Source organism: Lepidochelys kempii, chromosome 23, assembly GCF_965140285.1.
Source record: "Lepidochelys kempii isolate rLepKem1 chromosome 23, rLepKem1.hap1, whole genome shotgun sequence".
Taxonomy (NCBI): domain Eukaryota; kingdom Metazoa; phylum Chordata; order Testudines; family Cheloniidae; genus Lepidochelys; species Lepidochelys kempii.
In genome coordinates, this window is record NC_136402.1 from 16,319,460 (window position 1) to 16,577,390 (window position 257,931).

Consider the following 257,931-nt stretch of genomic DNA (forward strand, 5'->3'; position numbering starts at 1 on the left):
AGAACTGGACCCCTCAGCCGGGTCCATTTTGGGGGGCAGGGAGCCAGACAACCACGTCTGCCCTTCACTCCTCATCCCCAGCCAGCCCCAAACTGAAAACTCCCTCCAGCGCCCCCCCTGGGCTTTGTCCCTTTCCTGGGCCAGGAGAGCACCTGACCCCTTTGTTCTCCAGCCCTTCAGCTCTCACCTGGCAGGGGGGAAGGGCCCAGGCCATCAGCTGCCAGGAAACAGGGTGTCGGCCATTCTCTGTGTCCAGCCCCCTGCACACACCTGCCCTCTAGGGCTCTGCAAGGATCATACACCCTTATCCCATCCCCTAGATACTTAAGAACTGCCTAGGGGAAACTGAGGCACCCCCACACTCTTCAGAGGAAACATTAAGAACAGTCTCACTTCGTCACATTGAGTCACTCCCAAGCCCAGAGCTGGGGGGCCTGGCTCCCTCTGGGGGGGTCTGTTTGCCTCCGGGGCCCATCCCGGGGCACTCACTGCAGGGGGCTCCTGGCCTGACCCAGGGCCGGCGGGGGGGGGGGGAATGCAGGTTTTGAGAGTGAGTCTCAGGGGGCAGGAATCCAAGGAGCTCACCCCAGTGAGAGCGACCCCGAGGGGGCTGCGGTGCTGCCGACCCACAGATCCCTGCTGTATCACTCCTACGCTTCTGCCCGGCCAGGGAGGAAACCCAGGAGTCCTGGCTCCCAGCCCCCTGCTCTTACCACTAGACCCCACTCTCCTCCCAGAGCCGGGGAGAGAACCCAGGCGTCCTGGCTCCCAGCCCAAGCACCACACAGGAATATCGAGCAGTGAAATATTTATTGGCTGGTTGCTTAGGGTGGCCCCTCTTTCCCCTGAGCTCGTCCCCCGCCCCCCATCCCCGAGGCTGGGAGTTGAGGCTGGGGCGGGTCTGTTGCCCCAGGATCCCCGCAGGACTCGGGGGTCCCTGGCCTCGTCTGTGTCCTCCGCCGCTGGCAGTCCACAGCCGCCGTTCTCGGGGAGTGTCGGGTTAACATCCAGCTCCGGGACGTGTCGCGGGCTGGCGCTGGCTGCAGCTGTGTCAAGTGCAGAGGGGGAGTCTCCTGGGGGTCCGTGGGCACATGGGGGGTGAGTCCACAGCCTGTCACTGTCCCCCATGCAGCATGATGACTAGGGAATTCCGGGGTGCCACGGGAGGGGAAACTGAGGCAATGAGTGACAGAGAAGGGACGAACCCCCAAAGGCACATAGGGAAATAGTTGCAGAGCCAGGAAGAGAACCCAGGAGTCCAGGCTCTCAGCCTCACTCCTGCTCTAACCACTAGCCCCCACTCCCCTGCCAGTATCACACTCAGGGCAGGACGTGGAATGAGTACCAGGGGCGACTCACGCTTGCTTGGCCGGGGGGAGTCACACTAGGGGGCTGGTGGCGGAAGAATGGGAGCGGGGGGGGGGGTCTGCGCAGGAGGCCACGAGATGTGGGGGGATCCCCAGGTGGGAGAGGGCTGAGCATGTCCACACCAGGGCAGGGGGCCTGGGTGGGGGCCATGGGTGCTGCCCTCAGGTGTGCGCCCGTCACCATGCGTGTGTGGGGGCTCCTGGCACACGAAGCTTGGCGGGGGGCCGGGGGGCTAGGGCTGGCCGGCAGCATCGGGGTGGGGCAGACAATCCAGGGCCCCCAGCTCTGCAGGTGGGAATGAGACAGAAACTGAGAAAGGAGAGAAAGACCCCTTGGTTAGCCCCCCTCCCCTTCACCAGGGACCGGTGTGAGAACCCAGGAGTCCTGGCTCCCAGCCCCCACCTCTAACCACTAGACCCCACTCCCCTCCCAGAGCTGGAGAGAGAACCCAGGAGTCCTGGCTCCCACCTGCCCCCCAACTCTAACCATTAGACCCCACTCCCTCCCAGAGCCAGGGAACAAACCCAGGAGTCCTGGTTCCCAGGCCCCTGACTCTAACCAGTAGACCCCACTCCCTTCCCAGAGCCAGGGAGCGAACACAGGAGTCCTGGCCCCCCGCCCCCCAAGGTCTGGCCCTGGCACTTACCTGGAAGACACAGGGAGGAGAGGAAATCCAGCAAGGTCTGGAAGCCGTGCTCGGCAGCGGGGCGCAGGGGGGCACCTGGAGGACAGAGGGGCCGGTGATTGGGGTGCAGAGAGGGGCCCTGAGAGGGGCAGGGGGACGTGGGTGGGGGACTTACCCTTGAACCCCACTTCCAGCTGCACCGGCTCCTCAGCGGCCTCCCGCTTCCCAGGTAAGGCCCCCTTATCCATCAGCGGGCGGTGGGCATCTGCCGAGAGAGAGAGTGAGAGGGAGGGGCTGCAGGTTAGAGCAGGGGGAGCTGGGAGCCAGGACTCCTGGGTTCTCTCTCCAGCTCTGGGAGGGGAGGGGAGTCTAGTGGTTAGAGTAGGGGGGATTTCAGAGCCAGGATACCACAGTTCTATCCCAGCTCTGGGAGGAGAGTGGGGTCTAGTGGTTAGATCCGAGGGCTGGGAGCCAGGACGCCTAGGTTCTCTCGGGGGGGGGGGGGGGGGTGGCGGCACAGCGGGGTGGTGGGAGCCAGGATGCCTGGGTTTTCTCCGGGGGCGGGGGGTGGGCATGGCCACCTGGGTTCTCTCCAGGGGGCAGCATGGCGGGGGGTAGCCAGGATGCCTGGGTTCTCTCCGGGGGGGTGGTGGGAGCCAGGACGCCTGGGTACTCTCCGGGGGGGGGCCGGGGGGGGGGGTGGGAGCCAGGCCACCTGGGGTCTCTCGGGGGGGGGCACGCGGTGGGGTACTCACGGGGGCCCAGCAGGTAGCCTGCACTGTTCAGGGTCCAGCCACGTTTGTCTTTGGGCTGCAGAAAAAATCCCCATTAACTGAGTAGTTTGCCCCCCCCCAGTCTGACCTCCCCCCCAGGTCTGAGCTCCCCGCACCTGTCTGAGCTCCCCCCGCCCGTGGACTGGGACAGCCCAGGACCCCACCAGAGGCCTGGTGGTGATTGTACCATTCAGGGGGCCCCGGGGGCCCAGGCTTCTGCCGCCTCGGGGCAACAGGTGGGGATGGAGGAGGCAGGCCAGGAGGGGGGTCTGGGGGGGGCTCTCACCATCAGAGGGATCCTGGCGCATTCGCCCAGCAGCCCCCACAGGGCCAGGGAGATGCAGAGCACAGCAGGGATCCCCATCTGTGCAAGAGAGAGAGAAAACCCAGGAGTCCAGGCTCCCTGCTCCCCCACCCTTGTTCTATCCACTAGACCCCCCTCCCCGAGCCGGGATAGAACCCAGGAGTCCGGGCTGCCTCTATCTCTGCCCCCCAAACTCGCTGTTCATCACACACACACCTGGCTTTACCCGCAGCCCAATGCACCAAAGGGTATTTCTGTTCACCCCGACGAAAAAATCCCTCCCACCCCACTGGCCCAGCCTTGGGCTCCCCCACCCAGCTCTGCCCCCACCCCTCACTCCCGACCCACAGCCCCTGCTAGCCCGGCCCTGGGCTCCCCAAGCCCTGCCGGTGCCCCTCACTCCCGATCCGCAGCCCCCTGCTAGCCCAGCCCTGGGGTTACCCCCAGAGCCCCTCATTCCCGCCCCACAGCCCCCTGCTAGCCCAGCCCTGGGGTTACCCCCAGAGCTCCTCATTCCCGACCCGCAGCACCCTGCTAGCCCAGCCCTGGGCTCCCCCCCAAGCCCCTCACTCCCGACCCACAGCCCTGTCAGCAGCAGGGTCTGATTCTGGGGGGCTGCAGGAATCTCACCTCAAATTCTGCCCTGCTCTGGTCGCAGCTGGGGGATCAGGCACCAGATTTATATAGGGCAGGGGCTGGGGGGGCGGGGCAGATGGGTGCGTCATGCCTGGGGGGTGTAGCTAATTGCCCCCCACGGATTCGAGGGGGGCTGTTTCATTTATTTTGCCTCTAATTTCTCTTTTCCACTTAGTCAGAAAATACGTCTGAAAATTGGTCTTATTAGCTCTAATTGACTCCTGCACGCGGGCTGGGGGAGGGGGGCTGGGGGATTCTAGGGGCAGCTCAAGGGGAAATCAGCGGGGCAGCCGGACGCCTGGGTTCTATTCCAGGCACTACCTGCATTCATTGATTTTATCTGGGGGGCTGGGCACGTCTCGCCATGCCTCAGTTTCCCCATTACTGAAATGAGCTTCATAAGCCTGGTCCTGACCGGGGTCCCGGGTCCCAACCCCATCCCACTTTAACCACTAGACTCCACTGCTCTCCCAGAGCGAGGGAGAGAACCCAGCCCCCTCCCCCCACGCTCTAACCACTAGACCCCAGTCCCCTCCCCTCGCTGGAGATAGAACCCAGGAGTCCTGGCTCCCCAGCCCCCCCAGGGCGTTGGCGGATGGTCCTTTATTCTCATTAGGGAGGTTGGATAAGAGCCTCAGGCCTTGCCCCCGTCAGCACAATTAGAGCATCTGTGTGAATCCTGGCCAAGGGCCGGGGGCACCTCCTGAGTGCGTCACCGGGCTCACGAGTGACTTCAGGGACATAGAGACACATCGGAAGGGCTAGCAGGGGGCTGCGGGTCGGGAGTGCGGGGCACCGGCAGGGCTGGGGGGGGACAGGGCTGGGCTGGCAGGGGGCTGCGGGTCGGGAGTGGGGGCACCGGCAGGGCTGGGGGGGGACAGGGCCGGGCTAGCAGGGGGCTGCGGGTCGGGAGTGGGGGCACCGGCAGGGCTGGGGGGGGACAGGGCCGGGCTAGCAGGGGGCTGCGGGTCGGGAGTGGGGGGCACTGGCAGGGCTGAGGGGGGCCGGGCTGGCAGGGGGCTGCGGGTCGGGAGTGAGGGGCACCGGCAGGGCCGGGCTGGCAGGGGGCTGCGGGTCGGGAGTGCGGGGCACCGGCAGGGCTGGGTGGGGGTTCGGGCCCCTCTAGGGGGCGCTAGCTGCCCCCCCGCAGCCTCTCTACCCCCACCCCACTTCCCTCTCTATGGTGCCCCCCCGTCCAGCGCTGATTGGCTGCTGCGTGGCGCGGGGGCGGGGCGGCGCTGCCATTGGCTGCGGGGGGAGGTGTCCGGCGCGAGGCCTGTCCCGTGCTGGGCCCGGGAGCGGCTGCAGGGCGGGGCCGTGGGGGGGCAGTGAACCCCTGAGCCGGCTGCAGGTGCGGGGGGGTCTGGCACAGGCGTGGGGGAGAGGGGCTGTAGAAAGGCGGGGTGCTGCCTGGGGGCGTAGGGGGAGGAGGGGATGCATAAGGGTGGGGCGGTGCATTGAGGGACGGGGTTGGGGGGGATGCACTGGAGGCTGGGGGGTGCATAAGGGTGGGGCGGTGCATTGAGGGACGGGGTTGGGGGGGATGCACTGGAGGCTGGGGGGTGCATAAGGGTGGGGCGGTGTATTGAGGGACGGGGTTGGGGGGATGCACTGGAGGCTGGGGGGTGCATAAGGGTGGGGCGGTGCATTGAGGGACGGGGTTGGGGGGGATGCACTGGAGGCTGGGGGGTGCATAAGGGTGGGGCGGTGCATTGAGGGACGGGGTTGGGGGGATGCACTGGAGGCTGGGGGGTGCATAAGGGTGGGGCGGTGCATTGAGGGACGGGGTTGGGGGGGATGCACTGGAGGCTGGGGGGTGCATAAGGGTGGGGCGGTGCATTGAGGGACGGGGTTGGGGGGATGCACTGGAGGCTGGGGGGTGCATAAGGGTGGGGCGGTGTATTGAGGGACGGGGTTGGGGGGATGCACTGGAGGCTGGGGGGTACATAAGGGTGGGGCGGTGCATTGAGGGACGGGGTTGGGGGGGATGCACTGGAGGCTGGGGGGTGCATAAGGGTGGGGCGGTGCATTGAGGGACGGGGTGGGGGAGATGCACTGGAGGCTGGGGGGGTGCATAAGGGTGGGGCGGAGTTGCATTGCTGTGGGGTGCATACAGTGGGGAAGCTTTCAGTGTGGGGGGTGGGGTGTAGGAGGTGGGAGGGTTGGTATGGGAGGGGCAGCATGGGGGAAGGGGCGGTGTGGGGGGTATAGGGGAGGGGCGGCATGGGGGGTGTTGAATGCAGCAGCAGGGAGGGAGGATCTGCTTCAGGGTGTGTTAAAGGGGGCTGGGCAGAGGGGAGTTGGCTGCACTGAAGTGGGGGGTGCGGTGGGGATGCGGGAGGGAGGGCTGATGGGGGGCAATGCTGGGTGGGGAGCAGCTGCTATGGTGAGGGGTTGCGTTTGGGGGGGGAGGCCATCGGCAGCTGGGGGGTGGGGTTGCGTTTGGGGGGGAGGCCATTGGTGGCTGGGGGCAGGGGTTGCGTTTGGGGAGGTAGCCATCGGCGGCTGGGGGGGCTAGGCTGGGGGGAGGTATTGGGGGCAGCGGGGGGATTGCAGGGCTGGTACTGAGTGCGGGAGGCCGTTCTCAGGGCCGGTCTGGGGTTCCCCACACGGGCGGTGGCCGAGAGAACCCAGGCGTCCTGGCCCCCTGCTCTAATGTTGTGGCTGGTTCCAGGGCCAGCCTCGAGCGATGATCCGGGCCGGGACCCCCGGGGGGGCCGTTTGATCCCCACGCCACGCCCCGGCCGCCATGACCGAGTACAAGCTGGTGGTGGTGGGGGCTGGTGGTGTCGGCAAGAGTGCGCTCACCATCCAGCTCATCCAGAACCACTTCGTGGATGAGTACGACCCCACCATAGAGGTGAGACCCCTTCCCCCCGGCCCCAGACGGGGCCCTGCCTGCCCAGCCCCCCTGCCCAGGGGCTCCCCTCCCGCCCCAGAGGGCCCCGTGTGTCAGGCACTGTCTCATCCCCTCCCAGGACTCGTACCGGAAGCAGGTGGTGATCGACGGCGAGACGTGCCTGCTGGACATCCTGGACACGGCCGGGCAGGAGGAGTACAGCGCCATGCGCGACCAGTACATGCGCACGGGCGAGGGCTTCCTCTGTGTCTTCGCCATCAACAACGCAAAGTCCTTCGAGGACGTGCACCACTACAGGTCAGCGGGGTCCCTTCCCCAGCCCGGGGCGGTGCGTGGGTAGGTTTGGGATAACGGGGGGCTGTGGGTTGCAGTTGAGAGGCACTGGTGAGGCAGGGCTGTGGGGGAGCCCAGGGCTGGGATAATGGGGGGGACTGCGGGTCGGGGTTGAGGGGCAGCAACAGGGCTTGGGGGGGGGGACCACGCAGGGCTGGGATAAAGGGGGGCTCTGGGTTGGGATTGAGGAGCATCGGCAGAGCTGGGGGGAGCCCAGGGCTGGGATAATGGGGGGCTGTGGGTTGGGGAGCATCGGCAGAGCTGGGGGGAGCCCAGGGCTGGGATGTGGGGGGTTGGGGAACATCGGCAGACCTTCGCACACCTTGCCTGGTCGTAGGCCATGCTGTCCCCCGTTTTGTGGCGGAGCGTTGGGTTGCCGATGCCGAACCCGCTGGCACCAGGGAGCGTTGGCTCCGGCTCTGTATTAAAGCCAGAGCAGCAGCGGCAGCCTCTAGTCGATGGCCCCTCAGGAGCCCAGATGCCATCCGGCCTGGCGTCCTCTCCGCTGGGCAGCGATGCTGCGGGATTGGGGGCGGTTGGCGGTGGGGTTGCTCTTCTCTCCAGCCCCAGCTGTGTACTTTGGCTCTGATGGCCCCTTTCCTTCTGCCCCAGGGAGCAGATCAGCAGGGTGAAGGATTCGGATGACGTCCCCATGGTCTTAGTCGGTAACAAGTGCGACCTGCCCTCTCGGACGGTGGACACCAAACAGGCTCAGGAGCTGGCAAAGAACTACGGCATCCCTTTCATTGAGACCTCGGCCAAAACCAGGCAGGTACGTGGGGGACACTGCTGGCGGTGGGGATGCAGAGTGACACCGGCCTGTTCCCTTGGCCCCAGAGCTGGCCAGAGAATGATTTTTTTTTTTTTTTTAAAAAGGTGGCAAATACAAAATCTTTTGATTGGGGCAGGCTGCTACCCATGTTCTCCTTGCGAGGCTGGGTCCCCCAGGTGGTCTCCATATCCCGAAACGCCTAGCTCAATTCCAAGAGTGACTGGAGACTTTTGGCTAGTCTTGTTGGAATGCGTTTTGGGAGGGATATTAAACATCCCGTGCATCAGAGCTAGGAGGAGACCGAGCATTTGGGGGTAGATGCCGGCATCTGTGTTCTGCAGCGTTTCGGCACCTTTGTCGGCCACGCTAGGGCTCCTTAACTCTGCGCCAGCCACGCTTTCAGGCGGGGGATTTGTCTAAACTGCCCTTTAGCTGCGCGTGTTTCTCTTCTCGCCCTTTGTGCTCTCGTCACGCCAGGGAGTGGAGGACGCTTTCTACACGCTGGTGCGGGAGATCCGGAAGCACAAAGAGAAGATCAGCAATGGACGCAAGAAGAAATGCTCCAAGAAGAAGTGCGTGATCCTCTGAGGGACAGACTGGCGCGGGAGCGGTGAGGATCCTTCCGCCCCCCCCCCGCCCTTCCCCTCCTGAGCCCTTTTGGTTGGTAAACTCCAGCAGTGCAGCATCCAGCAACATCCTGATGCTCGGTTGGCTTTGGAGCAGCTGGGAGGAGAAGGCAGCAGAGACTAGGATGTGACTCTCTTTTGGTTTCGTGGTTCCATTCGTCCCTGAAGCTCCAACTAAAAACAAGTTTCAAAACTGCAACAATCTACCCTACCCCCTGATGTCAGCCCAGAGACGCCCTTCGTTTTGCTGGCTGTTTTTGATAGGAAAAGGAAACATCCCCTGGAATGACAGAAGACGGAAGCGTGGGCAGCAAAATCCCATGAGCTGAGGGGTTGTAATTCCTCCCTGTCCGATCAAACACCAGGCTGTGGTGACACAGACAGTGTATTCCTAACGTGGTTGAATCTCTGGTCCCGTTAGCAGCTCTCCGCATCCCTCTGGTTTGCTTTCCAGTTGGAGAGCAGGTCTTCACCAGGACAAGAACAGCTGTGCCCCCCTTAGCGCACAACCTGTTCCCGCCATGGAGGGAGAGGGTAATTTGCTCCCCAGCAAAATAAAAGCGTGTAACAGCTGGAGGTTTCGTAAGCCCTGCAGTCAAGAAGGGTGCCAAGTTCTGGGGATGGCCCCACTCCACTGGCATACCTGGTGGGTGGGAAGCCAGGGACCGTGGCGGGGTTTGGGTCCCTCAGAGCAGAGACGTAAGAAGGGCACTAGCTGTGTGTTGAGGGGAGTGATAGATTGGGGTTACCCTCTGTTCCTCTCCTGCTGTTTTGGCTGTTCCTGGGAAATCCGTGTAAGTTTTTGTGATGGGGGGAAGATCCAGCGGCTCGTGGCAATGGCTCAGCTGTGTACGCATGCTCTGTTTCTGGGCCCGCCCCCTAGAAAGGCATTTCTCCCCCGATGTGCTGTGCAGAGAAGTGGGAGCTGCAAATAAACCAGTGAAGAAGTTAACCCAGCCACATACGTGCCCCGTCGGCCTGCGTTTCCCAAACCCTGCGTCTTGGGCTGAAAAATCGTAGTTGACGTTGACGGGGAGCTGCCGCAGCCTGGTTTGATTTTGGGAGGAGGAAGGTGGGAGGGCAGAACCGGCAGTTCAGTTCCTGGTCTGGGGATCCTAGGTAGACAGACCCCGACTCCACCATCGTTTAGCTTTTGTCCACAGTTCTGTTGCTTCTGCACAAATGCTCAAGGTCCCAGGGTGGCCGAGTCTTAAACTCGTCAGTCTCCACTTGCTCGCAGGGTGTGTGCTATGGCTGCATCCAAGCCTGGGGGACCAGGTGGGATGCACCAGGGTGTGTGCTGGGGCAGAAGCTGAGCACGAGACCTGGGCTGAGGGGGTAATCGCGAGTGCTGACAGCTGGGATCTTTCCTGCTGCTCAGGCCAGGGCACACCCAAGGGCTCTGCAGCTGTGGGGCTCTAGGAGAGGTGGTGCTGGGAGTGGGACCGTCTGGCTGCAGAAGCGGGACCTGGCTCTCGATTGGGCTGCTTGGGGCAGGGATGGGCATGGAGTTTAAAGCCACCTTTGTGATTCCTGGATCTGGGGTCTGCCTGGGCCCCGCTGTCGATGGGGCAGATCTGGGGCTGCCCTAACTTACTTTGATTCCCACTGGCCCCGAGGAGTAAAGAATAACCACAGCACCTTGCCCTGCCCCCAATTGGCCCTGGGGGTAGGGAATAGTCACCGTGCAGGGAGCCCTGGCTACACCCCTGCCCTGTCCCCTGTGCCAAGGGCTGGCAGCGAAGCCCTTAGGCTAGCTCTGCCCTGGTGGTGGGTTGGTGGGAGGGGGGCCCTATCACAGCCACTCAAAGCTGCCAGAGTGCCGCAGAAGGGGCCTCAGGCGACCGAGAACAAGGGCTGCCTGCGGGAGGGGACCCAGCAGGGACGCGAGCTCCCTTGGCCAGCTGTGGGCACAGGCTGACCCTGCACCGAAAGCTACGCTCCCGTTTTATTGGACCAAACTGCTGTTTTATTTGCCTTCAAGTGGGAGCTGCTCCTAGCGAGGGCGGCTAGCAGCTTAAAATGGTCCTTCCCTGGCCCCCAACGAGCTGCTTTCCCCTGTCTAGGTGGGAAGGGGTCAGACAGGAGGGGGCCTCAGGTACCACAGCTGGAGGTGCGGCCACACCAGCCTTGTGGGCATGGTCCAGCTGGGCTGCTGCCTGCCTGGTAACACCAGGCAGCACAGTGCTGGCACCAGGAGGAGTGTGACGAGCAGGGCCCCCAGCAGGCGCCTGGGCAGGACGTGGGGCTGTGGTCGCTGCAGAAGGGAAATCAGGCCCCAGGGAAACCTGCACAAAGAAACGTGTTGCTTTTACAAAGGAGAGATGCTGTGACTTTGCCCCCTCCCATCCAGAATGCACCAGAGAGCCACCTCCCAAATCAATCCATCAGGAAGAAAGCTCACACCAAGATAAATGTGGGGTTGAAGGCTCTTGCTCCCAGATGTGCGTCTGTTCCCCCCCACCCAGTCTGATCTATGCAGGGGGGGGGGGGCGGTAGCAGAAAGGAATTAACACCAGTGTTGGTTAACGCCCCTCTGCACACACCGTTCAGAGCTTTCTGCTAACCTGGGGCACATTATGACCTCACTTTAGACCAGGTTTATTTCACTTTAGCTTAAATCTTTCAGGAAGTGGTTTAAGCTGCCGTGAAAGGAGAGCGTCCACCCTGCGGTTTGTACCTATCTAAACAGATTGAAAGTTGCTCTGTTAGGCAAGCTGGTGCCACTTTCTCCTGGGTGAGCCTTGAGCCTTCTCAGTTTTCCTTTGCATCTGGATTTCTACATTGCGAGGTAAGCAGGTTCTGCCCCGGTCCTGCTGCCCCAAGGACCACACTTCCTTAACTGCTGTCTGAAATAGACCAGGCCTGTGAGAGAAACAGCCAGGCTTGATTTACATATGGCTGGTGATGGAGAACTGACCCCAGCCCTGGGATGTTGGCCCCATGGTTAATTCCCCTCATTGTTAAATATTGTGCCTTGTTTCTCTAGCCTCAGGTTCCAGCCACTGGATCGTGTTAGATCTTTGTCTGCTAGCCTGAAGAGCCCATGATGTCAGTACTGACCCCTTAACCATCTCTGTGAGCTAATTAGATGTGGCTCCTGGAGCCATGTTTTCCAATCCTCAAACCATTCAGGGGGCTCTTCTCTCAACCCTCTCCAGTTTATCAACATCCTTCTTGAGTTGCGGACACCAGAACTGGGCACAAGATTCCAGCCAGGCCAAATACCGAAGGAATGTAACCTCCTTGCTCCTCCTGGGGTTCTTGCTGTTTATACATCCCAGTGCTGAGTGTGATACAGCAGAAAAAACATTCTTGACTCACCCGCGCATCCTCTGGGATATCCCTGGCACTGACCGGACAGAGCTCTTTGGTGGGTGTGTGGGAGAGTGGAACCGCCTAGGCACGGGGGTGTAGTGGAGGACTGGGATTAGACTGAACGCTGCAGGGGGCTACTCACCATAGTGCAAAGGTTTCAAACCAGCAGTCGTGCAGCTGCTTCTGTTTGATCGGGGACAGCTGATTCTGTACTGGGACGAGTGCACCTTGCTGCAGGCCTCCTGCAGGGCTCCTGGAATAGAGAGGCCAAGCTTTGAATCTCGGTGCATCGCTGGGATGAGGGATATTGAACAAGGCCATTGGCTGGGGACTGTGGGAAGGGACAGCTTGAGGCTACGTGCTCCAGACACACGGTACATCTACATGGGGATAAAAATCCTGTGGCTCTGGGTCTGCTGACTCATGCTTGCAGGGTTCAGGCTGTGGGGCTATAAAAGGTTTGGGGCCAGGCTGGAGCCTGGACTCTGAGACATTCCCCCTTGTGGGGTCTCAGAGGCTGAATGCACTCTGGTTTTATAGCCCCCCAAATCTTGAGCCCAAGTCAGCTGACCCAGGCCAGCCACAGTCCTGCCACAGGTCTTTAATTGGAGCAGGGAGATACCCAGGCAGGGCCACTCACCTGCTCAGATGCTGAGCCAGTCACAGAGCTGTCAGGAATAGTGAGAAGAGCTCGGTGAGATCCAGCCCGGCTGGACAACTAAGATCATTCTAGACAACAGCTTCACGCTGTGCTCTGGCCCATGGGGGAATGGCAAACGCCCCACCATTGCTAAGGGTGCGACTGGGCTTTTGCTGGAGTTGGTGAGAGCAGGAGAGCACCAGAAATGATCAGAGGCTTAGAAAACACAACCTCTGGGGAAGGGCTGAAAGAACTGGGCATTTTAGTTTAGAGAAGGCTGAGGGGGGGATAAGTCTTCCAGTATTGATGAGATCATTCTAAGGAGGACGGCGATCAGCTCTCCATGTCCACCGAGGGTAAGACAAGAGGGAACTGGCTTTGTCTGCAGCAAGTGCCATTTGGGTTGGATATTAGGAAAGCTTCCTAGCTTTAAGGCTAGCTCAGCAAGGGAATGGGTGACCAAGGCAGGCTGTGGAAACCTGGGCATGGGAGGTTTGCTGGGTCTGTCCTTAGTGTTGGGGGGTGGAGTAGATGACCTCTGGACGTCCCTTCTGTGGCTCTGAGCCACATCCTCGGCTGGTGGAAATGATCTTAGCTACCGGGAAGTCAGCAGAGTTCCGTGTGCCAGCTGCGGGGCTGTTCCACCCTCTCAGGGCTGTAACCGGACCCCCGTAACGGCTCTTCACCATGGTTAAAATGCCAGCCTTACCCCTTTAGCAGCTTTTGGTCACTCACAGGCTTACCTCTCTGCTGCGATGGACAACAGAGTGTCTGCGGGCCCAGCCTCCAGACAGATAGGCTTTGCTGCCTGAGAGAAACAATCAGATACAATGAGGAGTAAACGGGCTATTGTTCCAGAGCTGTCCCCACCCTGCTCAGCAGAGCTTAGCTGCTGTACCGCAGGCTGTACTGTGATACAGAATTGCCATGGCAGCAGGATGGGTTTTACAGTAGGGTGCTTGTCAGATTTTCTTAGCAGGGAGCTGGGGTCTCTCTTCTCTGCTGGCTCCAGAAAGCTGCCAGCTGGCTCCAGAGGGTTGCCAGGAGGCATGCTGAAGGAAGGAAATCAGTATTCTTTCACCTAACGCATAATTTTCCTGGGGAGCTCTCATTACTCCGGGATCTAGTGGAAGCCGGTCACATTTTCCAAAGGGGTTGAACACTTAGATCAGAATATCTTGGATAATAAGATAATTTAAAAAAACTAATAAAGAGTTTTATCTGAGCACCTTGCTAACAGATTTAGCCTCACAACCCTCTAGGAGGGAGGGAAAGACTGTTATTCCCCATTTATAGCTGAGGCACATGCAAAGACGGGCAGAGCAGGGATTCAAACCCATGTTGCCAAATGCCAAAGCGAGGGCCCAAACCACAGGACCATCTGTCTTGTCTGGTTTAGTAGGGATGTAAACCCTTATGGTTCAGAGACTGCACTTTTAAACAACATGGGGTAGGATATCCCGTAACTGTAGGGTTGCTGGCTTGGTCAGTCACTGGTCTGATCCAGCCTGGCAATTGTCCTATGTTCCTAAAACAGGGGCATGAAAGCTGGCCTGTGGTAGGCAAAGTTGGCATTTCAATTGTCTGAGGGCTCTAGTAAGCCAGGCAAAAAGCAGAGGGATCTATACTGCACTGCTTGCCCATCTAAAAGGCTTGTTCCATTGCCAATCTCCGAGCACAAGTCCTATCTCTCTGGGAGGTCTGGCAGCAGTGTGCCCATTTTATGGACAGTGACTCAAGCACAAAAATGGCTTGTACGGAAAGCAGACTGTACAGCCTGGTCTCCACTTACACTGGCACAGCTGTGTCGGTCAGGGGTGTGACAAAACCACTCTCTGCCCTACTTAGCTATGCTGACAAAACCCCCAGTGTAGACACAGGGATGCCCACGTATGAGTGCTGCTGTTGGACAGATGCTGTTCCTACTCCAGCAGAACGCCTCCTTCTGTCAGTGCAGGTTGCATCTATGGTGGGCATGGGCTGTGCGGTATAGATATGGCCTAAGATCAATAGCAAACCAAGGAGTCCTGAGCAGCTGCTCTGGTCAGACTGCTTAGGGGTGTCCAGCTGGAGAAGCAATGAACCCTTAATGAAATGCATTGTAAAAGTGAGACCCAGTGCACGGTCGGTAACCCTGGAGTTAGCTCTTACAAGGAAGTAGGATTTTTTGCTGCAATCCATTCCCCATTGCTAGGACAAGACCGCAGCAGTGGCCTGCCTCATGGTGGGGGCTGTTCAGATAAACAGGTCCCTTACGGGAAATACTCCTGTCCAGCTAGTAATCATGAGGCAGACACATCAATATTGTTAAGGGCCATGTGGGTTTTTTATTTCCTTTTCCCTAGCAGAAAACAATTTTCTTTAAAAGGAACCTCTTCCCATTCAGGGCCCCCGTGGCTGATAAGAACCTCTTAGCAGGAAAGGGGTAATTAGCGAGCACAATGGAGGAAGAAAAGGAGGACTCGTGGCACCTTAGAGACTAACACATTTATTTGAGCATAAGCTTTCGTGAGCTACAGCTCACTTCATTGGATGCTGTAGCTCACGAAAGCTTCTGCTCAAATAAATTGGTTAGTCTCTAAGGTGCCACAAGTCCTCCTGTTCTTTTTGCGAATACAGACGAACACGGCTGCTACTCTGAAACCTGTCACAATGGAGGAGTTAGCCCATTACCAGAGAGATGTTCATTTGTTTAAGTCGGGGAGGAGAGGGGCACAGGTTATAACGGAAATAAAGTGTAAAGTTCACAATGGCCTGATCTAACTACAGCCCCTGCCCCCGTCTCTGCTTGTGGCACAATTCACCGGCAGCCATGTGAAGCATTGTGTACTATTGTAAATGACTGCACAAGGGGCAAGGCAATGGCGAGCTCGGCTCTTTCTAGTCTTCTCTGCTGGTGCTAGAACAGCTGCAGCTCCTCCGGGCCAGGGAAGCCCTATTGTAGACGCAACTCCTGCTGCTGCTGGCATCCTTACGGTTATGGCCTAGATGCTCAACGGTATTTAGGTGCCTGACCCCCATAGTTAGGTGGCTAAATAACCTTCGAGGATCTGGGCCCATGTCTTCAGCTTGTTTTAAAAGATGGCAGTCAGATGAGCCTTGTACCAGTGCAGACACACTTGTGCTCTGTCTGTGCCTCTGAGTAACACCCTTTATGGAGTCTCAGAATCATTAGTCACTTATGAAAATCTTGTAGATGCTAAAGCCAGAAGGGAGCCCGGTGGTCATCCAGGCTTGACCTCCTGTGAAAGCAGCCATAGGACTGCCCTGAACTAACTCCGGGGGGAACTTGAGCTGGTCTTTGAGAAAAACAGCCCCTCTAATTGCCAGGGATGCAGAATCCCATACAGGCCTGGGTCAATTGTTCTCATGGTTAACTCCCTTCACTGTTAAAGTTTGCACCTTGTTTCCAGCCTGAATTTGTCTAGTTTCACCTTCCAGCCTTTGGATCATGTTAGACCAGGGGTCGGCAACCTTTCAGAAGTGGTGTGCTGAGTCTTCATTTATTCACTCTAATTTAAGGTTCTGCATGCCAGTAATACATTTTAACGTTTTTAGAAGGTCTCTTTCTATAAGTCTTTAATATATAACTAAACTATTGTTGTATGTAAAGTAAATAAGGTTTTTTAAATGTTTAAGAAGCTTCATTTAAAATTAAATTAAAATGCAGAGCCCCCCGGACCCATGGCCGGGACCCGGACAGTGTGAGTGCCACTGAAAATCAGCTCGCATGCCGCCTTTGGCACGTGTGCCATAGGTTGCCTACCACGTGTTAGACCTTTGTCTGCTGGATTGAAGAGCCCTCTATTAGCAAATTTATGTTCCCCATGCAGGTACCTATAGACTGTGATTGAGTCACTCTCCACTTTATCAACATCCTTCTTGAATTGGATCTTAGACTCTCTGGGACTCAGTTTCCCTATCTGTAAAATGGGGATAATCCCTTCCTTTCTCTGCCTGGGCTATTTCAATTCTAAGCTCTTCAGGGCAAGGGCTGTCTCTTGCTGTGTGCACGTACAGCACCCAGTGCGATGAGGCCCTGATTGCAGCTGGGTGCTACCATAATCCTACAAGTGTTACACACACCCCTTGCCCAGACATGTGTTTATTATTTCTTTCCAAGAAGGAGGGAGAGCAACCAGCTCCAAGAATGCAAATTATCTCCAGAAACCTATTATTCAAATGGCTGGTGCTCTCCATGGGGCGGTTAGCTAATGCCTCCTGGCTGGGTGTTTATTGTCAGCGCGAGCGTTCATCGCCATCAATTTCCCTACTGCCGGCGCCACTTTGTAACCAAGCAGGGATTGGAGTTGAATGATTGGAGGGGGATGAAAGCTTATAGGCCTTTGCCAGCGCAGGGGAGGAGAGTAAATCTGAGCTTCTGCGCTGTTCCATGTGCTGGCTGGGATGCTGCCGGTACAAATAAGGCTGGTTCTGCCGCTGGCGTAGCTGACAGCATCGCAGGATCTGGCCGGAGCCTGAAGACACTCGCGCCTGAGTCTGACAGTGCCATTATTATTTATAGCACAGGAGCAGCTAGAGGGCCTGACTGAGAGCGGACGCCTGCCAAGGCTGTAACTCATCCGGCTGCAATCAGGCTAAAGGCATTCCCCTGGGTGTGTGCTAGGAAAGGCAGTTGGATTTAGCTAGCCCACGTTAACTAAGGTCTGTACCTTCCCTTCCGGCCAAGGAAGCACATGGGTCTCCAAGCAGGATAAGCAGCTGTGCTCTTCACTGGTCCCCATGGCTAGTTTAAGCTGCTCCTCTGTGCCATGTGCACACAACTCTTCCTTGGCTGGGCAGTTCCCACCTCTCCTCTCCTCTGTGCTAGATGGGAAGAGAGGAGTTGTTTATCGTCACAGCAATGCCTGAACAGAGACTGGCGCTAGGCACTGTACAAATACATACATAAGGCGAGAGGGTCACTCTCCCAAAAAGCTTACATGCTAAAAAGACAAGACAAAAGGTGGGAGGGAAAACTGAGGCACGGGGCAAGGAAGGGACTTGCCCAAGGGTAGCAGCAAAGATGGGACTAGCATGCAGGTCTCCTGATTCCCAACTAAGTGCCCTATCCACTCGCCACACTGCCTCTCACTAACAGATCCGTCTGCTAGGGAAATAATTTAAAGTCTGGTTTTATGCCCATCAAGAAATCAAGAACAATCAGATTCCACATGATTCCCAAGAGATCGCAGCTGCTCCTGGCAAACACCCCGCTGTTCCAGATCGGCTGGGAGTTCAGCAGATAGCTTGGCTGGCAGTGTGGGGAATGTTATTATTTATTAACTGTTTGTGTTGCAGACGCATTTAACAATCCCCATTAAGGATCATCTCCCTTGTGCGGTGGGTGTGTACATATCCCCGGTGTGTGTCAATGACGGGTACCTCTACAACAATAAAAGACCCACAACTAGCCCAGGTCAGCTGGCTCGGGCTGTGGGGTTATAAAATTGCTGTATAGACATTCGGGCTCAGGCTGGAGCCTGGGATCTGAGACCCTGCAAAGTGGGAGGGTCCCAGAGCCTGGGCTCCAGCCCCAACATCTACACTGCAGTTTTCTAACTCTGCAGGATGAGCCCCAGACAGCTGCCCTGGGCCAGGATGGCTGTTCCGCGGGTCTTTTATGGCATTGCCAACGTGCCCGATGGAGCTGGGGGAAGAGCCAGCAACATGGGACAGGTAGAAGGCAGCTCCCTCGTCCCCTGTTCGTACCTTTCTGGCATCTCTGGTGTCAGTCGCTGCTGCTGCTCAGCCCGGACTTTGGCTTCTGCGGCGGGGCTTGGCTGAGCCAGCCATGCTGGGGTGCAATCGGCCGCACCCACATCCTGGGGAAACAGGTCCCTGAGTCAGTGCGGCCAATAGTTGGGTAAGGCAAACATCTGGGAGCTGTTGTCCAAGGCTCCCAAAGCGCATCCCCGGGCCAGCTAAGCTTTGCAGTTCCCATGTAAGTGCGGCTGGCTCCCTTTTAAGCCACAGACAAGAGCAGAGACTCGCTCTGCTGCTCTGAATGAGGGGCAGAGGCAGGAATAGAACCCAGGAGTCCTGACACAAGTTCCCCCTCCCCCGCTGTAACCACTAGCCCTCACTGGCCCCTGGAGTTGGGAATAAAATATTCCGACACTATCTCCCACTTCCCTGGACCACGTTCCCTTCCACTGCAGGGACTAGGCCTCACGACTCCTGACTCTCAGGCCCCCCGACCCTGTCCTAACCTCTCTACACTACTCGCTGCTAGAATAGCTCAGTGGTTTGAGCATTGGCCTGCTAAACCTAGGGTTGTGAGTTCAATCCTTGAGGGGGCTGTTTAGGGATCTGGGGCAAAAATTGGGGGATTGGTCCTGCTTTGAGCAGGGGGTTGGACTAGATGACCTCCTGAGGTCCCTTCCAACCCTGATATTCTATGATTCTAAATGGAGACCCCAAGAGTTTTTAATGCCTCCCGCAAATAGAGTGTGCCTCCTACAAAGCCCCCGCCCCGCTCCCTGCGGCAGAAGCCCCCTGGCCCAGCACTGGGGCATTGACGCCAGCCCTAACTGAGGGGAGAGCAACCCCTGCAGCATGAAGAAGCATTGGGGTCAGCACAAATAAAGGAGAGCACCCCCTAGTGAAGCACCATGACATCCTGCGGCCTGAGGTGGGTTTTTGCTGAAGGCCTCCCTTCCAGCTCATGCCCAGTCCTGTGTTCAGCTCTGCGAGATTTGACTAATCTGAGTATTTAGCCCAGCATCTGGCCTGCCGTCAGCCCAGCATGGTGGCTCTCAGGGTCAAGTAAAGGGGCAGGGCTCCAGCTGGTGAGAACACTGCTTGAACACTGCTTCCCTCTCCACCCTTGGTTCCCACCCTCACCTGCTCCTCTGCCACCGCCCTGACATCCACGGGGCTCATCTCGACAAGTTGCTGTGACAATGCAGGAGCTCCTGAGCCTGGCAACAGCCCACACAGCGGGCTGGGCAGCCTGGCCTCGGCCTTTCGTCCCTGCATGGAGAACGGGGCGGGGCAGTAGTGCACATACAACAGCGATTTATCCTCGTGCAAACTGTCCTTGGGCGGGCTGAGCGTCCATGGAGAACGGGGCGGGACAGTAGTGCACATACAACAGCGATTTATCCTCGTGCAAACTGTCCTTGGGCGGGCTGAGCGTCAAATCCTCAGCTGGAGAACATCGGTAGAGCCCAGGGAGTCTGCGGCAAAGCCCCGCTCCGCTAAGCCTGTGTGGCTTCTAAAACTCAGGTGCTTGGAGTTTCAAATTAGCTGAGGCACCCGAAATAACTGGCTGCCTATGAAAAACAGGGACTAAACAGCCCCATACCTCAGTTTACCCCCTGGGCATCCTGCAGATGAGGACACTGATTTGCACTTTATTATGCGCTGTGAGATCTGTAGGTGAGAGCACCCTGCACGGTTACTCCTTACCTTTCTAATACTGAGCCACAGGACATCCCCCCCAGGTCAGGGCTATTTGGGGGCCTTTCTAGTGCAGTTCCTCTGTGGTTTGCTATATCAGCCCCGCCCTCCAGACGCTGCAGCTGTACAGTGGAGTTCTCTCGCCCTGTCTCTGGAAGAAAGTGGTGGCGGCTTCCCAGAGGGATGTGGAGCTGTCTGGGTCCAAGTGGCAAGCTCAAGTGCAGTGACGGTACAATCGAGCTTTGCACACAGAAGGGATGCGAAAAGCTGCTTTGGAGGAGATGTTTCCCTGGTCTTTCTGTAGAGTAGTAAGCAAGCGTGCTTCCTTGATTCATAGATTCTAGGGCCAAAAGGGACCCCTTGATCCTCTGGTCTAACCTCCTGTGTATCCCAGGCCATAAGACTGCCCTGAATTAATTTCTGTTTCAACTTCGGCAGATCTTTTTGAAAAACAGAACATCTTGATTTAAAGAGGGCCTGGGACGGGGAAATCCACCAGAGTCTTTTCAGCAGTTAATTCCCCTCACTGTTCTGTTTGCTGGGGAACTGGGGGTCAGCATGGAGTCTGAGGACACAGCACCTCCTACTGCATGCTGCAGGCCATCGCCCCCTACTGCATCACCAACACTACTACTGTAGCTGTTCCTTTGAGGCCTCCCAGCCAGCTACCGAGCAGGCCTCACCTGGCTTGACTTTTGAACTCTACCAGGATCAAAGCACAAGGTTAATTGGGCTTGCCAGATCAATGCAAGGCTGCCCTTCCCCCTACCTGCTGGATTTCTTCTATCTCCATGCAGAGTGGCTGTGCAGGAAGCTGACGGTGGGGTTTAAGCTCGTGGGGCAGCTCCTTCGGCAGCCTGTATAAACACAGTCAGTTCTTTCTTCCAGCCTCTGCATTCAGTTGTCTAACCTCTGGGATATCCTTGCTTTTCATATAAATATCCAACCCCGCTTTGAATTGTACTAAATTCTTGGCCCCAGCGGAATCATGTGGCTATGAGTTCCACAGTCCATTCCCCTGTAGTTAGAGGTCAGCTCATGGCCAGACTCAGGTGGGTTTATAGTTCTTCCAGAGCTCTTGGCTATTTATTTTTTAATCTTTACCATTTGAAGTCTGGATGGTTTAATTACAGTTAAGGCCAATGAAATTTCCAGCAATCGGCTCTGAATTCAAAATTGCAGGGCAGGGAGGGTCTTTATGTTCACTGTTTGCACAGCAGCGGGCACAGTAGGGCTGGCATAGAAAGAGGGTGTTGCTTGCCTTACGTCAACAGTGGCAGAGCTGGGGACTACGCGGCCTCTGGCCAATTTGCCTCCTGGGCCACCGAGCTCTTTTTGCTAGCTATCTGCAAGGGATTTTACTCTATCATATGGTGCCTGGGACGCTGTATGAACATGACAATGATAAGCCAGGTGCGACACGCCTGTGCCGCGGTGACTTTTCCATCACTGACTGCTGTGATCCGAGAGCAGTTTGCATCATCAAAAATGGGCCCTGGGTGACCCAGGGGGGAAACACCCAGCCAATTGCTAGCAGCATGGGAGCAGCACCAATGCCCTATGGGACCAGATCAGCAAGAGCTAGCCAAACAGCCACGAGAAGGATTATCATCCTCCGATGGGCAAACCGAGACAGAGAGAGATGAGGGTAATTGTGGCAGAGTTGGGAACGACGCCAGATCTCCTGAGTTCAGTACCTTAACCACAGTCCTTCATAACTCTGAGCCTTTATTATTGTCAATGCAACCTGGGCAGGGCCAGAGAAGAGCTCAGAAACCTGGTTCTCTGGGGTCGTCTGGATCTCCCATCCCCAGTGCGGGAGAGTGGCTAAGCAAACTAAGCTGTCTCCCTGCCCCCAACATTTCTTCCTGTGGCGTCCAAGCCCCACAGCTTCCTCCTGAGCATGAGGCAGGAAGAGAGCTTGCTCAAACCTCACGCCTCACCTCTGCACAGAGTGGTGAGAGACAATTGCTGGATAAAGATCACCAGAGAGTATGGCTGGGAGGAGTGTTTCTGCCTGCACCAGGTAGCCTGTGGATCAGGGCCCTTTCCAAGCAGATGCAGCCTAGCTTGCAGCCTCCAGTGAAATTTGTCCTGTCCCCAGCCTGGCCCTTGGGAGACCTGTGTCTCTCTTGCACCGGTGCCACACGACCCAGTTTTATATCAGGAGCTGGGGTCTGAGCTGGGAAGAGGTGAGGTCAGTGCAGAGGTCCCAGCAGGGAGCTCACATTACACATCTGCCCTGGGCTTTAGCAAGGAGGGGAGCTGAATTCAGACTAGCTCTGGGGAAGAGGCTACAGGGAACAATCCTGCCCCACCCTACGGGGCAGGCAATGGGCTAGACAGGAAATGTGGGTTTCAGAGCTGTCCCTAGGCACACGCTGGATATAGGGCTGCCAAGTTTGGTTGGACATATTCCTGGAGGTTTCATCACATGACATAATCTCTAATTAAAGATTAACCTTTAATTCCTGGAGACTCAAGGGCAATCCTAGCTGGTTTTTTGGGGCCAGCATCCTAGCCCTGTGAGAGCAGCCCAAGCTTCCCTTCCCATTTGCCTGATGCTCTCTACTCCTCCTCCCACCTTTCTGACACTCCTGCCAAAGAATGACAAGGGCCCTGACCCCTCCCCTGCAAATTGTTAAAGCCATCCCATATCGCGGTAAAGGCGAGCAGTTCATGCATTACATTATGGTTCCATATATAAAGGGTATATAGAGGTTTTAACAAATGGCTAACCCGTCGTTAGAGCCCCGCAGTGCAGGACGTGCCTTAGAATGGTCCATAACGCCTTGCGCTGAGGGGCTTAGAATCGCCTCTAACCCATGCTGCTCCTGTCCGCCACATGTTTATTAGATCTAGTGATTGCTGATTCATCCTTTATAAAGGGAGCCCTGGTACGCAGCATGACAGGGCAAGGCCCCGGTCACACAGTGTGCACAAACCCCCAGGGAGTTTTGCTACTTATCTAATCTAGGTCTGTCCGTCTAACTGCCAGTCACTGGTTCTCATTCTGCCATTCTCCGTGAGATTAAAGAGCCCTTTAATACCCACAATTTTCTCCCTAGACACTGTAATCAAGCCGCCTCTTGCCCTTCTTTTTGGACACACTAAACAGATTGAGCTCCTTGCATCACTCACTGTAAGGCGTTGTTTTCCCCAGCTCTTGAATTATTTCTGTAGCTCTTCTCTGCACCCCCTCCAATTTTGCAACATCTTTTTTAAAATAAGGACATCAGAACTGGATGCAGGGTTCCCGTTTCATCTCACCGTCACTCAGAGCACATGAGAAGGGATTCCTGAAACGAGCCTCTCGCTCCCGGCTGAGCTAGGGCAGATACTCGGTCTTGATTAAAAGACTGATGGAGAGACCCGCCCTTCCCGAGGTGAGCTGTTCCACTGGTTAATTACACCCTGTTAAAAATCTGCATCTCACTTGTAGTCTGAATTTGTCTGCTTCAGCTTCCATCCATTGGCTCTGGAGTGAGCTAACCTAACCTACAGATTTCAGAGTAACAACCGTGTTAGTCTGTATTCGCAAAAAGAAAAGGAGTACTTGTGGCACCTTAGAGACTAACCAATTTAACCCTTGTTAACCTGTTTAACCCTTGTTAAACAACCATTTTTTCATGCTTTGTGTGTATAAAAAGATCTTGTGTACTTTCCACAGTATGCATCCGATGCAGTGAGCTGTAGCTCATGAAAGCTTATGCTCAAATAAATTGGTTAGTCTCTAAGGTGCCACAAGTACTCCTTTTCTTCTAACCTACAGAGTGCGTGTGTGTGTCTGTCCTCATTAGACAGACACAGAGACAGATTAGATGGGATAGTTTCTGGCTCAGGGAATAAACCATGATTTCATCGGCCTGAGGTTCCCTTCTGAGCAGGTTATTCCAGGACTGTCCCTGCTGCCCTCGGAAGCAGCTGGCTGCCGGAGGAGACAGGGGACAGAGTGCTGGCCTTGCAATGCACATGCAGTGTGGACAGTGCTCGCCAGGCACCCTTTGGGGGAGCCAGTGGCATGGCGCCGTGTATGAACTGCAGCCCAGAAGCAACCCCCAACACTGAGCGGGAAGGTGCAAGCATCGGACTGCATGGTGTGTGCTGCAGAGCCCCACAACGCAGCTCCTGCCTTACTGCTTCAGGGATTGCAGGGTGCCCCCTAAGCGCTACTCTCAGTAATATCCATGCTCCGGTGGCCCCACGGGACTCAGCTGTGGCACAGAATAACCAGGGAATAAGGCTCTCTCAGCTACACCCCCTCGTACCCCTCTCCTCCAGCCCACCACTTGGGGCTGCTACTCAGGTGGCTGTTCCCTGGGCGGTGGTCTGTCAGGAATCAGGACCTGTAGCAGGCTGCCTGATGGGTGGGAGAGGTCAGTAAACCAGCTCAGTCCAGCAGCTGTTTGGTGGCTGTGATAGCTCCTGCTTGTCCCCAGCCCTGCTCCTACTTCACCTCCATCCAGGTAACCCGGCTCTGACCACGGCTCCAATTCCTGACTTCGGCTCTGACCCTTGGCTCGGGCACCTGGCCTCTGACTCCTGCTCTGACCGCCCACACCCTGGGCACTGACATTCTCCCTGCCCTTCATGCCAGCCTGGCTGGCGTACAGACAATGAACAGAACTGGGTACCTAGGAGGGGCTGCTCAGAAGGACTTACATGGCCAGGTCTTCGGTGGTTTGGCACAGCTGCTCCTGCAGCTGGCTTGTTTCCAGTCTCAGCTCCTGTGGAGGAAGGACAGATCCTCTGGAGTTTCCTCTGCCATATAAGCCGTGTTCTCCCAAACCACCCAGCTCATCAGGCGTTCCTACAGCCAACGGGCCTAGTTCTCCATTACACTTGCACCTCTCTTGGTGGCCCTGGCACAGTAAAGGGTCCTTAAAGTGGGGCAGAAATGGCCTCTAGAAACTCCCCACTGTGCAAGGAATATAACTGCTTTCCCCTCAGCCCCTGGCATAGGGGGCCAGTGAGGGCATGGCTGGAGCACACGGCATTGTGGCTGTTCTCCGCTACCCAAGCCCCACAGGAGCCAGATTGGAGGCGTGGCCAGAGGGGACCATAGGCTTAAGTTAGAGCAGCCCTGAGGTCACTCTAACCTATGCCAGGGCCCCCTATCCACAGCCCTGGAATACAAGGAGTGCAAAGATGGCTTAAAGCCACCTTAACCTGCCCCTCCCACACTCACCCCCCTGCTCTGGTGCAGGAGCAAAGTAACTGAGATTCAGGCCAGCCGAATTTAGGGATCTCCTGGGAGTCCTGGGTCATTGAATCTAGTCCCTACAGGCCACCCCGTTGTACCATAAACTTATCAAGCTCCATCATCAGATTAGTGTTTGTCCCCACCACTCCTACTGGAAGGCTGTTGTGGAAACTCCCTGCTCTCATGGTTAGAAATCAGCTTCTAATTTCCAGCTGAAACTCAACCCTGGCCAGTTTATCGCCATTTGTTGAACTCAGGTGACCAGCACTGGACACAGTATGCTGGATGAGGTCCCACCGGTGCCTTGCACAATGGCGTGAATACTTCTTGGGGCCGTTTGACTTAGGACACCTGTCTCCTCCATGGTCCACTGCTCCAGGAGGAGGATACAGAGAGAGCACATGGGGCTGGGCAGGGAGGATCCAGGCTCTTTGGTGAATCAGGTGGAGAGGCCAACGGAGCAGATGGGCAGGACCCTTCATTACCTGCACCACGGTCCTGTACTCCGCCAGCATCGCTGTCAGTTCTTCGGCACAGTTTGTTTTCTGCAAAAAGCCCCAAAAAAAACAGCTTTGCCCCTTCTGTCATGGTGACAAAGGGGGCTCTGACAGATTATCCCTGAGTGGCTGCTTATTAGACACAGGTCTAGCTTTGAGCTTAATTTTGAGTCTGCAGCGACACCTGCTGGTTGTCATGAGCACTGACAGCACACCCAGAACCACGATTTGCATAGGTTTTAAGGCCAGAAGGACCATTGTATTCATCTAACCAGACCTCCCACATGACACAGGCCAGAGAACTTCACCTGCATCGAGCCCCATAACTTCTGCTGGCTGAAAGTTTAAAGGGAGCTGTACACAGCACACATCAGTGACATTAATAACACCTCCTCTTACCGAGGGTTTTTCATCGCTAGATCTCAAAGTGCTTTACAAAGGAGGTTAGTATCATTACACCCACTGTACAGATGGGGAAACTGAGTCACAGAATGGTGAAGTGACTAATTCAAGGTCACTTAGCAGGCCAACAGTCAAGCCAGGAACAGAACCCGGGTTTGCTGAGGGCCAGTCCAGTGAAACAGACAAACAAGAGGATGGACAGAAAGGAAAATTCAGTACTAGAAACAATACCAAGCACGCTGTTCTCAGTCACATACCGATTGCTCACCTCAGTAAGGGCAGTGTCTTTGCAGGAGAGGAGAGTTTCAATTTCACAGAGCTGGGCCTAGAGAAAGGAAATATGTGCTTCACCCTTAGCCCGTCATCAAAGATCTCAAAATGCCCGAAATTCACTGGTAAACTTTCAAACCCCAGTGGGAAAGCGGGGTGGCATAGGATCATAGAAATGTAGGACTGGAAGTCCCCACGTCCAGTCCCCTGCATTATGGCATTAATCCCATTTTGCAGCAAGGGAAACTGAGGCATGAGGGAAAGAGATGTGTTCCCCCAAGATAACACAAAAAATCAATGGCAGAGTTAGGAATAGAACCCAGGTGTCCTGACGTCCACTCAGATGCTATAAGCCCCTACACAATACAGGCCAAAATGCTGTTTTCCCACCCCATGGGAAATTCCAAAATTTTAAAATGAAAACCAGAAATCTCATCATTTTTCACAAAACAAAACATTCCCAAAAATGTTCAGATATTTTATATGAAAATAATTTAGCATAGAATAGTCAAAATGGAACTTTTTAATAATTTCCTGTTGAAAGCGAGACAATCTAGCAAACCATTTAGATTTCGTCATATCAGCATTTTCTATTGGAAAATTTTTGACCCACTCTGCTTAACAGCTAGGAGGACCTGTAGAGGTGCAAAAGTCTTTGCTGGGCTACGCACGCTTGCTTGCAAGCTACACAAGGAAGCCAACAGAAGCTGTGGGTTCTCAGCACTGTTGAGGAGGAGGTACTTAGACCCTAGCAACTGATATAGGTGACACGCATGTTGACATTGATTGTTAGTACCTTCAGATTTGCCTTCTCAGCAACCAGCCCTGCAACCTTCTGCTTCACTCTGTCTCTCTCTATGAGCAACTTCCTGTTCTGTAAAGCAGCCGCAGGTCAAGGTTAGTTTTAATTAGCAAACCATATCAAAGAGAAATGAGAAGAGAGCTCTCTAGCCGCTCCCCTGGCCCCTTCACCAATGAAATGCCGCCGCTGCTGGGATGGGACGGGATGGGATGCACAAGCAGCTTAAGGGTGCACAGCAGCTTAGCACAGGAAGTGAAAATGAATTCCACATCCAGCTGAAACTACAGCAGCAATTAAGGCAGTTTACATGCAGTTAGGCCCAGATCTACCATGGACTTCAGTGGAAGTTAGGACCCTAAATATCTCTGAGGATCTGGATTTTTGACACACTGAAACCTGATCAGGACACTGGGGTTAATAATTCCTGCTCATATTAAAAAATGCCAGGCCACAAGGAGTCAGATGCAGTTTTGCATCTGCCCAGAAAGATGGCAGCTGCAGCAACACAGCGCCCCCTCCTGCTGCTGCACTGGGGCCCTGGAGTCAGCACTTATGCTGCAGAGTGTCCCCTCGGAGTCCCCTGCCCCCTAGCTCAACACTGGAACACTGGAACAACAGATGTTGAAGCCAGAAGGGACTATTTGGATAATATAGCTTGACCTCCGGCAGAACATTGAGTATTTTACCCAGAAATTCCTACCTCCTGCCCCATATCTAGTGGTTGAGATAGAATGTCTCTTTCAGAAAGACATACAGTCTTGATTTAAAGACTCCAAGTCCTAAAGAATCCGCCCTACCCCTTGGTAAATTATTGCAATGTCTAATAATTCTCACTCTTAACATTGCACACCTTGTTTCCAGCCTGAATGTATCTAGCCTCAGCTTTCAGCCCCTGGATTCTGCTCCGCCTTTGTCTGCTACATTAACGAGCTTTCTAGGTACTTACAGACCTCTTAGTCACCTTTTCACCTTGTCTGTGATGAGCTAAGGAGACTATTTCATTGCAAGGCAGATTTTCCAGACCTCCTCTGTGCTCTTTCCCAATTCACTACTGACTCAGAGCGAAGACCACCTCCCACTGAGTCACCCACACTGCCTCCTCCGTGTTTCTTGCTGACTTGGCATTAAAGTACACAAATGGTTAACTTCCCAAAGACAGCTCCAAACTTTTGCTACTCTCCAGAGCCCTCCTCACCTCCTCTTGAAGACAGTCCACTTGTAGAGAGAGGCACAGCTGTTCCTTCTCCTATAAGTTTAAAAAACAAACCAAACATGGACCTAAGCTGTATCCCCCAGAGTTTACCTATGACGTAACTCAAGTAATGGCCATGTCTTGGTTCAATAAATTGAAGTAACTAGGCTGCCGGTGTTATTTGTTATCAACACACATTTATTTTTACTTCCCCCCGCAATCCAGGTGGTTAATTTGCATCAAGAGCTGAGTGCCCCATGACAGCTGTGCCACGCCGAGAAACCACTCATGGCTGCAGCAGATGGGAACTTTGAAATGCCCATGGGTTTAAAGAAAGACAACAAAAACGTAAGTGAACTCAGTGCTGACGAAAAGCACCAGATTGACGGGCTGAAATCCTCTGTTTATCCCACAAAACAGGCACACTATGGGCAGTCGCCGGGAAAACTTTTTGCTCTCCCACATGCTGCCCCCTGCTGATTTTCCTCCCACTGCACTGCTGGGTTATCAGTTGGTGTAAATCAGCACACATCTGCCAATCCAACCCACCTAAGAATCAGGCCCTAGGAGTTAGAGACCATTCACGCCTGGATCTCTTTGCTACCAGGACCCAGGTGTGACAGTGGGTTTATAACACAAAGGACTGTTCTGCTAGGAAGGACGCTGAGCCCCATCAACTTGTTACATGTTTGAGAGGGATGTGTCGGTTTCACATGGTCACTTTCTGAGGCTCTCAGCAAAGAGAAGGCAAGGAAATTGAGGTTTTCTTGAGTGGTTACATGATCATAGCCATGCAAGTGGGCAAACAGATGCAGAGAGAGTGCGTGACTTGTGCAAAGTCACATGGTAAATCAGCTGCAATTTCAGGTAGCAAACCCAGAAGTCCTGCTCTAACCTGACTCTCCCCCACCCCCGAGGCAGTGATAGAACCCAGGAGTCTTAGCCCCACTACTCTAGCCATTAGGAAATACTGCTTTCCCAGTGATATCAGACTATCTGCCTGAACTCCTAGCCAGGGAAATGTTGCTGAAACAAAGACTCACAAGCACCTACCAGCTGCCGGGCTTGTGAGTAAAGTTTGCCCTTCTCCTCTTCCAGACTTTTTGCAACAGCCTTCAGGTCTTCTAGTTCGTTAGCCACTGATTTAGCCTGTTCTAGGGCCTGTTGCATGCTACCAAGGAGAGCAGCCAGTTAGGAGAGGCCAGTAATTCAAAGCCTCTGAATTAGCAATGGTCAAAGTAGCCTGAGATAACTGCAATACAGGGCCAAGTGTCACTGAATAAGATGTCCGAGTTTCCGTGGAAGCCTTAGGAGTTGCAATGGTTGAGGTAAATGATGGATATATTCGTTATTACTCTTTGTATTTCAGTAGTCCCTAGAGGCCCAGTTGTCGACCAGGACCCCAATGTGCTAGGCACTGTACAAATCGAGCAACAAGACGGTCCCTGCCCCAAAGAGCTTCTAATCTGAGCAATGAATACAGCTGCTAAATTCCCCCGCAAAAAAAAAACACACAGCGGCTACTCAGTTTAAAATATCCAGCACCCAGAAGGGGGAAATTGCTGAAGCCTCGTGAAATAACGAAAAAATAATAATAACCCCAGACCGAGCGCTTCACCTGCCATTTAAATTCACCCACCCAGGAATGGAACATGGAGGCCGTGTCTGAGCACGCAGCAAGGCTGCACAACATCTGGGCACGGGAAGGCAAAGTGAATCCTGTACCTGGTCCACACCTCAGGCAGGGGAATTTAGGGAGGCAGAATGGAATTAGCCAGGTTGGGATGTAGCCAGCAACACCTGGGAGAGCATGCCCTATCCTGCAGTGAGCATGCCTCAGGGTCTCAGAGGCTATGAGCAATCAGCATGCTTCATGTAGGCCTCACCCTATCACCTCCAAACAACACACTGGAGAAGTGGGACCAGCACTGACTGCCAGGGAGAGCGCCCCCTGTTCAGCCCCCGCCCCGCTCCCTTCAGCATGGGCCCTTAGCACCGCACTGGGGCCAGCACTGCCTGCCTGAGGAGAACACCCCCTACTGAGTGTCCCATACAGCTCCCTGAAGCACACTGCCCCCTAGAGCCGTGTCAGCGCTAAACCAGAGAGGGGGACAGTGCCCCTCAGCCTGCTCCCTGCAGCCCCCCCGGCTGCCTCCCGTCCCACTCACCTTCTCAGTCTGCCTTGCAGCTGGGAGATCTCTTCGGTGAGGCGGGAGTTGAGTTCCTCAGCTGCCTCGATGGTCCTCTGCAGCTTGGCATTCTGCATGGCCAACTTTTTGTTGCCATACTCCAGGTCTTCAATGCTGTTCATCAAGGCAGCAGCCTCTTCCCTTGGAGACCACCACGAATGAGGGCAAGGGGGCAGTCGGTAGGGAGAGCTCTCCTCACTTGCATTACTGTGACGCCGCACAGCATCACTCACTCAACCCCAGCCTCCAGACCACAGGCTCAGCACTGATCGGGGACGCATTCAGCCGCTGAGCCTGAGATTTTTGTCTTAGCCCACTAGGAAATGGACTGGAACACCTCCACCCCATATCACACCCGACCGGATGGCGATCAGATGGCATTGCCTACAGGCTAGCAAAGGAGACCTGGATCGGCAGCACCTGGTAAGACCCACCGGTTTATCTTGTTCAGCACCAGACACTTCAGAGACTCCAAGAGGGAAAGTGACCAAATTACCACCACAGGAAAAATGATGACCGCCTAGTATCCCCCTCCTGACACTCCACAGTGGTCCATCTAATCCAGCATCCCACGTTCTGCTGCGCTGGATCACTTGCCAGTGATCAATCCAGCTCACACTAGTGATCAATCTAAGCCAGTGTACGGTTTCTAACAATGGCTGGTGCTGGCTGGTTGGGAGAAGGGCGTGATTGTGACTCCCCAGTAATGCATCTCATTACTGAACACTGCACACCTAGGAGGGTTATCCCTTCCTGACTCCCTGAAGCATGTGAATGGTCCTTGTAACATTCGTCGAGATAGAGGCCCTGTGGCTGCTGTTTGCAGATAGTATAGCATCTAATCCTTTTCTGGAAACTTACACAGGTACGAGCCTGTAATACCCTACAGCATGGGTTAGTTACATCCCAGCCTTCCTGATTTGGCTGACTATGGGAAGTTAGTACTTACGAGTTTACACAGCTGACATCCCCGCCATATCCCTCTAACTGAGCAGCACTAGAGACAGGCCTCCTCCTCCTCCCTGAAGAGGAAAAACAGAGAGCAATGTCAGGGCCACAGCCTTACCATGGGTTTCTGGTCGTGATGCTTGTGGCTGCCAGGAGTAGGAAAAGAGGATGGCAACCTGAAGATCTATATCAAATTATGCTCAGGAACACCTGCTCAGTGGCTCCCACTAACCGACCAGGAGGTGTATTAAACTCAGGAATAAGTTATAACTGATATTTAAGAGTCTTTCTCTTGTCTGTGAAAGGCCACTGGCCTCTCCTGGGCTCACTGGAGATGTGCCGTGGGAGGATGTCACAGCTTCTGTGCTGTGCCAGGGGTAGGGGTGTGTAAAGGTGGCTGAATGCTATGTCTGTGTTTCCCCAATCCTGGGGCTATCCAGACAGCACTTGAGTCCCCCACATAAGGTAGAGCAGCCCAGAGGTTGTTTTAACTTACTGTGGCTGCTGGTAGCCCTTAGAGGTTGTGAGAGTGGCTGGGATAACTGGAATGCAGAGATACTCTGGCCACATCCCCGCTTTCCTGTGCCAGAGGCTAGGGAGAAAGACCTGGCATGGCAGGCCTACTCAGTCTATCCTTCTACAAAGCCCTCTGTATAACCTACACTCTTATATCACTGCAGTTTCTGAGTGCATCAAAACTGTCAGAGCACCGAGGAAGTGAGGGCAGAGAAAGAGACTTAGGACTAGATCCTCAAAAGCATTTTGACCCATTGGAGTCCAGACTCCTGGGTTCAGTCCCATCATCTGAAGATTGCCCTAAGAACTCCCAGGTAGCCAGTTCAGCTAGCTTTCTGGCTGCTTTGCAGAAGCCCAGAACTGGGCCCCAGAAGACCCTGAATCACACATCTTCACATACGCAGACAAACCCAATCAGACACAACCCTTCTGCCCTATAAGCTAATCAAGCTCTTTCTCCTACAGACCAGGCAGAAAGAGAAAGACTGCTGTTGATTATTCTATTTATAAACCCTCAGGAGGCGCTCAGATGCTACAGCGACAGAGGGGCTATGCAAGGATTAATTATGAGAGTATTTCAAAACCTGGGTGGTTTCCTGTGTCCCCAGCAGAAAGGGCAAGGACAGACGCCTCAGTCAGGCCAATCAGTAGCACAGGAGGTTGTATTACCGAACCGTCTATACTTAGAATTAAATACACTGTCTTTTTTTTATTATCCCTTTCAGCACAACTTACCAGATGGCCACAGGCACATATTGTACACAAACTTGTCTTGCTCCTTCATGGTGTCTAATCCCCTGGATGAAACATAAATGAATAGTTATAATTCCCACTTTATCACCATCTGTATGAAATGAATCGTGTGCTCTGTGCATATCAGGTGACTTTTTGCTATTCACACCCACTTCTTAATAAACACAAGGATGAAAATAGTTCCTCAAGTTTAGTGGTGAGTGTTGTACCATGCTGTAATTAAGGCAGGATGGTCGCTTAATTAGTCAGGGGTAAGAAACAACTGGGTCTCTTTAATGATTAAAGTCAGAAAAGTTATGCATGCAACAGGTGAGCCTTAGGGTTGTCCTAGATAAAGCTGTGATAGAAAGGCCCAGAGAAGGGTTATATTATGCATTTCACCTGGCTGTTTCGTTAGAAGGGAACAGAGCTAATAAATATTAATATTGATAATGAGAGCTGATTCTGGAAGCCTTTTTTTTGTTTGTTAAAGACTAAGAGGCACATATGACATAGATACACAGCTGGACAGCACAGGGAGTGGATTCTTACAGCAGTGAGGTTCTCTGATAAGAGAAAAGGAGTACTTGTGGCACCTTAGAGGCTAACAAATTTATTGAGTCTCTAAGCTGCCACAAGTACTCCTTTTCCTTTTGCGAATACAGACTAACACGGCTGCTATTCTGAAACCTGATAAGAGAAAGGAACTCCTAGGACAACTCTGGGAGATGTATATCAAGTCTCCGCAGGAGTGTAGGAGTCAGGACTCCTGGGTCCCAACTCTTGGAGAGAATATAGACTAGGAGGGCAGAGTAGGACTCCTGGGTTCTATTTGCTGCTCTGCGGTGTTATGTTGTCTAGGAAATTAGAGCAGGAGGGAATGGGAGTCAGGACTCCTGGGTTCCAATGAGTTCCTGTGTAACCCTGGAAGGCCAAGCCACTTGGCAGATGCAGATCGGTGCATAGCAGGATTTTCACAAGGCCTTAGGTGCTGAATACCCATTCATTTCCATTTTTTTTTAAAGTACCTTTGAACATCTGGCCTTTTACCTGTCTGTGCCTCAGTTTCTCTTTCTGTGGATGAAAATCTTACCCTCTCTCGCTGTGGGGTTGTGACACCTATGCCACAGATGTTCCTAAATTATCTACTCACCCATCCTGCCGACAATCTGCAATCCAGTTCTTCATAACGGCATGGAAGGTCGGTAAATCCACAGTGACACCCCTCTCTTCTGGGTCCAGCATTTTGTAAAGCAACTGCAGTCTCTCTTCCTCACAGCTTTGCCCTGTCACAGACTGTAAGTACTCGATAATACGGAAAACAGACACTTGTCCTGCAATCAGAAATTCAGACACACCAATAATCACCCCCTGGCAAACCAAGAACATTGCTAGAGATGGAAGGTTCGTCTTGTGATTACAGTGATGGCCTGGGAGTTTGGAGATCAGTGGAATCAGTGGGAGGGAGGCCCAGATCCTCAAAGGGATTTAGGTGTTTGAGTTGCTGGAATCCCTGTGTAGTTGACAATGGATTTGTGCATTGTCCTAAATCCACATCAAGGGACCTAAATAAAGTGACTTTTTTCAAAGTGACCCACTGAGGTCAATGCAACCTCTGATTAACAGGTGGGGCCATCTCTGCTGCAGCTACATGGTAATCTATGCCCCTTCTGCTTCTTAGCAATATAGCCCCACACCCCTGCCTCAGGAAGTTGACCATGCAGTCTGCTTTCAGCTCAGCCTTGTTAACTCCTAGGAGAGTGGAAGATCCCAGGTACAGGACACTAGGATGCAAGATGGTTTTTTCAAAGGTCTTGAGAATGGGAGGTAGGTGAAGGGGCTGGAATTTGCCATCTGAATGCTCACTGGCTTCCACAAAGGAGCCATTGAATCTAACGCACAGTTGATTTCCTGGTAGCATTAAAGTGGCTGGGACTCTGCCAGGGCTGTGCATTTCCAGCTGACATTAGAAAGCTTTCTACCTGTTTGTTCCAGGTCACAGGCTTCAAACGTGCAGGTCAGGACGTGCTCCTCGGAGCATCGGCTCTTGCTGCTGATGGCAGTGCTCTCCCATGACTCTAGTAAGGAAGAGGAGGAGAGTTGTAACATTTACAAGCTAAGAACATAAGAACGGCCAAGCTGGGTCAGCGCAATGGTCCATTTAGCCCAGTAACCTGTCTTTGACAGTGACCAATGCCAGACGCTTCAGAGGGAATGAAAAGAACAGGGCAATTATCGAATGATCCATCCCCTGTCCACCAGTCCCCGCTTCTGGCAGTCAGAGGTTCAGGGACACCCAGAGCATGGGGTTGTGTGCCTAACTATCTTGGCTAATAGCCATTGATGGACCTACCCTCCATAAACTTCTCTAATTCTTTTTTAAACCCAATTATACTTTTGGCCTACACAACATCCCCTGGCAATGAGTTCCACTGGCTGACTGTGCATCATAAGAAGAAGTACTTCTTTCTGTTTGTTTTAAACCTGCTGCCTATTCATTTCATTGTGTGACCTCTGGTTTTGTGTCATGTGAAGGGGGAAATAACACTTCCCTTCACCTTCTCCACACCATTCCTGATATTATAGACCTCTGTCGCAGTGACTCTCAAACTTTTTTACTGGTGATCCCTTTCACATAGCAAGCCTCTGAATGCAACCCCTCTTATAAATTAAAAACACTGTTTTATATATTTGACACCATTATAAATGCTAGAGGCAAAGCAGGGTTTGGGGTGGAGGTTGTAACCAGAACTGGACACAATAACCTAGTTGTGGGTGTGCCATGGATTTATAGTGGCACTATGATATTTTCTATCTATCAATCCCTTCCCTAATGGTTTCTAACACACCGTGAGCCCCTGCACATGGAGCGAATGTTTCCGGAGAACTTAATGTCTGGTTCCAGACCTAATTACCCGTAAGCAAAATCTCCCCCATTCCGGACTGTCCTATGATCCCAGTACTGTGCTGTGGGATAGTGGACAACTGGCCTTTGTGATTACGCTATAAGGAACAATCCTGACCTGTCTGAGGGGGCAGGAAGGTGGGGAACGGTCTCCCAGGAATCTAATACTATAGGTTTTATCCCTGCACTAACTTTTAAGATGCCATGATTCACACACACACCACAAAAATCTCATGCTTATGCCCAGGGATATCAACAGACCAAATTCTGCTTATACCAGCCCCATCTGGACTAATTCCTCGGACTTAAATTGAGTTACTTGGGATTTATGTTGACGTAACTGAGGGCAGAACTTGGCCTGACAGGTCAAATCACAGGATGTGACTAAGAGGAGAATTGAGTTCACAAAGGCTGATATGCGTAGCCACAGTATATTATGTATGTACGTATCTTTCCATCTCCATACACTCCCCCACAGCCCATCTATCTGTCATACAGCAACCACCGCAGTACCCAAGCATTCTTTGATCTCTTACCCTAACAACTTGGAATAACCAAGTCAGCATCCATACTCTGTACTAAAGCAAGCCCTACTGAGCAGCGTGGTGGGAGGCAGCTGTGTGGAACAGGATGACTCATCCACCTCTGTGACTTACCTCAATTCAAATAAAACCCAGGCTGCTCCCCTATGCACCCTACAAAGACAGCATCAGCGTTCTTTTAACTTGCTGGAGGATTCTCTGCTCCTTGAAGTCTTTAAACCATGATTTGAGGACTTCAATAGCTCAGACATAGGTGAGAGGTTTATCGCAGGAGTGGGTGGGTGAAATTCTGTGGCCTGCGTTGAGCAGGTCAGACTAGATGATCATAATGGTCCCTTCTGACCTTAATATCTATGAGTCCCTCTGGCGTGAAATCATAGCACTTAGTGCTAGTCAAGGTACAGAGCACCTTCCATGAACTCTCCCAGCCTTATAGCAAATGTGCTCCTTGCTTTTCCTCTTCACACTTAAGCTCACACAGAAAGGCCTCAATCCTGAAATCCAGTCTGCACCACTGTGGCTCCTGTACCGACCTGACTGCAGAATCAGACCCTAACCTGGGAGGCAGCAAGGTCTAGCAGGCCGAGCACCAGGCTAGGGCTTCTGAACACCTGGGTTCTACCCCCGTCTTCCTCTTCGACCTTGGGCAAGTTAACAGTGTTGACGGTGAATTTGTCATCTGTAGGTTTCAAAGCCAACAACCCATTTGGAGGAATGGAGCGGATCTCGTCTCTAAGAGATACTAAGGTCAGAAGGAAAGGAGTACTTGTGGCACCTTAGAGACTAACCAATTTATTTGAGCATGAGCTTTCGTGAGCTACAGCTCACTTCATCGGATGCATACCGTGGAAACTGCAGCAGATATTATATACACACAGAGATGTATGTCAGAAGGGACCATTATGATCATCTAGTCCGACCTCCTGCACAACGCAGGCCACAGAATCTCACCCACCCACTCCTGCGAAAAACCTCTCACCTATGTCTGAGCTATTGAAGTCCTCAAATCGTGGTTTAAAGACTTCAAGGAGCAGAGAATCCTCCAGCAAGTGACCCGTGCCCCATGCTACAGAAGAAGGCGTCCTCTGGATGCTTACAAATTGATTGTTTAATGATTTGTTCTAGTATCTTTTCAAGTATTGAAGTTAGGCTGATTGGTCTATAATTCTCCAGGTCCTCTGTTCCCCTTATTGCTGCAGAATCAGGTAGGCCATACTGCTCACTTGACACTTGGGTCACGTTTTCAAGGTCATATTTGCAACATGGGCCCCCATTCAGCAAAGCACTTAAGCACCCTCTGGTTGCCACTTCCTTAGCTCATAGGGTAGCATTAAAGAATGTGTAACTGCAATAATGGGGGAAACAGAGTAGACAGACAGACCCCATAAAGGGCGCTACATACCCTCTGAGGACTGGACCATGGGCAATTCTGCAACTGCTGCAAGGTTAGACATGGTCTCCATGTTCACTGGCTGACCTGTTTCCCCACAGCAGCTGGCTTCATCCAAGATCCAGGGGGAAGCGTCCCCCTGTGGGGAAAGCATGTCTCCCGAGGCCATGTCTCCCATCACCTTAGCTGGCCCTGCAATAAAAGACAGTGTGATGCCCTCCAAGCAAGCTCTCTGCTGGGAATGGGGTAAACTGCAGCAGATTGATTGATCTAATTAAATTAGATGAGAAGAGAGGCTAGAACGGGTGGCGAGGGACTCCCGGGCCTAGACCGATGGGCTGGCTGTATGGGTTAGCCACTGGGTTAGCTGAATTGGTGTATTTACACCAGTACAGCCAGACCCTCAGATTACCCATGGGTGTATCTAGAAGAAGGTGTAGCTAGGGTTTTATCCCAGTGGTGCCATCAGAACTTGGCCCCAAACTGTGTTCGCTTTTGGAAGAAGTCTCAGGGGAACCCCACCCATGCTCAGAATGGAAACTGTCTTGTTTAATCAACTGGGGCATCCATCAACCAGAGGAGCAGAGGGAGGGCAATGTGGGGGTCAAGACACCCCCCACGCCCATTTAAAGCGTATTTGTGGGGTTATCTGGGTCTGCCCTCCCTACCCGGGGAGGGATGGAGGGAGGGGATGGATTTAGGGTAGACAGCCTATCTGAGGGAGGTATTTGGGAGTGGTGCTGAAAGAAAGAGAAGGGGGGGACAATTGTACCAGGGCCCTGAGCTCAAGGCAGACCCCAAAAGTCTGTAAAAATGGGGTGAAATGGGACATGATGAACCAATGGGCCAGGTGACTTGGGGGACGTTATCTGGGATGTCTGGCCTACATGAGGGTGTATTTAGGGAGAATGGGTTTTATTCCGAATTGACCACTGGCCTGCTGGGTGACCTTCAGCGTGTCCCTGCCTCAGCTCGTGCCACGGTTTTCCCATGTGGGGCTAATGATACCAACCTCTTTTGTGGTTTTCAGGGGGCAGTTGGTCTGTGGGGGTTCTCTGGGGTTGGCGTGACTGTAAGCGGGCAAGCTGGGGATTTGGGGTTGGGTGGTTTATGGGGGCCATTGGTCTGTGGGGTTCTCTGGGGTTGGCGTGAGGGTTGGGGGCAAGGCAGGAACTGGGGGGGAGGTATCATATCCGTGGCTGGGCACAGGCTCCCTGAGGGAGGGCGATTGGCACCAAGGGCTCTGTCTGGGGGGCTGTTTGCGTGGGCAAATTGCCGTGGGATGCTCCCTGTGGGTTTACTGGGGGGAAGGATTTAAAGTTCCTCCAACATTTATTCCCCCCTCCCCACATTAGCTGGGGGGGACTTGGGGGAGTACCTCATCCTCACTCCCTCCCCCCTCTAACCCAGGGCAGCCATCTCCCTGTGGCTGAGGGGGCAGGCTGCCCTCGGAGGGGGCGGGGCGAGGACGCAAGGGAGGGGGAGGGGCAGGGGGCGGAGAGCGGCGCGCGGCAGTTGCCGCCGGCGCGCGCGCCTCAGAACGCTGCCGCCCCTCCACGAAAAAGGCGGGAATATTCAAAGCTGGGGCGGGAGCAACGGTCGCGGCTCGAGCCCCTTCGGCTCGGTGGGGGAGGGGCGGGTCTATGTCACCAGTGACTTATGGGGGATCCCCCCAGATAAACCAGGCTACTCACCCCCCACATGCATTAAATAGAGGAGGGGTGAGAGGCTGCCCCCCCGTCATGAGCAGGGCACCCACAATGAGGGACCCCCCCAGAAAAGTGGGCCCCCACACACAGGTGAAACAAACATTGACAGGCTGCAAGCAGCGTGGGGAGCAGGCAGCACCCCTTCATATGAGAAGGGGACCCCAAAACGGGCTGGGGCTGAGGACCAGCTCTGGGGCTTTTCCCCTGCGGCTCTCAAAGCGTGTTACCAATGAGCAGTATCATGAGCCCCACAGATGGGGAAACTGAGGCACGGAGAGGCAAAATGACTTGCCCTGGATCAGACAGAACTCAGATCTCCTGAGGGTCTATCCACTAGGCTACGCAACCTCTTAAAGATGCTTATTTCAACCATCTCGGGGATGCAGGGGGGCTTTCTCCTTTGAGGGTTGGGAGGCTACCCGCAGGAGCAAAAATCACAATGGCAATTTAGGGTGAGGTCAGAGGTCACAGCAACAAAATGACCGCTTGAGAGCCCATGAATGACTGGCCTCCCCCTAAATTAGCATCTCCCCCAGAAGAAGGTGGATTCATTCCCCTAATCCACATGAAATAAATAGGCCACGCTGGGCAAGGAGCTGTCATGCAACTGTGACCTATGGTCCATGGACATCCCCAAATGAGGGGCTCCCCCCATACTAAAGGGAATTAACTTTTCCCACATAAAATGAAGTCAATGTGCAGTACTTCAGGCCATAAGGTGCACAACATGGCATCCCTGTGGTAACATGACCTTTGACCTTGCAGGCAGCCCTCCCCCCTTACAAATGACACCACCCCCTAGAGGAGAAAAGTGGATTAATTCTCCTACATACCTCAGATAAACTTTCCATATTACAAGTCATAAATAGCAAGGTAGGGAGTGCCACTATGCCAATATGACCTCTGCCCACACGGGTGGCCCATCCACCCCATAATGCTTTCCCCGGTAAAATTAATTCTCCACGCCACCCACCAAAAACGTACCATATGCAGTATGACACAGGTCCAATCATGCCCTCTATCCCCCCCACACCCCAAAACACCCTGAAAATGGGTAGCTTTGTGCCCCAGGAGACCATCCAATCCCCACCTGCTTCCAAACTTCAATGGAAAGTGGCTGTAAAAGGGGGTAACTGGGCGGGGGGGGGTGTCTGTTTGACCTTGGCCTAGCCCTGGAAGAATGGACAGCATGGGATGCCAAGATATGTAATGGGCATGGAGTTGTGTAACCATTCAAAGCCTTCGCCCCGATGTACTTGCACAAATGGACAGCATGGGATGCCAAGACATGTAATGGGCATGGAGTTGTGTAAGCATTCAAAGCCTTCACACCTGACATACTTGCACAAACAAGACAGGCATGAACGACAGCTGTCCCTTCACCAATACATTTCACACTCTGTAGAGACCTCTTCCAAGTGTGTGTGGGGATTTCAAACTGGGCCTGGTGACAGATTAACGAGCACCAAATTTTTTGTGGCGGCAGCCACTCAGTCCTCGGATCTGGGCTGAGAACTGCCTCCAGCAATCAGAGGGTTGAGTCACTTCTCTGATCTAGGGCAAAAGGCTTCACAATCCAAACTCTGAGGTGGTTAATAATCATTTCCGTACGCAGTGGTTTAGGACAGGAAGTGGAGAGTCACACTCCCACTTTTCATGCAATAGCAGTGACAACATTTACAAGAAGCCGAATGGAATTGCCCACAGCTAAAATTGCACCAGCAGCGGAGAGTTACTCTTGCAAAAAGTGCCATGGAATCACTAATGAGCATCAGCTCTTCAGTTTTATGCGTCGTTCTGGTCCCCTCGTTCCCACACACCCTTTGTGTAGCTTGTGCATCTGAGCAGCAGGTGGCAGGCAGAAGTGGCACTATAATGAATTCAACCACAACTGCACACATGATGAAACCAGAAATCCCAAAATCCAGCCTTGATTATAGATCTCCTACAAGCAGGAGCAGCAGATGCCTGATCTTTCTCTCCCACAAAACCCACATGCATTCCCTCTCTCTGGCATGTACACACACCATCTGATCTCACGCAAAAACACCACATTACAGTAGAGCTGTCACAATACGAAAAACGTGAATATAGGTCCCAAACAGAGCTAGATCCAATAGGACGTTGTGCAGATGAATTAAAGCAGCCCAGGATTTTATATAGATTGCTGTACAAAACAGGATTCAAGCCCCCTGAAGCAATAAAAACCACAATTACTGCATGCAATGAGAAGCCATTGCCCAGGGGGTAATATGAATCTGCTGTGTGTTTAATTTCAATCAAATAATTGAGGTTGATTTGCTGCAAAGCGGCCGGAAATCGGTCACTGTCAGGATATTTGTCTGGAAAAGCTACTGATTTAGGTGGAAAACTATGAAGAGGTGGAAAAGGTGAAGGAAAAAGAGAGAAGGGAGGGATGAGCCAGGTCAATCGTTAATGGCCATAGCTGACCGTGAGTCCTCAGTAAAAGCCAGGCCCAAAGTACTGTCCCAGCTGATTGCCATTTACTGGAAATTGGATTGGTCAGGATCGTCTGTGTCTAATGGCAGCCTCTCCCCTTCGTAGCCATCCACTAGCTCTTCACTCAGCCTCTTGGTTTGGCCATTGTCCTCCACAGAAGTGGTACCTCTGGGGAGGTTGGCTACCGACCCATGGCCATCTTGCAGCGACCATGGCAAAGAGTTGGTGTTGTAGTATGCCACTGCCTCTTCCCTGTGCGCCAGGCTTGGCTGGAGGAAAGACAGCTGTTGGCCCAAGCCCCTCAAATCCATGTTGCCCTCTGGCCTCTGGCATATGGACATTGTGCTGAATCTGGAGGGAAACAAAATGGTGGCAAACAGTGAATGGAGGCCAGTTCCCAAGCCTCCTACAATGGCTGCTGCTTGGCAGTAATGCCTCACTGCAAGCCCTAAGTGTGCTCAGGGACTCTGGAGTCACAGCAGGTCAGCTAATAATGGGGGGCCAGTCAGATAACTGGGGATTGATAATGTCCGGACGGCTGAAAGGGGATCTGTAAAACTAGCTCAGATTTCAGTTTCTCATTGATGTGTTAAACTGGATCAGGTTCAACTGCATACATTCCCCTCCATCCATCCCAGTCTATTCCTTCCTTCCCACACACAACTGTCTATCCATCCATCCATTCCTCCCCACATACAACCCTCCATCCCTTCCTCCCCACACATACCCCTCCATACATCTATCCACATCTCTTCAGCCACGGCCCGAAGTAAGGGACCCCCCAACACTGAAGGCAGACTGGGAGTTCGGTCTCCATTTGCAAGTGACTCCCCCAAGCCATCAGGTTCAATAGGCTGTCATCCAGGCTCAGACATGCCTTTCCTTCTGTCAGGTAGGGGGCACAGACTGGGAATGGGAGGAGGGACATAGAGGGGAGGGATGTAGTCAAACATCCAGGAGATCCTTGGAGAAGAAGGGTTGGTTGTGGGGGTCAGGGACCCAGAAGATCTGAGTTTGATTCCCAGCTCCTTGGGTGAATCATTTTATCTCCATCTAAGGCAACTCTGTGGTCCACAGCATCTGAGCACCTCACTCTTTAATGCATTTATCCCTCACAGCACCCTTCTGAGGCTGAGAAGTGGGGCACAGAGAGGCTAAGGTCCAGATCCTCCAAGGATCCCATAGAAGTTAGACCCTTAAATTCCCTGCTGGATCTGGGCCTTAATGACTTGCCCAAATCTGTAGCTGAGCAGTGACTCAAACCCATGCCTCCCAGTCGAGCAACCTTCCCAACCTCAGCTCCCCCATCTGTAAAACTGGGGATATGAACTCTTCTGTTCAATATAGGGATTGTAAGTTCTTTAGCGCTGACATGGTGTGTGTCCCTTGGCCCAGTGGGAGCCCCTGATTGCAGCTGGTGGCTGTAGTAAATCTACACAGATCTCAAGGCCAGAAGGGTCCATATTTCAAGGCCAGAAGGGTGTGACTTCTGGCATAACACAACCTGGAACAATTCACCCAGTCGTTTCTGCAGCGAGCCCATCTTTTAGCAGCCTTGCAGGGCTTCTGTCTGTCCTGAATTTTGTGCAGGCCATGGGAGGTGAGGGGGGGGGGAAGGGATTTGAGGAAATATCCCATGCCCGAACTGGATCTACCCAGTTCTCTTTGTGATGTGTGCCACTGCTGGGTCTCAGAAAGGCAAAATCCAGTGCAAAAATAATCAGTAATCCTTGTGTGTGTCAGCGATTCCAAAACAAGCATCATAGGCCAGAGGACTGCCCTGAAATAATTCCCAGGGAAGATCTTTGAGAAAAACAGCCAATCTCCATTTAACAATTCCCAGTACTGGAGAATCCACCACAACCCTTGGGAAATTGTGCCAAAAATTTACGCCTTGCTTATTTCCAGACTGAATTTGTCTGGCCTCAACTTCCAGCCATTGGATCGTGTTAGACGTTTCTCTGCTCAGTCGAAGAGCCCACTATCAAATATTGGTTCCCCATGTAGGTACTTATAGACTGTGATCAAGTCACCCCTTAACCAAAGCAGAGTCACAACTTGAAAGTTATGTCAGATGAATTGTAGAAATATAGGGCTGGAAGGGGCTTTAAAGGATCACTGTATCCAGCCCTCCGGCGCTGAGGCAGGACCAAGTAAACCTAGGCCATCCCTGAGAGGTGTTTGTCCAAAACCTCCTGTGATGGGGATTTCACAACCTCCCTTGGTCACCTGTTCCAATGCTGAACGATTCTTAGGAAGGTAGGGTGTGAATATAAAGCACGAGTGCTATTCCAGTTAATTGCACAGTCTACAGGCATCTACACAAGGAACTGAAATTGTGATAACAGAGGGATCTTTAGTCCAGCAGACAAAGGCTGAAAGTTAAAGCTAGATACATTCAAACTGGAAAGAAGGTGCCCATTTTTAACAGCGAAGGGAATTACCATTGGAGCCATTTACCAAAGGCTGTGGGGGATTTTCCATTACTGGCAATTTTTCAATCAAGATCTGTTCTAGTTCAACGTGGCGTTAATTCAGGGCAGGTCTCTGGCCTGTGTTATGCAGGAGGTCAGGCTGGATGATCACAGTGTTCTGGGAATCTATGCATCTATCGTTGCTCTGTATAGACAAAGCCCGAGACTGTGACAAGGGAGAGATGAGGGCGGATTAAGATGGTTTTCTACGCCAATGGCCCTAATAAAAGAGAGTGCGAGGAAAGAGGTTTCCTCAGGTTCATCGTCAATCCCAAAAGGTGTCATCTCCTCCAAGAGCGACGAGGGGAATATGGACCTGTGCTGAAAGACTAAGAGAGACCAGGATTGGGAAGGGGCAGGAGTGACAGAGGCACAGGGGGTCAAAGCCCACAGATACAAGGTGTAACCCTATGTGGGTGGGTCATACCCACCCCAATGGGTCTGGCTTTCTCTCACTGCTTTGGCAGCACTGATCTAGCTCTCTCGGGGCCACTGCTTCCTCCTGAGGTTGTGGGAGCTGGCTGGCTTGGGCCGCAGGGAGGGGTCATGCAGAGAATCCATCTCATAGGCATGGCTGGTGCAGCAGAGGCCCGGGGCACATTCATCTTGCTATGGGTTGCACCTTGTCCCACTCTCGCCACAGCTCACACCTTCTGCGCACTTCTCCCCCACACACAGGTAGCCCAGGCAGCACTCCCCGCCCCACTGGGGCCTGATTGGAGCAGGTGCCCCCTAGAGGGGAAAGGCCCCATGTCCTATTCATCATCCCCTTGAGACAGCCAGTCCCATTCTGGCACAGAAGATGCCCCAATGCATCACCCACACTCACCATGTGCTTAGCTTTACACTCCCAGCACTGGCTGGCAAAGAGGGAAGAGGAGCAGAAGTGGGCCGTCCAGCAACCATGGTCACTCAGGCAGCCCTGGGGAGAATGGAGCATCTCAGCAGCAGCTGCAAGAAGGACTCCACACCCTCCGTAACCCAGACACCCTGGTATCTACATCATCCCACAAACTCTGCCTGAGTGAAGGGAGGCAGGGTGGCTGGGGAGATCCTGTCAGCACGGTCCCCTGCCCCAAAAAGATTGGTCGCCATTTCTTACTTCTGTTAGAACACCAACCATCTAATCAAAAAGGGCTCATGCATCCTTGGATGGACAAACCAGGGAGTAGTGTGGGTAGAAGCCGGGAAGTGATTTTACTTCCGTATTCGGTGTTGGTGAGACAATACTGGAATCCCGTGGCCAGTTCTGGTGTTCACATTTTAAAAACGATGCGGAAAAATCAGAGAGGGTGCAGAGAAGATCCACAAAAATTATATGAGGGCTGGAAAAAATGCCTTACAGTGAGAGATTTAAGGATCTTGATATGTTCAGCTCATCAAAAGAAGACCAAGAGGTGATTTGACTATGGTTGATGGGAAGGAAGTCCTGGGTGTGGAAGGGCTCTTCAATCTAGCAGAGACAGGTAGAACAAGAACCGGTGACAAGCAGTTAAAACTAGACAAATTCCAAATTGTCCAGTAAGGCCCACATGTCTACCAGTGCGGATGATTCAGCCCTGGAACAAACTCCCCTCTGAAGTGGTGGAGTTTCCATCTTTGGCTGTCCTCCGATTCACACTGGCTGCCTTTCTGGAGGAGATGTGTCAGCCAAACACAAGTTATGAGCTCAGAGCAGGGGTAATGGTGAAATTCTCTGGCCTGTGCTCTGCAGGAGGCCACTAGATGATTGAATGACTCCTGGTCTTAGAATCTATGAATCTGCGCCCCTAACGAATCGCCTTTGATCACAAAGGAGGTGTCAGAACATCTGGAGAGGAGGAAAGTGGTAGCAGCCACAATACTGGCCTGACACTCCGAAGAACTGGACTCAGTTCCCAGATCTGCTACAAACTCCCTGGGTGACTTTGGGCATGTCACTTCATCATGCTGGCTGGGATGATTTAACTGGGAATTGGTCCTGCTTTGAGCAGGGGGTTGGACTAGATGACCTTCTGGGGTCCCTTCCAACCCTGATATTCTATGATTCTATGCTGCTTTTGCAATTTTACCTAAGACTGGGATGGTGTTTCCATCACATGAACTGGTGTGTCTGGGTAGCATCTGGCACAATGGGGGCCCTGATTTCGGTTGGGAGGGGGTGTCTGTGCTGCACCTGGCCCAGCAGGGGGCCTCAATATCCATTGGGGGGCCATACACCTCATAAAAATGATTTTGCATCAAGTACCACAGGGAATATTCTGTAGAGCTGAGCAGAACTCAAGCAACCGGGGTTATCTGAGAAGATGGTACCGACTGCAGAGCATTCACACAAGTTCAGCTGATCCAGAGGAGACTTGTTCATCTCGCCAAGCTACCCAATCCTGCTGCCACTTGGGTGAAGAATTCTGTCTGCCACAGGTGTCTGAGCACGGAGGAAACCTGCCTTTGTTTAAATAACCTGCAATTCCCCTCACTCCCAACACACCTTCCCCCAGTGGCTCCAAAACTCAGCGTGAGTGCAGGGATAGTTCTGAAAGTGCTGTATGGGCAGTTTATATAGGGACCCCCCACCTGGGGCTGAGATACAGCTGCCTCTGGGGTGGGGCACGGCAGCTGTTTATACAGATTTAGGCCGATTTACACTGTCTGAGGACCTGGGCCATTGACTCCAATGAAGCTACAGTCAAATACTCCAGCTGGGATCTACCCCCATTGACTCCAATGGAGCGATGGCCGATTGACACCAGCTGGGGATACGTCCCACTGAGTTTCATTCTGATCACCTCATCCTAAAAAGGATCTAGTACAAACAGGCCATGTCTACACTAGGTGCATTTTACTGGTATACTATGCCAGCTGCAGCTACACTGGCAAAGCTGGCCTTTTACTGCGTTGCTTATTCCACCCCTCCCGAGTGAAACCAGTGCAATTTTGCCAGCATAACTGTGTCTACAAAAGGGGTTCTGCGGGCACAGCTACACCAGTCAGGGATCACCCCTCTTCATACCCCTCACTGGCAGAGGCTTTCATGGAGACATGCACTTAGAAGGGGGTTCGATGACAGGTGACAATTACAAGAGGACTGGAAAATCTCTCTGATGAAGAGCGTTGGAAATCAATTGGGAGATGAACATGCAGGCAGCCGCTACAGGCTACAGCCAGCAACCAATGGGATGGAGAAGGTAGATCAGTAACTTTGATCCCCCGTGAGACCAGAGCAGTAGACCCCGAAGCACCCTTCAAGCCTCCCAGGGTCCCGGAGTGGAAGACGGGTGTCCCCAGCTAAGCCAGGTTTGCATAGAAGCTGTAGATTGGTTAGCTCTATTTTCTCTGGAATACTTTTGTTCTGCATAAACAATACTTTGCTTTATGAAGCTGGCGCTCACAGGCATCTCTGGTGCAAGCTAATGTCAGATGTACTGGGAATCAGCCAGAACCCCGCTCCAACGGGAGAGTCTCACAAGTGCCTGCCCCAAGAACGGGGACAGCTGGAGGTCTGAGACCACAGTGGGACACCACAAGGGTTAGAGGTGCAGTCGCCTGCTTTATGATCCTGTACCACGGGGTCCTTCAGCTAAATTGAACAGGGCGAACTGAAAACTAAGCAGAGAAAATCCACCATGAGCCTGCAGAACTCATTGCCACTGGCTTATTCTTGAGGCTAACTGCTGAGTGGACTGGCCCATGCAAGCCGTTTAGGGTGGGCAACCTGTTTATGTTCCATGTCTGCACACCGCTGGGGCACTGGGATCCTGGACAGATCTAGTGGGGTGATTCCTAGAGCCCTCCATAAAAGCAGCAGAGTTCAGAATTTAATTTCTCCAATTTACCCCCTGCCAGAGAGAGAATTTTTATTGCAAGAAAACCCAAGGAGCAGGACTTTATACCCAGATTCACCAGCATGGCACAGACCTCCCCCAGGGGGTGTATCCTCTCCATCGCTGGCCGCGGTCTCTCTCTCCTTTTTTGCTACAGCCTCCTGAAGAAGAAGAAAAAATGCGGCCTCCGTGCTACAGCTTTGTGCCAGGCCAGGGTAAGGGGGGGAGCTTTCTTCGGAGGGCGGGGGGCTTCCATCAGCCCATCCCGGATAGCTAACAGCCTGTGCCTCCTGTCACTAAGGGATGCGCCGTCTGGCCAGCTGGTGTCAGAGGCCTTCCCGGGCCTGGCTTTGCGCCGTAAGTGGATGATGAGGAAGGCCAGCCCGGGGCGGGGGATCCGCAGGACGTGTCTCCCTGGGACAGGCTCTGCTTCTGCCCCACCGCCTGCTCCTTCCTCTCTAGACTCTGTCTGGCTTCCCTGGAAGAGACACAGGTAAATGGGGAATGTGTGACACCGTACCCGGGCCCGCACTTGTGAGGAGATGCCCCTAGGAGGAGAAGGATGTGAGGTTAGAGCTGGGGGGGCTGGGAGCCAGGACTCCTGGGTCCTTTCCCCGGCTTTGGGAGGGGAGTGTGGTCTAGTGGGTTAGAACAGGTGGGCTGGGAGCCAGGACCCCTGGGTCCTTTCCCCAGCTCTGGGAGGGGAATGAGTCAGAGCAGGGGAGCTGGGAGCCAGGACTCCTGGGTTCAGTTTCCAATTGTGTCCCTGCCTCCCTGGGTGCCCTTTGGGCATGGGCAGGCCTTTCCTCCCTCTGTGCCTCAGTTTCCGGAGTGGGTGATCCTGACCTCTGCCTGTTAATAGTGGATGAGCGATGACAGCGATGGTGAGCTGGGACCCTCGAGCTCCTGCAGTGAGGCCAATATTCAGGAGCGTAGCCTTGGGGCCCAGTGTTAGACTCCTTTGGTCTGTTACACCGTCCCCTGGCCCGGAACCTAGTTCCAAAGGTCTGGCAGGCGGGGACAGGGGAGACGGTGGGGTGGGGGTTGATAAGTTTCTGCTACTGACTCTTCTTTCTCCCCCGGGCTGCGGCCCCAACCCCCGTGTTTGCCGGGAGATACAGGCACCAGGTGCCCTGCACGGAGCCTAGCAACAGAGCGTCACAAGTCTGCAGGTACCAGGGAATCAGGAGACAGTGTGTTAAAGGAGCCAGCCAGGGAAGGAGAGGGGTCCACGGGGGGCAGGTTGTGTATAGAAAATGACAGAGCTGGAGAGAACCCAGGAGTCCTGGCTCTAACCACTAGACCCCACTCCCCTCCCAGAGCCAGAGAAGAACCCAGGAGTCCATTGCACTCTGGCTTGTGAGCGTCTTCCCGGGAGTCCCTAGAGGTGAAGTCCCACTGCCGACCCCCAGCAGAGGTCACTCAGGGCGCACATCATCCCCGGCAGGGGCTCTGGCCTAGAGCGCAAATGCAGGGTCCCCACCCCTAGCCCCCCACATCCATCTCCAGCTGGCTCTGGGCTCCAGCCATCCCCTCGTGTCTCTGTCTGTCCCAGCCCCTCCGCACTCACCCGCCATCTCTCCGCCAGGCCCCGCTCCCCCTGCTCGATGGAGGTCACCGTCCTGTCAGAGAACAGCATCGCGCCCGTCTTGTTGTCTGTCACCTGAACGGGACCGGGACCGGCTCAGCCCAAGGAAGGGGGCTGGGGAAGGTACTCGGGTCTGAGCAGGGAACAGCCACAGCACAGGGTGCTCTGGTCATGCCCCCAGTGGGCCCTAAGGGAGGACATTACTTCACACCTCCCCCCACTATCCAGGGAGCTGGGGTCAGGGGGGTTCATTCCTAGGTGAAGATCCACATGGAGATTTCAGGTCCCCTCTTAATTGGGCATCCCTGGGGGAGCCCTGGCAGGCTGGGGGAGGAAAGGGGGCACCACCATCTCCCTGCTCCTGCTCACCTTGTGGATCTCACGGTGGCTGTACAGCGTGGCGTTCCCCACCCTGCGCTGCTCTTTCTCCTCGGTGTGGTAGTTGGGGGGAAGCTTGCGGAAATCAATGGGGGCCTCGAAGCGCCCCTCCTCCTGCCCCAACTCCGCCTGCAACAACCCACATCGACTGAGTCCTGGGAGTTACAGTCCCCCGACCTGGCTCCCAGCCCCTGGATGTAACCACTAGGCCCCACTCCCCTCCCAGAGCCAGGCAGAGAACGCAGGCGTCCTGTCTCCCAGCCCCCGGCTCTAACCACTAGACCGCGCTCCCCTCCCAGCACCAGGAACAGCAGGAATTAGGAAACACACACACAGATTCACACAAAACCCCTCAGAGATATTGAAGTTAGAGTGAGCAAACACAGACAGACAGACAGACATACACAGTCCAACTCCTGCTCCCTCACCCAGCAGAAATGTGGGGGTGTGGGGCGATGACCGTGGGCTGGACGGAGATACAGACAGGGCGTGTGCATGGAGACAGAGACTCAAAAGTAGGTGTGGGATGAGGATAGATGGGACTGGGGGAGAAGGTAGGTGGGTGCCTGGGGCTGGAGGGATGGGTGGGGGGTGCCTGCGGAGGGGTAGAGGGGACGGCTGAGGATGTCTGGGGAGGGGTGGGGGGTCCTTGGTGGCACCAGGGGATGGGGCAGGGTGGGAGTCCCTGGGGCTGGAGGGAGGGGTGGTGGGGGATGCCTGGGGAGGGGTGGGGGGTGCCTGGGGTGGGTAGAGGGATAAGGATGCCTGGGGCTGTCTGGGGTTGTGGGTGCCTGGGGAGGGATAGAGGGGCAGGTGGGGGTGCCTGTGGGTGGGGATGGGTTGTTGGGGGGTCCCTGGGGGTGTCTGGGATGGGGATGGCTGGGGGTCCCTGGGGGCCCCAGGGGAAGGGTGGGGGGTTCCTGGGGGAGCAGGGGACACTCAGTCTCACCCGGCTGCCCCCCAGCAGGTGCTGGAAGCGGCCCAGCAGGCGACGGGCAGCAGGTGGCAAGAGGGAGCCCTCGGCCCCTGCCAGCAGCACAGTCAGGGCACAGACCAGCAGCCACCGTGCCCGCATCGCGCCCGGCCTGTCCAGCGACGTCTGAACAGGTCTGCGGGGGGACAGAGCAGGTGGGTGGGGGGCACAGCCCCGGCCCGGCCCCCTGCCCTCTGGCACCCTCCCCTCACAACCCTTTTTCCATCCCTCTATCCCTCCCTCCCTCACACCCCTCCCTCCATCTATCCTTCCCCCCATCCATCCCTCTGCCACACCCCTTCCTCCATCCCTCCCTCCATCCCCCAGAACTACATCCCCAGACACCTGCATCCTCCTCCAATCCCCAGCCATCCTCCCCACTCCCCTCCCCTCCCTCCCTCCACCCCCATATGCACCTTTCTCTCCCCGCAACTGCCCCTTGTGGGTCCCTCTCCCCCTGCATCAACCTCTCTCCTTTTCTCCCCATGGAATTGCCCCCATCTTTGACCAGCCCTCCCCGCATAATTACCCCAGCTTATTCCCCCTTCTGACCAACACTGTCCCAATCTCTGTGCCCCCATAGCACTGTGATCCCAGCAACCTCCTGATCTCCCTTCCCTCCCCCCAAAACTATCCCACACCTTCAATCCTCCCAGAACCCCCCAACCCGCCCTGCCTTCCCCCACCCCGACCTTCCCCCCACCACCCCAGTTTCCCTCCCCCAGCACCGACCAGCCACCTCCCAGGGACCCGTACTGGCCCGTTTCTCCCAGGGCACTGATTCGAACAGGGTTCTGATTCCAGAACCAGCCGACCTTGGGCACCAGTGCTGGCATGGAGGGGCCCTGTTGTGGGGTGTCCCACCATGCTTGGGCACTTGCCGGGAGGTGCCCATGGCCTCCCCCTCCGTGTCAGCAGCTGGGCAGGGCAGCGGCTCAGGCAGCAGAGTGAAGCTAGGCCATTTCTGTCGCCCCAGTGGCTAAGGCGCCATAACTGAGACATAGAGCAACACCCAACTCTGCTGAAGACTTCCTCTGTACCTCAGTTTCCCCATCTGTAGAGCAGTGGGGACGGCTCTGCTGTGCCTCGCCTCCCGGGGCAGGAGGGAGAAAACAGTTTATATTTTATAACTTTGACAGATAATGATCCAGGGTTATTATGAATAATTGGGCCCTACCAATTTCACAACTGTGAAAAACATGTCACGGATGTTGAAATAAGCTCTTCACTGGGAAATCCGATCTCCCCATGTTGCCAGGAGTGGGGCTGCTAGGCCGGACGGGGTTGTGGAGGGGCAGGGGCAGGACTTGTCTTTCCCCTGCATGGCCGCCCTCCCGTGGGGAAATCAGTCCTATCTCCAGAGGCAGGGCAGAAAGGAGGGTGGTACACCTCCCCTTCAAGCCACATTTTTTCAGGGGGCCCCCAAATTGGCTGGGACTAGCAGCTTGTAGCCCCGGCTGGGGCGATCAGCTCCACCTCCAGGAGCCTCCCCCAGCTGCAGGAAGCTCCACGGCCCAGTTTGAAAGCAACACAGGAGGGAGGCAACCCCCCACAACAGCTTTGTGACCCCCCCACAATCCTCTTTTAGGCTAGGCCCCCCAGGGTTACAACACCCTGAAATTTCAGAGGTAAACAGCTGAAATTGTGAAATTGACCAATCTTAAAACCCTCTGGCCATGAAATTGACCAAAATATACTGGGAATTTGGTAGGGCCCTAATCATGAGGCAGTTGTTGTCTGTATCGATGTCAAGGCCCAGCGCTGCAGGGGAGTTTGGGGAAATCGGTGAACGCCCATGGCCAAGGAGCTCCGAAAGGTTCCCGCTTTGTCACCGTTCCAACCGGTCACCGGCATCGGGCGTGCAACAGGAATGGCCTGACACCGCACCCGTCCGCCTTCGCCAGCCACGCGGCCCGGCCTGGAAATCGCACCGCTTCACGCCGGAATGATTTTCCTCAGGACTCTGTGTGTGCTGCAAAACTGACATTTGCCGCCAGCAACCGATGAGAATCTAGCTCCGGCCAGCCAAAATCCGCCAGGAGCAACGTCGCAGATACGCCGCCGGGAACCAGTGCTGGTCAGGCTGGTATGTGTCTGCTTATATGGGTACTGTGACGATGTGACTCAGCAGGGAGGGGGGAGTGTTGACCTGGGAATTTGCCCTGGGGCTGGGTGGAGGAACACAGGGAACCCCAGGGCTGGGGTCTAAGCTCCCTGCTCCCCCAGAAGGACGTGATTGAGGGGTCCTGGTTGTACCCACAAGCTCTGTTTTGGACTGTGTTCCTGTTGTCCAATAAACCTTCTGTTTTACTGGCTGGCTGAGAGTCTCAGTGGATCCCAGGAAGAGGGGTGCAGGGCCTGGACTCCCCCATACTCTGTGACAACTGGTGGCAGCGGTGGGATCTACTGCACCCCGTGAACGGCGCTTCCTGCAGTAAGTGACTGGGGAGCAGTAAAAGGAAGGGGAATTGATGGGGACCAGGCGTGCTGAAGATCCAGAGAGAGACGGTTTCGGGGGGCGGTTAACCCCTGGGAATGTGTGACCAGAGAGAAAGACTTTTGCAGTAACAGGGTCCCCCGGGGGATTGCAGCGAGCGGTCCCAGGGGCGGAGGAGTCTGCAGCTCGACCCTGGCAAAGAGTCGGTGACCTCAAGAAGGACTGGCACACGAGGGGCTTTTCCTGGAAACCGTGGGAAGCTGCCTGGCCTGCGAGTGGCCAGCAGGGAGATGTACGCTAAACGCCTTAAGAGCGACCTGGTGGAGCTGTGCAGGCAGAGGGGGCTGCGCATCGGGAGGTCCACCAAGGAACAGCTGATTGCCCAGCTGGAGGAGAGGGATCGCTTGGATGACCCGATCCCTGTCCCTGAGGGAAGCTGCCCGGGGGACGCAGCGTGGGCCCTGGGGCCTGACCGGGCTGGGAGGCGTCAGACTGCTGCCCAGGACATCCCGAGACCCTTCCTACCTATGTCTGGGGGAGGGGTTGGGGGAAGTCCAGCGAATACCCAGGGCACATTCCCAGGTCAACACTCCCCCCTCCCTGCTGAGTCACATCGTCACATCAGAGCTTGTGGGTACAACCAGGACCCCTCAATCACGTCCTTCTGGGGGAGCAGGGAGCTTAGACCCCAGCCCTGGGGTTCCCTGTGTTCCTCCACCCAGCCCCAGGGCACATTCCCAGGTCAACACTCCCCCCTCCCTGCTGAGTCACATCGTCACAGGTACCCCTCGCCCGGCGCTGGGACACAGCCCCTCTGGGGTGGGGCATGAGGGCTGGTTATTTGGGGACCCCTCGCCTGGCACTGGGACACAGCCCCTCTGGGGTGGGGTGCAGGGGCTGGTTATTTGGGGACCCCTCGCTGCCCCCTCAACCTGTCCTCCTCCTGCCCGTGTACGGGGAGGGGCATTATCACATTTGCAATGAGCATTTAGCAGTGGGGGGCCTACAATACCAAATAGACCCACTGGGGGCAGCATTTACAATAGGGTCCCCAGCATTTTGGGGGGGAGGGGGGAACTGGGGCAGGGAGAAGAGGGAGGGGACACGCCCTCCTGGTTAATTTTCTCCCTGCATCCCTTGCAAATAACAAAAAGGATCAAATTTTCAGGGCTGGGATCCCACATTTTTATTTTATTTACAAAGTGGATTTTACAAAAGTTGCAAATTCCTGGGGAGAGGTGGGGCAGCTCACAGATGAGGGGAATATCCCCCCGGCCTCCAATCCAGGGCCCCTGCTTCCTTCCAGTGGCAGGGAGCGGAAAGGACCAGTTTGCCCTGCTCCCTCCTCCCCCAGATCTCCACCCTCCCCCAAGGAGAAGAACATTCAGTGGCACACAGACATATTCACACATCCCAACCTCCTGCCCCGCCCTGATTCCCCCCCATAACTACCAGGACCTCTCCCAATCCCCCCTCCCAGTTTGCACTTCCCCTCCCTACTACAGCAAACCCCACTAATAGATACCCAGAGACAGAATGAAATAGCTGCCCCATCCCTACGCCACTGCCCCGAAGGGTGAGCACAGCTCAAGCCATGGTGGGGGATGACACACCGGGGTTGGGGGGAATAGACCAGGGGCCCCGCCCCTTGCCAAGAAGACTCAGACAGACAGGGAAAGAAAGCTGCTTCAGCCCATGCTGGATGGTCCCAGTTGGGGGGCGGTGGATCATGCCCATCTGCACCCCCTCCACCCCCTGGAGCGGGAGGGGTTTCCTAGGAGTATCGGGTCAGCTTGTCGTAGTTCTGGCCCATGTTTCTAAACAGAAACATCGATAACATCATGAGACAGAGCTGGGGGGAGAGAAAGAGAGAGTTACTGGAGGGATCCCACTTTTCACGCCAATCATCCCACTCCTCACACCAACCATCCCCTGACAAGCTGGGGTGGAGGGAGAGAGTTACTGAAAGGATCCCACTCCTCACGCCAACCATCCCCTGACAAGCTGGTGCCATGGGGAGAGAGAGTTAATGGAGGGATCCCACCAACTATCCCCCACAGAGCTGGGGGTCGGGAGAGTTAATGGAGGGATCCCAATCATCCCCCACACAGCTGGGAGAGTTAATGAGGGATCCTACTGCTATTATCAACCATCCCCACAGAGCTGTGGGAGGGAGTTGAGAGATCCCACTTTTCCCACCAACCATCCCCTGCACAGCCTACCCCCTCCACCCCACGGCTCCGTGTGAGTGGGGTCAGGTGGGCCTACCGCCCCCAACAATGCAGCCACACACCCCTGTGAGAAGGCCCCTGAAATCAATGCTGTGATGGGGGATGGGAAGAGGTTGGGGGTGAAGAGGGTGATGGGGGTAGATGATCAGAGGCGGAGTCAGCTCCTGAGTCATTCAGGGGTCAATCCCACAGGTCTGGCGATTCCCTGAAATCTGTCCCCTGCGACCCGCTCCCTGCAGCACAGTGCCCCCTAGTGCCACCCTGGGGCTTTGGGGCCAGCCCTGCCCCAGGGGAGAATGCCCCCCACTGGAATAACCACTTCTCCTAACTCCCTCATTCTTTCCACAGATACTTTATTATTAGGGGATGCTGGGGGGGTCTCCCCATCTCCTGTCTAGGGGGCCCCCCGCGTGGCTCTCAGGCGATGCGCTGCCGACCCCCCCAGCGATAGGCCAGGCCCCTGGGCTGGGGGCTGCCCTGGAGCTGCTGCATCTCCTGCTCTGGCCCCTGGGAGGCGCCGAATGATTCCTCTCGGAGCAGGGAGCACACCATGGACATGGCGTGGATCTGGGGGGAGGAGACGGGGCTGATGTGGGGGGGATCCGAGCTATTCCCCCTCTACCCCCCAGGTTCCCTCCTCCCTGTCCCCACCCCCGGGGTAAGTTACCTTGCCAGTACTCCTGATACATGGGTCCGGTGCGGCAGGAGGGAAAGGGTTAACGGGGTCAGTGTGGGGCAGAGACGGGGCGGGGATGGCCCGGGACACGCTCAGACACGTGTTAACACCGGTGACCCACATGCGGGTGAGGTAACGCAGGTGTGAGGGACACACAGAGGGACATGCATGGCCCACGCACGCAACAACACACGTGGACACATGCACAAGCCCCTCACATACGCACACCAACGCGCACACTCAACCCCCAGCTGCAGGAAGGGGTGTGGGCACCGGCACATGTGGGGACACGGGTTGGGCAGGAACACAGGCCCCAAAACGCAGGCAGAGCGACACACGCGCGTGCGGACATGCCCAAGTCACCGCCCCACACTGCCGCCACACGTGCACGCTGGCGCCACCTGCTGGGGAAGGTCAGGATTTCCTGGGAGCCACTGGTGAGTCTCCTGCACTCCAGGCTGCCGGCCAGCGCCAGGCACAGCAGCTGCAGGAACTGGGGGGGGACGACGACTGAGTCATGGAGGGGGAGATCCCACATCCCCCCCAGCCTTCCCCCACAGTGCCCCCTGGTGCTGATTCCCCATCCGCGGGGGTGGCCCCTGCTCCCCAGCCCTGCCCATGCCCCCCAGGTCTGTTACCTCCATCAGGGCGATGCCCAGGCAGATGCCCACGATGCTGATGATGTTATTGGCCAGCCAGCCCTGGACGCTGTTTGCGCAGCCCTGATTGGATGACAGCAGGGAGAGGGGGCGGGGTCAGAACACTGGCACCTACTACAAAATCCTTTTCCACAACCGTACCAGTTGCGAGCTTCCCCACAGCAGTGCCCCCAGCCAGGGACTCCGGCGCTGCGAGCTTCTCAGGCAGCACTCACCTGCTTGTAGACTGGCCAGTCCCCCTGGGCAGTGCAGAACCCAGTGGCCCTCTGCATGGCCGGGGCCTCGGTGGTGTTGGTGCCGCGCTCGCCAGGGCTGGAGCTGTTGTGACAGGAGCAGGGGTACAGGATGCGGGAGGAGTTGTCCACAACTGGGTTCTGGTGCCAGTCCAGGTACGAGTTCCAGCCACAGCACTGAAGCTGCCAGGAGATGGGGGGGACAGTGGGAGGGCATGGATGAGCCAGAGACCATGGTGCCCACCAGCAGAGCCATGGGGCAGTGGGGGCGTGCACAGGCGTTTCCAGCAGGGTGGGTACAAATCAATGATTAAAAAAAAAAAATTTAAAAATCGGATTTTATTTTATTTAAATCGGATTTTTTTGTTAAAATGCTTTTTGAGGAAAAAAGATACTTTTAATTAAGATACATTATAGCTCAAAGATACCCCCTCATGGAATAGGGATTATAAATTCTAATTCGGTAGTAGGAGACAATATATTCATGTCATGTTTAAGTTTTGTAAATGACTTCCAATAGTTCATGGATTAGGGACCCAATCTTATGGGGTTCCAGCGACTTCTGTATAGAAAGATTAACCTAAATCATCTACCCAATGGGACTCAGGGCTCAGTCGAGCAGATCCCATCAGAGATGCTTAGTTTTGCAGTTCTCAAACTGTGGATTTGTCTCCCCCAGAGGTAACGTGCTTGTTAACAGCAAAAATGTTTCGAAATAAATAAATATATAGAGGTGAGAAATAACCGACCTCAACCCTTGTCCCTCTGCAAATTTGTGTCCACAGAGTCAACCTCGCTCTAAAAGTGCAAAGTTTCAAAAAGTTCAATGAATAGAAGATTGTTGGGGGTGGAATAGATCTGGACAAGCAGAAGACGTCTGGAGAAAAATGTGAGAAGCGAGGGACATACGCTTGTTTTGTTAAAATATTACATGTTTGCTGCTGAAGAAAAAAAATCCAGAACACTTAATGTTGTTGGTTTAGTTAAACAAAACGTTTCAATGTCTGTCTGGTGATGTTCTCCTCCTAACGCAGCCTGGCCAGAAAATCCTCCAACTATTCATGATTAGCCTGAAGAATTGGAGATATTTATGAAGTCACTGGGAGATGAACTATCTGCTTCAATTACTTTAGGTAAATGAAATAACCAAACAGTGATTCGTTTTCTGACATCGCTGTAAAACTAATCTGAAAAGTTTTCAAAATAAATCACTGTGTAAAAACGTATAGTGTGTCCCTTCTAAAAACGAAGCCAACATGTATAGTTGTGAAGAATATGTATTAAGGTTATAACAACCAACAAGAATGCACTTTTATGTAGAAAACCATGATTAAATCGAGTCTTCCTAACTCGAGATTTAAATCAAATCCACCCTGGGACCTGATGTCTACATAGCTGGGCCCCCAGGGGCGGCCTGTGGGGTCTCTCCCCACAGCGTGAGGTGGCCGCAGGGGCCAGATTTAAGCAGTTTTGTCGGTGGCGAAGCGGGAAGCGTCGGTAACGCTTTTGTGCTGCCTAGGCGTGCCTCAGTTTCCCCCCATAAGGTGCATTGTCACCCTGCTGTGGAGAAAGGGTTAACACTGCTCCTTGCGTGGCACAGAGGAGTAACCTGCTGTCTGTGGGGAACGACTGGGCTGCTCAAGAATTGGCTGAACCCGACCCAGAATCTTATCGGGTTCGGAGAGATGCTGAGACCCAAATCCCCCGCCCCCCGCAAACAACTGAACAATCGAGGCCCCCAGGGGTGAGCGAGGGACCAACCAGCTGGAGAATGAAGGGGGAAAAGGGGCTGGAAATGAAGGACGCAGGGACGGGGGGCCGTTCACCGGAGCTGCCTGGCCGGGCTGCGGCTCAACCTCTGCCCCCGGTGCCAGCCTGCGGGGTCTGGCCAGGTCGCAGTCTGCCGTGGAGAGAGACGGGGGTCCCTGGTGCCAACGGCCCCATCTGGGAGGCCAGGAGCCGGCCTCTCGGCGTGTGGGTCCCTGGGGGCCACCCTGCTAGTGTGGTCCAGCCAGAGGCTGGTGTCTCGTAGCCGGGTCGGTCCCAGGCTAGGGGCGGGAGGGACGAGGCTCTGCCAGGGAGCCAGCCCCCAGCTCCTCCCTCCAGTCAGCAGAAATTGATCCGATCGAGGCCCCGGCTAACGGCTCCGAGAGGAGGGACCGGACAGACGATCGGGGTGTCCCTCTTGGGAAAAGGGCCGCAACCCCTCCTGGGGGGAGCCCAGCCACACCGGGGTTTCTCTCACGAGCCAGGCTTCACAGCCAGGAGCAGGCTGTTGGGGAGCTGGGCCCCGGGGGTCTCACCTGCCCCTGAATGAAGTCCCAGCCCTGGTGCTTCTCGCCGGGGGGTCCTGCCAGGGGATAGGTCCGGATGGCGTCCTCCACGAACTCCCGCACCTTGCCACTGAGCTGGGAGGGAGAGAGGAGAGGTGACTTCGCCCGGCCCCGCGAGCTTCCCCCCGGCGCCGGCCGCGCCTCGCCCGGCCCCGCGAGCTTCCCCCCGGCGCCGGCCACGCCTCGCCCGGCCCCGCGAGCTTCCCCCCGGCGCACCCCACTCACCCCGACACGTTGCGTATACAGCAGGACCCCAATGGTGATCTGGACGGCGAAGAGGAGAAAGAGGAAACCGAAATACTGGGGTCGGGGGGGGGGGAGAGAGAAAGGGTGTCAGTGAATCTTCTCAGCCTCAGGGCCCCCCCCCAGCTCCCTCCTCTGACCCCCACCCCTCTGCTCCTCTCCCACCTCGCCACCCATAGACAGACCAACAGACACTGACGTCCCAGAACTGATGGGGGTCACCCCGCAGCTCTGCTCCGCCACTGGGCACCTGTGCTGGGTTGGACACGATCGCGCCCCCCGGTTAACACCAAAACCCTTCCCCCAACCCTGGGGAGCTCAACATTCCCCTCCCAGCTAGGCTGGTACCACCCCAGGCCCTCCCCCCCCAGGGACAGCTCCAGCTCTTCTGCTTTTCTCATTGTTTCCTCTCCCCTCCCGCCAGCAGCCTGGGCCAGGCACCATCTGTGGGGCAGAGCCCTGAAAGGATGTGGCTGCTGGGGGGGGGCGGTGGCGGTGTGTCACATGGTGCCAGCTACCATGGGAAATTGCACCAGGCCCTGAGCTCATGGGGGGAGGAGGAGACTTCCCGCATCAACCCCACTGTGACCCCAGGCTCCCAGCCCCCCACTCTAACCACTAGACCCTCCTCCCCTCCCAGAGCCAGGGAGAGAACCCCGGAGTCCTGGTTCCCAGCTCTCCACACCCCAGACCCCACTCCCCTCCCAGACCAGAGAGAGAACCCAGGAGTCCTGGCTCTCCTGTATACTTACAAATCCCAGCATACACTTGATCTCCTTGAGGGAACCCAGGCATCCGAGGAAACCCATCAGCATGGTGATGATGCCAACTCCGGACAGGATGTAGGACCAGACCTTCAGGGCGTACAGTGAGGAACCTGGAAGGGGCCCGGGCAGAGCTCAGGGCTGGGCGAGCAGGGGGCTGCGGGTCAGGGTGAGGGGCACAGCAGGGCTGGGGGGGCAGAGCTGGACGAGTAGGGGGCTGCGGGTCGGGAGCGGGGGGCACAGCAAGGCTGGGGGGGCAGAGCTGGATGAGTAGGGGGCTGCGGGTCGGGAGCGGGGGGCACAGCAAGGCTGGGGGGGCAGAGCTGGACGAGTAGGGGGCTGCGGGTCGGGAGCTGGGGGCACAGCAAGGCTGAGGGGGGCAGAGCTGGACGAGTAGGGGGCTGCGGGTCGGGAGCGGGGGGCTCACCCAGGACGGCTGCGAAGCTTTGCTGGTCGATTAGGATCCAGAGGCCGAAGCTGAGGATGATACCACCCAGGAGCTGGGGGGGGAGAAAGGAGGGGTTACACTGCGGGGGGGTTGCTCTGGCACGGGCCCCCCAGCCCGGGGCACAGGGAGTTCATGGGCTAGTTGGTGGCTGGCCCCAAATCAGAGATGTCTGCCCCCCACCAGCCCCAGCAGCAGCCTCCCGCTTTAGCACGAGTCCCATCTAGGGAGGGGCAGGGGAGAGCAACCCCCCCAGCCCCAGGCCCTGCCCCCCCATCCCCCCATCACCCACACAGGCCCACCCCCTCCAGCCCCTTGGGCCCAGCCCAGGCCCCCCCACACTCACGAAGAAGAGGAGGTTGAAGAGGAAGAGGAAATATTTGGTGACGCTCAGACACCCCTGGGGAGACATGGCCGGACCTGTGGGGGGAGGGGGGGACATTAATGCTCAGGTGCAGGGACCCCAGCCCCCCCCGGACATGGACACCCCGTACCTTGGGGCAGAGACAGCTGCTGCCCGCCCAGCCCCACAGAGACCCCACTATTCTGGGGGTGATGTCACAATGTGGGGGATGGGACACAGGACCTTCCCCCCCCCCGGATCCCGGGGCCCAGGCCCGCTGCGGGGGTGGGCGGGGGAAGGGCTGACAGCAGCAGTCGCTGGTTCCGGCTGATAAGGCAACTTCCCCTGCCCCCATCACCCGTCCCGGGCCCGGGCCCCACATCCTCTGTCGCTCCCCACAAAGGAAACCACACGGGCCCCATGTGCTCCTAACTCCCCTGGGCTGCTGTGCCGGTGCCCCTCACTCCCGACCCGCAGCCCCCTGCCAGCCTGGCCCTGTCCCCCCCCAGCCCTGCCCGTGCCCCCCACTCCTGACCCGCAGCCCCCTGCCAGCCCGGCCCTGTCCCCCCCCAGCCCTGCCCGTGCCCCCCACTCCCGACCCGCAGCCTCCTGCCAGCCCGGCCCTGTCCCCCCCCCAGCCCTGCCCATGCCCCCCACTCCCGACCCGCAGCCCCCTGCCAGCCCGGCCCTGTCCCCCCCCAGCCCTGCCCGTGCCCCCCACTCCCGACCCGCAGCCCCCTGCCAGCCCTGCCCGTGCCCCCCCACTCCCGACCCGCAGCCTCCTGCCAGCCCAGCCTGTCCCCCCCCAGCGCCCCCCACTCCCGACCCGCAGCCTCCTGCCAGCCCGGCCTGTCCCCCCCCAGCGCCCCTCACTCCCTACCCACAGCCCCCTGCCAGCCCTGCCCTGTCCCCCCCCAGCCCTGCCGGTGCCCCTCACTCCCGACCCGCAGCCCCCTGCCAGCCCGGCCCTGTCCCCCCCCAGCCCTGCCCGTGCCCCCCACTCCCGACCCGCAGCCTCCTGCCAGCCCGGCCCTGTCCCCCCCCCAGCCCTGCCCGTGCCCCCCACTCCCGACCCACAACCTCCTGCCAGCCCGGCCTGTCCCCCCCCAGCGCCCCCCACTCCCTACCCGCAGCCCCCTGCCAGCCCGGCCCTGTCCCCCCCAGCCCTGCCCGTGCCCCCCACTCCCGACCCGCAGCCTCCTGCCAGCCCGGCCCTGCCCCCCCACCAGCCCTGCCCGTGCCCCCCACTCCCTACCCGCAGCCCCCTGCCAGCCCGGCCTGTCCCCCCCCCAGCGCCCCTCACTCCCGACCCGCAGCCCCCTGCCAGCCCTGCCCTGTCCCCCCCCAGCCCTGCCCATGCCCCTCACTCCCGACCCGCAGCCCCCTGCCAGCCCAGCCCTGCCGGTGCCCCTCACTCCCGACCCGCAGCCCCCTGCCAGCCCGGCCCTGTCCCCCCCCAGCCCTACTGGTGCCCCTCACCCCCTGGCGCTCCCAGGAACGGATCTGGTTCTGGTTTCCCGACTTTCGGTACCCTGCCCAGCCCTGCAGCATCAGGCGGACCCAGGCGTCCGGGCGTGGCAGGGGGAGGGCCCCAGGGTGCAGGATTCATGGCTCAGCGACACCTGAACCCGGGGCCAAATGGGGGTGAGCTAGTGTCGGGCCCCCCCGCCCCAACCCCCCCGTAGGCAGGAGTCCCCCCCACCCCCCGCTGGGATCCTGCAGCCTCTGCCCCCCATTCCGCCCCCCACGCTCTGGTGTGGGGTAAGGCCCTGGAGGGAGGGAAAGATAATGGCTTTAGCTCGCTTGGCCTGGCCCCCCGGCCCCCCCAGCCTGCAGCACACTGGGGTCCCCGCCCTGCGCCCCACTGCCATGGGCCCCCCCCCGCGGATTTTCCATCCTTGCCTCATAATTCGCCCCCAAAACACATTTTTATTTAGACTTCTGTACCCCCCCCCAACTCCATCGCCCCCCCCCATGTGGGGGGGTCACTCACCGGGCTGGGGAGCCCCTGAGTGCCGGGATCGAGCCCCCCCAGGAGGAGCAGCGTCGGGGGCGGCAGGGGCTCGGGCTCCGTCTGCTCCGTCCCCGTCCCCCCCACAGCAAAGTTTCAAAACTTGGTCTCGTCCCCGCCCCCGCTCGCAGCTGATTGGTCCAGGCGATGCCGGGGCGTTAACGATTAATAATCGCCCCCCCCGGCCCCGGCCGGATCCGCTTATGATGGATCCGCGTCGCCCTATGGTGGGGAGACGGGCGGGGCAGTGGGGGGGGGTGGGAGGGGAGCCCGGGGGGGGGGCGCTGGGAGACCCCGTGGCCCCCGCAGGGGGGTGGCCCGCGGCTCCAGCTAGCCCCGCCCCCAACCGCGCGTCAGCCCCGCCCCCCGCCGGGCCCCGCCCCCGGCTCCTGACCCCCCCCGCCGGGCCCCCATCGCCCTTGAACCCCGCCCCGCCAGGTGACGCCTAGAACCGGCGGGGGGGCGGGGAGACGCGACGCGGGGCGGTCCGCGGGGGAGACGTGGCGCGGGGGGGGCCGAGGGGGAGACGCGGCCTGGGGGGGGCCGCGGGGGGGCGAGGAGACGCTGTCCCGCCCCCGGCTGATGCAAGGCGCCTCCGAGCCACGCTGGCCCCGCGCCCCCCGCCAGGTGGGAGCCCGCCTGGGCTGGGGCCGTTGGGGGGGGGCTCCTAGCGGGGGGGCTGGGGCCGTTGGGGGGGGGCTCCTAGCGGGGGGGGGTCCCCGGGGGCTGGGGCCGTTGGGGGGGGGGGCTCCTAGCGGGGGGGGTCCCCGGGGGCTGGGGCCGTTGGGGGGCTCCTAGCGGGGGGGGTCCCCGGGGGCTGGGGCCGTTGGGGGGCTCTTAGTGGGGGGTGTCCCCAGGGGCTGGGGCACCTGGGTACAACCCTGTGCCCCCCCCTTTTCTCAGGGGGTGACTAGTTCTGTTGAAATTGATTGTGGGAACCCGGACTCCTGGGTTCTGTCCCTGGCTGGGGGGGGCTGGAGCGATACCCATATGTTGTGCGTTTCTCCCTAATTATCCTGCTGCGTCCCAGCACCGGGCGAGGGGTCCCTGTGTGCCCAGCCCCCGCGCCTCACCCCAGAGTCAGCCGCGTCCCAGCCCCCCCTGTGTGAAGAGCCCCATCCGTCCTAATCACTCCCTTGGTTTTGTTTCTCGCAGGGTTTCATTCGGGCTCTGGGGGCCGGTGAGTGAATGTGACCCCGGGGGGGGGAGTTGCAGGGGGGCTGTGTGTGCGGGGGGTTGTGTTTGTAAGTGCGCGCGGGTGGGTGGTTCCTGGGGCCGGTGGGAGCGGGTGTGAACGAGCGTGCGAGCGAGTTTTCAGGTGTGGGCTGTTCCCGGGCCTGGCCCCGGCCCCGGCCCCTTCCCGCCTGCCATGGAGAAGGTGAAGCCGGAGGAGGAGGGGACGAGCCCCGAGGAGCCCCCCGCCCGCCCGGCCTGGAGCAACAAGGCCGAATACATCCTGGCACAGGTCGGCTTCTCCGTGGGCCTTGGCAACGTCTGGCGCTTCCCCTACCTATGCCACCAGAACGGCGGAGGTGAGTGGGGGGCCCGGAGGGGGTCTCAATGGTGGGGGGCGGGGCTGGGGAATGGGGGGCAGGAAAAGGTTGATGGGGGTGGAGGTCTGGGGTCTCCAGGAGTGTCTCTCTGGGGGGAGAGAGGGGGGGTTGGGGTTTCTGTGGGCGGCTCCAGACCTGTAACCTCCCCCCGCCCCACAGGAGCCTTCATTCTCCTCTACCTCCTGATCCTCCTGGTGGTGGGGATCCCCCTCTTCTTCCTGGAGCTGGCGGCCGGGCAGAGCATCCGCCAGGGCAGCATCGGGGTCTGGCAGCACTTCAGCCCCCGCCTGGTCGGCATCGGTTTCGCCAGCTGCGTGGTGAGTGCGGGGGGGACCCTCAGGGCACTGCTGCGGGGAAGCTCGCAGCACCGACAGGAAAATTCCTGCTGGGGGGCCTGGCCCGGTACTGGGAAACGGGTCCCCATGTCCCTGCCCCACTCTGGGGGGAGAGGGTGTCCCAGCCCCAGGGAAGGGGTCCCTGTGTGCCCAGGCCCGTCCCAGTGCCGGGCAAGGGGGCCCCAGCCAGGCTCACCCCTGTCTCTGTGCCAGGTCTGCGGGTTCGTTTCTCTCTATTACAACGTGATCATCGCCTGGAGCCTCTTCTACCTCGTTAACTCCTTCCGCTCCACCCTGCCCTGGGCCAGCTGCCCCCTCGGCGCCAACCACAGCCAGCCAGGTGGGTGCTACAGCCCGGCCCCCGCCTGCCACTGGGGGGCGCCACCCTCCCTCCGGGCCCCGGCCACCAGCGCTGCTGCAGATGGAGTGGGGGGGCGCTGCCCGGTTCTGACCCGGCTGGGCTGTGGGGTGGCGGGGGAGGCTGGGCTGAAAGGGGGAGGGCGATGCTGCCCGGTTCTGACCCTGGTGGGGGGGGATGCTGCCCGGTTCTGACCCGGCCGGGCTGCTGGGGGGGGGGGCGCTGCCCGGTTCTGACCCGGCCGGGCTGCTGGGGGGGGGGGGCGCTGCCCGGTTCTGACCCGGCCGGGCTGCTGGGGGGGGGGGGCGCTGCCCGGTTCTGACCCGGCCGGGCTGCTGGGGGGGGGGGGCGCTGCCCGGTTCTGACCCGGCCGGGCTGCTGGGGTGGGGGCGCTGCCCGGTTCTGACCCGGCCGGGCTCTGTGTTGGCAGAACCTGAATGTGCCCAGAGCTCCCCCACCACCTACTTCTGGTACCGGAAGGCGCTGGACGTGAGCGGGTCGATCAGCGCCAGCGGGGGGGTGAGCCCGGCCCTGGCCGGCTGCCTGCTGGCTGCCTGGGCCCTGGTCTGCGGCGCCCTCATCCGGGGCATCAAGTCCTCCGGCAAGGTGAGCTCTCCCCCCCCCCCCCGGTGCCCCCTCGGCTCACTGCCACCCCCACTGCCCCCTCCCCCTGCCCCCCCGGCTCACTGCCACCCCCACTGCCCCCCTGGCCCCACACTGCCCCCTCCCCCTGCCCCCCCGGCTCACTGCCACCCCCACTGCCCCCCTGGCCCCACACTGCCCCCACCCCCCCGGCTCATTGCCCCCCCCCACTGCTCCCCTATTGCCCTCCATCCCGCTGCCCCCCCCCATCCTATTGCGACCCCAGACTGCCCTCCGGGCCTCCTTCCCCTGACCCCTGTTGCCCTCCCACTGCCCCTCCTTCCATCACGCCCCACTGATCCCTCCCCCCACCCTGCTGCCATCCTCCTCATTACCCCCCTGTCTGTCTGGGGTGGTCAGGGGGTCAGGCCCAGATGCTGGGGAGGCTTGTGGGGGACTAACCCATAACACTCCCTCCCCCTCCCCCCCAGGTGTGGGAGGATTCGGGATGGGGTGAGCTGGGGAGGACGTTGGGGCGCAGAGTGAGAGCCCCCCCCTCACTGCCTCCCTCCCCCCAGGTGCTGTATTTCAGCTCCCTCTTCCCCTACGTGGTGCTGCTCTGCTTCCTGGTGCGGGGGCTGCTGCTGGACGGGGCGGCCGACGGTGTCCGCATCATGTTCACCCCCCAGGTGAGCACAGGGCCGACCCCCCCTCATCCCTGGCTGGATCCCCCAGCATGAGCGCTGGCCCCCCCTCATCCCTGGCCGGATCCCCCAGCATGAGTGCCAGGCCCCTCATCGCCAGCTGGCTCCCCCGGCATGAGCACCAATGCCCCCCCTGGCTGAATCGGGCACCCCTGGCATGAGCGCCAGGCTCCCCATCCCCGACCGGATCCCCCGGTATGAGCCCCAGCCTCCCCGGGCCGGATAAGTTCCCGCCCGACTGCAATCCCTGGCACGAACCCCCCCAACTGGATCGGGTCCCCCTACTCTCCCCGGGGCTGGAGCGCCGGGACCCCCCGCCGGGGCTGCAGGTGCCCGGCCCGTGGCTCACGCTCGGCTGCCCGCAGCTGGCAATCTGGGGCGACATGCAGGTCTGGCGCCAGGCGGCCACCCAGGTCTTCTTCTCGCTGGGGCTGGGCTTCGGGAGCGTCATTGCCTACTCCAGCTACAACGCCCAGTACAACAACTGCCATGCTGACGGGCTGCTGGTGGCCGGCATCAACTTCCTCACCTCGCTGCTGGCCACCCTGGTCGTCTTCGCCGTGCTGGGCTTCCGGGCCACCGCCGTCGCCAGGGCCTGCGTGGCAAGGTGAGCCGCTCCCCCCCCCCATGCCCGTCCCCCGCACCCGGCACGCGCTGACGTGGCCTCTCCCCTCCGTCCGCCCCCCAGGAACATGGAGATGCTGGCCCAGCTGCTGGGGACCGGGGCCCTGCCCACCCTGGGCCCGCCCACCCTGGGCCCGCCCACCCTGGACCCGGTAGCGCTGTCCCCACCACAGTACAGCGCCTGGTACCACAGGCTGCCCCCCGAGCTGGGCACTGCGCTGCAGGGACACGGCATCACCGACTGCCGGCTGGAGGACGAGATGAACAAGGTGCCCAGGGACGGGGGAGGGTCCCCATGTACCCTGCGCCCTGACCCCGGGGCGGGGGGGGAGGCTGTGTACCCCGCACCCCGACCCAGGAGGGGGGGCCCCGTGTACCCTGCTCCCCACCTGGAGGGGGGCCCCATGTACCCACGCCCAACCACGGAGAAGAGCACAATAAAGACAATGGATTTCAGGAAAGCAGACTGTAGCAAACTCAGGGAGTTGGTAGGTAAAATCCCCTGGGAAGCAAGTCGAAGGGGAAAAACAATTGATGACAGTCGGCCATTTTTCAAGGAGACGTTATTAAGGGCACAAGAGGAAACTATCCCCCTGTGTCGGAGAGATGAGAAGTCTGGCCCGAGACCACCCTGGCTTAACCAGGAGATTGTCAATGATCTAAAACTCAGTAGAGTCCTACAAAAAGTGGAAACTCGGTCAAATTACAAAGGGTGAATATAAACAAATAACACAAGTATGTAGGGACCAAATCTGAAAGGCCAAGGCACAAAGCGAGATCAAACTAGCTAGGGACGTAAAAGGAAACAAGAAAACTTTCTACACATACCTTAGAAGAAGACCAAGGACAGGGTAGGCCCGTTACTCGATGAGGGGGGAAAGACAATAACCGAAAACGTGGAAATGGCAGAGGTGCTTAATGACTTCTTGGTTTCGGTTTTCACCAAGAAGGTTGGTGGTGATCGGATGTCTAACATAGTCAATGCCAGTGAGAATGAGGTAGGATCAGTGTCTAAAATAAGGAAAGAACAAGTTAAAAATGACTTAGACAAGTTAGATGTCTTCAAATCACCAGGGCCTGATGAAATGCGTCCTGGAATACTCCAGGAGCTGACTGAGGAGATATTGGAGCCATTAGCGATTATCTCTGAAAAGGCCTGGAGAGAGATTCCAGAAGACTGGAAAAGGGCAAATCTAGTGCCCGTCTATACAAAGGGGAATAAGGACAACCCAGGGAATTACAGACCCTTCAGCTTAACTTCTGTACCCGGAAAGATAATGGAGCAAATAATTAAGCAATCAATTTGCAAACATCTAGAAGATAATAAGGTGATAAGTGACAGTCAGCATGGATTTGTCAAAAACAAATCGTGTCAAATCAACCTGAAAGCTTTCTTGGACAGGGTAACAAGCCTCGTGGCTGGGGGGAAGCGGCTGACCTGCTATATCTTGACTTTAGTGAAGTTTTGATACTGTCTCGCGTGACCTTCTCATAAACAAACCAGGGAAATGCAACTTAGATAGAGTTACTATAAGGCAGGTGCAAAACTGGTTGGAAACCTGTTCCCAGAGCGTAGTTATCTGTGGTTCCCAGTCATGCAGGAAGGGCATCATGAGCGGGGACCTGCAGGGATCGGTTCTGGGTCCGGTTCTGTTCAATATCTTCAGCAAGGATTTAGATAATGGCACAAAGAGGACACTGTAAAGTTTGCGGACGATACCGAGCTGGGAGGGGTTGCAAGTACTTTGGGGAATAGGATTAAACTTCAAAACGATCCGGACAAACTGGAGAAATGGCCGGAAGTAAATCGGATGAAATTCAGTCAGGACAAATGCAAAGTTCTCCACTTCGGAAGGAACAATCAGTTGCACGCATACAAAACAGCAGCGACGGCCTAGGAAGGGGTCCTGCGGAAAGGGATCCGGGGGTCAGAGTGGATCACAAGCTGAATATGAGTCAACCGTGTCACGCTGCTGCAGAAAAAGCGAACCTCATTCTGGGCTGTAGCAGCAGGAGCGTTGTAAGCCAGACGCGAGAAGCGAATCGTCCGCTCTGCTCCGCGCTGATCTGGTCTCAGGTGGAGTATCGGGTCCAGTTCTGGGCGCCACGTTTCAGGAGAGAGGGGGCCAAATTGGAGAAGGTCCAGAGAAGAGCGAGAAAAATGATTCAAGGTCTAGAAAACACGCGCTCTGGGGGAAGATTGGAAAAACTGGGGTTTGTTTAGTCTGGAGAGGAAAAGACCGAGAGGGGACATGAGAACAGCCTTACGATTCTAGATACCCATGCCCCACCCCAGGGGGGCCGCATCCCTGCACCGGGTGAGAGGCCCCCAACCCGGGGGGGCCCATATACCCAGCTCCGGCGCCCTACCCCAGAGGAGCCGCATCCCTGCGCCGGGTGAGGGGCCCCTGTACCCCGATCCAGGGGGGGCCCATACACCCAACTCCAGCGTCTCACCCCAGAGGACCCGCAGCCCAGCGCCGGGCGAGGGGTCCCCGGGTACCCAGTGCCTAACCCAGTCTCCATCACTCCCCCACAGGGCGTGGAGGGCACCGGCCTGGCCTTCATCACCTTCACGGAGGCCATGACCCTGTTCCCGGCCTCCCCGTTCTGGTCCGTCCTCTTCTTCCTCATGCTGCTGAACCTGGGGCTGAGCACCATGCTGGGGAACATGCAGGGCATCCTCACCCCCCTGCTGGACCGCTACCCCACCCTGCAGCGCCGTGCCGCCCTCTTCACCGGTAGGGCGGGGCCCGGGGGGGGAGCGGGGGTATGTGCATGACTCTGCACGTGGGGGGATTTGCACATGAATGGGGGAAGATTTCTGGGGTGCCAGGCTCTGCCCCCCAGTGCAGCAGGGGGAACGTGGGGGGGTCCCAGGCTGTCTTGCCCTAGGGTTGCCCCGGTTTTCACTGCCGACCGGGCCGTTAAAAGTCCAGGCAGTGGGGCTAAGGCGGCTCCTGGAAGCGGCCCCCAATGCCAGCCCCACAGCTCCAGGGGGCTGCAGGGACCTGGGAGCCGCGGGAAGCGCTGACGGGACCCCCTGCCCCAGCCCGGAGCCCCCTCCTTCATCCCAAACCCTTCATCTCTGGCCCCACTCCAGAGCCCTCCCCACACCCCAACCCCCTGCCCCAGCTCAGAGCCCGCCCCCCCCAGCTGGATCCCATGCCCCCTCCCACACTCCAAACCCTGGGCCCCAGCCTGGTGAAAGGGTGGGGGAGATGGAGTGAGCAGGGGTGGGGCCTTGGGGAAGGGGTGGGGGCAGGGGCAGAGCCAAAGTGTTCAGTTTTGTGCTATTAGAAAGTTGGGAACCCTACTGTGCCCCCCCAGCACTGTGGGGGGTATGCGAGGGACCCAGGCTCTCCCCCCAACCCAGTGCTGTGTTGTGGGGGGACGTGGGGGTCCCAGGCTCGCTCTCTCTCCCCCCCAGTGCTGTGTTGTGGGGGGACGTGGGGGTCCCAGGCTCGCTCTCTCTTCCCCCCCCGTGCTGTGTTGTGGGGGTCCCAGGCTCGCTCTCTCTCCCCCCCAGTGCTGTGTTGTGGGGGGACGTGGGGGTCCCAGGCTCGCTCTCTCTCCCCCCCGTGCTGTGTTTTGGGGGGACGTGGGGGTCCCAGGCTCGCTCTCTCTCCCCCCCAGTGCTGTGTTGTGGGGGGATGTGGGGGTCCCAGGCTCGCTCTCTCTCCCCGCCCTGTGCTGTGTTGTGGGGGGACGTGGGGGTCCCAGGCTCCCCGCCCCGTGCTGTGTTGTGGGGGGACATGGGGGTCCCAGGCTCACTCTCCCCCCCTCCCCCCCCAGTGCTGTGTTGCGCCGGCGGGTTCCTGCTGGGGCTGATGTTCGTGCAGCGCTCGGGCAGCTACTTCGTCTCCATGTTCGACGACTACTCGGCCACCCTGCCCCTGGTGGCCGTCGTGGCCTGCGAGGCCGTGTCCGTGGCCTGGGTCTACGGGGCGGACAGGTACCAGCCCCTCCTTCCCCCTCCCCCCCGGGGGTCCTTTTCCCTCCCCTCCAGGCCTGCAGGGTGAACAGGTACCCGCCCCTCCCACCTCCTGGGGCCCCCTGCCCTTCCCCCTCAAGGGTCCCTCTCCTCCCCACTGGGGCCTGGCTCTATGGGGTGCACAGGTGCCCCCTCCCAGGCCCCGCCCCTGGAGCCCTTCTCCCTTGACCCCCGGTTCCCCCTGGGCCCAAACCCTGAACCCCTTCCCCCCCCCCCAGACCTCTGCCCTTCCCCCCCATGGCCTGGCTTTGTGGGGGGGCTGGGGAGCCCCAGGCCTGGCCCCCCTCCCCCATGGCTGACCCCTGTCCCCCTGCAGGTTCCTGGGGGAGGTGGAGATCATGCTGGGCTGGAAGCCCTGGGGCCGGGGCTGGCGGCCCTGGCGGGTCTACGGCTGCATGTGGCGTTACAGCAGCCTGCTGGCCATGCTGGGGCTGCTGCTGGCCAGCCTGGGGCAGATCTGCCGCAGCCCCCCAACCTACCAGGCCTGGGACCGGGTGCAGGTGAGACCCCCCCCGCCGGGGAGGCGGGATGCCGGGGCGGAAGGGCCCATGGGTTGGGTCTGGGCGGCCCGTGGGTCGGGTCTGGGCGGGGCGGAGGGGCTTGTAGGTCAGGTCTGGGTGCAGGGAGCCATGGGTTGGGTCTGGGCGGGGAGCCGGGGCAGATGGGCCCATGGGTTGGGTTTGGGTGCGGGGAGCCTTGGGTTGGGTCAGGGCGGGGAGGCGGGGCAGAGGGGCCCGTGGGTCGGGGAGCCGGGACGCCGGGGCAGATGGGCCCGTGGGTCAGGTTTGCGTGCGGGGAGCCTTGGGTCGGGTCAGGGCGGGGAGGCAGGGCAGAGGGGCCCGTGGATTGCGTCTGGGCGGGGAGGCGGGGCAGAGGGGCCCGTGGGTCGGGGAGCCGGGACGCCGGGGCAGATGGGCACACAGGCCCTGGCAGGTTTGACCCTCGGCCTGTCTCGCAGGCGGAGGAGACGCGGGTGCTGTACCCGCCCTGGGCGCTGGCCATGCTGATCTTGCTCATCGTCGTCGCCACCCTGCCCATCCCCGCGCTCTACCTCCGGCAGCTGGCGTGGGAGTGGCAGGCGCGGCGCCGCCAGCAGGGGGCGCCCCCCCGAGGGGAGCGGGAGCGGGAGCTGGAGGAGGCGGAGAGCCCGGCTGACCCCGAGCGCTCGGCCAACGGGTACCTGCCCGTCCGCACCCAGGAGCCCCCGGGGCGGGGGGAAGAGGCCAGGGCCCCCCTACAGGGGGGGGCAAAGTAAGGGGGGGATACGGGGGTGGAGGGCAAAGGTCAGAGGTCATTGGAGGGGAGCGTCTGTGACCCCTCCCCATGAGTGGGGCTGGCTCTCCATGGTGTGCGCCCCCCTGCCCAGGGCGGGCGCTAGGCCTGATTGGGGGAGCTGGGAGAGAGCGAAGGACTCCCATTGGTGGGTCACAAGAAGGCTCCTTCTCTGATTGGTGGAGGGGGAAGTGCTGATCGCTTGCTGCCTGGAGCCAAAAGACCAATAAGGGGAAGAAGAACAAAGCAACCCCCGATTGGCAGACCCATGCGGTGCAGCGGCCTCTGATTGGTGGAGCAAAATACTGCTGGCTCTGATTGGTGGGCTGAGGAAGATTTCTCCCCCGCCCCGCCCTCCAATGGGAGGGAGGGGGGACCAACTTGCTGTGCAGGGTCCCCTCACCCCTTCTCTCTTCTTTACACTGGGGGTGGCCATGTTGTTCCCAGGGCGTTGCCCGGGGGCGGCCATGTTGTCTTCCTCCTAATGCCACCCGCCCTGGGGCACGTGTCCCATCCTCTGTCCCCGTCTTTGGGGCCTTCTTAGAAATGTGGTGCTAACTAACCCCTCTCCTGTCGGGTCTGGAGCCACCAGCCCCCCACGCTTGCCAAGCCTGGCCTAGCTGGGCCCCACACAACTGCCTAAGCCTCTGGGGTACAGGGGGGCGTCTGTTGCCAAGATATGGGGCCAGATTTCGTTGTTGGGGTCCAGGCCATTTTCCCCATCTGTAAAATGGGGGTTGCGCTTCCTTGAGCTGTTTAGATTGTAAATTTCTCAGAGCAGGGTGATCTCGCTGGGCTACTGAGCAGTTTGAGGGGTGAGGGGGGGAGAATCTGGAAATCTCTTGCCCACTCTTTGGGACCTCTTGCTGGCCCGCAGGTGCCAGGGATGGGCTGGAGTTCCAGGGGCGGAGGGCGTGGGAGGGTGTGTTATTGACTGTATTGTTTTCATGGTGCTATTCTTACCTGAAGAATAAAGGTGTTTTGCTCACGCCAAGCAGGGTGGTGATTGTGAGCCCGTGGGGAGAGACCAGAGCGCACCCCAGGCAGCTGCGGGTGACGGCAGTAGAGCCCTGACTAGGTTGTGGGAGGAGATGTGGGCGCAGCGGCCCTGCCCGGTGCCCCAGGGTTACATGGAGCTGGGGTGATGGCTGCTCCCTAGCCCTATGCCATGGCACGTGTGTGGCACCCACTGTGCGCCCCGCCACCGCCTTCGCTCCACGTGGGTCCGCTCAATCATGCGAGCAGGGCAACGGCCTGGGGCCGACGACTGCCTCTTGCGGCCCATGGGTGTGTGGCTGAGGCTCCCCTCCGCAGTGCCCCCAGGATGGCCCTGAGCTGGGCGGGTCTTGTCCCCAGTGTTCAGGGCATGGCCCGGAGCCTCTCACGGAGTGTGGGGGAGATAAGGCCCTACACCCCCCACTTCCTGCGATTCACTGTGACTCTCAGCCAGCTGGTAACACAGAAGGTTCATTAGCTAACAGGATCACAGCCCAAAACAGAGCTTGTAGGTACAGAGACCAGGACCCCTCAACCGGGTCCCTCTGCTGGGGTGGGGAGCCCAGACCCAGGTTCTGGGTGTCCCCAGCCAGCCCCAAAGGGAAACCCCTTCCCGCTGCCTCCCCAGTGTCACCTGGCCCCAGCCCCCTCCTGGGCTCAGGTTATGGAGGGAAACCGCCCCCCTTTGTGCTGGCCGCCAGGTATCGTCCCTCACCGAAGTCACCCCTGTGATTCCCAGCCCCAGCTCGTGTCGGTGCAGCCCCCCAGGGAAACTGAGGCATGCCCCGTGTTAGCAGAGACAGTAAACTAGTAACACTCCCCCCCACCCGGCACCGTCCCGGGGTCTCGGCCCCGGTGCTCCCAGCGGGGCCCTGAGCTGGGCGGGTCTCGGTGCCCCTGGCAGGGACGTGCCTGGGCTGGGGGGGCACAAAAGGGAGCGGGTCACAGGGAGGGTCATGAAGGGGTCAGCAGGTCAGGGCTGGGTCAGAGGTCACGTGGGGTGGGGGTCATGGTGGGGTCAGGACAGGCTCAGGGGTTGCAGGAGGGGTGGGTCCAGGGGTTAGAGGTCACTGGGGTCAGGGGCACCATGGGGCAGGGTGAGAGGTCACGTGGGGTCAGGGGTCACAGGCCGGCTTGTCTCGCTGTCCCTTTAATGCCCACTGCGTGTGACGTCACTTCCTGCTTCTCCGTCACGTGCCCCCGCCGGTTCCCTTCCGCCCGCGTGACGCAGAGGACACGTCACCGCCCCGCCCGTCGCTTCACGTGAACCTCCCCCGGCTCCTCCCCCTCCCGCCCGCGCGGGTCACGTGAGCCCGGCGGGCTGCGATCACGTGGGGGCGGCGATGGCGGCGGCTCCGGGCGGGGAGAGCGAGAGCGAGAGCGGCCGGGGGGGGGGGCGGCGGTGAGCGGGGGGCGGGGCTCGGACGCCTGGGTCCCCTCGCGGGTGGGGGGGCGGCTCGGAGCCCGGACGCCTGGGTCCTCTCCCCGGTGGGGGCGGGGTCTCGGAGCCCGGACGCCTGGGTCCTCTCCCCGGTGGGGCGCTGGGGCGGGGGTCTCGGAGCCCGGACGCCTGGGTCCTCTCCCCGGTGGGGGCGGGGTCTCGGAGCCCGGACTCCTGGGTCCTCTCCCCGGTGGGGCGCTGGGGCGGGCGGGGGTCTCGGAGCCCGGACGCCTGGGTCCTCTCCCCGGTGGGCGCTGGGGCGGGGAGGGGGCTCGGAGCCCGGACGCCTGGGTCCTCTCCCCGGTGGGGGCGGGGTCTCGGAGCCCGGACTCCTGGGTCCTCTCCCCAGTGGGGCGCTGGGGCGGGCGGGGGTCTCGGAGCCCGGACGCCTGGGTCCTCTCCCCGGTGGGCGCTGGGGCGGGGAGGGGGCTCGGAGCCCGGACGCCTGGGTCCTCTCCCCGGTGGGGGCTGGGGCGGGGGGGGGCTCGGAGCCCAGACGCCTGGGTCCTCTCCCCGGTGGGCGCTGGGGCGGGGAGGGGGCTCGGAGCCCGGACTCCTGGGTCCTCTCCCCGGTGGGGGCTGGGGCGGGGGGGGGCTCGGAGTCTGGACGCCTGGGTCCCCTCAGCACCCCTGTGACGGGGGCTCCGGGCCCGGGTCTGTCTCTGTGCAGGGGCCACGTCGGATCAAATCCTGCAGACGGGAGCGGTGCTGCTGCAGGGGTGAGCGGGGCCGTGTCCGGGCCATGTTGGGGGGCTGGGGGTTCAGGTATGGGCTGTGTCGGGGGGCTGGGGGTTCAGGGACGGGCTGTGTTGCGGGGGGACGGGGCCGTGTCCGTGTCGGGGGGCTGGGGGTTTGGGGAGGGGGATGGGGCTGTGTCGGGGGGCTGGGGGTTCGGGGACGGGCTGTGTTGCGGGGGGATGGGGCCGTGTCCGTGTCGGGGGGATGGGGGTTTGGGGAGGGGGATGGGGCTGTGTCGGGGGGCTGGGGGTTCGGGGACTGGCTGTGTTGCGGGGGGATGGGGCCGTGTCCGTGTCGGGGGGCTGGGGGTTTGGGGAGGGGGATGGGGCTGTGTCGGGGGGCTGGGGGTTCGGGGACGGGCTGTGTTGCGGGGGGATGGGGCCGTGTCCGTGTCGGGGGGCTGGGGGTTTGGGGAGGGGGATGGGGCTGTGTCGGGGGGCTGGGGGTTCGGGGACGGGCTGTGTTGCGGGGGGATGGGGCCGTGTCCGTGTCGGGGGGCTGGGGGTTTGGGGAGGGGGATGGGGCTGTGTCGGGGGGCTGGGGGTTCGGGGACGGGCTGTGTTGCGGGGGGATGGGGCCGTGTCCGTGTCGGGGGGTTGGGTGTTTGGGGAGGGGCATGGGGCTGTGTCGGGGGGCTGGGGGTTCGGGGACGGGCTGTGTTGCGGGGGGATGGGGCCGTGTCCGTGTCGGGGGGATGGGGGTTTGGGGAGGGGGATGGGGCTGTGTTTGGGGGCTGGGGGTTCAGGGATGGGGCTGTGTTGGGGGGGGACGGGGCTGTGTCGGGGGGCTGGGGGTTCAGGGATGGGCTGCGTTGCGTAGGGGGATGGGGCCGTGTTGGGAGGGACAGGGCCATTCGGGGGGCTGGGGGTATGGGGAGGGGGCGGGGCCGTGTCGGGGGGCTGGGGGTTCAGGGACGGGGCTGTGTTGCGGGGGGACGGGGCTGTGTAGGGGGGCTGGGGGTTCAGGGACAGGCTGTGCTGGGGAGGGGGATGGGGCCGTGTCGGGGGGATGGGGGTTTGGGGAGGGGGATGGGGCCGTGTTGGGGGGGACAGGGCCATTCGGGGGACTGGGAGTTTGGGGAGGGGGACGGGGCCGTGTCGGGGGGCTGGGGGTTCAGGGACGGGGCTGTGTTGCGGGGGGACGGGGCTGTGTCGGGGGGCTGGGGTTTGGGGAGGGGGATGGGACCGTGTTGGGGTGGACAGGGCCATTCGGGGGACTGGGGGTTTGGGGAGGGGGACGGGGCCGTGTCGGGGGGTTTGGGGGCTGCGTCTCGGCGTCGGGCGCCCCGCTGACGCCGTCCCCCCGTGGCAGGTTCATCCGGGACCGGGTCCAGCGCTGTGGGGACTCCCAGGCTGTGGAGCTGAGCCGGGCCGAGCTGGGGGGGCCGGAGCCCCCCCCCTGCGACGAGAACACCAAGCGGCTCAGCGAATGCCTGCGGCGCATCGGGGACGAGCTCGACAGCAACACCGAGCTGCAGAGGTGGGGGCAACTCCCCCCCATCTCACCCCCCCTGCCCTGGGCAGCCTCCAGCCTCGCCCAGCTGCCTGCCCCAGCTCCTTTGGGTACCAGCTGCTTTCCTCCTCCCCGCTCTATCCACCCCCAGACAAGTCTCAACCCTCCCTGACTCCAGCTGCCCCCTCTTCCAAATTAACCCTTCTCCAAGTAGGGAAACTGAGGCAGGTGTTCTCACCTTTTCGGCCCCTCTTCCTCTGGGGCGGCAGGATTGTCCCCCGGCAGTCGGCGGGGTCTGTTCCCCCCAGCCCATGGAGGGGTAACACCCCCCCTCGGCATGGTTCTAACCCTCTGTCCCCCACAGTATGATTGACCGGGTGGGGACCCACGCCCCCAAGGACGTCTTCTTCCGGGTGGCCGCCGAGATGTTCTCCGACGGGACCTTCAACTGGGGCCGGGTCGTGGCGCTCTTCTACTTCGCCTGCAAGCTGGTGCTCAAGGTGGGGCGGCGGGGAGACCCCTCCCTTTCCTCCCCCCCAAGCTGTGAAACCCCTGCCACCCCTCCCCGTGACCTTCTGCTACCCCTCCCCTGGCTGTGAGGTCCCTCCCACCCCCTACAGCCCTTCTGCTACCCCCTCCCCCTGGCTGTGAGACCCCTCGCCACCGGACAGCCCCTGGCTGCCCCTCCCCTTTCGGATATGCGCCCCCTTCCCCGCTGCTGCTGACCCCTCCCACTGGTTCACCTGCTGCCCCCCTCTCCTCCCAGGCTCTGTGCACCAAGGTCCCGGAGCTGGTGCGGACCATCGTGGGCTGGACGTTGGAGTACCTCCGGGAGCATGTGCTGGCCTGGATCCAGGCCCAGGGAGGATGGGTGAGTCCAGCCAGAGCTGCCCTCCTTCCCCCCTTGCCTACCAGGCTGCATGCAAATGAGGCACTGTCCTCATTTGCATAGCTAGCAAAGGTCCCTGAGTCGTCCGTGTGACTGGGTGCCTGGTAGGGCCGCGCGACCTCCAAAGCCGGTGGGTTATTCCAGTTAGATTCACCAAACCGGTAACGAAACCCCTTCGGCGGCGCCAGGCTGGTTAACCAGAAACCAGCCGCACCCCGTGGCTCCCGTCCACCTGCACTGGGCTGATCTAGCGAGGGGTGGCTGAGCGCCTAATTCACCCTGCGTCAGGTTCTCCCCGTCCCAAGGCATCAGACGCTTCCCCCCACGGCTCAGCCTGTGTCCTGGCCTTTCCTCAAACCCCACTCTGCCGGCCCGTCCTCCAGTTCTAACTGGGGTTCGGGAACCACAACCCTTCGGGCAGGTTCCCAGCAGGGATGCGACCAGCTCGCGGCGTCTCTCTGGGGATTTACAGGAGCTGGGCAGGGCCTCGGGCCGTAGCTCAAAATGCTCCTTGTGCTTGGAAATCCGCGGGCCAGAAAATCAGTGATGCACTGGAGCCGTGGCCGGGGGTTTTTATGTCCTCGGCCACGGGCCTGGGAAGGGACTAGCCCAAACGCAGGTCCTGCACGTGGAAAGTCACTAGCCAAGCTGGAGTCTGAGCTCACAGGGCCCCGAGGTGTTTGGCTGGGTGGCCGGGGTGACCGATGGCCCCTCGCTGTTCGAGGAGAAGGGCTCACTGGAGAATTGACTCGTGCTGGGCTGACGGGGGTGGGTGTAAAGTGCCCTGTGGGCATCGTGTCCCCACCCCCCCAGGAACAAACCCAGCCAGGATACGAACGCAGAGCCAACGTGCCTAGAGTCCTGGCTCCCAGCACCCCCGCTAACCACTAGACCACACTCCCCTGAGAGCCGGTCAGAGAACCCAGGAGTCCTGGCTGCCAGATCCCCCCACTCCCTCCCTCCCCACTAGACCCCACTCTCCTCCCAGAACTAGGGAGAGAACCCAGGAGTCCTGGCTCCCAGCCCAGTTCCAAACGCTCTAGACGCTGCTGCCTCCCAGTGACCCCCAAACCGTTGTGCGGCGCTGCCCCCTCCCCAGAACCAGCCGCATGTCAGCCTCATTCCCATGACGGTTCAGCGGTGCCCTTTGCTCTCCCCCACACCCAGGACGGCCTCCTCTCCTATTTCGGCACGCCCACCTGGCAGACCATCACCATCTTCGCTGCCGGCGTTCTCACCGCCTCCCTCACCATCTGGAAGATGTCGTAGGGCGGGGAGGGGTGCGCTCCGCAGCACCCCACGTCCGGCCGGACTGCGCTGGGCTCCCGGGGAGCCGGCTCCCCTCGTCCAGCCTTGTTCCCTCCCCAGTTCCTGGTGCCTTGGATACAACTCGGAACAAACCTCTCGGGACCCTGCGCTGTGACGGCCTGGCCCGGCCCGCGCCTCCCGGATCGGGACAGAGTCGTCGGGGGACACGGACGCTCCGTGTGGCAGGATGCCCTCCTGCATCTGGGGCAGAGACTTGAGAGGCCTTGAGCCCCACCTGGGGCTGGTCAGCGTTTAAGTCCCTGACAGGCTGGCTGCCCGCGGGGGAATCCTGGGCTAAGATCTTGGGGGCTGGAGCCAGTTCCGGGAGCTGAACTCGGGCCGAGATCTCCCAGGGGCTGGAGCCGGTTCTGGCGCCGGGGGCTAGAGCTGGTTCCTGGGGCTGAACTGGGGCCAAGATCTCAGGGGCTGGAGCCGGTTCCAGCATCAGGGGCTGAACTGGGGCCGAGATCTCGGGCTGGAGCCGGTTCCGGCATCAGGGGCTGAACTGGGGCCGAGATCTCGGGCTGGAGCCGGTTCCGGCGCGGGGGGCTGAGCTGGGGCTGAGCTGGGGCCGAGATCTCAGGGGCTGGAGCCGATTCCGGCGCCGGGGGCTGAACTGGGGCCGAGATCTCAGGGGCTGGAGCCAGTTCCAGCATCAGGGGCTGAACTGGGGCCGAGATTTCGGGCTGGAGCCGGGGGCTGGGCTGGGGCCGAGATCTCAGTGGCTGGAGCCGGTTCCGGTGCCGGGGGCTGAGCTGGGGCTGAACTGGGGCCGAGATCTCAGGGGCTGGAGCCGGTTCCGGTGCGCTGGGCTGGGGTCAAGATCTCAGGGGCTGGAGCCGGTTCCGGTGCCGGGGGCTGAGCTGGAGTCGAGATCTCAGGGGCTGGAGCCGGTTCTGGTGCCGGGGGCTGGGCTGGGGTCGAGATCTCAGGGGCTGGAGCCGGTTCCGGTGCCGGGGGCTGAGCTGGAGTCGAGATCTCAGGGGCTGGAGCCGGTGCCGGGGGCTGGGGCCGAGATCTCAGTGGCTGGAGCCGGTTCCGGTGCCGGGAGCTGGGCTGGGGTCGAGATCTCAGGGGCTGGAGCCGGTGCCGGGAGCTGGGCTGGGGTCGAGATCTCAGGGGCTGGAGCCGGTTCCGGTGCTGGGGGCTGGGCTGGAGTCGAGATCTCAGTGGCTGGAGCCGGTTCTGGTGCCGGGGGCTGGGCTGGGGTCGAGATCTCAGGGGCTGGAGCCGGTTCTGGTGCCGGGAGCTGGGCTGGGGTCGAGATCTCAGGGGCTGGAGCCGGTTCCAGGGCCGGGAGCTGGGCTGGGGTCGAGATCTCAGGGCCTGGAGCCGGTTCTGGTGCCGGGAGCTGGGCTGGGGTCGAGATCTCGGTGGCTGGAGCTGGTTCTGGTGCCGGGAGCTGGGCTGGGGTCGAGATCTCGGTGGCTGGAGCCGGTTCTGGTGCCGGGAGCTGGGCTGGGGTCGAGATCTCAGGGGCTGGAGCCGGTTCTGGTGCCGGGAGCTGGGCTGGGGCCGAGATCTCGGTGGCTGGAGCCGGTTCTGGTGCCGGGAGCTGGGCTGGGGCCGAGATCTCAGGGGCTGGAGCCGGTTCTGGTGCTGGGAGCTGGGCTGGGGCCGAGATCTCGGTGGCTGGAGCCGGTTCTGGTGCCGAGAGCTGGGCTGGGGCCGAGATCTCAGGGGCTGGAGCCGGTTCTGGTGCCGGGAGCTGGGCTGGGGCCGAGATCTCAGGGGCTGGAGCCGGTTCCGGTGCCGGGGGCTGAGCTGGGCAGGCTCAGGCCTGGCTGCCTGTGACCTGAGGGACTCAGTTTCCTTCCCTGAAACACCTGTTGGGGGGCCCCCCTGCTTCCAAGTTCCCCCCCTGCTGTCAGCGCCCCGGGTGGGCAGGTGCCGCCCCCTGCCGATTTCATTTGCTCATAACCCCCCCGCCTTCCAGCACCTCTGTGGGGATTTCCCATCCCAGCCCCCCCAGCCTGGCAGGGCCCCCCTACGAGGGCACCTCTGTCCAGGGTACCCCAGCGCCAGGTGCCTCTGTCCTCCCGCCCCCCAGTGCTGTGCACAGCACCTTCCCCAGGCGTAAAAGCCGGTTGCCCCGTCACTCTAGTGCGGCCTTAGGGCCCCCCTCAAAACCCTGCTGGGGGGCTGGTTTTGGGGATGCCCCCGTAGCAGGAGAATCCTTGTACAGAGCACTCACAACAGTACTGTAGTGGGGGAAGGGACTGGCCCCATCTTCCACCCCCCCCCACCGCTATTTCTTCTCTCACACACACACCCCCCCACACACTTTGTACTGTAACTTAATCCTGTTTGTAAAGCGATGTGTGTTCTCAGGTATGGGGGGGCCTGTATGGGGGCTCTCCCCTTCCCTAGCAGCCGTGCCCCCTCTTCAGCCCACTGGTAAACTCTTGGGGGGGGGACACAGCAGGCGACTCCCCGATTTGCCCTGAAGGTCCCTCTGCAGCCACCAGCTTGGGGGGGTGGGGGGTTGCCAGGAACTTTGCAGGGGTGGGGGGGATGCTGCTCCCAGCTGTGATGTGGGGGTGGGGGGGCAGAAGAACGGTTCCTGGGTTAGGCCCCCCCCCCCCCCGAAAGGCTGGTTTGGGGTGTGGTGGATGAGGGGAGTAGCTGGCAGGATCCTGCTCCCAATGCTGCTGGGGGCTCTTAGCACGTCTGGAGCTGCCCCCCCCCGGCGCCCACCCACCAGGCTGGGATCTCTCGGCCCTTTGAACCTGGGGGGCTGAGCCCGGAGCATTCGGGGGGGGGGGGGGTTGCGGCAGACGCATGCGCTGATGAATGGGTTGGGGGGGTGGAGTCAGGGAGTATGTGATGTCATGGATGGGCGGTGCTAATAGGGCAGGAATGGTGATGTAATGAATTTGGGGGTCGGGTGTGATGTCATGGGTGGGGCGGGGCTATTAGGAAGGGGCTGATGATGTAATGGATTTGGGGGTGTGATGTCACGGGTGGTGATGTAATGAATTTGAGGGTTGGGTGTGATGTCATGGGTGGGGCGGGGCTATTAGGAAGGGACTGATGATGTAATTAATTTAGGGGAAACATAATTTTAACCTCTTCTCATTCCGATCCCTGTTCTGTGTCCCTCCCCCCCAGCGTACCTCATCCCCTCCCCCGCTGGGGGGCCCCCATGCTGCCCCCTCCCCACGCACTGACTTTCTGCCTAGTATCCTGTGTCCACGTACTGTCTCTGGGGTGTCCCCCCCCCGGCTAGTGGCTGCGCCTCCTGGATCAGAACTGGGGGGGGTCAGCCAGAGGGAGGGGTCCGTAGTGGGCAGAGATCCCCCCTCCCACCCGTATGGGGGCCTCGGCTGGCAGTGCCTCTGGACTCTGTTTTTTTTATATCTTTTGTATTTCTACTCAGTGATCATCACCCCCCGCACCCATTTGTCTGTCCCCCCCTGTTGATCCGTCTGTCCCCCCCATCTGTGTGACTCCCCCCCCCCCATCCCTATCTCACCCCCAACCGGGGTCTCTGTATTTAAGATTCTTCCTTTGTAATTTTTTCTACCGTGGCTGTTTTGATACCGGGTGGGGGGGGAGTTGTGTGTAAAATAAAATAAACTGTAAGGACAGAAGTTGGTCGGGTCTTACGTGTGGGGGTGGGGACCCAGACAGGTGCTGCGAGCTTCCCCCTAGCAGTGCCCCCAGCTGGCAGAGCAGGGCGGGACATGGGCCAGAACCTCCCACCGTTGCTATTCCTGGTGCCACAGGCCCCCCCTGCCCTGGGTCACGCTCGGGACCCATCAACCCCGGCATCCTGGCTCCTGCTGCCCCAGTGGGTGGAGCAGGGAGCCCCCTTCCAGGCAGCGATGGGACAGGGGAAGTTCCCCACCCGGTGGCTCATCGGCCGCTGGGCGAGCAGGTGGCAGGTAGTTCCACAGGCCCCTAGGGGCTGGCTCACAGTAGGAGCCCGGCCCCACAGCGTGGGGGATGGGGGAGCTGAGGCCAAAGAAAGGGTTAACACCCTAGCTACTGCCTTACACTAGTGCCAGTCAGCCTCGCCCGGCTCGGCGCCCCTATCACTCAGCCCCCTCCCAGAGCCAGAAGAGAACCCAGGAGTCCTGGTTCCCAGCACCCCCTGCTCTAGTCCCTAGACCAGGCTGGCTGTAGGCCCAATGGCACCCCGGCAAGGAGCCCCCTCCAGTTAAACTTTCAAACGCCGTATTTCTGATTTTAGCCCGTTTCACGAGGGCGACGCACGATTTGCACGCGCGATTCACCCCTGCCCCATACGACGCCGTGTTTGCCCGCCGAGCTCTGTGGAGCCGGGTTTGTTCCTGCCACTGATAAGCAAATAATTCGGTTCCTCTGAGCTCCTAGGAGCGTTTCATGTGGAGGAAATACTGGCATGTGCAGACAGCCCCCCAAACCTGGCACCCCAGAGGCCTAGGATCCCCCCTGCCTGTGTGTGGAATAGCCCCATCCTCTCCCTGCTCTGTTCACCAGTCGGGCTTAACCTGGGACCCCCCAATTTGGGTTTATTGGTTTCTGGGCCCAGACTTGTTTCCCGGGCCTGGTGTGAACACATCCTTGGCTTCGAGTTTCACTTCACTTCCCAAATCAGCCGGCGCAATCCACAGGGGGCTCAGCCGCGCTGCTGGAGATTCGCACTCTGGGGTAGTCGGGCCTGAGAGCACGAGGACACGTTCACAACTGCACGACGCACACGGTTTGCACGAGCCCACTTTGCGCCAATCCTGGCTCTTGGCTGGACTGGCCCCGGCCCCGGCCCCCGTGTACCACCCACCGGGGCCTGGCCGCGCCGTTCCGGGCCCCGCGTCCGCCTCCAACCCCCAGCCGTGCGAGGGGCTGGTGGAAAACGAATCCACGGACGGGACGCCGGAAACACGGGACTTCGGCTGCTCGGTTTTCTTGTCTGTCGCGCGTGACAAAAATGCCCCTCACAGCCCAGGCTGTCCCCTGCCCCTAACTCCCCCTCCCCTCCTGGAACTGGGGAGAGAACCCAGGAGTCCTGGCTCCCAGCCCCTCCTGCTCTAACCACTAACCCCCACGCCCCTCTGCGAGCAGGGCAGAGAACCCAGGAGTCCTGGCTCCCAGCCCCTCCTGCTCTAACCACTAACCCCCACGCCCCTCTGCGAGCAGGGCAGAGAACCCAGGAGTCCTGGCTCCTGGCCCAGGGCAGGACACGTGTAAATGGGCGGAATGCGGATCCTGCCCTGCAGCGCCAGGCGAGGCGGGGCGGGGTCCCGGGGCCTCAGCGGGATGGAGACGCACCAGGCCGGGGGGCTGCCGGTTGCTCCTGGGGCTGCTCGCCCATCCCCCACTGGTAGGAGCGGGGGGGGGGCGTCGACTCAGCTTTCACTTTCGATTCAGGGGCCGGGAAGTCCGAAAACTGTGGGGGAGGGGCTGGGAGCCTGGACTCCTGGGTTCTCTCCCTGGCTGGGGGGTGTGTGGTGTAGTGGTTAGAGCAGGGGGGGCTGGGCGCCAGGACTCCTGGGTTCTCTCCCTGGCTGGGGGGGATGGTCTAGTGGGTAGAGCGGAGGAGGGGCTGGGAGCCCGGACGCCTGGGTTCCCTAGAGGGAACCCAATAAATTTTCTCTCCTTTTGAGGTGCAGAGAGCATTTCCTGCATCCAGCGCATCGGGGCGTCCCTGCTCCGGGGGTAAGTGGGGGACCCCCGCCCGAAAACGGGGGTCCCTGGAGCTCCGCCCCCTCCTCTCCCGCATGCCCCTCCCCCCGCACCTTTCTTCTGCCCCCCACCCCACCCCAGACACTACAGCCCCCGTCCTGCAACCTCTACCCAGGGAGAGCCCCTGAGACCCTCTCACCTGCACCCCGGCTTTCCCCCTGGGCCCCCACCCTCCTCAGGCCCCTTCCCCACCTGCGCCCCCTCCCTCACCAGTGCCCCCTTGTGCCCCCTCCCGTGCCCCACCTGCGTCCCCTCCCCCACCAGCACCCCCTCCTCCTGGAGCCTCTCACCTACACCCCACCTTCCCCCCAGTGCTTCCCAGATCCCACCCCCTGAGCCCCTCCCCTCGACAGGCTCCTCCCCCTCTGCCCCCCGCCCCCCCCCGGCCCGGTAACCCGCCCCGGCTGGTTCCCTTCCAGGTTCGTCCTGTCCCAGCTCCATCAGCAGGGCCCCGGGCCCCACCCCGCCCGGTCGGTCACCATGGAGGAGCTGGGGGGCCAGGACGCCCCCGATGGGCCCCAGGTCACATCCCTGCGTGAGACTCTGCACCGGATATGGGGGAGCATGAGCCAGAACCCCGAGATTGACAGGTGAGGAGACCCCGACCTGCAGGCGGCCCCCCCCAAGTCCAGATGGTGCCCCTCACTCCTGACCCCCAGCCCTCTCCGGCTCTGCCGCTGCCCCTCACTCCTGATCCCCCCCCCGACCTTGCCGGTGCCCCTCACTCCTGACCCACAGCCCCTGGCTGATGCCCCCTCTCCCTGCAGCCTGGTGCAGTGCATGGCGGGGCAGCCCCCCCTGCCGGCGCTGGCCGCCGTCTCGGAGCAGGTGTTCGCTGACGGCATCAACTGGGGCAGAGTCGTCGTCTTCTTCTACTTCACCTACAGGGTCATCGCCCAGGTAATGGGGGGGCCTGAGCCCGGACGCCTGGGTTCTCTCCTGGCTCGGCGGGGGGGGGAGTGGGGTCTAGTGGTTGAAGCAGGGGGGCTGAGAAGCAGGACTCCTGCGTTCTACCCCGGAAGGGGAATGGGGTCTCGTGGTTAGAGCCGGGGTGTGTGGGGACTGGGAGCCAGGACTCCTGGGTTCTCTCCCTGGCTCGGGGAGGGGGGGGGTCTAGTGGTTAGAGCGGGGAGGGGGCTGGGAGCCGGGACTCCTTGGTTCTCTCCCCAGATTGGGGGCTGGGATCCCAGCTGGCTGCTTACCCCCCCGCAATCTCTCCCCCAGGCTCTGAGCGGGTCCGACTGTCTCCGGTCCCTGATCGACTGGGCCCTAAACTTCCTGCGGGAGCGAGTTGTCCCCTGGATCCAGCACCAGGGGGGCTGGGTGAGTGCGGAGACCCCCTCCCCCCATTCTGGGACCCCTCCCCCCCTGCAGGGACCCCCTTCCGCCACCCACAGGCACAGTCCTTCCCCCATCTGCCCCCCTCCCTTGCTTCCCCCTCGTGTGGGTGCAGGGGGGGGTGGGGGGGGTCGCATACGTCTGCCACTAACCTCCCCCCTCTGTTTGGCAGGACTCCATCTGCAGCTACCTCACCTCCTCCTCCTAGGGGGGGCACAGCCCCCCCACCTGGGACGGCATCAGCAGCTGGGACAGAGCAGCCGCCCCCCTCCCCCCCCGCAGCAGAGACCCCAGAGGATGGACGGGGGCGGGATTACCCATGGCCCCTAGGTCTGCAGAAGTGAAGACAGCCTGGGGGGATGATGTGTGAACTTTCCCCCTCCCAGCCCCCAAAATAAAATCACAAATGAAAAAGAACAAATAACCAGGGCTGCCCACCGAATCGCGATGAACTCGAAACAAATTAACTCGATTTTAAAAAAAAAAGAAACCCAGTCCCGCCGATCCGTGGTCTTAACACCGCCGTTCGCCTGGAGCCGGGCCCACGGGCACGGGAGATCCCGACGCAACGCGGGATCCGAAGTGCCCCGGGCGTCGCTGCCCGGGGTGAGTCCCGGGGACAAAGATTTGCACGGGGGAAAAGCCAGACTTTCTTTCAGCTCCCCTCGCACGGGGGCTGTCGTGCGAGCGGGAAAGTGCAAAGTACAAAGGTAGAATTTTCTTTGTGTTACATCCCTGACCTCCAGAACTGACCAATGCAAATCCACTCGGTCCTGCTCCCTGTTCGGCCCGTCGCCGGACAGACGGGTTTGTTTAAGTCTAGGGGCGAGAAAGCTGCTGCTTATTTACAGGGCCCTCCCGATTTCACGGCCGTGAAAAACTTGTCACGGCCCGTGAAATAAGCCCTTCCCCGTGAAATTTGATCTTCCCTGTGCTGCTGGGAGCCCCAACTCTGAAGGCAGCGCAGAAATGAGGGGGGCAATCCCATGACCCCCCGCCACAGCAGGTTTGAGACCCCCCCCCCACAATCCTCTTTTGGGTCGGGCTCCCCACGGTTACAACAGCGTGAAACTCTGGCGGTAAACGTGAAATTGACCAATTCTGAACCCCTCTGGCCGTGAGCTGGACCAGAACGGACGGTGAATTTGGTGGGGCCCTGATTATTTCCAGTGTCCCCCAAACGAGAGAGCTGGCGTTCGCGTGGTGCCCTTGTACCCGGCCTTGCAAGATCTTTACGTGCCAGAGGCCCTAGGCGGTGGTCGGCCCGGCCTGCTCCGGCCTGGTGATTGCACTCACGCTGGCTCGTGTGTTGCTCCCGGGCCAATGTCTGTAATCAGACAGAATAACCAGAGGGGAGGCAGGGGCGCGGGTTGTCCTGCGGCAGGGCCGAAAGCGACGCCGGAAACTGGGCAAACCCATCGCTCGCCCGCCTCCGTGGGGCCTGTTCTTGTTGAACCGCGGGACTAAAACCGCGATGGAGCATGGCGGAGTTTTGTAATTGTCTGACGGCCCCGCAAAGAAATAAACGAGGGGGGAAAACATCCAAGGCTTTAGTGACTTTTTGAAAGGTCAGTGAAGAAAAACACACACACCCCCGCTGCTCCCCCACACCCCAATTCCCCCCCTGCTGCCCTCCCAGCACCATGACCTCTCCTAGGCTGCTCCTTCCCCCCCAGCCTCTGCTCCCCACACTGCCCCCTTCCCTGCTGCCAGGATCCCCCCACCCCCCCAGCACCTGCATGCTGAGCTCTGTGAATTTCGGGGCGAGGGGTATATGGAGGGGTCAGTCAGCTGTGGAAGGGTGGATGGCAGGTTACACCCTCCCGAGGGCGACTCTCCTCTGCACGGCCTGGGATCGGCCCTGCTGGACCCTGGGTGGCACCGGAGACCGATTTACATCAGGGCCAGTGCATCACTGGTTCTCTGGCCCGCGGATTTCCAAGCACGAGGAGCGTTTTGAGCTACGGCCCGAGGCCCTGCCCAGCCCCTGCAAGTGCCCAGGCGAGCCGGTCGCATCCCCGCCGGGAGCCTGCCCGAAGGACGTCACCGCGGCAGGCGTTCGGCTGCGGGTTCTTCCTGCATCTCTGCACCAGCGCCGGCCTCGATCGAAACGCCCAGGAGGGCCAACAAGACTTGGTTCAGTAGCCAAGGTGCCCGGGCAGGTTTACTGTGGGCAAAGGAGGGTCTTCACTCCCCGGTTACGCTGACCCAGTGGTTTTCAAACTCTTTTTCTGGCGACCCCGTTGAAGAAGACTGTCGATGCCCACGACCCAGTGGAGCTGGGGATGAGGGGGTTGGGGTGCAGGAGGGGGCTGTGTTTGGGGGGCTCAGGGCTGGGGCAGGGGGTTGCGGTGCGGGAGGGGGTCAGGGCTCTGGGCTGGGGGTGCAGGCTCTGGGGTGGGGCCAGGGGTGAGGGGTTTGGGGTGCAGGAGGGGGCTGTGTTTGGGGGGCTCAGGGCTGGGGCAGGGGGTTGCAGTGCAGGAGGGGGTCAGGGCTCTGGGCTGGGGGTGCAGGCTCTGGGGTGGGGCCAGGGATGAGGGGTTTGGGGTGCAGGAGGGGGCTGTGTTTGGGGGGCTCAGGGCTGGGGCAGGGGGTTGGGGCAGGGCGTTACCTCGGGCGTCTCCCGGTCTGCGATGCAGCAGGGGTGCTGAGGCAGGGCGAAGCAGCCAGCTCTGTGTGGCTCTCGCCCACAGACACCGCGTGCCCCCCCGCCCCAGCGCCCATTGGCCGGTTCCAGGCCAATGGGAGTGAGGAGCTGGTGCTTGGGCTGGGGGCAGCGCGTGGACCCCGTGGCCCCACCGCCTAGGAGCCGGCCCCACTGCTGGGCACTTCTGGGGCACAGCGCAGTCCAGGACAGGTCGGGACCAGCCTGCCTCAGCTGGGCAGCCCCACTGACGGGAATTTAACGGCCTTGTCCTGGGGCTGACCAGAGCGACCCAGCGCCTGACATGCCACGACTCAGTTCTGGGTCCCTGTGACGAAGTGGGACTGTTCTTAATGTTTCCCCTGAATAATGTGGGGGTGCCTCAGTTTCCCCATGGCAGTTCTTAAGTATCTAGGTGATGGAGTAAGGGTGTATGATCATTGCAGAGCCCTAGAGGGCAGGTGTGTGCAGGGGTCTGGACACAGAGAATGGCGACACCCTGTTTCCTGGCCACTGATGGCCTGGGCCCTTCCCCCCTGCAAGGTGAGAGCTGAAGGGTTGGAGAACAAAGGAATCCGGTGACCTCCTGGCCCGGGAAAGGGACAAAGCCCAGAGAAGCGGGGGGGGGGGGGGGGGGGGGGCTGGAGGAGGAGTCAGTTTGGGGCTGGCTGGGGACATGGAGTGAAGGGCAGATGGGGTTGTCTGGCTCCCTGCCCCCCAAAATGGACCCAGCTGAGGGGTCCTGTTCTCTGCACCCACAAGCTCTGTGTTAGACCATGTTCCTGTCGTCTAATAAACCTTCTGTGTTACTGGCTGGCTGAGAGTCACGTCTGGCTGCGGAGTCGGGGGGCAGGACCCTCTGGCCCCCACAGGACCCTGCCTGGGCGGACTCGCTGGGGGAAGCGCCCGGAGGGGCAGGGGAGGCTGGAGGCTCCGGGGTCAGCCCCAGGAAGGTGGAGCCGGGGGAGCTGTGTGTCCTGCAGACAGGCTGCTCCTGGAGAGGAGACCCCCAGAGTCCTGCCTGGCTGCTTGGGGAGCAGATCCAGGGCAGTGCCCGGGGACAGTCCCGACCCACAATTTGAAAACCCCAGATCTAACCCTTGTATCCCCGTGAGAATGGAGCAGCCCCGGGAGGGGCAGGATTTTCCATCTCCCGCAGTCCGGGCGAAGGGTCAAAGTGGGACCCCCCTGTTCCTAGAGGGAGACAAACAATCTGGGATAAAGAAACTGAGGCGGGTTAGAGGCAGATCTGGCTGGGGCTGGTTTTCCAGCTGGCCCCATGGTGATATTATTCTATTTCCTTCGTGACCGACTTGACATGTCGCCGCAATGACCCCCCCTCGCCCCCCATTTACAGCCCTCCTGGTGCTGAGTCACGGCTCAGCTGCTGAATAAGACCCTGTGACCCTGGACTTTGTGCCAACTTTCTAATGGCTCAAAACTGAACACCCTGGCCCCGCCCCTTCTCTGAGGCCACACCCCCCTCCGTCCATCCCCCCCTCCCTGGGTGGCTCGCTGTCCCCCCACCCTCACTCACTTTCACCGGGCTGGGGCAGGGGGTTGGGGTTGGGAGGGGCGAGGGCTCTGGCTGGGGGGTGCTGGCTCTGGGTTGGGGCCATGGATGAGGGGTGCGGGATCTGGGAGGGAGTTAGGGTGTGTGGGGCGGCTCAGGGCTGGGGCAGAGGGTTGGGAGGGGCGAGGGCTCCGGCTGGGGCTGTGGGCTCCGGGGTGGAGCCAGAGATGAGGGGTTTGGGGTTCAGGAGGGGGCTCTGGGCTAGGACCGAGGGCTTTGAGGGCAGGAGGGGGCTCAAAGCTGGGGCAGGGGGTTGGGGAGCAGGGTCTGGGAGGGAGTTAGGGGGCGTGGGAGGGTGTTGGCTCTGGGGTGGGGCCAGGGATGAGGGGTTTAGGGGTGCATGAGGGGGCTCTGGGCTAGGTCTGAGGGGTTTGAGGGCAGGAGAGGGCTCAGAGCTGAGTCAGAGAGCAGGGTCTGGGAGGGAGTTGGGGGGTTGTGGGGGGTGTAGGGCTGGGGCAGGGAGCGGGAGGTGAGGGCTGTGCCTGGGGGGTGCTGGGTCTGGGGTGGGGCCAGGGATGAGGGGTGCAGGGTCTGGGACAAACTTAGGGGGGGGGCTCAGGGCTGGGGCAGAAGGTTGGGGTGCAGGAGGGGCTTGGGGGGCGGGCAGAGCCTGGGCAGGCAGGGAGCCGCCTTAGCCCCACTGCACTGCCGGCTGGACTCTTCACGGCCTGGTCAGTGGTGCCCACCGGAGCCGCCAGGGTCCCTTTTTGACCGGGCGAAAACCGGACGCCCCCCGACCTCCGCCAGGACTCCTGGGTTCTACCCTGGCTCCGGGAGGAGACGCTTAGGAGTGATACAGCAGAGATCTGTGGGTCCAATTGAAGGGCCCCTGCAGAGCTGGGGGGGACCCCAGGACTGGGCTAGCAGGGGGCTGCGGGTAGGGAGTGAGGGGACACTCCAGTGGTGGGGGTGTCTCTGGGTCCAGGGCCACTGCTCCCCCCATCCCAACCGGTTCTCACCAGCCCCAGCCGGCTGTGGGGGCAGGCTGGTGGGCTGAGATATGGTGCAGTGGCCAGGAGTCCCCCAGGCTCAACCTGGTGTTTGCGATGCACCCTCCATTTCGGGGGGGGGGTGACGTCTGCCTTAGGTTCCTGGTGGGGAGGGGTCTCCCTGGTGCCCTGGCAGAGTGGGGGAGGGGGCGGTTGCATGGTTAACTGCAGGGGGGGGGCGTAAGGTAGTTTATTCTTTGCAGCGACCCAGAGCCCCGGGTGCGACTGAGCCTGGCTGCCTGGGTCCAGCCCGGCCTGTTGGCACCCAGCAGCTAACACCCATGGGTGCCTCTGGGCAGGGAACCAGCCGGGTGCGAGCAGCTGGAGAACAAAGGGCTGGAGGGGCTGGGGGGGTTGCTGCATGTGGGGCTGCTGGGGGGAGCTGGGGCACTGGTACTAAGGGGTCGGGGGAGGCCTCTGGGCTCGGGCATTAACCCGAGCTAATTTCTGTTCCCGGCACTAACCCAGGACTCTCCGCGCTGGGCCCCAGACCCCAAACAACCCCGCCTTGCTCCCCCCACTGGCCAAGTCACTCTCGAGCCAGGAGCTGGGGGCCCTGGTTCCCTCTGGGGGGGTCTGTCTGCCCCCGGGGCCCATCCCGGGGCATTTGCTGCAGGGGGCTCCCAACCTGGGAGGGGGTTGCAGGCTCCGAGGGGGGATCCCAGGGGGTGAGAAGCCAAGGGGCTCACCCCAGTGAGAGCGACTGCAAGGGGGCTGCCGGGGCTGCAGGGCTCCCCCCGGGGCTGGGCCAGGGCCAGGTGAGAGCACCAGGCGTGTGGGTCCGAGCCCCAGGGCTAAAGATTTGCAATGGGATGGGAGACGTCTGGCTTTTGAGTTTTTAAAAAACAATAACGGTCTTACCTCCTTTTATTCAGGAGGGAGTGGGGACGGGGCTGGTGCCCCACAGCGGCCTTTTGTCTCCCCCTAAAAGGGGGGGAAAGTTTTTTCTTTGAAGTTAAACCCATTTACCCATAACACAGAGAATTTAGGGGTCTTTAGAGTGGCCTCCTGGTGTCACAATTCTCAGTCTCCCCCGAAAAACAAAACCAGGATAGAAAATGATCATCTACCCCCCAAACTCAGATTGTCCCATAAATCCCGGGACTCCCGGAGCTCGGGGCTTTAAATGAAACGCCGTCCCCGCTGCGTGGGCCGGGCCCAGCCCGTCAGGTTCAGGTCAGGGCCAAACGGGATGGTTTCACCTGTCCTGGGGCTCAGCACCATCCTGGGTTTCCTGCAGCACCCAGCGCCCGGGGGGGGCTGCATCCCAGCGGCGATGCCAGGATGGAGGCAACTGGGGGCTGTCTGGAGCAGGGGGTGTGAACAGATGGGGGAGGGACTGGGGGAAGAGCTGGGGGGGAACAGGGGCTGCCTTAAGCAGACAGGAGCCCTGGGTTCGAAGGCCAGCGGGGTGGGGGGGGGAGATGTTTGGAACAGCAGGACCCCACCCGGCTCCACGGGAACTTCCTTCCTGGTTTGAGGGCAAAGGGGATGCCTCCAGCAGCCAGACACAGAGAACCCAGGCGTCCGGGCTCCCAGCCCCCGCCCCGTCACCCCGTTCTAACCGCTACACCCCACTCCCGACCCAGCGAGAGAACCCAGACATCTGGGCTCCTAGCCCCCGCTCGGCTCTGACCCACTTGACCTTCCAGTCGCTCCCATTTCCCCATTTCCTCTCCCCAACTGTCATGCGCCCCGACCCCATGAGAGCTGAACTCAGCAGAAACCACCCGCCCCATGGACGCCACCTGCCTCCCCACAGTGTCTCCCTGTGGGCCCAGCCGCTCCCAGTGCCCCCCCCCCACAGGCCCAGCCAGGCCCTTTATGATGTACCTCACCCTGAACCCGCTGACCCCCAGCCCTAGCTCATAAACCAACCCCCCCACCCCCATCAGCCAGCCCGGTGACTGGCCCCAGGAAACCGGCCCGGATCCACCGCTGAGCCCCGAAAACAGGAACCCAGAGAACAGGCTGGAGGCCAGGACTCCTGGGTTCTCTCCCTGGCTCTGGGAGGAGAGTGGGGTCTAGTGGTTAGATCGGAGGGGGGGGCTGGGAGCCAGGACTCCTGGGTTCTCTGCCTTTTGGTGGTCACATGAGCTCAGCCCTGCGGGGGGGGGGGCAATGAAGGGAACAGCCCAAGGGCTGGGGGGGTTGCCGAGTCATGCTGACGTCAGTCCTGGGGGTGGGACGATGGGGTAGGTTTGTGCTGAGTCAGAGTCTGGAGGGGGCAGCTGGGGCGGGGGGGGGGAGGGGCTGCTTCTCTCTCTCCATCAGCCTCCCAGACAGGGGAGCGAACCCAGGCGTCCTGGCTCCCAGCCCCTCCCCCCGGCTTGTGGGGCGTGTCGGTGGCTGCTAGCGGCGGGGGGCGGGCAGAGCCGGGAAGAGCCGCGGTGGGGCGGTATAAAGGGTCCCCGCCAGCGCCCCAGACCCCACAGACCCCCCGGCTCTTGCTTCAACAGTGTTTGAACGGAGCCTCCGCACCCCCGAGACCGCCCCGCACCCCCCGAGACCCCCCGGGCACCCACAGCACCCCCCCGAGACCACCCAGCACCCCCCGGGCACCCCGCCAGCGCCATGAGCTCCCAGATCCGCCAGAACTACGACCCCGAGAGCGAAGCCGGCACCAACCGCCTGGTGAACCAGCTGCTGCGAGCCAGCTACAGCTACCAGTCCCTGGTGAGCGCCCCCCGGCCCGGCCTCTGCCCCCCGCTCCCCTCCCGGCGCCGGGGAGAACCCCGGAGTCCTGCCCCCCGCCCCGCCCCCCGCCCCGGCCTCTGCCCCCCGCTCCCCTCCCGGCGCGGGGAGAACCCCGGAGTCCTGCCCCCGGCCCCCCGCCCCGGCCTCTGCCCCCCCGCTCCCCTCCCGGCGCCGGGGAGAACCCCGGAGTCCTGCCCCCCGCCCCCCGCCCCGGCCTCTGCCCCCCCGCTCCCCTCCCGGCGCCGGGGAGAACCCCGGAGTCCTGCCCCCGGCCCCCCCGCCCCGGCCTCTGCCCCCCCGCTCCCCTCCCGGCGCCGGGGAGAACCCCGGAGTCCTGCCCCCGGCCCCCCCGCCCCGGCCTCTGCCCCCCGCTCCCCTCCCGGCGCCGGGGAGAACCCCGGAGTCCTGCCCCCCGCTCCCCCTCCCGGCGCCGGGGAGAACCCCGGAGTCCTGCCCCCGGCCCCCCGCCCCGGCCTCTGCCCCCCGCCTCCCCTCCCCGGCGCCGGGGAGAACCCCGGAGTCCTGCCCCCCGCCCCGGCCTCTGCCCCCCGCTCCCCTCCCAGAGCTGGGGAGAGAACCCCGGAGTCCTGGTTCCTAGACCCGCCCTTCCTACATGCCTGTCCCCAGGGCACAGACTTTTGTCCCCCCACCCCTAGGTACCAGCTCTGGTTGCCTGGTCGCGCACACCCCCTCCAGCCCCACCCTCTGTTGTTTACTAGGCTCTCCTAGGGCAGAGTCCAGGCTCCATGGATCCCCCCCCCCCCCCCAACCTCCCCCCCCGTTAATCATTAATCACCCCTGGGGTGGAGCTGTCCCCTGCGGGCAGGTGCTGTGGGGGGGGTCTCTGGATTTAGGGGTCCGGGGGGGAACTCTGGGGCAGTCCCTGGTTTCACAGGTCTCCCCCCCCCCCAGCTGTAGGGACTCTCGGGGTGGGGGGCCTTTCCCCGATTCCTGGTCTGGGGGCCGTGGGGAGCTGCTCCACCGTCAGGGCTCACCGATGTCTCTTGCCCCCCCCCAGGGGTATTTCTTCGACCGGGACGATGTGGCGTTGGCCCATTTCTCCGAGTTTCTTCCGGCACCTGGCGGGCGAGAAGCGGGAACAGGCCGAGCGGATGCTGGGTTTCCAGAACCGCCGGGGGGGCCGCATCCTCCTGCAGGCCATCCAGGTGAGCCGGGGGCGGGGGGGGCAGCTTGGTGGGGCAGGAGGGAGGGATGCTGGGGGGGATGGGAAGGTTTTGAGGGGGACACCATCTCCCCCCCCCCCCCCCGGGCACAGCCCTAACCCCCTCCCCCTTCCCCCCCTGCAAGAAACCGGAGCAGGACGAGTGGGGGAACGGGGCGGCCGCCATGGATTTCGCCCTGAAGCTGGAGAAAACCATCAACCAGGCGCTGCTGGACCTGCACAAGGTGGCCACGAGCCACGCGGACCCACACGTGAGTGACCCACCCTGTGGGAACCCAGGAGGCTGGGCCCCTGGGCTCTATCCCCCAGACCCCCCCTCCCAGAGCCGGGGAGAGAACCCAGGAGACCTGGCTTCCAGCCCCCACCCTGCTGTAACCGCTAGACCCTCCACCCCTCTGCAAGCTGGGGAGAGAACCCAGGAGTCCTGGCACCCAGCCCACCTCTGCTCTTAGCACTAGACCCCCCCTCCCCTGCCAAAACCATGGATAGAACCCAGGAGTCCTGTGGGGGGAAGGCCCAAGAGGACCCCCCCCCGTCTCTAACTGTCCTCTCCCGCCCCCCAGATGTGCGATTTCCTGGAGACCCACTACCTGGACGAGGAGGTGAAGCTCCTCAAGAAGCTGGGCGACCACGTGACCAACCTGCGGCGTGTCGGGGCGGCCGAGGGGGGGCTGGGCGAGTATCTCTTCGACCGGCTCACCCTGCACGACAGCAGCTGAGCCCCGAGCTGCCCGCGGCACCGGCCCTTTAAATCCTGCTGCCCAGCTGGGCCGGAGCCCCCCCCCCGCTGATCATGGGGTATGCACCCCCTCACCCCGCCTGCCAATCACGGGGTGACCCAGCCCCTCCAAAGTCTGTAACTGGCATTGAATAAAAGCTTGGCATTAGCACTCAGGCTGTGTGAGGTGTCTGGCTGGGGACCCAGGCGTCCTGACCTCTAGACCCGCCCACTCCTCTTGCAAACCCCATGGCAGAACCCAGGAGTCCTGGCTCCCCATTTCCCCCACACACACCACACTAACCCCTGCCGAGGTGGGGGGGCACGTCCCCTCCCATCACCAGTCTCCCTCCCCCCAGCTTGGCACTCCCCAGCTGGTTAATGGGGTGCCTAATGGCATTAACCGCAGGGGGGGGGCAGCTGCTCACTCTGCCCCCTTATACTGGGTTGGAGTCCTGGGGGTCCCTGCCCCTGCTCCCCCCCACCCTGTGAGCAGCATCCCAGCAGTGCCAGCCAGGAGCTCCCCAAACTCAGTGCTGGAAGGGGGCACCCGGGTGTTTGGCTGGGAGGGACCGAGTGCCCCCTTGCAACAAGGGCTTGGCTCAGCTGCACCAGGGGCGCCCCCCACAATCTTACCCCGAGCAGGGAGATGCAAAAGGCTAGAATCCTACCCACCACCCCACCCCAAACAGGTCGCATCTCCACCTAGGCAAGGGGTCCCCATATACACAGTCCCGGTGCCCCACCCCAGCATGGGCAGAGGGGTCCCCATATACCCAGCCCTGGTGCCCCACCCCAGAAGGGCTGCATCTCAGTGCGGGGCTAAGGGTCTTCGTATCCCCAGCCCCCACATCCCAGTGCCCGCTGAGGGAGGGGTCCCCCTCTAACCAGCCCCCGCCCCCTACCCCAGCGGGGTGGCGTCTCAGCACCAACCGAGGGATCCCCTTATACCCAGCTGCTGGTGCTGTATCTCAGCGCTGGGCGAGGGGTCCTGCATACCCCACCCCTCTGCGCCCCGCCCCAGACACAGCTGCATGATGGAGGGACGCGGAGTTTAGCGGACGTTTATTCCTAGGCCCGGCCAGGCTCCCTGGGGCCTGGGAGAGACAAAAATGAAACCAAGCGACGACATTTGCAACAGCCATAAATAAAATACACGCGCCCGGGGGTGAGTGGAAGCCCTCACCCCACAGAGGCCCCCCTGGGTGCAGCACCCGGCCCGGGCACAGAGCGGGGGGCCCAAGGGATGGCAGCCCAAAGGGTTTTGAGGCATGATTTTCCTTGTGTTGGGGTTGCTGGGAAACTGGCAGGCAAGGGGAGCCCTGTGTGGACCCCCTCCCCCAGAGGTGGTTGCACGTCAGCAGCAGGTCCAGCTGTGTGACCCCTCCCCACCGCTCCCCAGCAGATGGCGCCAGGAGGGAGCAGCGTTCTAGATCTCCAGCAGCTGGGCTCTCGACTGGTCTGTTATTGGAGGTCAGGGAGGGGGTGGGGACACACACGAGCAGACTGCACCCGCATGCAGCATCCTGGAGCCTTCCTGCAGCCCCATCATTGGCCCAGAGCACGCAATGTTCTACAGCAACGCCCTCCGCAGGAGCATGGAGTGATCTAGAACCAAGCAACCGAATCCCGAACCCCCGAGAACGATCAAAACCCTGCAAGACGTTCCAGCCCAGCCACGCTGGTGTCTAGTGACTTCCAACAACCTAGAACATGTGCCAGGCAGTTTGGGCCTCCAGCACATGCCCTGACACTGCTAGAACAATCTAGAACCTGGTCCCTGGCAGCCTCTTTCCATCCTACACACAATGCTCTAGAATGATCTAGACCACCTCTTTCCTCGGCTATGCTCGCCAGACCACAGGAGTGCTGCAGAACACTTCGAGAAGGCCGGGACCCCCAGCACACGCTCTTCTAGAATGATCTAGGTGGAGCTCATTCCAGAAGTTAGGAACCAACCCATCTCCCTTCGTTCACAGCACCCGCCCGTGCTTCCCCCTTCCCAGAGACGCCATTCAAGACATCCCCTCCAGAACACCCAACACCATTCATCCCCTCGTGACCATGCAATGTTCTGGACTGATCTAGACCATGACAATGTGGACTTCTACATATGGCCCCAACTCCTTCATTGCACTGAGTTCTAGAGGGATCCAGAACGGTTCAGACGTCACCGCACTCGGTAGCAGGGTCACATTCTAGACTGCCCCTCCTTCTAAACAGTTCCAGAACCCCATCTGTCACATCACTCCCAAACAATCCAATCAAAATCTTACAGGAGGCCCCATTCTAGACTGCTCCAGAACCCCCAACATTACCCGATGCTGCACTCCAGAATCATGTATGGGTACCCTACATGCCTGAGGGGCATGCCCCATACTAGATGTCACAGCCCCCATTTTAATACACAGAACTCTAGAACAATCTAGATCTCCCAAACATGAAAACCCAGGGCTGCTCTGCATCCTGGAGTGAGAATCATTCTAGAATGATCCAGACCAATCCTACACCGTAGAGCCAGGCGCCGTTCCTGACCAGGCTTCTCCCTAGACAGCAGCTGACTTCGCTCCTAGCCCAAACCATTCAAGAGCCCCCATCTCCCCCTCCGAACGTTGGCAGCTGCAAACACTAGTAAGATCCAAAGTGCTGCAGACAACACGGAGGTCGTTCTAGACAGTTTGGAGGGGCAGGCCAGAGCCTGTAGCCCACAGGGTCCTGGAGCACCTTGGAGAGTGTACTCTAGAACACCCATGCCATTGGTCTACAACACAAACACCCCATCACTTTGGGGGTCCTGAGGGAGAGCCAGAAGCAGAGGATAGGGGGCAGGAGGGAGATGTTCATCTCTCGCAGGGGAGGGTGTCGCCCCGGTTTTGAATGATCTAGAACCTAGCGTCGGCGATCTAGAACCCAGCAAAAGGGGAGGGTGGGTTCTAGAGGGAGAGCCAGAAGCAGAGGACGGGGACCGCGGGGGTTGCTTATAACCATTGTGCCTGGGGGGGGCACCCCCTAGTTCTAGACCAGTCTAGACGCCCCCCTAGTTCCTCTCCTCGTTGATGGAGCTGGTGGGGCTGCTGAGGTCGCTGGGGCTGGAGGGCATGGTGGGGGTGGAGGCATTGGAGGAGGTACTAGCCTCACTGCAGCCCTTCTTGGGCGGCTTGCGCCACTCGGAGATGGGGCCCGTCATGGCCGGGGGCTTGATGTTGCGCCGATCCTTCTCCGCCTCCTCCTCCTCGTCGTAGCGCTCGTCGTCGTCCTCCGTCTCGCTGTGGTGGGGGCTGGAGTGGCGGGAGATGGAGGGCGAAGGGGGCACGGAGGCCGGGCGGGGGTAGCGGAATCCCTGGGCCTGCGCGGACAGAGAGAGAGAGAGAGATGTGCGTGGTAACGCCGGTGCCCAGACGCAGCTGCACAGGGTGGGGGCCGGTTGTACGGAGACCCCTCGCCCGGCCCCTCGGGGGCGGGGTGGGGGGGCGCGGACGGTACACTCCAGATGCTTTATAAAAATACGTTTGTAAGTGTGAAGATGCTGTAACTGGAATATGCTTCATGCAAAAGGTCTCTTGTAAGGCGTCATTACAAAGCCTGATCTCCTGAGCATGGTCATCTGTTTGTTTGCAGGTATTATTTCCATGTCTGGCGTTAGGAGAATAAGACAAATGTGGATCCCTGATGTAGACATATTAAGTGGAAGGCATTAAGAGTGCTTCAGAATCAGTGACCTGTGAATGGCGCTGTTTACCTGCAAGCCTCCACTGCATACCTGCGGGCCAGTTGTGAGAAATCCCCTAGTTATCACCTGAGCTGGAACGAACAAGGACAGTGCCAGGGGAAAGGACTGGGCCCAGACTAGGAAGGAGCCTAGTCTGTGAAAGAAGCTTATTGGAACAGCTCTGAGGGCGAGATTTACCTGTATTCAGTTTCTTAATGTCTTAGGCTTGTGTGTTTTGTTTTATTTTGCTTGGTAACTTACTTTGTTCTGTTATTCCTTGAAACCACTTAGATCCTATCTTTTTACACTTAATCACTTTTGTTTATTAATTGTAAGTAATTAATACCTGGGGGAGCAAACAGCTGTGCATCTCTCTCTATCAGCATTATAGGGGGCGGACAATTTAGGACTTTACCCTGTATAAGCTTTATACAGAGTAAAATGGATTTATTTGGGGTTTGGATCCCATTGGGAGCTGGGTGTCTGGGTGCTGGAGACAGGAACACTTTCTAAGTTGTTTTCCGTTAAGTCTGCAGCTTTGGGGGCATGGTCCAGACCCTAGATCTGGGGTGCAGCAGACATAGCGTGTCTGGCTCAACAAGGCAGGGTTCTGAAGTCCCAAACTGGCAGGGAAAACGGGCTCAGAGGTAGTTTCAGCACATCGGAGACCCCCTTGGGACTGTCACCTGTGACCGAACCCGTCACAGGGGACACGCAGGGGCTGGAGATGCAGGGACCCCTCGGGGCAGGGGCACGCACAGGGTCTGGATACACAGGAAACCCTTGGGAGCAGGATGCAGGGACCCCTTGTGGGCAAGGTGGGGAAAACACAAGAGCTGGGTACACAGGGATCCCTCATGGGTGGGGATGTGGGGGAATGCAGGGGCCAGGAACACAGGGACCCCTCACCCAGCACAGAAATGCAATACTCTCTGGGGTGGGGCAGGGGCTGGGTATGCAAGGCTCCTTGGAGTGGGGCTGAGTATATGGGGCCCCTCGGGGTGGGGGTGGTGATGCAGGGTCTCGCACTCACCGCTGTCTCCTCCGGGGGCTCGTAGGTGAAGTTGTCGGGAAAGGCCTTGGCGAGCGCCATGTGTCGGGCGGACATGTAATACTGGTGGGGGGCAGAAACAAGGGGGTTATGGAGGACTGGGTCAGGACCTCCCCCTGCCCTGCCCCCCCCCACCCTCCATGTCAGCCTCTGACAGCAGCAGGTTCTCCCCAGCAGGTGAGTTCCCATGGAGGCCATTCTCCCCTCCTGCCCCCCACACCAGCTCTTCCCCGACATGGCCTGGCCCAGGGATTTCCCACCCCCAGTACTCCCTGCCTCAGCGTAGGGGGCTGCACTGGGGGACGTCACTGGGTCCTGTCCCATTACTGAGTCTGGGCCCCCCCCAAACACTGCCCCATAGCCCCCAGACCCATGTCACCTTGTCTCTGTGGTCCCGCCACTTCCGTACCCCCTCCAGCCCCACCCCCGCTCCCCCAGCCTTGCCCCAACTTCCATACCCCCACCACCACCTCACTCCGTCTCCCCCAGCCCTGCCCCCAGCCCCACCCCCCACTCCCCCGGCGCCCCCACTTCCATACCCCCGCCAGCGCCCCCCGCTCCACCCCCACTCCCCCAGCCTTGCCCCCACTTCCATACCCGCAACCAGCGCTACCCCCATCCACCCAGCTTCCCCACTTCCATCCCCCGCCTCCACTCACCCGGCCCAGGTACTTCCAGTCCAGCAGGTCAGAGAGGCGCTCGGTCCGGTTGCGCTGGATGATACGCTGGCGCCGGCTCTGCTGGCAGAAGCTGTACAGGAAGGACGTCAGCTGGGTGCAGGAGTCATCCAGCGCCCGAAACCGCCGGTCCAGGATGTAGATCCCTGGTGGGGGGAGTGGGGAGGGAGTGAGAACCCAGGAGTCCTGGCTCCCAGCTCCCCTGCTCTAACTCACTAGACCCCACTGGCACTGGGGAACAATCCCAAGGATGTTCTATTAGAGACCTGAAAAGCCACAATCACCAAGGTAGGTTAAAAAACCACCTTGGCTCATGGGGGAATTGAAGGCAACTATACAAAATAAAGACAATATATAACAAGTGGAATCAAGGGGAAGGTGACAAAGCATTTAAATCAGGGATTGTAGAAAATCGATAAGGGAAGCTAAAGGACAAGGCGAACTCTATGACCAGCAGAGTTAAGGACAATAAGAAGGGTTGATTTAGTTTTCAGTGTATTAGGAACAAAATAAATCCTAACAATGGAATGGGTCCATTACTAGATGAAAATGATAGAATTGTAAATAACAATGCAGAAAAAGCAGAAGTGTTCAGTAAATGTTCTGTGTTTGGGAAAAAGCCAGATCACGTAGTCAGATCATATGACGATGAAACACTTTCCATTGCAGCAGGCTTTCTGGAGGAGGTTAAACAGCAGCAACTAAAGCTAGACATTTTAAAATCAGCATGTCCCAAAAACTTGCATCCGAGGGTTTTAAAAGAGCTGGCCAAGGAGCTCGCTGGACCATTGATTTTCAATAAATCTTGAAACCCTGGGGAAGTTCCAAAAAAAACTGGAAGAAAGCTAATCTGTGACCTGGATAATTATAGGCCTATCAATCAGACATCGATCCCAGGCAAGACGATGAAATGGCTGATGTGGGACTTAAAGAACTGAAGAGGGACAAGGTAATTAAATCCAATCAATAAGGGACTATGGAAAATAGATCCCATCCAACTAACATCACACCTTTTCAGGTGAAATTAGAAATTTGAATGACACAGGTAATGGCGCTGATGTGATCTATTCAGGCTTCTGTGTGGTGCTACACGACATTAAGATCAAAACACCAGAAGATAGAACAGTAACACAGCCCACGTTAAATGGATTAAAAACTGGCCAGCCAATAGGTCTCACAAGGGGATTGTAAATGGGGCACCGCCTTCGAGTGGGCAGGTTTCTAGGCCCGCCCCCCCGCTACTGACTGTTCTTAATCAGTGACCTAAGGGAAATCATCAAATCCTCACTGACAAAGTTTGCAGACGACCCACACACTGGGGGTGCGGGAACCAATGCAGAGGAGGGGTCAGTGATGCAGGGTGACCAGCTCGCTGGGTAAGCCGGGCCCAAGGAAACACGCTGCACGTTAATACAGCTAGGGGCACAAGGCTCCGTCTAGGACCAGAGAACGCCGCACGTACAGGCTGGGGTGGCCTCTCTCCTGGGGAGCAGCATGGTGGGCGATCAGCGGCACCCCATGGGCCCTGGGCTGTGCGAACGGGGAGATGGCGAGCCCAAGCAGAGAGGGTCTCTCGCCTCTGGAGCTGGCCCTGGGGCGGCTGGGATGCTGCACCCGGCTCTGGGGCTCCCATCTCAAGGAGGACGATGGTAAATTGCAGAGGGGCTGGAGAAGGATGCGAGGGCCGGAAAGTGAGCGAGAGACCCCCAGGAGCGCCGGCATTTAGCTGAGCAGAGAAGGGTTGGGGAGAGGAGACTCGATCCCCGTCTGTCGGGGAAATGGAGATTGGATCCCGGGTGCGTCACTCTAGCGGAGACAGGGCTCCCGTGATCCCGGTGCTGGGCGCGGATGCTGGTCGGATTTAGCCGGGACACAAGGTGTTCGTTTTACCCAGGGAGGGGGACTGGCCAGGGAACAATTCCCCCGGGTCGTGGGGTAGGGGACCCGGGACTCACCGTAGGCCGACGGGTCAGCGATATGCTCTTCCATGAAGCAACCGAACCCGGAGAGGTTGGTAGAGATGCTGGGAATCCCCATGACAGTACATTCAGCTGGGGGTGGGGGTGGGAGAGGGAGGGTTAGACCAGGGGGCGAGGTGGGGGAACAGCTGGGTGCATATACCCCCTTCCCCTGCCCGCATAGTCCCCTCCTGACCAACTGACGTCCCAAACCACAGAGCGTAATGGCCCATGGATATCCACCAGCTGGGGCGTGGGGGCTGGGTATACAGGGACCCCTCATCCAGAGCTGGGGACAGAACCCAGGAGTCCTGGCTCCCAGCCCCCCCGCTCTAACCACTAGACCTCACTCCCCTCCCAGAGCCGGGGACAGAACCCAGGAGTCCTGGCTCCCAGCCCTCCCCACTCCACTCCCTGCCACAGGGGGGAACCCCAAGCGCTGGGTGCCCCAGTTCCTTGCCTGGCGTATAGCCCCACGGCTCATAGTAGGAGGGGAAGACCCCTAGGTGGCAGCCCCGGACGAACTCTTCGTAGTCCACGGGCAGCAGGGGGCTGGTGGAAGACAGGAACTCGGGGTGGAAGATGACCTGGGGGCGGAGAGGGGGAGGGTTACCCCCGGCAGGAGATCACCCCACCCCCCTTGTCCCTGCCCCGCGGGGCCGCCCCCCCGGCTCACCTTGACGCGGTCAGCGCTGCTGTTGAACAGCCCGAGGCGCCGGATGGTGTTGAGGACGGGGTCCGTAGAGTCGTCCAGCATGTTGTGGGTGCAGACGGGGGGGAAGGAGTGACGCTAGGACGGACGGATGCCTGTCAGCCCAGGGAGGCTTCACCGACGCAGGACTGGACCCAGGCGTCCGGGCTCCCAGCCCCCACCGCTCGACCCCATGAGACCCCACTCCTCTCCCAGAGCCAGGATTGGACCCAGGTTTCCAGCCCCTCCCTTCCCCCTGCCCTCACCACTGAACCCCACTCCCTTCCCAGAGCTGGGGATAGCTTCCAGACCCCCCCTCTCCCCGCCCCAGGAGAAAACCCAGGTGTCCGGGTACCTGGGTGGCGAATATCGCTCTCTTCATCATGGTGAAATCCTCCTTGTCCAGCATCTTGTTCATGTCGGGGAGGTTCCCACTGAGGGGGTGGGGGGGAAGTGGGGTGTTAGTGGGGGGGCAAAGTCCAGAACTAGATGCCCCCCAACTCCTTTTCCCAGCTCCCCGCCCCACAAGGGGCCCCTCACAGCCCAGAGCCCCCTGCCCCATATATCCCGCCTACCTCCCTGCACATCCCTCTGCCCCCCGGCTACAGCCCCCCTGCACCTCACCGTGCTGCCCCCTGGACCACTGAACTCAGGGGAGTCGGGGGGAGGGACTTACACCAGCAACGACTCGTACAACTTCTTCCCGAACTTCTCCTTCACGGCATTGGCCGTGTCCCTGCAGAGAGAGAGACACTGGGAACCCGGACGCCTGGGTTCTCTCCCCGGCCCTAGGACAGGAGCGGGGTCTAGTGGTTAGAGTGGGGGGACTTGGAGCCCGGACGCCTGGGTTCTCTCCCCGGCTCTGGGTGGGGGATGGGGTCTGGCAGTTAGGGCAGTGGGGGGGCCCGGATGCCTGGGTTCTCTCCCTGGCTCGGCTCTGGGTGGGGGATGGGGTCTGGTGGTTAGGGCTGGGGGGAGCCCGGACGCCTGGGTTCTCTCCCCGGCTCTGGGTGGGGGATGGGGTCTGGCGGTTAGGGCGGGGGGGGGGAGCCCGGACGCCTGGGTTCTCTCCCTGGCTCGGCTCTGGGTGGGGGATGGGGTCTGGCGGTTAGGGCGGGAGAAGCCCGAACGCCTGGGTCCATGGGGAGGGGCTCACCAGAGCTGCTTGCGCACGGCCTGCCCCTTGAGGGTCTCCACGTTGAAGTTGTTGGTGCGAGCCGGCATGATGAAGAAGGTCACCACAGTCACCTGGCTGCCGTTCACCTGGGGGGGGGGCAGAGGGGGTGAGTGGGGGGCCCGTGGCCAGTCCCCAGCAGGGACGGGGGCTCTTGGAATGGCCCAGCCCCCAACCCAGAGACTCCTCCTCACTGCTCCCCCTCTGCTGCCAGGGGTTTGTCTGACCCCTGCTGACCGGCCCCCACCCGAGATGGCAGGCAACGGGGGGGCCTCACCCGAACCCCCAGAGCGTGGGGAGACGGGACAAGGGACCCCACAGCACGGGGGTCTCCTCCCCCCAAGCGGGCAGGGAACTCCTGTTACCCGGAGCAGGTAGTTGAGTCGGGCCAGCGCCTCCAGGAAGATGTCGGCCCCCTTGTTGGAGAATTCGTAGCGCCCGGCGATGAAGAAGAACAGGGTCTTATCCAGGTTAAAGTCCAGGTGCCTGGGGCAGAGAAACCCCTGAATGTCCAGCCCCCGCGCCCCACCCCAGAGCCAGCCGCATCCCAGCGCCAGGTGAGGGGTCCCCATATACACAGGCCGTGCGCCACCTCCCAGCGCCGGGCGAGGGGTCCCCGTGTACCCAGCCCCCGCGCCCCACCCCAGAGCCAGCCGCATCCCAGCGCCGGGCGAGGGGTCCCCGTGTACCCAGCCCCCGCGCCCCACCCCAGAGCCAGCCGCATCCCAGCGCCGGGCGAGGGGTCCCCGTGTACCCAGCCCCCGTGCCCCACCCCAGAGCCAGCCGCATCCCCGTGCCGGGCGAGGGGTCCCCGTGTACCCAGCCCCCGCGCCCCAGCCCAGCGCCGGGCGAGGGGTCCCCGTGTACCCAGCCCCCGCGCCCCAGCCCAGCGCCGGGCGAGGGGTCCCCGTGTACCCAGCCCCCGCGCCCCAGCCCAGCGCCGGGCGAGGGGTCCCCGTGTACCCAGCCCCCGCGCCCCAGCCCAGCGCCGGGCGAGGGGTCCCCGTGTACCCAGCCCCCGCGCCCCAGCCCAGCGCCGGGCGAGGGGTCCCCGTGTACCCAGCCCCCGCGCCCCAGCCCAGAACCAGCTGCATCCCCACCCAGGAGGAGTCCAACTGTCATACTGCACCTAGCACTGGGGTGAAAATGTGGGGGTAGGAATCTGACCTCACATGTCCCCTTAGTCCTCTAGAGCACCTCAAGGGGGTAGTAAAGAGTCAGCAGGTGCAGTATTACCAGCAGCCAGAAGGGGGCGCTGAGGGGAATTCCAGCAGGAAAGGCGCAGGGTCCAGTGAGTTGGAGATGGGGGGGCTGGGAGCCAGGACCCCTGGGCTCTATCCCCAGCTCTGGGAGGGGTGTGGTGTCCAGTGGGTATGGGGAGGGTTGGGAGGGGCTGGGAGCCAGGACTCCTGGGTCCAATCCCTGGCTCTGGGAGAGGAGTGGGGTCTAGTGGGTTACAGCGGGGGGCGGGTGTGAGCCAGGACTCCTGGGTTCTCCCAGAGTGGCATTGGGGATACCGTTCCGAGGTTGTGCCTGCGGGACCGAGCAGGTTGGGGCGCCCCAGAAGCCCGGGAAGTTGAGGTGTCAGGGACTCACCCATAGAAATGCCCCCGGACGAACTCCTGGATGCGGGCCTTGCTCTGGGCGTGGAGGTTCTGGAACTCGTGCATGGCGGAGAACTTCTTGACATTCAGGCCGTTGGGGGTCACCAGATCTGAGGGGGCGGGGGGGTGCAGGAAAAGGGGGCCACCAGCGAGGAGACACGGGGCAGCCATTAGTGGGAAATAACCGGGCCCGTTCTTCCCCACCCTGTTCTAGGTGGCTGCTCCATAAGCCCCCGCGCTCCCCTCCAGAGGGGCTGGATCCCAGAACCAGAGGAGGGGTCCCTGCAAACCCAGCCCCCGCGTCCCGCCCCGGAGGGGCCCCTCGCCCCCAGACCCTCACCAGGTTTTCTCTTGAGCAGGTGCTCAGCCTCCACGGCCGTGATCTGGGACACGGTGGTGAAAACGTGGGTGCAGTGCACGGCGGCCCGCTCCATGCAATAACGGTGGTAAATCTGCCGGTCCCCGGCCTCCTTGTCCACATTAAACTGGGGCGGGGCGAGAAAGGGCAAAGTTGTAACGCCCCAGAGTAGGGTAGAACCCAGGGAGGGGAAGCAAAGGAAAGCCAGGACACCTGGGTTCTCTCCCCAGCTCCGGGAGGGGAATGGGGTGTAGCAGTTAGGGCAGGAGGGGGCCGGGAGCCAGGACACCTGGGTTCTCTCCCCGGCTCCGGGAGGGGAATGGGGTGTAGCAGTTAGGGCAGGGGGGGCTGGGAGCCAGGACACCTGGGTTCTCTCCCCAGCTCCGGGAGGGGAATGGGGTGTAGCAGTTAGGGCAGGGGGGGGCCGGGAGCCAGGACGCCTGGGTTCTCTCCCCGGCTCCGGGAGGGGAATGGGGTGTAGCAGTTAGGGCAGGAGGGGGCCGGGAGCCAGGACGCCTGGGTTCTCTCCCCGGCTCCGGGAGGGGAATGGGGTGTAGCAGTTAGGGCAGGAGGGGGCCGGGAGCCAGGACGCCTGGGTTCTCTCCCCAGCTCCGGGAGGGGACCACGAACCCCGGGGCGCCCCCCGACTCACGGCGTGCAGGTTGTTGTAGAAGTCGACGCTGCCCGCGCACAGGTACCGCCCCAGCAGCGTGGCGTGTGTGGTGAAGATGGTGGCCACCGGCAGCTTGCGGGTACGACACAGGATGAGCCCGATGCCGGCCAGCCACTCGTGGAAATGGCCGATGACAAACGGCTTCTCCTCGCACTGAGCCACGAACTGGGGCAGAGAGAGTCTGGTCAGGACGCCTGGGTTCTCTCTCCGCGCCAGGAGGGGAGTGGGGTCTAGTGGTTAGAGCAGGGGTGGGGTTGGGAGCCAGGACGCCTGGGTTCTCTCCCGTGCTCTGGAAGGGGAGGGGGATCTGGTGGGTCAGAGGGAGTTGGGAGCCAGGACGCCTCGGTTCTATTTGCAGCGTACCAGGAAATGGGGTGCTCGGGGGGCCAGCAACAGGCTGGCCTAGGGGGCGCTGTGGGCAGAGCTGGGGGCTCTCAGGCAGCATTAACCCACCCCCACCCTTCCCCCCCACCCCGCACCTCGCCAAGAAACCAGGCGGTGAGGAAGCCGAAGAGGACGGCGTCGTTGGCCTCCCGGTCGTACCAGGGCACCCCGATGGTGCAGCTGTCCCACAGCTCCGTCTTCCAGCGGTCCAGGCTCCAGGCCGTGGCCCCCACGTCCAGCAGCACCACATAGGGGCCCCCCTCGATGAGCCAGCGCCCAAAGTACACCTGGGGGGGCAGGGGTGAGAGGGGAGAGGAGCCCCGGGGCTTCCACACAACACCCAGGGGCCCCCCACTTGGATCCCCAAACCACACCCAGGGGCCTCTGACACCAAGCACCCAGCAGGACCCCGGCCCCCAAACCAACTGCCCCAAGGCCTCTCCTCATCACAGGCCCATGGACCAAGCCCCGCAGAGCCCCCCGACACCCAGTGGGGACCTCCCCCCAACTGTCACCCCAGGGGTAGGGGAAACCCACCCAAAAATGGGATTGGGGCCCGGTGGTGGTAGCCACTTGCCAACACCCCCCCAACGTAGCCCTCCCCCCCCCCAGGGAGGGGATGTCAGGGTAGATATTTTGAGCACCAGAGAAAAACATCACGCGTGTGGGGGGGTGACCTTTCCTGCGGGGGTAACCTGAGCCTGACTACTAAAGATAGCCTCCCTCGGAGGACCCAGCCAAGCTGTGGGGGGGAGGGGGGGCCCGCTGGGCATCCCAGAGGTGGCTGCTGGGCGGGGGGAATGAGACACCCCCAAAACATCAGGGATGGTGGTGACGGTCCTAATAGGAGACCTAAAAGGCTAGGAGCCAGGACTCCTGGATTCTCTCCCTGGCTCTGGGAGGGGAGTGAGGTCTAGTGGTTAGAGCAGGGAGGCTGGGAGCCAGGACTCCTGGGTTCTCTCCCTGGCTCTGGGACAGGAGTGGGGTCTAGTGGTTAGAGCAGGGGGGCTGGGAGCCAGGACTCCTGGGTTCTCTCCCTGGCTCTGGGAGGGGAGTGAGGTCTAGTGGTTAGAGCAGGGGGGCTGGGAGCCAGGACTCCTGGGTTCTCTGCCTGGCTATCGGAGACGGGTGGAGGAATTGTTCTGGTCAGGAAGAGTGGACCTCAACATAGAGGTTGAGGAATGGGTGGGGCCCCCCTTGGACCCTGGGGAGCAGCAGGGTCACATCAGGCCCCGCCCCCGCTGCAGACCACAAGGAGGCCCCCGAACACCCCCTGGCTGTCACTATGCCACGTACGGCGCCCTGAGTGGGGGGGGGGGGGCTCTCCCCTCGCAGTGGCTGGCCCGCAGCCCCCTGCCCCCCCGGCCGGGTTCTCACCTTGCAGCCCTTGGCGTTCATGGTGTCGATGGTGCGCCGCACGGCCGGGTGGGGCGGGTCGATCAGCTCCACCTGGGTGCGCACGTTCTGCTCCAGGTAGGGCCCCAGCAGGAAGTAATTCTCCCCCCACTCGTCCGACGTGATCTTGGCCTTGGTCTGCAGCACCGTGTAGATACCCCCGACTGCGGGGGGGAGAGGGGGGTTAGAGACACAGCCCCCCAGGCACCCACCCCCACACCCGGGAGGGGGGGCCCGCCTCCATACACAGACCCCGCCCCCACACCTGGGGGTGGGGGGACGATACACACCCCAACCCCCAGCAGAAGGGCCCCCCCATTGACTCCCTTACGCCGTACCCCCCCAAGCAGGGCTCTCAACCCCCCAGATCCCCAAAGCAGGTGACCGCTCCCACCTCCCCAACTCTAGCACACCCCCTCCATGGTCCAGGTCGTCTCCCCCCCTCAAGCCTGGCCCAGGTGCCCCCAGCCCGCACCCAGAGCCCCCTGCCAGGGGCTGCCCCAAGGCGCAGTTACCCAGCCCCAGCTCAGACCGGCCCCTTCTCTGCACCAGCATCTCCATCCACCAGCTTGGGTCCCAGATACCCCTGCAGTATACGCAGTTTAGGACAGGAAGTGAAGCAAGCAGCAGGGAGCTTCAACCCAGAGGGCTCAAAGCCAGGACAGCACACCCCAAAGATACTGCCCCCCACCAGCCCAGCGCCCCCCACCACATCACTGGGGCCAACACTGCCTGCCAGGGAAGCGCGCCGCCTGCTGGGCCCCTGCCCAGCACCCCCTGGCCATCAGTGCCGATGCCCCAGTGCCGGCAGGGGCACTGGGGCCGGTCCATCTCTGCCCCGTGCCCCCAGTGGGGCCCCATGGGCATCCCGGCCCCTGGCGCAAAGCCAAGGCAATGGGCCCATTAGATGTAACGAGGGAGATGGGAACGCAGCTTGGCCGAAGGGGCAGCAGGGCTGGGGGGGGGGGATTTCCTCCCACTGGGCCTGCTCCAGCGGGGGGCACAGAGCCAGGCCCCCATAACCCCCTGCTCTTCCCCTCTGCTTAATGCTCCTCATCCCATAGAGGGATGCCTGGGACACCTACACCACAGGGCGCTGGGCTGTGCCCCACAGCGAGCCGTGGCCTGGCAGCTCACAACTGCCAATGCAACCATCGGGGCACCCAGCCACTGGCCCACACCCCCCTCTCGGAGCCTGGGAGAGAACCCAGGCATCCGGCTCACCTTTGTTGGCCACCTCCCAGGCCACCTCGAAGAGGACCGCGTTCTCCAGGTCGATCTCATCCTCCCAGTCCTCCAGCCCCGTCAGGGAGGTGACGGAGACGCTGCGGGCCAGGGGCATGGCGGCTGAGGCTGGGGGGCAGTGCGTCGCCAACGGGGGGGGGGGGTCTGCGTGGCGGGCTGGGGAGACAGACCGAGCCAATAAGCCCTGCTCGCCCCCTGTCCCAGGGCAGGCCCACATGGGGGTCAGAGCCCTGGGACACCCCCCCGCAGCTCCACCTCCCAGACCCACAGGAAGCGGGGGAGTGAGAGCCTTGGCTAGTTGGGAGCGGGGGTGGGGGAGTGCTGGGGAAAGGAGGAAGAGGGGGCTAGAGGATGCAGGGAGCACACGGGGGAAGGGGTTGGGGGACGGGGAGGGAGATACGGGGGACACAGGGGATATGGGGAGCTGGGGGGACTTGGAGGGGGAAGGAGAAGGGGAGGGAGATATGGGGGGTTGGGGGAAGGGGAGGGAGATATGGGGGTCTGGGGGATATTGGGATCTGGGGGGATATGGGGGGCCAGGAGAAGGGAAGGGGGACATGGGGGGCCAGGGAAGGAGATATGGGGAGCTGGGGGGACATGGGGGGCCAGGAAAAGGGGAGGGAGATATGGGGGGCCAGAGATATGGGGAGTTGGGGGACATGGGGGGGCCAGGAGAAGGGGAGAGGGACATGGGGGGCCAGGGAAGGAAATATGAGGGGCCGGGGAGACATGGGGGGCCAGGAGTAGGGGAGGGAGACATGGGGGGCCAGGGAGGGAGATATGTGGGGCTGGGGGACATGGGGGGCCAGGAGAAGGGGAGGGAGACATGGGGGGCCAGGGAGGGAGATATGTGGGGCTGGGGGACATGGGGGGCCAGGGAGGGAGATATGTGGGGCTGGGGGACATGAAGGGCAAGGGAGGGAGATCTGGGGGGACATGGGGGGCCGGATGCTGGGGGGGCTCACTCCCCATCCCCACCCCCACTCACCTCCCCGCAGCGCCTCCAGCCAGCCCCTCCGCAGCGCTGGTCTCAGAGTGACCCCGCCCTCCCCCGGTGCTGCCCCGGAGCCCCGCCCACCCAGGGTGTGGCCCGCGCGGCGCCCCGCCCCACTGCGCTCCCGCGACTCTGAGTGGAGCGCTCAGAAGACCCCCGGCTCTGATTGGCTGACGTAGCCGGTGACCGGCAAGGGAGGGACACGTGGGGGCGGGGTGTGTACGTGCTCCAAGGTCTTAAAGGGGAAGTGTCTCCAATTCCAGGAAAGGGGGGAGGGGAGCAGGGCAGGAAGAGGTGGCGCGGCGGGGGAGAGGTACGGGGGGGGGTCATAGAATCATAGACTATCGGGGTTGGAAGGGACCTCAGGAGGTATCTAGTCCAACCCCTGCTCAAAGCAGGACCGACCCCAACTCAATGCTGCCAGCCAGGGCGCTGCCAAGCCTGACCTTAAAAACTCCTAGGGAAGGAGATTCCCCCACCTCCCCAGGGAACCCAGTGCAGAGCTTCACCCCCCTCCTAGAGAAATTGCGTTTCCTAATGTCCAACCTAAACCTCCCCCACTGCAACTGGAGACCATCGCTCCTCGTCCTGTCCTCTGCCACCCCTGAGAACAGGCTAGAGCCATCCTCCTGGGAACCACCTGGCCGGGTCTGGGGGGGCGGGGTCAGAGGAGGGGGAGGTGTGAGGGGGTCAGAGGAGGGGGAGGTAGGAGGGGGAGGGGCAGGGGCAGAGAAAGGGGAGGGGCGGGGTCAGAGGAGGGGGAGGTAGGAGGAGGAGGAGGGGCAGGGGCAGAGAAGGGGGAGGTGTGAGGGGGTCAGAGGAGGGGGAGGTAGGAGGGGGAGATGTGAGGGGGAGGGGCCGGGTCAGAGGAGGGGGAGGTAGGGGGAGGGGCAGGGGCAGAGAAGGGGGAGGTGTGAGGGGGAGGGGCGGGGTCAGAGGAGGGGGAGGTGTGAGGGGGAGGGGCCGGGTCAGAGGAGGGGGAGGTCTGAGGGGGAGGGGCCGGGTCAGAGGAGGGGGAGGTGTGGGGGGGAGGGGCAGGGGCAGAGAAGGGGGAGGTCTGAGGGGGAGAGGCCGGGTTAGGGGAGGGGGAGGGGGAGGGGGGATCAGAGGGGGGCGGGGGCGGGGGCGCCGGGCCGGGAGGCTGGAGGACCGGGGACCATAGAGCGGCGGCCGGAGCGGCTCTCCCAGCTCGGCGCGTGGCGAGGAGCGACTTCCGGTTTCCGGTCAGCGCCGGGTGGCCCGTTGCGGAGTCTGAGCAACATGGCAACGGCGGTGAGAGGGGCCGCCCCGCCCCCCCCGGGACCCCCCCCGCGAGCCGAGCCCCCCCGGGACCCCCCGCGACCCCCCCCGCGAGCCGAACCCAGCCCCCCCCGGGACCCCCCCCGCGAGCCGAGCCCAGCCCCGACCCCCCGCGACCCCCCGCGCGCCCCGCCCCGGGTCTGCCTGGTGCCCCCCTGCGCCCGGCCGTTCCCCCGGGGGCTGAGGGGGGGCGGGGGGCGATGCCGGGGGCAGGGATCCGGGGGGGCCCCCGAGCGCTGCCCCCCCTCACCGCTCTCTCCCCCCCCCCCCCCGCAGACCACGAAGGTGCCCGAGGTCCGGGACGTGACCCGCATCGAGCGGATCGGTGAGTCCCGCCCCGGGGGCGCCCCGCTGCCATGGGAACCAGCCGGGAGCCAAACGGTCTCCACGGCAACGGGGCTTGGCGCAACCTGCCCCCCCCCGGCTGCCTGGCCCCGGGGGGGCCGAGCGGGGGGGAGGGGCCCGGGGGGGCCGAGCGGAGGGAGCGGGGGGGAGGGGCCCGGGGGGCCGAGCGGGGGGGGAAGGGGCCCGGGGGGCCGAGCGGAGGGAGCGGGGGTGGGGAGGGGCCCGGGGGGCCGAGCGGGGGGGAGGGGCCCGGGGGGCCGAGCGCGGGGAGCGGGGGGGGGAAGGGGCCCGGGGGGCCGAGCGGAGGGAGCGGGGGGGGGAAGGGGCCCGGGGGGCCGAGCGGGGGGAGCGGGGGTGGGGAGGGGCCCGGGGGGCCGAGCGGGGGGGGAGGGGCCCGGGGGGCCGAGCGGGGGGGGAGGGGCCCGGGGGGCCGAGCGGAGGGAGCGGGGGGGGAGGGGCCCGGGGGGCCGAGCGGAGGGAGCGGGGAGCAGTGGGCGATACCAGGCTCCCTGGGCCCTTTGCCCTCATCAGCCCCAGCCCCTGCCCAGTGGGGGGGGGCACCAAGTCCCCCCTCAGCCAGGTGACGCTGCTCTTCTGTCCCCAGGCGCCCACTCCCACATCCGGGGCCTGGGCCTGGACGATGCTCTGGAGCCCAGACAGGTACCTGGGGCGCCCTCCTGGCCGCTCCCGTCTGGGGAGACTGGACAGAGGGGCCCACTGGGAGAGAGACCCAGGAGGCTTCAATGGGAGGGGAAATGGGGGGCTGTTGGGGTAGTGTCGCTGTCTGAGCGAGCTTAGGGGGCTTTGCAGGGAGCATGGGGCACCTGGGTCAGGGAGGGGAGGAACTGGGTATTGTGGGGTGGTGGGGGAGGTCTGAAGAGAGTGGGGCTTGCATATGGGGGAAGGGCTGCATGCGAGTGGGGGGAGATGGAAGGGCTGTCTCTGGGTTGCAGCAGGGGGATGGGTGTGTGAGTGGGTGGATGGGGGGGGAAAGGGCTGCATGTGAGGGAGGAGCTGGGGGGCTGGGTGTGTGAGTGGGGGGATGCGCAGCATGTGAGGGAGGAGCTGGGGGCCCGGCTGGGGCTCCCCCCTTGCCAGCACTCACCCCTCTCTCTTCCCAGGTCTCGCAGGGCATGGTGGGCCAGCTGGCCGCCCGCCGTGCCGCCGGCGTCATCCTGGAGATGATCAAGGAGGGGAAGATCGCGGGCCGGGCCGTCCTCATCGCTGGCCAGCCAGGCACCGGCAAGACAGCCATAGCCATGGGTACGGTGCCAGCGGGGGGGCTCCCTCCAAGGCATCTGGGGGCTCCTGTTAGGAACTGACCTCAGCCTTGGCCTGAGGATCCCTCCACTGCACCTCCTCTGTCCAGTCCAGAGCCCCCTGGGCTCCTTGTCCCTGGGGAATCCCCCCCCACACACACACACACAAATTATCCCCCCCCCACCTCCGGGATCCCTGCTCCCTCCCAAGGAAATCTGCCCCCGCCCCTGTGTCCTGGGATCCTTTCCCCTAGCGAATCCCACCTCCCCCGTGACCTGGAATCCCCCCTCCCTTGGGAATCCCTCCGGCCCTGGCACGCTCCTCGTGGGAGTCGCTATGCCCCAGAGCAGTGGCTCGGGAGTGGGGGTCCCTGGCTGTGCAAACCTCTGTGTAACCAGCTCTCCCCCCTGCCCCCAGGCATGGCACAGGCGCTGGGGCTGGACACGCCCTTCACAGCCATCGCTGGCAGCGAGATCTTCTCCTTGGAGATGAGCAAGACAGAGGCGCTGACCCAGGCCTTCCGGCGTTCCATCGGCGTGCGCATCAAGTGAGGGGCAGGGTCCGGACACTGGGGTTCTGTCTCCAGCTCTGGGAGGAGAGGGGATCTGGTGGGTTAGAGCAGGGGGGGCTGGGAGCCAGGACTCCTGGGTTCTCTCCCTGGCTCTGGGAGGGGAGGGGATCTGGTGGGTTAGAGCAGGGGGGGCTGGGAGCCAGGACTCCTGGGTTCTCTCCCTGGCTCTGGGAGGGGAGCGGAGTCGAGTGCTTATACCGGGGGGCTGAGAGCCAGGAGGGCATTGGTTGCCCTGTCATGTGTAGAAGATGCACTGGGCACAGAGCTGCCTGCCCTGCTGGGGGGTGGCGGGGGAGGCTGGTTTCTGTCCCTGGCGACTGTGGTGGGGCAGGTGGGGGTGAGGGCTGTCTCCCCTGACCCCTCCCTCCTCCTTCCCCACAGGGAGGAGACCGAGATCATTGAGGGGGAGGTGGTGGAGATCCAGATTGACCGCCCAGCCACCGGCACCGTGAGTGGGGAGTGGGGCAGGGGGTGGGCAGCCCCTGGGGGCTGAGCCAGCCAGCACCACCCCGGGTTCCCCTGGCCAGCTTGGCAGGAGCAGGACAGAACTGGGTTGGCTGGTGCTGCCATGGTCTCCCATACCCCACCTGCTGCCCCAGGAACAGGCCCCTCCCATTCCCTACCTCCCCCTGCCCCTTTGCAGGAACTGGCTGCTCCCCTCCACTCAAGAGCTTGGGCCTCCCATCCCCACCTGGCCCCTCTCCCCAAGAGCAGGTCCCTCCCCCCCCCCAGGCCCTCCTTAGGCCGGTGGGCGGGGTGCAGCTGTGGGCTCTCTCCCACATTTGCTCCCTGCCAGGGAATGGGGCGGGCGGTGTACGTGCGCAGTGGCTGACGCCCCCCACCCTCCACTGCAGGGCGCCAAGGTGGGGAAGCTGACACTGAAGACCACGGAGATGGAAACCATCTATGACCTGGGCACCAAGATGATCGAGTCTCTGACCAAGGAGAAAGTGCAGGCGGGGTGAGGCGGGGGTGGCAGTGGGGGATCGGTGGGACGGGAGGGGCTGGGGCAGGGGGTCATGGGTGGGGAGCTCACGCTGGCTGGCAGGACAGGAATCCAATCTCCCAAGGGGTCCATATCGGGGCTTCCAGTGTTGTCAGGGGGCTGGGCTCTCCCCCATCTGCCCTCACACCCCCCACCCAGCCAGGCCTGACCATCCCCCCCATCCCTATAAAATGATGGGTCTAAATTAGCTGTTACCGCTCAGGAAAGAGATCTTGGAGTCACTGTGGAGCGTTCTCTGAAAACATCCACTCCATGTGCAGCGGCTGTCAAAACGCGAACAGAATGGTCATTAAGAAAATATATTGTCTCGATATAAATCCAAGGCACACCCACATCTGGAACACTGCGTGCAGATGTGGTCACCCCCTCTCTTAAAAGGTCTGTTGGAATTGGAAAAGGTTCCGAAAAGAGAAACAAAAATGATGAGGGGTCTGGATCAGCTTCCGTACGCAGAGAGATTAATAAGACGGGGACTTTTCAGCTTGGAAAAGAGATGCCTAAGGGGGGATTCGATCGAGGTCTATAAAATCATGACTGGTGGGGAGAAAGCAAATCAGGAAGTGTTGTTTATTCCTTCACACAACACACAAACTAGGGGTCACCCCATGAAATGAACAGACAGCAGGTTTAAAGCAAACAAAAGGAAGTATTTCTTCACACAATGCGCAGTCAACCTGTGGAACTCCTTGCCAGAGGATGTTGTGAAGGCCAAGACTATAACAGGGTCCAAAAAAGAGCTAGATAAGTTCATGGAGGATAGGTCTATCAATGGCTATTAGCCAGGCTGGGCAGGGATGGTGGCCCTGGCTTCTGTTTGCCAGGAGCTGGGGATGGGCACCAGGGGATGGATTACTCGACGAGCCCCTGTTCTGTTCGTTCCCTCTGGGGCGCCTGGCACTGGTCGCTGCCAGCAGCCGGGACACTGGGCTAGATGGACCTTTGGTCTGACCCAGTCTGGCCGCTCTTATGTTCCCCTGCAGGGACGTCATCACCATTGACAAAGCCACGGGGAAGATCAGTAAGCTGGGGCGCTCCTTCACCCGGGCGCGGGACTACGACGCCATGGGCGCCCAGGTACGAGCCGGGCCGGGGCTCTGAGCTGCCCCCGCCATGTTCGGGCAGTGCCGGGGGTGGGATGGGGAAGGCAGGGAGTGGGGGCGCCCAGGTACGGGCAGTGCTGGGGAGGGCAGGGAGTGGGGGCGCCCAGGTACGGGCAGTGCTGGGGGAAGGCAGGGAGTGGGGGCGCCCAGGTACGGGCAGTGCCGGGAGGGGGCAGGGAGTGGGGGCGCCCAGGTACGGGCAGTGCTGGGGGGAGGGCAGGGAGTGGGGGCGCCCAGGTACGGGCAGTGCCGGGGGGGGGCAGGGAGTGGGGGCGCCCAGGTACGGGCAGTGCCGGGGGAAGGCAGGGAGTGGGGGCGCCCAGGTACGGGCAGTGCCGGGGGGAGGGCAGGGAGTGGGGGCGCCCAGGTACGGGCAGTGCCGGGGGGGGGGGCAGGGAGTGGGGGCGCCCAGGTACGGGCAGTGCCGGGGGGGGCAGGGAGTGGGGGCGCCCAGGTACGGGCAGTGCCGGGGGGGGGGCAGGGAGTGGGGGCGCCCAGGTACGGGCAGTGCCGGGGGGGGGGCAGGGAGTGGGGGCGCCCAGGTACGGGCAGTGCCAGGGGGGGCAGGGAGTGGGGGCGCCCAGGTACGGGCAGTGCCGGGGGGAGGACAGGGAGTGGGGGCGCCCAGGTACGGGCAGTGCCGGGGGGGGGCAGGGAGTGGGGGCGCCCAGGTACGGGCTGGGGCTCTGAGCTTGGGCCTCCCTCCCAAGTTCGGGCAGCATGGGGGGTTGGGAGGTGCTGGGGGGCCGCAAGGGGGCTCTGAACAGCCCTTCCCTCAGATCTGTTCGTGCTGTCCCGGGTTGGGGGGTCTGTGGCTGCTGGAGGGGCACAGTGGGAGAATTGCTGGGGGGGGGGCACAGTGGGGGGGGGTCCAGAGGGCAGGCTCTCAGCTGCCCCTCCCCCCAGACCAAGTTCGTGCAGTGCCCGGACGGGGAGCTGCAGAAGCGCAAAGAGGTCGTCCACACGGTGTCACTGCACGAGATCGACGTCATCAACAGCCGCACGCAGGGCTTCCTGGCCCTCTTCTCAGGTACCCCCCTGCAGCCCCCCATCACCCCGCGGGCCCCCCTTCGCCTCCCCACAGCCCCCATCAACAGCCGCACGCAGGGCTTCCTGGCCCTCTTCTCAGGTACCCCCCTGCAGCCCCCCCATCACCCCGCGGGCCCCCCTTCGCCTCCCCACAGCCCCCATCAACAGCCGCACGCAGGGCTTCCTGGCCCTCTTCTCAGGTACCCCCCTGCAGCCCCCCATCACCCCGCAGGCCCCCCACGCCGCCCCCCCCCCGTCACCTCCCCACTGCCGCCATCAACAGCCGCACGCAGGGCTTCCTGGCCCTCTTCTCGGGTACCCTCCTGCAGCCCCCCGTCACCCCCGCGCCCCCCCCCACGCCGCCCCCCCGTCATCTCCCCACAGCCCCCATCAACAGCTGCACCCAGGGCTTCCCGGCCCTCTTCTCAGGTAACCCCCGATCACCTCCCTGTTCCCCCTGTGGGCCCCTCCCTGTCCTCTGTCACCTCCTGCCTCCCCACGGCCCCTATCAACAGCTGCACCCAGGGCTTCCTGGCCCTCTTCTCAGGTACCCCTCCGTGGTCCCCCATGGTTCCCGCCATCACCCTGCAAGTCCCCCACAGCTCCCGCATCACCCTGCGGCCCCCTCATGACCCGTCCACCTCCCCATGGTCTTCCCACAGTCCCCATCAACAGCTGCATGCAGAGTTTCCTGGCCCTCTTCTCAGGTACTCCCCCTCCCCCCAGTCCCCACATCCCCCCACGGGCCCCCTGTCACCCCCACAGCCCCCGTCAAGGCCTCCTGGCCTTCTTCTCAGGTCACCTCCCATCACCTTCCTGTCTCCCCCATGGCCCCCTCTCTGTCACCCCCTGCCTTCCCACAGTCCCTATCAACAGCCGCACGCAGGGCTTCCTGGCCCTCTTCTCAGGTACCCCCTGCAGCCCCCCCCGTCACCCCGCGGGCCCCCCCTTCGCCTCCCCACAGCCCCCATCAACAGCCGCACGCAGGGCTTCCTGGCCCTCTTCTCAGGTACCCCCTGCAGCCCCCCCATCACCCCGCGGGCCCCCCCTTCGCCTCCCCACAGCCCCCATCAACAGCCGCACGCAGGGCTTCCTGGCCCTCTTCTCAGGTACCCCCCTGCAGCCCCCCATCACCCCGCGGGCCCCCCTTCGCCTGCCCACAGCCCCCATCAACAGCCGCACGCAGGGCTTCCTGGCCCTCTTCTCAGGTACCCCCCTGCAGCCCCCCATCACCCCGCAGGCCCCCCACGCCGCCCCCCCCCCCGTCACCTCCCCACTGCCGCCATCAACGGCTGCATGCAGGGCTTCCTGGCCCTCTTCTCAGGTACCCCCCTGCAGCCCCCCCGTCACCCCGCGGGCCCCCCCCTTCACCTCCCCACAGCCCCAATCAACAGCCGCACGCAGGGCTTCCTGGCCCTCTTCTCGGGTACCCTCCTGCAGCCCCCCGTCACCCCACGCCGCCCCCCCGTCATCTCCCCACAGCCCCCATCAACAGCTGCACCCAGGGCTTCCCGGCCCTCTTCTCAGGTAACCCCCGATCACCTCCCTGTTCCCCCTGTGGGCCCCTCCCTGTCCTCTGTCACCTCCTGCCTCCCCACGGCCCCTATCAACAGCTGCACCCAGGGCTTCCTGGCCCTCTTCTCAAGTACCCCTCCGTGGTCCCCCATGGTTCCCGCCATCACCCTGCAAGTCCCCCACAGCTCCCGCATCACCCTGCGGCCCCCTCATGACCCGTCCACCTCCCCATGGTCTTCCCACAGTCCCCATCAACAGCTGCATGCAGAGTTTCCTGGCCCTCTTCTCAGGTACTCCCCCTCCCCCCAGTCCCCACATCCCCCCACGGGCCCCCTGTCACCCCCACAGCCCCCGTCAAGGCCTCCTGGCCTTCTTCTCAGGTCACCTCCCATCACCTTCCTGTCTCCCCCATGGCCCCCTCTCTGTCACCCCCTGCCTTCCCACAGTCCCTATCAACAGCTGCACCCAGGGCTTCCTGGTCCTCTTCTCAGGTACCCCCCGCAGCCCCCCCATCACCCTCCACATCCCCACAGCCTCCCTGTCACCCCACAGCCTCCCCGTGACCCCCATCAACACTTCCCTTTCCTGGCCCTTTTCCATGGTCCTGGGGGGCACAGGCTCTACCCCCACCATGAAATGGCTGAGCCCCCTGATCCAGAGCCCCTCCCCTCCCCCAGTGAGGTAGGGTGGCCCCCCTGTGCGTTAGGGTCAGGGCGTGTCCCCGCCGGGGCTCCGTAGGCAGCACCCGCCCCAGCTCACTGTATGCGCCCCCAGGTGACACCGGGGAGATCAAGGCAGAGGTGCGGGAACAGATCAACGCCAAGGTGGCCGAGTGGCGCGAGGAGGGAAAGGCCGAGGTCATCCCGGGGGTGAGTGTGGGGTAGGGCGGGGGGTGCTGAATGGGTGATCTTTGGGGGGGGGGGTGTCACGGAGTCCCCAGGCGCTGCTCTGGAACTGCTCCCTGATCTGGTACCTGCCCCCCCACACCCCTGGGGCAGAATCAGACCCATGGACCCATCCAGCTCTGTTAACTGCCCCGCCCCTTCTCTGGGGTGTGTGTGGAGGAGAGTAATTGGCCCCCAAACTGCCCCACACCCCTGGAATCCCAACTCTGGCCAAGCTGTGTCCTGCAGCAGGGGGTCCCACCGGTTAACAATGGGGTGGGTATCATGGAGTCCCCGGGCGCTGCTCTGGATCTGCTCCCCACGCAGCCAGGCAGGACTCTGGGGGAGTCTCCTCTCTGGGAGCAGCCTGTCTGCAGGACACACAGCTCCCCCGGCTCCACCTTCCTGGGGCTGACCCCCGAGCCTCCAGCCTCCCCTGCCCCTCCGTGTGCTTCCCCCAGCGAGTCCGCCCAGGCGGGGTCCTGGGGGGGGGGGCCAGAGGGTCCTGCCCCCCGACTCCGCAGTCAGACGTGACTCTCAGCCAGGCAGTAACACAGGTTTATTAGACGACAGGAACATGGTCGAACACAGAGCTTGTAGGTGCAGAGACCAGGACCCCTCAGCTGGGTCCATTTTGGGGGGCAGGGAGCCAGACAACCACGTCTGCCCTTCACTCCATGTCCCAGTCAGCCCCAAACTGAAACTCCCTCCAGCCCCCCCCCCCCCCCTTTGTCCCTTTCCCGGGCCAGGAGGTCACCGGATTCCTTTGTTCTCCAGCCCTTTAGCTCTCACCCTGCAGGGGGGAAGGGCCCACACCTGCCCTCTAGGGCTCTGCAACGATCATACACCCTTACCCCACCCCCTAGATACTTAAAAACTGCCTAGGGGAAACTGAGGCACCCCCACAATATTCAGAGGAAACATTAAGAACAGTCCCACTTCGTCACGGGGGGTGAGTGTGGGAGGGGGTGCTGGCCGGTGTGGGGGTGTTTGGGGCTGTCACAGAGTGTGGGGGAGTCAGGATCCTGCGTCCCACACTTCCTGCGTTTCCCCAGGACTCTCAGCCGGCCAGTAACACAGAAGGTTTATTAGCCGACAGGAGCACAGCCCAAAACAGAGCTTGTAGGAACAGAGACCAGGATCCCTCAGTCAGGTCCCTCTTGCGGGGTGGGGAGCCCAGACCCCAGTGCTGGGCCCCTCTCTCCCTCTCCCTCCCCCTCCCCCCCCGCTCCCCAGCCAGCTCCAAACTGAGACCCACTCCAGCCCCTCTAGCCTTTGTCTCTCCCCTGGGCCAGGAGGCCACCGGATCTTTGTTCTCCAACACCTTCAGTTGGCACCTTGCAGGGGGGGCCCAGGCCATGAGTTGCCAGGAGACGGGGTGTCGGCCATTCTCTGTACAGACACCATCACACCTGCCTAGGGCTCTGCAACAATCACACCCCCTTATCCCAGCACCTAGATACTTAAGAAATGCATAGGGGAAACTGAGGCACCCACAGAGTATTCAGAGAGAACATTAAGAACATTCCCCTTCGTCGCATCGGTGCAGTTGGGGGGTAGGAGGTTGGCTGTGGGGTGTTGGGGGGGCAGCATGGTTCTGGGGACCGAGCAGTCGGGGGCTGAGTGTATGCACAGGGGGCTGGGGAGGAGGGATAGCGGGGTCTCGCAGCGTGACCCTAGGGAGGGAAAGGGGATTGTGGGGGCGGTGGCAGGGTGACCACAGGGAGGGGGACTGGCGGGGGGGAGGGTCCGGCAGGGTGACACTGGGGAGGGAGGGGTATCGCAGGGGGGACCGGTGGGGTGACCCCGGGGAGGGGGCCGGCGGGAGGGTGATGGCCGTACCCCCCCAGGTGCTGTTCATCGATGAGGTTCACATGCTGGACATCGAGTGTTTCTCCTTCCTCAACCGGGCGCTGGAGAGCGACATGGCCCCGGTGCTCATCATGGCCACCAACCGCGGCATCACCAGGTGGGCAGCTGGGGGGAGGGGCCTGGCCCAGGAGGGGGCACAGGTGTGGCTTTCCCAGTGGGGGGCGGGGGGAGGGGCTGGGTTAACAGATGGTTCTGAAGGGGGGCGGGGGGGTTGGTGGGGGTCATGGTGACAGGCGGCTCTGACCCTGGTGGGGGATGGGGGACTCCCCTGTTTCTGAGACCCTGCTCCCCACAGGATCTGGTCTGGGGGTGCTGAGTGAATGCATGGGGGGGGGGGCCTGGCCGGGGAGGGGGCAGGGCACACATAGGGTTTTCCCAGTGAGGGGGTGGGGGGCGTGGGGCGTACGGGGTCAGAGCCACCTGTCGGGGGTGGGGTTGGTGAGGGGCAGGATGACAGGTGTATCTGATGGGGCGGCCTGGCAGGGTGACAGGTGGCTCTCACCCTGGCTGGGGGGGTGGGGGGGGTCAGGGGCTGGAGCCCCTCCCCCATTCCTGAGCCCCGCTCCCCCCAGGATCCGCGGCACCAGCTACCAGAGCCCCCACGGGATCCCCATCGACCTGCTGGACCGGCTGCTGATCATCTCCACGGCCCCCTACAGCGACAAGGAGACCAAGCAGATCCTCAAGATCCGGTATGGGGGGGCCCCCGGCAGTGCCCCCCAGCGCAATGCCCTGTCACCTTCCCACAGGCCCAGTGCTCTCACCCAGCCCGGCAGCCCGCCCCCAGGGTCGCTCTCACTGGGGTGAGCCCCTCAGCTTCCTGCCCCCTGGGACCCACCCTTGGAGCCTGCAGACCACCCCCACCCCCCTGGATCAGGCTGGGAGCCCCTCGCAGCAAGTGCCCCGGGCTGGGCCCCGGGGGCAGACGGACCCCCCCCAGTGGGAGCCGGGCCCCCCAGCTCCAGACTTGGGAGTGACTCAGCCAGCGGGGGGAGTTGGGGGTCTGGGCAGCGCGGAGAGTCCTGGGTTAGCACCAGGAACAGAAATTACAGCCAAGGCCGGCTGGGTCGGGCCCGAGCCCCCTGACCCCTTAGTACCAGTGCCCCCAGCAGCCCCACACGGAACAACCTACCCCCAGCCCCTGCCAGCCCTTTGTCCTCCAGCTGGTCGCACCCAGTGGGCAGGGCCATTGTCTTCTGGGCATGGGGGGGCCGGGCCCCAGCTAGCTGGCATGGGTCACACCTGGGTCTTTGCGGCAAGCAAACAGCCTCTTCCTCCCTCCGCACCTCGGTGACCACACAGCATGTGGGGAAACTGAGGCACATATCATAGTCAGGGACAATGCTGTGAGCTCCCCTCCCAGCAGAGCCCCCGAGCCAGGAGCCCTCCGGTGCTGCGACCTCCCCCCCAGCAGTGCCCTGCCCCCTCTCTCCGCCCCCAGGTGCGAGGAGGAGGACGTGGAGATGAACGAAGATGCCTACACGGTGCTGACGCGCATCGGGCTGGAGACCTCCCTGCGCTACGCCATGCAGCTCATCACCGCCGCCAGCCTGGTGTGCCGCAAGAGGAAGGTGAGGCCCGGACGCCTGGGTTCTATCCTTACTGAGGGGGGTGGGGGGGAGAAGGGGGGCTTGGAGCCAGGACTCCTTGGTGGGGTTTCTCAGGGTGCCCCCCCACTCTGTGGGGTGCATGGGGCCCCTCTGACACCCACACGCTCTCCCCCACCGGCAGGGCACGGAGGTGCAGGTGGAGGACATCAAGCGGGTGTATTCCCTGTTCCTGGACGAGTCCCGCTCCACCCAGTACATGAAGGAGTACCAGGACGCCTTCCTCTTCAACGAGCTCAGTGAGTGCTGGGGGGGCAGGGGGTGGGGGGCCGGGCAGGGGGGCGTTGGGGGACAGGAGTACCAGGACGCCTTCCTCTTCAACGAGCTCAGTGAGTGCTGGGGGGGCAGGGGGTGGGGGGCCGGGCAGGGGGGCGTTGGGGGACAGGAGTACCAGGACGCCTTCCTCTTCAACGAGCTCAGTGAGTGCTGGGGGGGCAGGGGGTGGGGGGCCGGGCAGGGGGGCGTTGGGGGACAGGAGTACCAGGACGCCTTCCTCTTCAACGAGCTCAGTGAGTGCTGGGGGGGGCAGGGGGTGGGGGGCCGGGCAGGGGGGCGTTGGGGGACAGGAGTACCAGGACGCCTTCCTCTTCAACGAGCTCAGTGAGTGCTGGGGGGGGGCGGGGGGTGGGGGGCCGGGCAGGGGGGCGTTGGGGGACAGGAGTACCAGGACGCCTTCCTCTTCAACGAGCTCAGTGAGTGCTGGGGGGGGGCGGGGGGCGGCCTGGGTGTCAGAGGCCAGTGAGGGCTGGGGGGCAGGTGGGAGGGTTATAGAGGTCAGGTGCCCCAGCCCCTCTGCCGCAGTCACCAAACGGTGTCTCCCCCCCAGATAGGGGGCTACTGCTCAGTGGGGCAGACAGGGGGGTCTTGGCCCCACCCTCGTCGGACTTTCCATCCCCCCTTCTAACCTTCTTTATCTCTTGCAGAGGGAGACACCATGGACACCTCATGATTCCCCCCCCCACGTCCTCACCCCCCCCATTTCCCCCCAATCCCGCCCCTCCAGCCCTTCCCTTAATTTCTGATTTTGTAAAATAAACGTTTTTGAAAAATCTGACGAATGAGCCCGGATGCCTGGGTTCTGTGGTGGTTCTGGGAGGGGGCGGGGGCTCATATGGGGGACAGGGAGCCCGGACATTTGGGTTCTGTGCCTGGCTATCGGAGGGGCCTCCGGTCTAGTGAGTTGTGGGGTTCAGGAGCCCGGACGCCTGGGTTCTGTGCCGTCTCTGGGAGGGGGCCTAGTGAGTTGGGGGGTTCAGGAGCCCGGACGCCTGGGTTCTGTGCCCGGCTCTGGGAGGGGGTCTAGTGAGTTAGGGGGTTCAGGAGCCTGGACGCCTGGGTTCTGTGCCCAGCTCTGGGAGCGCAGTGAGGGCCGGTGGTCACAGCGAGGCCCTTCTCTGTCCCCCCGTACCCACCCCGCCCCCCCACACAAACACACACTCACACGTGCGGAGCCGGGTGCCGTGGCCACGGCGTTTATTGCCCCCCCCCCGCCCCTAGGCGAAGCCCCCCCGGGCGCTGCAGAAGTCGGGCCCGATGCTGTGCACGGTGCAGTCGCTGGAGTCCATGGGGCAGAGGCTGCACTGGCAGCTCAGGGCCACGGGGAAGGTGAAGGCCGGGTCCACGCCGGGCGGGCAGCCGGGCAACGCCAGCGTCTCGTAGCGCACGGCCCGGTAGCCGCAGACGTGCTGCGGGACGGGCGAGAGCGCGCTCTTGTACACCGGCTCCTGCGGAGAGAGGGGTAGGGCAGGGGGGCAGGCGGCAACCCCCCCCCCGGGGCGTGTGCCCCCCTCCCACCGGCCCCTGCCCCCCACACGCGGGGTCCCTGCCCGCCGGGCCCGCCCCGGCCCCGCCCTCACCTTGGTCTGGCAGTACCCGCTGCAGATGGCCGTGGCCACGGTGAGGCAGACGGGGCAGTCGTCCTTCTCGGCCGCGATGGTGGCGTTGACGGGCCGGCAGAACCGGCGCCCGCGGGCCGCCCCCAGGGCCCCCCCGGCCAGGAGCAGCAGAACCAGAGCCTGCAGCCCGCGCTGGGGGGAGAGAGAGAGAGAGCGGGGGGGCAGACGGGGCCGGCTCGGGGAAGGGGGGGCACCGTCTGCTGGGTCCCGGACCCCCCCTCCCGCTGGGGCAGCAGGGACCCGAGCCCCCCCATGTGCCCGCACACCCCCTTGGCCGGCGTACGGCTCCCTGCCCCCCCCGTCCCGCCCCCCCCCCCTCACCTGTGTGGGTCCCATGCTGGCGTCGGTGCTTGAGGAAATCAGCACCAGCCGTTCCCCGCTGCCCCTCTTATACCAGCAGCTCCTGCCCCCCCCCAGGGCCCACATCCCGTGGCCCCCCCACCCCGCTCCAGCTGTCAGCAGCGGGGAGCCAAGGCCACCGCCCCGGCACAGGGAGGGGGCGACGTCAAGGCTAACGTCACCAGGGCGCTCAGCCCACGCGGCCTGGCTGCCAGGGGCGAACCCAGGAGTCCGAGCACCCAGCCCCTTCGCCTGCCACAGCCCCTGGGGACTCCTGGGTTCTCTCCCCGGTTCTGGGAGGGGAGCTGGGGGTCAGAGTCGGGGTGGGAGCCAGGACTCCAGGGTTCTCTCCGGGCTGCGGGGGTGGGGTGGGGGGTGCAGAGCCGTTCACCCTCTCGGCTCATGTCTCCTTTGCCAAGGGCAACCTGGCGCCAGCTGTGTTTCCAGGTGAGAAATCCCCGCATCCTGCTGGCCTCAACAGCGGCGCCCCCGGACAAATCCCCCCCAAGGGCACAGGCGGGGCGGGGGACACCTGGGTCCTCTTCTGCGAACCCTGCCTGGCAGCCCCTCCCCCACTCCCAAAATAGAACCCAGGTGTCCTGGTGGCTGGGGGCAGAGAAGGGACCAGGCCTCGGCAAGCCCCCTGTACCCCAAGGAGGACAGACCAGAGAACACAGGGGTGATGGATCGTAGCATGTTGGGGGGCACAGTATGGGGGACATGGAGGGGCCCCTCAGACAGGCCCAGGCTTGCTGGTCCCATAACACTGGCTCTCGGTGCGGTACATCAGGGGCACTGCCAGGATCTGGGGCCCGGCCATGGGGGGGCAGACGGTGGGGGGCCGGGTTGGGGGGCCCTGGCCGCTGGGGGTGTGGTGGGGGGGCCCGTAGGACTCCTGCGCCAGGCTCAGCGCCCCCCGGTGTGGAACAGCAGGGGCCAGCATGGGTAGGCGGGGAGGGCGGGTGGGGCTGGGGAAGAGGCTGGGGTCGTGTGGGGGGCCGGGGGGCCGGAGGGGGGGCTCCGCATCCTTGCCCAGGGAGGAGTCTCTCAGGCCATGCCCCCAGGCCTTAGGGTGACCCTCAAACTGCCAGTAGGTGAGAGCGTCTTTCCGGGCATAGCCCTGCAGCTCCTGCCTGGGGGAGAGACGGGGGGGGGGTGTCAAACCACGGGTCCTTCTGTCCCCCATCTCTGTCAGCCCGGCCCGCACCCCCCAACTCCTCCCTCTTGCAACAGGCCCCAGGCGTCCTGCCTCCCAGCCACGCTGCTCTAACCACCAGCCCCCACTCCCCTCCCAGAGCTGGGGAGAGAACCCAGGCGTCCTGCCTCCCAGCCCCCCTGCTCTAACCACCAGCCCCCACTCCCCTCCCAGAGCTGGGGAGAGAACCCAGGCGTCCTGCCTCCCAGCCCCCCTGCTCTAACCACCAGCCCCCGCTCCCCTCCCAGAGCTGGGGAGAGAACCCAGGCGTCCTGCCTCCCAGCCCCCCTGCTCTAACCACCAGCCCCCGCTCCCCTCCCAGAGCTGGGGAGAGAACCCAGGCGTCCTGCCTCCCAGCCCCCCTGCTCTAACCACCAGCCCCCGCTCCCCTCCCAGAGCTGGGGAGAGAACCCAGGCGTCCCGACTCCCAGCCCCCCCCACCAAGTGGTGGGGTCTCTCACGGGGTGAAGGCGCGGACGTCCCGGCTGGTGACGGAGACGTAGGGGTCCAGCCGGCTCAGAACCGCCCCGTCGCGGACGTAGAAGACAGATCCTGCCAGGGGCTTGTTCTCCGTGCTGGCCACCAGGGACTGGGGGGGCGCGGGGGAGATGGAAATTAGGGTTCACCCCATTCTGGGGATTCCGGCCCCTCCCCCCACCCCATCTGCCATTTCCCTGGGAACCCCCACCCCATCGGCCAGCGCCGCCCTCCCGGGGAACCCCCACCCCAGGGAACCCCAGCCTCTTCCCCGCCCAGCCCGGGGAGCCTCCCCGCCTGATCTCCGGGTCCCTACCTTGGAGGCACCGTGGCTGTGGTGGGCGGCCAGGATGAAGGGCTGGGGGCCGGCGTGGTGGGCGGGCTCGGGGGGCAGGTTGGGCCAGCCGCAGAACCGGTGCCGGGTCTCGCTGGGCCGGCCCCCCGGGGTCAGCGGGACCCGCCAGGAGCGGAGCTGCAGCTGCGGGCAAAGCGCCGGGAGAGGGGTGGGGGTCAGTGCAGGGGAGAGGGAGACAGGCCTCCCCTGTTCCTAGGAGCCCCCCCCCCACGATCTATGACCTTCCTCCCCCTGCCCCCAACAGCTGGCGGGGGGGACCCTAAAGCAGATCCCAAAAGCCACCCGGCGGGGGGGGGGGAGACAATGTGTGACCCTCAAATGCTTCCACAGCCACAGCCACCCCCCACCCCCACCCCCCGGGAGCAGACACTGAGCCATGGGACCCAGGTGTCCGGCTCCCAGCCCCCCAGTCTCCAGCTCGAGGCCCCACTCCCCTCCCCGAGCCATGGAGAGAACCCAGGCGTCCTGGCTCAAAGTGCCTTGTCTCGGAGGTCCTTGTTGCAGTGGACTCTCCCCAGCGGGGCGGGCAGGGGGTAGCCGGGCTGGCCCAGGACCCCTCCGTGGGTTTTCACGTCATGGCAGAGCCCCGTGGTGGTCGCCAGGCGCCGGATCAGCTCTTCCCGCAGGGGCCGCTCCGCGCCGGGGGGCAGGGGCTCATGCACTGTGGACTGGTGGGGAGACAGAGAGCCTGTAAGCCCCCGCCCCACAGAGCTGGGGAAAGAACCCAGGCATCCTGGCTCCTGCCCTACCCCCGCCCCCGCTCTAGCCACGAGACCCCCCTCCCCAAGCCAGGAGGGAACCCAGGTGTCCAGGCTGCCAGCCCCCTCCCCTCCAACCACTAGGCCGCATTCCCTGCCCAGAGCCAAGATAGAACCCAGGCGTCCAAGCTCCCAGGTCCCTGCTCTAACCTCTAGACCTCACCTACCGCCCAGAGCCAGGATAGAACCCAGGCATCCTGGCTCCTGCCCCCCCCCACCTCCACTCTAGCCACCGGACCCCCCTCCCCAAGCCGGGAGGGAACCCAGGCGTCCGGGCCGCCGGCTGGCACTCACGCGGGCAGCGGGGGGCGGGAAGGGCTGTGGGGGTCGGTTCTCCAGCCCCACCCCACTGCTGGTGAGGGGCCAGTCCCGGCCGTGGTGCCATCGGGCCTCTTCGACGCTCCAGCCCAGGTCGGTGCCCGCAGGCGTGGGCAGGACGGTGCCCGCCATACCAGCCTGTGCCCCAGCCCTGCCCGTGCGGGGGGGGGGGTGTTTGTGACTCGTTACCATGGAGCTGGAACCCAGCACATGTGACCTGGCGCAGGGCCCAGGGAGCAGCTGGCAGCCCGGATGCCTGGGTTCTCTCCTGGCTCTGGGAGGGGAATGGGGTCTATGGGTAGGGTGGGGCTTAGTGCTAGGACGCCTAGGTTCTCTCCCCAGCTTGGGGGGGTGGGGGGGTTTGACAAAATGGGGGCTTTTCATAGTGTTGAGCATGAACATGGTGTGTGCCTCAGTTTCCCTGTGTGCTGGGTGTGTAATGGGGGGGCGGCTGAGGGGTGTCGTTGCTGCAGGGGTCCACGTGTGACCTCGCCCAGCAGCCAGGACCCCGACAACGGCCTGGAGATGGGGGGCCCAGCAACTGGTGCCTGGGGGGGCCCCCCAAGCTTGGGAGCACCCGGTTCCAGCTATTGGGACGAGGGCAGGGGCCCAGGTGACCTGCTGGCCGGAGGGAGGACAAAGGGGGGACTGTGGGGAGGTGATATGGGGCCTGGCTGGAACAGGGGGGCTGTGGGGAGGGGATATGGGGCCCAGCTGGAAGGAGGGAGGGCTGTGGGGAAGGGGATATGGGGCCTAGCTGGAAGGGGGGGTGTGGGGGAGGGGATACAGGGTCCGGCTGCAAGGAGTGGCTGTGGGGAGGGTATATAGGGGGCTCGGCTGGAATGGGGGGGGCTGTGGGGGAGGAGATACGGGGCCCGGCTGCGGGGAGGGGGGTGACGAAGCAGCACTGTACTTATTCCTCTGAATATTGTGGGGGTGCCTCAGTTTCCCCTAGGCAGTTCTTAAGTCTCTAGGGGATGGGATAAGGGTGTACGATCCCTGCAGAGCCCTAGAGGGCAGGTGTGTGCAGGGGGCTGGACACAGAGAATGGCCGACACCCTGTTTCCTGGCCACGGATGGCCTGGGCCCTTCCCCCCTGCGAGGTGAGAGCTGAAGGGCTGGAGAACAAAGGGGTCAGGTGCCCTCCTGGCCCGGGAAAGGGACAAAGCCCAGAGGAGGAGGGGGTTGGGGGGCTGGAGGGAGTTTCAGTTTGGGGCTGGGGATGAGGAGTGAAGTGCAGACGTGGTTGTCGGGCTCCCTGCCCCCCAAAATGGACCCGGCTGAGGGGTCCTGTTCTCTGCACCTACAAGCTCTGTGTTCGACCATGTCCCTGTCGTCTAATAAACCTCTGTGTTACTGGCTGGCTGAGAGTCACGTCTGACTGCGGAGTTGGGGGGCAGGACCCTCTGGCCCCCCCAGGACCCCGCCTGAGCGGACTCGCTGTGGGAAGCGCACAGAGGGGCAGGGGAGGCTGGAGGCTCGGGGGTCACCCCAGGAAGGTGGAGCCGGGGGAGCTGTGTGTCCTGCAGACAGGCTGCTCCCAGAGAGGAGACTCCCCCAGAGTCCTGCCTGGCTTCGTAGGGGGCAGTTCCAGAGCATCGCCCGGGGACTCATGACACCCACCCCGTTGTTAACAGTTGGGACCCCCTGCTGCAGGACACAGCCCGGCCAGAGTTGGGATTGCAGGGGTGTGGGGCAGTTTGGGGGCTAATTACTCTCCTCCACACACGCCCCAGAGAAGGGGCGGGGCAGTTAACAGGGCTGGATGGGTCCATGGGTCTGATTCTGCCCCAGGGGTGTGGGAGGGGCAGGTACCAGATCAGGGAGCCCTTGAATATCCCCATCCCTGCCACAAGATGGTGCCAAACCCCCAGGAATCCTCCCAGCCCCCCTCCGTCCTGAGCCTGGGGCATGTGGGGGGCCAAACCACCGCCCTCCCCCAGGGGAGCAAAGAAGGGTCAGTCAGGAGGTGTACCTCCCTCAGCTGGGGGGGTGGGCGAGCTGTGGGTCGGGAGTGAGGGGCACCCGTGCAGGGCTGTGGGGTGCACTTTGATGGCTGGCCGTGGGACCCATGGGAATCACAGGGCTCCCGGACTCCTGTGGGGTGGGTGCCCCACATGTGGATCCCGAGGGTCATTTCTCTGGGGGTCTCCCCCCCCCCATGCCAGCAAACAGGCCGTGACCCCAATGAACGACGCGGAGACTCTGGGTTTGTTTCCTTTGGGTCTTTTCCAGGTACAAGGAACCGTCGCGAGGGTCGCGTGGGGGGGGTGCAGGGAATAAGTTAATTCGGGGGGGGCGGAACGGGACGGAGTCGGATCAGAACCAGGGGGAGGGGGGAGTAATAAATATGGGAAGAAACAGTGAACAAAGACACAAAAGGCAGAAACCCCCCCGGAGGCCACCTTGCCCAGCCCCACACCTCAGCCTCTGAGCCTGGCCCCCAGCCACTGGGCTGACCCACAGCACCCAGCCCCACACCTCAGCCTCTGAGCCTGGCCCCCAGCCCCTGGGCTGACCCACGGCACCCAGCCCCACACCTCAGCCTCTGAGCCTGGCCCCCAGCCCCTGGGCTGACCCACGGCGCCCAGCCCCACATCTCAGCCTCTGAGCCTGGCCCCCAGCCCCTGGGCTGACCCACAGCACCCAGCCCCACACCTCAGCCTCTGAGCCTGGCCCCCAGCCCCTGGGCTGACCCACGGCGCCCAGCCCCACATCTCAGCCTCTGAGCCTGGCCCCCAGCCCCTGGGCTGACCACGGCGCCCACAGCCTCACACCTCAGCCTCTGAGCCTGGCCCCCAGCCCTTAGTATGACCCACGGTGCCCACAGCCCCACACCTCAGCCTCTGAGCCTGGCCCCAGCCTCTGGACTGACCCACGGTGCCCACAGCCCCCAGCCCCACAACTCAGCCTCTCAGCCTGGTCCCCAGCCCCTGGGCTGACCCACGGTGCCCAGCCCAGCAGCTGAGCCTCTGAGCTTGTCCCCCAGCCCCAGGGCTGACCCACAGCGCCCCCAGCCCACACCTCAGCCTCTGAGCGTGTCTCCCAGCCCCTGGACTGACCCATGGTGCCCACAGCCCCCAGCCCTACAACTCAGCCTCTGAGCCTGGTCCCCAGCCCCTGGGCTGACCCAGGGCACCCAGCCCCACACCTTAGCTCTGAGCTTGTCCCCCAGCCCCGGGGCTGACCCCCAGCGCCCCCAGCCCCACACCTCAGCCTCTGAGCGTGTCCCTCAGCCCCAGGGCTGACCCAGGGCGCCCAGCCCCACACCTCAGCCTCTGAGCTTGTCCCCCAGCCCCGGGGCTGACCCACAGCGCCCCCAGCCCCACACCCCAGCCCCGGGGCTGACCCACGGCACCCCCCAGCCCCCCAGCTCGACCTCTGAGCGTGTCCCCCAGCCCCGGGGCTGACCCACGGTGTCCATGGGGCCGGCCGGCGGCAGGCCTGAGTTAGTGTCGGAGGCGCTCCGGTTCCCAAGCAGAGCCCGGCGGGGCGGGTGCCGGGGGGGGGACGGGGGGGGCTCCGTCCCTCCAGCCGCGAGCGGGGGCCCCCCCCCAGCTACGTCCGCCCGGCGCGGTTCAGCAGGGTGCAGACGCAGGCCGTGTCGAGGCGGATCCACCGCCAGCCCACCCGCTTGTCCGCGTCGGCCGTCAGGGCCCGCACGTAGGACTGCTTGGCCTTGCACTCGGACAGCCAGTGGCGCCGGTCCACGCCCCGGCACCCGCCCGCCGTCCCACCCGCCGGCTTGCACTTGGTCTCGAAGAAATACTGCTTGAGCGGCCCGGTGAGCGTCGGCACCTCGGGGAGCACGGTCACCACCTGGCCCCGGACGTCCACGGCCGAGCGCTTGCCGGTCACCCAGATGCTGACGCTGTCGCACACCGAGAGCTCGCCCCGGCGGGCCGCCGGCCCCCCCTCGGCCCGCCGGGCCCGCCGCGTCCCGTTGGCCGGCCCCGCCCGCGCGCCCGGAGCCTCCTCCAGCAGCAGTAGCAGGGGGGGCCCGGCGGGGGGCTCGGCTGGCCAGGGCCACGCGGGGGGACGACAGCTCCCAGTCGCCCAGGGAAGGGGGCGGCGCGGCCCAGGGGACCCCGGCGTCCGGGCCGGCGGGGAAGGGGAGGCGGAGTGGGGCGGCGTGGAGGGCGCAAAGGAACCAGGTGACCATAGCCTGGAGCCGAAGGAGCATCACCGCGGGGACCTGGGGGAAAAGGGGGGGGGGGTTAGAGCTGGCAGGCCCTGCCCCTCCCCCATTCACCCTCCCACCCCCAGCACCGAGACACAGCCCTGGCCGCGGGTGGGGAGCGAGGAGCACCGGCAGGGCGGGGCCGGCGGGGGGCTGGGGGTCAGGAGTGAGGGGGCACCGGCAGGGCGGGGCCGGTGGGGGGCTGCGGGTGGGGAGCGAGGGGCACCGGCAGGGCGGGGCCGGTGGGGGGCTGCGGGTGGGGAGCGAGGGGCACCGGCAGGGCGGGGCCGGTGGGGGGCTGTGGGTCGGGAGCGAGGGGGCACCGGCAGGGCGGGGCAATCAGTGGGCTGCGGGTGGGGAGCGAGGAGCACCGGCAGGGCGGGGCCGGCGGGGGGCTGCGGGTGGGGAGTGAGGGGCACCGGCAGGGCGGGGCCGGCGGGGGGCTGCGGGTCGGGAGCGAGGGGCACCGGCAGGGCGGGGCCGGTGGGGGGCTGCGGGTCGGGAGTGAGGGGCACCGGCAGGGCGGGGCCGGTGGGGGGCTGTGGGTCGGGAGCGAGGGGCACCGGCAGGGCGGGGCAATCAGGGGGCTGCGGGTCGGGAGTGAGGGGCACCGGCAGGGCGGGGCAATCAGGGGGCTGCGGGTCGGGAGTGAGGGGCACCGGCAGGGCGGGGCATTCAGGGGGCTGCGGGTCGGGAGTGAGGGGCACCGGCAGGGCGGGGCCGGTGGGGGGGCTGTGGGGTCGGGAGCGAGGGGCACCTGGGTGTTACCTGCCGTATCAGCTTTTCCTGCAGCATGGGGGGGCCAGTTCCCTGCAGACCCAGCCCTGGGCTCGATTCATGACCCGCCTGCGCCTCGTCCTGACCCCCCCCGGTCGCTGGGCAATTCCTACCAGGTGCAGTGTCCCTTCGGTGCGATCCCAGCCCAGAGCCCCGCACCCCTGGGGGGCTCCCGGCCCCGCTGCTCCATGGCTCGCAGTGGGGAGGCTCAGGGGCAGCGCAGGGCTGGTGCCCCCTCCCTGGGGGGCTCGATGCTCATGATGGAGGCATCTGGTTGGTGCGGGAGGAGAGACTCGGGGTAGGTTTGGGTCTCCGCAGCTGTGGAGTGGGGAGTCGCTCAAAAGACCTGAGGGGAAAGAGAAATAGATACGATTAATGTTAACTGGGAAGAGAACCCAGGAGTCCCGGCTCCCAGACCCCCTGCTCCAACCACTAGACCCCACTCCCCCATGCATGCCGATTTTAGGGAGGTGCTGAGGTCTAGAACATGGGGAGCCTAGAACCTCTATCCCGAGCTGTCGGGCCAATGTGATCTAGAACAGGTGCTGACACACTGCCGGGCCTAGAATTTGCCCCAGCCACGTGGATTTGCTCTAGGACGTGCCCCTGGTCAGACCCGGCTGTAGAAAGTGCCCCCCATTCTGCCCCAAGGCACACAGCAGGGAAAGAACCCGCATCACGGCCTGGGGGGTCACGAACAGCCCCAAATTCCTCCGGTGCCGAGAACCCAGACCTGAGAGTGCACTGGGGTCTGGAGCAGCCATCGAAGGGACAGTGTGATCTAGAACACGATGCCGGCCCTGGGCTCTGAAACCCACTGGGTCTAGCCCCTCGGTGGTTAAAAAGCTGACACCAGGCTCTGGAACCGGGATCTAGACCATGGCAACCCTCCCCCTTCCCAACGTGACCCTTTAGCGCCGAGCACCAGCTCTTTACGCCTCCCGGTTCTCGAGCGCGGAGCCCCTGGGTTCTAGGTCCCTCCAGCTCCCAGCCCCTGCGTCCCCCCAGTGACAGCTGCAGATTCCAGAACAGGCAGCAGCTGGCGGGAGGGGGCACGGGGTTGGGATCCAGATGCAGGGACATGGGGGAAGGGGGGAGGGGACGCAGCCCTGGGGGGGGCCTAATGCACTCGCCTTGGAAACCGAAACCTGAAAGGTTTCTGCTCCCAGCCCTTCCCCCACCTGCCCCTCTCCCACAGACAGCCTCCCGCATCCCTGCAATGAGCTGCCCATTCTCATCCCCCTGGGGGGTGGCAGGCTGGGATTGAGTGCTCAGAGCAGGGGGGGCTGGGAGCCAGGATGCCTGGGTTCTCTCCCCAGCTCTGCGAGGGGAGTGGGGTCTAGTGGTCAGAGCAGGGGGGGCTGGGAGCCAGGACGCCTGGGTTCTCTCCCCAGCTCTGGGAGGGGAGTGGGGTCTAGTGGTCAGAGCAGGGGGGGCTGGGAGCCAGGACGCCTGGGTTCTCTCCCTGGCTGTGGGGGGGGGGGGGGGGAGCTAACAGAATATAACCAGTTTTTAGAGAGATTAGATTCTGACCCTGAGGCTATTTGCATAAAGTGTTACCCACAATCCCCGGCGCTGTGACCTCCTGTGCGGGAACCACCCCCCCCCCGCACCCTCCCCCCGGCTGCTGAGCAGGTATGTGCAGCTTAGCCAGACGTGCGCCAACCTGCCGGGGCAGGGAACAGCCAGCACCGCAGTGCCCCCCACTCCCGACCCACAGCCCCCTGCCAGCCCGGCCCGGGCTCCCCCCAGCCCCAACGGTGCCCCCCCACTCCTGACCCGCAGCCCCCTGCCAGCCCGGCCCTGTCCCCCCCCAGCCCCGCCGGTGCCCCTCACTCCTGACCCGCAGCCCCCTGCCAGCCCGGCCCTGTCCCCCCCCAGCCCTGCCGGTGCCCCTCACTCCTGACCCACAGCCCCCTGCCAGCCCGGCCCGGGCTCCCCCCAGCCCCAACGGTGCCCCCCACTCCCGACCCGCAGCCCCCTGCCAGCCCGGCCCGGGCTCCCCCCAGCCCCAACAGTGCCCCCCACTCCCGACCCGCAGCCCCCTGCCAGCCCGGCCTGGGCTCCCCCCCAGCCCCAACGGTGCCCCCCACTCCTGACCCGCAGCCCCCTGCCAGCCCGGCCCGGGCTCCCCCCAGCCCCAACGGTGCCCCCCACTCCCGACCCACAGCCCCCTGCCAGCCCGGCCCGGGCTCCCCCCAGCCCCAACGGTGCCCCCCACTCCTGACCCGCAGCCCCCTGCCAGCCTGGCCCCGGGTTCCCCCCAGCCCCGCCGGTGCCCCTCACTCCTGACCCGCAGCCCCCTGCCAGCCCGGCCCTGTCCCCCCCCAGCCCTGCCGGTGCCCCTCACTCCTGATCTGCAGCCCCCTGCTGTGTTCCAACAGCAAAGGCCTTTCAAGGGGCAGGTTGGGGTCTCTCTGAGCTTATTTGGGTCTTGGGGTTTGGAGGACCCCCCTCCAGTCTGGATCCCCCCCTTTTCCCATCACTGGAGCACCACAGAGCTTCCACCTTGCCCAGGGAACAAGGACGTTCCCATCCCTGGCTCTGGGAGGGGAGTGGTGCCTAGTGGTTAGAGCAGGGGGGGCTGAGAGTTGGACTTCTTCTAATCCACTAGCCCCCCGGCTCTAACCACTAGCCCCCGCTCCTCTCCCCCTGCCAGGGAGAGAACCCAGGAGTCCTGTCTCCCAGCCTCCCCGGCTCTAACCGCTAGACCCCACTCCCCTCCCGCAGCTGGGAAGAGGACCCAGGCATCCGGCACCCCGCCGGCAGGCTGTGCTGGCCATGGGCAGCGCGGCTGGTACGTTCCCTGGCTCTTGGCTAATGGAATCCAGACCCCGCAGCATCTTCCCGGCTCCTTCATCGGCCCGGCTCCTTCGCGTTGCAAGCGGCTCCTGCCCCTAGGTGCACAGGTTTCCCCTGCCCTGGGAGCTCCCTGCCCCCGCCCCCTCCTCGTTCACAAGCAGCTCCCCCCCATCCACGGGGCATCCCCCAGCCCCCCAACCTCTGCAAAGAGCACATCTGCCAGTGCCCCTCACTCCTGACCCGCAGCCCCCTGCTAGCCCGGCCCAGAGCTCCCCCCAGCCCTGCTGGTGCCCCTCACTCCCGACCCGCAGCCCCCCTGCTAGCCCGGCCCTGGGCTCCCCAACCCTGCCGGTGCCCCGCACTCCCGACCCACAGCCCCCCTGCTAGCCCAGGCCCTGGGCTCCCCAACCCTGCTGGTGCCCCTCACTCCTGACCCACAGCCCCCCTGCTAGCCCAGGCCTGGGCTCCCCCCAGCCCTGCTGGTGCCCCTCACTCCTGACCCGCAGCCCCCTGCTAGCCCAGGCCTGGGCTCCCCCCAGCCCTGCTGGTGCCCCCCACTCCCGACCCGCAGCCCCCCTGCTAGCCCAGCCCTGGGCTCCCCCCAGGCCTGCCAGTGCCCCTCACTCCTGACCCACAGACCCCCCCCCCCATTCCACCCACCTGACGCTGTAAGGCCCCTGTGCAGACGGACGGACAGACGAGGGCCGGCCGGTCCCCACGCCGTTGATCCTTCCCCCACGCGCCTTCGGGTTTCAACATGAGAAGTTAATCAGCCGTCGCAGCGCGGGGCTGGAATTTGTGTTTCCGGGCTGCCAGGGAATGGCAGGCCTGGGGGGGGAGGGAGCGCGTGCGGGGGGGGGACCGCCAGCAGGGAGGGCGAGGGGCCGGGCGGGGAGCTGGGGAATGGGGGATGGAGCCAGGTAGACAGGCAGCCTGCAGCCAGAGAGGGGGATGGTGGAGATCTGCGGGGGGGGGGGAGCAAGGAGAGACCCCCCCTTTTCCCCGCATGCCCCTCACCTGATCCAGGTCTGGCTTCAATTACGTGCACGCATCCCCCCCACCCTCTCTCCCAGCCACCTAGACACGTGTGTGGGGAGGTAACCGGCTCCTTTGTGTGTGAGCCCAGCCCTAGGCCGGGTGTGTGTGTGTGTGTCTGTAAGGGGCAGATCCCAATATCAGCCACCCCCCCCCAGGGGCAATCCAGAGTCACACACACACACCCCCCGCCGTCTGCCATGAGGGCAGGGCCGGTTTCTGATCTCAATTCCCCGCAGGGTCAATCCGGAGTCACTCCTGTTCACAGTGGGGTCAGGGCAGGGTTCTGATCTCAGCTCCATCCGGGGTCAATCTGGAGTCACTCCTGTTCACATTGGGGTCAGGGCTGGGTTCTGATCTCAGCTTCATCCGAGGTCAATCCAGAGTCACCCCAGGCTGCAATGGGAGCGAGGGTGAGCTCTGATCTCAGCCCCCCCACCCCCTGGGTGTCATCCCCCAGCCGGGCTGTGGCCCAGCCCCAAATCCCAAGCCCTGTTTCGCGCTGAGCCAGACTCCCCCTGCACGGTGCTGGAGCCGGATACACTCAGGTCCCTGGCAAGGCTGATCCACGACCCGCAGCCCAGCAGGCCCAGCCAGCGGCAGGTGGGTGCAGAGGAGGGGAGGGGGAGATACAAAGACTTCAGATTAGCTCAGGTTGCAAAAATGCAGTCGGGAAAAGGAAGGAATCTGGCTTATCCCCCCCCCACAACAGCCAGGCTCCCCCCACACCCTGGGGCTGGATGGGAGCCGGTGCCCCCTAGAGGGAACAAGCCCCATGCCCCATTCTCCCCCCCCCGCACCCCGCCCCAGCCCTCAACAAAGCAGCCACCTGCTTTCAGTCCCAGCCACCTGCCTGGAGGCCCCAACCCTGCCCAGGCCCCCGCTTGTCACTTCCCTTTTGTGCTCTGAACACCGGCCCTTGTTCCTGCGGTCAGGAGCCGGGAGACACTAAGCAGGATAAAAACCCTCTTTGCAGACAATGCAGCGCCAAGCCGGGATGAAGCGGAGGCGGGGAGGAGGGCCGGGATCGTCAGCGGTTCAAAAAAGTCAACCTAGGAAACTCAGTGCAAGCAAAAACCTGGTTCAAAGAACCTCAGAGCACCCGGCAACTGGGATATGCCGGTGCGATGTTTGCAAAGACCCACCGAGGCCACGGTACCAGCGTCTGTCGTTGGAAAAAGCCCTGGGAAATTCCACTCCAAAGACTCTGTTGAACCGACCGTCCGAGCGCTCGGAGATGCGGAGAGGTTGCAAATGAATGAGACCGCCACGTCACGGCAACGACGCGCCTTCTGCGAGCGGTGTGTTTATCTCCCCCCGCCAATTGAAAAACCGAGGAAATCACCGGCCCAAAAACTTCGTTAGAAAAAAAAGCCACGCTTACAAAACACTCGGCAGGCTGAGAGTTAGAAGTGGCAGATTAACTCCCCATCCGTTTTCTGTGCTGTGCTGGTGTTTGGCTGGTAGTTCCCTTTTGGCTGTCATTTTTACTTCCGCAACCCTAGACACCGGCGTACGAAAATGTGTTTAAAAGACCGTTGGCGTAGGAAAGTGACAGCAGAAGTGAAGGGGACTCCCAGCGGCTGGATGGTTTCTATTCGTTTTTCCCCATCCACTTTTCATTTAAAAAAACAACAAACCTAGGAAATCCCGAGGCCAAAACATTGTGAAAGGAACCTCAGAGCTGCAAAGTGAAGTCAGGAAAACGGCAGAGTAGCTCACTGGTGGCAGAACTGGCCTGCTCTGCTCCTGTCTGACCAGGTTTTTATTTACTTGCTTGGTTTCTTTGTTTTTTAGTCTTTTTTCCCCTCTTTTCTTAAAAAAAAACAAACCCAAACCCATAGGAAGTTCCCTGCCAAACACTTTGTTATAAGGAGATTTAGGCTGCAAAGCAACAAGATGCCGGGAAATGCCAGTGTGGAGGGGGCAGATTAATTCCCAGTCTCTTTGGCACGGTCTAGGCTGGCCTCACCTCGCTGTGTTTCTCCCCATGTGCGTTTCGCCCTCTCCCTGTGTGGCAGGGCGGGGGGAGCTGTGCATTTCAATGCAGGGGGGCGGGGGGGTGAGTGCTTCTCTTGTGGAAGGGGTTGTGTGGGTGGGGGGATGGGATGTGAACGCAGCAGGACGTGTTCTGTTGGTGGGTGCGGTGGGATGTCTAGGTATATTTGTGTGTGTCCCTATTGTGGGTTGGATCGGCTGGGGCGTGTGTGAGCTGTTGGGGTGTAGGGGCGCTGGTGTTGTTGTAGTGTGTTCAATTGGGGGGGGACCCTGAGAACCCCTCAATGGCAGTTGTTCTGTAACAGGACCTCCTGTCCGAGGCCTGACAAACTCACCGCACTTAACGCCCTACTTCAAGAGGTTGTGGGAAAACCCTTTTGCAGCCAGGAGCCGACCAAAGGGGCCACCCGGGTCGCTGCAGGCAGGAGGCAAGCGAGACACGTCTCTCTGGGAATCCAGCCTCGCTGGGCAGCCCTGTGTCCATGCTGGGGGCGGTGGGGATGGTACATCCTACTCAGACCCCCCCGAGCCAGGACCTACTGCTGTTGCCAGCCTGCGTGCCGGCCCCCGACGTTACCACGCGTCCGCCCTGCCTGTCCAAAGGTGGCCTGGCTCCTGGCCCCCATCCTCCAGCTCCGCAGAGACACGTCCCGCCAGCGGCCGACCCCTAGGAGAGACGGTGAAATCCACGGCCTTGTCCAGCCGGGAGGGGGATGTCCCCAAAGAGCCGAGGCGCCACTGGCCACGAATCAGGGGCCGGGGTGGTGCCAGACTGGCTCCCCCCCCTCCCAGATTATATTCCCCCAAAGGCCTCGTTTGCTCCCCAGCGGCAGGACGGGACAGTACACCTGCCTTTGGGAAAGGGCTCCTGGCCTGCTCCGGCTGGCTGTTCGGGGACGTCGTTCGGCCAGCACCCCGGCCAATTCGGTCTCTGCGAAGCATGGTCGGATTTTGGTTTCTGGGTAACCCTCTGGCGTCACCGTGACCAGTTCGTCTGACTGCCCCACAGCCCTGCCCCGAACCCCTCCCCGTCCCCGGGCACCCCCTCGCAGCGCCCCCTCGCCGCCCCCCAGGGCCTGTGCTGGGATTCGTGTGGATTATTTCGTAGCCCTCTGGGGATGATGTTTTGACAGATTCACAGTGAGGCATCTCCCCCGTACACACATGTTAAACCACCTGCAGGAGTTGGGGGTAGGGGGTAGACTGGGCCGGGAGGAGCAGGGGTCTGCGGGTCGGGAGTCAGGGGCACCGGCAGGGCTGGGGGGCGGGTCAGGGCTGGGCTAGCAGGGGCTGTGGGTCGGGAGTGAGGGGCACCGGCAGGGCTGGGGGGCGGGTCAGGGCTGGGCTAGCAGGGGCTGTGGGTCGGGAGTGAGGGGCACCGGCAGGGCTGGGGGGGGGGTCAGGGCTTGGCTAGCAGGGGCTGTGGGTCGGGAGTGAGGGGCACCGGCAGAGCTGGGGGGAGCCCAGGGCCGGGCTGGCAGGGGGCTGCGGGTCGGGAGTGAGGGGCACCGGCAGGGCTGGGGGGGGACAGGGCTGGGCTGGCAGGGGGCTGCGGGTCGGGAGTGAGGGGCACCGGCAGGGCTGGGGGGGGACAGGGCTAGGCTGGCAGGGGGCTGCGGGTCGGGAGTGAGGGGCACCGGCAGGGCTGGGGGGGGTCAGGGCCGGGCTGGCAGGGGCTGCGGGTCGGGAGTGAGGGGCACCAGTTAAGGACCCAGACCCTCCTAGGGAATCCAGGGAGGCGGTTTCCATGGCGCCCCAGGGAGCCCCCCCCCTCGTTACCATGACGAATGAGGTCAGTTTCCTTCCCCATCCAGGGCGGAAACAGCCCCTGGGACCTGAGTTTCCTCCCTGCAGGGCCCCATCCCCCCACCCCAGCTGGGGGCTCTGACCTCTGACCTCCAAACCCAGAGCACTGTGTAAGCAGAGGTGGCCGAGGGATCCCGGCACCCCACGGGGTCTCCCCAACCCCCAGAGGGGCTGAGTCCCAGCCGGGCGAAGGGTCCCCATTACACAGCTTCCCTGCAGCAGTGCCCCCAGCAGGGGGTGCTCTCCCCCGGCAGGAAGGGATTCGAGCACTAGGGGGTGTGGGGCTGTGGGGAGCAGGGCAGGGGAGTCGAGGGGGGCTGGGGTTCAGGGGGCAGGGTGGGGGTCATTGGGGGCTTTGGGCTGCAGGGAGTGGGGCGGGGGGCTCAGCGGGGGGCGCTGGGCTGCGGGGAGCAGGACGGGGCTCAGCGGGGGGCACTTGGGTGTGGGGAGCGGGACGGGGGGCTCAGCGGGGGGCGCTGGGCTGCGGGGAGCGGGGCGGGGGCCTCAGCGGGGGGCGCTGGGCTGCGGGGAGTGGCTCCGGAGGGGGCTGTGAGAGGGAATCCCCAGCGGCTGGAGGGGTGCAGGGTCTCAGACACACGGTTCTGATCCCAGCAGGCTGAGGAACCCCGACATGGTACCTCCCAGCCAGATGTGCTTCCCCCCTTCCCCACTCACCTCCGGGGCTGCCCAGATGTTCTGCAGATGCTGTGAGAAACCTCCGGCTTCCAAACCTGCTCATTGCCTCAGGGCCTCCCTCCCCCTCCCCCACCAACCCCACAGCCACTAGGGACTCGGGGAGGGGAGTGGGGAGTAATGGGTTACAGCGGCGGGGAGGGGGCAGGAGGCTGATCTGGATTTGAGTAACCCCCAGACCCCCACCCAGATCCACTTATCCAGGGGACCAGTGATGGGCCCCACCTGCCGTGGGTCACGGCTTTCACCGCTGCCATCCCCTGGTCTGGGGCAGGAGGAGGGAAGGGTGGGCACTGCTGTGGGGAAGCTTGCAGCACTGAGCCCCCTGACTGAACAGTGCTGGGACCCCCGGGGTTCTGGGTCCTGGTTCCTTCCCTGCCCCAGCTCAGCTGGTTACTCCCCCCCTGCCCCCCCAAGTAATGACCCCCGCCAGGCAGACCAGGAACGGCAGGGTTGGGGGGGGCAATGTCGGGTCTTTATGGCCGGAAATCACATTCTGGCCAGTAAAAGCACCAGACGCAGGAATAGGGTAGGGGGAGTGGCAGCTGGGGGGACCTGGCAGCCAGGACTCCTGGGTTCTCTCCCTGGCTCTGGGAGGGGAGGGGGGTCTGGTGGTTAGGGAGGGTGAGGGGGGTGCCCCCAGCTGTGGGGGGGGCCACCACAGGAACTGAAACAGGCACAGCAGTAAATTAGCCCAGATGAGGACTGGAGCGATCAACACCCATTACCTAGCGATCCCCATGCGCCCCCCTCCCCCCACCCCATCCAGTTACCCCCCTCCCCCCCTCCCCTCACATGCCCATCTATCTATCCCCATCTATCCCCCTCTTGCTCTCTATCTTGGGGGGCAGATCTCGGCTGACGTGCCCATGGGGCACCGAGGCCGGCGGGTTAGGATGGGGGGGCCCAGCCGGGTGGGGGCTCGTGCTGCCTGGATCTGCCATGGCCATTGGCGGGGCCTCACGCCCTCCTGTCCTGCTTGGCCTGCCTCTCTCCCTGTCCGTCTGTGTGTGCCTGCCTCTGGCCACTCCCTGCCCCCCCCTTAATCTCCCCACCCCCCACCTGTGCCGGGCCGGGGCACAAACTGGCACCTGCATCTGCCCCATGGCGCGACCCACCGTTCTCCCCGTGCCCCCCGCCAGGCCACGCTGCTGTGCCTTTAAATACCCCCCTCCCGCTGGCCTCCGGCATCCCGGCTATTTCGCCAGCCTAAATTTAAACCCTGCCACCTCAGCAGGACAGACGGAGGGACCCCCCGCCCAGCAAAGAGCAGGGAAGGAATCAGTTACCCCGGATGCCCTCAGCTCCCCTCCCCGCCCCGGCACCAGGCCAGGCTGCAATGAACTCCTGGGGTCCCTTCATCGCGGCTTGGCCAATTTACCCCAGCAGGGGGGGAGTGCGGGGGGCAGCTCCGGGGCTGCGTGGGGGCGTCCCTCCCGGGTTACACCAGCCACAGAGATGGAGACTGGGGGACATGGAGCGTTGCCCCATCACGGCCATTCCCATCCCCGCCACCCGGTCCGAGTCTTGCAGCCATGCATCGGGCTTACTCCTGATTTCCACCCCTACCCCAGACTGGGGCAGGCCGCGGGAGTGGGTCTGGTTCCCCTGCTTGGTTTCTGTTCAGGCCGTGGGGCGGGCAGGGGGCAGAGCAGTGAGACACCAGATGCTCCCATCTCTCCTTGGCAATAAATAACGGGGCAGGTGAGTTTATTGGAGATCAGGGCAGGCCGGTGTCTTTTCACACCGAGATACAGGATAGTTGGGGGGTGAGGGGAGAGGGTCTAGGGGAAGCGGGGCATGTGGAAGGAAGGCTCATGACGGGGGAGCAGCATGAAGTCCAGAGGCGGCCGGGGGAGAATCCGGCCCCGTGAAATCCAGAGCCACGCGAGGAGAGGCAGAAACTCTGGATCCAGCTCCTCTCCCCGTCCCTGTCCCCAGCTCTTCAGGGCCCAGCACGAGTCCCCATGGGGTCGGGAAGTCACTGCACAGTTCTGTGCCTCAGTTTCCCCATCAGTAAAGTGTGGAAGATAAGCCTTCTCCTTCGTCCTCTCAGACCATGAGTTCTTTGGGCCAGTGGCTGCCTCTCGCTATTGGTCTGGGCAGCGCCCGGTGCGATCGGGCCCTGATCTCGGTCGGGGTCTGTGCAGCACCGGGCCCCATGGGGCCCTGATCTCGGCCACAACTCTCTTCCAAGAAATAATCTGCAATTAAAAAGAAATAAAGCCCAAAGCTCAGGAGCCGATGTGCAAAGTCCTGCAGGCACTGAGGGCGTCGGGGGGAGACCTTTCTGTGCAAAGCCCCCGCGTCTGGAGAAGACCCGATCGGCCGGGCTGCAGGCCCCTGCATCTGGAGCCCCTTTTAAGAAGCGGCCGTTCCTTGCAAAGCACCTGGGAAGCTGAGACCCAGAGCAACCACTGGGACTGTGCATCCTGCGGTCCAGAGTCCAGCCTCCAAGCTGGCGTCCGCTTTAACTGTCCCGAGCTGAACGGGCCGAGAACTCAGTTGCTCCTGGTGGGGCAGCAGTTCCCGGGACTTTTGGGGCTGGGCAGGGAGCGCTGGCTGGGGTCCCTCCGGAGTAGCCACTCGGAGCGAGGCCCAGGTGGGGTGGCCTGTGTCCCTCCAGGAAGGGGGCACCACTGTGGCTGCCCTGGGCGCATTGCGGGTCCGGGTTGCATGGTCCACGTTGCTTTTGGGGTGGCCCCACTCGCACAAGTGGCCCGTGGCCACGAACACCTCCCGCCTGGGCACCGCTGTGTGAGATGTGCCGCTCGCCAAGATGATACGCCAGAGGGACGCGCAGCCCAGCCGTGACACCACGGGGGAGCGCACGGTCACACAATGCTTAGAGCAGTAACTACTCACGGGCACAAGTGCACTGTCGTTCCCACACGTTTACACCGTAATTGTGCTGTGGCTACACCTCCCACCCACCCCTTGCACACACACCCTGACAGGCCTTTCTCCTCACATTTACACTCCAGCTCATGCCTGTTCCTGGTGCCCCTGTCCTCTCCGACCCAGCATTTAAGACCATTGAAACAAAAATTAAGACAACGAATGAGGGAAGTGGCCTGTAGCCAGGAGGACAACGGGGAGGGGGGGACGGAGAGTTCTCTCTCTCCATCTCATGGCCCTCTTCTCCTATTCTACGCGCCCTCCAGCTCACTGGGCGTTGCTGTGTGTGGCGAACACCAATGTTTAAGACTTGGGACTCCCCTGAGCTTCCCTTTCCCCACCTCAGCTTGCCCGTTAGCTTGGGACAAGCTGGAGGTCTGTGATTCTGGGGGCATGGCAAGCCGGGGACGTCTGGGTGGCCCCCGAACTCCTGGGGGATGCAACTATGCTCTGCGAGGGGTAGGAGAGATGTCAGCTTTGCGGGATTTGGGGGGGAAATGTTCGATTGGGAGGGGTTTGGAGTGGGTTGGAAAAGGACCAGAAGAGGACTGAGCTGGGTTGGGGGACTGAGTAGAACAGAGTTGCATTGGGGCTTTGGAGGGGAGTGGACTGCGTTGTGTCTGGTTGGGAACTGACTGGATTGAGTTTGGAGGGTATTGAGTTACACAGAGTTGGAGGGACTGGACTGCGTTGGGAATGGGCTGGGTTGAGGTGGGAAGGGATTGAGCTGCGTAGGGATTGGGGGACTGGACTGGGTTGGATCGGGTTGGGAACAGGTTGGATTGAGTTGGGAAAGGATTGAGTTGTGTAGGGTTAGGGGGACTGGACTGCGATGGGTTGGGTTGGGTTGGGAACGTTCTGGGTGGAGTTGGGAGGGGACTGAGTTGCATAGGATTGGGGGGACTAGACTGCGTTGGGTTGGGTTGGGAATGGGCTGGGTTGGTTTGGGAGGGGATTGAGCTGCATAGGGTTGGGGGGACTGGACTGGGTTGGGTTGGGAATGGACTGGATTGAGTTGGGAGGGGATTGCATTGTGTAGAGTTGCGGGGACTGGACTGGGTTGGGTTGGGTTGGGAATGGGCTGGGTTGAGTTAGGAGGGGATTGAGTTGTGTAGGGTTGGGGGAACTGGACACCGTTGGGTTGGCAGTGGGCTGGTTTGGGTTGGGAAGGGATTGAGCTGCGTAGCGTTGGGGGGACTGGAGGCTCCTGGATTGCACTGGGTTGGGGACAAGCTGAGTGACCCACTGACTGAGTTGAGTCGAGGTTGAGTTGGGGCACCGGCATGGAGCTCACCCTTATGGAAGCTGTGAGCCAAGGTTTTTTCTCCTTGCTTGGCCCGTTTTGCGGCAGGGCTGACACCTTTGAGCCCAGCTTCCCAGGCAAACGTCCCCAGGGTGGAGGCGGGAAGGAGACACGCTTGGGAGAAGCAACCGTTCCAGCCCCAGCTTTGAATCTGCCACCATGGGAGTGGCTGGGTGGGCTGGGCATGTCCCTAGTTGAGGTGTGGAGCTGACGGGAAGGATGGCTCCCAAGGTGGGACACTGGGGCGGAAGGATCCCATTTAATGGGAGACAACCCCAGTCCAGCACATTAAACGTAGTCACCATCTCCCCGGGGCTCTGACCGCCTCCCTGGCCCCTGCCCCGGCCCTCCACCTCTCTAATGGCTGGGATTGTATTGCCCTGCAAAGCTCGCTCAGATGCCTTGGCAAAACGCCTTCCCGTATTTATCCCCACGCTTGCTATTTGGGGCTCGGTTGCGTGGGGTATGTTCCAGGGCGCTCTCCAGCAGATGTAACCCGAGAACATGCTGAGGTGAGCTCAGCAAGTGCCCCGGGGCCAGCTGCTCTCAGTCACGGAGTGGGAGATGGGACTGGGGCGGGGGAGGTGTCGGTACCGGGCCGACTGCATCCAGAGCTTTCTGGCTGGGCGAGGGGGGCAATATCCGTGCCCCGCCATGCCAGGTTCCAGTTTACCCTGCGTGCCAGAAGACACTCCCCCCACCCCCTTGCCCCACTCTGGTTAGAGACAGAGTGGCCAAAACTAGGACCCAATCTCTTCTCCCGCCGCCCAAGAGAGGCACCGAGGAGGGGAGGGGCGGCAGGTCGGAAGTTGGGTGGGGAGAGGCGCTAGAAGGGTCACACCTGGGTCACCAGGCCCCAGTTGGGTTGCTGGGGCTCCAACAGGACTGGCTGGCTGCTGGCAGAGGCCACCATCCCGTCCAGGAGCCGGCAGCTGGGCAGCGCCAGGGCCCCATCTCCACAGTACATCTCCTTGCCGCAGGCCTTCTTCCGGCGGGCGGGCGGCGTGGGAGAGGGTGGGTGGCCAGGGCAGCCGGTCACATGAGTGTACTGGCCCTGCTCCTCGCCTTCTGTCTCCCGGTGGTAGAAGTAGGAGAAGTTGGAGACGATGACAGGCACCGGGAGGGAGATGGTGAGGACCCCGGCGATGGCGCACAGCGAGCCCACGATCTTCCCACCCACTGTCACGGGAGACATGTCCCCGTAGCCCACTGTGGTCATGGTGACCACGGCCCACCAGAAGGCCTCGGGGATGCTGGTGAAGTTGGTCTCGGCATGGTCAGCCTCGGCGAAGTAGACAGCGCTGGAGAAGAGGATGACACCGATGAAGAGGAAGAAGATGAGCAAGCCCAGCTCCCGCATGCTGGCCTTCAGCGTCTGGCCCAGGATCTGCAGCCCCTTGGAGTGTCGCGAGAGCTTGAAGATGCGGAAGACTCTGACCAGCCGGATGACACGGAGGATGGCCAGCGACATGGCCGGCTGGCCCACCCCCCGCTGCCGGGCGAACTCCGTGCCCAGCGCCACGAAGTAGGGGATGATCGCCACAAAGTCAATCATGTTCATGATGTCCTTGAAGAAGGCCGGCTTGCTGGGGCTGGCCAGGAACCTCACCACCAGCTCGAAGGAGAACCAGCAGATGCAGATGGTCTCTACGATGAAGAAGGGGTCGTCCATCTGGCTCTTGGGGGTGTGCATATGGCTGCTGTTGGCCCGGTGATGGGGGACCTGGCGGGGACACGTGGTGGAGGAAGGGGTCAGGGGGAAACCCAGCTGGGGAGGCAGCCTGGCCCGAGGGGGTAGAGCGAGGGGGTGGGATGCAGCCCAGGTTACCCCTGCTCCCCTGCAGGGAATTCCCCCACCCCGCCCAGCAGCATCTGCAAATTTACATCAATTATTGGTCCCCGCCAGGAGCCAGCAGCCTGGGAGCGAGGGGAGGGAGGTCACCCAGCCCAGGGGGTGGGAGGGGGGGAGGTGTTGGGTAGTCGGCTCTTCACAGTGCCGTTAATCTGCAGGCTGCTCCTAGGCAGGACCCACACAGCCAGGCCAGTCAGCACCATCCCTGACTCAGCCTGCCAGGAACGAGGCCCCCCGCAAGCAGCCAGGACTCCTGGGTTCTCTCCCAGCTCTGGGAAGGGGGTGGTGGTGCAGGGGATGCTGGAGTTTTAGGGGTCTCCCCTTTCCACTCACTGGCAGCGAGATGTCCCTCTTGTCCCAGAACTCGAACAGGATCTCCAGGCAGAGGGGATGTTGGGATGAGGCGGGTGGCGGGGTGGAGGGAACGCAGGGTGGGCAGCGGGCGCAGGGCAGGGCGGGCAGCGGGCGCAGGGCAGCGGGCGCAGGGCAGGGCGGGCAGCGGGCGCAGGGCAGCGGGCGCAGGGCAGGGCGGGCAGCGGGCACAGGGCAGGGTGGGCGGCGGGCGCAGGGCAGCGGGCGCAGGGCAGGGCGGGCAGCGGGCGCAGGGCAGCGGGCGCAGGGCAGGGCGGGCAGCGGGCGCAGGGCAGCGGGCACAGGGCAGGGCGGGCAGCGGGCGCAGGGCAGGGTGGGCAGTGGGCGCAGGGCAGCGGGCGCAGGGCAGGGTGGGCAGTGGGCTCAGGGCAGTGGGCGCAGGGCGGGCAGCGGGCGCAGGGCAGCGGGCGCAGGGCAGGGCAGGGCGGGCAGCGGGCAGCGGGCGCAGGGCAGCGGGCGCAGGGCAGGGCAGGCGGCGGGCGCAGGGCGGCGGGCGCAGGGCAGCGGGCGCAGGGCAGGGCGGGCGGCGGGCGCAGGGCAGCGGGCGCAGGGCAGCGGGCGCAGGGCAGGGCGGGCGGCGGGCGCAGGGCAGCGGGCGCAGGGCAGGGCGGGCAGCGGGCGCTCGGCAGGACGCCGGAGCCGCAGGGCCGGGCCCGCCGGCCCCCTCGCTCACCGGCAGCGACATGTCCCGCTCGTCCCGGAACTCGGGCAGCGTCTCGAGGCAGAAGATGACGATGGAGATGAGGATGACCAGCACGGAGATGATGGCGATGATGCGGGCGGCCTGCGAGCTCTCCGGGTGCTCGAAGAGCAGCCAGACCTGCTTGAGGAACTCGGGCCCGGGCAGCGGGCGCGGCTGCTCCTTGACGAAGCCCTCGTCCTCCCGGAACTTGCTGAGCGCCTCCTCGCCCAGCTGGTAGAATTTCAGCTCCTCCAGGAAGATGTCGAGAGGCACGTTGGGGGGGCGCCGCAGCCGCCCGCCCGACTGGTAGTAGTAGAGGATGGAGTCGAAGCAGGGCCGGCTGCGGTCGAAGAAGAACTCGCCCCGCAGCGGGTCATAGTAGCGGAGCCGGCGCCGTGGGTCGCCCAGCAGGGTGTTGGGGAACCGGAGCAGGGTCCTGGCCTGGGTCTCGAACCGCAGCCCCGCCACGTTGATCACCACCCGCTCGCAGCAGTCCCGGCGCAGGCACGGGACAAAGGGGCCGGGCACCTCGGCGGGTCCCCCCGCTGGCAGCGCTGGCTTCTCCATGGCGGGGGAGGTCAGGGCCCGGCGTCGGTGGCCATGGGCCGGGACGGGGGGTTCCCCTCCGCGGGTGCCCCTGCCTCGCTCACCACCCTCCGCTGATTTGTTCCCTCCCTCACACCGTGTTCCCTCCTCCCATTCCTGCACTCAGCCCGACCCCCTCCTCCTCTGGCCCCGATTCGCTCCCCTCTTCCCGCACTCAGCCTGTGTCTCCCTCCTCCTCCGGCACCAATTCACTCCCCCCTTCCCACGCTCAGCCCGTACCCCCTCCGGACTCGATTCGCTCCCCCCTTCCCACCCTCAGCCCGTACCCCCTCCCACTCCGGCCCCGATTCGCTCCCCCCTTCCCGCACTCAGCCTGTGTCCCCCTCCTCCTCCGGCCTCGATTCGTTCCCACATTCACACCATCTCCCCCCCGCCACATACACACTCTTCTGATCTCAGCCTTTCCCGCTCCTCTCTTCTGCCCTGACAATTCCCTGCGCCCCTCTTCTTCTCCTCTCTTCGCCCCTCTGGCCCCCCCACTCCTTCCGAGCCCCGGATCTGTGTGTCCGTCCGTCCCTGAGGCCAAGGGCCAGGATCTCTGGCTGTAAACACGTTCCCAGCCCGGAGAGGTGTCATGTTCTCAGGACAGCTCTGACTTCCAGTGCCCCTGTGCCAAACCCCAGTGCCCGCCCCCACCCGCTGCCCCTTCGGCTCTGAGGGCACTAAAAATAACAGGGGCAGAGAGCTCCCAGGGATGATATGGAGGCGGGGGGTGGGAGCCAGGACTCCTGGGTTCTATTCCCAGCTCTGAGAGGGGAGTGGGGTCTAGTGGTTAGAATTACCACTAGACCCCCACTCCCCGCTCAGAGCAGTGGGGGGCTGGGAGCCAGGACTCCTGGGTTTTATCTCTGGCTCTGAGAGGGGAGAGGGGTCTAGTGGTTAGAGCAGGGTGGGGCTGGAAGCCAGGACTCCTGGGTTCTATTCCCACCATCTGTAAAATGCAAAGAATAATTGACATGCATAAAACTGAAATGCGAATGCCCAAGGGGATGAGCGCTTCCCTTTGGGGCGTCCCTCTCTGGACCTCCTGTTCCTGGATTCTAATGGAAGCTCGTTAACCGAGATGGGGTTAATTAATCTAATGTTGGGAGGAGAGTGGTAATCACACCCAAGTAACAAAGCGTTAAGGATCAAGAGATAACTGTTGTAATAAGAAAGTAATCTGTTAATAGGTATGACATAAGTGCCCAGGAATGATGGTGTTAATCTGCCTGGAGAGTGTGGGGGTGTGATAAACAGAGTTAATTAATTTATTAATTAGTGGGGTGGCTTCTGCCCTTACTTGAACTATAGGGATTGTGCCAGCTTCCCTGTGTGTATGCAACACACCATGCTCTAAACATTAGACCCCACTCCCCTCCCAGAGCTGGGGAGAGAACCCAGGAGTCCTGGCTCCAAGCCCCCCCGCTCCAACCACTCGACACCCCTCCGCTCCCTGAGGAGAGAACCCAGGAGTCCTGCTCTAACATGCCCAACATCCCTCATCTCCCCATACTCCCATCCCTGGTCCTTCTAGTCCTGTTGGGTTTCTGTCCAGGGGTGTCTGTGCCCCTCACACAGCCTACCAGCGCCATCTGCTGCTCCTCTGTGGGCATCTCTGCTCCAGAGCCATCTACGGTGGCAGGCCTGGGGTGTACAGGGTCCCCTGTGACCCTGCAGTGCCAGGCCGGGGGCGTACAGGGGTGTATGGACCCCCCGTGACCCTGCAGTGGCAGGCCTGTGGCATATGGGGGGGTATGGACCCCCTGTGACCCTGCAGTGCCAGGCTGGGGGCGTATGGACCCCCCATGAACCCGCAGTGCCAGGCCTGGGGCGTACAGGGGTGTATGGACCCCCCGTGACCCTGCAGTGCCAGGCCGGGGGCTTATGGACACCCCATGAACCTGCAGTGCCAGGCCTGGGGCAAATGGGGGTTTATGGACCCCCCTGTGACCCTGCAGTGCCAGGCCGGGGGTGTACAGGGGTGTATGGACCCCCCGTGACCCTGCAGTACCAGGCCTCGGGCGTATGGCGCCCTGCCCTAGGGGCGGAGGAGGCTGTATCCCAAGCCCAGCTGGGCCCGGGTCGTTACCCCAGCTGTAATGGCGCGGGATGGGGACATATCCCTGGTTGCTATGGAGAACATCTGGATCATCAGCATGGCTCCAGGCCTACCACTGAGGGTGAGTATTATGGTCTGCCTTCCCCATTTTCGGACGGTTATGGCGCAGGTCAGAGGTCACGGCCCGGTTGCTGTGAGGCAAGTTGGGGTCATGGGCCCGGCTGCTGTGCCATAGGTCAAGTTCATGGGCCTGGTTGCTATGGGGCAGGTCGGGGGTCGTGGGCCTGGTTGCCATGGTGCAGGTCAAGGTCATGGGTCCGGTTGCTAGGGGGAGGTCGGGGGTCATAGGCCCGGTTACCGTGGCTCAGGTCGTTGGTCATGGGTCCGGTTGCTAAGGGGCAGGTCAGGGGTCATGGGCCCGGTTGCCATGGCGCAGGTCAAGGTCATGGGTCCGGTTGCTAGGGGGCAGGTTGGGGGTCATGGGCCCAGTTGCTAGGGGGCAGGTTGGGGGTCATGGGCCCAGTTGCCAGGGCGCAAGTCGGGGGTCATGGGCCTGGTTGCTATGGGGCAGGTCGGGGGTCATGGGTCTGGTTGCTGTGGGCAGGTTGGGGGTCATGGGCCCGGTTGCTAGGGGGCAGGTTGGGGGTCATGGGCCCAGTTGCCAGGGCGCAAGTCGGGGGTCATGGGCCTGGTTGCTATGGGGCAGGTCGGGGGTCATGGGTCTGGTTGCTGTGGGCAGGTTGGGGGTCATGGGCCCGGTTGCTAGGGGGCAGGTCGGGGATCATGGGTCCGGTTGCTGTGGGGCAGGTCGGGAGTCATGGGCCCGGTTGCCATGGAGCAGGTCAAGGTCATGGGCCCAGTTGCTAGGGGGCAGGTCGGGGGTCATGGGCCCGGTTGCTATGGGGCAGGTCGGAGGTCATGGGCCCAGTTGCTAGGGGGCAGGTCAGGGGTCATGGGCCCGGTTGCTGTGGGGCAGGTCGGGGGTCATGGGCCTGGTTGCTAGAGGACAGGTCGGGGGTCATGGGCCCGGTTGCTAGGGGGCAGGTCGGGGGTCATGGGTCCGGTTGCTTGGGGGCAGGTCGGGGGTCATGGGTCCGGTTGCTGTGGGGCAGGTTGGGAGTCATGGGCCCGGTTGCTAGGGGGCATGTCGGGGGTCATGGGCCCGGTTGCTATGGGGCAGGTCGGAGGTCATGGGCCCGGTTGCTAGGGGGCAGGTTGGGGGTCATGGGCCCGGTTGCTATGGGGCAGGTCGGAGGTCATGGGCCCGGTTGCTAGGGGGCAGGTTGGGGGTCATGGGCCTGGTTGCTAGAGGACAGGTCGGGGGTCATGGGCCCGGTTGCTAGGGGGCAGGTCGGGGGTCATGGGTCCGGTTGCTTGGGGGCAGGTCGGGGGTCATGGGCCCGGTTGCTATGGGGCAGGTCGGGGGTCATGGGCCCGGTTGCTATGGGGCAGGTCGGAGGTCATGGGCCCGGTTGCTATGGGGCAGGTCGGAGGTCATGGGCCCGGTTGCTAGGGGGCAGGTTGGGGGTCATGGGCCTGGTTGCTAGGGGACAGGTCGGGGGTCATGGGCCCGGTTGCCATGACGCAGGTCGGGGGTTTCCACCATGGCGCCAGGAGCGCCCCCAGCGGCGAGTATTATGGTCTGCCCCTGCCCCGCGCTCGGGCACTCCTTTTCCTGCCGGCGGCGGAGGAATCATTCGGCCTCGTTTTCTCTTTCCGCCGCCTCGAGTGAGTCCCGGCGGCGCCTGGATCCGGACGCGGTGACGCGGCCCGCATGCGCAGAGCGGTCAGGGAGCAGGCCCCGAGCAGGCGGTAGCGGGAGGAGCGGAGCGCGGCGCGGCCGGTGAGAGGCGGGCCGGGGGGGGGCACGCGGGCCTGGGGCTCCGGGGGCTCTTGGGCGGGCGCGGGGGGGCAGCCTGCGGGGGGGCCCTGGGGGTTCAGCAGTGGGGGGAGGGGAGGTGACGGCTGTGGCGGGGGGGGTCACAGGGGCGCGGGGGGGCAGCCTGCGGGGGGGCCCTGGGGGTTCAGCAGTGGGGGGAGGGGAGGTGACGGCTGTGGCGGGGGGGGTCACAGGGGCGCCGGGGGGCAGCCTGCGGGGGGGCCCTGGGGGTTCAGCAGTGGGGGGAGGTGACGGCTGTGGCGGGGGGGTCACAGGGGCGCGGGGGGGCAGCCGGCGGGGGGCCTGGGGGATGGGGGGGTCCGGGTTACATTGGGGGGAGCCAGGCAGTGTCCATGGCAGCCCCAGGGGGTGGCGGGGGAGGGGTCAGGAAGTGACTGGCTGGGGGGAGTAGCGGGGAGCTTTGCGGGAGGGGCTAGCAGGCGGTGGGGCTGGGGACAGTGGGGCTGGGGTTGGCGGCAGTCTAGAGTCAATGGCCATGGGGCTTGAGCGCTGAGCAGTGGTGGGCTTGGGTGGGGAAGGGCTGAGGGGGTGAGTGGGGGGAGCTGAGGGGAGTCAGGCAGCTGGGGACGAGGGTCGCGGGTTGGGGGGGTCAGCAGTAGGCTCTAGGTGAAGAGGGGGCATGTGTGTGGGCTGTGGGAGGTCCAGGGGGAGCAGTGGAGACGGTGGGTGAGTGGGGGAAGTTAACTGGGGGGAGCAGGAATTGAAGGGTGGATTGGGGTGGGGTGCGGGGTTCAGGAAGGAGAGTGGGATTGGGGTGAGGGGGGAGCAACGGGCAGGATGTGGGGGATGTGAGGGGAGGAGAGGAGGAGTCCTGTGTGTCGTGCAGGGCCCAGAAGTAATGGTAGGGGATGGACCAGGGACGTGATGGGGCCGGGGGTCTGAGGAACCCTCTGGTGGGGGGAGCAGCAGAAGAACATGGGTTGCCCAGGAACTGGCTGCTTCCATGGAGGAGATGAGGTGGGGGGCGCTGCTGGGAAGCAGAACCCCACAAAAAGAGGAGGGAGGGGCTTAGCTGGCCCCTAAGTTGGCCGAGTTTGGGGGTTGGGACCCCACACACTTTGGGGGGAGGGGATGTGCTAGTTGTGGAATCTAACGATCCGGCATCTCCTCCCTTTAGCAGATTTCCCAAGATGACGCAGTTCCTGCCCCCCAACCTGCTGGCACTCTTTGCCCCCCGAGACCCCATCCCCTACCTGCCCCCTCTGGAGAAGCTGCCTCATGAGAAACACCACAACCAGCCCTACTGCGGCATCGCGCCATACATCCGGGAGTTTGAGGTGAGCTCGGCCTCCCCAGCAGGGCAGCGCTGACGGGGGGGAGCTGCTTGCCTCATCACCTCTTTTCTCTGCTCCAAAGCCGCCAGGCTCCCCCCTTTCCCCCATCTCTGTGCCACCCGCTTGATGCCCTGCTAACACATTTCTCTCCCCCGCCCAGGACCCACGCGATGCCCCTCCGCCCACCCGTGCCGAGACCCGCGAGGAGCGCATGGAGCGGAAGGTATGGCTCTCTGCCAGCATGGGGGTCAGCCCACCCTTCCAGAGATATGGCCAACCTGGGTGAGAGGGTGGGGCATTTGTCTGCGTGCTCCCCCAAGATGTCCAGCTCTGGACTGTGCGGTGAAGGGGTGAGCTGGGGAGGCACTCTGCTGCCAGAGTCTCTTCTCTGCTCCCTTGGGTATCCCTTCTCCCATATAGTCTGGTGGTTGAATCATGGGGCTGGGAGCTAGGACTCTTGGGTTCTCTCCCCGGCTCTGGGAGGGGAGTGGGGTAGGAGGAGTTGGCAGCCAGAACTCCTGGGTTCTCTCCCGGGTAATTCTTTCACTAACTCCCTTGTGAACTTTGGTGGGGGTAGCTGGGTGTCCCCGTCTGTGAATTGGGGGTAATAGCCCTGTGGAAGGTGGTGAGGACGAAGCCATGAGTGCAGCAACACTTTGAGAGCCTCGGGGGTGGTAATGACTAAGAGCCCCCCTCGAATCCTGTCCTGGGGTCCCTCTCTGGAGAGTCACTGCCAGGAGTCCAGAGCCTGTCACCCCTTCCCTTTCCTTCCCACAGAGACGAGAGAAGATTGAGCGGAGGCAGCAGGAGGTAGAGAACGAGCTGAAGATGTGTGAGTGTCGGGGTCGGGCTCCGGCTCCCATCACTGTGGGGGGCGGGGGGAGGTTGATCTAACTCCCACCTGCTGGGAACGTCCCTCATGGGTGACTTGGCGTCTGGGGGGTGGGGGTGAACGTGGGCTGGGGGCATCAGCAGTTGCTGTTTCTGCGTGCCTAGCCCTGTTTTCTCCCCATCCAGGGGACCCACACAATGACCCCAACGCCCAGGGAGATGCCTTCAAAACCCTCTTTGTGGCTAGAGTGGTAAGTTCCCTCCCGCTGTCTGGGAGCCCCTTCCTGGGGCACCCGCTTCTCCCCCCCGCCCCCCCCCCGCACCTGGACACCAGGAGCAGCTGTCTCACCAGCCTGTCCTCTACCCTGCAGAACTACGACACAACAGAATCCAAGCTCAGAAGAGAGTTCGAGGTCTATGGCCCCATCAAACGGGTAAGAGGCTGCTCTGGGGGACAAAGAAGGCCACGCTGTTCCCAGGGCGGGTGATTCACCCTGGGGAAGTGTTGGGGTCTCCATCCCTTGCGAGCTCCCAGCCCAGAGGAATGCTGGGGTAGGGGTTGGGCTTGGGGGCAGAGGGGGGTCCCTTCTGACCTGGGAGTCTGCAAATCCCCACGTTTGTTCCCTTCCTTCCTGGGCCGTGCCTGCATAGCCTCGGCGGGCTCCTAACTGCTGGCAGCTCTGCAGTGAGACCATGGCCATAAGGAACTCTCATGCTTGGGGGGCTTCAGCCAGGCACCTGCAGGGGTCAGGTGGGGATCCCCTCCCGGGCACAACTGGCCAGATGTGGGCCGGGTTTTCCCTTCCTGTGAAGGATCGACTGCAGCTGGAGAGGTGAACCGCTGCTCTGAGGTGGTCCCCAATCCCCTTGCTGCAAGGCTGGTGGGGCTTGTTCATATGCTCAGGTCTAACTGATCCCCGGGTTTAGGCTCAGGAAGTTCCCCCCAGGGTCTGCTTGGCAGAGCCCTTGAGGGGTGTCACATGGGTGAAAGGTGTTCCTGACTCTCCCTATCCTAGTGGTGCCCTGTTGGGACACAGCTACCCCCAATTGGTGCATGAGTGCCCCCTGCTGGTCTGCAGGGAGTTAACCAACACAACAAAAGGTGCTGTGGGGCAGTGGCTTGTGTCAAACTGAAGCGAGGGCTAAGCGGTGTGGGTGGGTGTGGGGGGGGGGGCGTGTCTGGGTCATTAACCTGCCACCCGCCCCCCCAGATCTACATGGTGTACAGCAAGCGTTCCGGAAAGCCGCGCGGCTACGCCTTCATAGAGTATGAACACGAGCGAGACATGCACTGTAAGTACCGCCCGGGTCTGGGCCTCTTTGCCTCTCCCTAAAGCGCATGTGTTACATCTCAATGCCATCCCGTTCCCGGCCCTCGAGCTCCCGGAGGTAAGTAACGGAGCACAGGGCCGGCGCGGGGCCAGTGCAAACCCAGGTTCCATTACTCTGCTCCCTGGGGGGCAAGTGCGGCCATGGGGGGCGCCCCCTCCCCCCCCCATGGAGCTCGACATGAACGACGGAGGCGGGGCTGGGGGCTGGCCATCAGAGGGTTAATGCTGAGATGACCCCCACAGGGGGGTTCCCCTCCCTCCCTGCCTCCCATAACTGCAGATTAATGTAATCAGGGTGCTGCTGGCCGTGGCGTGTGAGTGAGAGGGTGCGTGTGCTCCGACGGGCAGTGCTTACGCTCAGCGCTGTGTCCCCCCCCCCCACTCCGAACCACTGAGCTTCACGAGCCGCCCCCACCCCAGGGCTGAGCCCAGAAGCGGCGAAGCTGGGGGAGCGGCCCGGCTCGAGCGTGTGGGGGGGGCAGGTGTGTCTTGGCTCTAGTGACTGTTGTGAACGATGCTGTCGGGAGGAGGGGTGTATTAATTCTGTGTTCTTATTGTCACTGCAGCCACCTTTCTGATGGCTATTGCCACTGCTGGCTTGCAGCTGATGCTAATGCTCCCCCCATACAACACCTCAGTGTATGGTTGGTATAAGGGTTTGTATGTTGGTAAGAATTCACAGCACCCCTACACCTATACACGAGCCAGGCCACCGCAGCGGTAGGCACCTAGCGTGGTCAGAGCAGCTCCCGGTGGGGGTGGGGACCGGAGAAGCTTGCTCTCTCGTCCGGCTTCCGCTCTCTTGCCGGGCGGAGACTGGACGGGGAGGGCACAGGCTCCGAATTCCCGCCGGAGGTAGCTAGGGGAGGGCAGGCCAGACATCCCCCTGTGTAGGTTGCTTCCCCGCAGCTGATGAAGCAGGACTCGAATATGTCCCAGGCTGGGTTTTGGTCCCGCCCGCTCATCAGTGCCGGCACTGTTGAGGGGGAGCTCGCAGCGCTGGCTGCGTCTGTCCGACTCTTAATCCCCCAAAGAAACCGCAACCCAGGCAAATCATAATCCCCTCCCAGTCAGTCCATCGTGGCTCCGCCTCTCCAGCCAAGGGTGCTCTCTGCTGGAAACCTCGAGCTACCCCATCTCCCTTCGGGCATCTCGCTGCCCAGGCTGGGGTGGTCTGTGCCGTGCCATGCTCTGAGCTTCCAGTCGTGTCTGAGCAGGGAGGGGAATATTCGAGTCCTGCCTTTAGCCTTTCCCACCAGGCTGGCGAGGTGAAGTAGAATAGCTCCTCTGGCTTCCCCCGGTGCAGCCAGCCCCTCCGTGGCCCACGTGTGGGGCTCGGTTGGGGCATCAGTCTCGGCTGAGCCTCGGACCGGTGCCCCGTGGCTCGAGGGATTGACACGCAGGCAGCCGGTACACAGCGACACTAGCCCAGGGAAGCATTAGTCACATCACACTGCTGGCTTCTCAACCGCGTTGCTTGCTCCCGGGCGTGGAGCCTGCCCGCCCCGTAGAACCACCCGTGGGCTCTGAGCCGGGCTGGGCTTGGAGAACCCACCCTGCCACGCAGGCCACTGGCTTCCAGAGGCGGCGTCGAGGGCACTAAACCCAGCCCGGCTCCAGCCCCTCTTGAGCCCTCCGCAGCAGACCATGTAAGGGGATGGGTCTGCCCCTGTTTGTGTAGGACCTACAATATCTCCCTGCGTGAGCCCTGAAGTCCTGTCCCCAGCAACCACGCTGCCGACCTCTGGACCCGGGGGAGGGTGCAGGGCTAGGCTGAACTTTGGTCCTGGTTGGCCGGCAACCAGAAGGTCGGGGCTCTGTGATGGGTGGTGTCAAGGGAACAGAGCCCTGCCGATCTCAGGGATCGAGAGTCCCTTTGAGCCCTGGCCCAGGAGCAGTCAGCCCCGGGGCGCTCCCTGATGGGGGTCAGCAGTTACGGGGAGAGGTTCTGTCTAGGGTGGCTTGGTAGAAAGGTGATGATAAGGTTGGTCTCAGGTAAGCCACGGCCTCTCCTGGCCGGGACCGGCACCACGGACGGGCATGGCCCCGGGACGGAACCGGGACCCCAGCCCACTCAGGAGCACTGGGCCAGTGAGCAGCATCTAGGCCCCGTTCTAGCCAGGGCAGCGCAGGATCTCCCTCTCCCCTGGGGGGTATGCTCTGTTGGCATCGGGGAGCTCTTGGGGGGCCGGGTTTCCCCACAAGTACCTTGGATGGAGGTGGTCTGGGGGGCCCGAACCCGTGGCTATGGTGCTTTGACCTGCCCCCTCGGGGTTCTGGCTGAGCGGACAGCTGTGTCCCCTCATGACCAGCCAGCTGGCAATGAGGGGGCAGGGGAGGAATCCTGCCCCGGGCCCCCAGCCTGGCGGCAGGCCAGGCAGGGGCTCCAGCTGAGCTATTGTGGGGCTGGTAAGTGTCCCCTCAATGCCGTAGTGCCCCAGCTCCTGCGGGGGGCAGGAGGGTGGGCGGGGCCAGGGGGACCGTACCTCCCGTGGGGGGTGCACCCACGCCGCTGCCAAGACAGGTAAGGCAGCGAGGTGTCGCTTGGCAGCCACGCCACCCCCCCCAAATGCCAGTGCCCCGACCGGGGGCACGGGGGCGGAGCCCGGCCTCTCGCGCCCACGCTAGCAGCCTGATGCGTTGAGTTGAGGCGCTAAGTTGAAATGTTTTGTAAGTAGTTTCTCCAGGTAAACGCTTTTATTTCCTTCTCGTGAGCGGTGCCCGTCTAGCGCCCCCTCCTCCCCCCCCGTTGCCTCGGTGCTATCTGTAGCCGCCACGTAGGGATCTGTACTCTGTTCCTCTGGTGACGACAGGTGGGGGGGGCGGCAGGGGCGTGACTGGCGGGGGGGCGGCGGGGGGCGTGCCAGCCGGGTGCCAGACTGTAAACCTTTGCGCGTCCCACCCCTGGTTGTACACAGATTCCTCTCCCTCCTTCCTGTAGGTGTAATACCTCCTGCTTTGGGGGGATGCATGGCGGATTCGGGGTTAGCTGGCTGGCTGGGGCGGGGGGAGGAGGCAGCAGCGGTGGGCGGTGTACCCCCATCTCATAGGGGTTTACCCTCCACGGGGCTGCCCGGGTCTCACGCAGCAAGCGTGGCATCGGGCAAACGCAGGTATTTGACTTGTCGGTAACGTTCCTTTCCTTGCAGCTCTGGGGGGGCGAGGGGCTGCTCCATTCAACCCAGCAGCCGTGGCTTGCGGGTCTCCGGCCTCAGTGGGGTCGGGACGTCCTGTGCTCTGGTGTGGACCCAGCTGCTGAAGTCTAGGCAGCATGGAGGGGGCGGGAACCTCGGGGCAAGCTACCCCACGGCAGGGCGGGGCAGCCCCTCGGCCGGCTCTGGGGAGCCATGGGGCAGGTGGGGGGAGTTGTGTGTGTCCGGTGGGGGGCGGGCGGGCTTGTGTGTGAGCTCCGTATCTAACAGCGGCGCGCCCCCCTCCCCTGCCTTTCTGGACACCCCAATCTGTTACAGCGGCATACAAGCACGCAGATGGCAAGAAAATTGACGGCAGGAGGGTGCTGGTGGACGTGGAGAGAGGCCGGACAGTCAAGGGTTGGCGCCCCCGCAGGCTGGGTGAGTAAGGACCCTCCCCCCCCACCCCACCCTGCCCCCGCCCTGCACCTCACTTCCTGCACCCGCCCCGCCAGAACGCAGAGAGGGGAGAGCGACTCCACGTCAGGCCTGCGGCGCCCTGGCATAACCTGGAGGGAATCTGGCACGTCCCTCAGCGCCCCCTACCAGGAGCTCCCCATCCAGCCTGTGACAGGTTCCTCAGGGTGCAGCCTGGAACTGGGGTACCGCTGAGCCCTCTGTCTTTCCAGCCTGGGATCCCTCTCCCACTGTGCTGCTGTGACAAGCTGCAAACCCCTCCAGGTCCTGCATTCACACAGCCACCCGCCGGCAGGGACACACCCAGCTGAGTTACAGGGATGCTCCTTCCAGCCCATTCCCCCCAGCTCCCCAGCCTAGGACCCCAGAGCCTTGCCCTGGTCGGAAGTCTGACCAGTGTAAGTGTCTTACCCAGTCCACCCGTCCCCCAGGGTGGAGAGGATGTGCTCCAGCTTTTATACACTGAGCGGATTCGCATGTGCACTTCGAGCCCAGTGCACCGTTCTCCGTAAAATATAAAACCGATTTATTAACTACAGAAAGAGATTTTAAGTGATTATAAGTAAGGCTGCAGGTCTTTCACGGAAGTCATGGATTCTGGGACCTCTGTGACTTCTGCAGCAGCTGATGCGGCCCCAGACAGCTGGTCCTGGGCACTGCCCCGGAGCAGTGGTCTGGGAGCACCAGCGGTGCCCTGGGCCGCACACCCTCCCCTTCTCCCCCCAATCTGAGTTCCATAAACTAGACAGGATTTGACTGGAGCAGTATCTCACCCTGATGGTAGATTTCCTTAATAGGAGAGCTGGATTCTCCTTTCCAGCCTGGGACCACCTCCTCCCTTCAAAGTCTTTGTTGTCCAGATGTTCTTCCAGGTGTTGAGGTGTGAGCAGGACCAGATTAACTCTCCTGTTGGCCTCCTGTGGGCCCAGGGCTATTAGATTTTGTGGGGCCCCTGGAGGTTTGGAGTGGGCTCAGAACTGGGGCAGGGGATTGGAGTGCAGGCTTCTGGTTGGCGGCGCAGCAGGGCTAAGGCAGGATCCCTTCCTGCCCTGGCTCTGTGCTGCTCTGCTCCCCAAGGTGGCTGGCATGTCCAGCCCATGTCTGGCCAGTGGGAGCTGCAGAGCTGGCGCTGGGGGTGGGGGCAGCCTGCAGAGATTCCCTGAATGCCCTCATCTAGGGGCACATCAGCGAGCTGGTGCTGACAGCTCCAGGCCCAAGGGGGGCACCGAGGCTCGGGGACTAGTGTCCGGCCTGCGGTGCGGGGACTTGCCAGACTGGATGAAAAGAAGCAGCGGACCTGCGGGGCCCTCCGAGGCCCTGGGCTGCAGCCCCTGAAGCCCCTGCATGAATCCGGCCCGGGGAGTGAGGACAAACGATGATGTCACTTCCCCTCTGTTATAGGTTCCTCCAGCTTTCTGGAAAGATGTTTTGCTATGACATGAGTCAAGCAGCCTCCTTTTTGTCTTCACTGGACACGGATCCTGTGACAGTCCTTAGTAGTGCGGATTCCCCTTCACGGGCCGTCCACGCTGTCGTACCTGAATGGCTGGTTGTGGGTGTTCCCAACCTCACAACCTATTTCAGTAACACACACCAAGCCAACTTTGTAACTTCCCATCCAGCGACAGCCCCTACACTCCAGCGGGATCTTAATGTTCAGCAGAGTGAGACTTTGAAACCTCACAAGGCAGATGGTGTACACAACCGAGCATAAGTACGGGGCAGTGCTGCATATGGGGGTGTCAGCGTACTGGTTTGAGGCCTACAGGTTCCCCCCAGTGGTGGGAAGCCAGGGCGGGTGTTGAGTTGGCTGAAGAGCTTCGCTTTCTTTGTAGGTGGTGGCCTGGGGGGCACCCGGAGGGGCGGGGCAGACGTCAACATCAGGCACTCCGGCCGAGACGACACCTCCAGATATGACGAGCGGTGAGTGGGGGGCAGCCTGTGCCCCGGGGGACCTCAGCCACACCCCCTGCCGAGGAGGAGGAGAGGAGAGTTTGCAGCACTCGCCTGCTGGCTATAGGGAGGTGGGGGAAGGGGCGGGGGTGGCCCAGTGTGTTATGGGAGTGTGGAGGGCTGTGGGTCTCTGCAGTGCCCCCTGCTGGCTATGGGAGTGTGTGGCCCAGTGCATTGTGGGAGGGTTGTGGGTACGTCCGCTGGCCGGAGGGGCCAGCCCTGGTCCTGCGGAGGTGGGGTGCCCGGACGGCCCGGGGGCTGGGTGCGCTGGGCAGGCCGTGTGACGCTCAGGGCCCCCTCTCCCCGCAGGGACCGGGAGCGGGAGCGGGACCGGCGGGACCGGAGCCGGGAGCGGGACAAGGAGCGGGAACGCCGGCGCAGCCGGTCCAGGGAGCGTCGGCGCCGCACCCGCAGCCGGGAGAAGGAGGAGCGGAAGCGGAGCCGGGAGCGCAGCAAGGACAAGGACAAGGAGCGGGAGCGGAAGCGGCATAGCCGCAGCCGGGAGCGCAAGCGGGACCGGGACCGGGAGCGTGACAAGAAGGAGGAGCTGCCCGAGGGGGGGGACGCCCAGGCTGAGGAGGTGGCGCTGGGCGAGCTGGGCACGGACAGGCTGGAGCTGAAGCTGGAGGGCGAGGACAAGGGCAGAGAGCGGGAGCGGGACAAGGAGCGGGAGCGGGATCGCCGGCGCAGCCACCGGGACCGCGACAAGGACAGGGACAGGGAGAGGGACAGGGAGCGCCGGCGGGAGCGGGACCGGGACCGGGAGCACAAGCGGGAGCGGGGCGAGCGGGGCGAGCGCGGGGCCGAGAAGCGGGACGAACGGGCCGGCCAGGACAACGGCATGGCCGAGCCGCTGGAGGAGACCAGCCAGGACATGTTCCTGGACCAGGAGTCCATGCAGTCCGGAGACGGCTACATGTCCACGGAGAACGGGTACCTGCTGGAGCCGCCCCTGGAGTGAGGGAGCTCCCCTGCCCCCCAGGCGGGGGGCCAGCCCCCAGGCCGCTCTGGCCACTTCCCTTTTTTTTTTTTTTTTAGGTGGGTAAGTTTTTGTCCCCCCAGTTTCTGTAGCGTGACCCCCTCCTCCCCCCCAAAATTCCACACGTCTGTATAAAGCCCCGCGTGGCTGCATCTGCTTTTGTTTAACCACAATAAAGGGGTTTTAATGGTTCTGCCGTGAGGTGCTGTCATTGAAGGGGGGGCTGGGCTGGGAATGGCCAGAGCAGCGGGCCCTAGTCCCCGGGGGTCAGCCCTGCGGCTGGGCAGGCCTACCCCTCCCCAGCCCCACACTTTGCCCTCAAGGAGCAGCCTCGAATTGTTGCCCCCAGAACTGGGTCCAGGTCCAAATAGGCTCTAGCCCGGCTCGGGATCCCCCCATCAGGCTTTGTCCCGGGTCCCTGCCTCCCAGGAGCGTTGCCCCCCCCGCCCCCCCCGGGTGTTATACTCCAAGGGGGCCTGAGCCGCCCTCGCCTGTGACTGACCCGGCCTCTGCCGTGTTCCCAGGCACAGGTGGGGCCATGTTTCCAGCTGGGCCACTGCTGACTAGCCAGGCCCCTTGCCTGTCTTTGACTGCCCCCTAGATCAGGATCTCCTGCCCCCCCCCCGTGCCTGGGCTCCCTGGGGTGTCGTCCCCCCGCCCCTTGCTGTTCAAGCGAGTCTGGGTCTGAGCCGGGCCCCAGGTGCGGCCAGGGAGGATGCTGCTGATCTCGCTCCAAGAAATCCCCCCCCCTGCCCCGCAATGGGGTTGGCCTGCGGGACTCCCCGCCACTGGCCATGGAGGCCCCGAGTACTGGGGGGGGGGAGGTTGAACCCAGAGCAGTGGGACCATGAGGGTGCTGCAGGACACACACCCCCCCCCCGCAGCCTGGAGGGGGGGCTTTGCTCCTGCCCCTTTTTCCTCTCCCCCACCCGCTCTCAATGTGTGTGCGGGGGGGGGGGGTGAATGAGCTGGGCTGTGAAGGGGGGGCGAGAGCGCAGGAGCAGGGCGGGGGGGGCGGGCTCTGACAGCCGTGAACACACCGGGGGGGGAGGTGCGAGTGCACAGGCGTCCTGCACCCGCCCGCAACTCCGGGCACGCGCGTGCAAACACGCACCCGGCCCCACGTGCGCGCAGGCACATCCCCCCCCCGCCGTTCCCCCCCCAGGCTCCCCATCGCCCCCCCCGCAACGTGGGGCGGGGCCGGTGCGTGAAGATGGCAGCGCTGAGCAGCGAGCCGCTGGGGCTGGAGCGGGGTAAGGGGGCAGGTGCAAGGGGGCCGGGCCAGGTGGGGCTGCAGTGGGAAAAGGGGGGGTGGGGCAGGTGGTGGCTGATGCATCTGGGGTGTGGGGTGATATGGGGGTCAAGGCAGGAGTTAGCTGTGGGGGGCAATGGGGGGGCAGAGCACATGGTGGCTGGGGGTCAGGGCAGGAGTTAGCTGTGGGGGTGATATGGGGGGCAGTGCAGGTAGTGGCTGGGGGTCAGGGCAGCAGTTAGCTGGGGGGGTGATATGGGGGGGTCAGGTGGTAGCTGGGGTCAGGGCAGGTGTTAGCTGTGGGGGGTGGTGGGGGGTCAGGGCAGGAGTGTGATGGGGGGGTTTGGGAGGTCATGGCAGGTGGGGGGTGATGGGGGTCAGGGCAGGAGTTAGCTGTGGGGGGTGATGTGGGGGGCAGAGCAAGAGTGTGATGGGGGCGATGGGAGGTCATGGGCAGGTGGGGGGCGATGGGGGTCAGGGCAGGAGTTAGCTGTGGGGGTGATTGGGGGGGTCAGGGCAGGAGTTAGCTGTGGGGGGTGATGTGGGGGGCAGAGCAGGAGTGGGATGGGGCGATGGGAGGTCAGGGCAGGTGGGGGGCGATGGGGGTCAGGGCAGGAGTTAGCTGTGGGGGGGTGATGTGGGGGGCAGAGCAGGAGTGGGATGGGGGTGATGGGGGTCAGGGCAGGAGTTAGCTGTGGGGGGTGACGTGGGGGGGCAGAGCAGGAGTGGGATGGGGCGATGGAGGTCAGGGCAGGTGGGTGGGCGATGGGGGTCAGGGCAGGAGTTAGCTGTGGGGGTGATTGGGGGGGTCAGGGCAGGAGTTAGCTGTGGGGGGTGATGTGGGGGGCAGAGCAGGAGTGGGATGGGGGCGATGGAGGTCAGGGCAGGTGGGGGGCGATGGGGTCAGGGCAGGAGTTAGCTGGGGGGGGGTGATGTGGGGGGCAGAGCAGGAGTGGGATGGGGGCGATGGGAGGTCAGGGCAGGTGGGGGGCGAAGGGGGTCAGGGCAGGAGTTAGCTGTGGGGGGGTGATGTGGGGGGCAGAGCAGGAGTGTGATGGGGCGATGGGGGTCAGGGCAGGAGTTAGCTGTGGGGGGGTGATGTGGGGGGCAGAGCAGGAGTGTGATGGGGCGATGGGAGGTCAGGGCAGGTGGGGGGCGATGGGGGTCAGGGCAGGAGTTAGCTGGGGGGGTGATTGGGGGGTCAGGGCAGGAGTTAGCTGTGGGGGGTGATGTGGGGGGCAGAGCAGGAGTGGGAGTGGGGCGATGGAGGTCAGGGCAGGTGGGGGGCGATGGGGGTCAGGGCAGGAGTTAGCTGGGGGGGTGATGTGGGGGGCAGAGCAGGAGTGGGATGGGGCGATGGAGGTCAGGGCAGGTGGGGGGCGATGGGGGTCAGGGCAGGAGTTAGCTGTGGGGGGGTGATGTGGGGGGGCAGAGCAGGAGTGGGATGGGGGCGATGGGAGGTCAGGGCAGGAGTTAGCTGTGGGGGGTGACGTGGGGGGCAGAGCAGGAGTGGGATGGGGGCGATGGGAGGTCAGGGCAGGAGTTAGCTGTGGGGGGTGACGTGGGGGGCAGAGCAGGAGTGGGATGGGGGCGATGGGGGTCAGGGCAGGAGTTAGCTGTGGGGGGGGTGATGTGGGGGGCAGAGCAGGAGTGGGATGGGGGCGATGGGAGGTCAGGGCAGGAGTTAGCTGTGTGGGGGGGTGATGTGGGGGGCAGAGCAGGAGTGGGATGGGGGCAATGGGAGGTCAGGGCAGGAGTTAGCTGTGGGGGTGATTGGGGGGGGTCAGGGCAGGAGTTAGCTGTGGGGGGTGATGTGGGGGGCAGAGCAGGAGTGGGATGGGGGCGATGGGAGGGTCAGGGCAGGTGGGGGGTGATGGGGGTCAGGGCAGGAGTTAGCTGTGGGGGGGTGATGTGGGGGGCAGAGCAGGAGTGGGATGGGGGCGATGGGAGGTCAGGGCAGGTGGGGGGCGATGGGGGTCAGGGCAGGAGTTAGCTGTGGGGGGGTGATGTGGGGGGCAGAGCAGGAGTGGGATGGGGGCGATGGGAGGTCAGGGCAGGTGGGGGGCGATGGGGGTCAGGGCAGGAGTTAGCTGTGGGGGGTGATTGGGGGGGTCAGGGCAGGAGTTAGCTGTGGGGGGGGTGATGTGGGGGGCAGAGCAGGAGTGGGATGGGGCGAGTGGGAGGTCAGGGCAGGTGGGGGGCGATGGGGGTCAGGGCAGGAGTTAGCTGTGGGGGGGGTGATGTGGGGGGCAGAGCAGGAGTGGGATGGGGGCGATGGGAGGTCAGGGCAGGAGTTAGCTGTGGGGGGTGACGTGGGGGGCAGAGCAGGAGTGGGATGGGGCGATGGGAGGTCAGGGCAGGTGGGGGGCGATGTGGGGTTGATGGGGGGGTCAGGGCAGGTGTTCGATGTGGGGCAGCAGCAGGCAGTGAGTGGTGGGGGGTTCTCCCTGCCCCCTTTGTTGACCCCCCCACCCTGTGGCAGACGTGGCGCGCGCCGTGGAGCTGCTGGAGCGGTTGCAGCGAAGTGGGGAGCTGCCCCCCACAAGCTGCAGGCTTTGCAGCGGGTTCTGCAGAGCAAGTTTTGTTCGGCCATTCGCGAGGTGAGACCCGACCCCGGGACCCCTCTGGGCCACAGCACCCCACATCCGCCCCTGCACCCCCACATCCGCCCTGCACCCCCACATCCGCCCCGCACCTGAAACCCCCGTACTGCTTGCACCCCTTGTTCATTCTCTGCACCCCCAGACCCTCACAATCCTCCAGGCCGCCTCAAAACGTCTCTGGGACCCCCCCTGCTCTGCACCCCCAGTCCCCCTCCCCCTCTAAGAGGGTCCTGCAGTTCAAGACCTGCTTGTCCCTCTGGGAGACAAGACCCACCCGAGCCCCAGCCCCGGTCACCCCCCCAGGGGGTTGCACCCCCCCCACCACGCCCACCCCGACCCCGCTGGGGATCCCTGACAATGACCCTCCATGTTCCTGCAGGGGCCTTGTCTCCTGCTGGGACCCCCCAAGCCCTGAATCACCTGAGAGCCCAGTGCCCTGGCTGCACCCCCTTTGCCCCCGCCCCCATCTCCCCCAACCCGGCAATCGCCCGGACTCCTGGGTTCTCCCCGAGACCTCGCCTTCTCCCCCGGTCTCCTCCCCCAGGTCTATGAGCAGCTCTAAGCTCTATGACACGCTGGAGATCGCGGGCAGCGCCGAGATCCGGGCCCACGCCACAGCCAAGGTACGGCCCCCCCCCCGGGGAACCCCCAACCCCCGAGAGCCGGGCCTGGGTACCGCCCCCCCCCAGGACCCCTACCCCCTGAGATCTGGGCCTAGGTACGGCCCCGCCTGGGTACCCCCCACCCACGAGAGCCGGGCCTGGGTACCCTCCCCCAGGACCTCCCCACCCCCGAGAGCCGGGCCTGGGTACCGCCCCCCCCCCCAGGACCCCCTACCCCCTGAGATCTGGGCCTAGGTACGGCCCCGCCTGGGTACCCCCCACCCACGAGAGCCGGGCCTGGGTACCCTCCCCCAGGACCTCCCCACCCCCGAGAGCCGGGCCTGGGTACCGCCCCCCCCCCAGGACCCCCTACCCCCTGAGATCTGGGCCTAGGTACGGCCCCGCCTGGGTACCCCCCACCCACGAGAGCCGGGCCTGGGTACCCTCCCCCAGGACCTCCCCACCCCCGAGAGCCGGGCCTGGGTACCCGCCCCCCCCTCAGGACCCCCTACCCCCTGAGATCTGGGCCTAGGTACGGCCCCGCCTGGGTACCCCCCGCCCACGAGAGCCGGGCCTGGGTACCCTCCCTCAGGACCTCCCCACCCCCCGAGAGCCGGGCCTGGGTACTGCCCCCCCCCGGGAAGCCCCCACCCCAGAGATCTGGGCCTGGGTATGCCCCCCCCACCCACGAGAGCTGGGCCTGGGCACCACCCCCCCCAGGACCTCCCCACCCCTGAGAGCCAGGCCTGGGTACCCGCGCTCCCCCCCGGGGACTCCCCCCCCCCCATGAGAGCCAGGCCTAGGTACTGCCCCCCTTGGGCGCCCCCCCTGAGCGCCCTGCGTCTGTGCCCCCAGGCCACGGTGGCGGCGTTCGCGGCGAGCGAGGGTCACGCCCACCCCCGGGTGGTGGAGCTGCCCAAGACGGAGGAGGGGCTTGGCTTTAACATCATGGGGGGCAAGGAGCAGAACTCCCCCATCTACATCTCCCCGCGTCATCCCCGGCGGCGTCGCCGACCGGCACGGGGGGCTCAAGCGGGGGGACCAGCTGCTGTCCGTCAACGGCGTGGTGAGCAGGGGGGACTGTGGGGGGTGGCGGGGGGAGGGGACATGTGGGGGGTGATGGGGGGCACTGGCATGGGGGGGTACTGGGAGGGGACATGGAGGGTTGATGGGGGGCACTGGCATGGGGAGGGGACACGGGGGGGGACATGGGGAGCGGGGGGGTGCAGGAGGGCTGGGGGGGCGGCGTGGGAGGGGCCATAGGGGTGATGGGGGGCTGAGCGTGGAGGGGGCCGCGCCCTGAGCCCCGTGTGTGCGTGCGGGGGGCAGAGCGTGGAGGGGGAGCAGCACGAGAAGGCCGTGGAGCTGCTGAAGGCGGCGCAGGGGACGGTGAAGCTGGTCGTTCGCTACACGCCCAGGGTGCTGGAGGAGATGGAGGCCCGGTTCGAGAAGATGCGCACGGCCCGCCGGCGCCAGCAGCATCCCAGCTACTCGTAAGGGCCCCCCCAGAACGCCCTGTGCCCCCCAGTGTCCCCTGCGCCCCCCAGTGTCCCCCCAGAACGCCCTGCGCCCCCCAGTGTCCCCCCAGAACGCCCTGCGCCCCCCAGTGTCCCCCCAGAACACCCTGCGCCCCCCAGTGTCCCCTGTGCCCCAGTGTCCCCCCAGAACGCCCTGCGCCCCCCAGTGTCCCCCCACGCCCCCAGAACGCCCTGTGCCCCAGTGTCTCCCTGCGCCCCCCAGAACACCCTGCGCCCCCCCAGTGTCCCCTGTGCCCCAGTGTCTCCCCGCGCCCCCCAGAACGCCCTGCGCCCCCCAGTGTCTCCCCGGAGCCCCCAGAATGCCCTGCGCCCCCCAGTGTCCCCTGTGCCCCAGTGTCTCCCCACACCCCCCAGAACGCCCTGTGCCCCCCCAGTGTCCCCCCACGCCCCCAGAATGCCCTGCGCCCCCCCAGTGCCCCCCCAGAACGCCCTGCACCCCCCAGTGTCTCCCCGCAGCCCCCAGAATGCCCTGCACCCCCCGTGTCCCCCCAGAACGCCCTGCGCCCCCCCAGTGTCCCCTGTGCCCCAGTGTCCCCCCAGAACGCCCTGTGCCCCCCTGTGTCTCCCCGCAGCCCCCAGAACACCCAGTGTCCCCCCAGAACACCCTGTGCCCCCCAGTGTCCCCCCAGAACGCCCTGCGCCCCCCAGTGTCGCCTGCGCCCCCCAGTGTCCCCCCAGAACGCCCTGCGCCCCCCAGTGTCCCCCCAGAACGCCCTGCGCCGCCCCAGTGTCCCCCAGAACGCCCTGCGCCCCCCAGTGTCCCCTGTGCCCCAGTGTCTCCCCACACCCCCCAGAACGCCCTGTGCCCCCCCAGTGTCCCCTGCGCTCCCCAGTGTCCCCCCAGAACGCCCTGTGCCCCCCCAGTGTCTCCCCGCAGCCCCCAGAATGCCCCTGCTGGTGCCAACAGCACCCCAGCTACTCGTAAGGGCTCCCCTGTGCCCCAGTGTCCCCCCACACCCGCCAGAATGCCCTGCACCCCCCCAGTGTCCCCTGTGCCCCCCAATGTCTCCCCGTACCCCCCAGAATGCCCCTGCCGGTGCCAACAGCACCCCAGCTACTCGTAAGGGCCCCCCCGTGCCCCTTTGTACCCCCCAGTGCCCCCCGTGTCCCCTGTGGCCCCCAAACACCCTGTGCCCCCCAGAACCTCCCACCACCACCGGAAGCCACACAGCTACTCGTAAGGGCCACAGAGCCCCCATCCCCTCCAGAATCCCCCCAAGCACCCCAGCTACTCGTAAGGCCCCCCGACCCCCCAGTGCCACGAGCAGCACCCCAAAAAATCCCTCCATGCCCCCCAAATCTGCTTTGCTTCCCTGGTCTGACGAAAGCCCACTCTGTTCTCTCCCCAGGTCTCTGGAGTCGCGGGGATAGCGTCCGTCTCGTCCCACGCTGGGGAGGTCGGGGGCCCCCAGGCCCAGCCCCCCAAAGATTCCCCCCCTCCCCCCCAGTTTTCGTGTGTAGCTGGGTCTATTTATCCGGCCCGCGCCGGCCCCGCCGTGAACCGTATTTATTCCCTTATTTAAAGCTGACCCCTGTGTGTGAGCCAGGGTGAATCCGCCCACTGGCCAGGCTCCGCGAAACGACCCCCAAGTTGGTGGGGGGCGGTGAGGGGCATCCTGGCTTAGGGGCGGGGAAGGGGAATGCTGGAGAAATTCACTCCCCCTCCCGCCCCAAACCACCCACCTTACAGGATTCTCCTTCACTTCCTGTCCCAAATTCTTGTGCATCTTTGCCCCCGCGCCCCACCCCAGAGGGGCTGCGTTCCAGCCTGTTAGGATGCAGTTCCGTGAGTGGCCACCAGGTGGCGACTTTGCTGCTTGACTGGGGGGTGGGCGCGACACTGACACTGGGCTTCATGGTGCGTTGGGTGTTGGTGCCCCTCACTCCCGACCCGCAGCCCCCGGCTAGCCTGGCCCTGGCCTTTCCAAGGCAGGGGGAACAGAGACGGGGGGGGGCTGGGCTCCCCTCCCCTCCCGCCTCCCAGATGGGCTGGGGGGAGGGGGGCGCGGGAAATGACCTTGGGAATCGGGGACACGCCCCTCCCCCAGGAGTGAGTCACCCCCTCAAGTCAGTGTTTCTGGTTTGGCTGCTGGGTCTGCCAGGGAAAGACGGGGGTGAAATTCCCAGAGAGGGAGTCAGAGGGTGGGGCTGGGAGCCAGGACTCCTGGGTTCTCTCCCCAGCCCTGGGAGGGGAGGGGGGGTCCTAGTGGGTGACTCCCACTCCCCGCCCCTGCTGTCCGTCCCTCCTCTCCCCTTGCCGGGAACGTTCGTGCCCTTTGCCGTGGCTCCTGATTGTGCTGGGGGAAAGGGGGCTCCTGAGCGTGAATAAAGCGATGCGAGTGAGTCTGCGAGGTGCGTGTCTGTGTCCTTTGTGCCTCGGCCCCGGCGCTGGGGCTCCCGTCTCAAGGAGGACGGTGGTAAATTGCAGAGGGGCCGGAGAAGGATGCGAGGGCCGGAAGACCTGCCTGGATGCTGGACAGATTCAGGCGGGAAAAGAGGTGGATTGACCCCCACGACCCGATCCGCCGGGGACCTGATCCTGGGGAGACAAGCCGGCTCCCCCACTTGGCGACATTTCCGGGGCGCCGGCTCTGATCTGGCCCCAGGGCTGGGGGACCGGCTCAGGGGGGCAGGAAGTGGGACATGAGAGTTGGCTGAAAGCCGGGGGAGGGGGGTTGCTCCTGAATTCATGGGCTCCCCTCCCCGCAATGCTCGGATCGATCTGGAGTCCAAGCCTGGCCCTCCCACCACCGTGGTGGCTTGTCCCTGCCTCGCATCCCCGGCCTGGCTTGGCGATGCCTGGAACAGCTGTCACGGATGGACGCAGGTTTGCTCCTGCATTTATAGATGGCTGCTGCGTCCGATGCAGCTCGCAGGCCAGATGCCGCCTTTGCATCCGCACCGGTGAGGTGTGGGCTGTGTTTTGGCCCGTTGCAGATTTCAGGGTGGCGCGATGGGACCGCATGGTGCAGGTGCGGTTGAGTGCAAGCTCCTCGGGCAATGCATGGCCTTCCCAGCGGGCCCAGTTGCACGTTGGAGCGTTGCATGAATTGCTGCATTTTCTCCCCGGCGCTCTGCCGCCCCGGTGAACCGTGACGCGAGGGCGCCTGGGTGAACCCGCTGCTCCACGTTGCCGACAGTTGTCGCGTCTTTCTGGGGCGGGGCAGTTTGCTGCCCTGCCGGCTTGTTCTCTGGGGTGTCTCTGCGGCTTCTGGCATTGCTGGGGGCTGGGACGTGTCACCAGGTTGCATGCACTGCTGCATGTCTCATGGTGGTTTGCAGCAGTTCATGCAACGTGGAGAAATGAGCACGTTCGGGTGAGGCAGGCAAATGCATTTCTCTGCGGGGCATCAGATGGCGCATTTCTCTGGGCTGCCAGGATGGTGCCTTTCCCCGGGGGTTGGGGCATGTTTTAGGGGTGCACGGTTTGGTGCCTTTCCCTGGGGGTTGGTGCATTTCCCGGGGGGGGTGCGGAATAGGGGCCTTTCCCTGGGGGTTGGTGCATTTCTCGGGGTTGGTGCATTTCCCGGGGGGTGCGGAATAGGGGCCTTTCCCTGGGGGTTGGTGCATTTCTCGGGGGTTGGTGCATTTCCCGGGGGGTGCGGAATAGGGGCCTTTCCCTGGGGGTTGGTGCATTTCTCGGGGGTTGGTGCATTTCCCGGGGGGGTGCGGAATAGGGGCCTTTCCCTGGGGGTTGGTGCATTTCTCTGGGGTTGGTGCATTTCCACAGGGGTTGAGGGTTGGTGCTTTTCTCTGGCCGTTGATGGATTTCTCCCGACTTTGTGCATTTCTTGGGGGCGCAGGGTTGGTGCATTTCCCCGGCAGCTGATGCATTTCCCTGGGCTTGGTGCATTTCTCGGGAGTTCAGGGGTTGGTGCATTTCCCTGCAGGATGGTGCATTTCTCAGGGGGTTGGTGCATTTCTCGGGGGGTTGGAGCATCCCCCCCCCCCCCCCCCCAACGGCCAGGCTTCTCGCGCCCGCCGCACACCGGATGACATCATCCTGAAAGCGAGCCCCGCCCCCGCCCTTTCTCATTGGCTCCCCCGCCCGGCAGCCCCTCCGCCATTGGCCGCCGGGCCCGGCCGCTCGGAGCCGCCCCCTCCCACCCCCGCGACTGGGCGGGGCCTCGCGGCAGCCCCGGACTCTGCCGGGCTCCCGTTGGCCGGGCGGCGCGTCACTCAGGGCTCCCTTAAAGGGGCCGGCGCCGGTGGGGCGGGGTGGGGGGCGGCGCGGAGGGCCGGGAGCCGCGTCCGGCGGGGCTCCGGCAGCGCGGGGCGGGGGAGGGGCGCGACCCCCGGGCGTCCGCCGGCTCCGGCTCCGCAGCATCGGCACCGGCCGCCGCAGGTACCGGCGCCCCCCCCCATCTATGCACCCATCCCCCCTCCCCAGGCACCCCCCCTAGCCATGCACCCCCACCCATCCCCCCTGCCCTGCACCCCCCGCCCTGCATCTCCACCCATCCCCCCTCCCCAGGCACCCCCCTAGCCATGCACCCCCACCCATCCCCCCTGCCCTGCACCCCCCCGCCCTGCATCTCCACCCATCCCCCCTCCCCAGGCACCCCCCTAGCCATGCACCCCCACCCATCCCCCCTGCCCTGCACCCCCCCGCCCTGCATCTCCACCCATCCCCCCTCCCCAGGCACCCCCCTAGCCATGCACCCCCACCCATCCCCCCTGCCCTGCACCCCCCCGCCCTGCATCTCCACCCATCCCCCCTCCCCAGGCACCCCCCTAGCCATGCACCCCCACCCATCCCCCCTGCCCTGCACCCCCCCGCCCTGCATCTCCACCCATCCCCCCTCCCCAGGCACCCCCCTAGCCATGCACCCCCACCCATCCCCCCTGCCCTGCACCCCCCGCCCTGCATCTCCACCCATCCCCCCTCCCCAGGCACCCCCCTAGCCATGCACCCCCACCCCATCCCCCCTGCCCTGCACCCCCCCGCCCTGCATCTCCACCCATCCCCCCTCCCAGGCACCCCCCTAGCCATGCACCCCCCACCCATCCCCCCTGCCCTGCACCCCCCGCCCTGCATCTCCACCCATCCCCCCTCCCCAGGCACCCCCCTAGCCATGCACCCCCACCCATCCCCCCTGCCCTGCACCCCCCGCCCTGCATCTCCACCCATCCCCCCTCCCCAGGCACCCCCCTAGCCATGCACCCCCACCCATCCCCCCTGCCCTGCACCCCCCCTGCCCTGCATCTCCACCCATCCCCCCTCCCCAGGCACCCCCCTAGCCATGCACCCCCACCCATCCCCCCTGCCCTGCACCCCCCGCCCTGCATCTCCACCCATCCCCCCTCCCCAGGCACCCCCTTAGCCATGCACCCCCACCCATCCCCCCCCGCCCTGCACTCCCTGAGCCCATCCCCCCTCCCCTTGCCACCCCTTAGCCATGCATCCTCCCCCCTGCACCCTCCCCGCCCTGCACCCCCACCTATCCCCCCCGCCCTGGACCCCCCAGCCCATCCCCCCTCCCCCTGCACCCCCTAGCCATACACCCCGGCCCCTTCATCCCCCCTGCCCTGTATCTCCACCCATCCCCCCTGCCCTGGCCCCCCTAGCCCATCCCCCTGCCCCCCTAGCCATGCACTCCTGCCCCTTCATGCCCTCTGCCCTGCATCTCCACCCATCCCCCCTCCCCAATCCCCCCGCATCTGCACCCATCCCCCCTGCACCCCCCCCGCCCATCCCCCTCCCCAGGCACGGACCCCTCCCCTTCCACCTGCATCCCCCAGCCCGTCTCCCCTGCCTGCCCCCCTAGCCTGCACATGCCCTCCCCTTCCACCTGCATCCTCCCCCCCCCGCACGCACCCCTCTCCCTGCCGCAGGTAGGAGCTGGTCCAGGGCCCCCCCCATCCTCCTGCTCCGGCCTCCGCAGCATCCGACCGGCAGCCACTGCAGGTAGGAGCTGGCAGGCCCCTAGTGCCCCCCCCAGCCCCTGTGTCCGCCCCCTCCCACTCCCCCAGCCCCTGTGTCCACTCCCCCTGCCCCCCTCCTGCTCTCCCAGCCCCTGTGTGCGCCCCTCTACCTGACCCCTGCAAACCCCCCCACACCCAGCCCCTGCCTGGCCCCCTGCACCCCGGCCCCTGCGTGCGCCCCCCTGCCTGGCTCCCCCCCACTCCTCCAGGCCCTGCGTGCACCCCCCTGCCTGGCCCCTGCCAACCCAGGCCCCTGCCTGGCCCCCTGCTCCCCAGCCCCTGCGTGCGCCCCCCTGCCTGGCTCCCCCCACTCCTCCAGGCCCTGCGTGCACCCCCCTGCCTGGCCCCCTGCTCCCCGGCCCCTGTGTGCGCCATCCCTGCGTGCACGTCCCTGCTCCCCCGGCCCCACTGCTCCCCAGCCCCTGCATGCGTCCCCCTCCCCACACCCCTGCATGCACCCCGCCCGCCTGGTCCCTCGTTCCCCAGCACTACCCCACACCCATGCATGCGGTGCCTGGCTCCCCCAGACCCTGCCAGTTCCCCCCAGCACCTGGTGCACCCTGCCCCCTAGCCTGACCCTCCCTCTGCCTGCGCCCCCCTTCCTCCCCCTGTCCGCACCCAGCCGCAGGTGTGACCTGCAACCCTGCCCCCGCCCCACATCTTCCTGTCCCGGCCTCCCGAGCCCCCACCCCAGGTACTGGATGGGCGAGCCCCCAGGACAGCCCCCATCCCTGTGTCCCCTCACCTGTGCCTGCCATCCCCTGCCCAGCTGCCCCCCTCAGCCACCCACTCCTTCCCTGTCATACCGTCCCCCCCACCTTCTCCGTCCCCCTGCCAACACCCCTGCCCCCCTCTCTGCTTCATTCCCCCCTGTTCTCTGACTCCCACCCTCTGTCCTCAGTCCACCACCCTCACCACGCCTGGGGGCCCTGTGTCTCCCCCCCCCATGGATGGGGGGGCTGGATCTCCCCATGTTCCTGGGGGAACTCCTCTGTCCCCTTCCAGGAGTTCACCCCCAAAATCCATGGGTGAGGGGGCAGGGCAGCTGGACTGTGGGGCTCGGGGGGGGGGGAATCCCAGCTGAACCTGCAGGTGGGGGGGCATGCTTCAGGGGGGCTGGACAGCTCTTCCGTCCCTTCCCCCAACTACACTGTCTTCCTGGGGGGCAGGGAGAGCCCCCCCAGATTTTCTCTTCACTCTGGTGGGTCAGAGCTGCCCCCTCCCCACCCCCACAGCTCCATCCCCAGTCTGTGGGGCACAAACCGCCTGACACCCCCACAGCTGGGTGCATGACGGGGCTGCAGGGTCTGGCCCAGCGGGGCCCTGGCATGTGTGTGCCCGGCCCGGACGCCGTGGGTGCCACCTGGGCCGGGCTGCTCTGTGCGAGCCCAGCTGGTGCGTGGCGGGCACGTGACCGCACACGCCAACACACATGTGTTGGGGGTGGCTGGGACCCCCTCCCCCCCCCCCCCCCAGACGTTGACGTGGTTTCCCCGGTCAGGGCCATGGGGGGAGAAGGGGTTTGGCACGAGGGCCCGTGAGAGGCGTGTCGGGGCGTGTGTTGGCGTGTCGGGGCCGTGTGTTGGCGTGTGTCTGAGCCGGGGGGGGGCGGGGGGCACCAGTCCTGTCGCTGTCTATAAATATCCCAGACGCGGCGTCTGCGGGCGCAGGCCCTGCAGCTGGGGGGAGGGGGCACTGGGTGTGTTTGTGTGTTGGGTTATTGCCTGTTGCCCGGGTGTTGCAGCCTGTTTGGGTGTTGCACTGTCGCCTTGTGTCGGTCGTGTGGTGTGTGGTGTGTTGCCGTGGGGGTGTAGCGCTGGGGGTGGGTGTTGTGTTGTGTGGTGTGTTGCCGTGGGGGTGGGTGTTGCGTTGCGTCGGTAGCACATTGGGCTGTAAGTTGGGGTGTGCGTGCGCGCGTGTGTGTTGTGCGGTTGCACCGTGGCTGTGTGTCGCGTTGTGTCGGGACCGAGTGGTGCTCTGTGTGTGGTCCAGTGTTGTGTTGTGTGTGCGCGTAGCGCTGTGTGTTGTGTTGTGTTGGGAGCGGGTGTTGCATTGCACTGTTGCATGGTGGACGGGTGTTGCACCGTGGCTGCGAGTTGCATTGTGACGGGAGCGGGTGATGCTGTGTGCATGGCCCAGGGTTGCATTTGTGTGTGTGATGCACTGTGTCGGGAGTGGGTGGTGCTGTGTGTGTTGTGTTGCACTGTTGCATTGTATGTCATGTTGTGCTGGGAGCGGGGGGTGCTCTGTGTGTTGCATTGCAGTGCTGCATTGTGTCTGTAGCATGTGGTGTTGTGTCTGTTACTGTGTGTGTGTCGTACTGTTGCATTGTGGATGGGTGTTGCACTGTGGCCCGGTGTCGCGTTGTGTCGGGAGTGGGTGAGGGCGGGCGCGTGGCCCGGTGTCGCGTTGTCGGGAGCGGGTGAGGCCGGGCGCATGGCCCGGTGTCGCGTTGTGTCGGGAGCGGGTGAGGCCGGGCGCGTGGCCCGGTGTCGCGTTGTGTCGGGAGCGGGTGAGGCCGGGCGCGTGCCCCGGTGTCGCGTTGTCGGGAGCGGGTGAGGGCGGGCGCGTGGCCCGGTGTCGCGTTGCGTCGGGAGCGGGTGAGGGCGGGCGCGTGGCCCGGTGTCGCGTTGTCGGGAGCGGGTGAGGGCGGGCGCGTGGCCCGGTGTCGCGTTGTCGGGAGCGGGTGAGGGCGGACGCGTGGCCCGGTGTCGCGTTGCGTCGGGAGTGGGTGAGGGCGGGCGCGTGGCCCGGTGTCGCGTTGCGTCGGGAGTGGGTGAGGCCGGGCGCGTGGCCCGGTGTCGCGTTGCGTCGGGAGTGGGTGAGGCCGGGCGCGTGGCCCGGTGTCGCGTTGCGTCGGGAGTGGGTGAGGCCGGGCGCGTGGCCCCGTGTCGCGTTGCGTCGGGAGCGGGTGAGGCCGGGCGCGTGGCCCGGTGTCGCGTTGTGTCGGTGAGTGGGTGAGGCCGGGCGCGTGGCCCCGTGTCGCGTTGTCGGGAGCGGGTGAGGCCGGGCGCGTGGCCCCGTGTCGCGTTGTCGGGAGCGGGTGAGGCCGGGCGCGTGGCCCCGTGTCGCGTTGTCGGGAGCGGGTGAGGCCGGGCGCGTGGCCCCGTGTCGCGTTGTCGGGAGCGGGTGAGGGCGGGCGCGTGGCCCGGTGTGGCGTTGTCGGGAGCGGGTGAGGGCGGGCGCGTGGCCCGGTGTGGCGTTGTCGGGAGCGGGTGAGGGCGGGCGCGTGGCCCGGTGTCGCGTTGTCGGGAGCGGGTGAGGGCGGGCGCGTGGCCCCGTGTCGCGTTGTCGGGAGCGGGTGAGGGCGGGCGCGTGGCCCCGTGTCGCGTTGTCGGGAGCGGGTGAGGGCGGGCGCGTGGCCCCGTGTCGCGTTGTCGGGAGCGGGTGAGGGCGGGCGCGTGGCCCGGTGTCGCGTTGTCGGGAGTGGGTGAGGGCGGGCGCGTGGCCCGGTGTCGCGTTGTGTCGGGACTGGGTGAGGGCGGGCGTGTGGCCCGGTGTCGCCTTGCGTTGGGAGCGGGTGAGGGCGGGCGCGTGGCCCCGTGCCGCGTTGTCGGGAGCGGGTGAGGGCGGGCGCGTGGCCCCGTGTCGCGTTGTCGGGAGCGGGTGAGACCGGGCGCGTGGCCCCGTGTCGCGTTGTCGGGAGCGGGTGAGGGCGGGCGCGTGGCCCGGTGTCGCGTTGTGTCGGGAGTGGGTGAGGGCGGGCGTGTGGCCCGGTGTCGCGTTGTGTCGGGAGCGGGTGAGGGCGGGAGCGTGGCCCGGTGTTGCGTTGTCGGGAGTGGGTGAGGGCGGGCGCGTGGCCCCGTGTCGCGTTGTGTTGGGAGCGGGTGAGGGCGGGCGCGTGGCCCGGTGTCGCGTTGCGTCGGGAGTGGGTGAGGGCGGGCGCGTAGCCCCGTGTCGCGTTGCGTCGGGAGCGGGTGAGGCCGGGCGCGTGGCCCGGTGTCGCGTTGCGTCGGGAGCGGGTGAGGCCGGGCGCGTGGCCCGGTGTCGCGTTGCGTCGGGAGCGGGTGAGGCCGGGCGCGTGGCCCCGTGTCGCGTTGCGTCGGGAGCGGGTGAGGCCGGGCGCGTGGCCCGGTGTCGCGTTGCGTCGGGAGCGGGTGAGGCCGGGCGCGTGGCCCCGTGTCGCGTTGCGTCGGGAGCGGGTGAGGCCGGGCGCGTGGCCCCGTGTCGCGTTGCGTCGGGAGCGGGGGAGGCGGGGCGCGTGGCCCGGCGTTGCGTTGTGTCGGGAGAGGGTGAGGGCGGGCGTGTGGCCCGGTGTCGCGTTGTGTCGGGAGCGGGTGAGGCCGCGCGCGTGCCCCGTGTCGCGTTGTGTCGGGAGCGGGTGAGGCCGCGCGCGTGGCCCCGTGTCGCGTTGTGTCGGGAGCGGGTGAGGGCGGGCGCGTGGCTCGGTGTCGCGTTGTCGGGAGCGGGTGAGGGCGGGCGCGTGGCTCGGTGTCGCGTTGTCGGGAGCGGGTGAGGGCGGGCGCGTGGCCCGGTGTCGCGTTGCGTCGGGAGCGGGTGAGGGCGGGCGCGTGGCCCGGTGTCGCGTTGTGTCGGGAGTGCGTGAGGGCGGGCGCGTGGCCCGGTGTCGCGTTGTCGGGAGTGCGTGAGGGCGGGCGCGTGGCCCGGTGTCGCGTTGTCGGGAGTGCGTGAGGGCGGCCGCGTGGCCCCGTGTCGCGTTGTCGGGAGCGGGTGAGGGCGGGCGCGTGGCCCCGTGTCGCGTTGTGTCGGGAGCGGGTGAGGGCGGGCGCGTGGCCCCGTGTCGCGTTGTGTCGGGAGCGGGTGAGGGCGGGCGCGTGGCCCGGTGTCGCGTTGTGTCGGGAGTGGGTGAGGCCCGGCGCGTGGCCCGGTGTCGCGTTGTGTCGGGAGTGGGTGAGGGCGGGCGCGTGGCTCGGTGTCGCGTTGTCGGGAGCGGGTGAGGGCGGGCGCGTGGCCCGGTGTCGCGTTGTCGGGAGCGGGTGAGGGCGGGCGCGTGGCCCGGTGTCGCGTTGCGTCGGGAGCGGGTGAGGGCGGGCGCGTGGCCCGGTGTCGCGTTGTGTCGGGAGGGGGTGAGGGCGGGCGCGTGGCCCGGTGTCGCGTTGTGTCGGGAGTGCGTGAGGGCGGGCGCGTGGCCCGGTGTCGCGTTGTCGGGAGTGCGTGAGGGCGGCCGCGTGGCCCCGTGTCGCGTTGTCGGGAGCGGGTGAGGGCGGGCGCGTGGCCCCGTGTCGCGTTGTGTCGGGAGCGGGTGAGGGCGGGCGCGTGGCCCCGTGTCGCGTTGTGTCGGGAGCGGGTGAGGGCGGGCGCGTGGCCCGGTGTCGCGTTGTGTCGGGAGTGGGTGAGGCCCGGCGCGTGGCCCGGTGTCGCGTTGTGTCGGGAGTGGGTGAGGCCGGGCGCGTGGCCCGGTGTCGCGTTGTGTCGGGAGTGGGTGAGGCCGGGCGCGTGGCCCGGTGTCGCGTTGTGTCGGGAGTGGGTGAGGCCGGGCGCGTGGCCCGGTGTCGCGTTGTGTCGGGAGTGGGTGAGGCCGGGCGCGTGGCCCGGTGTCGCGTTGTGTCGGGAGTGGGTGAGGCCGGGCGCGTGGCCCGGTGTCGCGTTGTGTCGGGAGTGGGTGAGGGCGGGCGCGTGGCCCGGTGTCGCGTTGTGTCGGGAGTGGGTGAGGGCGGGCGCGTGGCCCGGTGTCGCGTTGTGTCGGGAGTGGGTGAGGGCGGGCGCGTGGCCCGGTGTCGCGTTGTGTCGGGAGTGGGTGAGGGCGGGCGCGTGGCCCGGTGTCGCGTTGTGTCGGGAGTGGGTGAGGGCGGGCGCGTGGCCCGGTGTCGCGTTGTCGGGAGTGGGTGAGGCCCGGCGCGTGGCCCGGTGTCGCGTTGTGTCGGGAGTGGGTGAGGGCGGGCGCGTGGCCCGGTGTCGCGTTGTGTCGGGAGTGGGTGAGGGCGGGCGCGTGGCCCGGTGTCGCGTTGTGTCGGGAGTGGGTGAGGGCGGGCGCGTGGCCCGGTGTCGCGTTGTGTCGGGAGTGGGTGAGGGCGGGCGCGTGGCCCGGTGTCGCGTTGTGTCGGGAGTGGGTGAGGGCGGGCGCGTGGCCCGGTGTCGCGTTGTGTCGGGAGTGGGTGAGGCCGGGCGCGTGGCCCGGTGTCGCGTTGTGTCGGGAGGGGGTGAGGCCGGGCGCGTGGCCCGGTGTCGCGTTGTGTCGGGAGGGGGTGAGGGCGGGCGCGTGGCCCGGTGTCGCGTTGTGTCGGGAGTGGGTGAGGGCGGGCGCGTGGCCCGGTGTCGCGTTGTCGGGAGTGGGTGAGGCCCGGCGCGTGGCCCGGTCTCGCGTTGTGTCGGGAGGGGGTGAGGGCGGGCGTGTGGCCCGGTGTCGCGTTGTGTCGGGAGTGGGTGAGGGCGGGCGCGTGGCCCGGTGTCGCGTTGTCGGGAGTGGGGGAGCTTTTACTCCTTATAATGAACCTTATAATGAACCTCCCCCCCAGTGTTTATGTGGGAGCGGGCCGAGCTGGCCACGCTGCCCCACAAAAACCCACAGCGGGGCCTTGGGCCCGATGTGGGGGGTACGATTTATAGGAATTACTGAGATAGTTTTAAATTCATGTGTTTTTTTAGTGAGGGACCTCCCCCCCCCCTTCTATGCCCCACCGAAACTTAGGGAGAGAACCCAGGCGTCCTGGCGCCCAGCCCACCCTGGTCTAACCACTAGACCCTCCTCCCCTCCCAGCGCTGGGATAGAACCCAGACATCCAAGTTCTGTCTCATTCTTTCTCCCCCCCCTTGTTCCCTCCCCCCGCCAGTAGGTCGGGGCACTGAGCCCCCCCGCCCAGCCCCCCCCCCCGCGGCGCCCCCCCCCCCCCGGGGCCTGCCCCGCCCCCCCCAGGCAGGATGATGTGCGAAGTGATGCCCACCATCAGCGAGGACAGCCGCCGGGGCTCGGCCTACGGGCCCGAGGACGCCAACTTCGAGCAGCTGATGGTCAACATGCTGACGGAGCGGGAGCGGCTGCTGGAGACGCTGCGGGACACGCAGGACAGCCTGGGCACGGCCCAGCTCCGGCTCCGCGAGCTGGCCCACGAGAAGGAGTCGCTGCAGAGACAGCTGAGCATCGCCTTGCCCCAGGTCAGCGCCCGGCGGAGGGCTGCGGGGCGGGAGCGAGGGGCACCGGCAGGGCTGGGGGGGCGGGGGGCTGCGGGGCGGGAGCGAGGGGCACCGGCAGGGCTGGGGGGGCTGCGGGGCGGGAGCGAGGGGCACCGGCAGGGCTGCGGGGGCAAGTCTGGGCTAGCAGGGGGTTATGGGGCGGGAGTGAGGGGCACTGGCAGAGGTTGGCCAGTACAGCGTAGACCAGCCCTGCCAGCCGGGCAAGCTCCCGCAGCGGCAGAATCGTGTCTGTGCCAGGGTGGATGCGGGCAGAGGTCGGGCGGTAATGCCGCCCTGCCCACCCCAGCCATGCCAGCGACTCCGCGGCTCCGCTCCCCCCGCCGATCCCCTCACCGCTGTCGGGGCCGGGATGTAGGCGGCAGGGTCTAGTGGTTAGCGAGCTGGAAAGACCTGCAGGATTGAGCCCCGCGGGGTCCAGCCCGTACCCCTGTCCTCGGGGTGGTTTGGTGGGACGCTGAGCTCAGGATCAGCCACCAGCCCCACCCCGGACGACGTGCCCATCCCGTCTGGGGCGTGGGCGGCGGGGGTCGAGCCCCGGGTAGGGAACAGGTTGATCTGTCGTTGGATTCGCTAGGGAGCCGGTACCTGGGTTGGCGGGAACGTCCATCCCTGTGGGGACGGGGACCTGGCTGGCGACGCGGGTCTCGCCTGGCTTTTTGTCACCCAGCTTTGGTTTCCCGAGACGGCTCCTGTGCCCACTGGACAGGTGGGACCCGGTCCCACGCTGCTGGGCCGGCGGAGGATGCAGGTAACGCTGGGAGGGCGGATGGGACGTGACGCCCGGGGAGGCGACAGCTGCGTCGTGGTGCGAGGACTGGCTGTTCCAGCAGAGCTGTTCCCGGTCTTGGTTCGCTCCCTCCGGCTGGCCGCTGGGCTGAGGGCAGCCCGCGGAGGGGAGGCTGTGACGAAGCAGCGGTTTCCTGTAAAGTTTGTGTCACACCTAGGCGTGCCTCAGTTTCCCTCCGTGCGTTGCCTTGCTCCCCAAGCGGGATGTGAAAAGGTTAACGCAGGGCCAGAGGGGTGGCTCAAACCCAAACCAGCAGGTTCCAGCGAGACAAAGAGACGCCCCAAGGACCGGACGCTCCAGGAGGGTGCCCGGCGGGCAAGACCTGGGAAGGGAGCTGGAGAACCGGGGCTCAGGGACTGGAAGTGGGGCGCCCGTTTCGGAGGAGCTTGGACCTGTTAGACAAAGGCGGGGACAGAATGGGAGCCGGAGGCCGACCCAGCTTGGCCTGGCCCGGCCCATCACGGTGCTAGATCACGGGTCAAACTCTGCCTGTCGGTGCCAACCCGCGGAGCAGGTGCCGGCTTGGCCACATCTCACTCCGGGACGGCGGGGATGACCGGGTTGAACCGTGGGCCGAACACGGCCCGCCCAAGCGGTGGCTGGCTCAGTGCTCCGGCCTTGGGCAGCTTCTCTAAATCTTCGGGGTTGGTAAGAGCCTGGGCCGGAGCCAGGCCCCCTCGAGGGCTGTTTTGGTGGCGAGTTGGAATAGAGCCGCGGCTTTCATGGTTCAAAACCAGGCGTGGTTTTCGAGCTCGGCGTAAAGGCCACGGCGAGTTTTGTGCCTCTCTCGGCCTGTCCCGGTATGGAAAGAGCCGCTCGGGGTGGTCCGAAGAAACGGGACTGGTGCCGCAGCAGGCCGGGCCGAGCCATCCCATAACACGTCCTCGGGGAGATGCTGGAACCTGGCCGGGGCGTCCGGTTGGCCGAAGGGCATCAGGGCCAGGTGAAACTGGCCGTGGTGGGTCCTCGGCGCCGTTCTCCGTCCATCACCTGCCCTGATCCCCCGTGGGCCTGGCCGGGTGAATATCGGGGCAGTATTCGCCGCGGGTCCTCTGATTCTCCTGGCTTGGCCCCGACACGGCAGCGGGTTCCCTGTCTCCGCCGGCGGGACGCCGAGGATCCGCGGGAACGGGGCGAGTTTTCCCGGGGACGGACGTCCCCCGAGGTGTGGTGTGACACTCCTGGCGGAGCCCGGCCTACGCCCCGTGCCGGGTGTGAGATCCGGCCTTCGAGCCGACCCGTCCTCTCGCAAACTGCTCGGCTGCATCTAGCCGAGCCTCCGACGGTCCCCTGGGGGCCCGGGTCCATCTTGCCGGCCCGGTGAGGGTCAGCGGTAGCTGGTCCCGTGTGCCCCCATCCCAGCACCCTGCAGGTGACTGCTGATCCCAGGGGTGCGGTCGCTGACCCTGGGTCCGTCGTGCCTTCGATCTCAAGCTGGTTCCGTAGCAAACGAGGCGACGGTTCGTTAAAGGAAGCTGGCGAGTTGTCTCCGGGGGGGGAAAGGGGGCACGCGACTGTGGCTGTTGGTGGGAGCTGGCCCCAGCGGGAGCCGGGTTCGAGACCTGCTTGATCCCACCCACCCACACTGAGAGCACGCTTGTCTGGCCGTGCCCCAGCCCGGTGCAGATACTCGGGGGCAGGGGGAGGCTCAGTGTCTCCCCATGTTTTGCCCCTTCCGATTCCCCCCCGCCCCCCAAACTGCCAGGGTTTTGGCCCCTCGGTCCCTGGGCCGTTCCCTGCAGTTATGGGGCTGATCGGATTCCTGGGCCCGGGGGGGGTAGACAGGGGCTGTGCTGGGAGGGGGGATGATGCGTGGCGGGGGGAGCACAGGCAGGGCTGGGGGCAGTTTTCTGGCTTGGGGGGGGGCAGAGGCAGGGCAGGGGGGTGGGGGAGGCTCCCTGTGGGCCCAGGATAAAGTGCAGCTGGAATTTTGCCAAGCGGTTTTTAACCCTGCAGTGTGTCGTCCCGTCCCCCCCCGTCTGTCCGTCCATGCCCCCCACCCCACCCCCCCAGGAGTTCGCGGCGCTGACCAAGGAGCTGAACGCCTGCCGGGAGCAGCTGCTGGAGCGGGAGGAGGAGATTTCAGAGCTGAAAGCCGAGCGCAATAACACACGGGTGAGGGGGGTTCCCCCCCCAGGGTCCGTCCATCCGTTCCCACCTCCCTGGCGGGGGGGGGGGGGGCAATGTCCGAGTCTGTCCATCCGTGGTTGATTCCTGGGGGGGGGGGGTGTCTGTCAGTCCATGTTGCAGCTGGGGGAGGGGGGGGGTTATTCCGTGGTGCGGCCAGGGGGGAGGCCAGGGGGAGGCGGGTCCGTCCGTCCGTCCCTCAACCCCCCCACCCCCCCGCAGCTGCTGCTGGAGCACCTGGAGTGCTTGGTGTCGCGGCACGAGCGGTCGCTCCGCATGACCGTGGTGAAGCGCCAGGCCCAGTCCCCGGCCGGCGTCTCCAGTGAGGTCGAGGTGCTGAAGGCTCTGAAGTCCCTCTTCGAGCACCACAAGGCCCTGGATGAGAAGGTGGGGGGGGGCATGGCTGGGGGGGGCTCGGGGTGTGGGTGGGGGCCTGGTTGGGGGTAGGGAGTTGGGCTTTTGGGGGGGTCTGGTTGGGCGCTGGGGTGGGGGTGGGGGTCTGGCTGGGGGGAGGGTCGGGCTCTGGGGGGGCCTGGTTGGGCAGTCAGGATCTAGGTGTGATGGGGGGCATGGGGGTTGGGCTCTGGGGTGTGGGTGGGGGGAGGGCGTTGGGCTCGGGAGGGGGCTGGTCTGATCACAGCCCACTCCCCCCCCCCCCCCTTTGCAGGTCCGGGAGCGGCTGCGGGTGGCCCTGGAGCGGGTCGCGGTGCTGGAGGAGGAGCTGGAAATGTCCAACCAAGAGGTATGGGCACCCGGGGGGGCGGGAGGGGGCCAGCACCCCCTGCCTAAAGCTGAATGAGTTGTGGGCGGGGGGGGGGGCACTCCCAGCCCAGGGCACTGCTGCGGGGAAGCTCGCAGCACCCAGGAGTCCCCTGGGTGGGGGGAGGGGCATGGCACTGCTGGGGAAGTTCACGGCTCTGATGTCTCCCCCGCCAGTCCCTGTCCTTGCGGGAGCAGCTCGCCCGGCGTCGGTCCGGCCTCCAGGACGTGCCGAAGGAGGGGGACGCCCCGACCTGTGTGAGAGGGGCCCGGGGGAGCGGTGGGGGGAGGTTCTGGGGGGAGCTGGGGCTCAAGGGGGAGTATTGGGGGGGTGGGGCTGGGCGGGGGAGCGCTTGAGGGCTGGAGATATTGGGCAGGCTCTGGGGGGGTCTGGGGGACTCAGTGGGAGGTGTGGGGATGCTGGGGATGTTGGGGGGGGCTCAGGGTTCTTTGGGGGGGGCCCCCGCGCCCCTAACATCTCCCCCCCCGCAGACGGCGGTGGCAGCGGCGAACGGGGCGGGGCCCCCTGAGGGGGGGGCGGGGCGGGAGCCGGAGGAGCTGCTCGAGCGCCAGCGGGAGGAGCTGGCCCAGCTGCGGGACCGGCTCCGGCTTCTCTGCCGGCAGCTGGCGGAGTTGGAGGAGGAGCGGGCGGCCGCCCGGCGCGACCTGGCCAAGGCCCAGGAGGGCAACGCCAAGCTGCAGCGTGACCTCAAGGAGGTGAGCCGCCCCCCCCCCCCCCCGAACCCCTTCCAGGCCCAAGAGCCCCCCAGGATCCTCGCCCACAAGGCAGGGAGCCCCCCACCCCCGGGCTCATCCGCCGGGGGCAGGGACCCCTTAAGCCACTGGAGCCCCCAGAGTCCCCCTGGGGCATCAGGGCTGGCCCTGGCTTGGGGAGGGGGGGGAATCTGTCAGGCCCCCCCCAACCACTCCAGCTGCCCCCCCTCCACCCGCCAGGCTCTGGCGCAGCGGGAGGACATGGAGGAGCGGATCACCACGCTGGAGAAACGGTACCTGAGTGCCCAGCGCGAAGCCACGTCTCTGCACGACGCCAACGACAAGCTGGAGAGCGAGCTGGCCTGCAAGGAGTCGCTGTACCGCCAGGTCAGGGCCCCCCCACTGCCCCCCGAACCCCCTGGAATCCTCCCCCCATGTGCCCTGCCAGGAGTCGCTGTACCGCCAGGTCAGAGCCCCCCCAGGGCCCCCCGCTGCCCCCCGAACCCCCTGGAATCCTCCCCCCGCCATGTGCCCTGCCAGGAGTCGCTGTACCGCCAGGTCAGAGCCCCCCAGGGCCCCCCCGCTGCCCCCCCAAACTCCCTGGAATCCTCCCCCCGCCATGTGCCCTGCCAGGAGTCGCTGTACCGCCAGGTCAGAGCCCCCCAGGGCCTCCCCGCTGCCCCCCGAACCCCCTGGAATCCTCCCCCCGCCATGTGCCCTGCCAGGAGTTGCTGTACCGCCAGGTCAGAGCCCCCCCAGGGCCCCCCCACTGCCCCCCAAACCCCTGGAATCCTCCCCCCACCATGTGCCCTGCCAGGAGTCGCTGTACCGCCAGGTCAGAGCCCCCCCAGGGCCCCCCCGCTGCCCCCCAAACCCCTGGAATCCTCCCCCCCCCATGTGCCCTGCCAGGAGTCGCTGTACCGCCAGGTCAGAGCCCCCCCAGGGCCCCCCCACTGCCCCCCAAACCCCTGGAATCCTCCCCCCACCATGTGCCCTGCCAGGAGTCGCTGTACCGCCAGGTCAGAGCCCCCCCAGGGCCCCCCCGCTGCCCCCCAAACCCCTGGAATCCTCCCCCCGCCATGTGCCCTGCCAGGAGTCGCTGTACCGCCAGGTCAGAGCCCCCCAGGGCCCCCCCGCTGCCCCCCAAACCCCTGGAATCCTCCCCCCCCATGTGCCCTGCCAGGAGTCGCTGTACCGCCAGGTCAGAGCCCCCCCAGGGCCCCCCCGCTGCCCCCCAAACCCCCTGGAATCCTCCCCCCGCCATGTGCCCTGCCAGGAGTCGCTGTACCGCCAGGTCAGGGCCCCCCCCTGCTGCCCCCCGAACCCCCTGGAATCCTCCCCCCGCCATGTGCCCTGCCAGGAGTCGCTGTACCGCCAGTTCAGAGCCCCCCCAGGGCCCCCCCGCTGCCCCCCAAACCCCTGGAATCCTCCCCCCGCCATGTGCCCTGCCAGGAGTCGCTGTACCGCCAGGTCAGAGCCCCCCCAGGGCCCCCCGCTGCCCCCCAAACTCCCTGGAATCCTCCCCCCGCCATGTGCCCTGCCAGTCGCTGTACCGCCAGTTCAGAGCCCCCCCAGGGCCCCCCCGCTGCCCCCCAAACCCCTGGAATCCTCCCCCCGCCATGTGCCCTGCCAGGAGTCGCTGTACCGCCAGGTCAGAGCCCCCCCAGGGCCCCCCCGCTGCCCCCCAAACCCCCTGGAATCCTCCCCCCGCCATGTGCCCTGCCAGGAGTCGCTGTACCGCCAGGTCAGGGCCCCCCCCTGCTGCCCCCCGAACCCCCTGGAATCCTCCCCCCGCCATGTGCCCTGCCAGGAGTCGCTGTACCGCCAGGTCAGAGCCCCCCCAGGGCCCCCCCGCTGCCCCCCAAACCCCTGGAATCCTCCCCCCCCATGTGCCCTGCCAGGAGTCGCTGTACCGCCAGGTCAGAGCCCCCCCAGGGCCCCCCCGCTGCCCCCCAAACCCCCTGGAATCCTCCCCCCGCCATGTGCCCTGCCAGGAGTCGCTGTACCGCCAGGTCAGGGCCCCCCCCTGCTGCCCCCCGAACCCCCTGGAATCCTCCCCCCGCCATGTGCCCTGCCAGGAGTCGCTGTACCGCCAGTTCAGAGCCCCCCCAGGGCCCCCCCGCTGCCCCCCAAACCCCTGGAATCCTCCCCCCGCCATGTGCCCTGCCAGGAGTCGCTGTACCGCCAGGTCAGAGCCCCCCCAGGGCCCCCCCCGCTGCCCCCTGGAATCCCCCCCCATGTGCCCTGCCAGGAATCGCTGTACCGCCAGGTCAGAGCCCCCCCAGGGCCCCCCCGCTGCCCCCCCAAACTCCCTGGGACCCCCCCAATGTGCCCTGTAAGGAGTCACTGTACCGCTAGGTCAGAACCCCCCCAGAGGCCCCCCTGCTGTCCCCAGAACCCCCCTGGGACCTCCCCCATGTGCCCTGCAAGGAGTCGCTGTACCGCCAGGTCAGAGCCCCCTCACTGTCCCCCCCAGGGCCCCCCACAACCCCTTGGGATCCCCACTTCCACCAGAGCCCCCCAGGGTCCCCCAGTATTCCAAGCAAGGAGTCGCCGTACTGCCAGATGCCTGCCCCCCCACCCGCAAGCAGAAGTTCTTAGGGCTGGACTAATCCTGGGGGGGGGTGTCTCTGACTCTTGGTGCCCCCCCAGAGCGAGGAGAAGGGGCGGGGGGCTGTGGGGGGGGTCTCTAACTCTCGGTGCCCCCCCAGAGCGAGGAGAAGGGGTGGGGGGCTGTGGGGGGGTCTGTGACTCTCGGTGCCCCCCAGAGCGAGGAGAAGGGGCGGGGGGCTGTGGGGGGGGTCTCTGACTCTCGGTGCCCCCCAGAGCGAGGAGAAGGGGCGGGGGGCTGTGGGGGGGTCTCTGACTCTCGGTGCCCCCCCCCCGAGCGAGGAGAAGGGGCGGGGGGGCTGTGGGGGGTCTCTGACTCTCGGTGCCCCCCTGAGGAAGGAGAAGGGGCGGGGGGGCTGTGGGGGGTCTCTGACTCTCGGTGCCCCCCAAGAGCGAGGAGAAGGGGCGGGGGGGCTGTGGGGGGTCTCTGACTCTCGGTGCCCCCCCAGAGCGAGGGGAAGGGGCGGGGGGCTGTGGGGGGTCTCTGACTCTCGGTGCCCCCCCAGAGCGAGGAGAAGGGGCGCCAGCTGCAGGAGTGGCTGGAGGACGCCAAGGCGAAGCTCCAGCAAACGCTGCAACGGGCCGAGACGCTGCCCGAGATCGAAGCCCAGCTGGCCCAGCGCGTGGCCGCCCTCAGCAAGGTGGGGAGAGGGCGGGGGGGCAGGAAGGGGGGCAGGACAGCGGGTGGCTGGGGGAATCGAGGGAGGGGGGGCAGGAAGGGGGGCAGGAAGGGGGAGGGGGCAGTAGAGCGGGTGGCTGGGGGGGTCGAGGGGGGGGCAGTGGTGGGGGAGGGGGCAGTAGAGCGGGTGGCTGGGGGGTCGGGGGGGCAGGAAGGGGGGCCGTGGCGGGGGAGGGGGAGTACAGCGGGTGGCTGGGGGGGTCGAGGGAGGGGGGGCAGTGGCAGGGGAGGGCGCAGTACAGCGGGTGGCTGTGGGGGTCGTGGCAGTGGGGGGGGCAGGAAGGGGGGCAGTGGCTGGGGAGGGGGCAGTACAGCGGGTGGCTGGGGGGTCGAGGGGGGGCAGGAAGGGGGGCCGTGATGGGGGAGAGGGCAGTACAGCGGGTGGCTGGGGGGGTCGAGGGAGGGGGGGGCAGGAAGGGGGGCAGTGGCGGGGGAGGGGGCAGGACAGCGGGTGACTGGGGGGGTTGAGGGGGGGCAGTGGCGGGGAGGGGGCAGGACAGCGGGTGGCTGGGGGGGTCGAGGGAGGGGGGCAGTGGCGGGGGAGGGGGCAGTTCAGCGGGTGGCTGGGGGGGGTCGAGGGAGGGGGGGCAGGAAGGGGGCAGTGGCGGGGGAGGGGGCAGGACAGCGGGTGACTGGGGGGGTTGAGGGGGGGCAGTGGCGGGGGAGGGGCAGGACAGCGGGTGGCTGGGGGGGGTCGAGGGAGGGGGGGCAGTGGCGGGGGAGGGCGCAGGACAGCGGGTGGCTGGGGGGGGTCGAGGGAGGGGGGCATTGGCGGGGGAGGGGGCAGTTCAGCGGGTGGCTGGGGGGGTCGAGGGGGGGGGATGAGCCCACCCCCTGGGCGACTAGAGTGGGGGCCCGGGCGACAGCTCCTCTTCCCCCTGCCCCCCGGCCAGGCCCCGGAGGGTGGGGCTGCGTGGCTGAGTCCCCCCCCGTCCCCCCCCAGGCTGAGGAGCGCCACGGGAATTTCGAGGAGCGTCTGCGCCAGCTGGAGGCGCAGCTGGAGGAGAAGAACCAGGAGCTGCAGCGGGTGAGGGGGGGCCGGGGGGGGGGGTGTCGCAGGACTCCTGGGTTCTCCACCCAGCTCTGCTGCCCTTCCCCCGTCCCTGGGAGTTTGGAGGGGACTGGGGGGGGGAGGTGGTGAGATGCGGGGGCCGTCTGTGGGTTGCTCTCCAAGTGGGGGAGACGTACTCTGGGGGTGCTCTGTGTCCACAGGGGGGAGGAGCTGTCTGACCATGGGGCAGGTGCTCATGGGAGGGGCGGGGCCTGTCCCCAGCTCTGGGTGGGGCTTCGGGATATGGGGGGGGCCCTCTGGAGCATGGGGGTGGGGGGCTGCAGGGTGGGGTGGGGTGGGGCTTTGAGGATGGAGGGGGGCCTGCAGGGAGGTGGGGGGGCCTCTGGGCCATGGGAGGGGGGATCCCCGTGACCCCCCCGTCCCCCCCCAGGCCCGGCAGCGGGAGAAGATGAACGACGAACACAACAAGCGGCTCTCGGAGACGGTCGACAAGCTGCTGTCGGAGTCCAATGAGCGGCTGCAGCTGCACCTCAAGGAGCGAATGGGGGCCCTGGAGGAGAAGGTGGGGCTGCGGGGCGGGAGTGAGGGGCACCGGCGGGGCTGGGGGGGCCAGGCCTGGCTGGCAGGGGGCTGTGGGGCGGGAGTGAGGGGCACTGGCAGGACTGGGGGGGGGCAGGGCGGGGCTGGCAGGGGGCTGCAGGTCGGGAGTGAGGGGCGCCGGAGGGGCTGGGGGGCGGGTGTCAGGCCTGGGCTGGCAGAGGCTGCGGGTCGGGAGTGAGGGGCGCTGGGGGGGTCAGGGTTGGGCTGGCAGGGGGCTGTGGGGCGGGAGTCAGGGGCGCCGGCAGGGCTGGGGGGGGGCAGGGCGGGGCTGGCAGGGGGCTGCGGGTCGGGAGTGAGGGGCGCCGGAGGGGGCTGGGGGGGGGGTGTCAGGCCTGGGCTGGCAGAGGCTGCGGGTCGGGAGTGAGGGGCGCTGGGGGGGTCAGGGCTGGGCTGGCAGGGGGCTGCGGGGCGGGAGTCAGGGGTGCCGGCGGGGCTGGGGGGGTCAGGGCTGGGCTGGCCGGGGGCTGCGGGGGCGGGAGTGAGGGGCACTGGCAGTCCTGGGGGGGCCCAGGGCTGGGCTAGCGGGGGCTGCGGCAGATCTCAGAGGGGGTCTGGGGGCTGTGGGTCAGGAGTGAGGGACAACGGCAGGCGGGGGGGGTCTGGGACCTGCGGGGGGGGGGTTGTGTAGGGGTCCGTGGTCTCACCCCATCTGCCCCCCAGAACACGCTGAGCGAGGAAATCGCGGACATGAAGAAGCTGCAGGACGAGCTGCTCTTGAACAAGGTATGGGGGGGCGCGTGCTGCCTGGGGGGTGGAGCTCGGGGTGGGGGGCTGGGCACAGGGGGCTGTGCTGGGGGGATAGGGGGATGCTTGGGGTGTAGGCAGAGTGGGAATCCCAGGCTGGGGGGTTCAGGGTATGGGGAGCTCTGCTGCACTGACCGTGTCCCCTTCCCCACAATCCCCTAGGATCAGCTGCTGACGGAGATGGAACGGATGCAGATGGAAATCGACCAGCTGCGGGGCCGACCCGTCTCCTCCTACTCCAGGTAACGGACTGATACCGTGTCTCCCCCCCCCCCCACCTCCGGCTCCCTGGCAGACCCGGGGCGGGGGGTTACTGGGTGGGTTAAAGTGGAGGAGGGGGCTCCTGGGGGCGATGGGAGGGAAGAGAGGGGCTCTTGGGGGGGTTTCCCCAGGGGCTTTGGTTTTCTGAGTGGGGAGGGCAAGGTGGAGAAAAACGGATGATTTAGAAAAGAAACCAAATCCAGGTTTTTGGTTGGAACGATAGAAACGAACGAAAACCGCGGAGCGGGACATTCGTGGCCAAGTTTGGCCGGAAGCCGGAGCGGAGTTTGGACAGGGGTTAAAGCCGGCTGGGGGAGAAAATTCCCCTCGGTTCAGTTTCTTTGGCTAGGTCCCTTCAACGTCCAGCTCAGCCAAGGTTCGGAAACCGATGGGGGTTTGGAAAAGGAGAGCTGGTTTTCCTCTTCCCATCTCTGCCTGAAAACCCGGAGAGGGAATGAGATCCGCTCACTCCAAACACGGGACAGGCACTGGGACTGCAAACACCCGGGTTCAATTCACCGGTCGCGGCTTACTAATTAATAAGTGTTCAACTCAGCCCGTTTCACAAGCAAAATGGGTCTCGCGTGCAGTTTTATTTAGCTAATTTAAAAAAAAAAATGAAAATGCTGGTTTGGTGCATTTTTAATTGAATTTTAATTTCAAATCTAGCTTGACACAAATCTCAAGGTTTAAAAAAAAATCTAGTAAAGAGGGAACACGTCGTTCACCATTTTCTAAGGTCGGACGAGATGGAAAAATGACGAATCTGACTATATCTGTGTAATTGCTTAAAAACCCTGCCTAGCTACAGCCTGGGACATTTTGTGTAAAAATTTTCAGGAAATTGATTTCTGTTTGCTACAAAAATTAAAAATGCAGGGTGCAAATCAGTTCAAACAAATCAGTTTTCAGAGTAAATATGAGGGAGCTGCTCTTGGGGAATTCTGCGCCAAAAAATTAAAAGTTCTGTGCACAATAGTTTCAAATTCTGCAAATTTTGTCAAAATAACACAACATAATCACAGCAGTTTCAATTATTCTTGGTCATTTATTTTAGAATCTCTGTCAGCAAGTATGTCTGTAACAATACAGACAACAAAAAAGATTCAGAAAATGTTTTTTGACAAATAGTTTCTTACTAGGCATATTAATACTGAACTCGGAGCAATAATTCATTTAAACTACAAGACAGAACCATATTTCCCGCACCACCGAGTAGCCATGCCAAGACTGGGGGAGTCAGGGGTAATAGAGGAGCTGAGGGAGAGGGAAGTAATTTCTGGGAAGGAGCCTGGGTGTGAACAGTATGGAACAGGTTATTTTGGGGGGTGGGGAGGGATTGTTCGGGAGCTTCCCCATGCAGACCCTGGCTGACCCCTAGCCTCTCCCATTCAGTCAGGCAATGTGTCCCTCCACCTCCACTCAGGCACCCACTCCCCACATCCCTATGTAGCCCTGCAACCCACCCCCCATCTGGCCCTGTACCTCCCTCCCCACTGTGGCCCTGTGCCTCCACTCCCATTCATCCCCTGCCCCAGTCTGTCCTAGCCCTTATGAGCCCCTGTCTGACCCCTCAGCAGCCCACACTGTCTGTCTCCCCATAGCCCCTGTCTCCTGACCTGGCCCGACAGGCTCTGCGAAGAAGGCTCTGCAGGCTCTTTCTCTTCCCTAGCTTGCTGGGAGCTGCTGCTTTGTTCTGTTACCACAGTGCCCTCCGGTGGGGCAAAAGGTGGAACTGCAGCAACTTTTCAGCCGAAGCTTTTTTGAGCAAAAAAAACTAAAACTATGCGCAGCTCATTCGTTCTGCGCCCGCAGCAGTGAAGAGAAAAGTGAAAGCTGCGAAAAGCACTTTTACGCTATACGTTAGCTGTACACACATCGACGCATCTGTGTCTTCACTCCAGCACCGTACACTAACAGAGAGTCTCGCAGTTACCGACTTTACTGTTCACGGGCTTTTCCTAACAGAATCAGTATTGTCCCCACGCACTCAAGCGGTTGAAAATTCAGGGGAAAATCCATTAAAATCGCCCTTGAATAATAGCTCTTGAGAAAACGCTGGGATTTTTCCTTAACCCCTGAAGAGACAGGGCCTCGGCCGTCGCTAGGCTTGGCAGATCCGGTTTTTAATTTGTTTTTAAATGTGGAATTCACGGTGAACCGAGACGGAAATTCACTGCGCAGCAACAGAAGGGGAGGTCGGGCGGCCAACGTGTTGCTTGGGCTGGAGGATCTTTCCCCAACGTGCGATGGGGGACAACTGGCGTCCGAAACGGTTTTAATTGTCTCCCATTCATTGCCTGACTTTCCCGCTCCTTAACCACCCATCTTTTCCCGTAGCTGTGAAAATGGGAATCGATCCAGATTGGGGAAAAAAATGCTTCAAACCTATCACCCCACCCCCCCAAATTTTGTGCAACTGAGAAAATAGGGTGATGAAAATTGGGGTGTTACCCCTTGCAGCAAACTCCCCCCATGTCTGCTCCCCAGCCCCCATTGTGTCCCCTGCCCCAACCCCTGGCCAGGTGGCTCATGCAGCAGGTGGGGAAACTGAGGCAACAGCCACTGTCCCGAACACAGTACTGTTCCCGCAGGTCCCTGCCGGGCAGTGCCCTGGAGCTGCGCTATTCCCAGGCCCCCGCCCTGCCCGCGGACCCCTACGCCGGCGCCCCCCGCAGGCACAAGAAGGGGCGCTGGGCCGTCAAGGATGAAGCCACTAAGGTGATGGGGCGGTGGGGTTAGGGGGCGGGGGACTGGCTGGGTGGGGGCAGGTTTCTGGCTGCTACTAACTGTGTCCTTTATCTCCCCCGCCCCGGATCTGCCCCCACCCCCGGTGAGTACTTCACCATCTCCTGCTATCGGGATGGAGGGCAGGGCTGGAGGGGTGCTGGGGGGCAGGGTTGAGATCACTTCCCACCCCTGGTGGCCCCCAGGAATTGGGGGTGGGGCCCTGTGCTGCGGGGCGGGGTGCTTTGGGGGTGGGCGGGGGCCGTTGTGGGGTGGGGCCTGTGCTGCAGGGCAGTTGTGGGGTCTCCCCCCATCTCCTCCTCCCCATCTCCTCGCAGGCCCCCCAGGAGTGGGAGCGGGCACAGCAGGCGGGGGGGCTGGCCCAGCCCTTCGAGGGGGGGCTGGATGGGTCGGACGAGGAGGAGCGCGACCCCCTCTTCGGCTCAGCCGACCTGCTCTCGCCCAGCGGGCAGACGGACGTGCAGACTCTGGCCATAATGCTGCAGGAGCAGCTCGAGGCCATCAACAAGGAGATCAAGTGAGACACCCCCCCCCAAGCCCCTGGGACCCACCTACCGCTCTCGGGACCCCCCCCCACTGTGCGGGGACCCCATCTGAACTCCTATGGGACTGCCGCCCCCAGGGACCCCCCTGAGTGCCCCCATGAACCTCCCGGGGAACTGCTCTAAACCTCTATGGGACCGCCCCCCCTAGGACCCACTTATCGCCCCTGGGGCTCCCTGAGCGCCCCCTCCGAACCTGCACCCCCTGGGAACCCCACATCGCCTCAGGGACCCCATCTGAGCCCCCAGGGACCCACCTACCACCCTGAGGGACCCCCTTTGAAACTCCCAGGACCCACCTAATGCCCCGGGGATGCCCTCTGAACCTCCTTGGGACCCCCACATTGCCCTGGGAACCCCACTCCCTGGGACTCACCTGCCGTCCTCGGGGACCCGCTCACATCATCCCTGGGGACCCCTTCAGTGGCTTCTCCATCCCCCATAACCACCCCACAGCCAAGGGATCCCCCTGGGGCCCCTGCGGCTGGCCCCCCCCGTCACGGCTGTGCCCCCCCAGGCTGATCCAGGAGGAGAAGGAGTGCACGGAGCTGCGGGCCGAGGAGATCGAGAGCCGGGTCAGCGGCTCGGCGCTGGACGGGTCCCTGGGCCGGTACCGGGCTGGCGCCTCCATCCCCCCGTCCGTCACCAGCTCCACCCTGGCCAGCCCCTCGCCCCCCAGCAGCGGGCACTCCACCCCCCGCCTGACGCCCCACAGCCCCGCCCGCGAGGGGGACAGGATGGTGAGTATCAGTTCCCCCCCCAGGCACTGCCAGCTCCCCCACAGTGGGGTGTCCTCCTCCCACCCCCCAGCAGATCCCCATCCCGCCCCACCCCCAGCGGCTGCGAGCTCCCCCCCACCAGCAGGGTGTCCCCCTCCTCGGGCAGCTCCCCCTCCCCTGTGGGAGTTGTCCCCCCCCCAGCGGGGTGTCGTTGTCCCCCAGCACCATCAACGGGTTTCCTTCCCCCAGAGCAGGGTGTGTCCCCCCCCACCAGCACCGTGAACTTTCCTACAGCAGGCCCATCCCCACCACGGACAGGACCCCAGTGCAGTGTGCTTCCCTAAGGCAGTGCCCTCTGCTTCCCCCCCACAGAACCACGTGCCCAAGGAGGAGGGGCGTGGGGCGGAGGAGAAGGCCCTGGTGCCCTGTGAAATGCTGCCCCCCGCCACCCCCCGCACGGCCCGGCTGGAGCGGGTGAGCCAGGCCCTGGCGCTGCAGGCCGGAGCCCTGGAGGACGGCCGGGACCTGAGGGCAGGGTGAGCCAGGGAGTTCTGGGATGGGGAAGTTGGGGGGAAGTGACCCGGAGGGGAGGGGGGGTTCTGGGATGGGGAAGTCAGAGGGCAGAGACCCGGGGTGGGGGGGGTGGGAACGACACGTTTTGGGGTGGATCAGCGGAGTGCTGTCATTCACCCGGGGCAGGGACCCAGGGTGGGGCTGGGAGTGGTCAGGGGATGAATTACTGGGGAGCAGGGGCACCGTTAGCCTGTATTGTCCCCCCCACCCCACCCCAGGCTGCTTCCCGACGGGGCCAACAGCAGCCAGGACTCGCTGCACAAATCCACCAAGAAGAAAAGCATCAAGTCGTCCATCGGGCGCCTCTTTGGGAAGAAGGAGAAGGGGCGGCTGGGGCCCCCAGGCCGCGACTCACCCTCCCTGCGTAGGTGTCCGTCCGTCTCCCGCCCCTCGCGGGACCCAGGTGTCCGGGCCCCGGGATCCCCTCCCCCAACACGCACACCCTGCTGCAACCCCCTCGCCCCTCCCAGACCTGGGGGAAGAACCCAGGAGTCCTGGCTCCCAGCCCCCCCCCGCCCTAACCCACCCAAACCCCGCTCCCCTCCCAGAGCCGGGGAGAGAACCCAGGCATCCAGGCTCCCTGGCTGGGTGCGGGGGGGGTTGGGCTGGCCAGCAGTCGGGGTGCGGAGGGAGACGCTCACTTCTTTTCTCTCCCCCGCAACAAGCCGGGACCCCGTCGGACGAGACGTCCCCTGCGGACCCCCTGGGTCTCTCCAAGCTGGCTGGGCCGGTGGACAAGGACCGACGGAATAAGAAGAAGTGAGTGGTGGGAGGGGCAGGGGGCTATGGGCAGGGGATGGAGGGCGGGGGGGGGTCCCCTCAGTCTCACCCCCCCACTCCTGCCCCCTTAGGCACGAGCTGCTGGAGGAGGCCTGTCGCCAGGGCCTTCCCTTCGCCGCCTGGGACGGACCCACCGTCGTGTCCTGGCTGGAGGTGATGGTGGCACGAGGGGCCTGGGGGAGGGGCAGCGGGCTGGGACCCAGGCATCCAGGGGAGAAGTCAGATGGGGGACGCGAGGCTGGGACCCAGGCGTCCGGGGAAGAAGGGGGGGGGGCAGCGGGTTGGGACCCAGGCATCCGGGGAAGAAGGGGGGGGGGAACAGCGGGCTGGAACCCAGGCATCCGGGGGAGAAGTGATGGGGGGTGGGGCGCAAGGCTGGAACCCAGGTATCCGGGGGAGAAGTGATGGAGGGGGGGCACGAGGCTGGAACCCAGGCATCCGGGGGAGAAGTGATGGGGGGGGGGCGGGCGCGAGGCTGGAACTCAGGCGTCCAGGGAAGGGGGGGAACAAGGTTGGAACCCAGGTATCTGGGGGGGGGTGAGTGGGGGGGCTCCGGGCACCCCCAGGCGCTCTAACCCCCCCCTCCCCCGCCCCGGCAGCTGTGGGTGGGGATGCCGGCCTGGTACGTGGCCGCCTGCCGGGCCAATGTGAAGAGCGGGGCCATCATGGCCAACCTGTCGGACACGGAGATCCAGCGGGAGATCGGCATCAGCAACCCGCTGCACCGGCTCAAGCTACGCCTGGCCATCCAGGAGATGGTGTCGCTCACCAGCCCCTCGGCGCCCGCCAGCACCCGCACGGTATGGCCCCCCTGGGGTCCCCCCGGTGCCCCCCACCAGCACCCGCATGGTATGGCCCCTCCGAGAGCCCCCGGCGCCCTCATCAGCTTCCATCTGCCAGCATCTGCACGGTACAGCCCCCCCAGCACCCCGGTTGCCCTCCTTCCACCCGCCAGCACCTGCAGGGTATGGCATCCCCCAGCACCCTGCTCCCATCAGCTTCCACCCGCCAGCACCCACACAGTACGCCCCCCCCCCAGGGTCCCCGAACCGGTTCCCCCCCAGCGCCCCCTCCCATCAGCTTCCACCTGCCAGCTCCAGGCCCCCCTCGGGTCCCCACAGTGCCCACCCCACTTGGCTCCTGCCTGGTACAGCCCCCCATGGCCCCACCGCCATGGTGCCCACTGGCTCCTGCTCCGTGCAGGCCTGCGGGTGCTCCTGCCCCACTCCCCACAGCGCCTGGAAGGCTGGGACTGTCCCCTCCTAAAGCGATTTAATGGTGAAATCTCTCTCTCTCGCCCACCCCGTGTCCTGTGCCCTCGTGACCCGACCCCCCCCCAGTCCACGAGCAACGTGTGGATGACGCACGAGGAGGTGGAGTCGCTCACGGCCACAACGAAGCTGGTGAGTGAGAGTCGTGCACAGGGGGACACGGGGGCGAGGGAGGGGCATTGCTGACCCTCGGGGGCTGGAGGCGCCCAGCTCTGGGGTGCGCGGCCGGGCACTAACCGCTCTCTCCACCTTCCTTCCCACTGCGCCCGCCCAGGAGAGCAAGGAGATCAGCTGGGAGCAGGTAGGGGAATGGAGCCGCTGGGCAGGAATATGGACTGTGAGGGCGTGGCCCAGGCTGGGGTGGGCGTGGCCATAGGTTTACCACATTTCAAATCTGCCCTGGGTTTCCTGTAGCCAGTTGTCCCGGAACGGGCCAGTTCTGATGCGAACGTTTGGTCTTTGCGGGGGAACGGGGGGTATTGCGATTGCTCACCCCGTCGCCCTGACCTCCCATTCTTTTATATATGCCTCGCACGTCTCCTCGCTCTCGTGCGATGACGCCACCCCCCCCTCGCACGCACGTGGCGTGCACACACGGGGTGGGCGGACAGCTGCTGTATTTCCGACCCTTGTGAGCTGCGTATGCGGGAATGTGGCTGGGGGGGTGCTGGGGGGGGCGGGGCCTAGGCAGGGTGGGGGCGGGGGCGGGGCGGAGGCGGGGCGTGGATATGTGAGGATGAAGCCCAGCGCTAGGGGTGGCCTACCCAGTGTGTGGGCGGGGCCTAGGCAGGATGTGGGCGTGGCTGGGAGCTGGGCGGGGCCACACGTGTTCTGTCACTCATGTTTCTAGGTCAGTCCCTGGCTTTCCTACCCAGCAAATCACAGCTCTCTGAGCCATGGGGCGTCCCACTGACCCTGTGTCATGGGGGGAGAGGGATGGACTGTCCCATTGTCTCTGTTTTGGGGGGGAGGGATGGACTGTTGCACTGTCCCTGTTGGCGGGGGGGGGGAGGAAAGAGGGATGGACTGTCCCATTGTCCCTGTTTTGGGGGGGAGGGATGGACTGTTGCACTGTCCCTGTTGGTGGGGGGGGGGGGGAGGAAAGAGGGATGGACTGTCCCATTGTCCCTGTTTTGGGGGGGAGGGATGGACTGTTGCATTGTCCCTGTTGGTGGGAGGGGGGGAGGAAAGAGGGATGGACTGTCCCATTGCCCCAGTTTCGGAGGACGGGGCGGGGGGGGTGGGGGAGGGCTACATTGTCCCACTGTCAGGGGGGTGGTCTTTTTGGCAGTATCCTGCACATCAGCCCTTCCTGCAATCTGTGTTGGTATCTGTGATGTTGGCAGTGAATTGTGGGCTTTGGCTTAATCCCTCTGCAGCGGGGGGGGGGTTGGGAGGACACAGGGGTCAGAGGGTGTACAGCGGGGTCATGGGGCAGGGACGGCTGTGGGTTGCTGGGCAGCAGGGTCAGAGGTCAGGGATGTTCGGAGGTTGGGGGAGTGGTGGGGAAAGGTCCCAGGTCTCAGCGCAGGGAGAGGTCAGGGGTCAAAGGGTGAAGAGGTCAGGGGCTAGGAGGCCATGAGGGATGTAGGACAGGGTGAGAATTTGGGAGTTGTGCCAAGGTCACAGTGTAGGGGTGAGAGGTCATAGAGCAGGTCGCAGTCTCAATAAGGGGTTGCAGGTCGTAGGAGGTCATGGGGTGGGCAAAAGGTCAGGGGTCGCAGGGCAGGTGAGAGGTCAAAAGGGTGGGGTCAAAGGGCAGGGAGGTCACAGTGTGGGTCAGGGGTCAAAGGGCAGGGAAGTCACCATGTGGGGTCAGGGGTCGCAGGGTCACCGCTGGGGTCAAAGGGCAGGGGGGCGCGAGGAGTCAGGCGCTGACGTGTCCCAACCCCCCCCCCCGGCAGATCCTGGCCTACGGCGACATGAACCACGAGTGGGTGGGGAACGACTGGCTGCCCAGCCTGGGCCTGCCCCAGTACCGCAGCTATTTCATGGAGTCGCTGGTGGACGCCCGCATGCTCGACCACCTCAACAAGAAGGAGCTGCGGGGCCAGCTCAAGATGGTCGACAGCTTCCACCGGTGAGAGACGGGGGCTTCCCCCGGGCCCCTGCCCCCCCCGCGCTGCCCCCCCCCAACAGGCCCCCACGCTGCCCTTCCCCCACTGCGCCTCCCCCCGCTTCTCCTTCTGACCCTCCACCGGTGAGAGACAGGGCCCTTGTTCTTCCCCCCCACATGCTGATCTCAGCTCCAACCCCCTAAACGGCTGATCTACACCCCACTTCCCCAGGGCCTCCCTAATCTCTGAACCCTTGGGGGTGGGGCTTTCAGTAGCTGCCGGCAGCCCCATGGGATGGCAGGGAAGGTGGGGGGCTCCCTACCTCTAACTTCCCTTTCCTGTCCGCCCCGCCCCTCCCCTCCCCCCGTCCCACCCCCAGGGTGAGTCTCCACTACGGGATCATGTGCTTGAAACGCCTCAACTACGACCGCAAGGAGCTGGAGCAGCGACGGGAGGAAAGTCAGAACCAGCTCAAAGGTATCGCGCCCCCCACCCCCACGGACAGCAGGGGCTGCGGGTGGGGAGTGAGGGGCACCGGCAAGGCTGCGGGGAGCCCAGGAATGGGCTAGCAGGGGGCTGTGGGTCGAGAGCGAGGGGCACCGGCAGAGCTAGGGGGAAGGCATGGGGCTGCGGGTCCAGACTGAGGGGCCCCATGTGACCCTGCCCCCCCCTGCCCCCCAGACGTGATGGTCTGGTCCAACGAGCGGGTGATGTGCTGGGTCCAGCTGATCGGGCTGAAGGAATTCGCCAACAACCTGGCGGAGAGTGGGGTGCACGGGGCGCTGCTGGCCCTGGACGACGCCTTCGACTGCAGCGACCTGGCCCTGCTCCTGCAGATCCCCACGCAGAACACCCAGGTCAGTCCAGGGGGGGCCTGGGGGGGCAGAGGAGCAGAACTGGGGTGGGGCAGGAAGTGGGGGGGGAGGGATAGGGGGAAGGGAAGGGGGCTGGGGAGCAGAGGGGCGCAGGAGCTGGGTGGGAAGGGAGGGGGGAGCTGGGGGCAGGGCAGGAAGAGGGTCTGGGGGGTGCCTGTCTTCAAGGGGGAGGCTTTGATCTGGGGGTTCAGAGGGGGTGCAAGGCCTGATAGGGGTATTGGGGAGGAAGGGGCCCCAATGGCACCTGATCCTCTGTCTCCCCCCACCCCCCCTTTTCTCTGGGCTGCAGGCGCGGCAAATCCTGGAGAAGGAATTTGGGAATCTCATCGCTATGGGAACGGACCGACGGCTGGATGAGGTCAGAACTCCCCCCCACCCACACACACCCCTATGCCTCCCCCCTTGAAACTTCCTCCCTGGGTGTTGGCCCCCTCCCCGACTCTGTCATCCCTGACTCCACAGAACAGGCCCTCCACACAATGCCCCCACCTGGCCATGGGCCCCCCAGGAATCATCCCCTCCCCCGGCCCAGTCCACGCTGTGTTTCAGGGCCGGGAGAGGGGTGCCCAGGCCCCACCCAGCTCTGTGACCTCTGACCCCCCAGGACAGTGCCAAGACCTTCAGCCGCTCCCCATCGTGGCGGAAGATGTTCCGGGAGAAGGACCTGCGGGGGGTGAGCCCCGACTCAGCCGAGATGCTGCCCCCCACCTTCCGCGCCACCACCATGGCACCCCCCAGCGTGCAGCTCCGCAAGGTGCAGCCCGAAGGTACGGGCACGGCACTGCCCTGGGGGTGGTTGCAGCCTCCGGGTGTGGGAGAGGTCCCTGGCAGGGGACGCTGCTGTGGGGAAGCTTGCAGCGCTGTGTGGGAGGGGGGCATGTCCTGGCTGGGGGCGGGGGGGGCTTGCCCTAGCTGGGGGCATGGCTGTGGGGAAGCTCGCAGTGCTGGGGAGGAGGGGGCGTGTCCTGGCTGGGGGCACTGCTGTGGGGAAGCTCGCAGCGCTGGTTTAGTTCTACCCTAGGATTTCTGGTGCCTTTACCCTGACGATCCCAGCTCAGGGGGCGGGGGGGCTGTTGTGTGACCTCTGACCCCTCCTTGTCCCCCTCCCCCAGGAAATTCCCTGGCCAGCCAGCGGGGAGATGGTGTCTCGGTGCGAACCTATTCCTGCTAGCACTGGGTGAGTACGGCCGGGGGGGGGGGGGGGGGAGATACCCTGTCCCAGGGACTGCTGGGGGGGGGGGGAAATCCAGTCTCATTCTCTGCTTTCCCCCCCCAGGTGCCAGGGACCCACAGACGGACGCTGCTGCTGGAGGGGGGGTTCTGCCCCCCCTCCCAACAACGAGGGGAGGGGCCTACATCTGTTCCCTCCCCCAAAAAACCACTCCTGCCCCAGCCTGCAGGGGGCGTTGCTGCTGCTGTGGGTGGGGGACACCCCCGGACCTGTGGACACTGAGGAGGGACCGGGGGGCCGAGCCCCCCCCGGGAAGGGGGAATCCGGGGCATGACCCCCCACACCTGTCTGTTTGGAGTTTATTTGTTATTGTTCTGTCAAGGGGGGGAAGAATGTGAATGGGGTTAAAGGCCCCCCCAGCCTTGTAGCCCCCCCTCCATGCCTGGCCTAGAGCCCCCCAGCCTAGCCCTCCCCCTCATCAATCCCCCCCTCTGGATTTGTAGCCCCCAAGTCTGTTATCTCCCCACCCCCCATGGTGGCATCCTGTATCCCCTCCTCACCCCAGGCCCTCAAAGGGTTAACTCTGTGCTGCTAAAAGTGGGGGGGCCCTATTGGCCCCCCTGAACCCCATCCCCCTGTGGGCTGCTTCCTGCCCCCTGGGCTGGGCCACCCCCTGCTTTACCCGGGTGGGGGCTTGCCCTCCACTCCCGAAAGGCCAAACAACCCCCCCCACAGCGGGGGGGGGAACATCACCCCTTGAGGGGCAGCAGCCTGAAACAAAGGCTGCTCTGTTGGGGGGGGATCCTCATCCCCCCCAGACTGCCCCAGAGGGAGCTGGGCTTCGGGGGGGGAGAGTCAAACCATGGAGAGAGGGGGGCACTGCGGGTGCTAGCCTGGGGGGCCGGGCCCGGGGGGCTCTGGCCTGGCGGGGGGCTGGCCTGGGGGGGGTTCCTGGCCCTGGGGGGCCGGCCCGGGCGCTGTACCATAAGAGTTGTATTTTCTGTGCATATCTGTGGCGTGGCTGCTGGTGGAAATGACTTTTGCTGCCGTTTAACGAACCTTCGTTTAAGGCCCCCCCCCCCAGTTAATTTAAGTTTATTTTTGGGGCCCTGTTTTTATTTGGGGGGAGTCAGGGGGGGTTTTGCATGAGGGGAAAAAACGGAGGAAAAACTTTACAAAAAAAATGCTGTTGCGGGGGGGGGCCGTGACAGCCGGTCCCCCCCGCCGGGGGCCGGAAAACATTTAAAAAAGAAAAATGTTTATGAAAAAAAACCTGCTTCATTTGTCCAGCGCCAGGCGGGGGGGGGCCCTAAAACCCAGCACCGGGTGGGGGGGCCCTAAAACCCAGCGCCCCCCCCCCGGGGGCCACGTCCCAGTGCCGGGTGGGGCAGGAACACCCAATCTCCCCCCAACGGGTGCTCCGGGTCCACCCTTGCAAGGGATCCATATACCCAGCCGCGTGCCCCACCCCAGAGCTACCCGGCTTGGGGGGGGGGGGTGCTATGACTCCTCCCCCCACCAAAAAAAAATCTCAGCTGGGGGGAAGGGGGCCAATTTTATTCACAGGGAACCAATCACCAAAGAACAAAACGTACAACTTGGCGGGGGGCGTGGCACTGGTGGGGGGAGCAGGGCAGCGTCGGGGGGGGGGGGATGAGATGGGGGCATCAAAGAAGGTAAGTGGGGGGGCAAAGTAGCACAGCGCCTGGCCGGGGTGGGGCTACAGCTCTGGCTCCCCCCCCCACTGCCCTCTGAGCAGGGCTGTGACTCCCCCCTCAGGGCCTTGTTGGCACTGGGCACTGGGGGGGGTGACATGGGGCAGTGCAGTGAGTGGTGCGGGGCTCGTGTACCCCACACACACACACCACCCCCTCCCCTGGCAGGGCCACCTGCTCCTTAGCCCCCTTTAACCCCTAAGGGTCAGAGGTCAGCCAGCTTCTTTCCCCCCCCCCCCCAATATTCTCCCCACGAGCCTTTCACTGATCCTGATGGTTGAAGATGGACGAGAGCGACCTGGGGAGGAGAGGAAAGGGTTAAACTCCTGGTGACACCCCCCCCCCAGCCCCCTGGAACTGGGATCCTGGCCCCCCCCAAAGGCTTAAACTCCTGGTGACCTCCCTGGAACTAGGGTCCTGCTCCCCCGCAAAGGGTTAAACTGGTGATTCCCCTCCCCCTGGAACTAGGGTCCTGCCCCCCCAAAGGGATAAACTGGTGACTCCACCAGAAGTGGGGGGGTCACGTCCCCCACCCCCCAGCCCAGGCCTCTTCCCAAGCTGAACCCCAGCACCTTGTGCCCACCCCCCAGCAGGGGGCGCCCTGGCCTCTGGGGGGTGGGGGTCTCACTTACTGGACCAAGGCCCCAGAGAGCTGGTCCATGATGCCCCCTGCAAAACAGAAGCACAGAGGGGTCAGGCGAGCACCCCTCCCCAGGACCCCCTCCCCCCGGGGCCGGGCGTGGTGGCACTCACCTGGCTGGCAGCCCGCCTCACAGAGGAGGGGACATAGGGAGCAGAACTGGCAGTACTGGCAGTGGAGGGGAAGGAGAGAGAGAAGTTAATTACTACCAGGGCACTGCTGGGGGGAAGCTTGCAACGCGGGGGTCACTGCTGTGGGGAAACTGCCAGGGCCGGAATCCCCAACCAGGGCACTGCTCTGGGGAAGCTTGCAGCAGCAGGGGCACTGCTGTGGGGAAGCTCATAGCGCTGGGTTCTCCAGCTGGGGGCACTGCTGTGGGGAAGCTCACAGCGCTGGTGTCCCTGCCCGGGGGCACTGCTGCAGGGAAGCTCACAGCGCTGGTGTCCCTGCCCGGGGGCACTGCTGCAGGGAAGCTCACAGCGCTGGTGTCCCTGCCCAGGGGCACTGCTGCAGGGAAGTTCACAGCGCTGGTGTCCCTGCCCGGGGGCACTACTGGGGGGAAGCTCGCAGCCCCTACCTGGCAGGCCTCGCACTGCTTGCTGGTGTCGCCCTCCTTGCACGGGCACTTCTCACATTCCCCGCAGTGCTAGAACGAACCACCAGGGGGGAGCATGTCAGGGCTGGGACCACAAGCCACCCACCCACGAGCCAGGGATAGAACCCAGGAGTCCTGGCTCCCAGCCCGCCCCCCCCCCCCCCAACCACTAGACCCCGCTCCCTGCCCAAAGCTAAGGAGAGAACCCGGGAGTCCTGGCTCCCAGCCCCCCTGCTCTAACCACTAGACACCAGTGTGACAGAGTAGGAGTATTAACCTGGTAATGTTCCGTGGGAATTTTACTACTTTACTATCCTCTGCTAACATGGGGTGTGCCTCAGTTTCCCTCAGGTGCTGCACCAACACTAGATGGGGATGGGAAACAAGGGGGTGACTTCACTGAGGGATGATACCTGACGCCCAGCACAAAGGGTGGCGGTTTCCCTGCGTAACCTGAGCCCAGGAGGGGGATGGGGCCAGGTGACACCTTCTGCCCAGGAAACTGGACAAAGGCTGGAGAGGGTTTCAGTTTAGAGCTGGCGGGGGAGGCGGCTAGGCCCAGAACCTGGGTCTGGGCTCCCCACCCCCGAAGAGGGACCTGACTGCGGGGTCCTGTTCTCTGTACCTACAAGCTCTGTTTTGGGCTGTGTTCCTGTCGGCTAATAAACCTTCTGTGTTACTGGCCGGCTGAGAGTCCCAGGGAATCGCAGGAAGTGGGGGGTGCAGGGCCCTGACTCTCCCACACTCCATGACAACTGGTGTCAGCGGTGGGATGTACTGCACCCCGGGGACGGCGCTTCCTGCAGTGAGTGACTGGGGAGCAGTAAAATGAAGGGGGATCGACGAGTACCAGGTGTACTGAAGGCTCAGAGAGGTGGTTTTGGGGGGCGGAGAAGCTACGTTTAACACCTAGGAGTGGGTGACCAGTGAGAAGGACTGTTGCAGTAATGGGGTCTTCCTGGGGACTGTGATGAGCAGTTCCAGGGGCGGAGGAGTCTGGGGCTTGACCCTGGAAGGGAGGTGGTGACCTGAAGAAATGCTGGCACGCTCGGGGTTCTTCCTGGAAGCTGGGGGGAGCTGAGAGCACCCGGGCCTGCGAGTCCACGACAACTTGGGACCAGCAGGGAGATGTATAACCATCGCCTTAAGAGGGAGTTGGAGGAGGAGGACCGCTTGGATGAACCAATCCCTGTCCCTGAGGGGAGCAGCCTGGCAACGTGGGCACCGGCTTCTGTCCCGGCTGGGAGGGGTCAGACTGATGCCAAGGGCACTCCGAGGCCCCTCCAGTCTATGGCTACGGGAGGGGCTGGAAGGAGCCAGGCGAACCCCGGGGACACCGTGACCCCCGCGGCCAGCAGGGGATCCTCATGACCAAGCTCCCCAGCGCTGCAGCTGAGGCAGCTGGAATGGGAGAGGGAGATAAAACCGAAAGAGCAGGAGCTGAGGTGGCATGAACTGGAGGATGGGGAGAAACAGCGGCAGCATGAACTGGAGCTGGCCAGGCTGAGGAGCAGAGAGCCCCCCACTGTGGCGAGTGAGGGGGGGACCCAGGACTGCCCGGAGCTTTGATCAGTGTATCCTGGCCCAGTGGAAGGAAGGGGAGGACATAGATGAATTCCTGATGGCCTTTGAGGCGGCCTGCAGGCTGCACAGGGTTGACCCTGCCAACAGGCTCCGGTTCCTCACCACCTTACTGGACCCCAGACCTGTGGGGCTGTGATGAAGTGGGACTGTTCTTAACGTTTCCTCTGAATAGTGTGGGGGTGCCTCAGTTTCCCCTATGCAGTTCTTAAGTATCTAGGTGGTAGGATAAGGGTGTATGATCCCTGCAGAGGATCATAGAGGTGAGAGCTAAAGGGTTGGAGAACAAAGGAATCCGGTGACCTCCTGGCCCGGGGAAAGGAACAAAGCCCAGAGGAGGGGGGGCTGGAGGGGGTTTCAGTTTGGGGCTGGCTGGGACATGGAGTGAAGGGCAGACGTGGTTGTCTGGCTCACTGCCCCCCAAAATGGACCCGGCTGAGGGGTCCTGTTCTCTGCACCTACAAGCTCTGTGTTTAGACCATGTTCCTATCGTCTAATAAACCTCTGTTTTACTGGCTGGCTGAGAGTCACATCTGTCTGCGAAGTTGGGGGGCAGGACCCTCTGGCTTCCCCAGGAGCCCCGCCTGGGCGGACTCGGTGTGGGAAGCGCACGGAGGGGCAGAGGATGCTGAATGCTCCGAGGTCAGACCCAGGAAGGTGGAGCCCGGTGAGCTGTGTGTCCTGTAGACAGGCTGCTCACAGAAAGGCGACTGCCCCAGAGTCCTGACTGGCTTCCTAGCGAGCAGTTCCAGAGCATCACCCAGGCACTCCGTGACAACTGGTGTCAGCGGTGGGATGTACTGCACCCCACGGATGGCGCTTCCTGCAGTAAGTGACTGGGGAGCAGTAAAACGAAGGGGGATTGACGAGGACCAGGCGTGCTGAAGGCTCAGAGAGGAGCGCTTTCAGGGGACGGTTAACCCCTGGGAGTGTCTGACCAGTGAGAAGGACTGTGCAGTAATGGGCTCTCCCAGGGGACTGCGGTGAGCAGTCTCAGGGGCGGAGGAGCCTGCGGCTTGGCCCTGGGAGAGAGACGGACTTTTGCAGTAACAGGGTCCCCATGGGGATTGCAGCGAGCGGTCCCGGGGCGGAGGAGTCTGCCGCTCGACCCTGTCAAAGAGGTGGTGACCTCGAGAATGGCTGGCATACGAGGGATTCTCCCTGGAGACCATGGGGAGCTGAGAGCACCCAGGCCTGTGAGTCCACAACAACTTGGGAAGAGCGGAGTGACGGCCTGTCACCGTCTCCTTAAGAAGGACATTGTAACCCTGTGCAGAAAGAGAGGGTTGAGCATTGGAAAGTTCACCAAGGCACAGTTCATTGTGCAGCTGGAGGAGGATGACCGCTCTCAGGGACAGATTCCTGACCCCAAATGGGGCTATAGCAGGATCTGGGAGCAGCTGGAGTAGGAGCCAGGCATCCCCAAGACTTCTGTCCCCGACCAGACAAGGGTCTTCAAGATCGGGTTCCCCATCCGGGGATCGGAGACGGACGGGATTGGAGCTGAGTCCGAGAGAGCAAGAGCCCGAGAAAGAGCTGCAGAAGCAGCAGCAGCATGAACTGGCGTTGGGGGAGCGGAGAGGCCTAGGGGACCTCCCCGGGGTGAGTGGGGATAGACCCCGGGGGGCCAGTTCCGCAGGGAACCTCGAGAGTAAATTGCTGCCCCTGGTTAAGGAGGGGGGGATGTGGATGCCACCTCACTGCCTTTGAGCAGGCTGGAGATTTGAACCAGGGGGACCCTGCGGAAAAGCCCCGGTGTCTAGCTCCCTTGCTGGGTCCCAAGGCCACAGACTCCGTCAGCCAGATGGGTGGGGAGGTGGACAGGCTCCCACTCCTGACCCCAACCTATCTGTCTGTGTGGAGTTTCCTGGGGCCAGGCCCCTCGGACCCCCAGTGGGAGCGGAAGGTGATGGTCAATGGGGAGACATTCCTGGGGTGGTGAGATCCTGGGACAGAGAGAACTGGTGTCAGGCCCCGGGTGGTGCAGCCCCCGATGCTGAGGGGCTGGGTGAGCTGGGTGAGGGTCCCAGGGACGAAGCCCCTCGCCCTGCCTATGGCCCAGATCCCTGTGCAGACCCAGGAGGGGTGGGGCTGGCTGGCCGTTGGGGTGCTCCAGGACACCAGCTGTGAGACCCTGTTGTGGGGTGACTGTGTCTCTTTGGGACAGGATCCAGGCCCTGCTCCGGTAACGGCCAAGGGTTTGAATTTGAATCCAGGGAACCAATTGGTGGAGAGGGAAATGGTCAGTGAAAATGCAGATGACCTGGCTAGCAGGGGGGAGGAGCTGCTAGGCTCAGGCTACCTGCCTGCCTGTAACCAGCCCCCTGGGGCTCCCCGCCCCCCTTGTACACCGGAGCGGGGGCTCAGGCTGGCTCTGATGCAGTGAGGAAAGCAGGGAGCTCGCTGCCTACCCCCACTGGGACAGCAAGGGCAGCGCTGAGCACAGTGGGAGCTGAGACCCCAGCTGAGTGGGGGGAGACACAGGCAGGGCAGGGGATCTGTGGGGAGCGGCAAGGTGCTTGGTAAGGAAAGTCTGGCTGAGCCTAGGCAGCCTTGTGAGCTGATGGCTGTGTCTAGTCAGCAGGGTGGGAAGGCGAGGAGAGTGGAAGAGGAGTGTCCCTGGACCTTACCTGTTAGCTGGGTGGAGAATTGGGACAGGGAAGGAAACATGCCTGTGTCTGTCAGGGCTATTGACTTGCCTGTGGAGGGAGCTACCCTGATCTCCAAGCAGTTGACTGTGACCAGCCTTGTGTGCTGGGACAAGGGGAATGAGATCCCAAGCTGGATGTCTGGGAAAGGAGAAAGTGTGTCCGGCTCTTCTTTGTCTGTGGAGCAGACAGAAGGGGCCTTTCAGCCTGTGATGGTTGAGGGTCGTGCAGTTGTCTCAGAGCTGGTTCTGGATTCAGCTAAAGCCCAGGAAGGGAAGGGTCTGAAGTTTGTGTCTGCTCGGGAGAATGGCCCTGTAACTAGGTCGCATCCAGTTAGAGTCTATGTAAAACCCCAGAGACCAGACAATTCTGGTGCTTGTATTTTGCCTGTTGCTCATGTGTTGTTGGGAAAGGGTGTAGCAACTCTGACTAATCAGGGTGAGATCCTAGCCAGGGCACAAGGAGAGCATGAAGGTGATGTGATTGTGTTACCTACTGAGGGTGTGGAAACCTGTAGCAAGAAGGAAAAGATTTTCCTGAACTTGTGGGTGGCAAAGGGAAGGAGAAGGCTTCTAGCCTTTTATCTAGGAAGTCTGTCAGTTTGCCTGAAAGGGGATTGTGGAGGAATCTGCCGGATGGGCCAGAGGTAATTCTGGATGTAAGGGAGACCCAGAAAGAGTCTGTTGTTGCTCAGGAAAGTGTTCCTCGAGAGCAAGCCCTAGGGAAAGAGGGTAAGAGCAGAATTTCTGGGAGGGGTGAATTGTTGCATAGAAAAGCCCTAGGGAAAGGAATCCTCAGGGAGTCTTTGCAAGCAGTTTACTGCAACTGAAGGGTGTGAAAGTGATTTAATCAAGAAAGTTTCAGTTCCTAACAGCCAGAAATTTTCTATTGTGAATGGATCCACTGACTTTCCTGTTGAAAGACCCAGTGTGGAGAGCTTTGGGAAGGTCTCGGAGGGAGTGAAAGCTGTTAAGAAAGTTAAACAGTCCTACTTCGTCACAGGGGCTGTACAGCCGAATGGAAGGGGCGGAGGCAGAGGACTACGAACTGCTCCAAAGGCCCTGCTCCAAAGGCCCTGCTCCGTGGGTTTGGGCTGACGCCCGAGGTGTGCTGGGAAAGGTTCTGGAGTCAGCATAAAGCCCTTGAGGACACGTATCTGGGACTTAACAAACTAAAGGCGCCCTGGGAAGGCCCTACAGGCGCACCGTGCCGTCATACCAGAGACCTTCTGTGAATATGACGAAGCCATATTACAACGGGGGGAACGTGGTGTTGGCCGTGTGTGGACATTGGGAGGAGCAGGGAGATGACCCTTGAGTAGATCTATTCCCTGAGACAGGAGCTGGTTCCCCCCTGGAAACAATCCTCCTCTCTGATCGGCTCGCCCCTGCCCAGCGAGCTGAGCTCAGGGGGGTGCTGCATCCGTACGGACAGCCGTTTTCCACCCAGCCTGGACGCACTAATCTGACTGTCCACCGGGTGCAGAAGGGTCACATCCCCCTATAAGAAGCTCCCCTTTCCGAGTCACAGGGAAAACTGCTCAGGACCTGGAAAGAGAGGTCAGGGACATGCTGGCTCTGCGGGTGATCCAGCCGTCTGCCAGCCCTGGGGCCTTGCCAGTGGGGTGCTGGTCCCCAAAACAGACAGGTCAATCCGGTTCTGTGTGGACTATGGGAAGCTCAATGCCATCACCGTGTCTGATGCCTTCCCCATGCCCAGGCCTGACGAGCTCCCAGACAAGCTGGTGGGAGCTTGGTACCTTACTACCGTGGATCTTACAAAGGGCTGCTGGCAAGTGCCGCTGGATGCAGATGCCCGGCTGAAATCGGCCTTTATCACCCCCTGGGGCTCTATGAGTTCCTGGCCCTGCCTTTCGGCCTCAAGGGAGCGCCGGCCACCTTCCAGCACCTGGTGGATCAGCTCCTGAGGCGGGTGGAGGGTTTGGCCGTGGCGTGTACATTGCGGACACCTGTGTCCTTAGCCAGACCCGGGAGCACCACGTGTCCCAGGTTAGACAAGTGCTGGACCGACTCCAGGGGGCTGGGCTGACCATCAAAGCGGAGAAGTGCAAGGTGGGGATATCGGAAGTGTCCTATCCGGGCCACCGGGTGGGGAGCGGCCGCCTAAAGCCGGAACCAGCCAGGTTGGAGGGGATCAGAGACTGGCCCGCTCCCCAGACCAAAAAGCAGGTCCAGGCCTTTGTTGGGATGGCGGACTACTATCGAAGATTCGTGCCCCACTTTAGCGCCATAGCCGCCCCCAATGCTGAGCTGTGCAAGAAGGGGAAGCCAGACGAGGTGGTCTGGACCGAGCAGTGCCAGGAGGCTTTCCAGGCGCTGAAGGAGGCTCTGGTCAGTGGCCCAGTCCTGGCAAACCCAGACTTTGACAAGTCCTTTACGGTGTTCACCGTCGTGGCAGACGTGGGGCTGAGGGCGGCGTTAAGGCAGGATGGTGAAAAGGGGGAGAGACACCCCATCGGGTAGAATCATAGAATCATAGAATATCAGGGTTGGAAGGTACCTCAGGAGGTCATCTAGTCCAACCCCCCGCTCGAAAGCAGGACCAATCCCCAATTAAATCATTTGGGTACTTGACCAAGAAGGTGTTACCCCGGGAGCAGAACTCCGCAGCCATCGAGAACGAATGCTTGGCCATGGTGCGGGCCCTTAAGAAACTTCAGCCCTACCTCTTTGGGCGACACTTCACTGTGTACACCGACCGCTCCCCCGACCGGGCTGCACCAGATGAAAGGAGCCAAGGCCAAGCTCCTGAGGTGGAGCCTGCTCCTGCAGGATTATGACAGGGACGTGGTCCATGTGACAGGGAGTGCCAACATGATAGCGGACGCGTTGTCCTGGAGAGGGGGCCCCGAACTTCCCCAGGTCACTGGTTCAAGTGACCCCGTGTGACGAAGCAGAAATGTTCTTAATGTTTTCTCTTAATACTGTGTGGGTGCCTCAGTTTCCCCTAGGCATTTCTTAAGTATCTAGGTGGGGCGATAAGGGGGTGTAATCGTTGCAGAGCCCTAGGGGACCAGTGTGATGGGGTCTGTACAGAGAATGGCCAACACCCTGTCTCCTGGCAGCTGATGGCCTGGGCCCCTCCTCTGCAAGGTGCCAACTGAGGGGGCTGGAGAACAAAGAGATCAGGTGGCCTCCTGGCGCAGGAAAGAGACAAAGTCATAGGAGGGTGGGAGAGTCTCAGTTTGGAGCTGGCTGGGGAAATGGAGGGAGGCCCAGATGGGGCTCTGGGCTCCCTGCCCCCCAAGACGGACCTGAGAGAGGGGTCCTGGTCTCTGTACCTACAAGCTCTGGTTTAGACCATGTTCCTGTCAGCTAATAAACCTTCTGTTTTACTGGCTGGCTGAGAGTCACGTCTGACTGCGGAGTTGGGGGGCAGGACGCACTGGCTACCCCAGGACCACCCCCCCCCCCGTGCGGACTTGCTGTGGGAAGCGCAGGGTGGGGCAGGGAAGGCTGGAGGCTCTGAGGTCAGACCCAGGAAGGTGGAAGCTGGGGCAGCGTCTTGCCCTGGGAACAGTCTTCTCCGAGAGAGGAGGGTCCCCCAGAGTCCTGGCTGGCTCCACATGGAGCAGATCCAGAGCATCGCCTGGGGACGCCGTGACACCCTGCTCAGTTCAGTCTCGAAGGGGGAAGAGATGTGACGGAGTAAGGAATGAGAAGCTTTCACCTGGGAATGGTGCAGGGGAGTTTTACTAGTTTTCCGTCTTCTGCTAACACGGGGTGTGCCTCAGTTTCCCTGGGGTGCTCCACCAATACTAGATGGAGATGATGAGTGATGATACCGGGCCCAGGTGACAGCTTCTGCCCAGGAAACTGGACAAAGGCTGGAGGAGGGGCCAGGGGGTGGCTGGGGAAGGCCGCTGGAGGGAGTTTCAGTTTGGGGCTGGCTGGGGAGAAGGGGAGAGGCCAGAACCGGAGTCTGGGCTCCCCACCCCGCAAGAGGGACCTGACTGAGGGGTCCTGTTGTCTGTACCTACAAGCTCTGTTGTGGGCCGTGTTCCTGTTGGCTAATAAACCTTTTGTGTTACTGGCTGTCGGAGAGTCACAGTGAATTGCAGGAAGTGCAGGGTGCAGGGCCCCGACTCCCCCACACTCCATTCCCAGAGCCAGGGATCGAACCCAGGAGTCCTGGCTCCCAGCCCCCAGGCCCCCCCGTGCACACAGACTCTAACCACTAGACCAGGGAGGAGGGGCCTGGGAGGATATATGGGGGTTACCTTGCAGAAGGCACAGTATTGGCACACGGAGCCCGGCTGGTAGCTGTCCTCTTCTTCCTCATCCTCCTCTTCATCTTCCTCCCCCTCTGCAAGGACAGACAGCTACTACCCGGACACCTGGGTTCCATCCCCAGCCCGGGTTGTGGGGGGAGTGAGGTCTGGTGGGTTAGAGCCGGGGGGGGGGAGGGCTGGGAGACAGGACTCCTGGGTTCTCTCCCCCTCTCTTTCGCCCCACAGCACAGCAGCTCTGGGGGGGGGGGGGGGCCTGACCGTGCTAGCGCCCCCCCACACACACACACATACACTCCTGGCCAGCCGTGGAGCTGTCACATTGGCCCTGGCAGGCAGGTCCTGACTCCGACCCCCTCACCCTAGACAAACAACGCGCCCCTCCGGCAGGCCCACGGCCTTGGGATGATGAACTGCCTGAGCCCCCTACCATGCCCCCCCACCCCCAAGTGCCCCCTTGCCCTCCCAATGCCCTCCTGAGCTGCCCCTGGATGATCCCTGCCCCCCACTGTGCCCCAGCCCCCCTCCCCCCAGGTTCAGGGGCTGCTCTCACCATCATCTTCCTCCCCCTGGCGCGCCCTGCCCCCTCTCTTCTCCTCCTCCCCAAGGGGCTTCCTCAGGACCCTCTCCTCGGACTCGTCCCCCTCCTCCTCGGACTCATCCGACTCGTCGCTGTGCCCGCGATGGCCATCCTCGTCTTCCTCCTCCTCCTCGGGCTGGGGGTGCCCATGGGCCTCGTCCTCATCCTCCTCAGCGTCATGGTGACGGCGCCCATGGGCATCCACTTCCTGATCATCATGGCGATGGTGCCCAGGGGCATCTTCTTCCTCATCGTCGTGGCGACGCGGCCCGGGGGTATCTGCCGCCTCGTGGGGCGGCTGCTCCTCATCGCCGTGGTGATGGTGGCGGTCACCGTGGGGATGGGGCTGCCCCTGGGGTTCTACGTCGCCGTGGTGACGGTGGTGGCCAGGGCAAGGGGCCTCGTGGGGAGGCGGCTGCCCCTCCTCGTCGTGGTGGTTGCCGTGGTGATGTAGCTGCCCCTGGGGCTCCCCGTCACCGGGGCCAGGGTTGTCAGGATGCTGCGGCTGCCCCTGGGCCTGCTGGGGGGGTTCCATGTCGCCGTGGCAATGGTGGCCAGGGCTAGGGTCGTCATGGCAATGCGGCTGCCCCTGGGCCTGCTGGGGGGGTTCCACGTCGCCGTGGCGATGGTTGCCGTGGGCCGCGGGGGGCTGCAGGGCACAGAGCAGGCCCAGCAGGAGCCAGGCTGTGGGGGGGGCCATGGGGGCGCAGGACGGCGCCGAGCAGCATGGAGCCACGGATGCCCCGGGGTCCTCTGAGCGACGGCTGCAGCTGTCCAGCTTCCCCCCCCGCCAATGGTGGCCTGGCCCGGCCCCCGCAGGCCCCTTGTTGCCCTTATTCGAGATGTCTCCCTCCCCCTGAATGCCAGGACAGGCTATAAATAGCAGCCCCCGCCCCGGCAGCTGGGTCACCCAGCTCGGGGTATGGGTCCTGTAGTGGGGGCAGGGCTGGGAGCCAGGACGCCTGGGTTCTTTCCCTGGCTCTCGGTGACCTGGGGCTTGGAGGGGGAGGGGAAAGAAATTAGTGGCTTAGTTTTAGCTCGACCTCCCCGTTCCCCCCCCCCAATAGGGGGCAGCAGCATTCGGGGCAGGAATGTGCTGATGGGACCCCAGGAGGGCAGCAATGGGGGGGCGGGGGTGCTATAAATACCCGGCTGCCCGCTGCCCGGACGCTCACTGCCGGGCAAGGGGCCAAGTCGGGTGTCCCATTCCCAGCCATGGGCATCCATCCAGGGCGCTGGGCCAGCCGGGCACCAAATGCCCCACACACGACCTGTAGGGGACGGACCCCCGCTTCTTTCCCAGACCCCTCCCCCTCTAACCACTGGACCCCACTCTCCTCCCAGAGCCAGGGAGAGAACCCAGGAGTCCGGGCTCCCAGCCCCTCTGTTATGAAGCTCCTATGCAGGAGACAGCTGCTGGGGTGGGGGGACTTTAGGGGCCCCCATAGAGAGCCCCCCCTCATAAATGCAATGTCCCGGCAGGGGGAATGAGCCCGGCTTTGAGAGGACACACTAATGCAAACCACCCTCATGCTGCAGGGGAGGCAAACAGGGGTTTGGTGCCTGAGAGTGTGTGAGGCGGGGGCTTCCATATCCCGGGGGGGGAAGGGCTTGGCTCAAAGACGTGTTCCCCCCGCCCCGGGATCGGTTCCCTCCCCACCCCTTCCGGGCTGGATAGAGGGTGCGGTGCGGATACACCTGATGATTGCTCAGGGCGTCCTGGCTGTGAACTCTGCCCCAGGGTAGGGCCCCCTTCCAAGGAGGCCTGAGCTGGCCCTGCCCCAGTGCAGGGGAGCAGGGGGAGGCCTCCAGATTGAACAATCCACCCCCTCCCGTCCCCGTGATGAAGCGGGACTGTTCTTAATGTTTCCTCTGAATATTGTGGGGGTGCCTCAGTTTCCCCTATGCAGTTCTTAAGTATCTAGGTGGTGGGAGAAGGGTGTATGATCGTTGCAGTTGTCATCGGGTACCGGGGCAATGCGCTGGACCTGCTCCCCATGAAGCCAGGCAGGACTCTGGGGGAGTCTCCTCTCCAGGAGCAGCCTGTCTGCAGGACACACAGCTCCCCCGGCTCCACCTTCCTGGGGCTGACCCCGGAGCCTCCAGCCTCCCCTGCCCCTCCGGGCACTTCCCCCAGCGAGTCCACCAGACGGGGCTCCTGGGGGGGCCAGGGGGTCCTGCCCCCCGACTCCGCAGTCAGACGTGACTCTCAGCCAGCCAGTAACACAGAGGTTTATTAGACGACAGGAACATGGTCTAACACAGAGCTTGTAGGTGCAGAGAACAGGACCCCTCAGCGGGGTCCATTTTGGGGGGCAGGGAGCCAGACAACCACATCTGCACTTCACTCCAGGTCCCCAGCCAGCCCCGGGCTGGGCTTTGTTCCTTTCCCGGGCCAGGAGGCCACCTGATTCCTTTGTTCTCCAACCCTTTAGCTCTCACCTTGCAGGGGGGAAGGGCCCAGGCCATCAGCTGCCAGGAAACAGGGTGTCGGCCATTCTCTGTGTCCAGCCCCCTGCACACACCTGCCCTCTAGGGCTCTGCAAGGATCATACACCCTTATCCCACCCCCTAGAGACTTAAGAACTGCCTAGGGGAAACTGAGGCACCCCCCACACTATTCAGCAGAAACATTAAGAACAGTCCCGCTTCCTCACACCCACACCCACCCCCCGGAGCTGAGATCAGAATCCAGTCCTGACTCCATTGCAAACAGGAGTGCCTCCGGACTGACCCTGGGTGCTGAGAACAGAACCTGACCCCCCTGCAGTCAGTGGTGACTCCAGATTGACTGGCAGCAGGGTGTTTCCTGCCTCCCCCTCCACACACACACCAGCGCGTGGGTGTCTCGATCTGGTCAGGCTGGTTTCTGGCTGGGTGGGGCCACGGCACCGGAGAGAGTTGGACTCACCTTTGCCAGGTGAGACGCTGGGTTCCCTGGGCTCCAGACGCTGCGGGCTCCGGATCTGACGGCCCCAGCCTAGCCTGGCACCATGGGCAGGGACAAACAGCGAGATCAGGTACGGGGTCCCTTGCCCCAGGGCTGTGACGGGCAGCATGGGGCATCCAGACGCCGAGCTTCCTGGGTGTAGGGTGCACCTGGGGGGCAGGAGACAGCCCCTCTCTCCAGGGTGGGGGGGCTGTGAGGGGATTGGGGGGCTCTGAGGGTCCCCTCTCCAGGACTGGGGGGGCTCTGGGGATTGGGGGGCTCTGAGGGTCCCCTCTCCAGGATTGGGAGGGCTCTGAGGATTGGGGCATTGGGGGGGGTTCCTCTTTCTCAGACCCTGACCTGGCTCCTCCACCCCCCCACCCCACTCCAGGCCTGGATCCCCAAACGCTTCAAGAAGAAAACCTGCACAACCTACATTGAGGATCCACAGGACATGGGGTGAGTGGGGTCCCCCCCATCGTGGATGCCCTGAGGCTGCTCCCCCAGTGCCCGGGGATCCGCCAGTGCCCTCCCTCCCGCACTGCAGGTATTATTGTCAAATGCAGGCTGGGGTGTCTCATCACATGCAGCAGCCCCCCGTTGACCCCTCTGCCCCCCAGTGACCCCTTCCTGCCCCCCAGGGTCCCAGTGATCCTGTCCCTGTCCCCCAGCACCCCTGGTTCTCCTCCCAGTGCCCCCCAGGCTCCCCATGACCCCATCTCCTCCCCACCTCTACCAGTGCAGGCCCCTGGGACCCCCCCTTCCCCACAGTGACCCCCTGCTCCCTCCCGTGTCCCAGTGACCCTGTCCCTGCCCCCCTGCACCATGCTTTCCCAGTGCCACCCCTCAGCCCCCCCCATGACCCCCGTCTCCTTCCCCAGCACCCCCCCTCGGTGCCAGTGCGGGAGCCCCCGGGCCGAGCACGTCTCTGTGGCCGTGGAAGACGCCTTCGGCACGGCCATCGTCAGCAAATGGGACTCGGCCCAGCACACCACGGAGGGGCCCACGGACGCCTTCGGGGAGCTGGAGTTCGTGGGGGCCGGTGGCAAATCCAGCAAGGTGAGGGGCTGTGGGGCGGGAGTGAGGGGCACCGGCAGAGCTGGAGGGGGAGGGGGGGAACCTGGGGCTGCGGGGCGGGAGTGAGGGGCACCGCCTGACCAGTTCCTCACTGCCCCCGGCCAGTTCATCCGCCTGTCGGACTCCTCGGACCCTGCGCTCGCCTACAACCTGGTGACCGAACACTGGAAAACCTCCCCTCCCAACCTCGTGGTGTCAGTTGTCGGGGGTGACGGGGAGGCCCCCGTCCGGGCCTGGCTCCGGGACCTGCTGCGTAAGGGGTTGGTGAAGGCGGCGCAAAGCACAGGTGGGCCCCCCCCCCCCCCCGCCCTCTCCCGGGCCAAGCAGCGGTGGAAAGCTGGGCGTGCAACGCACTTGTGCGTGCAAATGCCGGCACGCTCTGTGCAAACGCCAGTGTGCTCCGTGCAAACACTGCCGTGCTCCGTGCGAATGCCGGTGCACTCAATTCCAGCGCTGCCAGGATCCATGCAAACGCTGGCACACGCTGTGCAAACACCAGGGCACGCCGTGCAAATGCTGCCGTGCTTCGTGCAAATGCCAGTGCGCTCTGTGCTCTCGCACGTGTGGGTGCAAAAGGGCACGCCCTGTCCCACTGGCGGGGAAGCCCTGCCATGTGCTCCGAGGCTGCTGCACTGCTGAATGTGTTGGTGCCCGGACTCTGCGTGCCCAGCGAGACCCCGAGGTGCACACGCCCCCCAGGCCTGAGGGATGGGTCAAGTCTGTGCCTGTGTCCCATTCAGGCTCTGGGTGTGACACAGCAGGGAGGGGAGATGGGGGTACGTGGGAGTGGGGGGGCACTGGGAGGGGTGTGTTCCACTCTCAGCCTGTGCCACGCTCCCTGCCCACCCCCCAGGTGCATGGATCATGACCGGGGGGCTGCAGGCCGGCATTGGGCGACATGTCGGGGAGGCCGTCCGGGACCATGCCACAGCCAGCACCAGCCCCTGCACCCGCGTGGTGGCCATGGGCGTCGCGCCCTGGGGCATCGTTGCCAACCGCGAGGCCCTCGTCAATCCCAAGGTACGGGTGGGGGGATCCTGACAGCGGGGGGGGGGAGGGCGTGGGTCACTGGGGGCTCTCTGGGGGCAGCCTGGGGGAGCTCCAGTTGGGTACCAGGGAGAGGTCTCTGTGGGGGATGGGCTGGAGGCTGGCGGGGGGAAGGATCGAGCTGGGTGCTGGAGGGTCTCTGTGGGGGGGTCGGGTTGGGTGCTGGGGTGTCTCTCGGGCGGGTCCGGCCTGTCACCAAGCCCCCCCTCCCCCGCTGTCCCCCACCAGGGCTCATTCCCCGCCCACTACTGGTGGGTCCCCCCCGCGGGCACCGCCTGCCCCCTGGACAGTAACCACTCGCTCTTCTTCCTGGTGGACGACGGTTCCCGGGGGCGCCTCGGGGGCGAGAGCCGCTTCCGCGCCCACCTGGAGAAACACATCGCCCAGCAGAGGGTGGGCGCCGGGGGTGAGTACCCCCTCCTGGTTACCCTGGTTACCCCCGGCCTGGTTACCTCACTTGCACCCAGCTTGGTTACCCTTGGCCTGGTTACCAGGGGGCCCGGTTACCACAGTCACACACCCCCGGCCCGGTTACCATGGTCACACGCCCTCGGCCTGGTTAGCCCCCAGCCCGCTTACCACGGTTACCCCGGGCCTGGTTACCACGGTCACATTCCCCTGGTCCGGTTACAACAGTTACCCCCAGCCCGATTACCATGGTTACAGCCCCCTGGTTACTCCCTGGCCAGGTTACCATGGTTACTCCCCCTGGCCAGGGTTAGCATGAGGCTGCCCCCCTTCCCTCCCCTGGGCGAGATCCCCTGAGCGGGTCGTGGTCTCCCCCACCCAGAGAGAACCCAGGTGTCCTGGTCCCAGGGTTGGGGAGAGAACCCAGGCGTCCTGGTCCCAGGGGTGGGGAGAGAACCCGCAAGACCAGCCTGTGCCGACACACTAGTTTTTGGCTATTCCCTGGGGCCGGATCTGTCACACCCCCCCCCCCGGCACTGACAGTCCCCCCCGGATTGCCGTCTTGCAGGAACTGGCAGCATCGAGATCCCCGTGCTGGTAATGGTCATCGGGGGCAACGCGTCCATGGTCACGGTAAGGGGGGGACTGTGGGGGGGAGATGGACACAGCCCCGGGGGACTGGGGGAGGGGAGGGGAATGGGGGGATGGAGGGGGAACAAGGGGAATGGGGGGGCAGGGTATGGGAGAGGGACACGGGGGGGGAACTGATGGCCGTGGAGTGGGAGGGGGACACTCTGCCACTCCGCTGACCCCCCCTTCCCCCATCCAGCGCGTGCGGGAGGCCGCAGAGGCGGACATCCCCTGCCTCCTGGTGGGGGGCTCCGGGGGTGCGGCCGACTGTCTGGCCCAGATCCTGCAGGACGTGCAGCCGGGCCAGGAGAGCCGGGTGCTGATCCAGGAGAAGCTGCAGGGACGCTTCCCGCCCGCCGACGTGCCAGGCCTGGCCAAGCAGGTACCACAGCCCCCCCCCCGGGACCCAGGCATCTGGGGGGCAGGGGACTCAAGGGACTGACCCCCTCAGCCCCACCCTCAACGGGACCCAGGCATTCAGGGCGGAGCGGAGCCTGGCACTGCGGGGAGCGGGTCCATGGGGTGTTGGACCTTGTGACAAAGTGAAGACTTTCCCTTGATATGTTGTATGTGAGTGTGAGGATGTGACAGAGCAGGGAGAGGGGAGTGTTGACCTGGGAATGTGCCCTGGGGGTGGGAGACCTGAGAGCCTGTCACCTGAGCCAGGAGGGGGCGGGGAGGTAACACCGCTGCCCAGGAATGTGGACGGAGGCTGCAGGAGGGAGCCTGATGGGTGGGTTTATTTTATTTTCAGTTTGGGGCTGGGTGGAGGAACACAGGGAACCCCAGGGCTGGGGTCTAAGCTCCCTGCTCCCCCAGAAGGACTTGACTGAGGGGTCCTGGGTGTACCCACAAGCTCTGTTTTGGACTGTGTTCCTGTTGTCCAATAAACCTTCTGTTTTACTGGCTGGCTGAGAGTCTCAGGAAGAGCGGTGCAGGGCCTGGACTCCCCCACACTCCGTGACAGCTGGTGGCAGCGGTGGGATGTACTGCACCCCGTGAACAGCGCTTCCTGCAGTAAGTGACTGGGGAGCAGTAAAACGAAGGGGGATTGACGGGGACCAGGCGTGCTGAAGATTCAGAGAGAGACGGTTCCAGGGGGCGGTTAACCCCTGGGAGTGTGTGACCAGAGAGAAGGACTTTTGCAGTAACAGGGTCCCCCGGGGGATTGCAGCAAGCGGTCCTGGGGCGGAGGAGTCTGCAGCTCGACCCTGGCAAAGAGGTGGTGACCTCAAGAAGGACTGGCACACAAGGGGCTTTTCCTGGAAACCGTGGAAAGCTGCCCGGCCTGCGAGTGGCCAGCAGGGAGATGTACGCTAAACGCCTTAAGAGCGACCTGGTGGAGCTGTGCAGGCAGAGGGGGCTGCGCATTGGGAGGTCCACCAAGGAACAGCTGATTGCCCAGCTGGAGGAGAGGGATCGCTTGGATGACCCGATCCCTGTCCCTGAGGGAAGCCGCCCGGGGGATGCAGCGTGGGCCTTGGGGCCTGACCAGGCTGGGAGGGGTCAGACTGCTGCCCAGGACATCCCGAGACCCTTCCTACCTATGCCTGGGGGAGGGGTTGGGGGAAGCCCAGCGAATACCGAGGGCACCCTGACCCCAGCAGCCAGCAGGGGATCCTCCCGGCGGAGCTCCCCATCCCTGGAGCGGATGCGGCTGGAATGGGAGAGGGAGATGAAAATGAGGGAGCTGGAGGATCATGAAAAACAACGTCAACATGAGCAGGAGGAGAAGGAGAGGGAACCTCAGGAGAAGGAGAAACAAAGACAGCATGAACTGGAGCTGGCCAGGCTGAGGAGCAGTGGGGCCCCGGCTGCGGTGAGTGAGGGGGGACCCAAGACTGCAAGGAGCTTTGATAAGTGCTTCCTGGCCCAGCGGAAGGAGGGGGAGGACATGGATAGCTTCCTGACGGCCTTTGAGAATGCCTGCGAGATGCACAGGGTTGACCCTGCAGACAGGCTCCAGTTCCTCACCCCCTTACTGGACCCCAAAGCCGTGGAAGTGTACAGCCGAATGACAGGGGCAGAGGCAGGGGACTATGAACTGTTCAAACAGGCCCTGCTCCGTGAGTTTGGGCTGACCCCCGAGATGTACCGGAGAAGGTTCTGGAGTCAGCGTAAAACGCCTGAGGTCACCTACCTACAACTGGTCAACCGGATGCAGGGGTATGCCCGCAAGTGGACAGCTGGGGCCCGAGCTAAAGAGGACCTGCTGGACCTAATCGAACTGGAGCAGCTGTATGAACAGTGCCCTTCCGACCTGAGGCTGTGGTGGGTGGACAAAAAGCTCGAGAACCCCCAGCACGCAGGGCAGCTGGCCGACGAGTTTGTGAACAGTCGGTCAGGGGGTAGCCGGGAGGAGTCCCAAAAGAACAGGCCCCCCCCCGATGCAGAGAGAGAGTCACCATGGGGCCTCCCAGCGGGGAAATAGGGAGAACCCCCTCGAGGGGACCAACGTGACCTGAGCTGCTATCACTGTGGTCAGAGGCCATGTACGGACCCAGTGCCCCGGGCTCAGGGATAAACTGAGCCGACCCAACCTACCCAGGCTTAACTGGGTAGGGACTCAGCCGGACGAGGGGCAGACGACCCAGGCAAGGGGGGCCACCAGTTTACCACCTGCTCAGGAGGGAAGAGTACCCCAGGCCAGCTCCGCCAGAGGGCTGGAGGCTCTGGACTCAGGGTGCTCGGTTTACAGGGTGGGCGCGGGGCTGTCCCTCCGGAGAGAGTGCCTTGTTCCCCTGGAGGTGGATGGGAGGAAGGTCAATGGATACTGGGATACGGGCGCGGAGGTGACGCTGGCCCGGCCCGAGGTGGTGGCCCCAGATCGGGTGGTGCCCAACACCTACCTGACCCTGACAGGGGTGGGCGGGACCCCATTTAAGGTGCCCGGGGCCAGGGTACATCTGAAATGGGGGGCCAAGGAGGGCCCCAAGGATGTGGGGTTACACCACCATTTGCCCACTGAAGTTTTGATGGGGGGAGACCTAGAGGACTGGCCAAGCAAGCCCCAGATCGCCCTGGTTGTGACCTGTAGCCAGAGCCGGCGAGGGGCACTGCACCCTGACCTTGGGGAGGGTACCACACCGGAGGCGCAGGACCCTACCCTGGTGGGGAGGGAGGGCCGAGGGGCACGGCTCAGAGAGGCTGTGGCCTCAGACCCGGCCAATGAGAGGGAACCGGACCCCATCCCTTCCCCAGCCGCTGAGTTCCAGGCCGAGTTGAGGAAAGATCCCTCCTTGCGGAAGCTCAGGGACCTGGCCGACCTTGGTGTGGGACGGACCATGAGGAGAGGCTGCCAGGAGAGGTTCCTGTGGGAGAAGGGGTTCCTGTACCGAGAATGGGCTCCCACAAGGGAAGTGGAGTCCTGTGGGATCAGGAGGCAGCTGGTGGTCCCCCAGAAGTATCGCCGCAGGCTCCTGTCCCTGGCCCATGACATCCCCCTCGCAGGGCACCAGGGAATCCGGCGCCCCCGGCAGAGGTTGCTACAGAACTTTTACTGCCCCGGGGTCTTTACCACGGTCCGGCAGTATTGCCGATCCTGTGACCCCTGTCAGAGGGTGGGGAAGGCCCGGGACAAGGGGAAAGCGGCTTTGAGACCTTTGTCCATCATAGAGGAGCCTTTCCAGAAGGTGGCCATGGACATCGTGGGGCCTCTCAGCAAGACGACCCGGTCGGGGAAGAAATACATTCTGGTGGTGGTAGATTTTGCCACCCGCTACCCCGAGGCAGTGGCCTTAGCTTCCATTGAAGCCGACACCGTGGCCGATGCGCTCCTGACCATTTGCAGCCGAGTGGGGTTCCCCAAGGAAGTCTTGACAGACCAAGGCTCCAACTTCATGTCGGCCCTGCTCCGGTGCTTGTGGGAGAAATGTGGGGTCCGGCACGACTGGGCCTCAGCTTATCACCCCCAGTCCAATGGGCTGGTGGAGAGGTTCAACGGGACGCTAAAGATGATGCTGAAAACCTTTATGAACCAGCACCCGCAGGACTGGGACAAGTACTTACCTCACCTGCTGTTCGCGTACAGGGAGGTGCCCCAGGAGTCGACCGGATTTTCGCCTTTCGAACTGTTATATGGCAGGAGGGTAAGGGGCCCCCTGGACCTGATGAGAGATGAGTGGGAGGGGAAGGCCGCTTCTGATGGAGAGTCAGTGGTGGAGTATGTCCTGATCTTCCGAGAGAGACTGGCTGAACTCATGGGCCTGGCCAGGGAGAATCTGGCCAGAGCCCAGAGGAAGCAGAAGGTCTGGTATGACCGCACGGCGCGGGCCCGTGCCTACGCCACCGGGGATCAGGTGATGGTTCTCATCCCCGTGAGAAAGAACAAACTACAGGCCACCTGGGAGGGCCCTTTCAAGGTTGTCAAGCAGCTCAATGAGGTAAAGTATGTGGTGGAGCTGTCGAACCGGGCGCACCACCGCCGGGTGTACCATGTGAATATGATGAAGCCATATTATGCCAGGGGGAATGTGGTGTTGGCCGTGTGTGGACAGTGGGAGGAGCAGGGAGATGACCCTTTAGTAGATCTATTCCCTGGGACCAGAGGTGGTTCCCCCCTGGAAACAATTCCCCTCTCGGATCAGCTAACCCCTGCCCAGCAAGCTGAGGTCAGGGGGGTGCTGCATCCGTACGGACAGCTGTTTTCCAACCAGCCTGGACGCACTAATCTGACTGTCCAATGGGTGCAGACAGGGTCGCACCCTTGGATAAGATGCTCCCCCTTCCGAGTCACAGGGAAAACTGCTCAGGACCTGGAAAGAGAGGTCCGGGACATGCTGGCTTTGGGGGTGATCCAGCCATCTGCCAGACCTTGGGCCTCGCCGGTGGTGCTGGTCCCCAAAAAGGATGGGTCGGTCCGGTTCTGTGTGGACTATCGGAAGCTCAATGCCATCACAGTATCTGATGCCTACCCCATACCCAGGCCTGACGAGCTCCTAGATAAGCTGGGAGGAGCTCGGTACCTTACCACCATGGACCTTACAAAGGGCTACTGGCAAGTGCCGCTGGATGCAGATGCCCGGCTGAAATCGGCCTTCATCACCCCTCTGGGGCTCTATGAGTTCCTGACCCTGCCTTTCGGCCTCAAGGGAGCGCCGGCCACCTTCCAGCGCCTGGTGGACCAGCTACTGAGGGGGATGGAGAGTTTTGCCGTGGCGTATATTGATGACATCTGTGTCTTTAGCCAGTCCTGGGAGGACCACGTGTCCCAGGTTAGACAAGTGCTGGACCGACTCCAGGGGGCTGGGCTGACTGTAAAAGCGGAGAAGTGCAAGGTGGGGATGGCGGAAGTATCTTACCTGGGCCATCGGGTGGGGAGCGGCCGCCTAAAGCCGGAACCAGCCAAGGTGGAGGTGATCAGAGACTGGCCCGCTCCCCACACCAAAAAGCAGGTCCAAGCCTTTATTGGGATGGCAGGATACTACCAAAGATTTGTGCCCCACTTTAGGGCCATAGCCAACCCCATCACTGAGCTATGCAAGAAGGGAAAGCCAGACAAGGTGGTCTGGACCGAGCAGTGCCAGGAGGCTTTCCGGGCACTGAAGGAGGCTCTGGTCAGTGGCCCAGTTCTGGCAAACCCAGACTTTGACAAGCCCTTTGTGGTGTTCACCGATGCCTCGGACACAGGACTGGGGGCGGTGTTAATGCAGGAGGATGAAAAGGGGGAGAGACACCCCATCGTGTACCTGAGCAAGAAGTTGCTAACCCGGGAGCAACACTATGCGGCCATCGAGAAGGAGTGCCTGGCCATGGTGTGGGCCCTCAAGAAACCAGAGCCCTATCTCTTCGGGTGACACTTCACCGTCTACACCGACCACTCTCCCCTGACCTGGCTGCACCAGATGAAAGGAGCCAACGCCAAGCTCCTGAGACGGAGCCTGCTCCTGCAGGATTACGACATGGACGTGGTCCACGTGAAGGGAAGTGCCAACCTGATAGCGGACGCGCTGTCCCGGAGAGGGGGCCCCGAACATCCCCAGGTCACTGGTCCGCGTGACCCCCCTCAGTTCAGTCTCGAAGGGGGGAGAGATGTGACAATGTGACGCAGCAGGGAGGGGGGAGCGTTGACCTGGGAATGTGCCCTGGGGATGGGAGACCTGAGAGCCTGTCACCTGAGCCAGGAGGGGGCGGGGAGGTAACACCTCTGCCCAGGAATGTGGACGGAGGCTGCAGCAGGGAACCTGCTGGGTGGGTTTATTTTCAGTTTGGGGCTGGGTGGAGGAACACAGGGAACCCCAGGGCTGGGATCTAAGCTCCCTGCTCCCCCAGAAGGACTTGACTGAGGGGTCCTGGGTGAACCCACAAGCTCTGTTTTGGACTGTGTTCCTGTTGTCCAATAAACCTTCTGTTTTACTGGCTGGCTGAGAGTCTCCGTGAATCCCAGGAAGAGGGGTGCAGGGCCTGGACTCCTGAGTCTTACTGTTTTGCGTGAATGCTGTGTATGCCTCAGTTTCCCTGTGTATTGCGCCAGTGTCTGGGTGGTGGAAATAAGCAGGTGTGGCTTATCCGGGGGCAGCTCCAGCTGCCTGCAGGGATGCTCTGGCCGCCCCTTTGTAAATGGAGACCCTGGAGGAGGATGCGACCAGGGGACTCTGGCCCGGGGAGTTAGACAGAGGCTGCAGAAGGAGCAATGGGCAAGGCAGGGGCCAGGCAGCTGGAAGCGAGTGAGTCTCGGCTGGCTGGGTGGGCATGGGGAGGACCAGGAACACAGCGTAGGGCAGAGCTCTGCCCTCCCTCTGGCCTCTCTCTCCTTCCTGGTAGGGTGACCAGCTGTCCCGATTTTATAGGGACAGTCCTGATTATTGGGTCTTTTTCTTATATAGGCTCCCATTACCCCCCACCCCGTCCTGATTTTTCACATTTGCTGTCTGGTCACCCTACTTCCAGGGCACAGAGTCACCTGGTTGCAGCCCCCACAAAAGTCACACATGCTTATTCCCGCTACCCAGGCACTGGTGTAATACACAGGGAAACTGAGGCACACATAGTATTCATGCAATACAGACTCACATACAACGTAATTGTCACGGAGTCCCTGGGCGATGCTCTGGAACTGCTCCCCATGAAGCCAGTCAGGACTCTGGGGCAGTCGCCTGCCTGTGAGCAGCCTGTCTGCAGGACACAAAGCTCACACGGCTTCCACCTTCCTGGGTCTGACCTCGGAGCATTCAGCCTCCTCTGCCCCTCCGTGTGCTTCCCTCAGCGAGTCCGCTCAGGCGGGGTCCTGGGGAAGCCAGAGGGTCCTGCACCCCAACTTCGCAGTCAGACGTGACTCTCAGCCAGCCAGTAAAACAGAAAGTTTATTAGACGACAAGGACATGGTGTAACACAGAGTTTGCAGGTGCAGAGACCAGGACCCCTCAGCTGGGTCCATTTTGGGGGGCAGTGAGCCAGACAACCACCTCTGCCCTTCACTCCATGTCCCAGCCAGCCCCTAACTGAAACTCCCTCCAGCCCCTCCTCCTCTGGGCTTTGTTCCTTTCCTGGGCCAGGAGGTCACCTGATTACTTTGTTCTCCAACCCTTTAGCTCTCACCTTGCAGGGGGGAAGGGCCCAGGCCCTCAGTTGCCAGGAAACAGGGTGTCGGCCATTCTCTGTGTCCAGACTCCTGCACACACATGCCCTCTAGGGCTCTGCAATGATCATACACCCTTACCCCACCACCTAGATACTTAAGAACTGCCTAGGAGAAACTGAGGCACACCCACACTATTCAGAGGAAACATTAAGAACAGTCCCACTTTGTCACATCTCTCCCCACTTCGAGATCGAACTGAGCGGGGTCACTTTAGCCGGTGACCTGGGGAAGTTCGAAGCCACCAACGTTCCCATGGATGCCCCAGCACCTCTCCCATTCCTTGGTAGGAGTTACACCAGGCCCTTCCAGTTTCACACCCTCCCTTAGGTCGGGGGTGGTCGATAGCACTCGCAGGCCGCATGTGGGAATTTATGCGGCCCGTGCCCTTTGGCCACCCCAAAACCCCAGGGAGTCAAACTGGGATTGGGTCTTCTCCCCAACAAGCTGGCCAAACACAGCCACTTGGTTATAGGACTGTTTAACTTTCTTACCAGCTTTCACTTCATCTGAGACCTTCTCAAAGCTCTCCACACTGGGTCTTTCAACAGGACAGTCCGTGGATCCATTCACAACAGAAAATTTCTGGCTGTTAGGAACTGGAACTTTCTTGATTAAATCACTTTCACACCCTTCAGTGGCAGTAAACTGCTTGCAAAGACTCCCTGAGGATTCCTTTCCCTAGGGCTTTTCTTTGCAACAATTCACCCCCCCCAGAAATTCTGCTCTTACCCTCTTTACCTAGGGCTTGCTCTAGAGGAACACTTTCCTGAGCAACAACAGACTCTTTTTGGATCTCCCTTACATCCAGAATCACCTCTGGCCCATCCGGTGGATTCCTACACAATCCCCTTCCAGGCAAATTTACAGACTTCCTAGATAAAAGGTCAGAAGCATTCTCCTTCCCTTCGCCACACACAAGTTCAGGAAAATATTTTCCTTCTTGCTACAGGTTTCCACACCCTCAGTAGGTAACACAATCACATCACCTTCATGTTTTCCTTGTGCCCTGGCTAGGATCTCACTCTGATTAGACAGAGTTGCTCCACCCTTTCCCAACAACACACTAGCAACAGGCAAAATACAAGCACCAGAATTGTCCTGTCTCTGGGATTTTACATAGACTCTAACTGGATGTGACCTAGTTACAGGTTTCAGAGTAACAGCCGTGTTAGTCTGTATTCGCAAAAAGAAGACGAGTACTTGTGGCACCTTAGAGACTAACCCATTCTCCTGAGCAGACACAAACTTCAGACTCTTCCCTTCCTGGGCTTTAGCTGAATCCAGAACCAGCTCTGAGACAACTGCACGACCCTCAACCATCACAGGCTGAAAGGCCCCTTCTGTCTGCTCCACAGACAAAGAAGAGCCGGACACACTTTCTCCTTTCCCAGACACACAGCTTGGGACCTCTCTCCCCTTGTCCCAGCACACAAGGCTGGTCACAGACAACTCCTTGGAGATCAGGGTAGCTCCCTCCATAGGCAAGCCAATACCCCTGACAGACACAGGCACGTTTCCTTCCCTGTCCCAATTCTCCACCCAGCTAACAGGTAAGATCCAGGGACACTCCTCTTCCACTCTCCTCGCCTTCCCACCCTGCTGACTAGACACAGCCATCAGCTCACAAGGCTGCCTAGGCTCATCCAAACTTTCCTTACCAAGCACCTTGCCACTCCCCACAGATCCCCTGCCCTGCCTGTGTCTCCCCCCACTCAGTTGGGGTCTTATCTCCCCCCTTGCTCAGCGCTGCCATTGCTGTCCCAGTGGGGTCAGGCCGGGAGCTCGCTGCTTTCCTCACAGCATCAGAGCCAGCGTGAGCCCCTTCTCCAGTGTGCAAGGGGGCAGGGAGCATCTCTCTGTCCCACCCAGCCCCAGGGGGCTGGTTACAGGCTGGCAGGTAGCCTGAGCCTAGCCGCTCCTCCCCCATGCCAGCCAGGTCATCTGCATTTTCACTGACCATTTCCCTCTCCACCCATCGGTTCCCTGGATTCAAATTCAAACCCTTGGCAGTTACAGGAGTAAGGCCTGGATCCTGTCCCAAAGAGACACAGTCACCCCACAACAGGGTCTCGCAGCTGATATCCCGGAGAACCCCAAAAACCAGCCAGCCCCACCCCTCCTGGGTCTGCACAGGGATCTGGGCCATAGGCAGGGCGAGGGGCTTCGTCCCTGGGACCCTCACCCAGCTCCTCAGCCTCTGAGGCTGCACCACCCGGGGCCTGACAACAGTTCTCTCTGTCCCAGGATCTCGCCACCCCAGGAATGTCTCCCCATTGACCACCACCTTCCGCTCCCACTGGGGGTCCTAGGGTCTGGCCCAAGGAAACTCCACACAGACAGATAGGTTGGGACCAGGAGTGGGAGCCTGTCCACCTCCCCACCCATCTGGCTGAGGGAGTCTGTGGCCTTGGGACCCAGCAAGGGAGCTAGACACTGGGGCTTTTCCGCAGGGTCCCCCTGGTTCAAATCTCCAGCCTGCTCAAAGGCAGTGGGGTGGCATCCACATCCCCCCTTCCTTAACCAGGGGCAGAAATTTAGTCTCGAGGTTCCCTGCGGAACTGGCCCCCCGGGGTCTATCCCCACTCACCCCGGGGAGGTCCCCTAGACCTCTCCGCTCCCCCAACGCCAGTTCATGCTGCTGCTGCTTCTGCAGCTCTTTCTCGGGCTCTCGCTGTCTCTCACAGTCCTCTGGCTCTCTCGGACTCAGCTCCAATCCCGTCCGTCTCCGATCCCCCGATGGGGAACCCGATCGTGAAGACCCCCGTCTGGTCGGGGACAGGAGTCTTGGGGATGCCTGGCTCCCACTCCAGCTGCTCCCAGATCCTGCTATAGCCCCATTTGGGGTCAGGAATCTGTTCCTGAGAGCGGTCATCCTCCTCCAGCTGCAGGATGAACTGCGCCTTGGTGAACTTTCCAACGCTCAACCCTCTCTTTCTGCACAGGGTTACAATGTCCTTCTTAAGGAGACGGTGACAGGCCGTCACTCCGCTCTTCTCAAGTTGTTGTGGACTCACAGGCCTGTGTGCTCTCAGCTCCCCACGGTTTCCAGGGAGAACCCCTCGTGTGCCAGCCCTTCTCGAGGTCACCACCTCTCTCCCAGGGTCGAGCTGCAGACTCCTCCGCCCCTTGGACTGCTCACTGCAATCCGGGGGACCCTGTTACTGCAAAAGTCCTTCTCTCTGGTCACACACTCCCAGGGGTTAACCGCCCCCTGAAACCGTCACTCTCTGAATCTTCAGCACGCCTGGTCCCCGTCAATCCCCCTTCGTTTTACTGCTCTCCAGTCACTTACTGCAGGAAGCGCCGTCCACGGGGTGCAGTACATCCCACCGCTGCCACCAGTTGTCACGGAGTCCCTGGGCGATGCTCTGGAACTGCTCCCCATGCAGCCAGGCAGGACTCTGGGGCAGTTGCCTTTCTGTGAGCAGCTTGTCTGCAGGACACACAGCTCACACAGCTTCCACCTTCCTGGGTCTGACCTAGGAGCATTCAGCCTCCTCTGCCCCTCCGTGCGCTTCCCCCAGCGAGTCCGGGGCTCCTGGGGAAGCCAGAGGGTCCTGCCCCGCAACTTCACAGTCAGACGTGACTCTCAGCCAGCCAGTAAAACAGAAGGTTTATTAAACGACAGGAACATGGTCTAACACAGAGCTTGTAGGTGCAGAGAACGGGACCCCTCAGCTGGGTCCATTTTGGGGGGCAGGGAGCCAGACAACCACGTCTGCCCTTCACTCCATGTCCCAGCCAGCCCCAAACTGAAAGTCCCTCCAGCCCCTCCTCCTCTGGGCTTTGTCCCTTTCCCCGGGCCAGGAGGTCACCTGATTCCTTTGTTCTCCAACCCTTTAGCTCTCACCTTGCAGGGGGGAAGGGCCCAGGCCATCAGTTGCCAGGAAACAGGGTGTCGGCCATTCTCTGTGTCCAGCCCCCTGCACACACCTGCCCTCTAGGGCTCTGCAATGATCATACACCCTTATCCCACCCCCTAGAGACTTAAGAACTGCCTAGGGGAAACTGAGGCACCCCCACACTATTCAGAGGAAACATTAGGAACAGTCCCACTTCGTCACAGTAATGGGGGAAAATCTTCACTTCTTACAGACCTCCCTCCCCAGTGGAGTGGATCCTGGCACTGTAGGGAGGGGAGTGACGGGGGGGTGATGGGATGTTGGACCTGCCCCCCCCCCGTGGAGCAGATCCCGACAATGTGGGGAGGGGCTGTGGGGGGGGTCATGGGGTGTCCGACCTGCCCCTCAGGTGGAGCGGAGTCTGGTACTGTGGGGAAGGGGGTGCAGGGGTGCAGCAGGGTTATGGGGTGTCCAACCTGCCCCCCAAGGCAGAGCAGATCCTGGTGTTGCGGGGAGCGGGATGCAGGGGGGTCACGGGGTGTCAGACCTGCCCTCTAGGTGGAGTGGATCCTGATGCTGTGGGGAGAGGGGTGCAGGGGTTTGGGGGTGTCATGGAGTGTCGGACCTGCCCCCCCAGGTGGAGGAGATCCTGGCGCTGCGGGACCTGGTCACTGTCTATTCGGATGAGGAGGGGCTGGAGGAGTTTGAGACGGTGCTGCTCAAAGCTCTGGTCAGAGGTGAGCCGCCACCCCCCCCCCAGCCCCCCCCAGAGTTCCCCCCATGCTGCTCTTCCCCCTAGGATCTCCCCACCCTCCCCAGGGTATCCCGCACTTCCCCCGCTGCCACCTTCCCGCCCTCCCCACCTCCCGGAGTATTCATGGTTATGGGGCTGGCTGCACCCCACAGCAGCTGGGCCCAGCGACTGTCCTCCTGGTCTGGGGGAGAGGGAGCCCCCCAGGTTGGTCCACCACAGCAGAGACCCCAGCCCGGATTCAGCGCGGATCGGTGGCTCCCCACTGAGCCCCATGTGGACACATTCAAGCTGCATTGACGCGGCCTGCCTTTGGGCTGAGCCCTCCCCATCCCCGCCAGGCTGCCAGGGTGGGGAAACTGAGTCACACAGCTACCACAGCCATCCCGCCCCCTGCCCCTCCACAGGCGGCCACCTGACCGGTGAGGCCACCCAGTACCTGGACGAGCTGCGCCTGGCTGTGGCCTGGAACCGCGTGGACATCGCCCGCTCTGAGCTCTTCCGTGGAGACATCCATTGGGAGGTGAGGGGGAGCAGGGCAGGGACCCTGAGGGAGGAGCTGGGAGGACCCTGGGGGAGGGGGATCCCAGAAGGAGGAGCTGGGGGCCCCCAGGGGAGCAGGGGGAGGGGAGACCCCGGGGGAGGAGCTGAGGGGGAGGAGGGACCCCCATGGGGAGCTGAGAGGGGAGCTGGGGAGCCGGCACAGAGGCGAGGGGGGGACACTCTGGTGGGGGGTGTCCAGGGTCCTTGGGGGCTCTTGCGGGGCTGGTGCTCACAGGGCAGGTGCTAACCTGGGTTCTCTCCCCCCCGCCCCGCAGCCCCACCTGCTGGAGGAGCCCATGCGGGACGCGCTGCTGGGGGACCGCCCGGCCCTGGTGCGTCTGTTCGTGGAGAACGGGCTGGACCTGGGCAAGTTCCTGACCTGGGGGCGCCTGGGGGAGCTGTACCGGGGGATCCCCGAGGCCTCGCTGCTGCACCAGCTGCTGGCGCGGCGCCAGGGGGGGCCCGAACCCCCCCACTACCAGCATGTGGAGCGCCCCCCCGACTGCCCCCTGACCCAGGTGGCCCGCCTGCTCCGCGAGCTGCTGGGCGACGTCTGCGCCCCCTTCTATGCCAGGCTGCACCCCCTGGACTCCAAGGGAGCTGGGGTATGTGAGGGGCCAAGGGGGGCAGGGACGTGGGAGGTGGGGAGCACGGGGGGCCTGGGGTACATGGCCAAGGACATGGGAGGAGGGGGTGCACTGGGGGGCTGGCCGGGAGGGCAAAGGGGGCAGGGATGCGAGAGGAGGGGGTGTACAGGGGGCCTGGTGTACCTGCAGGGACAAGGGGGCCGCGTTAGTTGATGGGGGCAGGGTGGGGACCCAAGGGGGCTGAGGTATGCTGGGGGGCTGGGGTATGTGGGTGCAATAAGATGGGGGTCACAATGGGGCAGGGGTATGTGGGGGGGCATAGGGGCAGGAGGCTGGGGTGGGACCCTGAGGGTTGCAGTGGGAGGTGGGGGAAGATGGGGGGGCTGCCAGCAGGGGTCTCCTCATCCACGTGGTTCTGACCCTTCCCCCTTTTCTCCCCGCCCCCCCAGAAGAAGGGTCCCCTGCTGGACGGGGACCCCCCCTACCGCGACCAGTGCACCCGGAACCCCTGGACTGACCTCTTCATCTGGGCTGTGCTGCTCAACCGGGGCGAGATGGCCACGTACTGCTGGGAGATGGTGAGGGGGGCCCAGGGGGCGGGGAGCTGGGGGGTGGGGGGAGACCCCTGGAGATGCTAGGGGGAGGGGGAGACCCCCGGGGGAAGGGGAGCTGGGGGGAGACCCGAGGGGATGCTGGGGGCAGTGGGAGACCCTCGGGGGAGTGGGAGTACCATGGGGGGGGGCGCTGGCAGGGACGCAGATCCGGGGGTCGCCGGGGGGTGTCTCTCTCTGTAACCCTCTCCCCCGCAGGCCCCGGACGCGGTGGGGGGGTCGCTGGTGGGGGCACGTATCCTGCGGGAACTCTCCCACCTCGAATCGGATGCGCAGGAGGCCGTGGACATGAAGGAGCTGGCCATGAAGTTCCAGACCCTGGCCATCGGTGAAGGGGGCGGAGACGGGGGGCAGGGCAGTGTGGGGGGTGCAGGGGGGGTGCACGGGGCGGTATTGAGGTGATGGGGGGATGGGCGTGCAGGGGGCGGTATGGGGCATGCAGGGGCAGGGGTGCAGGGGGCAGTATGGGGGGTCCAGGGGTGGTACAGGGGTTCAGGGGGCAGTGCAGGGGGGTGCAGCGGGTGATGCAGGGGGCAGTATGGGCGGATGGGGGTGCAGGGGGCGGTATGGAGGTGATGGGGGATGGGTGTGCAGGGGGTGGTATGGGGCGTGCAGGGGCAGTACAGGGGTGCAGGGGGCAGTATGGAGGGTCCAGGGGGTGGTTCAGGGGTGCAGGGGGCGGTATGGGGGGTGAAGGGGGGATGGGCGTGCGGGGGGCAGTACGGGGGTTCAGGGGCAGTACGGGGGGATGCAGGGGGTGGTTCAGGGGTGCAGGGGGAGGTATGGGGGGTGAAGGGGGGATGGGCAGGCAGGAGGCGATACGGGGGGTGCAGGGGGTGATATGGGGGTGCAGGGGGCAGTACAGAGGGGTTCAGGGGGTGGTGCAGGGGTGCAGGGGGCGGTATGGGGGGTGAAGGGGGGATGGGCGTGCAGGGGGCAGTACGGGGGTTCAGGGGCAGTACGGGGGGATGCAGGGAGTGGTTCAGGGGTGCAGGGGGAGGTATGGGGGGGCGAAGGGGGGATGGGCAGGCAGGAGGTGATACGGGGGGTGCAGGGGGTGATATGGGGGTGCAGGGGGCTGTACAGGGGGTGCAGGGGGTGATACGGGGGTGCGAGGGGGGCTGGGAGGTCCCAGGGGTGTCACCATTGACCCCCCCCCATCCCCCAGGCGTGTTCGGCGAGTGTTATGGGAACAGCGAGTCTCGGGCCTCTCAGCTCCTCGTGCGTCGCTCCCACCTCTGGGGCGGGGCCACCTGCCTGCAGCTCGCCTGGCTGGCCGAGGCCCGGTGCTTCTTTGCCCACGACGGGGTGCAGGTACGCGGGGGGCGGGTACAGGGGCGGGTATGGGAGGGTGGGTATGAGGCAGGTATAGAGGTGGGTACAGGGGGCGGGTACGGGGGCGGGGCGGGTATAGGGGGCGGGTACGGGGGCGGGGTGGGTATGGGGGGCGGGTACAGGGGCGGGGCGGGTATGGGAGGGCGGGTACGAGGCAGGTATAGAGGTGGGTACGGGGGGCGGGTACGAGGCAGGTGTGGGTATAGGGGGGCAGGTATGGGGGCGGGGCAGGTTTGGGAGGGCAGGTACGAGGCAGGTATAGAGGTGGGTACGGGGGGGTGGGTAGGAGGCAGGTGTGGGTATGGGGGGATGCAGGTACAGGGGGAGGGGGAAGATTTGGAGAGGGGACCTGGGGGGGGTTGGGTAAGAAGGGACCCCCACCCAGCGCTAACCTCCCCTCCCTCCCGCTGCCCGCAGGCGCTGCTGACCCAGAACTGGTGGGGCGAGATGGAAAGGTCCACGCCCGTCTGGAAACTCCTCCTCACCTTCTTCTGCCCCCCCCTCATCTTCACCAACCTCATCACCTTCAGGTGGGTGCTGGGGATGGGGTCAGCTACATAAGGGGGCACTGTTGTGGGGAAGCTTGCAGCACCGGGGTCCCTGGCTGGGGCATTGCTATGGGGAAGTTTGCAGCGCCAGGATCCCCGGCTAGGGGCACTTCTGTGGGGAAGCTTGCAGCGCCGGGGTCCCCAACTGGGGGCACTGCTGGGAGGAAGCTCGCAGCACCGAGGACCCAAACTCAGTCTATCTCTCTCCCCACCCCCACCCCCCAGGGCGATGGAGGAGGATCTGCAGCAGGAGAAGCCCCACACCCTGGAGAACCTGGATGCCGACGGGAAATGCCCCGTGGAGGAGATCCTCACGGGGTAAGGGGGGCAGCCCGGGGGGGAGAGGGCTGGGGTGCCTCATACATTGGATCCCATGGTGCTGAGGGGTCCTGCCCTTGTCCCCTCCCAGATCAGAGCAAACCCGCTCCTGGTCCTACACTTCCACCAGCACACACCCAGGTCGGGACACACCCAGCTGCGGCTACACACACAGATGCTGTGATCAGGCTCAGCTAAGTCCCCTCCCAGTTCCTGAGGCACCGCCCCCCCCCGGAGTGTAAACCCAAAATGATCCCGTCTTGCACTGCACAGCGTAAGCTCCTGAAATTCGCCCCCTCGCTTAATGTGGAGAGAGATATGGACAGCTTCCTGCCCCCTGTGATCATTTCCACACACTGGGTTTAGACAGAACAAAAACCGGTTTATTAACTGCAAAAGATTCTAAGGGATAGGAAACAGATCAGAGCAGATTACCTAGCAAATAAACAAAACCGCAAACTGAGCTTAACATGCTAGATAGACAGGAGATGAATGAACAAATTCTCCCCCGGAGCAATAAACGGGCTGGCAGATTCTGATGGCACAAGCTGCCTTGGTTTCTCCAGGTTTTCATACACAGGCTAGAAATCCCTCTAGCCTGGGACCTGCACTTCCCCCAGTTCAGTCCTTGCCCCTCAGGTGTTTCCAGGTGTTGCAGGGAGAGTGAGGTCCCCCCGTGATGTCATTGTCCCCCTTTGATACCTTCTCCCCCCTTGCTGGAAAACTCTCTTGCTGTGAGCTGGGTCAAACAGTTCCCATTGTGTCGGAGAGGTTTCTAGCGTACCCAGTTCCTGGGGTGACCCTTGTGCGTGGGGCTTTTTCCTCAAGGAGCCATTAGCATTGGTTGGCCTTTTTACCGGCATACCGGAAAGGAGGCTTGTGGGTGTCCCCAACCTCGTGACATGTTTCAGTAACACAGACACTTACTGTCACGGAGTGCGGGCGAGTCGGGGCCCTGCACCCCGCACTTCCTGCGATTCACCGTCACTCTCAGCCAGCCAGTAACACAGAAGGTTTATAAGCCGACAGGAACACAGTCCAAACCAGAGCTTGTAGGTGCAGAAAACAGGACCCCCTCAGTCAGGTCCCAGCCAGCTCCAAACTGAAACTCCCTCCAGCCCCTCCTCGGGCCTTTGTCTCTCCCCGGGGCCAGGAGGCCACCGGATCTCTTTGTTCTCCAACACCTTCAGCTGGCACCTTGCAGCGGGGGCTGGGCCAGGCCATGAGTTGCCAGGAGACAGGGTGTCGGCCATTCTTTGTGCAGATGGCATCACACCTGCCCTCTAGGGCTCTGCAATAATCACACACCCCTATCCCACCACCCAGATACATAAGAACTGCATAGGGGAAACTGAGGCACCCACGCAGTATTCAGAGAAAACATTAAGAACATTCCCACTTCGCAAACTTCATAACTTCTCATGCGACAGCTGCACACACCACACAGCGATATTAGTGTCCAGCAGATCGAGACTTTTCGAATGATACCTCACAAGGCAGATTTGGCACAAAACACATCCTCATTCCATGGCCGTGGCGGATTTTGGGGTGCCAGGGTGTGACGGAGCAGGGAGTGGGGCGGATTGACCTGGGAATGTTGCGGGGGAGTTTTACTGGGGATAGCAGGGGGGGCTTCACTGGAGGGATGATACCTGAGCATGTAACCTGAGCCGGGGGGCGGGGGGGGTTGGGGCCAGGTGACACCTTTTTGCCCGGGAAGCAATTGGTCCTGCTTTGAGCAGAGGGTTGGACTAGATACCTCCTGAAGTCCCTTCCAACCCTGATCTTCCATGATTCTATGAAAGGCTGGAGGAGGAGCCGGGGGGAGGCTGGGGAGTCGGCTGGAGGGGGTCTTGAGTTGGGAGTGGACAGGGGAAATGGAGGGAACCCCAAGGCTGGGGTCTAAGCTCCCTGCCCCCCAGAAGGGTCTATCTGAGGGGTCCCAGTTGTATCAACAAGCTCTGTTTGGGACCGTGTTCCTGTCGTCCAATAAACCTTCCAGTGTCCTGGCTGGCTGAGAGTCACGGTGAATCGCAGGAAGAGGGGGGTGCAGGGCCCTGACTCCCCCACACTTCGTGACACAGGGTGTCACCCCCCCATGCTGAGATCTGACCCCCCCCCCCACACACCCTGCAGCTCAGAGACCTCCCCATGGCTGAATCCCCGATGCTGAGATCTAACCACCCCTGCAAGCCAGAGCCCCCGCCATGGCCATGGCCCCCCCATGCTGAGATCTGACCCCCCCCACAAGCCAGAGCCCCCCCATGCTGAGATCTGACCCCCCCACAAGCCAGAGCCCCGCCATGCTGAGATCTGACCCCGCTCCCCGCAGGTCGGCGTCCTCGCTGAGCTCCCCCCGGCGGCCGGGCTGGGCCTGGCTCTGGGGCTGGCGCCGGTTCTGGGGGGCTCCGGTGACAGCCTTCCTGGGCAACGTGGTGATGTACCTGCTCTTCCTGCTGCTCTTCTCCTACGTGCTGCTGCTGGACTTCCCGCGCCCCCCGCCCGAAGGCCCCCACGCCGCCGAGGTCCTGCTCTACGCCTGGGTCTTCACCCTGCTGTGCGAGGAGCTCCGTCAGGGCTGCTTCACCGGGAGCCGGCCGCTGGCCCAGCGCGCCCGCGCCTACCTGCAGGACCCCTGGAACCAGTTCGACCTCACCGCCCTGGGGCTCTTCCTGCTGGGGGCCGTCTGCCGGTGAGACCCCCAGCGGGCCTGGGTGAAGCCCCCAGCCACCCGTCCCCCGTCCCCCCACGCCCCTGGCCTGGGCACAGTGCCCCCAGCCCTTGGCACCCGCAGCCTCCCATCTCCCCATCCCCCTGCCTGGGCACGGTGCCCCCAGCCCCTGGCACCCGCAGCCTCCCATCTCCCCATCCCCCTGCCTGGGCACGGTGCCCCCAGCCCCTGGCACCCGCAGCCTCCCATCTCCCCATCCCCCTGCCTGGGCACGGTGCCCCCAGCCCCTGGCACCTGCAGCCTCCCATCTCCCCCTTGCTCAGCACCCCCATGGGCCTAGCACCCATAGCCTCCCGTCCCCCCACTGCTCAGCACCCCCACCCACAGCCTCCCATCTCCCCATCCCCCTGCCTGGGCACGGTGCCCCCAGCCCCTGGCACCCGCAGCCTCCCATCTCCCCCTTGCTCAGCACCCCCATGGGCCTAGCACCCACAGCCTCCTGTCCCCCCACTGCTCAACACCCCCACCCGCAGCCTCCCATCTCCCCACCCCCCTGCCTGGGCATGGTGCCCCCAGCCCCTGGCACCCGCAGCCTCTCGTTCCCTCCTCGCTCAGCACCCCCATGGCCCTGGCACCCGCAGCCTCCCGTCTCCCCATCCCCCTGCCTGGGCATGGTGCCCCCAGCCCTTGGCACCCGCAGCCTCCCATCTCCCCATCCCCCTGCCTGGGCATGGTGCCCACAGCCCTTGGCACCCGCAGCCTCCCATCTCCCCATCCCGCTGCCTGGGCATGGTGCCCCCAGCACTTGGCACCCACAGCCTCCCATCTCCCCATCTGCCTGCCTGGGCATGGTGCCCCCAGCCCCTGGCACCGGCAGCCTCCCAGCCCCCCATTGCTCAGCACCCCCGTGGGCCTGGCACCCTCAGCCTCCCATCTCCCCCTTGCTCAGCACCCCCATGGGCCTAGCACCCGCAGCCTCCCATCCCCCCATCGCTCAGCACCCCCACCCGCAGCCTCCCATCTCCCCATCGCCCTGCCTGGGCATGGTGCCCCCTACCCCTGGCACCCGCAGTCTCCCATCTCCCCATCCCCCTGCCTGGGCACGGTGCCTCCAGCCCCTGGCACCCACAGCCTCCCGCCCCCTCCTCGCTCAGCACCCCCGTGGGCCTGGCACCCTCAGCCTCCCGTCCCCTCCTCGCTCAGCACCCCCGTGGGCCTGGCACCCTCAGCCTCCCGTCCCCTCCTCGCTCAGCACCCCCGTGGGCCTGGCACCCTCAGCCTCCCGTCCCCTCCTCGCTCAGCACCCCCGTGGGCCTGGCACCCGCAGCCTCCCGTCCCCTCCTCGCTCAGCACCCCCGTGGGCCTGGCACCCTCAGCCTCCCGTCCCCTCCTCGCTCAGCACCCCCGTGGGCCTGGCACCCTCAGCCTCCCGCCCCCTCCTCGCTCAGCACCCCCATGGGCCTGGCACCAGCAGCCTCCCGTCTCCCCATCCCCCTGCCTGGGCATGGTGCCTCCAGCCCCTGGCACCCGCAGTCTCCCATCCCTGCCCAGGCATGGTGCCGCCCCCCCATCCCAGTTGCCCCCATCCCACCAGGCATGGCTCCGTACCTGCCCCCCCGGCACAGAGTCACACCGCATGGCCCCAGCTGTGAGTGGGGAGGGTGTTGGGGTCCCCCTGACCCATCCCCCACCTCGGCCCAGAATCACCCCCCGACTGAGCTGGGGTCCCTGGCTGTGGTTTGGGGAGGGGATTGGGGGCAGCTCCCCGCTGTGCTAGGGAGATTGGACCCTGGCTCAACCCCCTTCCCCCCGCCACAGGATGTTTCAAGGGACCTACCCATTGGGGCGCACCGTGCTCTGCCTGGACTTCATGGTCTTCACCCTACGTCTCATCCACATCTTCGCCGTCAACAAACAGCTGGGCCCCAAGATGATCATCGCGGGCAAGATGGTGAGCGGGGGATCGAAGGGGCTGAGGGACGGACGGAAAAGGGGGGGGCAGGGTGGGAAAGGGCGTGGAGGTGGGGTTTGGGGGGATTCTTGTGTTGAGGGGGGCAGTGGAGGGCTCTGGCCAGGAAGGGGATATGGGGGGGGCTCATGGGGGTTATGGGGGCAGTGGAGGGGCTCTGGCCAGGAGGGGGATGTGGGGGCCCCAGGGCGGGTTGTGGGGGGCAGTTGGGGTCTGACCAGGAGGGGGATGTGGAAGTTGTGGGGGGTCTGACCAGGTGGGGGCCAGTGGAGGGTTGGGGGGGACCCATCCCAGGTGCTCATGCTCCCCCCCCGACAGATGAAGGACGTCTTCCTCTTCCTCTTCTTCCTGGCCGTCTGGCTGGTGGCCTACGGGGTGACGACCGAGGGGCTGCTGCATCCCAGTGACAAGCGCCTGGCCTGGATCTTCCGCCGTGTCTTCTACCGGCCCTACCTGCAGATCTTCGGCCAGATCCCGCTCAACGAGATCGATGGTGCGGGGCATGGCTGCCCCCAGCCCCAGGACGGGGACTGGCTGGCTCAGGGGGGCGGTGAATGGGGCATGGGGCCTGTCCCCTCTAGGGGGTGCCGGCTCCCCCTGGCCCCAGGGCGGGGACTGGCTGTCTCAGGGGGGCGGGGAATGGGGTGAGCAGCCTGTCCCCTCTAGGGGGCGCCGGCTCCACCTGGCCCCAGGGTGGGGACTGGCTGGCTCAGGGGGGCGGGGAGTGGGGTGAGCAGCCTGTCCCCTCTAGGGGGCGCTGGCTCCCATCTGGTCCCGGGGTGAGGACTGGCTGGCTCAGGGGGGCGGGGAGTGGGGCCCGGGGCCTGTCCCCTCTAGGGGGCGCCGGCTCCACCCGGCCCCAGGGTGGGGACTGGCTGGCTCAGGGGGGCGGGGAGTGGGGTGAGCAGCCTGTCCCCTCTAGGGGGCGCTGGCTCCCATCTGGCCCCAGGGCGGGGGATGGGCTGGCTCACAGATCTCAACCCCCCCACCCCCAGCAGCGCAGATCGCGGGGTCGAACTGCACGGACGACTCGGGGGCGAAGGAGGGCACGCCCTGCATGAACACTTACGCCAACTGGCTGGTCCTGGTTCTCCTCGTCATCTTCCTCCTCGTCGCCAACATCCTGCTCCTCAACCTCCTCATTGCCATGTTCAGGTACCACCTGGCGGGCCCCGGGGGTGCGCAGGGAGCTGGGGAGTGTGCGAGGGGCAGGGCGCAGTGGGACACGTGTACCCTGCGTTAAGATGTGCGCAAGGGGTCAAGTGAATGAGTGCGTGTGGCGAGCATGGATGGTGCCGGGCACTAGTGCAAGGAGAATGCGTGAAGAGTGAGTTGACATGTCAATGCACTAGAACGTGTGGATGGAGAGTGGAGGAGTGTGCAAGGCCCCAGGGCACAAGTGAGGGTGGAGGGTGAGCTGACAAGCATGCAAGGCCTGGTACACGAGCATGTGCAGAAAGTGAGCTGACAATTGTGCAAGGCCCCCGTGCACTGGTGTGTGCGGACAGTGAGCTGCTGTGTGTGCCAGGCCCCGGAGCACCGGCACGGACAAAGGGTGAGCTGATGAGCGTGCAAGCCCTGGTGCACTAGCATGTGCATAGGACACACTGAGGATTGTGCGAGGTGCCAATGCACATGCGTGTGCAGAGGCAGAGCTGACCAGCGTGAGGCCCTTGTACACTAGTGCATGCAGAGGGAGAGCTGAGGAATGTGCGAGGCCCCAGTGCACTAGTGCATGCAGACGGCGAGTTGATGAGCGTGCGAGGCCCCAGTGCACTAGTGCATGCAGAGGGCAAGTTGATGAGCGTGCGAGGCCCCAGTGCACTAGTGCATGCAGAGGGCGAGTTGATGAGCGTGCGAGGCCCCAGTGCACTAGTGCATGCAGAGGGCGAGTTGATGAGCGTGCGAGGCCCCAGTGCACTAGTGCATGCAGAGGGAGAGCTGAGGAACGTGCGAGGCCCCAGTGCACTAGTGCATGCAGAGGGTCTAGTTGATGAGCGTGCAAGGCCCCAGTGCACTAGTGCATGCAGAGGGAGAGCTGAGGAATGTGCGAGGCCCCAGTGCACTAGTGCATGCAGAGGGCGAGCTGAGGAACGTGTGAGGCCCCAGTGCACTAGTGCATGCAGACGGCGAGTTGATGAGCGTGCGAGGCCCCAGTGCACTAGTGCATGCAGACAGCGAGTTGATGAGCGTGTGAGGCCCCAGTGCACTAGTGTATGCAGATGGCGAGTTGATGAGCGTGCGAGGCCCCAGTGCACTAGTGCATGCAGACGGCGAGTTGATGAGCGTGCGAGGCCCCAGTGCACTAGTGCATGCAGAGGGAGAGCTGAGGAACGTGCGAGGCCCCAGTGCACTAGTGCATGCAGACGGCGAGTTGATGAGCGTGCGAGGCCCCAGTGCACTAGTGCATGCAGACGGCGAGTTGATGAGCGTGCGAGGCCCCAGTGCACTAGTGCATGCAGAGGGAGAGCTGAGGAACGTGCGAGGCCCCAGTGCACTAGTGCATGCAGACGGCGAGTTGATGAGCGTGCGAGGCCCCAGTGCACTAGTGCATGCAGAGGGAGAGCTGAGGAACGTGCGAGGCCCCAGTGCACTAGTGCATGCAGAGGGCGAGCTGATGAGCGTGCGAGGGCCTGGTGGGGGCAGCCTAGTGTCCCTTTGCTCCCCCGCCCGTCTGACATACCCCTCGCCCCACCCCCCAGTTACACCTTTGCCAAGGTGCAGGGCAACAGCGACACCTACTGGAAGTCGCAGCGTTACAGCCTGATCCTGGAGTATCACAACCGGCCGGCCCTGGCCCCCCCCTTCATCATCATCAGCCACCTGCGCCAGCTGCTGCGCCACCGGGCCCGGGGGGGCTCTGCCAAGAGCCGCCACTTTGGTGAGTGGCTGCGGGGGGGGGCTCCTAGCAGGGGTGGGGCAGGACCAGGGGCAGTGCTGTGGGGGCAGGGACAAGGGTTTGGAGGGAGGTGGCAGTGCTGGGAGGGGTGGGGGGGCAGATCTGAGGGTCGCTCTGCGGGTCTTTTGGGGGGGGGTCACCAAGTTGATGTGGGGCTGGAGCTGGCCCCCACCGGCTTTTCATGTGTCTGCCTCCCCCCCCCCGCCCCGCCCGGACGCCTGGGTCCCCAGCGCGGGACCTGTCCCCGGAGCAGGACGCCCAGCTGCTCACCTGGGAGGCCGTGCAGAAGGAGAATTACCTGGTAGCCCTGGGCCGCCAGAAACGGGACAGCGACACCGAGCGGCTCCGGCGGACATCTCAGAAGTGAGGGGGGCTGGGGGGGGGCTGGAGAAGAGGGATGTATGGGGGTGCAGGGAGGAAGGGGCAGGGTGAGTATGGGGGATCAGGGGTGCATTGAGCAGCTGGGGTGTATGCGGTTGGGGGTTCAGGGAGGGAACGGTGAATCTGGGGCTGGGGTGAGTATGGGGGGGAGAGCATTAGAGTTGGGGGTCACCTGGAGATCCAGGGAAGAATCAGGGGGCCCCCCCAAGTGACCCCCCGTCTCCTCCCCCATGCAGGGTCGACCAGGCCTTGAAGCAACTGGCTGAGGTCCGGGAGCAGGAGCGACGGCTCAAGACCCTGGAGACCCAGGTACGGGGTTGGGGGACACGTGGGGTACAAAGACAGGGGGATCTGGGGGGGGATAATAGAGAAGGGGTGGGGGAATCAGGAGAGGCCGTGTGGGGGGTCAAGAGGGGCAAAGGTGGTGGCAGAGGGGGCCTGAGGGGTCCGGGGGAAGGGGGGGCGGCTGAGGTGGGGGAGTCAGGAGGGGTCATGTGGGGGGTCAGGAGGGGCAATGGGGGCAGCAGAGGGGGGCTGAGGGGTCCGGGGGAAGGGGGGGGACAGCTGAGGTGGGGGGGATCCTGGGGTGAGGGGCTGCGGGGTCCTCAGCACCTGCCCCACTCCCCACCAGATGGAGAAGTGCACCAGCGCCCTCTCCTGGATGGTGGACACCCTGGCTCAGAGCGACCTGGGAAAGAACCGCCCCGCCCCCCCCGCACTCAAATCAGGTGAGTGACCCCCCCATCCACACCCCTGCCCTTGTATCCCACCCAGTGCCTCCTGCCCCCCAGCACTAACCACCCCCCATTGCCCTGGGCTCCCCCTATAGGGTGCCCCCTCCCTCCCCCCTGCACTGCCCCCACTCTCCCCATGGGAACCCCCTTCCCTTGATCCCCAGTTGCTCCTCCCGCCCCCAATAGTCCCTATGGGGCCCCTCCCCCGATCCTGGAGCATGGCCCCGCAGGTGTCCTCCCCCCTGCATGGAGTTCCCGGGTTTCCACCCCCTCCGCCCCCGAGAAACAGGCCAGAGCCAACTGGGGAGGGTGGAGTGATGAAGGAGTTTATTCCCCACCACACACACTGGGGCTGGCTGGTGGCTGTGGGGGGCTGCATGCCCCCCCACCCCGGCTTGCCCTGATATTACAGCTGCCTGTCCTGAATCTGCCTGTTGCCCCCAGACTGACCCCCCAACCCCAGCGAGCGAGGACATCAGCTGCGGAGAATGGACACCCAGCTGCGAGCACAGGCATCCGGGCACCATGGACTCCCCCCCGCCCCCGCCACTGTGAACCCAGGCATCCGGGCACCATGGACTCCCCCCTCCCCCCCGCCACTGTGAACCCAGGCATCCGGGCACCATGGACTGTCCTGGGGGGCTGGAGTTCAGGAGATCCCTGCTGTGAACCCAGGGGTCCGGATGCCACAGACTCTTGGTGGGAGGTGGGGAAGGAAGAGAAATCTCAGGGCACCCCCAAGCGGATCCCCCGTGACAAAGCGGGGTTTTATTCATCTTGTTATATTGCATGTGAGTCTTACTGTCCTACGCTAATACTCTGTGTGCCTCAGTTTCCCTGTGTGCTGCACCAGTGCTTTGGTGGTGGGAATAGGGGTCTGGGACTTTGGCTGAGACCCTCGGGGGCAGGTGAGGTGGCTCCGGTGCCCTTCATAACCTGAGGCCCAGGAGGGGGCTGCGACCAGGTGACTCTTTGCCCGGGAAGCAAGACAAAGACAAGGAGGAGAAGCAACGGGGGTGGGGGTGTCGGAGGTCAGGTCACTGGAAGCCTGCTTGGGGGTAGGGGGGCTGTGTAGCAGGGCGGGGCACTGTGACCAAGTGGGACTGTTCTTAATGTTTCCTCTGAATAGTGTGGGGGTGCCTCAGTTTCCCCTAGGCAGTTCTTAAGTATCTAGGGGATGGGATAAGGGTGTATGATCCTTGCAGAGCCCTAGAGGGCAGGTGTGTGCAGGGGTCTGGACACAGAGAATGGCCGACACCCTGTTTCCTGGCAACGGATGGCCTGGGCCCTTCCCCCCTGCCAGGTGAGAGCGAAAGGGCTGGAGAACAAAGGAATCCGGTGACCTCCTGGCCCGGAAAGGGACAAAGCCCAGAGGAGGGGGGGCTGGAGGGAGTTTCAGTTTGGGGCTGGCTGGGACATGGAGTGAAGGGCAGACGTGGTTGTCTGGCTCACTGCCCCCCAAAATGGACTCAGCTGAGGGGTCCCGTTCTCTGCACCTACAAGCTCTGTTTTAGACCATGTCCCTGTCGTCTAATAAACCTTCTGTGTTACTGGCTGGCTGAGAGTCACGTCTGACTGTAGAGTTGGGAGGCAGGACACTCTGGCCCCCCCAGGACCCCGCCTGGGCGGACTCGCTGTGGGAAGCGCACGGAGGGGCAGAGGAGGCTGAATGCTCCGAGGTCAGACCCAGGAAGGTGGAGCCCGGTGAGCTGTGTGTCCTGCAGACAGGCTGCTCACAGAAAGGAGACTTCCCCAGAGTCCTGCCTGGCTGCATAGGGAGCAGTTCCAGAGCATCGCCCAGGGAATCCGTGACAACTGGTGGCAGCGGTGGGATGTACTGCACCCCATGGATGGCGCTTCCTGCAGTAAGTGACTGGGGAGCAGTAAAACGAAGGGGGATTGACGAGGACCAGGCGTGCTGAAGGCTCAGAGAGGAGCAGTTTCGGGGGGCGGTTAACCCCTGGGAGTGTGTGACCAGAGAGAAGGACTTTTGCAGTAACAGGGTCCCCCGGGGGATTGCAGCGAGCGGTCCCAGGGGGGAAGGAGGAGTCTGCCGCTCGACCCTGGGAGAGAGGTGGTGACCTCGAGAAGGGCTGGCACACTAGGGGTTCTCCCTGGAAACCGTGGGGAGCTGAGAGCACACAGGCCTGTGAGTCCACAACAACTTGGGAAGAGCGGAGTGATGGCCTGTCACCGTCTCCTTAAGAAGGACATTGTAACCCTGTGCAGAAAGAGAGGGTTGAGCGTTGGAAAGTTCACCAAGGCGCAGTTAATCGTGCAGCTGGAGGAGGATGACCGCTCTCAGGGACAGATTCCTGACCCCAAATGGGGCTATAGCAGGATCTGGGAGCAGCTGGAGTGGGAGCCAGGCAGCCCCAAGACTCCTGTCCCCGACCAGACGAGGGTCTTCATGATCGGGTTCCCCATCGGGGGATCGAGACGGACGGGATTGGAGCTGAGTCCGAGAGAGCCAGAGGACCGTGGGAGACAGCGAGAGCCCGAGAAAGAGCTGCAGAAGCAGCAGCAGCATGAACTGGCGGTGGGGGAGCGGAGAGGCCTAGGGGACCCCCCAGGGGTGAGTGGGGATAGACCCTGGGGGGCCAGTTCGGCAGGGAACCTCGAGAGTAAATTGCTGCCCCTGGTTAAGGAGGGGGGGGATGTGGATGCCACCCCACTGCCTTTGAGCAGGCTGGAGATTTGAACCAGGGGGACCCTGCGGAAAAGCCCCGGTGTCTAGCTCCCTTGCTGGGTCCCAAGGCCGTAGACTCCGTCAGCCCGATGGGTGGGGAGGTGGACAGGCTCCCACTCCTGACCCCAACCTATATGTCTGTGTGGAGTTTCCTGGGGTCAGGCCCCTTGGACCCCCAGTGGGAGCGGAAGGTGATGGTCAATGGGGAGACATTCCTGGGGTGGCGAGATCCTGGGACAGAGAGAACTGGTGTCAGGCCCCGGGTGGTGCAGCCTCCGATGCTGAGGGGCTGGGTGAGCTGGGTGCGGGTCCCAGGGACGAAGCCCCTCGCCCTGCCTATGGCCCAGATCCCTGTGCAGACCCAGGAGGGGTGGGGCTGGCTGGCTGTTGGGGTGCTCCAGGACACCAGCTGCGAGACTCAGTTGTGGGGTGACTGTGTCTCTTTGGGACAGGATCCAGGCCCTGCTCCGGTAACTGCCAAGGGTTTGAATTTGAATCCAGGGAACCGGTGGAGAGGGAAATGGTCAGTGAAAATGCAGATGACCTGGCTGGCATGGGGGAGGAGCTGCTAGGCTCAGGCTACCTGCCTGCCTGTAACCAGCCCCCTGGGGCTCCCCGCCCCCCTTGCACACCGGAGAGGGGGCTCAGGCTGTCTCTGATGCAGTGAGGAAAGCAGGGAGCTCCCTGCCTACCCCCACTGGGACAGCAAGGGCAGCGCTGAGCACAGTGGGAGCTGAGACCCCAGCTGAGTGGGGGGAGACACAGGCAGGGCAGGGGATCTGTGGGGAGCGGCAAGGTGCTTGGTAAGGAAAGTTTGGATGAGCCTAGACTTCCTTGTGAGCTGATGGCTGTGTCTAGTCAGCAGGGTGGGAAGGAGAGGAGAGAGGAAGATGAGTGTCCCTGGACCTTACCTGTTAGCTGGGTGGAGAACTGGGACAGGGAAGGAAACGTGCCTGTGTCTGTCAGGGGTATTGACTTGTGTGACGAAGTGGGACTGGTCTTAATGTTTCCTCCTAATAGTGTGGTGGTGCCTCAGTTTCCCCTATACAGTTCTTGAGTGTCTGGGTAGTGGGGTAAGGGTGTATGATCATTGCAGAGCCCTAGAGGGCAGGTGTGTGCAGGAGTCTGGACACAGAGAATGGCCGACACCCTGTTTCCTGGCCACTGATGGCCTGGGCCCTTCCCCCGCTGCAAGGTGACAGCTGAAGGGATGGAGAACAAAGGAATCCGGTGGCCTCCTGGCCCGGGAAAGGAACAAAGCCCAGGGGAGGAGGGGCTGGAGGGAGTTTCAGTTTGGGGCTGGCTGGGACATGGAGTGAGGGGCAGACGTGGTTGTCTGGCTCACTGCCCCCCAAAATGGACCCAGCTGAGGGGTCCGGTTCTCTGCACCTGCAAGCTCTGTGTTAGACCATGTTCCTGTCGTCTAATAAACCTCTGTTTTACTGGCTGGCTGAGAGTCACGTCTGACTGTGGAGTTGGGGGGCAGGACCCTCTGGCTTCCCCAGGACCCCGCCTGAGCGGACTCGCTGGGGGAAGCGCCCGGAGGGGCAGGGGAGGCTGGAGGCTCCGGGGTCAGACCCAGGAAGGTGGAAGCTGTGTGAGCTGCGTGTCCTGCAGACAGGCTGCTCACAGAAAGGCGACTGCCCCAGAGTCCTGCCTGGCTTCATGGGGAGCAGTTCCAGAGCATCGCCCAGGGACTCCATGACAACTTGCCTATGGAGGGAGCTACCCTGATCTCCAAGCAGTTGACTATGACCAGCCTTGTGTGCTGGGACAAGGGGAGAGAGATCCCAAGCTGGGTGTCTGGGAAAGGAGAAAGTGTGTCCGGCTCTTCTTTGGCTGTGGAGCAGACAGAAGGGGCCTTGCAGCCTGTGATGGTTGAGGGTCGTGCAGTTGTCTCAGAGTTGGTTCTGGATTCAGCTAAAGCCCAGGAAGGGAAGGGTCCGAAGTTTGTGTCTGCTCGGGAGAATGGCCCTGTAACTAGGTCGCATCCAGTTAGGGTCTATGTAAAATCCCAGAGACCAGACAATTCTGGTGCTTGTATTTTGCCTGTTGCTCGTGTGTTGTTGGAAAGGGTGGAGCAACTCTGTCTAATCAGGGTGAGATCCTAGCCAGGGCACAAGGAGAGCATGAAGGTGATGTGATTGTGTTACCTGTTAAAGTGATTATTAATGGTAACATTAATTAATTAATTAACATTAATTAATGTGATTGTGTTACCTGTTAAAGAGGGTAAGAGCAGAATTTCTGGGAGGGGTGAATTGTTGCATAAAAAAGCCCTAGGGAAAGGAATCCTCAGGGAGTCTTTGCAAGCAGTTTACTGCAACTGAAGGGTGTGAAAGTGATTTAATCAAGAAAGTTTCAGTTCCTAACAGCCAGAAATTTTCTATTGTGAATGGATCCACTGACTTTCCTGTTGAAAGACCCAGTGTGGATTGCTTTGAGAAGATCTCAGATGGAGTGAAAGCTGGTAAGAAAGTTAAATAGTCCTATAACCAAGTGGCTGTGTTTGGCCAGCTTGTTGGGGGGAAGACCCAATCCCAGCCTGACCCCCTGGGGTTTTGGGGTGGCCAAAGGGCACAGGCCACATAAACCTTCCCACATGCGGCCTGCGAGTGCTATAGACCACCTCCGACCTAAGGGAGGGTGTGAAACTGGAAGGGCCTGGTGTAACTCCCACCAAGGAATGGGAGAGATGGGGCATCCATGGGAACGTTGGTGGCTTCGAACTTCCCCAGGTCACCCCACTAAAGTGACCCTGCTCAGTTCGATCTCGAAGGGGGGAGAGATGTGACGAAGCGGGACTGTTCTTAATGGTTCCTCTGAATAGTGGGGGGTGCCTCAGTTTCCCCTAAACAGTTCTTAAGTATCTAGGGGGTGGGGTAAGGATGTATGATCATTGCAGAGCCCTAAAAGGCAGGTGTGTGCAGGGGTCTGGAAACAGAGAATGGCCGACACAACTGTTTCCTGGGAATTGATGGCCTGGCCCCCCCCCCCCCAGCTGAGAACTAAAGGATTGGAGAACAAAGGAGTCAGGTGAAAGGTTCCTGAGGACAGGACCCTGACTCCCTCACCCTTCCTAATAACACCCCGCCATCCCAATAAAAGCTTGTCTCATGGAGTCCCTGGGCGATGCTCTGGAACTGCTCCCCATGAAGCCAGTCAGGACTCTGGGGAAGTCTCCTTTCTGGGAGCAGACTATCTGCAGGGCACACAGCTCACCCGGCTCCACCTTCCTGGGTCTGACCTCAGAGCATTCAGCCTCCTCTGCCCCTCCGTGCGCTTCCCACAGCGAGTCCGCTCAGGCGGGGTCCTGGGGAAGCCAGAGGGTCCTGCCCCCCCCCCGACTCCGCAGTCAGACGGGACTCTCAGCCAGCCAGTAAAACAGAAGGTTTATTAGACGACAGGGACATGGTGTAAACCAGAGCTTGTAGGTGCAGAGAACCGGACCCCTCAGCCGGGTCCATTTTGGGGGGCAGGGAGCCAGACAACCACGTCTGCCCTTCACTCCATGTCCCAGCCAGCCCCAAACTGAAACTCCCTCCAGCCCCCTAACCCCCTCCTCTGGGCTTTGTCCCTTTCCCGGGCCAGGAGGTCACCGGATTCCTTTGTTCTCCAACCCTTTAGCTCTCACCTTGCAGGGGGAAAGGGCCCAGGCCATCAGTGGCCAGGAAACAGGGTGTCGGCCATTCTCTGTGTCCAGACCCCTGCACACACCTGCCTTCTCGGGCTCTGCAACGATCGTACACCCTTATCCCACCCCCTAGATACTTAAGAACTGCATAGGGGAAACTCATGCACCCCCACAGTATTCAGAGGAACCATTAAGAACAGTCCCACTTCGTCACAGCTTGGACCTGGTTTTGGCCTGGGGAGCGGGCCAGTCTCTGATCCCCTCCACCTTGGCTGGTTCCGGCTTTAGGCGGCCGCTCCCCACCCGGTGGCCCAGGTAGGACACTTTCGCTTTCCCCTCCTTGCACTTCTCCACTTTGATGGTCAGCCCAGCCCCCTGTAGTCGGTCCAGCACTTGTGTAACCTGGGACACGTGGTGCTCCCGGGTCTGGCTAAGGACACAGGTGTACGCAATGTACACGCCACGGCCAAACCCTCCATCCCCCTCAGGAGCTGATCCACCAGGCGCTGGAAGGTGACCGGTGCTCCCTTGAGGCCGAAAGGCAGGGCCAGGAACTCATAGAGCCCCAGACGGGTGATAAAGGCCGATTTCAGCCGGGCATCTGCACCCAGCGGCACTTGCCAGCTACCCTTTGTAAGATCCACGGTGGTAAGGTACCGAGCTCCTCCCAGCTTGTCTGGGAGCTCATCAGGCCTGGGCATGGGGTAGGCATCAGACATGGTGATGGCATTGAGCGTCCCATAGTCCACACAGAACCGGATTGACCTGTCTGTTTTGGGGACCAGCACCATCGGCAAGGCCCCAAGGCTGGCAGACGGCTGGATCACCCGCAAAGCCAGTATGTCCCTGACCTCTCTTTCCAGGTCCTGAGCAGATTTCCCTGTGACTCGGAAGGGGGAACATCCTGGGTGAGATCCTGTCCGCACCCGGCGGACAGTCAGATTAGTGCGTCCTGGCTGGTTGGAAAACAGCTGTTGGTACGGATGCAGCACCCCCCTGACCTCAGCTTGCTGGGCAGGGGTGAGCCGATCAGAGAGGGGGATTGTTTCCAGGGAGGAGCCAGCTGCTGTCTCAGGGAATAGATCTACTCAAGGGTCGTCTCCCTGCTCCTCCCAATGTCCACACACGGCCAACACCACGTTCCCCCTGCCGTAATACGGCTTCATCATGTTCACATGGTACGCCCGGCGGTGGTGCGCCCGGTTCGACAGCTCCCGCTGCCTCCTGGTCCCACAGGACTCAACTTCCCTTGTGGGAGCCCATTCTCGGTACAGGAACCCCTTCTCCCACAGGAACCTCTCCTGGCAGCCTCTCCCCATGGTCTGTACCACCCTGAGGTCGGCCAGGTCCCTGAGCTTCCGCAAGGAGGGATCTTTCCTCAACTCGGCCTGGAGCTCAGCGGCTGGGGACAGGATGAGCACCTGCTCCCTCTCGCCAGCTGGGTCTGGAGCCGCAGCCCCTCTGAGCCTCGTCCCTGGACCGGGGTAGGGTCCTGTGCCTCCAGTGAGGTACCCTCCCCGAGGTCAGGGTGTAGTGCCGTTCGCTGGCTCTGGCTATGGGTCATTGCCTGGCCAATCCTCTAGGTCACCCCCCATCAACACCTCAGTGGACAAATGGTGGTGCACCCCCACATCCTTGGGGCCCTCCTTGGCCCCCCCATTTCAGATGTACCCTTGCCACAGGCACCTTGAATGGGGTCCCACCCACACCCATCAGGGTCAGGTAAGTATCGGGTACATTTGATCTGGGGCCACCACCTCGGGCTGGGCCAGGGTCACCTCAGCGCCCATGTCCCAGTATCCATTGACCTTCCTCCCATCCACCTCCCGGGGAACAAGGCACTTGCTCCACAGGGCCAGCCCCACGGCCACCCTGTACCCAGGGAACCTTGAGTCCAGAGCAGCCAGCCCCCGAGGGGAGCTGGTCTGGGACACTCCTCCCTCCTGAGCAGTAGGTAGGCTGCCAGCCCCCCCTCCGGCTGGATCCCAGCCCAGTTAACCCTGTGCGGGTTCGGTCTGCTCAGTCTGTCCTGGAGCCTGGGGCACTGGGTCCGTATGTGGCCTCTCTGCCCACAGTAATAACAAGTCACGTCCCGCTGGTCCCTTCGAGCCGGGCGGTTGGTCCTGAGGCCGGTTGTTCCCCTTGGGAGGGGGTTCTCACATTCTCCCTTTGGGGGGCCCCAGGGTGACTCTCTGCATCATGTCAGGCCTGTTCCTTTGGGACTCCTCCCTGCCAGCCCCTGACCAGCTCTTCACAAACTCGTCGGCCAGCCGCCCTGCGGGTCGCGGGTTCTCTGGCGTTTTGTCCCCCAACCACCTCCTCAGGTCGGGAGGGCACTGTTCATACAGCTGCTCCAGTACCATCACCTGAACCACGTCCTCCTTCATCTGGGCCCCCTCTGCCCACTTGGGGGCATATCCCTCCATCCGGAGGGCCAGTCCCAGATAAGTGACCTCAGGGGCTTTGCGCTGACTCCGGAACCTTTCCCGGTACACCTCGGGCGTCAGCCCGAACCCCCCGGAGCAGGGCCTGTTTGAACAGTTCATAGTCCTCTGCCTCCGCCCCTTCCATTCGGCTGTACAGCCCCATGGCTCTGGGGTCCAGTAATGGGGTGAGGAACCAGAGCCTGTCGGCAGGGTCAAGCCTGTGCAGCTCGCAGGAGTTCTCAAAGGCCGTCAGGAATTCATCTATGTCCTCCCCTTCCTTCCACTGGGCCAGGATACACTGATCAAAGCTCCGGGCAGTCCTGGGTCCCCCCCTCACTCGCCACAGTGGGGGGCTCTCTGCTCCTCAGCCTGGCCAGCTCCAGTTCATGCTGCCGCTGTTTCTCCCCATCCTCCAGTTCATGCCACCTCAGCTCCTGCTCTTTCGGTTTTATCTCCCTCTCCCATTCCAGCTGCCTCAGCTCCAGCGCTGGGGAGCTTGGTCATGAGGATCCCCTGCTGGCCGCGGGGGTCACGGTGTCCCCGGGGTTCGCCTGGCTCCTTCCAGCCCACCCCCAACCCCAGCCATAGACTGGAGGGGCCTCGGAGTATCCTTGGCATCAGTCTGACCCCTCCCAGCCAGGACAGACACTGGTGCCTGCGTTGCTGGGCTGCTCCCCTCAGAGACGGAGATCGGATCCTCTTCCTCCAGATGGGCAATCAGCTGTGCTTTGGTGAGCTTCCCAATGTGCAGCCCCCTCTGCTTGCACAGCTCGACCAGCTCCCTCTTAAGGCGATGGTTATACATCTCCCCGCTGGTCCCAAGTTGTTGTGGACTCGCAGGCCTGGGTGCTCTCAGCTCCCCACGGTTTCCCAGATGAACCCCAACTGTGCAGCCCTTCTCCAGGTCACTACCTCCCTCCCAGGGTCAAGCGGCAGACTCCTCCGCCCCTGGAACTGCTCACCAGGGGGACCCCAGTTCCTGCAACAGTCCTTCTCACTGGTCACACCCTCCCAGGGGTTAAACGTAGCTTCTCCGCCCCCCGAAACCGCCTCTCTGAGCCTTCAGCATGCCTGGTCCTCGTCAATCCCCCTTCGTTTTACTGCTCCCCAGTCACTCACTGCAGGAAGCGCCATCCCCGGGGTTTAGTACATCCCACTTCTGCCACCAGTTGTCAGGGAGCGTGGGAGAGTCAGGGCCCTGCACCCCACACTTCCTGCGATTCCCCGGGACTCTCAGCCGGCCGGTAACACAGAAGGTTTATTAGCCGACAGGAACACAGCCCAAAACAGAGCTTGTACACACAGAAAACAGGAGCCCTCAGTCAGGTCCATCTTGAGGGACAGGGAGTCTAGACCCCAGCCCCGGGTCTCCCTCCACTTCCCCAGCCAGACCCAAACTGAAACCCCCTCCAGCCTTCTCCCCCCTCCAGCCTTTGTCCGGTGTCCCGGGCAGCTGTTGTCACCTGGACCCAGCCCCAGGGCTCAGGTCACCTGCTCCGGTATCGTCCCCCCAGTGACGCCCCCCCCCGCCCCCGACATCACATCCCCCCCGCCGA

The 257,931-nt window shown here is 63.2% G+C and overlaps 19 protein-coding genes and 2 long non-coding RNA genes across 38 annotated transcripts; 12 read left to right on the forward strand and 9 right to left on the reverse strand.

Moving 5' to 3' along the window:
- Positions 1-954: 954 nt before the first annotated feature.
- On the reverse strand, positions 955-4,204 carry LOC144929714 (galanin peptides-like). The gene is made up of 6 exons (XM_078850136.1): positions 3,701-4,204; positions 3,053-3,130; positions 2,749-2,803; positions 2,169-2,258; positions 2,015-2,089; positions 955-1,653 (listed from the first exon to the last, which is right to left on the reverse strand). Exons 2-6 carry the CDS (start codon positions 3,128-3,130, stop codon positions 1,601-1,603), a joined length of 351 nt encoding a protein of 116 aa, XP_078706262.1. The 5' UTR covers positions 3,701-4,204; the 3' UTR covers positions 955-1,600.
- A 600-nt stretch (positions 4,205-4,804) lies between these two features.
- Positions 4,805-9,249, forward strand: LOC144929685 (GTPase KRas-like). Of its 3 annotated transcripts, none has more exons than XM_078850070.1 (5): positions 4,805-5,057; positions 6,381-6,566; positions 6,685-6,863; positions 7,512-7,671; positions 8,153-9,249. In XM_078850070.1, the coding sequence occupies exons 2-5, from the start codon at positions 6,456-6,458 to the stop codon at positions 8,249-8,251; spliced, it is 549 nt and encodes a 182-aa protein (XP_078706196.1). In that variant the 5' UTR covers positions 4,805-5,057; positions 6,381-6,455; the 3' UTR covers positions 8,252-9,249. The 3 variants fall into 3 exon arrangements, with proteins under 3 accessions (XP_078706196.1, XP_078706194.1, XP_078706195.1); XM_078850068.1 differs by having other exon boundaries at positions 4,814-5,057; positions 8,149-9,249; XM_078850069.1 differs by lacking the exon at positions 4,805-5,057 and having other exon boundaries at positions 6,255-6,566; positions 8,149-9,249.
- A 1,010-nt stretch (positions 9,250-10,259) lies between these two features.
- On the reverse strand, positions 10,260-37,416 carry KASH5 (KASH domain containing 5). The gene is made up of 19 exons (XM_078850067.1): positions 37,260-37,416; positions 34,393-34,488; positions 33,564-33,744; positions 32,414-32,475; positions 31,164-31,236; positions 30,194-30,355; positions 29,079-29,196; positions 28,029-28,079; positions 26,828-26,905; positions 26,030-26,086; positions 25,348-25,407; positions 24,322-24,386; positions 20,429-20,516; positions 19,102-19,230; positions 17,968-18,080; positions 16,929-17,082; positions 12,999-13,063; positions 11,758-11,868; positions 10,260-10,585 (listed from the first exon to the last, which is right to left on the reverse strand). Exons 1-19 carry the CDS (start codon positions 37,414-37,416, stop codon positions 10,375-10,377), a joined length of 2,031 nt encoding a protein of 676 aa, XP_078706193.1. The 3' UTR covers positions 10,260-10,374.
- LOC144929686 (uncharacterized) lies at positions 28,111-32,577 on the forward strand. The gene is made up of 3 exons (XR_013634917.1): positions 28,111-28,373; positions 30,527-30,637; positions 32,404-32,577. It is a non-coding gene; the product is annotated as an uncharacterized LOC144929686 (long non-coding RNA).
- A 10,409-nt stretch (positions 37,417-47,825) lies between the features above and the next one.
- Positions 47,826-58,111, forward strand: LOC144929692 (uncharacterized). Of its 5 annotated transcripts, XR_013634922.1 has the most exons (7): positions 47,826-47,905; positions 47,992-48,862; positions 49,279-49,401; positions 50,621-50,763; positions 52,383-52,715; positions 55,646-55,955; positions 57,651-58,111. It is a non-coding gene; the product is annotated as an uncharacterized LOC144929692 (long non-coding RNA). The 5 variants fall into 5 exon arrangements; XR_013634924.1 differs by lacking the exon at positions 55,646-55,955 and having other exon boundaries at positions 50,621-50,784; positions 52,383-53,063; XR_013634921.1 differs by lacking the exon at positions 55,646-55,955 and having other exon boundaries at positions 52,383-53,063.
- Positions 47,832-50,758, reverse strand: DKKL1 (dickkopf like acrosomal protein 1). The gene is made up of 4 exons (XM_078850085.1): positions 50,606-50,758; positions 49,648-49,785; positions 49,261-49,353; positions 47,832-48,168 (listed from the first exon to the last, which is right to left on the reverse strand). Exons 1-4 carry the CDS (start codon positions 50,729-50,731, stop codon positions 47,842-47,844), a joined length of 684 nt encoding a protein of 227 aa, XP_078706211.1. The 5' UTR covers positions 50,732-50,758; the 3' UTR covers positions 47,832-47,841.
- On the reverse strand, positions 54,238-63,137 carry CD37 (CD37 molecule). 2 transcript variants are annotated; one of them, XM_078850084.1, is made up of 9 exons: positions 62,987-63,137; positions 60,997-61,070; positions 60,633-60,705; positions 60,194-60,318; positions 59,424-59,498; positions 59,169-59,273; positions 56,848-57,048; positions 56,612-56,695; positions 54,238-54,918 (listed from the first exon to the last, which is right to left on the reverse strand). In XM_078850084.1, exons 2-9 carry the CDS (start codon positions 61,060-61,062, stop codon positions 54,841-54,843), a joined length of 807 nt encoding a protein of 268 aa, XP_078706210.1. In that variant the 5' UTR covers positions 61,063-61,070; positions 62,987-63,137; the 3' UTR covers positions 54,238-54,840. The 2 variants fall into 2 exon arrangements, with proteins under 2 accessions (XP_078706210.1, XP_078706209.1); XM_078850083.1 differs by lacking the exon at positions 62,987-63,137 and adding an exon at positions 62,473-62,602.
- Positions 63,138-64,232: 1,095 nt separating this feature from the next.
- On the forward strand, positions 64,233-73,420 carry SLC6A16 (solute carrier family 6 member 16). The gene is made up of 11 exons (XM_078850079.1): positions 64,233-64,536; positions 64,717-64,874; positions 65,106-65,232; positions 65,681-65,856; positions 66,411-66,521; positions 66,902-67,143; positions 67,225-67,429; positions 69,700-69,901; positions 70,956-71,115; positions 71,471-71,654; positions 72,113-73,420. The coding sequence occupies exons 1-11, from the start codon at positions 64,374-64,376 to the stop codon at positions 72,407-72,409; spliced, it is 2,025 nt and encodes a 674-aa protein (XP_078706205.1). The 5' UTR covers positions 64,233-64,373; the 3' UTR covers positions 72,410-73,420.
- A 3,576-nt stretch (positions 73,421-76,996) lies between these two features.
- On the forward strand, positions 76,997-79,310 carry LOC144929712 (apoptosis regulator BAX-like). The gene is made up of 4 exons (XM_078850123.1): positions 76,997-77,080; positions 77,418-77,553; positions 77,820-77,924; positions 79,110-79,310. The coding sequence occupies exons 2-4, from the start codon at positions 77,419-77,421 to the stop codon at positions 79,209-79,211; spliced, it is 342 nt and encodes a 113-aa protein (XP_078706249.1). The 5' UTR covers positions 76,997-77,080; position 77,418; the 3' UTR covers positions 79,212-79,310.
- Positions 79,311-84,392: 5,082 nt separating this feature from the next.
- Positions 84,393-87,796, forward strand: LOC144929753 (apoptosis regulator BAX-like). The gene is made up of 6 exons (XM_078850220.1): positions 84,393-84,555; positions 84,839-84,890; positions 85,337-85,507; positions 85,685-85,817; positions 86,142-86,240; positions 86,428-87,796. The coding sequence occupies exons 1-6, from the start codon at positions 84,423-84,425 to the stop codon at positions 86,461-86,463; spliced, it is 624 nt and encodes a 207-aa protein (XP_078706346.1). The 5' UTR covers positions 84,393-84,422; the 3' UTR covers positions 86,464-87,796.
- A 6,096-nt stretch (positions 87,797-93,892) lies between these two features.
- On the forward strand, positions 93,893-96,235 carry FTL (ferritin light chain). Its single transcript, XM_078850387.1, is given in 5 exon segments — positions 93,893-94,137; positions 95,177-95,224; positions 95,226-95,324; positions 95,467-95,592; positions 95,905-96,235. Coding segments are annotated over 5 exon segments (531 nt in total). The 5' UTR covers positions 93,893-94,035; the 3' UTR covers positions 96,061-96,235.
- An 872-nt stretch (positions 96,236-97,107) lies between these two features.
- On the reverse strand, positions 97,108-112,035 carry GYS1 (glycogen synthase 1). Its single transcript, XM_078850386.1, has 17 exons — positions 111,967-112,035; positions 110,958-111,134; positions 109,716-109,897; positions 108,434-108,625; positions 107,934-108,119; positions 107,264-107,408; positions 106,916-107,033; positions 105,685-105,805; positions 105,302-105,408; positions 104,822-104,881; positions 104,501-104,579; positions 104,131-104,244; positions 103,915-104,041; positions 103,452-103,547; positions 101,479-101,642; positions 100,802-100,882; positions 97,108-99,405 (listed from the first exon to the last, which is right to left on the reverse strand). The coding sequence occupies exons 2-17, from the start codon at positions 111,073-111,075 to the stop codon at positions 99,097-99,099; spliced, it is 2,199 nt and encodes a 732-aa protein (XP_078706512.1). The 5' UTR covers positions 111,076-111,134; positions 111,967-112,035; the 3' UTR covers positions 97,108-99,096.
- Positions 112,036-113,134: 1,099 nt separating this feature from the next.
- RUVBL2 (RuvB like AAA ATPase 2) lies at positions 113,135-125,508 on the forward strand. 2 transcript variants are annotated; one of them, XM_078850093.1, is made up of 15 exons: positions 113,135-113,244; positions 113,548-113,596; positions 114,221-114,276; positions 114,738-114,879; positions 115,294-115,423; positions 115,829-115,895; positions 116,302-116,408; positions 117,434-117,527; positions 118,460-118,583; positions 120,872-120,966; positions 122,832-122,950; positions 123,426-123,545; positions 124,295-124,424; positions 124,585-124,699; positions 125,384-125,499. In XM_078850093.1, the coding sequence occupies exons 1-15, from the start codon at positions 113,233-113,235 to the stop codon at positions 125,407-125,409; spliced, it is 1,386 nt and encodes a 461-aa protein (XP_078706219.1). In that variant the 5' UTR covers positions 113,135-113,232; the 3' UTR covers positions 125,410-125,499. The 2 variants fall into 2 exon arrangements, with proteins under 2 accessions (XP_078706219.1, XP_078706220.1); XM_078850094.1 differs by lacking the exons at positions 113,135-113,244; positions 113,548-113,596; positions 114,221-114,276; ... (4 more) ...; positions 117,434-117,527; positions 118,460-118,583 and adding an exon at positions 118,888-119,790 and having other exon boundaries at positions 125,384-125,508.
- A 438-nt stretch (positions 125,509-125,946) lies between these two features.
- LOC144929724 (stabilizer of axonemal microtubules 3-like) lies at positions 125,947-129,976 on the reverse strand. 2 transcript variants are annotated; one of them, XM_078850161.1, is made up of 5 exons: positions 129,774-129,976; positions 129,201-129,389; positions 128,683-128,844; positions 126,317-126,487; positions 125,947-126,184 (listed from the first exon to the last, which is right to left on the reverse strand). In XM_078850161.1, the coding sequence occupies exons 1-5, from the start codon at positions 129,927-129,929 to the stop codon at positions 125,954-125,956; spliced, it is 909 nt and encodes a 302-aa protein (XP_078706287.1). In that variant the 5' UTR covers positions 129,930-129,976; the 3' UTR covers positions 125,947-125,953. The 2 variants fall into 2 exon arrangements, with proteins under 2 accessions (XP_078706287.1, XP_078706286.1); XM_078850160.1 differs by lacking the exons at positions 125,947-126,184; positions 126,317-126,487 and adding exons at positions 126,784-127,827; positions 128,351-128,478.
- Positions 129,977-133,182: 3,206 nt separating this feature from the next.
- On the reverse strand, positions 133,183-138,372 carry NTF4 (neurotrophin 4). Its single transcript, XM_078849955.1, is given in 4 exon segments — positions 133,183-133,811; positions 133,813-133,992; positions 134,746-135,100; positions 138,217-138,372. Coding segments are annotated over 3 exon segments (663 nt in total). The 5' UTR covers positions 134,773-135,100; positions 138,217-138,372; the 3' UTR covers positions 133,183-133,355.
- A 9,752-nt stretch (positions 138,373-148,124) lies between these two features.
- KCNA7 (potassium voltage-gated channel subfamily A member 7) lies at positions 148,125-150,762 on the reverse strand. The gene is made up of 2 exons (XM_078850376.1): positions 150,187-150,762; positions 148,125-149,012 (listed from the first exon to the last, which is right to left on the reverse strand). The coding sequence occupies exons 1-2, from the start codon at positions 150,760-150,762 to the stop codon at positions 148,125-148,127; spliced, it is 1,464 nt and encodes a 487-aa protein (XP_078706502.1).
- A 3,814-nt stretch (positions 150,763-154,576) lies between these two features.
- Positions 154,577-164,910, forward strand: SNRNP70 (small nuclear ribonucleoprotein U1 subunit 70). Of its 2 annotated transcripts, none has more exons than XM_078849953.1 (10): positions 154,577-154,685; positions 155,860-156,019; positions 156,177-156,239; positions 156,794-156,848; positions 157,034-157,098; positions 157,219-157,281; positions 158,059-158,140; positions 161,649-161,750; positions 163,622-163,709; positions 164,049-164,910. In XM_078849953.1, exons 2-10 carry the CDS (start codon positions 155,873-155,875, stop codon positions 164,698-164,700), a joined length of 1,317 nt encoding a protein of 438 aa, XP_078706079.1. In that variant the 5' UTR covers positions 154,577-154,685; positions 155,860-155,872; the 3' UTR covers positions 164,701-164,910. The 2 variants fall into 2 exon arrangements, with proteins under 2 accessions (XP_078706079.1, XP_078706080.1); XM_078849954.1 differs by having other exon boundaries at positions 154,582-154,685; positions 155,863-156,019.
- Positions 164,911-165,756: 846 nt separating this feature from the next.
- LIN7B (lin-7 cell polarity scaffold B) lies at positions 165,757-172,173 on the forward strand. Its single transcript, XM_078850170.1, is given in 9 exon segments — positions 165,757-165,971; positions 168,453-168,509; positions 168,512-168,570; positions 169,118-169,129; positions 169,131-169,196; positions 170,031-170,162; positions 170,164-170,241; positions 170,505-170,668; positions 172,063-172,173. Coding segments are annotated over 9 exon segments (630 nt in total). The 5' UTR covers positions 165,757-165,931; the 3' UTR covers positions 172,085-172,173.
- A 2,846-nt stretch (positions 172,174-175,019) lies between these two features.
- On the forward strand, positions 175,020-206,023 carry PPFIA3 (PPFI scaffold protein A3). 5 transcript variants are annotated; one of them, XM_078849952.1, is made up of 29 exons: positions 175,020-175,058; positions 183,370-183,691; positions 186,531-186,632; positions 186,867-187,031; positions 187,312-187,386; positions 187,581-187,661; positions 187,896-188,120; positions 188,358-188,504; positions 191,234-191,368; positions 192,849-192,980; positions 193,679-193,741; positions 193,925-194,004; positions 196,618-196,744; positions 197,089-197,288; positions 197,831-198,053; positions 198,405-198,568; positions 198,824-198,969; positions 199,271-199,364; positions 199,457-199,538; positions 199,985-200,185; positions 200,726-200,788; positions 200,931-200,957; positions 202,561-202,736; positions 203,093-203,190; positions 203,395-203,570; positions 203,878-203,946; positions 204,193-204,355; positions 204,701-204,765; positions 204,865-206,023. In XM_078849952.1, exons 2-28 carry the CDS (start codon positions 183,458-183,460, stop codon positions 204,757-204,759), a joined length of 3,507 nt encoding a protein of 1,168 aa, XP_078706078.1. In that variant the 5' UTR covers positions 175,020-175,058; positions 183,370-183,457; the 3' UTR covers positions 204,760-204,765; positions 204,865-206,023. The 5 variants fall into 5 exon arrangements, with proteins under 5 accessions (XP_078706078.1, XP_078706074.1, XP_078706075.1 ...); XM_078849948.1 differs by lacking the exon at positions 175,020-175,058 and adding an exon at positions 192,350-192,433 and having other exon boundaries at positions 182,975-183,691; XM_078849949.1 differs by lacking the exon at positions 175,020-175,058 and adding an exon at positions 192,350-192,433 and having other exon boundaries at positions 197,098-197,288.
- Positions 206,024-206,710: 687 nt separating this feature from the next.
- Positions 206,711-219,708, reverse strand: HRC (histidine rich calcium binding protein). The gene is made up of 7 exons (XM_073321305.2): positions 219,679-219,708; positions 216,741-217,416; positions 216,179-216,264; positions 207,692-207,760; positions 207,228-207,282; positions 207,107-207,143; positions 206,711-206,772 (listed from the first exon to the last, which is right to left on the reverse strand). Exons 2-7 carry the CDS (start codon positions 217,300-217,302, stop codon positions 206,736-206,738), a joined length of 846 nt encoding a protein of 281 aa, XP_073177406.2. The 5' UTR covers positions 217,303-217,416; positions 219,679-219,708; the 3' UTR covers positions 206,711-206,735.
- On the forward strand, positions 219,398-248,636 carry TRPM4 (transient receptor potential cation channel subfamily M member 4). Of its 4 annotated transcripts, none has more exons than XM_078850007.1 (25): positions 219,398-219,787; positions 220,088-220,155; positions 220,578-220,755; positions 220,879-221,059; positions 221,627-221,793; positions 222,049-222,226; positions 222,797-222,861; positions 223,058-223,240; positions 234,917-235,016; positions 235,438-235,553; positions 235,849-236,178; positions 236,610-236,738; positions 236,970-237,099; positions 237,940-238,085; positions 238,524-238,636; positions 238,880-238,972; positions 241,305-241,664; positions 243,462-243,594; positions 243,931-244,105; positions 244,608-244,767; positions 246,315-246,493; positions 246,742-246,874; positions 247,129-247,201; positions 247,524-247,620; positions 248,071-248,636. In XM_078850007.1, the coding sequence occupies exons 1-25, from the start codon at positions 219,761-219,763 to the stop codon at positions 248,073-248,075; spliced, it is 3,519 nt and encodes a 1,172-aa protein (XP_078706133.1). In that variant the 5' UTR covers positions 219,398-219,760; the 3' UTR covers positions 248,076-248,636. The 4 variants fall into 4 exon arrangements, 3 of the variants coding, with proteins under 3 accessions (XP_078706133.1, XP_078706134.1, XP_078706135.1); XM_078850008.1 differs by having other exon boundaries at positions 244,611-244,767; XM_078850009.1 differs by having other exon boundaries at positions 236,613-236,738.
- The last annotated feature ends 9,295 nt before the right edge of the window (positions 248,637-257,931 follow it).

Bases quoted from the DNA above. Each gene is read 5' to 3' on its own strand.
- DKKL1 (XM_078850085.1), bottom strand. From the start codon at position 50,731: ATGCGGGCACGGTGGCTGCTGGTCTGTGCCCTGACTGTGCTGCTGGCA. The intron at 49,786-50,605 runs GTGAGACTGAGT...GGGTTGTTGCAG, and splicing joins ACCTGCTGGGGGGCAGCCGG to GCGGAGTTGGGGCAGGAGGA. The intron at 48,169-49,260 runs GTGAGTGCGGAG...TGTCTCTTCCAG, and splicing joins GCCTGGCGGAGAGATGGCGG to GGAAGCCAGACAGAGTCTAG.
- SLC6A16 (XM_078850079.1), top strand. From the start codon at position 64,374: ATGGAGAAGGTGAAGCCGGAGGAGGAGGGGACGAGCCCCGAGGAGCCC. The intron at 69,902-70,955 runs GTAGGGCGGGGC...CTCCCCCCCCAG, and splicing joins CCGTGCCGCCCTCTTCACCG to TGCTGTGTTGCGCCGGCGGG. The intron at 71,116-71,470 runs GTACCAGCCCCT...GTCCCCCTGCAG, and splicing joins TGGGTCTACGGGGCGGACAG to GTTCCTGGGGGAGGTGGAGA.
- LOC144929714 (XM_078850136.1), bottom strand. From the start codon at position 3,130: ATGGGGATCCCTGCTGTGCTCTGCATCTCCCTGGCCCTGTGGGGGCTG. The intron at 2,804-3,052 runs GTGAGAGCCCCC...TTTTTTCTGCAG, and splicing joins GCGCCAGGATCCCTCTGATG to CCCAAAGACAAACGTGGCTG. The intron at 1,654-2,014 runs GTAAGTGCCAGG...TCCCACCTGCAG, and splicing joins CTCCTCCCTGTGTCTTCCAG to AGCTGGGGGCCCTGGATTGT.
- LOC144929724 (XM_078850160.1), bottom strand. From the start codon at position 129,929: ATGGCGGGCACCGTCCTGCCCACGCCTGCGGGCACCGACCTGGGCTGG. The intron at 129,390-129,773 runs GTGAGTGCCAGC...TCTCCCCACCAG, and splicing joins TCCCGCCCCCCGCTGCCCGC to TCCACAGTGCATGAGCCCCT. The intron at 127,828-128,350 runs GTGAGAGACCCC...TCTCTCCCCCAG, and splicing joins GACGTCCGCGCCTTCACCCC to GCAGGAGCTGCAGGGCTATG.
- TRPM4 (XM_078850007.1), top strand. From the start codon at position 219,761: ATGGGCAGGGACAAACAGCGAGATCAG. The intron at 223,241-234,916 runs GTACCACAGCCC...CTGCCCCCCCAG, and splicing joins TGCCAGGCCTGGCCAAGCAG to GTGGAGGAGATCCTGGCGCT. The intron at 244,106-244,607 runs GTGCGGGGCATG...CCCCACCCCCAG, and splicing joins CCCGCTCAACGAGATCGATG to CAGCGCAGATCGCGGGGTCG.
- KASH5 (XM_078850067.1), bottom strand. From the start codon at position 37,416: ATGGCCTCGGGAGACATGCTTTCCCCACAGGGGGACGCTTCCCCCTGG. The intron at 26,087-26,827 runs GTACTAACAATC...TCCTTTCTCTAG, and splicing joins CTGAGAAGGCAAATCTGAAG to GCCCAGCTCTGTGAAATTGA. The intron at 20,517-24,321 runs GTAAGTCCTTCT...GTGTTTATACAG, and splicing joins ACCACCGAAGACCTGGCCAT to GCTGCCGAAGGAGCTGCCCC.
- CD37 (XM_078850083.1), bottom strand. From the start codon at position 62,602: ATGAATCCTGCACCCTGGGGCCCTCCCCCTGCCACGCCCGGACGCCTG. The intron at 60,706-60,996 runs GTGAGTGTGGGG...CTCCCCCCCCAG, and splicing joins TCTTCAACCTCCTCTTCTTC to CTCCTGGGTGGTATCATCCT. The intron at 56,696-56,847 runs GTGAGTGCTGCC...TCATCCAATCAG, and splicing joins ACTGGCCAGTCTACAAGCAG to GGCTGCGCAAACAGCGTCCA.
- LOC144929685 (XM_078850068.1), top strand. From the start codon at position 6,456: ATGACCGAGTACAAGCTGGTGGTGGTGGGGGCTGGTGGTGTCGGCAAG. The intron at 6,567-6,684 runs GTGAGACCCCTT...ATCCCCTCCCAG, and splicing joins AGTACGACCCCACCATAGAG to GACTCGTACCGGAAGCAGGT. The intron at 7,672-8,148 runs GTACGTGGGGGA...TCGTCACGCCAG, and splicing joins CCTCGGCCAAAACCAGGCAG to GGAGTGGAGGACGCTTTCTA.
- LOC144929712 (XM_078850123.1), top strand. From the start codon at position 77,419: ATGATTGACCGGGTGGGGACCCACGCCCCCAAGGACGTCTTCTTCCGG. The intron at 77,554-77,819 runs GTGGGGCGGCGG...CTCTCCTCCCAG, and splicing joins CCTGCAAGCTGGTGCTCAAG to GCTCTGTGCACCAAGGTCCC. The intron at 77,925-79,109 runs GTGAGTCCAGCC...CCCCACACCCAG, and splicing joins TCCAGGCCCAGGGAGGATGG to GACGGCCTCCTCTCCTATTT.
- KCNA7 (XM_078850376.1), bottom strand. From the start codon at position 150,762: ATGGAGAAGCCAGCGCTGCCAGCGGGGGGACCCGCCGAGGTGCCCGGC. The intron at 149,013-150,186 runs GTGAGCGAGGGG...TGTCCCCGCCAG, and splicing joins AGCGGGACATGTCGCTGCCG to GTCCCCCATCACCGGGCCAA.
- SNRNP70 (XM_078849953.1), top strand. From the start codon at position 155,873: ATGACGCAGTTCCTGCCCCCCAACCTGCTGGCACTCTTTGCCCCCCGA. The intron at 157,099-157,218 runs GTAAGTTCCCTC...TCTACCCTGCAG, and splicing joins CCCTCTTTGTGGCTAGAGTG to AACTACGACACAACAGAATC. The intron at 161,751-163,621 runs GTGAGTAAGGAC...CTTTCTTTGTAG, and splicing joins TTGGCGCCCCCGCAGGCTGG to GTGGTGGCCTGGGGGGCACC.
- GYS1 (XM_078850386.1), bottom strand. From the start codon at position 111,075: ATGCCCCTGGCCCGCAGCGTCTCCGTCACCTCCCTGACGGGGCTGGAG. The intron at 104,245-104,500 runs GTACCCGGACAC...CGTCCGTCCTAG, and splicing joins GAGCGATATTCGCCACCCAG to CGTCACTCCTTCCCCCCCGT. The intron at 101,643-103,451 runs GTGAGTCCCGGG...TCCCCCCACCAG, and splicing joins CGCTGACCCGTCGGCCTACG to GGATCTACATCCTGGACCGG.
- LOC144929753 (XM_078850220.1), top strand. From the start codon at position 84,423: ATGGGCGGAATGCGGATCCTGCCCTGCAGCGCCAGGCGAGGCGGGGCG. The intron at 85,818-86,141 runs GTAATGGGGGGG...TCTCTCCCCCAG, and splicing joins CCTACAGGGTCATCGCCCAG to GCTCTGAGCGGGTCCGACTG. The intron at 86,241-86,427 runs GTGAGTGCGGAG...TCTGTTTGGCAG, and splicing joins TCCAGCACCAGGGGGGCTGG to GACTCCATCTGCAGCTACCT.
- RUVBL2 (XM_078850093.1), top strand. The intron at 114,880-115,293 runs GTACGGTGCCAG...CCCTGCCCCCAG, and splicing joins CAAGACAGCCATAGCCATGG to GCATGGCACAGGCGCTGGGG. The intron at 115,896-116,301 runs GTGAGTGGGGAG...CCTCCACTGCAG, and splicing joins ACCGCCCAGCCACCGGCACC to GGCGCCAAGGTGGGGAAGCT.
- HRC (XM_073321305.2), bottom strand. From the start codon at position 217,302: ATGGAACCCCCCCAGCAGGCCCAGGGGCAGCCGCAGCATCCTGACAAC. The intron at 207,283-207,691 runs GTAGGGGCTGCG...CTCCACTGCCAG, and splicing joins AGCAGTGCGAGGCCTGCCAG to TACTGCCAGTTCTGCTCCCT. The intron at 207,144-207,227 runs GTGAGTGCCACC...TCTGTTTTGCAG, and splicing joins TGAGGCGGGCTGCCAGCCAG to GGGGCATCATGGACCAGCTC.
- PPFIA3 (XM_078849948.1), top strand. From the start codon at position 183,458: ATGATGTGCGAAGTGATGCCCACCATCAGCGAGGACAGCCGCCGGGGC. The intron at 187,662-187,895 runs GTGAGAGGGGCC...CCCCCCCCGCAG, and splicing joins AGGGGGACGCCCCGACCTGT to ACGGCGGTGGCAGCGGCGAA. The intron at 202,737-203,092 runs GTGAGAGACGGG...TCCCACCCCCAG, and splicing joins ATGGTCGACAGCTTCCACCG to GGTGAGTCTCCACTACGGGA.